General features: G+C 37.1%; 10 protein-coding genes and 2 long non-coding RNA genes across 14 annotated transcripts; 6 read left to right on the plus strand and 6 right to left on the minus strand.

Annotated features, from left to right (window-relative positions):
• The first annotated feature begins 53590 nt into the window (after positions 1-53590).
• Positions 53591-92134, plus strand: LOC139149167 (monocarboxylate transporter 2-like). 2 transcript variants are annotated; one of them, XM_070720741.1, is made up of 8 exons: positions 53591-53859; positions 63105-63401; positions 63748-64082; positions 66329-66554; positions 66842-66985; positions 67256-68016; positions 68469-68756; positions 72971-73394. In XM_070720741.1, the coding sequence occupies exons 1-6, from the start codon at positions 53715-53717 to the stop codon at positions 67477-67479; spliced, it is 1371 nt and encodes a 456-aa protein (XP_070576842.1). In that variant the 5' UTR covers positions 53591-53714; the 3' UTR covers positions 67480-68016; positions 68469-68756; positions 72971-73394. The 2 variants fall into 2 exon arrangements, with proteins under 2 accessions (XP_070576842.1, XP_070576841.1); XM_070720740.1 differs by lacking the exons at positions 53591-53859; positions 63105-63401; positions 63748-64082; positions 66329-66554; positions 66842-66985 and adding exons at positions 83275-83571; positions 83838-84172; positions 86436-86661; positions 87108-87251; positions 87561-92134 and having other exon boundaries at positions 67515-68016; positions 72971-73538.
• Positions 92135-97816: 5682 nt separating this feature from the next.
• Positions 97817-111140, minus strand: LOC139149168 (uncharacterized). 2 transcript variants are annotated; one of them, XM_070720742.1, is made up of 9 exons: positions 110693-111140; positions 109563-109775; positions 107846-108042; positions 105970-106161; positions 104768-104959; positions 104024-104257; positions 102143-102319; positions 101008-101841; positions 97817-100555 (listed from the first exon to the last, which is right to left on the minus strand). In XM_070720742.1, exons 4-9 carry the CDS (start codon positions 106118-106120, stop codon positions 100443-100445), a joined length of 1701 nt encoding a protein of 566 aa, XP_070576843.1. In that variant the 5' UTR covers positions 106121-106161; positions 107846-108042; positions 109563-109775; positions 110693-111140; the 3' UTR covers positions 97817-100442. The 2 variants fall into 2 exon arrangements, with proteins under 2 accessions (XP_070576843.1, XP_070576844.1); XM_070720743.1 differs by having other exon boundaries at positions 107846-108045.
• A 584-nt stretch (positions 111141-111724) lies between these two features.
• Positions 111725-118366, plus strand: LOC139149169 (uncharacterized). The gene is made up of 4 exons (XR_011556081.1): positions 111725-111834; positions 114829-114919; positions 115921-117553; positions 117606-118366. It is a non-coding gene; the product is annotated as an uncharacterized lncRNA (long non-coding RNA).
• Positions 112687-116058, minus strand: LOC139149170 (uncharacterized). Its single transcript, XR_011556082.1, has 2 exons — positions 115919-116058; positions 112687-114738 (listed from the first exon to the last, which is right to left on the minus strand). It is a non-coding gene; the product is annotated as an uncharacterized lncRNA (long non-coding RNA).
• Positions 118367-120303: 1937 nt separating the features above from the next.
• LOC139149171 (beta-1,4-glucuronyltransferase 1-like) lies at positions 120304-124995 on the plus strand. The gene is made up of 3 exons (XM_070720744.1): positions 120304-121367; positions 122346-122489; positions 122812-124995. The coding sequence occupies exons 1-3, from the start codon at positions 120459-120461 to the stop codon at positions 122989-122991; spliced, it is 1233 nt and encodes a 410-aa protein (XP_070576845.1). The 5' UTR covers positions 120304-120458; the 3' UTR covers positions 122992-124995.
• A 2254-nt stretch (positions 124996-127249) lies between these two features.
• On the plus strand, positions 127250-136441 carry LOC139149174 (beta-1,4-glucuronyltransferase 1-like). Its single transcript, XM_070720745.1, has 3 exons — positions 127250-128452; positions 133434-133571; positions 135122-136441. Exons 1-3 carry the CDS (start codon positions 127481-127483, stop codon positions 135311-135313), a joined length of 1302 nt encoding a protein of 433 aa, XP_070576846.1. The 5' UTR covers positions 127250-127480; the 3' UTR covers positions 135314-136441.
• Positions 136442-142930: 6489 nt separating this feature from the next.
• Positions 142931-161250, minus strand: LOC139149176 (RNA polymerase II-associated factor 1 homolog). The gene is made up of 14 exons (XM_070720747.1): positions 160832-161250; positions 158626-158649; positions 157978-158192; positions 157345-157411; positions 157124-157225; positions 156544-156592; positions 155349-155405; positions 150010-150078; positions 148292-148395; positions 148032-148148; positions 147123-147248; positions 146720-146822; positions 146053-146227; positions 142931-144296 (listed from the first exon to the last, which is right to left on the minus strand). The coding sequence occupies exons 1-14, from the start codon at positions 160876-160878 to the stop codon at positions 144040-144042; spliced, it is 1512 nt and encodes a 503-aa protein (XP_070576848.1). The 5' UTR covers positions 160879-161250; the 3' UTR covers positions 142931-144039.
• Positions 161251-161257: 7 nt separating this feature from the next.
• Positions 161258-165091, plus strand: LOC139149177 (mediator of RNA polymerase II transcription subunit 29-like). The gene is made up of 4 exons (XM_070720749.1): positions 161258-161413; positions 162882-162940; positions 163625-163706; positions 164291-165091. The coding sequence occupies exons 1-4, from the start codon at positions 161258-161260 to the stop codon at positions 164510-164512; spliced, it is 519 nt and encodes a 172-aa protein (XP_070576850.1). The 3' UTR covers positions 164513-165091.
• A 1571-nt stretch (positions 165092-166662) lies between these two features.
• LOC139149175 (DNA helicase MCM8-like) lies at positions 166663-180715 on the minus strand. The gene is made up of 24 exons (XM_070720746.1): positions 180600-180715; positions 179963-180153; positions 178168-178275; positions 177629-177711; positions 177055-177204; positions 176458-176576; positions 176028-176083; positions 175672-175772; positions 175294-175335; positions 174674-174842; positions 174308-174376; positions 173549-173732; positions 173075-173168; positions 172874-172942; positions 172279-172429; positions 171844-171908; positions 171363-171493; positions 170853-170975; positions 170284-170389; positions 169459-169575; positions 168577-168746; positions 168205-168289; positions 167257-167346; positions 166663-166972 (listed from the first exon to the last, which is right to left on the minus strand). Exons 2-24 carry the CDS (start codon positions 180150-180152, stop codon positions 166859-166861), a joined length of 2586 nt encoding a protein of 861 aa, XP_070576847.1. The 5' UTR covers position 180153; positions 180600-180715; the 3' UTR covers positions 166663-166858.
• Positions 180716-180722: 7 nt separating this feature from the next.
• On the plus strand, positions 180723-188180 carry LOC139149179 (glia maturation factor gamma-like). The gene is made up of 6 exons (XM_070720751.1): positions 180723-180758; positions 181713-181809; positions 182264-182313; positions 183276-183408; positions 184172-184245; positions 185446-188180. The coding sequence occupies exons 1-6, from the start codon at positions 180756-180758 to the stop codon at positions 185515-185517; spliced, it is 429 nt and encodes a 142-aa protein (XP_070576852.1). The 5' UTR covers positions 180723-180755; the 3' UTR covers positions 185518-188180.
• A 3801-nt stretch (positions 188181-191981) lies between these two features.
• Positions 191982-198624, minus strand: LOC139149178 (protein cornichon homolog 1-like). The gene is made up of 5 exons (XM_070720750.1): positions 198465-198624; positions 194983-195051; positions 194195-194307; positions 193522-193665; positions 191982-192696 (listed from the first exon to the last, which is right to left on the minus strand). The coding sequence occupies exons 1-5, from the start codon at positions 198543-198545 to the stop codon at positions 192663-192665; spliced, it is 441 nt and encodes a 146-aa protein (XP_070576851.1). The 5' UTR covers positions 198546-198624; the 3' UTR covers positions 191982-192662.
• Positions 198625-200605: 1981 nt separating this feature from the next.
• Positions 200606-210953, minus strand: LOC139149180 (zinc finger protein 540-like). Its single transcript, XM_070720752.1, has 3 exons — positions 210666-210953; positions 206482-206604; positions 200606-205257 (listed from the first exon to the last, which is right to left on the minus strand). Exons 1-3 carry the CDS (start codon positions 210790-210792, stop codon positions 203723-203725), a joined length of 1785 nt encoding a protein of 594 aa, XP_070576853.1. The 5' UTR covers positions 210793-210953; the 3' UTR covers positions 200606-203722.
• Positions 210954-216272: the final 5319 nt, after the last annotated feature.

Here is a 216272-nt window from a genome sequence, read left to right on the forward strand (position 1 = left end):
TTGTATGGTAGGTATTGGATATTTTTGTAAAAAAATATAAAGAAAAATAGCCCCCCCCTTAAAAAATTGGCCTCGAGCTCTATTCATGTGTATTTCATATCTGTGCATTCGTAGCACAATGCAGAGGCGTGTAGATCGCATTCGTGTCAAGGGATATCGCTTCAGAATCGCTGCTAATCTGTCCATAGACCTTTTCCGTAGTTTACTACTACACCAATCATTTTTTTTTACCTCGCAAAATAATGAAATAGCTTAGTCTTTGAATAAATGAACATGTACCTACTTTATCTCTGACTATCTATGACTCATCTCCTACTTCCGTTAATTATGTATGTGGTAACATCTAATTTCAACCGTTTTTAAGAGCCGTCGACTGTTTCTGTTCGGTTCTGAACTTTGACAGATCCAACGTATTCAATATACGTCGTTTACGCGAGAGGCAAACGTTGTCACAGAAAATGGTTGAAAAAACATGTTTATATTATCGAGGTAGCTAGCAGAAGTAGACAATGGGTCGTGAACCGACCAGACTAGTCCCGGTTGAAGTAAACTACCAAAAATGTCTATGGGCTGGCTTTTGGCGATGAATTTTTGACCCGCAAGTGCGATTGATACGCCACAGCACTGCTGCAAATTGTATTTCATATCCGTTTATGTATTTAAGAGCAGCGATTAGAATGACTTCCAAATGTCGATATGACTTCAAATGAGTCATATATAGATAAGTCATGATTGATATAGATACTAGCCCTCCCCATTGTTAATTCTGTGCTCAGGCCTTATTTTGTATATTTTTCCCAAACTTTAGGTATTAAATAGCATCAAATAATAATCAAATAATCAAATAGCATTAAATAACATCAGAAACGTCCATGTGACAACGAAAGCGTCCATTATATATATTATGCGGTAGGTGTCATCAAGACTTGAGTTTAACCACTATCTTTCCGGACATTTAGGATGGGGACCACTTTGAAGTCGGGGACCACTTTGAGGTCTTCACAGTTGATCTTCGGTGTGCTCGTCAATGTAAACAAACAACATGGCGGCCGGTATTTCTCCCACGATCAAAATGTGTCTGACGTGAAAATATCGTAAACATTAGTCATGATTATTAGAGTCTGACAAAATACATCAACTAGGCAAATTTTTAGTCCTCGTGTTTTAGTTTTGTCGCCAATATGGGGGTTCGTATTCGTATAGACCCCGCCGACGCCTGAACTTTCGACGCACTGTGTACTTTCATGCGGTAGACATACGGTTTCCACTGCAACAAGGGGGTCAAGTGCGGTGTCCAGGCCTCTAAAAGTCATGTAATGAAATCGATATTTTCACAGACTACGACAATAATAATCCGAACAATGTAAACACAAGAGTGTACCGCCTGTATATTCCGAAGGAATTACGTGAATAATTTGCGGAAACAACGAACTCGAAGCTGGTCGCGTTGCCGTGGGTTCCGTAAGCATTGCAACCAGAGTCGGCACAACGTTTACAGTGTTCGCGCCGTCGAGATTCAGTCGATTTTTGTTCCCGAAAAATAGCGTATCCTCGTCTGAGGTAAATTTCTAGGCCCATGCTATCTTTGAAATAGTGTAAAACTTTGTGGAAGGTACGTGTAAACCGAGAGGCCCTCTGGCATTTGCTCCATACACGAACGAACGTGAACGCCGTGTTCCTCGCTCACGCGACGGACGACTGGAAATGATTGACAACTTGCGCACGGCGTATTGATATTATTCCTAAAGCAGTTCAAAAGTTTAAACGCGGGATCGTCATGGAAAACTCTCTTTTACTGTGCAAAAAATAACGAATTCTTGGCTTGTGCATGTGACAAGTATATTATTCGCTAATATTTTTCTTCGTTCAGCTCGGAAAATACTCGTGACGTAATGACCGTGTCACCACTCGTCTTCGACTCGTGGTGAAACGGTCATTACGCCACTCGTATTTTCCTTTGCTGAACGAAGAAAAACATTAAGGAATAATATCTAAGAATCCAATGAGCGCGAAAGGGCTCATGGGAGGAGCGTGAGTGACGTTATTGGCGATACAGACTTATGCGGTGGAGCCAGCGGAGTACTGTCAAAAGCGTGAATAGTTCAGCGCGTTCGTAAGACGACTATATGGAGAGATCGGACAGCATATTTCTGACATCGAATATTACTTTTACCTTTGAAATCAATTTGAACCAAGATATGTAATAAAGGGAAAGCAACTCCACACATCGTTCATATCTTGGTTGTTTGCGTTTTGTGTGTGATAGTGTCTATACTGTAAGTGTATATTATGTTTGGCTGTTTTATGTAAAGAGTTGATACCCGTAATTTTCCTGTCTTGAATCACAGTCCGTGGAGGGACAGTGCTTGTACGGACCCCGCACTGGAGTGAAGAGACTAAGTGACACTGCGATCCTTTGACATAACGTTTCGGAAGCATAGTTTTCTTCCATCTGTCGCTTAAAATCCATTTTTGGTTTGTGAATCGTATGGAATGATTGACTGACAGTTTTCTTAACATGTTGTTCCACTGAGGTTTGTTTTTTAAGTGGGGAAGCTAGAATGTCAACGGTTTGGTCTGATTGTGTTGTGTATGCTCAATTGGAGTTCCAGCTATTGTTTGTTTTGTGAAGTTTGGCATGTATAAGTGTATCGCTTATATATTTCTATTTCTTTTGTATGCAATTATTTGTTGCTTTTGAAACAGATGTTAAGTGTTTCGTCTCCTTTTAGTTCACTCCACTTTTCTATCACGGCTCAGTTTACATTCTCTCAGTTCTGATTTCGTTGTGAAAACTAGAATTTTGTCCATTGTATTTTTGTTTTGTCCAAGTTGTTCAAGTTACTTCTTGTTTTATGTTCTGTTTCTCCGATGAAGTGTTCTATTTCACTCTTTTTGAATTTGTCGGTCTTGTACTTTTACACTAAATTGTGTGACTTTCTGTGTAAAATCGGCTTCGTTTTGCATGCCTATATCGTAACGTTTCGCCTTTAACAAGACATTAAGTCGCACTAATTGAAGGAAGTCGAGTTTTGCCATATCTGTACGGTTGCAAACTCTCGATGAATCGGATCATATTTATCCGCGCTATATGACAAATCTGTAGTATAGTCTATCTTTCGAAGTTGGGGTCGAACTGAGGAAGTCGAGCTTGGTCAGATCTAAAAGGTAATGAAATCTCCGATATATATCGGACGTATACCCACGATTTGACAAGTCTAGTGTGTCGGACTAAGTAAGTCGGGCTTGGATAAATATGTAAGGTGGTGAAATTTCCGATATATCGAATAGTTATTCGCGATTTGAAAATCTAGTATCGTCTATTCTTTTAAAGAAATGAATTTTGTGCAATACCAGCACAAACTACCGATGATGTCCGATCGGTCCTCCCGACGAAGTCCCGATAGTAAAGTGTATTCGTGCCCACATTTAAAGAAATATATGTATTAAATATAAAATATACATTTCGTACACGAATAAATTTTTAATAATGTAAATCATTAAGAATTCTTGACTACTGTCCATTGATGCTATTTTTCAAACAAAGAGTTGGACAGAGGAAGTCGGGGTCAGATCTGTTAGGTGGTGAAATCTCCGATATACATCGGATATTTACTCGCGATTTGACAAGTTTAGTGTCGTTTAGTATATCATAGTTAAGGTTCCAAGACAAGAAATTGACCTTTTTAATCTAACAATTCTCTGGTGGTTAATAAGCTCAGAACCCCCATAAATTATATATTTTCTGAAAGCCTAGATATAGGGAAACATTTTGGTAACCACAGTGTCACCATTGTTTACATAACTATCACATGACAGGTAATTTGCATAACCTTTCAAAAATCGGTTTTCCCTATGTTTTGTCTCAATACTTCCAAATATCTGACTCAAACTTGCTGGAATGATTTTTTTCAGATTTTTTATATCTTGCATAGTTTTTTTTTAGCACAATTTTAAAGAAATTAGCTAGGGTTAAATTCACCGCTCTGAAAGTTTTTCTGGCATAAAAATTGTTTAAGAAGGTTTAAAAAAATTCTGAGACACACTTTGGAAGATCCTTAAGACAGCTTGAACTCACACAAATTTCAGCCACATATCTCAAAGCATTGAAACAAAACATAGGGAAAACAGATTTTTGAAAGGTTATGCAAATTACCTGTCATGTGATAGTTATGTAAACAATGGTAACACTATGTTAACAAAAATGTTCCCCTATATCTGGCCTTTCCGAAAATATATTATTTACGGGGGTTCTGAGCTCATTAACCACTAGAGAATCATTAGCTTAAAAAGGTCAATATCTTGTCTTGGAACCTTAAAGTTCGAAATCGAAATATTTTTTAGGTAATAAGCCTATCGGCGATAACGCAGACATGGCGTACCGAGACACAATGCTAGTATTCTGGTACCTCCAGTTTCGATATTAGAGTGCCGCAATTACCGATATTTATCGGGTATATATCGTCGCAGACCAGGGCTGTCGAGATAAGAGACACTTCGTGTAGTATCGTCTTATCGATACTAGGGTCCCGAAATCGCCGATATGGGTTATACCGGCGACCTGAGGCTGACTCATGAGCATGTCGAGATAAGAACCACATTGTGTAGAATCGTCTAGTATCGATATTACAGTCCCGAGATTCCTTATAAAACAATCATCCTTGAAATGTGCAGAGCATAACTTTGCATCTTTGACAGTTTTTAACATTTTATTAACTCGCCCGACTTTCTTGAGCCACTGTCTTCGAAAAAGCTGTTCTGTGGGAAAACGGTAAAAACTAACACCGTTTTTGTTCTTCCTTGAGTCATTTTTGCACCCAACTGCACAACAGTAAATCATTTTCCATGCTACTGAGCATTCGATTAAAAGTTGTAACGTGCAGAACTGCACTACTACTGTCATAGACTCCAATGCTATAGTAAGCTGCATGCAACACACGTTCGTGTTACGCCGATGACGTCACGCACGCTCCTCCCATGAGCCCTTTCGCGCCCATTGGATTCCGGATAAATGTCGTCTACTTCAAGTTCTCTTCTCGTCACGCCGTAGTCGTCGGCGCGTGCAAGTATGCAGAAAAATCGAGCTGTATTTTATTCAAGGATTCTTTTAGAAGGGATGAATGGTGGAATTCACTGGAGTTTTATTTCCCTTTTTTTAAGAATTTTTTTCTGAGTACAAACTGTGTTTCTTCATAACCTTTATGTTTTTAGAGTAGCATACCTAAATTCTCAAAAAAAAAGTTTTATTTTCCTAGAATAAAATTAATTTCTCAATTGAAAGCAGATTTTCTCAGAGCAACAAATTTAAATATGTTGAATACATTTTTTAATGGAGTGAAATTGTTTTCTGAAGACAACAAAATCAATTCCTTTAAGATATATTTTCTACATAGGAGTATGATTTAAGTGTGTGGTAAAACTGAACTCTATTGTGTAAAAAAGAACGAAAAAATGAAAGAAATAGTCAAACTTACTTTTCTTGAGGGCGCAATTTAATTGCACGGAGAAATGCTTTTGTGTGAGGGCGCAACTACCTATAAGGCATAGCAAACGCTTGACAGAGTAACATTTCATGAAAATTCAACAGGAGAATAACAGCTTATTTCGCTAAGGAATTTCCAACACGTTCCTATTATCTAACATCGTCCGTTCGACAGATACCCATTGTTTCCGCCTTCGTGGCATGCACACCAAATGCACAAATACTGAAATCTGCGTTGAGGATAAGTACTATAAGTTCACTGAAATGTAAAAATCATGTCAGTTTCATAGAACTTGACATGAAAATTCTTTTATTTCTTTTATGTTATATAATTTGAAAATAAAATAAAAAATAGGGGTCACCGTGCTCGTTTTCATAGAAACGTACCACGAAAGAAGTTTCCCTAGCAATGGAAACATCTACCCAAAGTTTGAAAATGTAATGCTTAGGTCAACATGGAATACTCAGCCTTGTTCATATATGTTGGTGATATGTATTCTGAGGCAGATGCTACATTCCTGATGAACCTAAAATGTTGGCTTAAATCGATTTGTCCTAAAAAATTCCACATTTGATCAACTTTAACGACTTCACCTTGTGCACTGTAGATCAATATTACCAGTATCATTTAAAACATTCAAATGTCATGAAATTTATCATTTGAAGTTTCATTAGTTGTTACTTAGAGCTAGTTTTCCAACATATTTTTTCTGTGTAACAACTGTGGTTTCTGGTTCAAATTTCAGAAATATTAATGAAATAGCGTGTATGTGTAGAGTCGTTGTTGTTGAAAACTTAATTCAATTCCAGATTAGAATTCATTTGTGTACAGGCTGTGTTGACAAGCAGAATACAGGGGATTTTAGCACGCTATATGCAGAAGGACAAGGAACTCTGGTTGATGTACAGAACTAGAATGCACCAATGTCCCATTAAAACCAAGTCTGTTTTGATGTTCAAAAATGAACGGCATCAACAGGAAATGCATATTATCATAACAAAGATGGTAAAAGGATAATGAACAATAAAATAAACAAGACTTAAAAATTGTGCATTCCCTGAATATTTCACATTTATTATTTAATGCTGACGATTATGTAGACATACACTCTGAAGATAAACCTCTGTACATATAATTGGTTTTGTTAGTGACATCCTTTTGTTTTGTTTTATAACTCTCACAGTCAGGTACAACAGTTATCCCATGAATATCTACTTTTTCAAATGCAGTATGTGATACATGGCCCAAATACAAAAATCTTTTAAGGATATAAACAAATTATTAATTATAATATTTCTCAACCAGAAAATTTTCAGCATAAACTTTACTATGGTCACTACAACGTTATCATTATTCACTGGAGTCAGCTTTGGTATCTGGTGTGACTACTACAATTCATTCAATAGACCAATCAGAAAGTATTATGCATGCCCAAAATACATTTGACCTGATTATAATACATTGTGATTCATAAACATTTCAGACGACTTATTAATTGCCGTGTCAAGCATCTCACAGAATGTTGTGCTCCATGTCACTAACACTCGAGTAAAAAATAATCGATTAAACTCTTTATCATTTCATGGGATGATTTTTCACAGAACCATTGCAATCACAACTCTCTTAGGCTCTCCAATCCACCTCTCTGGTATGCTGTGTGAAGATGTGTGAAGATCCTGCCTCTTTCTTTGCCATCCATTGATTTAAACGTTATTAATTACAAGGGTGATCAGTGTTTTGTAATCAATAGAATATTGGTTTTTAATCCCTACGGACGGACACCGTCCGGGGGAACTTTGGTCATGTCCCAAGCGTGCGTGCGTGTTTCCGTCCGTTCAAGCAGATATCTCAGCGATGCCTGGAGCGATTTCATTCAAACTTGGTAAAAGGATTATTACCAATGTCATACATATGCACATTGATTTGTTTACGATCCCATCGAATATAGCCGCGTCACAGCTACTTTGTTTCTTGTATTCGATGTCGGTGAGTCCTTTCACTCAAAATTTCGGTAATGGTGGGAGCGATTCCATTCAAGCTTGGTACATGGATTAGGCCTACTCCATATATTATACGTATGCACATCGATTTTTATTTGATCCGATCCAAAATGGCCGCCTGGCGGCCATATTCCTGTATTTCATACTATTTGACGACTGCGCGTCCGTTCACGTAAATTTCTCAGCGATGCCGGGAGCGATATCATTGAAAGTTTGGTACATATATTAATCTTCATATGTGCACGCCGATTTTTGTAATGATCCGATCAAAAATGGCCATTTTGTTTACTGTATTTGATATCCATCCACAGGGTCTCCAGGATTAATCCACAGGAGCTCAAGGATGGCCAATTAAACCGGTGTGCGGGGTATAAAAGACCCCTAACTCATCGAAAATTCATAATGGCGCTTGAGTGACAACTGGCAACAGCAAGGTAGACCGCTCCGTGAAAATCAGCCGAAGCGATTCTCAAACAAACATTATTGGCATACCATAAACATAGACTGTTTCATAAACATGTAGGCCATACAGGTATCCGCAAAGTTTCACAAAGCCTTTTAAAATTACGACGATTAGGGGAAAAATCGCTTTCGTAACGAAGGAAATGGCCCCCAGGGAACAGTCGTTCCGCAATTCAAACAATTGTAAATCATTTAGTGACGCGCAGAGGTGTAAACTGGTCAAACATTTGCTGTGCATACGAGAATAATTACGACCTAAACAAACAATGTGTACGCTTAGAGTTACATGGATATTGGCGTGCACACAGGATGAAAACTTCGTGGTTGTCATAAACTATTTTACTAACAAGTGTTTATGATGCACAGATATCGCGAAAGTGAGCCATTTTCGGTCGTGACTTAGCAAGAGATGAGTCAGTACCGGTACGATGTATCCTTGCGAAAAGTGCGTACACTGTATTTTACAGAACTGCAGGCAGAGTCCATAGTTTACAATGACATCGAAAACAACTAAATATTAAAGCATGGCGGTAGCCTCCATGATCAATTTGATTACAGTCAGTCAAAGAGAGCCACTTTTTTTAAACAGCCCCCCCCCCCTCCCCCCAATCTACGGCCGAAAGTACCGGTACGCTACAGTCGCTTTTGATATAAATGCTAGCCCTGAAAACGGCCGTATGGTTTGTACATGTACACGTGCTCTCACACATGGCAATGACATGTCGTGTTCGGAGGGTTGGTAAGTTTTGACATACCGGTTGCCCCAGTAACGTTTGGACTTCTGTTATGAGAATGAAACAAAGCTTGTAAAGACATCAAAACAGTATTTGTCAATGTCAGTTCAAGGTGAGCAATAGACTCTCCACAGTCGCTGTGCCTTGTTTTGTGCGCGCCGCGATGGGCCTGCATTCGAAGGCTGTGTAGCTGTGAGCACGCGCTGCCAGACACAGCGACTGTCAGTTCTTGCAAGGGTATGAATATTCATAAGGTAGTGACGTCAAAAGAAACACCTATCTAACTGGGCGGAGAGAATATACTAGTAGCTGGTAGACTTATATACGCAGTATGTTTTTATTTTTCATTTTTAATTTTATTTGGCTATGGTACTTGTCATTTGTTTTTTGATTAACGGATGTGTGGAGTTCTATAAAGTACCCGGATCAGGCAGAAATCCGACCGGTCGCTTGCAAGAACGTCCAGACCCTGGGATTCGCGTCGCGTCTCTGAAGGGCGCGCGCGTGTTCCAACAGGGAAGAACGCGAATCGCAGGGTCTCTGCCAGACTAGGTGAGCAAGTGAACGCCAACGCGTCGTCACCCGATCTTCTTCGAAAGGCTTAGGCCTATTGATACGTGTGTCCGAGATCGGCTCATTGAGTTGGCAATATATCATATGATTTCGACAAAGGTTGGACTTTTTCTTCAATAACGAAGATATCTATGAACCCAGTCCGTGGTTCATTCCATTGCTCCGAAAATAAACATAACTCGTGATTAGGGACCGTCTCAGATTGTCGCAGAAGTTCAAAAAGCGAAATTTATTCGTTTAGGGGGGGAGGGGGTTTGACCTCCATTCAATTAGTGAACTTCACTTTCGCACTTTTATTTTGTGATCACAAGTTTTCGTGTGTTTATTTTAAATTAAAGAAAAACTGCACACTCGTGCCAACAAATTTGTAACTGTTTCCATCTCGTTTGTGCCCCAAACACAATTTACCGATAGGAACGTTGTATCCTATCCTAAAACATTTCATTCAGCAAATTATACAAAGACAAAAAGTATCATTTTTTTAAAATGTGCTATTTATAAGCGTCTGCTCTAACCACTAGATGTCTTTATTCTCACTTGTTATGCACCTTGTCATAGTCGTTTTAATATGATTGAACATGCCTGCCCCCCTTGTCAAAGTTTCTCGCTTATTTACCGCCCCTACCAAGTACAAATTGCGTGTTCACAAAGACAAAGAACAGTACAAGAGATGAAAAAAGGGAAAGTAAAATAAAATGAAACTTTTATGCGGTAAAATGCCCTGTTAGTACTCAAATCTGATCGATTACTTTAATTGTAATGTGGCAAGGGAAATACGTCTTTAGTAGCTATAGCAAAATGCAACATTGTACTCTCAGGCAGGCATGAACATTTCGCACTTTTGAAGTTTCGTTTAGGGGGAGGGGGGAGGGGGTTTTGATCTAAACGAAGAAATTTCGTTTCTTGAACTTCTGCGACAATCTGAGACGGTCCCTTAGTTGTCCGGGGTCACCCTCAAAACATGGAGGTAGCAGAAATCTATGCTACCTCCATGCTCAAAGCAACCGAGCAGCCGACCTCGATTGCTCACAGATATCGTGGTACGCGAGATTCATGGAAATCTCGATCCTTCCGTGATGTAATGAACTTATTTTTTTATTTTTAGCGATCGGCCATGACGTCGCGTCGTTCACCTATTTCCTACCATTTTTCTGACCGCGTTACTCAGTCAATGTTTAGATCGGTAATTCGTGATTTCAACATACAAAATTGCCAGCTTCCGATTATTTTTAATGTTTATGTTTATTACTTTCTTGATAATTATTTCCACAGCGTACGGCGCCATTTCCGTATGTCACACCTGAGAGTTGACAAAAATTTGTTTGAGTTGTGCTAGGCGTGACTATAAGAAAATATATTGTCAAACAGCATGAAAGTCTGTGCCTAATTTAACAATTAAAATGTTCCTCACTTTCGCTCCACTGAGACCTCTTAACCTGGTCGCGATAGTTCGCTCAGATAGGTGGTATTCACTTCTAAATGTACAATAGAAAGCTATCTCACAATTATATCAGTTGGCATAACAGTTCCGCCAACAACAATATTTATTACTCAAGAATAAATCAACAACAACAGCGGGTATTCGCAGATACCCTTTGTATTGTACAATGATTGACAACTCGCTAACAATTATAGCAAAGACTGACAGTAATACATCAAAGAAATTGTTTCCGTGACGTCACAATTTGCTTGAATAACACTGAAAATATGATAGCTATGTGCTAGTACGCCTTAATGTCTTTAAACTGGCTTTACTCATAACACATAGAAATACACCAGTTCTCTGTTCATGTGGTGTGCACTCAAAACAAACCCAGCGGTCTAATAGTGACAACTCTACAGTATTTCCGGTCACTATGGCAAATTAAAGTTATCTCAAAGTTTGAACACACTGTTGTAATTTTACAAGTGTACAGAAATAACAGAAGCCTGTGAAAGCGAGGCTTGGCTCAAAACTGATATTTGAACAATACAACAGTTTGGTAAAATTCAGTAAACTCTAAACGTCAATCTGAACTTAGTTGTAGTCCTATCAAACTAATACAACAGTATTTCAGTGTCAGACAACTTGTACAAACACTCACGCTATTCTAAGCCTTCTTGTAGGGAAATAACAATCGCCCACTTTTCGAACCAATTTCACCCACGATCAAAACTATAATAATTTTTTTATAATGTTTATTTGTTCTCAAAAAGCAAGGGCCACCGCCCATCTTTTCCATAAACTTACAAAATCAAAGGAAATATACACGGACACGTGATAAAGAAAATAACATTACTTCAAGTCTAATTTACAGGTCAGGAACAGCTATTGCTCAGCTTTTAGGGCTTCATTTCTTCTCAACATTGCTTTATGGATGTACACAGCTAATTTGAATAAAATAACAGAGTTCTTTGATGAAAATAGAGAGATGAGTTTTTCAATAGTCGGATTGACATTTACATAGGCAGGCAGAAGAACTTTTCTCGAAGTTCACTATACATCGGACAAAACAATAAGAAATGAATTTCATTCTCCTGTACTGTAACATTTCGTTTTTCACAAAAATAACAACTTCTAAGTCTTTGATCAGTGTGTGCATGTCTTCCTGTTTCAATCGCAAGGTAATGGTTTGAACAGCGGAATTTTGACAGAGAAAATTTAAATTTCAGTACTTGGACATGCTGTAGGTAACACTCTGGTTCAAGTTGCGACTTGAACAAAGAATAAAATCTAAGACGCGGAGATTCACTAACCACAGCATACCACTCTTGCCTATAACAATCTTTTAGTCTTTGAGAAAAGACAGATAAAAAACAAACTGGGATTACCCACTTGCTGTTCGAGCCATACCTCACCAAAACCATATCTCATGAGTAGACCTTTTATTTTTGTAACCCAATTAACTTTACCTGCTTCATCTAAGTTTTTCAACATTTTGTAACAGGATTTCGGATAACGAGAATCGCTCATTTCTACGAGTTTAAGCCAGTAAGCTATGCATTTTTTCATGTATATACAACTTAATGGGAATCTCCCACATTCACCCAAAGTGGCTTCATTATTCACACCACTCCCAAGACCAAGTAAAAATCTACAGAACTTAAAATGTATAGCTTCAATAACAGGAGAGTACTCAAAACCCCATATCTCAGCACCATAGCATATAACAGGAACTACACAGCTGTCAAATAATTTAAATGCATTTTGTAAAGACATACCTCCAGTTTTCTTAATAGCTATTTGAATTTGTGTTAAGGCTTTTCTACCTTTGCTAGCCAGATCGTGTTTTGCTGGAGTCCAACTTAGTCTAGATGAAATTAACAAACCAAGGTAATTATAATGCCTTACACTTTGTACTTCTTTACCCATGTAAAACCACTTTTCATATTTCTTTAAAATGCCGCCGTTTCGAAAAACCAAAATTTTTGTCTTGTTTAAATTTACTTTCATGCACCACTGCTTACAAAAACGCTCTAATTGATTAATTTTGCGTTGTAAAGAAATCGGCAAATCTGCATTATCTACAACATCGTCCGCGTACATAAGTAAACCTAAGCATGGCAAATCTTCACTGACAAATATACCATCCCTTTCATTTTGACTCATATATGTGTACAACTCATTTATAAATAAACTAAACAACAAAGGGCTCAGCATGCAGCCTTGCCTTGTACCAATATTGCATTCAAAATAATCCGTTAGGCCGTTACTACACAAAACACATGATTCTAACTTAGAGTACATAGAACGTAAAACACTCAAAACTTTGCCATGTAAACCATATGAAATAAGTCTATACCATAAATAATCGTGCCTAATACAATCAAAAGCCTTAGAAAAATCAACAAAAATACAATACAAAACTATAAACGTCCCTCCAAGCGGGCGAAGAATCACTCATACAAAATCGTTACACTCGTGTGTGTGAGATTATTAAAGCACAATTTCGATTCCGCCGGAAGTTCGGATTCGTAAGTAAAGTTTACACGGTTCGAAGGACGAGGATAGGATCCTTGTTATCCTACAAGCGTGTATATCTACTAAACCTGATTGTTACTGTTCCTGACGTCCGGTCCTGTAGCGCCGTTGCATTGAAGGTACACAGAAGTTCCATATAGGCCGTTGAGTTCCCATTCGCGCCGAAGCTTCCGGTCTATCCTTTCACTTGTAGCTACGTCACTCGCCCACACGTGGTTGAGGCCCGATGGATCGTTCTGTCAGAAATTGTCTCTCTTACCACAAATGAATGCTCTCTAAATGTTCTTGAGTCTACCCATACTAGACGGTGTGATGTTTGAGCACAGGGAACTTAGTAATCTTCTTGTTCTGTTGTTGTTGTTGTTGTTGTTGTTGTTGTTGTGTTGTTATTGTTGTTGTTGATGGTGGTGATGATGATGATGATGACGATAATAAAAAATATTAAAAAACAATGTCTCATTCCTTGCCTGTAAAGGCTGCTTCGGCCAGCTCTCATTACTAATACATGAGGAGGCTTGTCTCAATGCAAAATTCCACTACAGTTTAAACTTCGCCGTCTCAACTTCATTCAATTTCCATTCTTGTAGAATAATACTTATATGGATACCAATGACAAATCAACCCGTCATTTACTGTAAACTATCACCTGGAATACTCGTTCACAACGACAATGTACACTCGCTCTAGTACGAGCCCGGATGTTGATTACGCTTGTATCCTTGTAACGGGGGAAAGTCAAATACCCGGAGGTGTACGCTCTAACTATCGACAGTATATCTTGACGTAAAATGGCAGATTTCCTGACAAAGAGTTGGAAAGTCTCCGTTTATCTGCATGACTATGAAGGTTTTTCTACTTTTTCGCGTACTTTTGAACGTTACACGTACGCGTACGAGCAGGGAGCATTGAAACATAAACAATCGGCTGGCCGAAGCAGCCTTTACAGTGCCCCCAATTGGTCAATTTAAATGCCCAGTGATGACAGACCCATCACCATCGACCGGGAAGTTCAAATGTGATCGATTTTGACCGGGTACGACTTGGAAATCGCCGTTTTTCCACTCTTTTGCAGGTCGGTAGTTCAAGTGAAGCCCAAATTTGGTCAGTGAGATAAATTTCAGTGCCTATGATAGCACATTTCAATCGATCGCTCGTGAATGGGGGTGTTTTTCTGGGCTTGAAGGTGGCTGATGAGCCTTGATCAGGGGCATCTCGATTCCACCCTTGGTTGTATAATAGGACGGGAGTGACGTTGGGCGACCTACGTCGTTTTTTGATCACGATTACAGTTTTCTTTTACAATTATCTACAACATCGACAAACAACAGCAAGGAATGAGACATTGTTATTTAATATTTTTTATTATCGTCATCATCATCATCACTACCATCAACAACAACAACAACAATAACAACAACAACAACAACAAGAAGATTACTAAGTTCCCTGTGGTTTGAGTCAGTTTCAACGTTCACAACGTCGAAACGGAAAGTTTGAAATTCGACTGTATACAAGTCGCGTCCGGCCCCATGCCGTCTTCAAGCTGCTTCTTCTACGTCACCAGACATGTGACTTAGTATACGTCATAGCCCGCCAATCATTGGCGCTTAGCCGCTCAAACTTTCTAGGCTAGTGTTCTGTTCATCGTCTCCATCCAAAGGTACGAAGATTTATAGAGTCTATATCTCCAGCAATATAACATCGCGTATCCTCCGAACAATCATTTTATTATTGTGTAAGTGTACTGAGTGCACAAAACACATTCACTCAATCATACGTGTAGAAGCCGTCTGACAACATATGAAAGTTACTTTTTCTCTATTAAATTAAAAATGAGTGAAATCACACATGTGATACCCTCCCTCCCCAAAGCATGTCATCCCTTATCCTCCAATTCCACCATCGGTCGATAATCGGCCGACTGGGAGTGTAAGGGGAGACATGCCAACAACCCTCCCTGGAACTGCCCCTACTTGGAAATATGTACCACACAACTCTTTACAGTGGCTTTGACTACAGTAGCTAAACTTCATCTTAATACAGACCTATTACATCGCAGTCTAATAAGGATGTGTTTGCTCTTCCTTGACAATCTGGAAGTCCCACCTACAAGTAACCACCCTAGTATATAAGGTATACCAGATAAGCCCCCACAGGGGTGAGGTGTAAACACATGCAGTAGAACAGTTACATACAACCGTGGCAAAGCAAGTGTATAGATAACTGATTGTAATACAAACAGAAACTACAATAGCAACAAGTACTGGAAAACCTTAGAGTATAGAAGCGGCATCTTTATTTTACTGATAAAGAGCTAATAAACCACGGGGTGCTTGGTTTAGATATGAGAAGTCTCCTTGCCAAACGTAAATATAAGAAATCAACTTGGCATGGACTTCCTGAAGACAGTACCATTTAACGCCACCCTGCTGAGATTTCTTACTGACAGCGACAAAGTATAGATAAACAAGGCACAGTTAGACTACATATTAATTACTATTAGTGTTTGTATTACAATCAGTTACCTATGCACTTGCTTTGCCGCGGTTGTAATACGAATGTTCACAGATATGACCAAGGGTCATCCAAGGACAATCCAGGTGGGCACTGTTGGGGTGACTCTACAACATTACACTGCTAACCCTGCAAGCAAAAGAGACTGAAGCCATATAGGGTAATGAATGACTGGCTCCTCTGCTGCAAACAGTCAGTGCTGACTACTCCTAAAAAGAATACTGTAAGAAATTCTGTTAACATAAAAGAACAAAGCAAAGTATAGACTTTGGCAAACGCGCAGGCTAGCGACTTGTCAGGTTGCCGCCGTCTATATATTTGTGCTGCGCATATTTGTTTGACCAATGTTCAACACGCCTCCACATCCAACCCGTACCAACACATCTCTGGTACTCTGTCACCGACTCGTGCCATGGCCAACTATCTCTCCGCCGCATGTCACACCGTCCCCCAACTTGCTAAGCCATATGAGAGGGATAAATGTCAACTCGAAATCTTGCAATTACGCTAAACGATAGCGTGTACGGGAACAATGCAGCAGGGCGAGAATTCCACCGAACACACCTGGTGGTAGGACCCTTTGAAATACTCCATCACAAACGGGCTCCTCTTTACATAGTAGCTACATGGCACACACACCTGTACATGAATTGGTAAGTGGAAGCGGTCAATGCATAACTTAAAATTGTTTGGTAACATAACTCTATAGTCGTCCATGGCTGACTGTCGGTAATGGTATATATCGCCAGTCTGATAGATATGGACTGTTTCCCAAAATAGGTGGCTTTGGCTGTGAAGTCGGCAGGTGACGAATCTCGTCCCTCTTGCAGACTCCAACATAACTTGGCTTTCTCTCAGAATTTCTCATGGCAGCCAGCTTTCTTGCAAAAAGCTGATGACTGTACACTTCTCTGTTTCTCAGACCAGGTAACTCTATTCTTGTTCTAGTCCCCTGGATCACAGGGTAGCAAGGCATCTGAAGTGGTTCACATCCCACTAATTCATTGTTCGGCATGAACGCTGGTGCTTCTGCATTTAACCCGTGGTCGACAACATGTCTCGTATTACTGTAGCCATAATACTGTGGTTTCTGTCGATTTCTTGTTGGATACCGCCGTTCCGTAGCTGTGTCATCTGCTACTTCCGTTCCAACCTTGATGCTACATATATTGAAGATACTATAAAACAACATTATTGAAAGTCATTCCTAATTTGCATATTTAATGAACTTTCCTAATTAGGCATATTTATCTGTATTAACTAGAACTTGCTAAGTACATTAAAGATACTATGATACGACATTATTGAAAGTAATTTAAGATTTTTACTTCAACCAATTTCTAATTTGCATATTTCATGAGAACATTTCAGTCAATTCCTAATTTACATATTATAATGAACTTTCCCGATTGGGGATATATACTTGGATTTAGAATTAATCTGTGGTGAATATTATTCATTATGTTGATCATAACACTTTCAATGAAGTTGCAAATATGTGACAAAGGTTCAAATTTACCCATAACTGCAATATATAATGTAACACGTGAGCATTTTCAGTTCATATCTGGTTAAAATTAAATTTGATGCATAGGATTATTCATGGGAAAGGCCCTTCTTATCTTTCAATCTCTTTAGTTATGAAAAGAAACAATTACAATTACAACATTCGCCATAGCGATCTGTCTGTTTACAATCCATTTGGCGCAAAATTTTCTCAAACTGGCTTTCACTATTCTGCATCTCATACGAGGCAGAATTTATCCAGAACCTAATCAAACAGAAAAAGGTCTCTGTAGCTAGAACTTTCAATCTAAAATATAGATACAAAGACGATGTTATTTCAATGAGTAACTCTGAATTCAGTAAGTATCTCGCTATGATTTATCCTCCAGAATTGGAGATTAAAGAAACTACAGAAACAGCCTCTTCTGCTTCATATCTGGACATTTTACTTGAATTTGATTCTAAAGGTCACCATTCTACTAGGCTATATGACAAGAGAGATGATTTCAACTTTAGTATAATCAATTTTCCACACCTCATAAGTAATATTCCACTCTCACCAGTTTATGGGGTATACATTTCCCAGCTTATTCGATATGCTAGAGCATGCAGTTCATATGGTGATTTTGTAGAGAGACATGGCCATCTCTCTTAGAAACTGTTAAATCAAGATTACACCAGAGCAAGATTTGTCTCTACATTCAAACGCTTTTTTGCAGGTATCGCAAGCTGGTAGATAAATACAGTATCTCTCTTCGACAAATGATTGCTGATGGCATCGGTGACATTGGCCTTAGTTAGTGACCACTACCTATCTGACTTACAGATTGATATATGGCAGGTGCCACATGTGGGGCAGGATGCGCTTACTATTTTTGAAACACCTGACATCACTTCTTGGTCTTCTGGCTAGAGGTCCATATATCTTTCTTTCATGAATATGACTTTGTTTGTGTACCGTCTATTTACTGTCTGTTCTGTGCTGTTTTGTGTCGATGTTTACAACTATTGTCTTAATTACGAATTCTGACCTATTGGATTGGTATGATTGCGATTATTTTGCCATGTATTATACGGCAGAATTCATCAAACAATATTTTTAAGCGTTTGCTTATGAGGCATTTTTACAGTGAATTTGTACATTAGAATGTGAGATTCGTTTGATAGTGTTTTATTAACTAACCGTCAGCAGAGATTTCGTTCAGGTTTCTCATTTTTGTACGGTTTTCTGTAACTTTTTGTGACGTCTATGTTATTTATTAGGTTATCTAGTCTTAGTTAATTGACCCACAGTGGAAATAAGTCTACGGACTTTTCTGTGTTATGCATGCACACATATTTCCTTGTAGGTGTCAGTGTATTTTATAGGTCTGTTCTTTCTTTATATTGTTGTTATTTGTGCTAAATAGATAAATAAATAAAATAAAATAAAATAGATGAGCCGACCTTTTTATGTAAAATCATACAAATGATAAACATTATTCCTGAACTTTTGACTTGGGAGCTGGCCATCTCTTCTTTTTGGTGGTCTTTGTTGTTTTTCTAAGGTTTGTTTAAATAGCGTTGGTGTTTTGAGAGGATGGTCTACTTTTTTTGTCCCTTTTCCCAGTTTTCCTTTTGTTTTTTGTTTTCCTCACTGTTTATTCAAAAAAGGGTCATTAATTAAGTACATAGGGAGTGTAAATGAGAAAAGATCTACATTAGACGCAATTGTGTCAAACATAAAAATCATTAGTTTAAATGCAAGGGGTCTTGGAGAGTATAGGATTAGAGAAAATATTAAAGTAGCTGGTTGGTAGAAAACCAGATATTATAATGATACGGGAAACACACAGTATAGATAGCAAAGTGATTTTGTGTAGATAGCAAAGTGAATTTGTGGAAGTCATAATGAAAGGACAAATGATTTTTTCACATGTGTCTCAAAATACTAGAGGAGGCTATTGCATTAACAAAGTTATCAGAGATACTAAGAGATGATATCTCATCAAGTGTTTGGAAAATAGACTTGAAAAGGTAATCTCAGATTTGATTCATGAGACACAAACAGCTTTCGTCAAAAATAGGTCCATTGGAGATGTAATTAGACTGATGGAAGAAATTATGGATCATTCAAAAGAGCTAAATTTTCCAGGCATTCTAATTACAACTGATATACAAAAAGCATTTGATTGCTTAGAATGGTCCTATCTTGTAAAAGCCCCCAAAGCTTTTAATTTGGCCCCTTTTTTATTCATTTGGTTGAAGCACTTCACAAAAATACACAGAGTTGTGTGATGAATAGGGAGATCAGCTGGCTTTTTTGACTTGTGCCGTGGTGTTAGACAAGGTCATTGCCTCTCACCATTACTTTTTGTTCTTGCATTAGAGATTTTTCTGATTACGCTTCGCTCTGTACAAAAACATAAAAGTTCTAAAAATTAATGAGACAGAAATAAAGAAGAATTCATTTGCAGATGATCTGACTTGCTTTCTGTTCAAATTATTAGACAATTTTAAAGTTATTTCTGGTTTATCAGTGCATCCAGGTAAATGCGAAGCATTGTGGTTAGGCAACAATTGAAACAGTAAAGACACACCGTTACCTGTCAAATGGCCAAAGGACCCATAAAGTAGTGGGTATTATTTTCATTTCCTATGATCAAAAAACTGCACTTGATCTTAAAATTGCGGAACCAATTGAAAATCTCAGAGAAAGTCTGAAATTTTTGGGAAATAGAAATTTGTCACTTCTAGGAAAAATCCAAATTATAAAGTCTATGGCAATTTCTAGAATTCAATATGTAATGAATGTCTTTGATATCCCTAGGTACAAATTGAAAGAGATCAACAAAATTTTGTACAAGTTTTATAGAAAGGCCCTGACAGAATTTGCAGACAAACTGTCATCGGTGGTATTGATAAAGGACGACTAGCAATGCCAGATCTTAAGGCCATATACAAAGCACAAAGAGTTAATTGTTGAAAAGCTTATTAGATGAAAATATCAAACATCCATGAAAAACTTTGGAAGTTTTAATTTACTTTTGAATTGTAAGTTCAATCTTGAATTATTACATGTTGATTTCTCAGGATTTTTACACAGTATAATGTCTGTGTGGTCTAAATATAACCAAATTGAAGATAAAGATGGTGCGAAACAAATTATTTGGATCAACAAAAATATTCTCTTTGGAAGAAAATCAATTTACTTTAAAGAATTCTATGATTGTGATTTTATTTATGTTGTTCCATTGTTTAAAAGAAATGTTAATTTTTTGCTCACGTGTTTACACACGTGAGCATATGTCGCAGCGATGTCTGTCTGTCTGTCTGTCCGTCTGTCTGTCTGTCTGTTGGTCCGATATCTCAAAAACGGCTTATCAGATCAGAATCAAATCTAGTACATAGATTCAGTTAGCAAATGGCAAGAACTGATTAGTTTTTGGTGGGTGTGGCTTGCATACTTTTTGCTCATTTGCATAATTGATGATTTTAGAAAAAACGGATATTCATTAAAAACGACTCCACACAATTTGATTAGATTTGCTACAAATGTTGATCACACAAGGATATATCAGTTGTGGGAACCTTTAAGGGTGACATGAAAGAGAGTTGCTAATTTGCATATTTAATGAACTTTTCTAATTAGGGATATATGTCTGATTTGACTCGATCAAAATCGACCAAACTTGGTATGTATAATAAAGATACTATGATTTAACATTATTGGAAGTCATTAAGCGTTTTAACTGCAACCAATTCCTAATTTACATATTTAATGAACTTTGCTAATTAGAGATATATATTTAAATTGACTGGACCAAAGTTGATGAAACTTGCTACATGTATTGAAGCTACTATGATACAACATTTTTGAAAGTCATTAAACATTTTTACTTCAGCCAATTCCCAATTTGCATATTTAATAAACTTTCCAAATTAGGGATATATATCTGAATTAACTTGATTGTAGTTGTTGAAACTTGCTATATACATCAAAGATACTGTGATATAATATTACTGAAAATCAAAAACATTTTTACTTCAGCCAATTCCTAATTTGCATATTAAATGAATTTTCATAATTAGGGATATTTATCTGAATTGACTTGATCAAAATTGATGAAACTTGCTATGTACATTAAAGACACTATAATACAATATTATTGAAAGTCATTAAGCATTTTCTCTTCAGTCAAGTCCTAATTTGCATATTAAATGAACTTTCCTAATTAGAGATATATATCTGAATCAACTTGACCAAAGTTGACAAAACTTGCTACATATTGCAGATACAACATTGTTGAAAATCATTAAGCATTTTATAAGCCAATTCCTAATTTACATATTTAACGACCTTTGCTTATTAGGGATATATACTGGATTTCCTTGATCAAAGTTGGCAAAACATGCTATGTACATTGATGATTATACCAGGTTAAAACAATATCAAAAGTCACTTCACATTTTCATGTCAGCTAATTTATAATTTGCATGTCTAATGAGTTTTCACAGTTCGGCATATATGGCTTGAAGGACTTGGCCAACGGTAATTACACTTGCTATATAAACTGGTGATACAATGACAGCAGTAAAAGAACTTTGATATTTTTATTTCAGCTATTTACATATTTGTATACTTCATGACCTAATCGGCGGTGATTATTGTTCATTACGTTGATCATAATATTTTCAATGAAGTTGCAAACATGTGGCAAAGGTTAAAATTTACACATAACTACAATGTATAATGAAACACGTGAGCACTTTCAGTTCATATCTGGTCTGAACTGGGATGAGGTGAAGGACAGGGGTGTTCCATAGGGGTACAAGTCAACTCGCAGGTTTTCCAACCCGCCCATAACCAACTCGCCCGATTCCAACTCGCCTGATACTATTTTTCAATTTTTATGAGTACCTGGTACGTATAAAAACGTTTTATTTCTTAAAACATAGACAGTCTATGTCTACTGTCTATGAAATATGTGCCAACACGGAAAAAATTTACTTGCGAATTTCACGTTTTGCAATTCTATTGAAAGAATAAATTTCGTTCGGTTTCTTTACGTATAGGGAAGTTACTGCAGTTACTGGTCCACGTCTTTAGGAACAGCATGACCGGCTTTCACGAGTTATTGGTCTGGCATGAAAATAGCTGGCCTCGGGCCATCGGGTTAGCGTACATGGAATCTACAACTACATCTCAAAAACGGGCGAATTGGCATCGGGAGAGTTGAATCGGGCGAGTTGGTATCGGGCGAGTTGGTTCTGGGCGGGTTGGAAAAAGTGAGAGTTGACTGTAATTCGTTCCATAGTCTTCCATTCTCAAATGGTTGGTTTGATGAAAGCAATTCCAAGCAAGTGGAAGAACACGGATTCCATCAGGAATTTTACTCTGCCAGATCAATTATATCATTTTAAAGTCGGATCTATCGAAAGTGCAATAAATTCATGTAATACAACAAATATCACAAAATCCATTATAGATTACTATTTTGTTTCTCTGAAATCAAAATTTTTTTCAATCATATTTGTAATACAAGTATTGACTGTTGGTCTCATCTTTATACTCTTCCTTACAAGGTTACAATCGATACCAAACTCGGTAAATTTCAGTTTAAAAGTCTACATAACATTCTACCACAGCCCTCCAAAGTTTTGAGGGTCTATGATTCTACCTACCAATAGTGTTCAGTTTAAAATGACACCATAAAGGTATCCATCAAATAAATGTACTTTTTGTATAAAAGGAAGTTGAAACATTATCACATATTTTCTATGACTGTGAATTTACAATGGAGTTCTGGGATGGTTTTCTTATATTATAGGGTAGTAAAGTTGGTCTTATGTTTTTCCTAGTGCAAGACAAATACTAATTGGAGATAAGAACCTCTCTACACAGGTTACTTTTCTCATTTTGATTGCCAAAACGTCATATTTATCTGGCAAAGCTTGAAAATCAGAAACCAAATAATCTGATTTTCAAAAAGATTACTACAAAAGATACAGACAGTAGAATCTTGTATAGCGGTCAAAAGAACAAATTGACTTTACACAACAACAAATGGGGTGGTATTCTAACAACTCTTATTCCTAGAACCGCAATACAGTGAATTTATTACATGTAGTTGGTAAATCCTACATGCACATATTCTCTGAGATTTCTTGACTGACATTTATTGATATCATTGCATTGCAGTTTTTGTAATAGACTTGTATGTACCCTCCCACTATTGAAATTGTAAACTATTTTGATGACCTCAATAAAAAATTTGTTAAAAAATGTTAAATAGCTACAAAAGCGTCCAAGGCCGAGAGGTAGCAGAAAAGGTGCATATTAATCGGCATAAAAACTTTCAACACAGTGAATAGTACACGTTGCAGACAACATGTCTTTCATAAAGATTTTACAGGGTGTAGCAGACATGATTTGCTCTATACGTGCTCAATATCAGCTGATGGTTTGAAATGTTGTCCATAGTACATAATGTAAAAATTCCAACAGGCTGAGATTGGCCAGCACATCTACTATCCCAGCACAGCGGTCTTTTGTCTGATTGTCCTGATATTTTGTTTGGGTTACGATATGCTGATTAGATGAATTCACTCAAATGAAAAAGAAAAGTAATGTATAAGTAATGTATAAAAAATCGTTCAGATGTAATGCGTGTCGAGTACCTTCTCCAAAAACAATAACATTGTTTGATAACAGTATTCCAGAAGGAATAAAGTGCAGAGGGTGGCGATCTTAATAAAACTTTCTCAATAATTTACTGTGTCAACGGTTACGAAATTTTTTGCCAATTATCAGTTCATAAAACCGTACCAGTGGTACACATCTTCCACTTCTGTTAAACATCATCATGACATTTCTTTTCTTTTTTGTGTTTTCAGGATGGATCGGTTCCGTAGCTTTTGGAATGATCTTTCTTGCCTCACCGATATCTACTGGCTTGTTCAAACGGTACGGACACAGGAAAGTTGCCATTGGCGGAGTCATTTTATGTTCAGTAGGCATGTTGGCGTCATCCTTTGTACCGAATCCCAGTCTTCTATTCTTGACGTACAGTGCAGTCTATGGACTGGGAGCAAACTTTATCGACAACACATCATTGAACTTGATCGGGCAATACTTTCCGAGGAAGAACAGCGCCCGCGCGACATGTTTCGCCACACTTGGCTGGAGTGTTGGTAAGTTCATTATGATGAGCGTGATCACTATTCATGGCCACGCGGATCAGAGAGCAATTCTGACATTTCCAGCTTGAGTTTTTTGGTAAGGGTCTGACAGTTATTATTAACGCCTCAGTCATGGCGTGTGCATATCGCAAGTCACTAGAGACCAGAAAAGAGGCCTACAAATACAATATTCCGTATACAATACAATAATATGGTATTGCATATTGAGGCTTTGCATAGCCATGGAAACTGACCAAAGCTTCAATAATGAATGTAAAAATAGCAAATGACTTCAAAAGACGTCAAATTCACTTTTTAATTCAATTCTGCTTTTTCAGGTTCTTTGGTTTTCAACCCGCTGATCGAGGTTATGTGCGCGCGTGTCGGTTGGCGCGACACCTTCAGGATATTATGTGGTGTTGTTGCTGTGGTCGGCATACCCTGCGTTCTGACCTACTCCCCTGCACCAATCGAAAGACCCTGGAAAAAACTTGAATCTACTGAAGGCCAAAATAAAAGTCTGATGGAAAATTCTCAAGCAGAACAGGAAAAGCCAACTTTCAGAGAATATATCAAGACTTTTCTAGAGGCTGTGCAAGCACCGGGAATGTGGTTGTGGATTTTCGGCAACATCTTAGCAAATCTATCCTTAATATTTCCCTTTGTTAATATGGTAAGTTTATAACATTTGTTTATTTGTCCAATTTTGTGTTGATTTTATTATCCTTCGGTTTTTATGAGAGAAAGGGAGAGAAAGGATAGAATATTGTAATCGCGATAGTGAAGGTTGAATGTGCCTGTGGTCTATGTGAGACTTACCGCTCTTAGGGCTAATTTTGAAGCTCTTGGCGTAAATTAAGCTTTTACCTTTTTCCTTTTTGAAATCGACATTTAATTTCTTACCATACATTTAACACAGGGATGCGGCATTTTGAATCTATAACCTCGGTAAGTTTAGGGTAATTTGTTTCTAAAGTATTAATTTGCACGGTGACCTCTGATTTTTATTTATGATTTGGAAGTTTCATCGAGGAAAGTTTGAGTGAAAGTTAAGGTCTTTCAGTTTCCGGGTGCATTAAACCTTTATAATAAGATCAAATTATTTGATAATCGTTTATCAGCTGTTCAAATCTTCACTATAAGGTCTTAAAATGTATGACGCGGAAAAAATAAAACTGTGCGTTATCCGGGGTTGGAAAGTTACGTTTTGTAAAAATTTGCGTTTAAAATTGATTTTTATCCCAGAGTGCGATCATTTCAATTTAATTATATTTGCAACTGCCTAAACGGGTTATATACTTTAAAATTTAACAGAACTTAATGTCATGTGAACTATTTCGCCATATGACAGAGTCATCAGGTGATTTGGACCAAAAAATGGTTGAATAAATAACTGCTAGACTGGTCAGCTATCGTGTTTGGAGACCGTCACACCATAAAGGAAAAAATGTTGTTTGGGCGAAAGAGATCTTGACCTGAATTTTACAAGTAATTCTCAGATAAATAAAAGATAGCAAAATCAAACAGTGTTTTTGATCCATGTGAATTGTGTTTCCGAAATGGCTGCGAGATTTGCATACTTCTGACTAAAAACCACAATTAAAGATGCCATGCAAGGCAACATGGACGTGCATTGATGCAGGGACTAGGTGTGTCCAACAAGTGGATGGTTTAATCACAGACCCATTAGTGAGAGGGGCCATGTTGAAGTTCCCAATTGCAAGTTGCCTGACTTCCCTCACGTAATTCTACAAAAGAGGTGGAGCTGGAGCGTCGATGCCCTTGACGCGAGTGGGTCGCAATCAAAGTAGCACAACAATGATTAAGCATTCTTGCTTTCCAAATTTGTCAAAAAAATAGATGTGTATAGCTTCACAAATAAGTCCACAAACATACATGAAGCTACAGCCTCGTCATTATACACAAAAAACATCAGAAAAGTTATTTATAGGTCTACGATTAATTTAGGCTTAACTTTGCTTCCGGTTAACAAACATCCAAGTTGGATATACTCTTATGTACATATATATATATATATATATATATATATATATATATATATGTGTGTGTGTGTGTGTGTGTGTGTGTGTGTGTGTGTGTGTGTGTGTGTGTGTGTGTGTGTGTGTGTGTGTGTGTGTGTGTGTTGGCCGAACTATTACAACTGTGAAATGAATGATATGGATGTATATATTTTTGTCGCGTGATCTTTCAAATCTGAACGTCAAGGTCTGAAAATTATGTTGAAGGTTAAATTTCATGATTTTAATTTTACACCGCTTCCAGTTTATGCTATTTCTTGAACTCTTTTAATACAGATAAAGTTCATGACAACCATCGGGATTCCAGAATTTCAAGGAGCGCTAGCCCTGACTGCCATGGGCATCACAGATCTGCTAGGCCGTTCTATTTCGTCGCTCTTAGGTGACCGCATCCCGTTCCACGTTGTCTACCTCTATCCGCTGTCCTCTCTTGTGATGGCGCTAGGCATCTTCAGTTTGCTTATTATAAGTTCCTTCCCTTGGATGGTCGTCTTCGCTTCAGGTGAGCGATTGAACCAATGGTGAACGGTCTTGAACAAATATGATATCATATTTGTATACCAGGATAAATTATTAATTCTGACTTTTTAACTGTAAGATATGTAAATCAGTATTTTAAAACCGTTCGTAAAGGATTGCGACAATAATTCATTCTTGTTGTAATTTAAAATGTTTTGCATACAATTGATGGAAACCCATCAAAAATATTCAGTTGTCCTCGAAAACTTTGAACGCTGTCCATGATAATGTCTACATAACGCATGTTATTAAAGAATTTACTTTTTTTAAGGTTTTGGGTTCTTTATTGGCGTGTTCAATTCGATGTTATTCAAAGCGTGCATGGATCTGTTTGGCAATGAGATATTGGAGGAGGCCTGGACATTGACTTATGTAGCAAGTGGCATTGGCATCATGGTTGGCCCAAGCATTGCAGGTACGAAGTAACCTTTGACAGTTGCGATCATAATGACGTGATTAAACAGCATTTCTTGACTGAAAAATGCTTCTAAATGACTTAGTTCATCTACATGGAGGAAGATTGTTTGGAACATGGCATCGAACGATATGTTAAGTCAGTCGAACATGTCGTTCCAAGGGTATTCTGGGGCGATAAGTTAGAAAATTACCACTTTACCTTTTCCAGTGCTGTTCCACGTTAAATGAACATAATTCGTCAATATTCACTTGTGCATGGCGAATTAGTGACAGCAAACTTTTGTATTACATTGTAGGCGCCACGTACGACCACACCCAATCCTTCACCATCGCTTTCTACATCGGTGGCGGACTGTGCATCCTCGCGGCACTTGTTTTTGTCGCTATCCCTTTCGTTCAGAAGAGGAAAGGCTGGAACCCCAAGGGGACAGAAGGGAACCCCAATGGAAGAGAAGACTCTACCGAGGAAGCGCCGGGTGATTGTGAAACACCCATCCAGTAGAAATGACGTTGTTTTATTCTGTATCCAATCTGGAACACGGGCGCTTGACACCTTGCTGGGATAATAACAGTATTTAATATGTAGAATCAATGCCTATACGACTTGATTATTCAATAAAAGAGTCAGGGTATATGATATCAATGTAGGCCTAGGCCTACCTGTTGACTAGCATAACCGAGTGGCTATGGCTGCCTGGCTCGGGCCTGTAACCTCCATAAATGTAATTATCTCCAAAAATGTAATATCAACCACAATTGTAATAAAATCAACCACAAATGTAATAAAACAGTCAACCATTACTGTAACAACCCGCAACCACAAATGTAATAAACAAATTAACCATAAATGTAATAAACTCAACCATAAATGTAATAAACTTGAACTTGTATATGTGATCATTTGTTTATCAATGCCCTGAGTAAATAATAACTTTAATAAGACTAGTGTAATGTTATTGCATACTTTCCCGAAACTAGGTTTCCTTTCCGAAACACAGAATAGAATACTTTGAGAACACTATCAGAAGACGGCGAGGTACCGATCAAACCGTTAGATAAAGGAAGTGGAACGCAATTCAAGACACTGATAATTACATAATAAGGAAGCGTCAAAATAACTCGTCAACCAGTGATACCACACAAAGTTTATGACAGATGACTCAGAACAAATAACAGAGAAATATACAACCTTATAACAGAAACTTACGACACAAAACATGTTGACGAGAACATATATTACATTTCAATCTAGTAAAAACAATACGAACACTACCTTGAACACAGTAGAACAAATTAGACATCATAACATCTCCAGTGAAGGAACAAACTTCAAGTGGGATAACATAGGAATACAGACAATCTAGTGATCATTCCAAACAATATATCCCCTGAAGATGAATTTGAGGCGACTGATAAAGAAATTACCGCAAATTTCGAAAAAAAACGGCGTTAAAGGATCGTTGTGTTATGCAGTCTCCTCCACTCTGGAGTAGAGACTGCACTGACGTTCAGATTACAGCTGTGTCTCGCCATGGCCAATCAGTTCTGTACACAAAACAGCGAAACATAAAATACACTTCAAATATACAAAACACACTAAAACACAAACAATCAAGATATGAAAAATGTGTGGAGTTGCTTTATCTTATCACATAGATTAATAATTAAGGGCTAATTCCTCAATTGCAACGACAAAATAGATTTATTACATTTATGGTTGACAAGTATTACATTTATGGGTGATTTTTTTATTACATTTATGGTTACCATTTATTACAATTGTGGTTGGTGTTTTTATTACATTTATGGTTGATTTTTGTTACATTTATGGGTGATATTACATTTATGGGTGCACTTTATTACAATTATGGTTGATGTTACATTTATGGAGATTATTACATTTATGGAGGTTACAGCGCCTGGCGAACATACTGCACAATCATTATTTGATGTGTAGAATGTCCATATGATTGATTATTCAATAAACAATAACGGTACGTGATATTACTGTACATGTCGGCTGAGTGGCATGAGTGGCTGTACGTAGCTGCCGGGCTTGGGCCCGATGAACACCCGTAGTCCACTGTTGCAGAGAAGTTTGGTATTTGTTCCAACACGTCGATCGCGTTTCACAAACGTTAAATGTGTTCTGGGAGCCGGTAATGGTTGCTCCTAGCTGTGGGTCCATAAGCTTAGCTGTGGTGTTTTCGAAGGGCTTTCTGCCTTTATGGACTGGTTTCTACTTTTACGTAAAAGTCAAAACCAGCCCCTAAAAGGCAGAAATCCCCTCCGAAAACACCATAGCTATCTACCAACAGCTATGGCTGCTCCAAGAAATGTTTTGGAACGCGATCGACGCGAAACCCTAAAAACGACAGGGTTAGTGTAGTATAGTGTTTAGTCTTCAGTAGTCACAAATCGGTAAGACCAATTGCAGTAAATATGTGGGATTTCACATCAAAAAGCCGCGTCAAGTGCGACCACAGGGTACCCAGACATTTGGTTGTTGTTGTTTGTATTGGTGTTTATGCATTAGTCGTGTTTTTGTTGACCAATAAAATTCAACGAACATAAGTGTTGTGTTGCTGTAAGTTCAAATGTAACTTAGACGTCATAAGAAACGCTAAAGGACGCTATCATTATTTTACCTCCCTGCCAACGTATTATACTTTTACAAGGGGTGCAACCTCAGTCGCCTTCCAGCTAAGGCATCCCAATTTCAGAACCCTAAAATGCATGAAGGCGCGACATAGGCTTTTTCTTTATTATCGGATAATATCGTCTAAAATGTCTAAGTTAGAGAGTTCCAGGAACATGAGACCTAAGTGATCTAACATGGATAATATTATCGACATTATCCGATAAAACAGCGTTTTTAGAATTTTCCACCCATCAGCTTCTAATATTAGACTCTAACTAAGAAGTTAGACGATATTATCAATTTTATCCGATATTATCCGATAAAACAGCATGTCGGGCATTGGCCACTTCCCCACCTGTCTAATATTAGACTCTCTAACTTAGAAGTTAGACGATATTATCGATTTTATCGGATATTATCCGATAAAACTGCATGTCAGGCAACCGCCACTTCCCCACTCGTCTAATATTAGACTCTAACTTAGATGTTAGTGTCTAATATTAGACGAGTGAGGTATGGCTGATGACCGACATGCTGTTTTATCGGATATTATCGGATAAAATCGATAATATCGTCTAACATCTAAGTTAGAGTCTAATATTAGACAGGTGGGGAATTGGCCAATGCCCGACATGCTGTTTTATCGGATAATATAGGATAAAATCGATAATATCGTCTAACTTCTAAGTTAGAGTCTAATATTAGAAGGGTCGGTAAATGGACGATTCCCGACACTCTGTTTTGAGGGTTATTGTAATCGTTAAAGTTGAAGACATAGAAGTGAAAGTAGTCAACTTGTACTGAGATCAGGCTCACACTATTTCTCTCACATCCACATAAACAAATTCACCAAAAAATATAGAAGACCTTGTTTTATGCTAAATAAAGTTACTTTAATATTTACATTAATGCAAAACTGCGTAATTCAATAAATGACCTATATCTGCCTGATCTCTGATTTCGCTTCTGCTCATTCCGTAACTGCTTTTGTCGAAGCTTAAAGGTATACAGTCACCTGTAATCTAAATATGCCCATATATGGTCAAAGGGGCGTTCCTAGGTATTCAAAATGCCCATGTGAGGGCGCTATTTTTAAAGCGGCCACCCGCTTAAAATCCTGATTGGTTAGATTTTCTCTTTCCATGGTAACTGTGGCAAAATCGGAACAGGTGACAGTATACCTTTAACATGTTATTTAGTGGACATCGACAGAGGCTCTCTTGAGGTAGACAACACAAATCGGCAACACTGCGCCCGTATGTCAGTGGTTAAATTAAAATCAAACAATTCATAGCAAATCACGACGAAAACAAAGTCATAAAAATTCTTGTATCGATCGACGGTGTTTGCATTTTACATATATATTTTAATACCCCATATTTCTTTGTGTTTTATTACAGTCCCACTTTTGCGTTTCAGGAATTTAAAATAACACATTTTTTTTGTTTACATGTAAAAGTAGTCCGGGTCCCATATCCACCGCATGTGGAATATGAATTCATTGTACTCATATACCTATATAGTTTGACATCATACTGTGGGCATAACGATAGGGATAACTGGGTCTATGTATGTGATAATAATAATAATAATATTTTATTGCTTGCTTGTAAATATAGGATTTACATCACATTTATGGCAATAAAAGTGTAATATAATACATATGTACAACACTTTACTTGAATTGGTATTTGCACTGCAATGCAATACCAAAAACATTATGCCATTTCTTTATGTTATTGAGTATTTACCAATTTTGACCCGGAACTATTTTTGTTTGTAAACTATTTTTGTTTTTAAACACAAAAATTGTAGTTTGCACGATTTCATTTCACTTTGGTTCGGTGATAGTTATCGTAAAATGGACGACATTACCAATAAAACCTATGACAAAGAAAACTGCGTGTACTAATGGCAGTGTGAGGATGATTTTTATTATCCGGAAGAGCCGTTTGTCTTCAGCGAAGCAAAAACACTGACAAAGGGCGACGATATCGGCACAGGGTAGCCACTACTTCCAGGCCCAAGTACAAGTACATCCAAGTTAGGTGAAGCTGTAAAGTGTAAAGCCAAGATACAGGTGCAGCCAACGAACAATGCACTTTTAAAGGGGGTCCTTACTATGATTTGATATATTGTGTATGGCAAGCAATTTAAACTGACTAATTTTAAGTCAAAAGGGTAATTAATTAGCTGTTCATAATTTGCCCTCCCACTAAAAGGTTTTCGACCTACCCTCCCACACTCAAACTTCATTTTTACCCACTCCCCACTTATTTTTGCCTGTTTCCCCTTCCCTGAAGCTCCCCTGTTCTCTGGCGAAAAAAAACCTTGCCGATTTCCCCTGTCCTGGAAAAAATTCCCCTCAAAATTTTGTCATTCCATTTCTCCTGCAGACACTAAAAGTTATAAGTACTTGCCCTGTGTCCCGACTTGAATCCCCGGAAACACCATGGCTCAACTTCCCCTGACCCTGTTTTAAAAGTATCTTTCCCTCTCCTCGTTTTTCGCCAAGCCCTGTCCCCAGGACAATCAACCGATCTGCCCTGCCCTACAATAAAAACCTAAAATTTGTCCCCTGCCACTTAAAAACATGTCCCCTGCCCGAGCAAAATTAAAATTTCCCCTGCCCTCAAAAATTGCTCCTGGAACAGCTTTTTCGATGAATAGCTCCGTTGGCTGCACCTGAAGATTCGCCAGTGTTTTAACCTCGGGCGCTTGGCACATTGCTTGGATAGTAATCGTATTTAATATGTAGAATGTCTATATACGACTTGATTATTCAATAAAAGAATCACCGTACGTGATATTAGTGTAGGCCTACAGGCCTACATGTTGACTGGCATTAGACCGGGTGGCTATGGCTGCCAGGCTCGGGTCCGGCGAACGCACTGCATAATCATCAATGTGTAAAATGTCTACATTACTAAATAAAGAATAACGGTACTTGATATTACAGCTCACCGAGCGGCTGTAGCTGCAGGGCTTGGGCCCGACTTGGGCCCGTTGTCCACTGCTGCACAGACATGAACTAACTAAGGACTGGACACAAATTACAGGGGGGGGCGGTGTTTTTTGGGGGTGGGTCGCCATTTTTCGCGCAAGCATTTTTGAAGGGTCATAAAATTTTGTGCAAGCCTATGGGGGAGGGTCACCTTTTTTATGCATCAAAGCTGAAATTGCATGTGCACGTATTAAAGAATATGGAATACTGAAAAAAGAAAACATACCTCCTGGCACTTTCATTTTCTGTCATTTCCATTTTCGGCGTGCCCTTCGGGCGCAAGTTTAAGGGTATAATAAGCAATGTATTGATGATCCAAGCAGCCACATTGATTTAAGTTGTCATGGTTTCTACTTATCCAACTCCTCTATTGTACATATAAACTGTCCCCTATAATGACGCTTTCAATAACAATTTGGGAGATCACTTATTTGATATCATTCTCCCATTGACAATACATTGGGTATAGGTCAGTGTCAAATGTTCATGAAGCTGTATGTACATTTTTCATTTTTTGAGGACTATTGACAGAATACAAACTATTCAGAATATTGAAAAACGTCATCATTAACAACTGGAAGCTTCAGGTCGAACAACTTTTGAATAACAATTTAGGATCAGATAACCTATGAGTTATTTGTAGTTTCCTCTTAGCCTACAATGTATAGTGAATCAACATTTCAGTGAAATTCCAAAATCAAATTTCTTGCACAACCATAGACTTGAAACCACTGTAGTCTAGTCATGAACATTAATACTAATAATAAGGTGTACATAAATGCACAGATTTACCTAGTTTTGTATCAGGGAAAAAATATTCATAGTTTCATCATAGGCTGCCATGCATAGTGAATGGACATTTCAGTGAAATTCCAAAAACAAATTTCTTGGACAACCATTGAATTGAAACCACTGTAGTCTAGTCATGAACATTAATACTAATAATTAGGTGTACATAAATGCACAGATTTACCTAGTTTTGTATTGGGAAAAAAATATTCATAGTTTCATCATAGGCTGCCATGCGTAATGAATGGACATTTCAGTGAAATTCCAAAATCAAATTTCTTGCACAACCATAGACTTGAAACCACTGTAGTCTAGTCATGAACATTAATACTAATAATAAGGTGTACATAAATGCACAGATTTACCTAGTTTTGTATTGGGAAAAAAATATTCATAGTTTCATCATAGGCTACCATGCATAGTGAATGGACATTTCAGTGAAATTCCAAAACAAATTTCTTGCACAACCATTGACTTGAAACCACTGTAGTCTAGTCATGAACATTAATACTAATAATTAGGTGTACATAAATGCACAGATTTACCTAGTTTTGTATTGGGAAAAAAATATTCATAGTTTCATCATAGGCTGCCATGCATAGTGAATGGACATTTCAGTGAAATTCCAAAATCAAATTTCTTGCACAACCATTGACTTGAAACCACTGTAGTCTAGTCATGAACATTCATACTAATAATTAGGTGTACATAAATGCACAGATTTACCTAGTTTTGTATTGGGAAAAAAATATTCATAGTTTCATCATAGGCTGCCATGCGTAATGAATGGACATTTCAGTGAAATTCCAAAATCAAATTTCTTGCACGACCATAGACTTGAAACCACTGTAGTCTAGTCATGAACATTAATACTAATAATAAGGTGTACATAAATGCACAGATTTACCTAGTTTTGTATTGGGAAAAAAATATTCATAGTTTCATCATAGGCTACCATGCATAGTGAATGGACATTTCAGTGAAATTCCAAAAACAAATTTCTTGCACAACCATTGACTTGAAACCACTGTAGTCTAGTCATGAACATTAATACTAATAATTAGGTGTACATAAATGCACAGATTTACCTAGTTTTGTATTGGAAAAAAAATATTCATAGTTTCATCATAGGCTGCCATGCGTAATGAATGGACATTTCAGTGAAATTCCAAAATCAAATTTCTTGCACAAACCATAGACTTGAAACCACTGTAGTCTAGTCATGAACATTAATACTAATAATAAGGTGTACATAAATGCACAGATTTACCTAGTTTTGTATTGGGAAAAAATATTCATAGTTTCATCATAGGCTGCCATGCATAGTGAATGGACATTTCAGTGAAATTCCAAAAACAAATTTCTTGCAAAACCATTGACTTGAAACCACTGTAGTCTAGTCATGAACATTAATACTAATAATTAGGTGTACATAAATGCACAGATTTACCTAGTTTTGTATTGGGAAAAAAATATTCATAGTTTCATCATAGGCTGCCATGCTTAATGAATGGACATTCAGTGAAATTCCAAAATCAAATTTCTTGCACGACCATAGACTTGAAACCACTGTAGTCTAGTCATGAACATTAATACTAATAATTAGGTGTACATAAATGCACAGATTTACCTAGTTTTGTATTGGGAAAAAAATATTCATAGTTTCATCATAGGCTACCATGCATAGTGAATGGACATTTCAGTGAAATTCCAAAAACAAATTTCTTGCACAACCATTGACTTGAAACCACTGTAGTCTAGTCATGAACATTAATACTAATAATTAGGTGTACATAAATGCACAGATTTACCTAGTTTTGTATTGGGAAAAAAATATTCATAGTTTCATCATTGGCTGCCATGCATAGTGAATGGACATTTCAGTGAAATTCCAAAATCAAATTTCTTGCACAACCATAGACTTGAAACCACTGTAGTCTAGTCATGAACATTAATACTAATAATAAGGTGTACATAAATGCACAGATTTACCTAGTTTTGTATTGGGAAAAAAATATTCATAGTTTCATCATAGGCTGCCATGCATAGTGAATGGACATTTCAGTGAAATTCCAAAAACAAATTTCTTGCACAACCATTGACTTGAAACCACTGTAGTCTAGTCATGAACATTAATACTAATAATAAGGTGTACATAAATGCACAGATTTACCTAGTTTTGTATTGGGAAAAAATATTCATAGTTTCATCATAGGCTGCCATGCATAGTGAATGGACATTTCAGTGAAATCTAAATATTACATTTTTTGTACATGCATGCACTTTTTATCTGCCACTTCAAGCAAAGTACATTTAACTTTTACATGAATTATCACACACATATGATTTGATATTTTTTGGACAAAGCGTTATATCGGCCGCATTTTGCCTTCCTTTTGGGAGGGGACTTCAAAAGTATAGCAAGTCAGAAGAAGGTCTTGAACGCATTGCGGGTTTGTTGGTGGGGTATTGAGTAACAGGGGAGGGTCACTAATTTTCATGCACGGATAAGGGGGAGGGTCACTAATTTTTGTGCATGAACTTTTGAAGGGTCATTATTTTTGACGCAGCGGTGTTTCGAAAACACCGGCCCACCCCCACCCCCCTGTAATTTATGTCCAGTCCCTAAAGGTCTGAAAGCTTTTCACAGCCCGATTTTATAAATCAGCGAAATTCACGAACTCTGAGCGCTTCCGGTGATAAAAACTGGTAAAACGGTCAGATGGTTGCATAAACAATAGATCGATTAGCCTCTTTTGCCTAAACTCATACCTAACCCTATGCTACTGGCGAGAAATCGTCCTGAAATCGGCTGGGCACACCAACCCAACGCCGGCCATTTTGAATAAGCTGTATGCTATTTATGCGCCTGTGCATACAACCCTTGGCAGATGAGGTATTGTCTGTCATTGGACGCGTACATTCACAGGCGCTCCTTAGCTGGTTAGTCCATAGGGAATTGCAACAAAGTCAGTCCCCAGGGGTAGGGGTGTCTTGTCTAAGGACAGGGTTCTTCTTGCTATGGTTTATTTTATTTTAATATGTTTTACTATGATATATATTGCCAATAAAGAGTTATATTACCAACCTTTCTTTGTAGCTTTGGTGTCTTTGTGTTATGTTAGCGCTGGTTTTGTAGCGATTTCTTTTTTCGTATTTGTCCTTTGACAATCTTTAGCGAAGTTTCGTCACTGTGTTGTGTCTATTATCTTACCAGTTTGATTGTGTAATTCTCCAAGGCAAGCAAGGGTAGTAATTTAGTCTATTATCTGATGAGTTTGAGTGCCTAATTTGCCAAAGTAAACGAGGTAAATTACTAATCTGCGGACGCAGTCACCAGATTATCACCGGATTAACTTTGACAGAGTCAACAACGTACGCACCAGCAAGGTATAACTGAATACCTTGCTGGTGCGTTCGTTGTTGACTTTGTCAAATTTAATCCGGTGATAATCTGGTGAGAGCGTCCACAGATTAGTAATTTACCCTTGATTACTTTGGCTAATTAGGCACCCAAACTCATCAGATAATAGACGCAGCATGTTGATAAAACGTATATGCAAGATTGTCAAGGGCAGTGCTAAGTTAAGACCGAAACACCAAAGGTTGGTAGAATATATCTTTATTAGCGATACAACGAAACACCTACCCACCCCTGGGGACGGACATGTAGACAACCCCCTGTGCAATTACCAGTTAGTCTGCTAAGTAGATCGATTTTCGGTTCGATTTATCGATCCCGTAGTCGATATGCCCGCCACTGCAACCGTGAGTATTTAGGTTGCAGTGGCGGGCATATCGACTACGGGATCGATAAATCGAACCGAAAATCGATCTACTTAGCAGACTAACCAGCTAAGGAGCGCCTGTGCGTACATTGCATGCAGCTTATTCAAATGGCCGTCGCTGGGTTGGTGTGCCCATGGATGTACAAAAATAGTACATCCATTAAACAAAAATTGTGACCCTCCCCAAACCCCCGACCCTCCCCCCTGCTAATTTACGTCCAGTCCCCAACTATTGCTTGTGTAAAGTTGCGACATATGCCCGACCCTCCCCCCTGCTAATTTATGTCCAGTCCCCAACTATTGCTTGTGTAAAGTTGCGACATATGTGTGATCACGAGCAGAATTCGACCTCTCTGACGTTCTGATGATGTTATCGTCGATAAACAATTAAATAATGCATGGTTAATGATCAAAATAGAGGGCGTGACGGTATTGGCAAATAAAAAGTGAAAGCTGATTCGATGTCTCATTACAGTGATGTCAATGTTATATAAGTCCGCAGGGTCGAGCTGAGTCTTATGAAGTCGCCGCTGGCGCGACTATAATCACAGAGAGCTCTTCCTCCTTGTTTATATGTGTCTGTGTTTGTTGTGTGTAAGTGTTTGTGTTTATTTATTTCTTATTTTCAATAAAATAACAGTAAAAAGCTGTTTCGTTTATATTTGTCAATAAATAGCAGTTTATTTATTTATTTAGTTATTTATCTATTCGTTTGTTTGTTTGTATGTATTTCCGATGGTTAGGGTTAGGGTTAGGCTTAGGCTTAGGCTTGTTAAGTTGGGGTTGAGGTTAGTCACTCCCTCTATATTACCAAACAAGGGGAGCAACTGGGATTCCAACATCTGTATTTTCAAGTCAAGAAAAACACACCAAATAAATAAATGCCAGACAATTGAAATATGGGTTTCTAAATGGCATCTCGCTTGTTTCTGGTATGATCATGTTTATGTGCAGAAAATACTGATTTTTGTATTTTCCCTTGAGGGCGCCATTTTATGGGTGCGACTCTGTTTTAAGGGTCAATGCGGTGGACTTCAGTAATGCTTAGAAACATCGTCGTATTTATCGTGGAATGCTAAAACTACGCACGCAAGACTCTGGTAATACTTTTTGAGCAACATATCATTTGTGTGGAGTTCAAAAAAGGCTATGGTTACCGTAATTGGACTGAAACATGTCAATGGCAAAGAAACTCATTTGGCGTCACAAACTGATGGAAACGTTGACCTTAAACTCGACAGGTAAGTTTGGTGACGATAATCTGACGCCTATAGTATATTGGCATAACTTAGCTAGTGTGTGATGGATGTATAGTGTTGTAACGTTTCATAATTTTTGTTGCAATCGTTATTCGTGTTTGTGATGTCTCGACAACAATGCACGGTTATCGATATCGATGTGGACTAGAAATTACCCCGAAATTACGTCATAAACGATTTCTAGCTTATAATCTTGCAAAACCCACGCTGAAACAAGTAAAAATACGCTGTATAATCAATTTAGCAATCGTATGATATATAATAGTAAAGATATATGTTTTATAGTAACTTATGTATTGTCCCGTTACAATCGTGTTCACTCGTTTTATTGTATTATTACGTTTTATGTGCTCATAGAAGACAATATACCAGTTAATAACATGTATAATTACCATAGTTCACGCAAGATTTCAAGTTCATATCTATTTCATTCATGATGCTTTTGTTACAAGGTTTTCAATCATGATGTTTTTACAAAAGGTTGGGTAGTTTGAGAACTTCTGACGCTTCACAAAACAATTGAACACATCAGGGAGCTTTGATAGGACAAGTAATTTTTATTTTATTTTATTTATTTATTTATTTCGAGAACCAGCTCATACACCAAAAAACATACAGAAAAAAGGGGGACTGATAAACTATAAAAAAAACTATAAAAACACTAAATCATGAAGGAAATTAAAACTGACAGACAGAGAAAACTTTAAAAGCAGTCGGAAAACAGAATTTTCCAGAACAGGCTACCACACATAATACATGTATTGATAGCAGCACTATTAAGAGAATTTTCACTATTCATCAGCCTCATATAAAATTTCGAGCGTAAAGTGCGCTGTTTACTTTCGAAAGTCAAAATGTTGCTCTGTACAAAAGTGTTCGAGATACTTAATCTTCTGTTAATACCAAACAAGATTCTAAAACCGTTGTTATAAGTAACGCGAACATTATTGATACACTGATTTGTGAACTTACTCCAAAGATGTGAGCAGTACATAGAAGTACAATATGTTATAAAAAGTCTCGTTTTGACAAAGTACGAACAGTTCCAAAACTTACGGATTAACATGTTAGCTCTGGCATAAAACAACCTCATTTGACGCTTAATATCATCATTATCATCGCCATTGCTGTTGAAAATGACACCAAGATAAGAATGCTTATCTACAAAAGAAAGCTCTTTGTCATACAAGTACACATGCGGAATCTTACAAATATTAAGCATATTAGGCAAAATGGCAAGACACTTAGATTTCAAAGCATTAAAGACAATATCATGGTCATTAGCATATTGAGTACAAATATTCAAGAGGTTGTTGATACCCTTTACACTAGGACAAATCAGTACTATATCATCAGCATATAACAGGTGATTCATGCACTTTCCACCGAGGAAGCAGCCGATATTTTTCTAACAAGTAAATGACTAAGTTTATCAACATAAACTGAAAAAAGACGTGGAGAAAGTATGCCTCCTTGTCTCACACCATTACATGTTTTAAAATGTTTAGATAACACAGAACCCCATCTTACAGCAAATTCTTGATGCCTGTACCAATAAACCAACATACGAACTATAAAATTCGGAATACCTCTATCAATCAATTTGCGAAATAATGTCCAATGGTTCACTTTATCGAAGGCTTTTGTCGCATCAAGAAAACAAAGGAAAACAGGGGTATTATGACGCTTATAAAAATCAATTATTTCTTTTACTAAAAATACACACATATCAGTTGAGTGACTTTCTTTAAAACCAAATTGATGATCACTTGTGTACAGCAGACTATCACACTTATCAAGAATGAATAATTCATACATCTTAGAAATGGCAGTGGCAATAGCAATAGGGCGATAATTCCCAGAATTAGTAACGTCACCATTTTTATTCTTTACAAGTGGAACCAAAGTGGTGTCCATCATGCGAGATGGCAAGTAACCATGAATATGCGCTGCAGTAAGCATCACTGAGAGAAGAACGTGCAGGCGCATGCGCAAACTTTAAATGCTTCGCTGTAATGCCATCTTTACCAGCAGATTTACCACTGGCCAATTTTGCAATGGAATTTCTAATGGCAGTTGGAGTGACAATCATATTCTCATCGAATGAAACACTCAAAATAGAATCTTTCACAAAACACTCATTACCGTTGTTGGTGACAGAGGAAAGCAGACTTGCAAAATGGTCACGCCATAAATTAGCAATGTCATGTTGCCCATTACAGCCATCAATGGTTGATGAAAGAGGAGACTTCTTTTTACTATTAACACGCTTCCAAAACTCCTTGTTATTATTGTTACAGAGGTTGTCCGCTAAGGCGTTAGCTCTCATTTGAGACTCACTCTTTTTACAGATCTTAAAAACATACTTAAACTTAGCACGTGATGTCCTCATGAGATCAAAAATCGGACCTTGTCTGGGACTGCCAGAGTCCCGCCACAACAGGAAAGCATCACGAGCAATGGCATGATATTCTTTAACATTTTGATTCCAACCTGGAATTGATTTAGCCCCATTATTACACTCAATGTTAGAAGGAATGCTTTGAAAACCAGCATCCTTTAAAGCTTCAACAATATCATCATACAGTTTAGAAATTGATTGCAAATGAGAAGAGTTATTACAGTTTGAATTTCTACAAAAGAAAGCTTCTTTACCAATGTTAATTTCTCTAAGGTAATAGACAAGTTTGGACAATATCCCGTTTCAGTAGCTCACTAACTTGGGTAACTTTCATTCATATCAAATGACGTTTCACTAAAATTTAAACTTACTTTGTTTGAATTGCAGTTTTTCAACACACAATGTCAAAGGTCATTTTCAAACCCGCACGAGAAAAGAAAATAACAATGGTTGCCGCTATTCTTCCCAACAAGTTGTCTGACGGGTGTTGACTTCCATGTGGCGTTCTAACACGCATCAGTGAAAGACCACTGTTTCCGTATGGATATCACTGGCCACGTTACATTATTTGCACAAATTTTGACAGTCGGCGCTCCATAGTAATGGAACGATAAAGTATGTGGGGCACTCCTCGTAGGGCAACAACCTTCTAAAAAAGGACAATTAGCCGCCAAATATTATAAACTGATGTGCGGCTACACGAAAATAGAGTTTACAAAAATGTCTTGACATTTTTCATAACATCGAGCGTTGAATAACACTTGATACAGCGAATCGATAAAAAATGTCCGTAAAGTAACTGAATACATATGTAAAGTTAAGTTAACCCTGCATCTTTTCAGCCTGATAGACTGATCAACGAGAGAAGATCCAATTAATTATAGGCCCCCTAGTCGTTTCTGGTCGCGGCTTCTTTCCAAAAATGGGTCGACGATCCTCATTTTTTGTTGCTGTCAGTCATTCTGCTTTCCAAACAAATAGTTAATAGTTAATTGCCATTTATTGTTTTCAACTCTGGTAATTTAAATTGACAAGGGGTACTTTAGAAAAGCACGCCATCTTATGGCTTTCCATGTAATACTTCATTTTCTCTATTATCTTAGTTCGTTGCCGATCGTGCCTTAGGGAGTACAGAAAATATTTGTAAAAGATTGCAATTACCAACCTTGTAGTGTAGTTGAGCTGGTGTACGATGAATAATTGTTTACATGTTTTATATGATTCATTTAATAAAATATGTCTCTATTTCAACTTCCCCACGTCTAATTGAAACTGCAAAAACTGGCGCGGCCGTAGCTGTACGATTGTACTCTTTGCATGGTTACAGTTTGCACGGTTACAGGTATTACTTCACGTCATTTCACACGTGCAAGTGTATAAACATGGCGGTTTTTTTCTGGCTTCCATCGATATTACACTCATTCTTTAAAGTGTCCACAGAGCAGATACTTCCACACCTGAAAGGTCAGCATGATAAAATCCTAAGCGCATACCAGTGAATTGGACAACGCCCTCATCGTGGACCTAAATTTGCCGTCAGAATTAACTACCTTGGTGATATTACAGATTACTTCTCTTTGTGGTTGCCGACTGTTTGTATTCGATCACAATTTAATTTAATTTAATTTAAATAATTTAATTTGAATTTACTTATGTTGATTAACAAGGAAATCTGACTATCGCTTTGTTTATTTCGATTTCATATGGTACGAAAAAAATATATCAAAATTGTTAATTTAGCATATGGATATTATCAATAAAATCATTTCGGCGTGTCATCAGAGTTGAGTGTTTTTGACGAACTGCATTAAGTAAAAATCACTGAATCACTGAATAGGTCAGACTAAAACTGACATAGTCTTCTACAATATGTCTGGAGAGATTAACGAGTACATGGAGAATACTCATACTCCATCCTGGACACGTTATGAACTTTAGACCTGATAAACCTGTGGCTATCCGGGGGAATATATATATATATATATATATATATATATATATATATATATATATATATATATATATATATATATATATATATATATATATATATATATATATATATATATATATATATATATATATATTGTGTGTGTGCGTGTACGTGTGTGTGTATACCACTGAAATGGTTCAGGTCACAAGAGAGGATAATAGGTACTGTTCATACGTACGATGTCTGCATACTGCGGACGGGTATCCTCGGGGCGTTCGTTGTCATATTATTGACGTAAAACAACTGGTAGAAAATGATATTATCACTGATTTGAAACACAGCAGTTCATACACAATAAGTTCTGGTATTTAATTCCAACCAAACAGTAAACTTTATATGATTAATTCGTATTTTCAAGCTAGCAAAAACGAATTATATATATATATATATATATATATAAAGTAATTTCGCTCCATGCTTGCTCTTAAAAATTATTAACATCTCTATATAAAATTTGCTGACTAGACAGAAATTAAACGAGGGATTTTCCAGACAAATTTAATGTCGGCGCATTAATATCAATAGAATGCATATTCAAATTGTACACAGCTGTGACAACTGGAATCCGATTTGAGAATTCACAAAATGTTGAGGTCACACGCCGAGTATGGATTTTTCATCCATACCTATCGAAGATACATTAAACAACATTGGAAAAACATACTTTGAAACCAAATTTTCGTTTGATTCAGATAACTTAATATCTGTTTCAACAATCGTTATCGAATCTCGTCCTAAACTAACATTATTGCGTCTGCAGATTGAGGTGAGACCACATGACTGTTTTCAGTTTCAAATGTCGGTTAATTATAGGAACCAGAATTCGTATGGTGACGCCTGATTTTTATTCTTGATTTGTATTTAATATTGAAAGCAAATGGTAAATCACGTTGTGTATAAGCAAAAAGAATTCAAACGAGAGAAATTGCCGACATTTCTGAACAGATGTGGTATCAATCATGGCACAGAGCTTTGTAACAAATCATTTCGTTTTAATCATGATCGAAAAGTTTGTTACTTTTCCAAATTTCACCATTTCATTGTCATACAATCAATCGGCATCTGTTTTACCATCCCGGAAAAAAATCATTGTAGATCAGCTTATAGGATTCCTTGACATATTCAACCTGGCAACACAAACTATCGTGTCTTCCATCAGTCTTCAGTGACCCTACACCATGATTGTAGATGTCATTTATTAAAGATCACGTTTCTCCTCCGTGTGTTGGCAAACGAGCGTCAATGTCTGACGGCGTTCAATGACAGATGGCAAAATAAACGGGAAACACTAGGAAATTTATTTACAGTGCTATGGGCTATTTATCTGATGTTGTTTGGTGTGTGTTAACAAAATTCGAATATAAATACCGATCCAGTGACCTCGACATCACGTAAACTCTCCAAGCAGAAACCAAATTTTGTTTGTCACAGCTGTATAACATATGTAATACCCATCCCATCGACATTTGTCATGAATATCCTTGTCTATAAACCTCTATCTAGTCAGCAAATTCAAAGCAAAGAAATGCGAATTATTCTTTAGGAGTACAAATGCAGCAAATTTCCTATTGAAAATTGTTTTCCAAGACTGGCATTACTAATTAGTCATAAGAATTACAGGATTAAACGGGAAAGTCTGAATTTGTTGCCGAACCAGATCGACTAAGTAATTACAGTTTCATTGAATGAAATGTTCGCCATGATTTACCCAAATACTCTATCTTCAAGACAAAGGTATAAAACTCCGCTACAAGGCGATGCTTAACTGACGTTATCAAGTACTTAATGTACATCTGATGACGCTCGTTTCGCTAATCAATTTCACATTACAAAATGTATCCATGGTTAACCAGGGAAACGAAGTAATATGCAACATCCAAAGTTGTTGCACAGATTTCCATGATAATAAGACGAATTTCACTACTTGTCGATCTTTGACATAGCCGACCGCTTAATGAGTATTTATTGGCTTTGTTTAACAACCCATTGTGTTGTTCCATCGTAGAGAAGGAACTGAACTGAAAAAAACAGAACACATCTGTAGCATGGACATCAATTACTTCGGTAACAAAAGTATCTATTTATACTTTATGTTTCTCGCTGATCCGGCATTGGAAATAATACCAATGTCTTATGATAACATCTCAATGGCGGAAGTTCATTGAAAAACACACCACTCTCTCACATCATCTTTAAGAGACGATGACATAGTTTTCACTGCCAAATGTACAAGTATTCATAAATAACTTCGATAACGAAGTGCTTGATGTCGATGCTGCGGATTTAAATACGATTTTATGCCAACGGAATGTCCTCTTAAAGATCGATCTGTGTATAGTGTCATTAAAAAAGTTTGTTGTGCCACGCTCTAACCAAGGTCCCTCCCGGCCATGGACTGTGGTCTACCAGACCACAACGTTAACAAACCTTTCCGTGTTAGGCACGGAGCAGGCGGAGCAGTTCTCTTTTATTTGCTTGAAAACTTGGAACCTGTAGTATTCATTTCATAATTGCCGAGTTGTTGTGTTGTAATGTTCATATCTGTATAACAATGATGTTTCAGTCCACTTTTATTGTTGATATTACTCAAATTTACACACATTTTGTATTCAAGCTTTATGTACCATAAAACAGTCCCGGTTTGTGTGTTTTGGAGAGGAGAGTAAAGAATGATGTTTCTAGATGGAGGATATTGTCAGATAGATTTTGTATGCTGGAAAAAGTCAATGAACTCAAGGTACATCAAGAATGATATGATAATCTCCGATAACGAGACAAGTTTAGCTAGGTTGTGACAATCGGTATTTTAAGGCATATGCGGGGGTTTGTGGTCACTTCCCCCATCACCAGTTTCCGCTCTTGACCTCTTTTCAGGCCTTCGTCACTATAGTAACGAGCACAGAGAAGTAGGCTAGGATGAAATATCCTATCTTTATTGGTATTCAGAGGAGTGTAACATAATGAACCGTTAAACAAAGGCAATAAATAGTCATAAATGAGGTTGGCTATGTCACAGATCAACAAGTACAGAGAGCCCCAAAACAGTCGCGATCATATGAGAAAGCGGTCTTTTCCCAGTTCACTTCCTTCACTAAGACAGTATTAGACAATAGGTTTGTATTGCCAGATCAGCAAGTGACATTAAGTTGATAAATAACAGAAGTAATTGATGTCATGATTGCTACAGGTGTGTTTTCAGGTGTTTTATTTTTCTATTATATTACCATGCCCTACCCGTCGCGTTTTGATTGGTCGAGCTGAACCACGTGACTGACCACAAATATAGAAATAACGGGCGACGCGCTGACCATTAACGTTTATTTGTGGGCAAGGGCGAGAGGAAGGCCAAAAATTAACGGGCGAGGCTTTCGAGCCCGTTAATTTTGGCTTTCCTCGAGCCCGCGCCCACAAATAAACGTTAATGGTCAGAGCGGAGTCTGTTATTTCCATTATATTATCATCGAACCGGAGAAAACCGTCAAAATTTGCGAAAATTTCAGCGCGAACGACAACTGGGCCCCAGAGCTGAGCAATACGCGACGCACTGTCACGCGCGCTGTAAAATATTGGCAAATCCGGAGATATTTTCAGAAAAAAAGTATCTCAACTTGGCCCACAAGTTCTCCATTTTATTTTGTGATTGATTAAGATTTACGTTTGAGCATAGGGAATTGCAACAAAGTCAGTCCCCAGGGGTAGGGGTGTCTTGTCTAAGGACAGGGTTCTTCTTGCTATGGTTTATTTTATTTTAATATGTTTTACTATGATATATATTGCCAATAAAGAGTTATATTACCAACCTTTCTTTGTAGCTTTGGTGTCTTTGTGTTATGTTAGCGATGGTTTTGTAGCGATTTCTTTTTTCGTATTTGTCCTTTGACAATCTTTAGCGAAGTTTCGTCACTGTGTTGTGTCTATTATCTTACCAGTTTGATTGTGTAATTCTCCAAGGCAAGCAAGGGTAGTAATTTAGTCTAATATCTGATGAGTTTGAGTGCCTAATTTGCCAAAGTAAACGAGGTAAATTACTGATCTGCGGACGCAGTCACCAGATTATCACCGGATTAACTTTGACAGAGTCAACAACGTACGCACCAGCAAGGTATAACTGAAGTTATACCTTGCGAAGTTATACCTTGCTGGTGCGTTCGTTGTTGACTTTGTCAAATTTAATCCGATGATAATCTGGTGAGAGCGTCCACAGATTAGTAATTTACCCTTGATTACTTTGGCTAATTAGGCACCCAAACTCATCAGATAATAGACGCAGCATGTTGATAAAACGTATATGCAAGATTGTCAAGGGCAGTGCTAAGTTAAGACCGAAACACCAAAGGTTGGTAGAATATATCTTTATTAGCGATACAACGAAACACCTACCCACCCCTGGGGACGGACATGTAGACAACCCCCTGTGGTTTGAGCTGTAAAGATACGATAAAAACCATTACTGTTATTATATTACCATGCCCTGCCCGTCGCATTTTGATTGGTCGAGCTGAACCAAGTGACTGGCTACAAATACACAGTAATGGTTTGTTTACATGCTGGTGAATATGAATAATGAGATTAACAACTCAAAGTATCGTAACTTTACAGCTCAAACGTAAATCATAATCAATCACAAATAAAATGGAGCACTTGTAGGTCAAGTTGAGATACTTTTTTCTGAAAACATCTCCGGATTTGCCAATTTTTTACAGCGCGCGTGACAGTGCGTCGCGTAATGCTCAGTTTCTTGGGCCCAGTTGTCGTTCGCTAACTGAAATTTTCGGAAATTTTGACGGTTTTCTTAGGTTCGCTGATAATATAATGGAAATAACAGACTCCGCTCAGACCATTAACGTTTATTTGTGGGCGCGGGCTCGAGGAAGGTCAAATTAACAGTTAATTTTTGGCTTTCCTCTCGCCCTTGCCCACAAATAAACGGTTATGATCAGCGCGTCGCCCGTTATTTTCTTTACTAAGATGGTATAAGACAGTGGTACTGTTTTCGCTGCCAGATGTATAAGTGATTTCAAATATTCAATAATATTTTTGTAAATGTTGAACACTAGCTCAATGCCGATGGAATGCCCTGCTTAAGGTAGGTCGCGCCTCGAAAGTGAAAGACTTAAACTTTTGTTCAAACTTTCCTTAATGAAACTTTCAACCATTCTCTTACCAAGTCAATAATAAAAACTAGCGAAACATATTACCCAACATTTTGTGAGATTTGAAATTCACAATGGCCGGCATTCCTGTGTAATCTCTAATGTCATTATGAAACATTTTCATTTTCGGCATGGACTGGTGGGAGGGGGAGGGGGCTCTCTCACAATTTTGCGCACTTTACTGTGTTTGATAACTTTTATAATATAGTTGAAATCTTTATTTCTGTACAGTAGAGATGTTTCCGTCCACTTTTGTTGTTGATATTACTCAAATTAATACATGTTAACAAGATTCGAACTATATGATTGGAGCTTCATATCTTTTAAATTTCTCAAAAGTGTTAGGTACCCTATAGCTGAATGTTGCAATATTACAAATTACTCATAAAAGCAAGTGTGTAACTTAAAAAGAAAAGCAGATGAGCTTACATTTGCAGGTTAAAATGACCTTAATTCGCCATCTAATTATCCCAAATTAGTTCCAATTAATTTTGTTTTGTATTTTATCGTTATACACCATACAACAGTCCCTACTTGTAAAAAATAATAAAGTACAATGTTTGTAGATGGAAGATAACGTTACCAGATAGAATTTGCAGGTTGGAAAAAAGCCAATGAAATCTAGATTTATCAAGAATGATCTGTCAACCCCTATAACGAGACAGGTTTAACTAGGTTGTGACGTGATCGGTATTTTTAGACATCATCGGGGGTTTATGGTCACCGCCCCCACCCCACCCCCATCCCCCACTTCCTCTTTTCAGGCCTTGGTGACGAAAGTAAAGACCACAGAGCAGTAGGGGGGGGGACGTCACACGTATAACACAATATTTCGTTAAACAAAAGGCAATAAATACTCATAAAACCGTTGACTCTATCTCAGATTAACAAGTACTGAAACTCGCTAAAGTATGGGACATCTTTACAACAACTTCGGATGTCCCATATTATTTCGTGTCGCTGTTTGACCATGGGTATATTTTGCAATGCGCATTGGGTGTCAAAATCGTGGGTAAGGGGATGTACATGGCATTATGTACTTTCTTGATAATGTCCGTTAAACAGTGTAGGGACAGTCTACAATGAACGGTAGATAATTTATCTTTACCTTGAAGGCAAACTATTTGGGTAAATCATGATATGATTAAACTAATATACGATTCATTTCACGATTGTCTTGTTGCTAAACTTCGAAATAATATTCAGAATTACGGTGAACAGATTCATTTTAGCCTTTGATGTTTTCCGTTATTTTTATTGTATTTGTGAAATACACTTCTTTGCTCTACTCCTAAATCATGTCAGAATGCACAGTGTTCAATCTATCAGCGCAGCCTCTTTGTATCAAATGTGTATTCATTTGTTAATTGAAGTTACAGCTTCTGTGTCCTTAACACAGAACCGAAAGTTTCCCGTCGATCCGATTACTTTAATACAACAAACATACTGACTTTTACGGATTAGAAGCGCAACCAAAATTAATCAGATGTTCTTCGGATAGAAAGGTTACACATCATTCGAAGTATCTGAAAGACTGTAGTTTAATCAGGACATAAAATTCAACCGTCAGAGTTACTTTTTCGCTTGTCCTCAAAAAAGACCTTGCAATCTCTATTAATGAAGCGAGTTCTCCTATCTTTGCCGGACATTTTTCCTGTGTTAATGTTACGACCAAGACAATAGTATGTATGTTTCCGGTGACCTCAGCTGTCCTATTTCACAACCTTCTGACACTGAACACATGTTCCACATGAGAGCACAACGCTAGGAACAGAGGAACCTAGTCAATATTTGCACTTGCTCTTGTCATAATTGGTAGCATCATGTCCCACACCTACATTACCTATTCGAATATGAAGCCATATATAATTTTGTTATTTTATTTGGTCAGTGTTTCACTGCCTTCTGTCTGGAAAACAAAAATATCCCGTTTCAGTAGCTCACTAACTTGGGTAACTTTCATTCATATCAAATGACGTTTCAATAAAATACAAACTGAAAGATATGGCACCCTATTGAAACCTTGCTTTGTTTGAATGGCGGTTTTATTCAATAAACAATGTCAAAGGTCATTTTCAAACCCGTAAAAGACAAAGGTTGCCGCAATTCTTCCCAACAAGTTGTCTGACGGACGGGTGTTTACTTCCATGTTGCGTTCTAATACGCATCGGTGAAAGACCACTGTTTCCGTATGGATATCACTGGCCACGTTACATTATTTGCACAAATTTTGACAGTCGGCCCCCACAGTAATGGGACTTTAAAGAACGTGGGACACTCCTTGTAGCGCAACAACCTTCTAAACAGGACAGTTAGCCGCCACATATTATCATCTGGTGTGCGGCTACACGAAAATAAAGTTTACAAAAAATGTCTTGACATTTTTCATAACATCAAGGGTTGAATGATGCCTTCGTTGATACAGAAAATCGATCAAAATGCAACACAACAGCTGAAAAGTTAACCCCTGGCCCCTTTTTCAGCCTGTATAAGTTAAAGCGCAGTGGTCGTCGCGCTGCGCATCCTCCTGAGGGGGTCCCCCTCTGTTGTAAACAAATCCAAGAACGCCGCACATGTTACGGGTTGATTGTAATGTTTGCGATATTGCCGCTTGTTAAAATGGCGGCTGATCTGTCACAAGCATACCAACTAACCAAATGTAACACGCAATAAAAGGTCAATTAATCTAAGTTAAATATCTGCTGAATATTGAACAATAATTGCACGCTGGATTGAGATCACATTTGCTCATGATTTTCTTGAATCAGTTGAATGGGGCTCGGCTACTGTTATCGCTCGAGCCATAGAGCTAGACGTACGCATGTACGCATGTATACGCCAACAGACTATCAACGACCGGGCTCTAGTTTTCGACATCGCTAGCAAGGACGAGAGCTTTCATTTCAAGAGGCCCGACAGGAGTACAACAAGTTGTACACAGACAACAACTCAAACTACAGAAATCTACAGCTCGCAGAGCAATGCCCGCTGCAGCAAGAAGCATCTCTGCATCTGTTCCGTTCCGTGGTCTGTATGAACGTCCGTGTCAAACCGGGTATAATGAACGTCCGTGTCAAACCGGGTATATGGCGCGCTACACTCGGCTGTGGAGAATCCAACTCAACTACAACAAAGTTTACCCCGTTTTGGGGTGCAAACGAGAATTCTGAGTACAGGTATCAAGTCAAGCGAAGGACCTTTCATAGGTCTTCTTGTTATGTGGGGGTTATCTCTTTTGAAAGAGGATTCAGACCTACCCGGCAATCAGGAGGTACAACAACGAAGTTTGCCCAGCACCTGTAGGCCTACACCATGCAGCTAGCGGTTGGATCACTGCCATGACCGTGCACAGGCCCGGGGCACAGGATCTCTCGATACGTCTATGCACGGTGTAGCCGTGCAATTTTCCTGCCAAATGCCGCGAAAACCCGCTCGTTTTGTCTATTGTTTCCTGACATTTACTATTTCTTACCACGTAATACTAGGAGAAGTAAGACATGGTGATCAACAGTTGGTTGTGGGCCAAGTCGTCGCGGGCCGGCCGGTACGTTGTGGGACCGGATTCTCTATATCCGTGTACGTCACGCGGCGCGCGGTGACCGTCTCCCAACAACATCTCCCGTGTCCTGCTCAGGCTAGCCGATCATGGTCTTGAGTGTAATTTTTGTGTTAGGCATTGTGCTTGTTGCTGGTCTACATATATAGGCAATGTTGATCATTTTAGTTATGTATTTTCACTGTACTGTACATAGCATTGTGTATAACCAGCGTGATCGCGCGCGATCAAAGCTTTTTGTTCACTGTGTCTGCGTACAGTGAACTCAGCGACATAATGTGCTGAGTGTAGTGTCCCAATGTTCGTAGCTCTACACGAGTTTATACCACTGAAGTTCGTTTCCGATCTTAATATTTTACTATTGCATGATGTTGAGTCTTACAAAGGCCTTAACAAAGTGGGGGACTGCTCCCATCTCACTCCTATTGAGTTGAGAAGACTTATGTTTACAAAAATTTATGTTTATCAACAAAAAAACCACGCAAGCGCGGCGCGACGACCACTGCGCTTTAAGTATAAGTCCCCAGTTGTCAATTCTGGACTACGATTCTTTCCAAAAATGGGTCGACGATCCTCATTTTTTGTTGCTGTCAATCATTCTGCTTTCCAAACATGTAGTTAATAGTTGATTATCATGTCTTGTACTGAATTATGGTTATTTGAGTGGGCAAGAGGTAGTTTAGTACAAGCACGCCATCTTGTGACTTTAATATTTAATATTCTCTGTTGTCAATCTCAGCTCCATAAAAACAGGAAAACACGTTGACGCGAAGGCTTTCACGTGATGGGCGCGCTGACCAGAAACAACACTTTTTTGGCCAAACACCTGGAATACTGTTCTCCATTCTTCTTAAATTACATATGCATGATAAGTATTGAAACTTGTGTGAAATTTGACATCGGTGGATTCTTATAAATGTGTGAATTTACCACATTTATTAAACAAGCCTTGAATAAAAAAAAATGTATATATAAACCTTCTTCCATTTATTGATATGTTTTCTTACCAAGAGAACCGTTATTTTAGAGGCACGGTCTGTCTGTCAGCTTATCAAGCCTCATCCCAGGAAGACACTTAAATTCACTGAGGTAAACTGTATTTGTAGTACGTTTTATTTAATACTTATTGTGAGCGTAACTTTTGTTATGCCCACAATTTTTTTACATACATTCAGTTTCACGTTTCCTTTAACGCTCGTTTACTGCGCTGGTATAACTGACATAAATTATCAAATCACGCCAATGCTATTTTGCGTGACTGAAAACAATAAATGCGCTCGTCCGTTTAATTAATACATTTGTGACCCTATATCATATTAACTATCGCTTCAACCGCAGTGATGAAAAAAGCCATGGCCGAACCTGATGTCACCGTTCACGTCGCTACTCATTCGACTTTTGCAAAGGCTGGTGCCATCATCTGCTATTTTTGATGAGCGTTGCGAAAGACCTACTTTTGATATGCTACAGTGTGAATCAGGCATGCATTGTACTCGGAGAGAAGTTCACCAAAGGTCGACTCGACCGAGTGATGCAATGTATAAGGTGACCTGAATGCAGCTACGCCCACACTGCACTGCGATTGGTCAAACTACAATGCATATGAGCCATTGATATTATATTTACCAGCTGATCTCACAGCTGACGGTTCACTGTTCAATTGTCAGCTCAGCTGTCAGTGGATGTGTCTGCGCGGCGCCTGAAATCCAGCGACAAGGAATCGGGACTCTAATATATAGGCAAACGTGTACAGTATTCAAAATGGTACAGATCAAGAACAAGTGGGGCTGGGTAGTTACGGTGTGTACGTTCATCGTCATTATACCTTTGACAGGTATCCCGAGCTCTTTCGGTGTAATATTCGTAAAGCTGCAGGAAGAATATGAAATCACCGATTTGGAAACAGGTCAGTTAATATACAATAGGTATCGCATATTCACTCGATGTTCACGTCATTTCAACGTGATGCAAACGTTTTACACAGGCCCGTACATCAGATGTAACTTTATTCGCTACAGAGATAGCTCTCTTCTCTTTTGTAAATCTTTAAACCTGGTGGCCGTTTTCAAGGAGTACATGCTGATAATCATCCGTGGTGTATGTGAAGGGTGAGGCCTTTACCTCTTTTCTAGCTTTGACAGAGTAAAAGCTAGGTTTTTACTCCGAGATTATTTCATACAATACCGGGACCAGGTTGTAGGTTATTGTCTTTTCCGACTTTATTAACTTTTGCGATTCGAAAACAATTGACATAAATTCATGAATCATCAGATTCATTGTTAAAAAAGATAAATTCGTAATTAGTGCAAATTTCTCCAGTTTTCCTACCCCCTCTGGAGAGTTTGTATTTAATATTTCGCGTATGTTTCATCGTTTCGCTCAAAACGCTCGTCAAATAATTCATGTATAAAGTATGATGGAACGAAGGAAGCCTCACGAGACGTATCTTTTATGGGACTGTTTGACAGCCTATCGGTGGATTGTTCTCACAATGATTGGAGTCGTCACCATGTCTGTAACAATTTTTTTCCAACTGATAACGAAGCCAGAACTGTCAATCAAAAATATGACAGCTAGATTTATGACAGATTGCATCGCTGATATTTACTGCATACTCACCCAAAATTCACCAGCAGGGTTTGCTGAAATTTAGCGCGATGCATCACTACAGTCATTATGATATTTGAACTTTGCAAACGACGGTTTCGATGGTAATTTTTTCTCACAATTCTACCCTTCATCATTCTTTTCACTGTTCTTCCATCGTAAAAAAGCACTTTTACGCTTTTCGGTACGTTACGTCAGATATTGGAATATAATGCTTTGGTTTCTACGACTGTTTTACCCGAGTTCCCATGATTCTTCTTTGCTGAATTTCTTCTATTTTGCTGAAATAAGAATAAATAGAATTCTACATTGAATTATCAATTTTCGCTTTGGAGTTGCCTGTTTCCATTCGCCATGAATTCTAGATAAAATTCACCGAGAGTGACAGCAGCTTATTCGGTTAGGGAATTTCCAACTGTGTGCCAGTTTCTATTATTTGGCATCGTCCGTTCGACAATGCCCATTGTCTCGACCTTCGTGGGCTGCACACCGAATGCACAAATACTAAAATTCGGGTGAACTGGAATAGGGCATTTCTATTGAATATCACGCGGCGACTGCGTGATAAGGTTCGTCGTAGTTATCAAGTTTACATTAAGGTCGAACGCACCTCGGGGACAGACATTCGGACTCTCAAACTTTTACAATTCTCTTCTGATATACCACATGTGTGGGTTCATTTTAAAGTTCTTGGTGAAAGAAAACTTTTCACCGGCTTAGTTTTTTGAAATGCGAAAATTTTTATTTTTCTCCATAGAGTTGATGGCGTCCATTTTGAATTTCTAATATCGGTAAATCTTGGGTAATTTGTTTCTCTAGTACCAAAATTTGCACGGTGACCCCCTATTTTTATTTTTGATTTTGATAGAGAACGATTGAAAGATCCCTTGAGGAAAGTTAGAGCAAAAGTTTAAGTCTTTCACTTTCGAGGTGCATACTACCTTAACACGCCGAGACAACCGTCAAAACACGTGTATGTTGAAAGAGTTAATGGTTGGTTTCTAGAGTCTGAAGGTGTTCTTTTTAGACGATTATTTATCAGGAATGATTCGGTGAAAGATATTTGCTGATCGCCACTTTCTACTTTTCTTTAACAAGCATACAGAAGTACATAATTTTCCGTATTGATTATAATTAACCCGATATGTGATTATAAGCGAAAGACATTCATAAGTAGCTCGTTCAGATGGGTACGCAAAGTGAGACTGTAAAGCGCTAAAAATGTTCATAAGAGTTGGTAAACTTTACACGCTAAGGACTCTGCACTGACTTTCAGCAACTATAAAAGGGCGAAAAGCTATGCGTGATTAACCAAAACTTATAGATTTCACGGTCGCACTGATAAAACCGTTCGTGAACGTCGGCATAGTGATAAACTGCTTGAAAGGAATGCATGCTTTGTTTATCTCGATTCAGTAAAACACTTGAAAGAAGGAGCCCACTGTGCGGGTTATTTCGTCTGCAATAACAAGCGACATCCCATAACGAACTGAAAAACAATGCCTACAGATACCGATATTCAATTACAAGAATAAAATCTTCTGTAGTCAGCTGTTCAGGAAGAGGGCGCGACTCTCGTCAATATAGCTTTCGTTTATGACATCCTTCAATGCAAAACACAGCGTGTCAGCGTAAACTGAGTCATGTAATCATTTGCATACAATCGACTGAAGTGACTTTGTCAAAACAAATTTTTCAATTCAATTTGAAGTGTTTTAAAATATATCGTGCATGACGTTCATCGATATTCATTGACATACCATATGGTGCCACTTTATTTTACCATATATATATATATATATATATATATATATATATATATATATATATATATATATATGTATATGTATATGTAAGTATCTTTATTTCAATGCAAGGCCTCAGCCCATCGCACATTCTTTTCAAAGAAAATACAATAATAGGGAGATCTGTGACAATTACAAAACAGAGAGAAGAAAATACAAATAGGTATGTACTTCAAAAGTATCCAAACTTGACCAAGGAGATGCTAGCTCCTTGGTAAACGTGGTAGCTCTTCACGTTTTTTCAATGCGTTTAGCAAATATAGAGAAAACTGAGAAATTACATGTTCATCTTGTGACGAGAGCAGATTTATAAAAGTTCTCTCACTTGGATGCATTCTAGAATATAGAGGAATGTAAGTTACCCTGATATCCTCATAAAATGGACAAATAAATATAAAATGAAATTCATTTTCTATATGCTGAACATTTCTGACAGTTTTACAGTACATACAGACTCTTTCATGACGTGGAATTTTATAATGGCGCCCTAACTCAACATTTAATTTATGTGTTGAACAGCGAAAATCAGCTAAAACTTTCTTTTTTCTATAACTTAAGTAGTTTAAATATTTTTCGGGTTCAAGTAATGATTTAAAAGTACAGTACACCTCAAGTCTAGGGAGTTACTTAAAGCATAGTGCCATTCTTGTCTATAGCAATCCTGAATTCTTTGTGTAAAATGAAACAGAAAAACTCCTGGGTCACCTATTTGTTGCTCAAGCCATACTAAGCCAAACCATAGCTAAAAAGTAAATTTTTAACAGAAGTTGCCCAGGTAGTTCTACCTGCATCGTCTAATTTTTTTTCAACATTAAATAACATGCTTTTGGATACCTATGCTCTTCCATTACAAGAAGTTTTACCCAATAAGAGATGCATCTTTTAAAATAAAAACAACATAAAGGTAGCCTGCCACATTCACCAAGTAGAGCTTCTGAATTTACACTGCTATTCACTCCCATTAAAAATCTACAAAATTTTAACTGAATTCGTTCAATAATTTCTGAATATTCAAATCCCCATATTTCGCTCCCATAACATATGGTAGGAACAACAACAGCGTCAAATAATTTGAAAGCTTTTTCCACTGACATCCCTCCTAGTTTTCTAATTGCTGTTTTTAATGAAAAAAGCGCTTTAGAGCCCTTCGCAGCCAGGTTTAATTTTGCTGGCGACCATGACAATCTAGATGAAAAAATTAAACCAAGGTAGTTGTAATAACTTACAGTTTCAACTCTTTCGCCACTGAAAAACCATTTTTCATACCTCCTAAGGTAACCTCCATTTCTAAATACAATAACTTTTGATTTTTTGAGATTTACATCCATTTCCCAATCTTTACAAAATTTTTCCAGGTGATTCAGTTTTCGTTGCAGTGCTATCGGTAAGTCAGCTACATCAGCTACGTCATCAGCGTACATTAACAAGCTGATTGATGGAAAATTCTCATTTACATAAATACCAGCTGATTGTGTGTCATACATGTATTGTGACAGCTCATTAATATAACGAAAATAAAAAAGGGCTTAACATGCAACCTTGCCTGGTGCCAACTGTACAATTAAAATACTCAGTTAACCCATCTTTACATCGTACACATGATTCGAGTTGTGAATACATTGATCTTAACATTCCAATATCTTACCGTGCAAACCATATGAAATTAATCTGTGCCATAAATACTCATGATTTACTCTATCGAAAGCTTTAGAAAAATCAATAAAGACTATATATAAACGACCACCTTTTGCAGATAAATATTTTTGAACAAGGGATTGTAAAGAAAAAATGTTATCTACAGTAGAGTAACCTTTACGGAAACCCGCTTGAGCTTCTACAATAATTTGATTCTCATTTGCCCATTTGACAAGCCTTTGATTCAGGATCTTTGTAAAAAATTTACTGCAAACTGAAAGCAACGAAATACCTCTGTAGTTGTTTACATCAAGAAGTGAACCTTTTTTATGTAACGGAAAAATAATACCTTTACACCATTCCTGTGGATATTGTCCAACGTCGAAAATAACATTAAAAAGTTTACACAATAATGGCGACACAATGTCAATGGAATATTTAAAAATTTCAGAAACAAAACCGTCAGGGCCGGGGGCTTTCTTGTTACTTGAGCTCTTGATGACGTCATGGACTTCCTCAACAGATATTGTATCATTGACCAATACAGGTTGATTTTCTGTACATAGTAAACAGTGGTTGTCATGATCACTTAACTCTGATCTCACTCTATTTCTGAAATCACTATCATTAGATGTAATATTTCGCACATTTAACAGATTCTTAAAGTAATCAAACCATTCTGAAGGACAAATTTCAGCTTGTAAACTTCCCCCAGCACTACCGCGTAACTTTTTAATGACAGCCCAAAATTGTTGGGGTCATTACAAAGATTTATCATCTTTTGTTTCTGATCTTCTTGATAACTTGACAACTTTTCTTTACAGAGATATTTAAATTTACTTCTGGCTCTTTTGTAATTCTCAAAATCCTCGGGTTTGTTTGAAAGGCGAAAATTACGTAATAATCTGAATTTCTCTTGTCTCTTTTCACTGCATTCCTCATCCCACCAGGGTTTTGACATTCCACACTTGGAAACTCCAGCTTTAATTTTCATGAATTCACTGGCCCTGGAAATAATGGTGTTGAAAACACGCAAGGCTTCATCAACATTAAACTGATGAATTTGATCATTAAACTCTCTTAGTAAAGTGGCTGTACCGTCGTCTTGTAACTTTCCCAAGAAGAAATCAATCTGATCGCCATTCATACATATTTGTAGTAAGGTGTAACAACTGACTCTTTAACTGGTGTGTTACTGGATACATTAACACCTTCAGGAAAGTGAAATTCACATTGTATGGGAAAATGATCAGAAAAATCAAAAGACCCAACATTAAAATTTTGAATATATTCAAACATACTACTGTTGACAATCATGTAGTCCACAACACTACAACCTTGGTTTGTAACACATGTAAATTCGCCCTCATTATCGCCTTCAAAGCGACCATTCAAAATATGTAAATTATACGTACAGCAACATTCCAATAAACTTCTACCAAAGTTGTTGACCACTTCGTCTTTTGAGTTTCGTACCCTGTCAAAATCATCAATATCTAAATTCAGTGATAGAAAGGGTCTTTGTCATCATGTTGTTGAATAATGAAATCTTCCAGGTTTGCTGTGCGTGCGTTAAAATCTCCTGCTAAAATTAAATCAAAATTGACAAAAACTAGCAAAAAGATCTTCTAAATAACTTTCTAACCGTAAAATTCCATTTTGTTCTCCTACATTGTATATTGAAGAACCTTCAGGGGAAACATACACCATACCAATAATAATATCACGCACAGAATTTAGCGTGTCTTTTCCAAAAAGAAGAAATACTGCATCATCTACATGACGAATTCTCTTAACAAAACGTGACAGATTTGATCTGACAAAAATGGTGACCCCTCCAGAAAATTTTCCAGTTTGCGAGAGTCGTTTTCGAGAAGTTGAAAAGGCTGAGTAACCAGGTAAAAATGAATCAAAATCAGTGTCCGATGAAGCAAATGTTTCGCATATACCAACAATATCGAATTTTGACAGAAAGTCTTTAACTTCTTGATTGTGTTGATATTTTTTAAGACCATTTGAATTCCAGGAAACAACAGAAAGTTTTGAGTTCGTTAACGCTGCTGGATGACCGTTTTTTCGCGATAAAGACGCACTGGGCCGGCCGAGTCCCTATATCTTAGTAAGTTCTTGCCTTGTTTCGTCGAATTTAAACTTCTCGCCTTCAATGAGAATAGTGTCATATATCAAGGTGGCTCTTTTATGTTCGTCTCCTCGCTCTCTGCAAAAACGGTATCAGATTTCTTCTTCTAGCTCGAACCGATGGAGGAAAATCTTCCATGACCTTGTGATTTGAGCCTTTCAGTAAGGATCGACCGGCTTGAAGTACACGACATCGTGCTTTATATGACAGGAATTTAACAATGATTCTGCGGGGATTGCCATGGGTATTTCTATCCGGCAGCCTGTGAGCTCTTTCAATGTGCAACGTATTCTCATTATCCGCATCTTCAACTGCAATTTTTCTTTCAAAATTGACGGACTTTGATTTCGCAGTCATCCCATGTTTCCGTCCCATTTGCATCTTCAGGTATTCCTTGTATGATAACATTATTTCTACCACTGTGACCACGCAGATTATCACAACTGACTTCAAGATTGTCTACCTTCTGCCTTAGTTGTTTATTTTCATCCAAAAGTTTTCGGTAATCATCTTGTAAACTCTGGACGGTGCCATTGATTTTACAATGTCTTTTTTAACGTCTGCCAATTCTGTCTTTAATTCTTTCCTAATCTCTTTCATCTCTTTTTGTATATCCGTAAGTATTGCCATCATTTGATTTCCCTCAACTTCTGACGTGGCACCAACAGGATTTTGTGAAGGACTGCGTGAAGGAGGTACAATATTCCCTGAGCTCGATAAAGTGGCTTGTTGTGTTCTAGTTGTTGGACCAGGGTTTAACTCAATGTCGCCACCCAATACCAGTAGACATGGGACGTGAGGCTGAATAATTGGATTGTTCATGCCATTCCACTCACCTTGGCATCGATTGTAACTGTGACGGTTTCTGCACAAATTACTTGCAGCAGTATCGGTGTGGGTAGATTCTGTACAGAATTTCGATGCCCTGTCAAACATACCTCTTAACTCCATCCAACTATGCAATGTGTCATGGGCAGCCAGCAGTCCATACGTGGCAATGCAAACGTAGCACAAAACTATGTAGCAGCACCCGCACCTGTACATGTATTCATTGACCGTTGACCATTGTGTGTACGGCGTGTATGGATCCCAAGTTGACACAGATCTCCAGGATTTCGGTTGCCAAAACACGCCAATTGCGGCTCGCCAGGTCTCCATTCCCACACCCATAGTTTCAATGTTCTTTATCAAAACAGCCAACAAAGATTCACCGGAAAAATACCGTATTTTAACCACATAATAGAACTTTTTGCGGAGCACGACTTCTCCAAGTGACAGTACCCGACAGTGTCACGTGACCAACCCAATATGTATATGTATATATATGTGTGTGTGTATGTGTGTATATGTCTGTGTGTCTATCTGTGTCTGTCTATGCCTGTCTGTGTGTCTATGTCTGTATCTATAACTGTGTCTATGTCTGTGTGTCTGTGTCTGTCTAAATCTGTGTCTATGTCTGTGTACTAAAGAAATATTTCTAGTGACTCATCGTACTATGCGTGTTTATACGCTTTTGAAAGTTTTACGTCCGTAATCAACGCCGTATGCCATCTGTCTTTTTTGTGATATTTTAAAATTCATTGTCACAGTGATAGATATCACCGTCCTACCGTGGTGCAGTGACCGTGTAAATATGAACCATTTCACTTGTAAGTTGTAACGTGATGATCACTATTTGCCCGGCTCTCCTGACAGGCCTGACCTTGACAGACAAGATACAATTTCATGGCAGGATCTCAAATTTTGTTTTCGAACATTTGTTATACTGCGTCGCATGATATTTTGCATACAATAGAGAGAAGCGACAGGGATGTGATCGAAGTAAACGAACAGTTTTAAGTAGGCATTTATAACACAATACATGTACATGTCAAATTGACGCCCCAGTTTTCAGGACATACTTTTGCCCAGATGCCAACATGCTGAAAATCGTACTAGATGACGCCCCTGCTCTCATGACACACCTTAGGCTTATGTAATGCAAATCGTCTTTTAACCATTTCTTGGTTCCAGTGCTGATGTCTCTACATCGATGTCAGAATTTCGAAGACTTTATGGGTATCCAACAAAACAACTTGTTTCAAACAAATGTTAAATCAAGTCGCTCCTTAAACACGAACGTCCGAGCATTTTAAAGTGCTCAATAGTTACGACAGCTTCAAAAGCCGAGCAGTCGCATAAGGCGTGCTATTACCGGCATAAACAACTTTCAAAACCTGCATAGCAATAGCTGCATAGAAGCATGTCTAGTTTTTACAGTGTGTACCAGACATGGTTTGCTCTGTTCGTGCTCAATATGAGCTGATGTTTTGAAATGATGTCGATAGTACTTAATCTACATGTAAGAACAGGCTGTGATTGGCCATATTACATACAGTCAATGAAGTTTACTTTCTAACGTTTGAAGAAAACCCCAAAATTTCGTTTATAGATCAATACAGTATATGAAAAGCCTAGGTCTGTCGAGCAGGTACATTTGAAAAACTTTGAGCGAAACCACAGCGGAATAAGTTTTTAACTTTTGTGTGTCATCCTAGCACAACGGTATTGTGTATGTTTGTCGTCATGTTGTTGTTTGTGTCGATTAAATGAAATCAGTCAAATGAAAAAGAAAATTAATGTATATTGTAGTTGTTAATATATGAACTCTTCAGTTCTTTATGCTAAACCGTGCAAGTAACTTTTCCAAGAACATTTACATTGTTTGTGATACAAGCATTCTGTAAGCAATATGGAGTGCATGGGGCAGGGTATCTAAATAAAACCTGCCCATGACATGCGCAGTCACCTTCAACTACCCAAGCTGCACGACTGTTTACCGTGTCAACGGTTACAAAGGTTTCTCGATTATCATTTAACAAAGCCGCACCAGTTGTACACATTTCGGGTAGAACCCAATATTAATATTTTCCACCTGTGTTGAACATCATTATGACAATTTCTTTTCTTTTTCCGTGTTTTCAGGGTGGATCGGTTCCGTGGCTTTTGGAATGTTCTTCTTTGCCTCACCGATATCTACTGGCTTGTTCAAACGGTACGGACACAGGAAAGTTGCCATTGGCGGAGTCATTTTATGTTCCATAGGCATGTTGGCGTCATCCTTTGTACCGAATCCAAGTCTTCTATTCTTGACGTACAGCGCAATCTATGGAGTCGGATCAAACTTTATCGACAACACATCATTGAACTTGATCGGGGAATACTTTCCGAGGAAGAACAGCGCCCGCGCGACATGTTTCGCCACACTTGGCTGGAGTGTCGGTAAGTTCATTTATGATGAATATGACCCGGAATCTTAAAATGAGCGTGATCACTATTCATGATCACGGGGATTAGAGAGCAATTCTGACATTTTCAGCTTGCGCTTTTTGAGAAGGGTCCGACAGTCGTTATCATCAATGCGTCAGGTATGACGTGTGCACATTGCAAGTCACAAAAGACCAGAAAAGTGGCTACATATACAATACTCTGTATACAATAATATGGTATTGCTTGGCATTGCATATCGATGGAAACTGATCAAAGCTACAATAGTGAATGAGAAAATAACAACAAAAACTTCAAAAGTCATCTATTTAGCGTTATCATTTCATTTTGCTTTTTTCAGGTTCTTTGGTTTTCAACCCGCTGATCGAAGTTTTGTGCGCGCGTGTCGGTTGGCGCTACACCTTTAGGATACTGTGTGGCGTTGTTGCTGTGGTCGGCATACCCTGCGTTCTGACCTACTCCCCTGCACCAATCGAAAGACCCTGGAAAAAACTTGAATCTGCTGAAGGCCAAAAGAAGAGTCTGATGGAAAATTCTCCAGAAGAACAGGAAAAGCCAACTTTCAGAGAATATATCAAAACTTTTCTAGAGGCTCTGCAAGCACCGGGCATGTGGTTGTGGATTTTCGGCAACATCTTAGCGAATCTATCCTTAATATTTCCCTTTGTTAACATGGTAAGTTTATAACATTGGTTTATTTTTGTGTTGATTTTATTATCCGTCTATTTTTACAAGAAAAACGGGAGAGAAACGATGGAATATTGCAGTCGCTCATTTTGAAGATCATTGAGTAAATTCACCTTTCACCTTCCTCTTTTTCAAAATCGATAATTATTTGATTCTTTAACATACATTTAACATGGAAATGACGGCATTTTTGAATTATATTCATGATTATGAAAGAAATGGTCGGAAGTTTTATCGAGTAAAGTTTGAGCAAAAGTCTAAGTCTTCAATTTTCAGGCACATTCTACCATTAATAATCAGATCCAATTATTTGAGAATTCCTGTCTCTAAGCTGTTGCAATAAGGTCCTTCAATGTACACCGCGGGAAATATTAAAACGAGCGATATTCGAGGTTAGAAAGGACTTTTTGTAAAAATTTTAGTTATGGTTAAAATTGAGTTTACTTCGGAGTGCTATCATTTCAATTTAATTATATTTGCGCGTGCCAAAACGGGTTAAATACTTAAAAAATTAACAGCACCAAAATATAGGTTAATGATTTCTTCACATGACAGAGTCACAAGGTGATTCAGACCAAAAAATGGTTGAATAAATAACTGCTAGACTGTTCAGCTATCGTGTTTGGAGACCGTCACTCCATAAAAGGAAAGGATGTTATTTGACCCAAAGAGATCTCGACCTGGATTTTCCAAACTAATTCTTAAATAAATAAACAAGATAGCAAAATCAAACAGTGGGTTCGCTTTTTATCTACATGAATTATGTTTCCGACGTGGCTGCGAGTTTTGCGTACTTCGGACTGAAAACCACAATTTACGATGCCTTGCAGGGCAATATGTGCGTGTATTGACGCAGGGACGAGGTGTGCAACAAGTGTCAGGTGCAGCCAACGAACAATGTCCGATTAAAGGGGTTTTTACTATGACAAAATATATTGTGCATGGCAAGTAATGTGAACTGACTTGAGGGTAATTAATTGCCTGTTCATAATTTGCCCTCCCACTGAATATTTTTCGACTTACCCTCCCGCACTCAAACTTCATTTTTACCCACTCCCCACTTAGATTTGCCTGTTTCCCCTCCCCAGTGTCAATTTTTGACGCTGCCCTGCCCTGTGGCGAAAAAACTTGCCGATTTCCCCTGCCCTGGAAAAAACTCCCCTCAATATTTGTCATTCCATTTCCCTGCAGACATGAAGCTACCCTATACTGAGATGAAAAACCTGTCGATTTTCCCCTGCCCTGTGAAAAAAATTCCCTGAAAATTAACATTCCCATGCTGACACATACTGCAGTGGCCTTCTACCGGAAACACCATGGCTCAACTTCCCCTGTCCCCGTTTTTAAAGTAGCTTCCCCTCTCTCCTCGTTTTTCTCAAAGCCCTGTCCCCGGGACAATCAACCAATATCTGCCCTGCCCGACAAAAAAAACCCTAAAATTTCCTCCCCTACCACCAAAAATATATCCCCTGCCCAAGCAAAATTAAAATTTCCCCTGCCCTCGAAAACTGCTCCCGGAAAAGCGTTTTCAATGAATAGCTCCGTTAGCTGCACCCGAAGTGTACGGTTAAAGAATAGACCCATAGCGACCGGGTACATGCATGTCTTGACCTCCCCCGTTACCTGACTTCCCTCACATAATTCTATTCAAGAGCTGAAGCGTCTATGTCCTTGATGCGAGTAGGTTGCCATAAAAACTAGCACAGCCATGATCACGCACCTTTGCTTTCCAAATTTGTCAAAATGTTAATAGCTTCACAAATTTGTCCACAAAAACCCATGAAATTCCAGCCACGTAATTGTATAAAAGTTTTTGGTTTATTTTGTTTTCGGCTAACAAACATCAAAGTTACATATACTCAGATTGTTATACAAATATATATATATATATATATATATATATATATATATATATATATATATATATATATATATATATATATATATATCTTTTAGCGCCTCTTATATATATATATATATATATATATATATATATATATATATATATATATAAGTTTAGGTATTACAACTATAAAATGAATGATACAGATGTATACATTTTTTCTAACGTGATCTTTCAGATCTTAATGTGAATGTCTGAAATTATTTTGATGGTTCAAATTCATTTTTCTAATGAAAAGAACATATTCTGCAGTGGAAGTATATTTTAAACTAAAAAAACACGTAATTTTACAGTGTTTCAAGTTTACATTTCTTGAACTCTTTTAATACAGATAAAGTTCATGACAACCATCGGGATTCCAGAATTTCAAGGAGCTCTAACCCTGACTGCCATGGGCGTCACAGATCTGCTAGGCCGTACTATTTCGTCCCTGATCGGTGACCGCATCCCGTTCCACGTTGTCTACCTCTATCCGCTGTCCTCTCTTGTGATGGCGCTAGGCATCTTCAGTTTGCTCATGATAAGTTCCTTCCCTGGGATGGTCATTTTCGCTTCAGGTAAGCGATTGAACCAACTGAACCAATGGTGAACGGTCTCCACCCGTTACAAATATGATACCAGTGACAGTGTTAATGAGTAATTCTGACTTAACTGTTACAAAATCAGTACCCTAACAGCCGTTTCGTAAAGGATTGCGACAATAATTCATTATTGTTGTAATTTGAAATGATTGACATACAGTTGATGGAAGCGTATCAAAATAATCTGTAATTTTCCTCAACAACCTTGTCCAGAATAATTTCTACATAACGCATGTTATTAAAGAATTTACTCTTTTTTGTAGGTTTTGGGTTCTTTATTGGCGTGTTCAATTCGATGTTATTCAAAGCGTGCATGGATCTGTTTGGCAGTGAGATATTGGCGGAGGCCTGGACATTGACTTATGTAGCAAGTGGCATTGGCATAATGGTTGGCCCAAGCATTGCAGGTACGAAGTAACCTTTGACAGTTGAGATCAAAATGACAGGCGCGGGATTAAACAGTATTTCTAGACTGAAAAATGCTTCTACATGACTTAGTTCATCTACGTAGAGGAAGATTTTTGGACAACATGGCATCGAAAGATATGCTAAGTTAGTCGAACATGTTGTTGCAAAAGTATGCCGGCGCGATAAGAGAGAAAATTACCACTTGAGCTTTTCCAGTGCTGCTTGTTCATGGCGAAATTTTTGACAGCTAATTATTTATTACGTTCCAGGCGCCACATACGACCACACCCAATCCTTCACAATCGCTTTCTACATCGGTGGTGGACTGTGCATCCTCGGGGCACTTGTTTTCATCGCTATCCCTCTCGTTCAGAAGAGGAAAGATTGGAACCCCAAGAAGGCCCTCAGTACCCCAACCGATTCTACAGAATTCTCCACTCTGACAGAAGACTCTACCGAGGAATTCTTGGAAGCCCGCATAACCACCATCTAACAGAAGTGACGTTGTTTTATTCTGGATCTAATTTGGGACATGGAAAACGCCTGGCAATATGACAAATGATATTTACCCTTTTATACTATTTGATATTTTAATATTATATACTGAGGAACTACTACAGTTCTCGTACTATAGGCTATATGACTGACTGAATTTCTTGCATATTTTTTAAATTTCCGACACTATACTCAAAGTAGGTTGTGTACGTCTACATATCCCGTCCAGCTACAGCACAGTCCTGGTGAGGCCTCAAAGGTCAAACAAACAATACAGTTTCGACCACCCCTTCTAGGGACGAGCTCGCCGACACCAGAGCTAGCATGGACTTTAACCGACTCTGTTTTAAGGGTCAATGCGGTGAACTTCAGTTCTGCTTAGAAACATCGTCGTATTTATCATGGAATGCTAAAACTACGAACTTAAGACTCTGGTATCCTCGTTGAGCAGCATATCTTTCGTGTGGAGTTCAAAAAAGGCTATGGTTACCGTAATTGGATTGAAATATGTAAATGGCTTAAGTTTTTTCGACAGGTAAGTTAGATGATGATAATATGAAGCCTATTGGCATAATTTATCTAGTGTGATGGATGTAATTTTCTGTGTCAATCGTTACTCGTATTTGTGATGTCTCGACAATAATGCACAGTTGACGATATCGATGTGGAGTAGAATATATCCGATATATCACCCTGAGATTACGTCATAACCATTTCTAGCTAATAATCTTAAAAAAACCACGCCGAAGCAAGTAAAAATAAGCTTTATAATCAATTGAGCAATTAGTATGCTATCTAATAGTAATTTTATAGAAACCTATGCATTGTCTTTGCATAATCACGTTCATTCGTTTTATCGTTGTACGTATTATTGCGTTTTATGTGCTTCTGAAATTTAGAAGACGATATACCCGTTATTATCATTGATTAATTTCCTAGTTCACACAAGACTTCAAGTCTATTTCATTCATGATGTTTTCGTTACAGGCGTTTTTATTTTCCTAGTTCACATAAGACTTTATGTTCCAAGGGTTTCTGTTTCAAGTTTGTCAACTTCAGACGCTTCGCAAAACTATTGACCACATCAGCAAACTTTGATGGGACAAGTAATATGCAAGTTTTGATGCAAGTAAAAGGCATGAAATGAGATTGAGAAGATAATGAAATGTTTGGACTATCAGAGATGAACTCTTCACGGAGCTAATGATGATATAGTCATCAAACTGCAAGTGGAAGGCCATGTGATGTGATATCTACTTTGAAAATGGAACCGTGGTAGGTGTGTTTATTGATAACTTGTGGGTGTTTGTTTGGCTCTATATATGAATCTGCATCGGGGAGGGGGATGGTGGGGCGCATACCTGCACGTCAATCATGATCAGTCTGGTTTTGAGCAGTACAAATCGTCAGATGAGAATACGATTCAAGTAAAGAGTCAAAAATCTATCCTCGCCCTTTATGGTTACACGTTGTAAGTTCTCTGTGAGATTGGTGCAACCACCTCTAGCTGTAAAAAGTGTAATAGACGTCTTCAAGACTGAACTGAATAGGAATTTGTTTAATTTGCATCATTTTAGCGCTGGTCAACAGCTTAAATGTTTTGACCTAATATGATACTTGCGTGTCATTACCTTGACATAACAGAATTATGAAATTATAAATAGCCAATCATCGACAAGATGTGACAAACATGAATTTCAGCCGATTTGCCCGTACTTAATAATCGTACACTGACATAAGTTGGGTGTAACCCATTTGCTCAATGCTGACAAAATGGTACCTTACAGGGTTCTGAAGAATTGCCATGAGTAGTTGAGACTGGGTCTGTTAAGAGGTCTATAGTTTAGTCAGATAAGATGAGTAGTGCACGATATGTCATGTACAGTCAAATAGAAACCTTGAATATGAATATTGGAATGTGATGTACAACCTGGCCATTTCGCAGGTGTGAGTACTGCATTCGCGCTGCAAAATGCAGGAGGAGGTGTTTGTCTTGATTTGTTAATCAAACTTTCTTTTTATATGTTAATCAAAGTCTCAACTGTTCAGGCAATAGAGAGCCCTCAACGGCCTCGATCATTGTCACAGGTGTTCTTGCTGTCATTTCACTTCCTTGACCATGGAGGTGTGATACAATAGCATTGTCTTTGTGTATTAAGGTAGATAAGGGACATTAATGCATAATGTGCCTTGGAGTAAGACATGCGGACTCTCCAACTTTTACAATACGGTTTTGGCCTGTCATTTGTGGGGCTAACCTTAAAGCTTGTGGAGTAACTGATGTTTTCACCAACCAATTTTGTAAAAATCGAAAATTCAAGTTTTCCAAAAAGAGTAAGGACGGGGAAGGTGGCCGTTTTGAAATTTAAGTCTTGGTAAATATTTAGTATTTTGTTTCTGCAATACCAAATTTTGCACAGTGACGTCAGAGTTTTATTCTTTTGATTTTCGGAGGGGAATGATTGAAAGCCTTCTTGAGAAAACTTGATGTGATTTGAGCAAAAAAGTTTAAGTTTTTCCAGTTCGAGGAGCGTATAGGCCGACTGCCCTAAGCCTTCGCAATTATTCTTAAATATCACAGTAATTACAGTGATATAAATTTATAAAACTTTGCTGCAGACGAATGCAGTCACATGCAAATTGACGATTTTCAAATTTTGTGTCTAACTAACGATTTTCGATGTTCAACTCCTAACTAACTATTTTCGATGTTCAAAACATTAGTGGTTCGATCAGCTCTTACATATATTTGCATAAAGAAAGATATATAGACCAAAGACTGAATCCGTGAAAACGGTCCATAATCTTTGCTATAAAAATACAAGTTTTAGTTTTCAGTAACTGAACCAGCTTGCCAGGTGAGGCCCTTTTCTTTCCGAGTCCATCAGACTATCATCAGAGGCTTTTTTATCAGTTGCTGCTCTCCACTTCTCTAACACTTAACAACTATGAAAGAGTCAAGCTGATAAAGTGGTTGTGGCATTTTGCATTGGAGGAATATATAGTTTGCACGTACACCCGGAAAAGATATTTTTATGTGTAAGTTGGCGGGAAGAAGCGATGTATGTCAGTCGATATTTAGAAGGACTTCAGTATTTACGAACTAGAAATGGTGTTCACAACGCTTTTATTAAAAAAGCGGATTAAATATGGGACGAGAATACTTTGATTCGAAATCTGACATTTGCCGTTTAAAAGCGGTTGTTGACAATGCAGTTGTCCCTATCATCAAGACATGGAATATCATCGCCGCTTCAAAATTATCAACAAGGTGCATACAAGTGCCTGAACAAATAAAAACGAGTCTTATATATCAATAAATCAACCAAGTTCTGATAATTTTTTACACTAGCACGTCGAATTCTCGTTCAATTTTAGACATGATCCCGCGACTGACAGAGAGCCGTAATCGATTTACATGAGACGTACATTTGTTTATCCGTTGACGGCGCTGACGCACTCGTGAATAAGCCAAGATGACGGCACCAAGGTTGTTACGTCACTGCAGATATCTTATCTGAAGTAGTGCATAGTCTAATACCATAAGTCGTGATGAATGAGTAAATTTTGGGATAGTACTCTCTTCTCTATATCGTATACCCATGAAGTTAGTTTTAAAAAGCACAATACAGTTAACACGAAGATAAAGGAAGCGCACAGTCTGATACGGGTAGTCGTGAAAAACGAATAATTTACTAAAGGGCCCTCAGTTTGTTTGTTTATCTTTACCTTTACGCATGCGCGACGAAAATCACTCAAAATACACAACATAACATTTTTTTGTCATGAACACGCAATTTTTCTTCAATAATTCAAGATTTTTAACGATGAACGATAAGAATAATAACTTGGGTATGCTGTTTGACTTGTCGTTAAGTTTTCATTTCCTAGCATCAACAGGATTTTTTTTGCGATGTCGTTAATCCATATCCGTGACGTTCCTTCAAATTACTTACGCATAGGCACCGATTCTCTGACGATCATTTCACGACGTCAAGATCAAGTGTAGATTATTCAGTCATCAGACGTGAGTTACGTCAGCTTTCAACATAGACACTGAACATGAATTGTACAATCCGGAATGTAATTTGAAGACAATAACGTTCCGTGGGGCGTTACCCTAGGCAAATATTTCCCATTATTCTACTTCATGTATTTCAATGTGTTCGTTATACGCTGCCCTGACATTGGACTCCATGTCAAAAACATGATCACCTAATTGTTTACTCGCAAACCTACAAAATGACTAACGGCATCCGGGTCTAAGAAAATAGAATGATATGAAAATACGGGAGATATGCAAATATTTTTCAACGCTCATATCAGCATAAAGCCAAGGTTTTTACGAAAATAAATAGATGTTCCGCTCAGTTTTGGATATAGAACGTCAAATAATTTTACCAATGGTAATGGTGGATTGTCTTCGCCTTCTTGCATATACATACACCAAACGTCCATCAAAGAGAAAGCATTTACTTTAACTTTCTGTTTTAATTATCTTCCCGAAACATTTCCACCTGTTGAAGGGTGCTCACAGTGTTATCGCAAGATGAGGCCCGCGGTGGTTCTGGTTCAAACCATCACCGTCGTGTGAATGTCATCCAAAACACCGAGACTCTATGGTCATACTCAGTGCTACACGAGAACGCTTGCAAGGAACAACTTTTCTGGTTGAGTCTTACATTTCAATACTTAGTAAAAAAACACGTATCCTATAGTGACATGAATTGAAGTCTTATCAGAAATCAAATGGTCGTCACGGACGACAAACGTCGTTTATGCAGATGACGCGGACATTCTAACTCGCTCAGTCGGACAAAGAGCGCGCGCGCGTGCCTCTGTCACTATGGCAACATGGACAGCGTTTGGTGATTTACATAAATTTGAATAATCCCGCACAATCATGATTGATGATGATGGATTCTGTCGGTTGCATGACGAAAAAAGAACGTCACCTCTGGTCAGACATCGCAAACTTGCATGAAAAGTGGCTAATTTGAACAGTCATCGTAGAAGAATCACACAAATAATTAGCACGATATTTGAAAAAACCCAAGCCTAAGAGTAGTTTTGAATTTTAACTATTTGCTGAGGATACCACTGCATTTTCATAACCACTGAGTGGATGCTTGTGTATCTTGCTTGCCATAGTAACCATATTCAACACGTCTCATCGATTGGATAATTTCCCTACCGGTAATTTCTAAACATTTTCATTCACACAATTCATCATTAGTTAACACTATTCATTGTGGCTTAGTGAAATGTGCGCACACAACTCCCGTGGTGAAAACTGCATCATGGAGTTATTATTGACTTTGAGTCCTTTGCAAGGCACTCCTTATACAGCTATTATTAGGGTAGAGGTTGTTATGCCATGTTTAGACTTGAATGTTTCGCATTATTTTGCATCATAAATGTACTGACTTGACACGTTTATGGATATAATCCTTTTTCAATGAATCGATCGGGTGTTTGCTTAATTTCAGATTTATTCATGTGATTTTCACTCTAACGAAGTGACTGCCCATTCCAACTAAAGTACAGTACCGTGGCTGTGACTCGGGGGATTCCACGTGGGATCAGGACAATAAGCTATTTTTGAAGTGGATTGCGACATACCTGGACAAGCCGTTACAGTTCTATGGCAATCACTGTGAGACTTGAATGCATGCAGCATTTGCCAAGGTCAAAGTGATGCAACCAACCCAACTCGAATGGAACAACGCCTACATCGTGGACTGCGATTGGCCGAACCGCACGCCATGTGACTCGTTAATATTAATTACTCAGCTGATGCCCAGCTGTATCGTTCATTGTCATAGTCAGCTCGACTGTCAGCTGGTCCGCTCGGCTATTTAAACTGGTCAAGGGCCCCCTACTATTCGGTGCAAACGTTCACACCACCGAAAATGGCACTGGTCAAGAACAAGTGGGGCTGGGTAGTTACCGTGTGTACGTTCATCGTCATTATACCTTTGACAGGTATCCCGAGCTCCTTCGGTGTAATATTCGTAAAGCTGCAGGAAGAATATGAAATCAGCGATTTGGAAACAGGTCAGTTAATACGCAATTAGTAATTCAATTACATATTCACATTGTATGTTAATGTAATTTCCATATAGCGAAAACAACTTAAAAAAGCACATTTTTTTGTCGGATATCTTTTTAAATTAACATGGTGAAAAAGAAGTTACTCTTTTTGTTTTCAAACTAGTTCAAATACTCGAGACGAGAGGCGTTTTTATGGGAGATCAATTGCAACTCTGGGAAGTATAAGTATCATTGAGCTGCTACAATTGACCCTGTACAACTGTGACAAAGGAAATCACACTTTTGCTTGGATAGCAGTTTAAATTATACCGAGGTCACATTCAAGGCTTTGTAAATTTCCTCTTGGTACACTTGATGAATTTGTTTGTCCGTTCTGAGCGTGTCAAATAGGACCGACATTTGAAAAGGCGTCGTCGGTTCTTTGTTGTAATAACACCCGAGAAAACAAGTTTGTGATTTATTCTCCTTTGTCCTTTGAATTTATATACTACAAGTTAATTTTCACTCTTCTCATTTCGTTGACTGCTCCAAACGTGTTCACTAATATATTCTACCTTCAATATTGTAACTTTCTGGTGCCTTCTGTTTCATACGAGCGAAGTTTAATCTCGTCTGGATCCCGTTACGAGATTCACGTTAAGATATCAGTGTTTATTGTTCACTAATTCAAATACGTAACATGAACACTCGCCTCTGTTTGCTGGTTCAAATTTATTAAGTGACCCCAACGACTGTAGCTCTTGAGAACTTTGGAAACTTTTAGAGGGGTGTCGAAAGAATGTTCACTTTCACCCTTGACCCTTTTACGAAAGTTGATCATTTTTCCATCGTCGATCGAAACCATTTCAATACCCCACGAAATTGAACGGTATTGAGTATAATGTTTTGCAGGACATAAACCACCCGTGCAATGTGTAAATCCACGGTCATTTGCCAATCTGAATAAAGCAAAGACCAATCGCTTTAAATTAAATTAAATTCTTGTCATTTTCTTGCTTTTGATAACGTTCGAAGCTCACTGGAAAAAATCAGCTCGCTTTCTTGATATATGGCAGGACTGTATCCGCGGGTAGATTTACATGTAAATACCGCAATTCTTTGTTTAAACGATTTAAAGTTAAACGGGCTTATGATTCCCGTTGGCCTTATCCGCTATCACGAGTTCCTTCTTAGAACAATTAAATGTTTGTGAATTCAAGGTGCAACCTACGTAATTTTGTTTCAACTTGAGTACAGTCAGGAGGGTCTCATAATTTCTGCGAGTCGCACTTTCCCATAGCCCGTGTAACTTGATTTGCTTGCATCACCCCTTGCAAGACGCTGTAAGTGGAATCAATAACAATTGTAACCGCTTTGCATTGTGCTTGTCCTTTAAGGTATTCCAGGCTGCACGCCTCGACCGCGTGAAGAAATCGAGTGGTAACGTCTCGATTGTGCACTTTTACTTGGCATTACGTCACACCTTCTTACATGTAAAATACGAGCCATGAGAGGCTGTATTTAGGTATATGCTGCTACAGACGAAGCGCAGGCGAGATAAAAGCGCTCGTTCTCTCTACAATAATTATATTATTTGGATTATTAAGGTAAACTTCAGACCTAACTAGGAATAGCACCGACAATACATCGCTATATTTGTAGTGATACTCTATCTACTGTCCCGTTGAGGTATTTGTGTACGCCTGAATATCGCCCTTGTTATTTGGCTTCAGATTCGCTTGGAAACAATAACAACGTTATGTCACGTGCATGATAAAACTTGCCCTTGATTCTTAACCTTGTAATTGCCTGCTTTGTCATCATTTCTACCTGACGAAATACGCTATTCTTGCAATTACGCGTTATTGTTGCAAGGTTCGGCCTTGTCTTCGGCTATTTTGAGATTGCATTATAAAGTATACATCATTACACAACGATCATGGCATTGTTTGCAGTACGTGTGCCAGTCCACCCATGTATGATCTTTGACCTGAAAAAATCACTAATACGCGCTCTGTCGTTCACATACACATATGCCCATGGACGTAAACGTCCCTGATTTGACTAATTTAAGAGGACTTTCGGTCAATCTCCGACACATGGAAAAGCAATGTGGACGGTCCCTTCGATGAAATCCATGGCAACTGCAAAATGCCACGTAGCTTCAAACCTGCTTGGTACAGGAGAAAGTCTGGTTTTGGGAGATTAGGCTTTCCATTGCCCAGTTCTGTTGCTATTCAATGCGAAAATACTTTGATGTTTGTCATGACATTACGTAATAGCTCCAGGACGTCATCAGTTGCTTTCAATCACGTCAGTTTTGGTCCGACTTTTTCTGAGCAATCTCCATGGTTTCAAGGTCTAAAACACGCTACCGTCATATATGCAAAATTGAAATACGCTCAAGTCAACGACTTCAGCAGGGCTATACTAAGAATGCTGGTGCGCACTACAAGAGTGAAATACGGTTCGCACTCCTCAAGCTCAATATTGAGTCACGTGACACCAATAACCACGTTACATTATCGTTAGACTGCGGACGTTTGATTCATAACTTTTCGATGGTTCGAACGTTCAGTATCGCTAACCAGCGTTATGAGAAGAATACCTTCTCGAAGGAGCATCTGTAGGCAAGCAGAGACGTGAAAAATAGAGTTTAATACTATGAAGTAAATATTCCCTCGAACATCGGCAAATACTCAAATTTATCATTCTGGATTAGTTATGTTGCGTTATTGTCTTAAAAACGACTTGTCTGAGCGAAGAAATACAGAAGTTGCATCCTTGTGTACCGCGGCCCTCGCTGTGTATCGAACCACAAGCGACCGTGGTCGAACGCACACGGGAGCTGTTGCGTAGCAACAAGACCTGAAGGAAGGGCGCCAGTGTGCTAATAATATATAGCATTAACGCTTGTAAAATGTCTTTAATGGACATTTTTAAAGAAATAAAGCTGCATCACAATATTTGCAGCAACTTTTGTCGAAAAAACAGAAACGACAACGTTACAATTCTTCCGCGGTTACTCCGCGCTGACATACCCACTGTCTGGACAATCACAAGCGAACTCATCCCTGGATGCGTCACTGGTTATACCACACCCCGGGCATGGAAGGCGGCCTCTCTAGATTCCCCCCCCCCATCCAACAGTTGCTGCATTGCGTACATGTGTGTGTGTGTGTGTGTGTGTGTGTGTGTGTGTGTGTTTGTATTTGTTTAAAGCATCAAATATTTTCAGTGTCAAATTGTTGGAAATTCAGTTCAAAAAAACAATAGTACGGCGCTCGTTTACGATGTAATATTGCTGGCGAGAAAAGCGTTGTAAATCCAACGGCAATTTGCACGAGCGCTGCCGTAACCACAGTCGTTTGGTGGGCTATTCAGCTCTGGGACTATTCGCCCCATAGACGAGTGTACAGAAGCGAGAAAAAACCCTCGCTTTTCTCGCTTATATGTACACTAGTCTATGGGGCGAATAGTCCCAGAGCTGAATAGCTCACGAGTGACTGTGCATAGAATAAAGGGAAGTTCCCTTTATTTTATGCATACTACGTAACTGTGGTCGCCGCGGTGGAATCGGTAAAGCAGCTTTCTATTATAGGCCATATTGCTCGTTTATATGCCTTCAAGTTCCAAAGTTTGGAAATGGAACAGGATTGTTGCCAGCAGGAACGTGTTTCCATGGATAGTACTTCACTACCGTGTAGTGACCTGCAATGCATGGACCAGCAAGCAGTTCCATGGAATAAGTCAACCAGGAAATGAGGAGGAATTCAACCATCACACTTTGCAGTCAATCATCGAGGCTTTGGCTTTGGGTTGGATTCCGGTGAAAGGTCATTGCAAAGTTCAAGCACGGTCCCTCGACAAACAGAGGTTTTATATGGCGTCCAGCCAGGGACGTCATACATCATTGTGTGTGAAAGACACTGACGGTACATTCATTGTGACTTAGGGCAGTGTTTTCGCGTGTGAGGTGTACTTTGAGTCGTGGTATAAAGGGATCGGTGTTCCAGTTGGGATTCCCTCAGATAAATCTTACTTCCATGATCATTCTGGATTTTGACTAAGGTTACGCCTCGAGTTATCTTAGAGGTCACATGTTCGGTACAACTATCAACTAACCACGCACGAAAAACTAGTCAGAAAATTGTGGGTAAACCCTTAAATCCAACCCACTTCTTGATTAGGGTGTGACACTCTTCAGGCATTGAAGTGAATATTTGAAAAGATGAACTGTACATTGTTCAGGTAGGCCCACACGTGTGTCGTCATGTGGTTTTGTCAGACAATGGAGGAACTTGTTTATTAAAAGACCTGGTTTTATTTAATTTTTTTGTTGACTTGTTTTTTATTAGCAAACAAGGCGACGACCTTTCCAGTCAATGTAGCTTTCATTTATTGCATATTTGACTTGCAAACAATGCATATTTGTCGAGCTTGGTATAAAGCCCATGTCATGCCATATTTTGCATACAATCGACGGAAGTGAGTCCGTCAACACACACCCTCTCGCTGTGTACACAAGTTCATATAGATTTCCTGCGGTTTATGATGCCGTTAAACAGTCTGTGATAAGATGCGCTGCCCTGTAGCGGGACTTAATACATACAATTCGTGCGTTGAAGTAAATAACCAGCAAAAACATTTTGAGGATATATTTGTAAGGTTGTCATCCAAACCGCAGTCCCTCTATCCACTCTTGTGATGGATGATATACCTAGACTGTATATCGGCTGTCCTTGTGGACGTTGCGAAGCCTTGGATTTAAATATTGGTTGTTGACTTAATAACTGTAATGGTGTTTTCGTTTTGATGGGCGCTTTGTACTTTGCTCTTTGTTTATCACACTAACATGTTATCAGTCTGTGATCTGAATACGCCGTTAACTGTCAATGGTTTCGCGTTGATTGCATGTAGGTAACTATGACTGTCTGTTCAAACAGAACCACGATGGCTTACGTAACCACACAAGCAGCATGACATCACTAATCAGTAGTGACGGCGTAAAAAGTGGGAAAACAGCGCCTGCTTCAATTATTTGATAGTATTTGCTATTTGTTCTGCTTATCCGTATCTAAAGAGGTCGAAAATACCGTAACGCAGTGCGTCAGAGAAATTTTCGATACCTGTAGAGGAAAACATGTGACAAAAGGGGCATGTTCGACCCACTTTCTTTACGGAATTGAGAAATTAATCGCCAATTTCTGATGAACCCTAAATAACGGATTGACATTCATCGAAATCGAAGACTTGCGAGGTGTCAATCAGATTGACATGCGCGCAAATCAAAAACACGCCTTTTTATGCGTGAAGTATCGTACATTACCGGTTAGATGCAAAATACATTAGTTTTATCGGGTCACTCGAAACCGTCCCAGACCCCGGGTCCTAGACGTCTTTCTATGCCCAGTAATTGTCTCGATACATCGACCATTTAATACAGATATGACCTGTCAGTTATAAATTTATTCTTAATTCAATTGCGCTCTGCAAAAAGTAGGTCAACTGAATAACGAGTGTCGTGAAAATAGCGAATTTTTTTCAATTGGTACCATGATGAGAGCCAACCTGTGTGTAGTCTGAGTATCATTGACTGTCATTGCTGGTGCACGGTTGTAAGCATGACCATTTACCCATGGAATTCTACTATCGTATAAAAAAGATTATGTATAGGACTTCTTTAAGGATGAATGGTACTCGCAAAATGTCATTTCTATATTTTAAAGAGCAGCAAATTTGCAATGCACAAAATATCCATTTACATCCCGAGGTTTGACTTGTTTTTGGATGAGGAAATACTTTCCAGGTGTACCTGAATGAATAAACTGATCAGTCGATCTTTCGCCAAGCAAAATGTCGCATGTCAGCTACGGGATTTGCTGTTGAGGAAAAGGGGCACATATAGTGGCAGTGTTTCAGTTCAATTGATTATTTTACAGCCACTTCACAGCAGATACGGCGCCTCACTCAAAATGCAGTCGTATCAGCTGTATATCAGAACGTTAATTTATCAATACCCCGCGAGACGTCCAGGTGGAATGTAGGGCGACAGGCTGCGGCCTGTGACGACATCAGGTAGAACAAGTTTTGTTTACGTTAATCACGTCGTTGGACTTCAACAAAAATCGCAAATTGTACTTTATTTTATACGAAGTCGCTGGTTGCAACATATGCAGTTCATCTCCTTATAATAGGTGAACCACTCCACTGACGATATTTGGTTGTACATTACGTTGAACCGCAGGAAAAGGGCACATGCATAGATGATGGGTTGTGAGGATGTAGTTTGACTCGTTCATACACCGCGAAGAGAATGTGACGGTTAAGGCCTGTAGGTGACACCTCTCACAACTGTATTTCAGGTAGCTATCCGGGGAGTAACCATTGTTCGCAAGTATTTAGGTGTGACCACGGGCGTACCACGTGTGACATTCACGCTTCTAAATGGGAAGGTGCTTGCATTTCAAAAAAATTAGAAAGTGCGCGTAGGGATTTTATGCCAATGTTGTCGAATAAGAGTCTGAAAAGGGACTATAGGCCTAATAACGTGAAATTTTACAATGTAGGTCAACTTCAATAAAGTGCAAGCATGGTAGTCAGACAATTTTCTCGTACTTGAGCCGGCACTTTGTGCAGCCCCAGAAATGACGCCATCACCTCGTGATCCTCACGTCACGCGGGGGCGACACTCCCATTTCCACATTCAAGAGTACTCTCACGCATTTCATGAGTGGATTTATTGCCACGTTATTCAACCAAACACTCGATTGTGTCGAGGCATCGTTCACTGAAAAGTATATTCAAAGTTTCTCAAACTCCCATACTTTCCGTGTCCTCACAACAGGTGTTTGTTCGTCCGGGCAGCTTGGCGCTGGTTGTGGAACTCGGACAATAGGACATTATCCTTTTGCCTCCGCAGATCGTACGGCTTTCCTTGGTCGGCATGATGCAATCTCTGGGGAAGATGAATAGGGGTAGCCTTTGTGTTTGCTTTATCACATGACCTCCAGGCAGTTTAACAATTTTACCATCGAGGTATAAATGAGACTTTGAATTTGTATACAGCACTGAAAAATGTGTATACAGCTAAGCCAAACTCAAACTCCGAAACTCTGAAGTTACCATGGCAAAATGATCGAACTTTTAAAGAGGAAGGGAAGGAGAGTCGCGGTAGCATAGCAACGGACTGTCATTCGTTTGTATGTGTCAGTGATCTGACATGGACAATTGTATTTATTATCTGTCTATCCATAGTGAACAAGATACTAGGTAACTTTGATGAGTGTTGCTCACAAAAATAACAAGACTGTAGTAGCCTATTTCACAGAATTTGCAGTCTCTCAGGGCGATAAATTTCGCTTATGGCATCACAGAACGACATCAACAGGATCCCGTGTGTCACTTTAGGGAGGTCAAATCAAGTCTAGGCCTATATGACCTCATAGATTTTATTGTAACTACCGGTGAAGGACATGACTTAAAAGGGCGGTGCACCATGGACCATATGATCGCCTTTCACTCAACCTTTGTTGTCTAAATAGGGCCAAGGCTGCTGAATTCAATGTCATGGTATTTTATCAAACAAACCATTGTATACTGCAAATAGGGACGGACCATTAGATCTTGGGAGGGGGTGGTCAAAAACAGAAAAAAAAATTTTCAGAGCAGAAAGTTAGGGGAAAAAAAATCTTCAAACTAGTTTGCAAAATAAAAAAAAATAAATAAGAAGACAAAGGCGTAAAAAAAAAAATCTGCAAAAGTCTTTAAAATTTTGAATTTTTTTTAGATTTTACCGACAGAAAGCAACTTTCTGTATTTTTTAGTACATCCTCCCGGCACATTTTTAATTTTAATTTATACATTTAGAGTGACTGTATCCCTTATACTGGAAGTTGTGATTATCTTATCTTTTCAGGACTTTTGTATTCTGATCACTTGAAAATTATGAAATTATAGAACCTGTTTTCTACTTGTTTCCTGCGTACAAACCAAGCAGGTACACTAGGTAAAACATTGAAACTATGGTATGGTTGTCAAGACAGAAAGTTGTATTTGCCTTTTAAGATCAAGGTAAACAGATGCAGGCCACATCAGTTTCATTTTTTTCACAGCATTTTATTGCAATGATGAATGCAAGAATGGGTGAACAAGTAGAAACACGTCAATAATGATAAAACAACATATCAAGTCATTATGTATTATTTTGCTTTTAAAAAGGCATTTCAATTCTTTTTTCTCAAAAAACAGCCTCAAAAAACAACAGCAACACATGTTTTAACATTCAACAATACACTACGTAGAATGCCATCTATCCAACAAATCCCAACACAAAAACACACAAAAGGGGTTGAACTTTGAAAGTTTCTCGATAGCAAATACTGAATAAATCTGCATGAATAATCGTTTTTGTGTAGCAAATTTCAAAGAAATTGGACAAGCCCTTTCAGAGAATACAGATTTTTTGACCATGAATGGCATAAATTGCCCTAAAAAGACAAATATTGAAATTTCAACACATCTATACACATCCAATCAATTTGGACATGCTGCTACAGAGAAATAGATGTTTTGATCAAAAAAGGGCAACAATTGCTCTAAAAACACAAATATGCAAATTTAACTATATTATTTAGCTTATTTTAGCTTCTCAGCTTGTCAAAATCAATTGTAAATCATGAGATATGCATGATGTTCGGTGGGGTGAATGTAGCCATTTCACCACGCAGTAGAAAGGGAAGCCAGGAAACCAAAATAGTCAATTTTCAAAACTATAGGAAGCTACTGAGGAGCAAGAAGACCATGTTTCAGAGGAAGATGTGTAATCCGAAAAAAATGCTCCCAAAGTGCCACCAAATAACACCATTTTTATCTCTATTTTTCAAAAGCTCCAACAGCAGGAGGGGGACACCCCCCTCCTGACCTCCCCCCTCAAAAATACTCCCCAAGTGCCACTAAATAACGCCATTTTAATCTCTATTTTTCAAAAGCTCCAACGGCAGGAGGGGGACACCCCCTCCTGACCTCCCCCCGCGAAAATACTCCCAAAGTGCCACCAAATAACACCATTGTAATCTCTATTTTTCAAAAGCTCCAACAGCAGCAGGGGACACCCCTCTCCTGACCCCCCCCCCCCCCCGTGACCGCTTGCGTGGCCGCTTGTGGTGCTTGGCACCACATCTTTGCCCTCTTTATCTTCAGACAGCGACGAACTAAAAAAAAATTATAAATCTGAAAATTTACTCTGAAAAAAAATTTGCACAGCTAATCTCAATTGGAAAAAAAAATTTCAGAAATTTACAATAGTAAAAAAAAAAATTTTCACAATTTCATTGTGACCACCCCCCTCCCAGGTCTAATGGTCCATCCCTAAGATGTCCATCCACGGTTTAGATTAACATTAAAAAAACCTGAACTTCAGCGAGTTAAATGTAATTTTATCAATTAGTTTTATGCCTTTTTTCAATTTTTCATTCAGATATGTCTTTACAATCGAATAACCTCGCTAGAACTAATGTGTGCGACAAAATACACATCCATGAATTGTAACGTTAAATTCTGATACAACATGTATACGTAACTTAATAGCGTTAATAAGTTTTCGTACCATCTTATTGGCCTTTGTGCAGTAAGTTCACAGGGTCAACTAAAAGCTGAGCGCACCCATGAAATTCCTTCGATTATGCTTTGAACGACATACCCATCACTTTCCATAATATCTTGCGCAGCTAATGCATTGGATTTTTGTTTCTGTCATCAGGATGGATCGGTTCCTTGGCGTTTGGAATGTTCTTCTTTGCCTCACCGATATCGACTGGCTTGTTCAAACGGTACGGACACAGAAAAGTTGCCGTTGTAGGAGTCATTTTGTGTTCCGTGGGAATGTTAGTTTCGTCTTTCGTGCCGAAGCCCAGTCTTTTATTCTTGACCTATAGCGTATTCTATGGAATCGGATCGAACTTTATCGACAACACATCATTGAACTTGATCGGGCAGTACTTTCCGAGGAAGAACAGCGCCCGCGCGACATGTTTCGCCACACTTGGCTGGAGTGTCGGTAAGTTTGAAGATAGCAAATCTTTCTATTACACATGGTCTGAAATAATGCATGTAATTTTTATTGTGATAAATAATGTTAAATGCATAGTTACAATTCACTCTCAATGTGCGGATAGCAACATGCGCTTTTTGCGCCAGGTCATATCGTTCCGTGTTCTTGCATATCCATAAGGCGGTTGAACTTTTGTAAAAACCTTAAAACATAGATATCGTAAACAAAATCAATTAACACTCTGACACATTTTGTCGCATCACCTTTTTCAGGTTCCTTGACTTTCAATCCCCTGATCGAGGTTTTGTGTGAGCTCCTTGGATGGCGGAATACATTCAGGATACTGGCAGGATTTCTGTTTGTCGTTGGTATACTCTGTGTTGCCACATATTCCCCTGCCCCCATTGAGAGACCTTGGAAGTACCTCGAGGCCACAAAGGAACAGAAGAAAGCTTTAATGAAAGAATCACAAAAAGTGCAGGAAAAACACACTTTTCAGGAGTATGCGCGATCTTTTCGAAAGGCTCTACAAGCACCAGGAATGTGGCTTTGGATCTTTGGCAACATCTTCGTTAATTTATCCTTGATATTTCCATTTGTTAATATGGTAAGTATCTCTTGAAAAACAGTTCTGAACGTGCACAAGGACTCAGTGAGCAGCAAACCGAATTTCATCAAATCAAAGACCATATGCCAGTTAGTGCTATTCGTACGAGCCTCGCCAACCACATATTTTTCAATTCTTCATATCTGGTAAATACTGCTGCACACTATAGTTCAGTTGAACGTCATCAGTATTTTTTCTGAAAAAAAATCGTGTTCAGAGACAGAAGGACAGACAGACATATTGATACAAGCAGTCAGACACACTGACAGCAGTATGATATTATCTCCCTTTATAAACCTCGCGAGCTGAAAACTGGTGGATTCGGCGAACAGGTGTCAACATTACCGTCCGTAGGGTTCTAGATATAATGTTATCACCGCTTCGAGACAAGAGGTTCTGACCTATTTCAGACCAATTCTTAAAATCAAGTAAGATAACCAAAGTGGGTTCTCAACGATATATTTTGCTCTGTCACCTTTAGGGAACACAGAACAAAACGCGATTTCAGACATGTTATCAAAGCTCCAGTCACCGTTGCTAACCTTTAATCATCATAGAGTAACTGTCTCAACTCTTTACACGTCCAACCCTCGTGCAGACAGGCTGTCCCTGGTACATGATGCAGAGTAAACATGCTATCCGAAGCATGAGTTTGAAATTGCACATCATTCAATTCATTTGAAACCCTGAGTAAGCCTGTAAATGGGTTACCCGCTTTTGCTGTAGAGCAGAGATTAAACATACCAAATCAGAATGTAATTCTGATTGGTAAAATTGTTATTTATGAAGCGGCAAAGGGGTTAATGAGGAGTAATTTTATTTGTCCCCACGGACACCGTCCGGGGGGACTTATAGGTTTGGTCATGTCCGTGCGTGTGTGCGTGCGTGCGTGCGTCCGTCCGTGCGTGCGTCCGTCCGTTCACGCAGATATCTCAGAGATGCCTGGAGCAATTTCATTCAAACTTGGTACAAGGATTACTTCATATGTCATACAGATGCACGTCAATTTGTTTTTTGATACGATCCAATATGGCTGCCAGGCGGCCATTTTATTATGATTTTTTCATGTACAGAGCCATAACTCAGACATGTTTCAACTGATTTTATTCAAAGCTGGTACAAGGACATTGACCAATGTCATAGATATGCACATCAATTTGTTTTGTGATACGATCCAATATGGGCGCCAGGCGGCCATTTTGTTACGATTTTTTCATGTACAGAGCCATAATTCAGGCATATCTCAACTGATTTTATTCAAACTTTGTACAAGGACATTGACCTATGTCATACATATTCACGTCGATTTATTTTGTGATACGATTCAATATGGCCGCCAGGCGGCCATTTTATTACGATTTTTTCATGTACAGAGCCATTACTCAGGCATGTTTCAACTGATTTTATTCAAAGTTGGTACAAGGACATTGACCAATGTCATAGATATGCACGTCAATTTTTCATGTGATACGATCCAATATGGCTGCCGTGCGGCCATTTTGTTACGGTTTTTTCATGTACAGAGCCATAATTCAGGCATATCTCAACCGATTTTATTCAAACTTTGTACAAGGACATTGACCTATGTCATACATATGCACATCGATTTGTTTTGTGATACGATCCAATATGGCCGACATGTGGCCATTTTATTACGATTTTTCCATGTCCTGAACTACAACTCAGACATGTATCAAGCAAATTTATTCAAAAGTATTTTTATCACAGACCTAAAGAAGAGGACTCTATCCTCTTCTGAGGACATGTAATCAAAGTACCCATTAACAAGTGGGGACTGTGTCATCAACGATGACTTATTTGTCATAGGATAGCTCTTTCGTACCTGGCGTACGCGCCGTGGATGCCTACAAACTTTGATCTTGTTTGTGATGTGCTTACTATTGTAACTTACATGTCTTATATCTGATTCTTCAAAACACCACCATTATCCCAAAGATGATTACTGCATTAAACGGGAAGTTACAGGACCGTGGGCGGAAAGAATTTTTTTCTGTACTCTGTCTTAGATGATCAGAATTAATCATATCTGAAGAATATTAACTTAAGATTGAAAAGTTTAACACGAAAGAGGAAACTCCTTGCAATAACTGAGAAACATGAGAAACAAGCGCCGACGACGCATACAGTGACATGCATATCAGCCATGACTGAGAAACGCGCGCGAAATATTGACGAGATATTCCTTCCTAGTACTGTCCATTTCACAGTTATCTAACAGAACCTTTGAACCCTTTAATTACAGATAAAGTTCATGACAACGATCGGCATTCCAGAAATTCGGGGAGCGTTAGCCCTCACTGCCATGGGTATCACCGATCTGCTAGGACGCTCAACTGCAGCCCTGGTTGGTGATCGTCTACCATTCCATGTCATCTACCTCTATCCTCTGTCCTCTCTCGTGATGGCGCTGGGCATCTTCAGCTTACTTTTTATAACGTCCTTCTCGGGAATGATCGTTTTCGGATCAGGTGAGTGTTTCCGACCAATCGGGACGAGAGGTCACCCATTCATCCAATTTTCCTGTACATAGGTCGAAGTATCTCATGAAAATATGACGACCTATCAAAGTAAGGATTAACCTGTACCCCCCTTCCATGTAAGTTCCTGTAAACAGGTACACAACCACAATGATAACAACTTAGTTTGGGGGCAGACTATGGAGGTGAAAGGGTTAAATGTTCATCTCTAATTCAGTGACAAATGCATATCTGTGCATGTTTTTAGAGCAAATATGTATCTGAACTGGAAAACGGGACGACCACTGAATAAAGGAAGATCACAATAAGTCTATTTCCCCCACTCTGAATATTTATGAGATTGGTCGAACTTTGTCAAGAATATCACAGGTTAAATCATTGTCAAGAAAACTGTTTCTGTGGAGTCAATTTAACAAAAATATATGTCTGTCTTGCAGGATTTGGTTTCTTTATGGGTATAGTGAATGCGATGTTATTCAAAGCTAGCATGGACCTATTCGGAATGGAAATATTGGCCGAGGCGTGGACTTTATCCTTGGTGGCCGCTGGTATTGGTATCATGGTTGGCCCCACCATTGCAGGTATGAAGTACACCCTTTTCACTTATTAATGGAGACAAACTGAAGCATGATTATGAGAGTGGAATAACTGGTATATAAATCAGAATCTCTTGCTTTTGGAGTGCCCCAGCTTTTCTTTCAGCGTTGGCAGAAAGGATGGTTTTGCCCCCATTTTAGAGAAGTGAACAATATCATCAACCGTTTCAGTGTCAACGAAAAGATCGTTCGCAAAAATTAAAATTGTTTGTACATTTATATATCAACAATATTTACTTTTAGCGCCCTCGCGCCCCCTCCCTTACAATAAATGTTTCCCTTTCTCTATTGCAGGTGCAACATACGATCAAACCCAGTCATTTACTATCGCCTTCTACATTGGTGGGAGTCTGTGCCTCTTGGCGGCGCTTCTTTTCCTTCTTATCCCACTTATTCAAAAGAGGAAAAACTGGAACCCGAAGGCCATGAGCGTTCGTACCAATTCCACCGAAGTCTCAGTGCTCACCGACGACTCCGCCGAAGTTCTCTTGGTAGAGGCTTTCATAACAACCATTTAGCGGGTGTCATGTTATGTTCTGACAATTTGTGGACATAAAACACGTGGATTAACACCTGACAATACGACATGTGACCGTTATTTTGATGTGAATAGCGACGACTAAGTCGGGGTAGGGAGAACTAACACAATCTAAAGGTATTCCAACATATAAATTCGTGACTTTTCTAAAAAGTTCCATATGTTGTACTTAGGTTATTGTGTTGACGACTTCATTTCCCGCCCCAACTGAAACGGCCTTGTTGCCAGCCGATGGAGGCCAGATAAGCAATCCAGGGAGTAGAAGTCACTTCTGGCCAGAAACAAGGCTGCCGTAACCACAGATTCTGTACACGTACACAAAAACATCTGCAAAACTGCCTCCTGCTTTATAAGCTACATTAAATGTGATCATCGAACCTGACATGGATGAAAATCGAGGGACAGTATTAAACCGTTGTGGAGAGTATCCTTGCACTCAGAAACAGCTGCATAAGTGTGTCTTCCTTTCTCCTGATAGGACATGGAATAAGTTTTCGACAGAGATCTAGTTTGTTCTGTTTGTCATATGTCTACTTTGCTTCTTCATGTCATGCAATCTTATCTTTACTTACAATCTTTCACGGTGCAAAACTGACCTATGACCCACACAGTCAAATTTACAGACATCTATGCTCATAGGATTCATTGTATTTACATTTGGATATACGCACAGAGTTTAGGTGAAAGTTATGTGCTTGAACAGACATTTACTAATAAGCTATTTAATTTTCTTGGTTCTGACTGTTAAAAAACGTGTATTATTTCAATAACAGCCATCTCACTTTAATATGTTTAACCGGACTACTATAATAATACGTAAAGACCACATGAGCTTGTCGAAGACCAAAAGCCGAGAAGCGAGTTCACTGTAAAATTTAACTTGGGGAACGGATGCAAGGTTGTACCACAGTCCCTCCTCCCACCGTGTGTGGAGGGACTGTGGTTGTACCCATGTCCTTTTTGTACATGTTTACTTACGAACGGGTCGTATTTTGCAGTGTGTGGAAAAAACGACCGAAAAGGTTGGACATTATCTATCTTGTCTGACCCTGGTTTGATTGAAGCATACGTTGACTCGCTGAACAGCTTTTGGCTTCATTTTCCGCCGAACTCAAGTTCCTGGCCGTGTTTTCCACGTTATGCTAACTTTTAGATCAGAGTTATTCGTTATTGTGGTAGAGTCGTACAAGACTCGTTTCACAGGAGTACTTGTATACACCGTCTATGTACAGATACACATGCCTTATTGAGGATGTAAAACCTTCCTAAAACTTTTCACACGTCAATCTATAAGGCTTAACTACAGAATCAAAATCGTAGGTCCATTCTACAGGTCAGTAAAGAATGGTCGAAAGTCTGTAATTTTGTATGATGACTCTTTTGTATGGGGGTAGATGATATTTTCTGCAATATCACGGGGAGATTTGTCCTTTCAATGTTTACATTGCATTATAAACAACACGGCAATTCTTAAAATTGTAAAATAGTTCATAAAGCCTATGATTCAGGTATCCGGGAGTACTTTAACTTGGCATTACCTTCGTCAAAAGTAGTCTTCACGCCCACCACTCTGGATGTCACATGGTCACCATTTTAAATTCAGTAACACCAGGCAATATGAAGTGGTGAATCAAATGATTATTGTTGAAGGTGCTCGGTCATCGAAAAGTTGCTGATGTCGTAAAAGAGGTGTATAAGCCATGTTCAGTTTCTGTCATGGCACAGCACGGCACATTTAGGCGGCGCACTTTTTGCGTGGTACCTCAGTGAAAATCAATAATTGGTTACTATAAGTAGATGTGATTGACAGCCGTAACATTGTTCAAACAGTAACTGTTGTTTCTTTGTTCCACAGCTTTGCCGATATTTCAGTTACAATTGTTTTACGAAAATTTGTCATGTTTTTGAAAAGCCCTTTGATTAATGTGCTTGATATCGATTCTTTTGTTATCGAAGTTCCCGTTAATATTATACCTTGTATTACTGTTGATACGCTCTTAAAAGTCGACGTGTGTCACCACGGAGCTAGCAATAAATCAAAACACATACGAAGACCTTCAAAGGCAGCGGTTAACGACTACAAAATCAAGAAAAACTTAATCGCGTCAGTCTGGAGTGCTTTTAGTTTGTTTTGAGGCTTTTGAATTCTGTATTAACAGTAAGAAGTCGCGAAGATGCAATCGCCTCTTGGTGACCGATATCGTCTGCCAGTCGGTTAGCTCCATGGTGTCACATAAATTAAAAGACTCTTTAAATCCTTAAATTCTTTCATTTTATATCATGTACAACCCAATTTACTTTGTTTACAAGAAAGACAGGTTAAGATCTCGCCAAAATCTTGTGTTCAACATGAAAACAATACTGCCCTTACATCGACTCAACCAGGAGAAGATGTGTTGATTGGTATTTGTTATCACGATGCGTCCGACGGACGGTACTGTTCACATGTGTCATGCCATGTGTGGAAGATAACCACCATCAGGTGATAGATTGATAGATGCCAATTGCTTTGATAAATTATATTTACATTTGGTGTTTGATATGTATTATCAATTTGATAATGTCATGAAGATTGTTTACATCGAAGGTTGTAACTTTTATGATTCTTTCACAAGCTTGTTTGTGTAAGCATTTCAGGTATTGTTCGAATTAGCTTGCCTTCGTCCATAGACCTACCTGTATTTTGTTTCCACTTTTATGGCATAGCACACATATTTATGGCACAGCACACAGTATATCTCAGGCCTTTAACCCATACATTAAAAACACTAAATTCATGTCACGCAAGGTCAAGCCTTGGTAAACTGTGGCTCTATACGCAGCCAAGAATGTGTCTTCATACCATGTATTTTGTGCTTGATTTGTTATCTTGACTCGATAATTAAGTAGTGTTGTAGAGAATAGGCTACAAAAGGCGAGATATTTAACAGATTAGCAGAATAGCCATTCCACAAAATTGACAATGGATTAACTTGTTCTCTGCAGATTGTATGTGTACAGTTTTACGTGCATTTCATCTGTTTGACCAGTGCCCTATACGCATGTGCAGTAGTCGGGTGTTCTCGCGAGTCCAAAATTGAAGGTGCGGAATCGCGGTCACACATACTGTCTAGCACGATAATTGTGTGTTTTTGTGTCGTATTGAGGGCATGGTAAGAAGCACATCAGCCTGTCTTATTGAACAATCATGAGAGATATCATATGAGACGCTGTGTATGGTTTATGGTAGTGATATATCATTGACAGAAAAGCCAAAAACAAATTCAGAACATACTTGACATGTCTTTCAATCAGGGATTTTGAGCACATTCGTCTTTTCCTTGATGAATAAGTCCCTCATTCGAAATCATCTTCTGGACTTTGAGATACTGTAAACCACTCAGGGATTTAGAGCAACCGTTTGTGTTATCCGCATCTGAAATAATCTCTCCATATATCACTTTTTGAAATTCGATTAAATAGGAATTTTAATAATGTAAAAGTGGAATGTAAACTGTGACATTACTGTTGGAAGTATTGTTATGTGTAACACGCTTGGCCTGTATGAACTAAATACAAAGGAATATATATAAATAGCATATATTGTAATCTTTTCAAGGCTAATTTTCAAAGTGCATGATATCATACACATTTATTTGGAGATTTGTTATCTGCATAGCTTTGATTTGGCAAAATGTCTCGTGATCATATCGCTGTCATGTGATATCTGCCATACAGGGCAGTCAACTTTGCATATTTGCATTAAACACGATAAGAAATATTTTTGAATGATTGGATAGCGATTACAGGCGAAAAAGTCTCATTTACTTGTTTTATTTTCTCGTTAATCATACAAAGTCTTCTATATTAAGATGAAAATGGTGATTTTAACTATTGGTGTGCCGTAAAAGATGTCCAGAAAAGAAAATTTGTAGACTTTTTCACCAGTTATTCAAAAATACTTCTGATCGTTTTATTTAAGAATGTTCAGGGTTACAAGGCAGCTAATCAAAGAAAAGATAGCACACTGACTTTACAATATCGTAATACTTTTACAGGTACCATGGTGAAATTATCATTCTCAGGAATTCTTGCCGATTTTTAATTTAATAAAAATATTTTACTCCATCATACTCGCACGGGCCACTTTAAAAGTTTGAACGGAATGCCGTTTCTGTATGCTTGTCAGACTGATTAGCCCAGGCTTTCTTCGTTGAGCTTGTGGAATTCCAATGTAAAACAAACCAAAGATCTCCTACTTGTATAGCGGTTTGGTTGTGTACTGTCACACGATTTGACTGTGTGTATGTATATGTGGTACAAGTTGTAATAAAAATGAGATAAAATCTAATACGCTGTGTCTCGAGTTTCCATATTCATGACAGTGAGTGTTGTGTGAAGTGCATGTATAAACTGCGATCGGTTCACCGTCTTCAGCTGGTTCTTGCTCTTGCAACTGTTAGTCGAGCCACAGCAGAAAGATGACTACTGATACAGACAGTATTCACCCCGATATTTACCGTGACTTTGATCACGTTAATTGCCGACGCTGTGCGTCCGTTGCTCTAATGAATAAGTTTTACCAGGAGCTGTGAAGTTTACCGTTGGATTTTGTTTGCCATGGCAACAGGAGGCGAGGATGTCCGTGTTTTCAGAGATAAATAAAAAGGAAGATGTGGCCTTCGTTGATTGTTTGTTGTTTCGATATTATTGTCGTTGCGATTAAGTGTCAGAGAACATATTAAAGCTTGTTTGTAATTCCCTAAAGACACGTTTGTTGTCGGTCTTGTTGTTGTTGGTTACCATAATAATGGCAAATTATCAGGCTCACACCTCCAAGTAATCTTCAACTAGTTAATAAAGTGCCCTTTAGATACACGACTCCTGTCAAATCCCTACCGTAAAGATAATTATTGCCCTAGGGTTGACCAGCTCACCACAGCCGTTACGGAGTGATTGTACTGGACGGGTGATGCAGAAAAAATAAATCGTTCTTTGTTCCAAACAGATGACAGAGTACCTGATTCATCATGACCCACTGAACTTTTCACAAACATGAGATGTCAGAAAAGGTCATTTGTCGCGTCGACTGATTGATTACATCGCATAGCATGACAGTGAAATGTTACTATCTACAAAATTTGTGTAACGATCACCTGCTTTATATTGTACGCTGAATCACCTATATACGCCACATTTTATTATTATTGATTATTATTTGAATTTGTAGGATTGTTGCAGAGAAGAAATTTGCTAGTGTCTAATAGAGTATGTAAAACATGAATATTAATATGTAGCAGATGTGTTTATTCGATCACTAAAACAGTGTTTATTAACCATCAAAGTTTTTTAGCTGACGCTGCATCCCTCTGACACAGTGAACTGTAACAACGATGGCAGATGCCAGACGTTGAGGGCGGCGGCAGACTCTGAAGCAACATAAAGGTGGCTTTGCATCTTCCCAGCTGCCTGAGGGACCTCTATTGATGTCTTTCGGTTGAAGAAAAAGAGATCCTCACCATTTTTACGCAGTTTCTGTGGGGTAATGAAACCGGTATGACAAAGAATTCCGGTAATTAATTCCGTAAAGCACACTCTCTATTTTAGACTACAATTAGATTTTCTGTATTTTCAATTTTTGTTAGGATTCAGCATTATAACATTTTTCATTTGACTTTGAAATACTGATATTTTACAATCTGGGTGTTTCAGCCGGAGACACACGTTTAAAATACCCTGGTACATTGAAGGGTCTTTTTTAAAAGTTTCACCTGTGATGAAACAGGAATTAAAACTAAATTTGCGTTCTCCTTAGTGCATTTGTCCCACTGTAACTGTCTCCTGAGATAGCCCGCATTTCGTTTTACTTGTTGAGATGCCATAAACTTTAATGACGTTTCGGCAGCTGTATATTACTGTGAGTCCGATGAAGGCCATAAGTACTGAGTAAGTTATATAGACCTAACCCCTATTTCCACTCAGAGTAATATAGCTCACACGCGAAGTGCTGTGAGCACATCCATATGGCAGTCAAAATCATCAAAAATCCTTTTTGATAACATATGATAATTAAATGCGTCATCAAAGATATTGCGAATGGAGCCAGGACAGCCATTCTTGAATGGGGTGGTCAGGATGTTAAATGCAATTTATTTTTAGCGTTCCAAATTTGACATTTTTTCTGATGCATACCCCCGAAAGTGTTTCCCAGTTTCGGCGGACCTTCGTATGAACTTTTCAGTATTTCATTAAACATCACTGCTGCAATTTTTCAGCAACTTTTGCTTCGCATTTTTGTCTGTGTTAACCACTCCTCACACAATTCCCTAGGCATGATACGTTTTGAAAGATAATGTTTTGAGGTCACGAAATAACGCTGATTGCGATGCGCGCACACGCTGCCTACACGCTTTATTCATGCGCGCGCAACGCCAGTTTTGGAGTAATGGTTCGCTGTTGGCGTGATATTATATTATTTTGTTTGCATTCATTTACATAATGCCATTAGTATCCTATTTTAAAGCAAATGGTAAATTTTGATTTCTAAAAGGAAAATTGGCCGAGTTACCCATAGTTACATCCATAAAAACGTGATACGCACCATCGGATGGGATTGCCCACAGCTGTCTGACAGGCTGTTGGTGTAAAGAGATTATTCAGTGGCACGACGGTTCACGGTATATTAATTGGTAACGTACCTAGAGAAAGATTACTTATCATGCCGATGACAGGTGGGCCAGCTTAACTGACTCACAGGGAACGAAAGATTCCTAGACCGACCAGTTGTTAGCTACTATTTTCAGTGTGGTTAATATTTGAAAAAGACTTCAAAAGAATAATTATTTGACATGAAACCGTTAATACAGTTTTCAATTCACTCATATATTTGGTTATGTCCGTAGTTTCATTAAATCTGATACAGTCACCATTGGAATGTAGCTTCAATTCCAAATATTATTAGATATGCAAATAACATATTACCTGATATGAAAATGTTTAATATCTTTCACTATTTTATTATTCTATGGTCAATATACACAGTAAGTCCCTAACGAACTTATGGGTCCAGGCACTGAAAGATCACTAATATATAAATTAAAAGCTAGCTGACATGACTTTTAAACCATGGTATCATTGATACAGATAGCAGTTTACGACAAACTTTGTTTATTTCATCCAAATATTTAATTCTACACAGTAAAACTTGTCTCAATATGCAAATAAGCAATATCACTGATGTGAAACTACTAAATGACCTTGAAATCTGCCATGCTTCTATGATCAATATCAATAGCAAGATTCATTAGATCTACATTCAGTAATTTTTTAGAATACCTGATTTCTGAACATGTCATTGCACAGATCGGCATTAATTGTGCAACCCTCACCCATCAAATACTAACTTCTCATTATCATTCCAAACAAAGTTTGTGCCAAATTTGATTCTGATCTGATGACAGCTGTTGGTAAGATTTCGTGCCAACAATCAGACAGATTGACAGCAGCAAGACAATAGCTGACCTGTTCGACCTCACGAGCTATCCATCACTAACTGCAAATAAATATTTTTCGAATTGTCGTAGATGGTTTCAAGATTCTGATAGTATTTCACCTTTACATAGAGAAAAAAATGTAACTTTTGAGGAATCTGTCACAAATATGAACATTTAGAGGCAGAGCACCAAGAGAAAAAAAAACCGTCAAGGACACTATGTGCTCACATTCGGTTTGAATTGGTCCATTCGAGAAATATTTAAACCAGGAAAAACAAGAATGACAAAAGCAAATAAGGTCTCCAACTTAGGTACTGGAGGTCATCTTTAGGAACATGCATATCAACTTCTATAGCAATGGGAGAAGCAGATCCTAAATACATAAGCAAATGTCAACAACAAAAACAGAGAAGGGCTTGATAAAAAGAAAAGGTAGGAGTGGGCAAAAAATGCACAAGGGATCTGGTAAAAAAGTAATGCTACATCATTGATCTTCTAAACCCTACCCCCTCCTGCATATCAAATGTTCCACCCCTTGGTATTACATAAGACCAAATCACAGGAAGTACATTTACAACCTGGGAGAATTTTAATTAATGCCATGAGTGTTATCATTCTAATGTAAACAACACTTAAGTTAGTTACAGATAGTGAAATGCCTTCCACTGTGGGTGGTGATTACAACATCTGGAATTATCCTGGATCCAAATTTCTCATCAGTTTTTGTATGTCTTACATAGAAAAGTTGCAAAAATTGGTCCAAAATGAAAAAATCACCTCAGCTTTGTTTTCTGGATCAAATTTTCCTACAAATTGGTATCAAATATGACAAAATTATGTTCACAGCCTTCAAAATTGTCTCACAACATATCCTGGGTTAGTATAGGTCATTTAAGGTCACAAACTGAGAAAAGTACCGAAGATATACAAATTTTGGGGTTTCCCAACAACTTTGAGCATAAAATTTATCTAATAACATCTTTCGGGACTTTATACCAAATTACAAAGCTATCAAACAAGGGACTTTATACCAAATTACAAAGCTATCAAACAAGTAATGTTGAGACAAAGTTTTCTTGACCAAAAATGAAATATTGTCTTACAAATACAATTTTATATTCAGGACAATTTCCACATATCTAACTATTGTCATCTCTGTACCTCTGTGTACGAAATATGAAAGCTGTCTGTCCAGGGGTTTTAAAAAGGAAACACTGTCTAAGATTTTTTGACCAAAAATGACAAAATTGCACAAAAATAGTAATTTTCCCAATTTTGTCATAATTTCAACAAATTAGAAGAGTAACACCCTTGCAAAGAGACAACCCAAATTTGAGAGCGATTGGGCCGGCGGTTTCAGAGAAGAAGAATTTTTACTGAAAATGAGAAAAATCACAAAAAAATCAGCAAAAATACAAAATTAAGGATATCTTCACAATATTCGTAAACCTGTATGAGGTTCACCTTAGGTATGTGTACACGAATTTTCAAAGCAATCAAAAAAGCGGTTCTTGAGTTATTAATTCTTAACCATTTTCACATTTTGTAAGCTCATTTGCATAATTTTGGCAATGCAGACTTCATTTGAACAAAATCCCATCTATAGCCCAGGATGCATCCACACACCAAATACCAAGCTGAAACGTGCAGGGCTTTGCGTTTTTTTGATGTTGACGGACATACTGTACGTACATACATACATACATACACACATACATACAGACGCCATCGACTTCAGCCTATACGATAAACTCACATTGGTAAAACCAAATGTGAGCTAAAAAAATGCACATGTGCTATCTTATGTACAATTCCTTCATGGGTGACTTGGATAAAAGTAACAATAACACAGAAACAATCATTTTTAAGCGCACATAGCTGAATTCATCTAGCTCACAGCATAGCTTCATTTACCAGGGTATTTTAAACAGGTCACACATTGTTGTTGATCTATTGCTAGTCAGATCAAAATTGGTCTATTCCTTGCCCACTGCCATTAAAACTTTTAGATCACACTATATGCTTGTCCACTTTCTACATCTGGCAACATTCTTGACGACAGACCAAATACCATTTTCTGAAACCTCTGCAAATTATTATTCCAGTTGAGTAATGTAATCAGGTCTAAGGCTGTTCTTTGGTGAAAACATTTTCATTTTTGGGTAATGAACGGTTAAATTTGTAGCCGCAGAGTCAAACCTTAATGGAAGGGGGGGGGGGGGAATGAGTCCAACAATTTTTCAGAGGGGGCAGCAGAAAGACCACAAATACCGGTAGATGGACAAGAGTCAAGAACAAGGAGACTAAGATGGAACACACAAACATGTGGTGTGTGGTCTCATCAATGCAACTTACTATTTCATTTTCCTACATGAATATGTCATCTTCTATTTGATGGAAGCTTTTAACAGACTCACAGATCCTACCTCGGAATATCAATTTTAAGCTTTGGTTTTGAAAGTCCTGATCTGCTCTTCCACAGCAGAAGACAAAATGCTTTGTTCATGCTGATCTCAGACAGACAACACATGGCAGCAGGGTTCATGATAGTTTTAAATGATATTTATTTATGGATCTCTGAGTACAAAGGATAAGTATGGTAAAGAGGTAAAATAATGTATGAGTAGATGTCATGCATGCATCGCTGACAAAAACATCAACCTCTGTTAGTCAAACTCATGATATTTCTGATAAAAGTTCTATTGATTGCCTGATCAATCAGCAAAACTAAATAACACTAGGCTCATGCTACGCTCCAGTATGATTCAACACTATCCTAGGGGGTAGTGTTTATTTACTAATCATGAAAGGAGTCCTTAGTCAAGCATGTATTACCACCATAAGCCAGATATATCTCAGTGTTCTGCATGTGCGTGCTGGCCAATCTGAGTGACACGGACTACACAAAGTCCAGTATTGCAACTTTGATATGAACTGTACAGAACTCTAGTCTCTGATGAGCACTGAGGTTGTAGACAAAGGTGTGCAATCAAGCATAAGATACAAAATCTAATTCCAAGGCCTCATTTGAATAAGACTGTTGCTAGACCATGATAGACAGAAAAAATTCTGTTACAGGAAGGAATTTAATTAAACTGATAAAACATCTCTTCATTAAATAAATACAAAACACAGAATACATTTTAAAAATCATTTACAAAAATTCTTCAAGCTTAGTCACAGGGGAAATTATACAATAGACTGAAGCAACGCAATTTCAATCATGTTACACATTTTGCTTATTTGAAATTCTCTCATGTAACGTTTCTATCCTTCTTTACAGTGGAGGGTTGTGCAAATTGTACAGTTCTTGAAAGTTCAGAAGATAGGTGACCCAAAACCCTCTCTTTGCTTTTCAAGTCCCATACTGACACACACCTGTGACCTGGCCAATTTATGAAAACTTTGCCCATTTGTTTAGACAAAAAAAATCTAAAAATAAACCACTCACAAAAAACGCTCAGTTGGCAGATAATGAGTGATTAGATTGACAGCCCATTGTCCGCATCGAGCACATATATCTGTCTCGGTGTTGAAGTTGAAATTTATGAGTTCATATGATTGCAATATAAGGACAACAGGAGGTGTCTCTCTCCTAACAGCTATCACCAGCATTGCTCATATAATGAGCTTTATTAAAACATCTACCATGGAGAGCAAGGGGGTCTTTTCTGTACTGCAAATAGAGCATTGCAATGGTGATATTTCTGACCTTTAACATTATAAATGTTACCAAGGTAACATCCTCTCCCAATATGCTTTCCTTGGGAAAGAAATAACAAGAACATCTGCTGCTGAATATAAAGTTCAAAGTTCATGATAATTCAGTACCCTTTCTTCAAAGTTATTTTGAATATCAAAGCCACCCCCTTGTCCAGCAAACTGTACTTTTTTACCTGTTTACCCTACATTCCCTGCATTAAACAGGTTTACACACAACTAATAACAATGAGTTTGGGCCACATCATTGTGGTGCAGGGGTTAAAGTCTTATCATGTACATAAGAAGTTTCACCTTCTTTCAAACTGATCAGTGAATTCGATCTGATTGCAAGATGTGAAATCATCAGCATAGCTTAGGCACAACATATGCTGAAATCTGAACATAATGTGTCGTCACCCGGGGTACCACATTTAACTATGTTAATGTACTCAAATAAGTCAACTGCATATTTACGCATTCTCTTCTTTAATCGTTATTTGAAACATGTAAATATTTCTTTCCGTTTTATCTGCAGTAAATAAACAATGTTCCCTGGGCTCCTAGGGTCCAAAAAAACAACAAAGAATCATGGATATACGTACAGGACACTGAAAGACAGATTATGATAACGACCAATCAAACAAAAGGCCCTTGGCAATCAGCACAGTTAGAGATATGTAACTGCACAAAATTTGGCACTAAAGATAACTAGCAAGGTCCTTCTGATAGATTCATATCTTTGAGAAAACAGAATGTTTAGCTAAATAATTCTACAAGGTTCAAATGGCTGGGTAGGAATAACATAAATGTCTGAAATGAGGTAAATTAAGAGTGTTATGGTATTTTCAGTCAAAACACAGGTGTCTGCTAGTGAAGGCCACTCTAAAGATTGCTTTCTTCTTTACCCTGATAAAACTTCTTATATTCATATTTTCCAACATAAAACTTGTTCATTCCACTGTAAACAAACATTGTTTCTTATTTGAACATTTGATCTACCAACTTGGACATGCTCATCTCAGTTTATTTCATGTCAAGTATTGTATCTCTTTCATGCTTTCTCTCTCTCACATTTCTACTTTTATCATGCTTTTCTCCTCCTCAACATACACATACTGATACATTATCCTGCAAGAGATGGTATTCAAGAGTATTTTTGTGACACAATAGCTCATCATGAACCATGATGGATCCCTTTAGATCAAGATTCATAATTGAGAATTCAGGTTAGTAGTTGGTGGCTTAAGACTGCAAGAAGACACCTGTAATTAGTGTTTTTTGTTTACGACATTTTGCCAGACCTAAGATCTAAGATTCTGACAAAATAAAGGCAGAGCTCCTACTTGCCTTGTACTAAGCATACAACACTGTGATCAGTGAAAGTATTAAATGACTGTCCAATAAAATGAGACTTAGTAGAATATATAGATAGAAGTACAAGAGATGATCAAAATCTGGATGATTTTAAGTATCTTCAGAACTTGGATTCTCTTCATGGTGTTCATGATTGTCATTTGTTCCCATTGTCGAGGTTTCAGTACCCTGAGTTTCTTCTCTGTTTGCCTCCTGACTGTCATCTGAGAGAAATGAAGAGATATGACAAGTTTAAAAAGTCCTGTCTCGCTCACAGACTTTCAATACTCTGAATGATGTATTTTTACTTGAATTAGGACAGAAAGGCAACTTGCATGTCATATGAGATCTTTCACAGATGTCAAGTTTCTTTGGGAGAAATTGGTTGAGATTGGCATGCATTCTTTGTGTTGATTTTTGTAGTTATGGCTGGAATAATTATACTTTTTGTGATACTTGAATTCCACTTGTAGATGTCATGAAAGTTAGGTACATGATTTTAGGTCCAGCGGTAGTGTTCCTGCTATCCCCTACAACAGCCTTGTTGATATACTTCAACAGATAGCTATTGGGAATTGACCAGTGACTTTCTGGTGACTTTTTCAGGATTTTGCTACCCTTTGGTACACAAAAGACTATGACTGTGTTTTTTGTGATTGTGATTTTGTCAACTTACCCTGTTGCACATTTTCCTGAGTCTGTTCCTCCTCTAGTGGTCCCCCTAGGTCAGTTAGTAACTCCACATCATCATAATCATCTTCAACTGCATCACAAGTCTGCGCTGTGACATCAGTGTTCGGAGCTGCAGAAGTGACCTGAGATATTTCATTTTCTAGAAGCAACAACCCAGCAGTGTCTGATGTTCTGTCATCTTCAACAGGTTCACAAGTGCGTTCGGTTTCACCACTAGAGGGCGCACCATCAGTAGGAGCACTGTCAGCCTGTGTTTGGACACCTGCCTCTGCAGATCGGCCTGCAGAGTTGCTAGGTTGTTCGGGATTGGTTCTCCTCTCATCCAACATGCTTAGAGGTGGCGGTGGGGGTAGACGCAGACCTCTCGGTATTCGTGGAAGGCGGCGAAACCTGGATGAATGTGTTCTGGGAGGAAGTGGAATTGGATTCGGGACGGAAGCAGCTGGTGTAGTGTTCCCATTATTGTTGTCAGCTGATTCATTGGTCTCTGTAAATGACGGAGGGCGGGATCGAGGTACTGATGCTGTGGCCTCCTCGTACGAAGGCAATACCACTTCTAAACCATTTGCATATGCGATGAGTGCCACTCTGTCAATGTCATCTGGACTAACTGAGTAATTGGCTCGTCGGTGAGAATGTCGCATGGGTAAGGACCGGCTGAACCGTCTATTGCGATAATGGCACTGTCTTATGCTGAGGAGTATTACTATGATCAGCACACCAAGTACAGTCCCTGTTGTTGCTATGACAATGGTCAAGGTAGTGTTTGTGAGGAAAATGCCATCAACGTCAGGTGGATTCGTTGCTAGAGAGCTCACTGTAAAAGACAATGATTTTCACTTTTAATTCCAGATTGTTTTCCTCTGGTCTGCAAGGTGTTCCTGCAATATTGAAGTTATCATTGGTAACAATGGTTTGGGCCAAAATATGATGGTGAAAGGGTTAATAATTCCTACATATTTATGGCTTATACTTGCAGGCTTATTTGTGTTTACTATCACATATAACAACATACTGAAAACATCAAACCATCAAACAACAAGTAATCAATTCAGTGGCTTTTCTATGTATGATAGGTCCCTTTAAAACGTGATCGTCTCTACGATGGTCACACTCACCTGGGTAGCAGATAGGCTGTGAACCAGACCAGCTTCCATCACTGAGGCAAGTTCGTTCAGATGAACCTGTTCTGGCAAAACCTGCATCACAGTAGAAACTCAGTTTGTCACCAGACTGGAAACTGCTTTGACAGCATCTCTCACCATTCTCTGGTTTGCCAGGGTCGCTGCAGAAACCTGGTGAAGAAAACATGAAAATTTGTTAAATTGCACAAATTTCATCTACATCTATATTCTAACTTGTTCTGCCCTGCTGTGGCCACACAATCACATGAAAAAATCTCAGATCCCACATTTCCATTCACAATGAAATCAAAATTGAATTTGGCAAATTATCATTAGACACAAAGCAATTCTTAGAAGCAAGTGGAATGTAAAATGAAATCTTCAGTAACAGGAAATACATGGAGGAAGATGTAAAACAGACAGTCATATATGCTATTTATTTAGCTCATTATAACACAAAGGAGAACTGAAAGACACCACAGCTTTGTAGATTGATTACGACGCATGAAAAACAACATGATAAACAGACTGTCCGGCGTGTTTCATTCGACTGTCTTGTCTCAAAACAACTTGTACATAAACTTTATACCACATTTTTTTGAATCTTATGAAATAATTGATCCTTAATTATCACAGCAGTCTCATTCATCAACTTGAAATCTGCATTTCTGGCAGTGTGCCCTTGAAATTAAACTGATGCGCCATAGATTTGATAGTTTTTCTTGACGCTGGAAAATTTCACATCCTAACATTACATGTACTTTAAAGGGCTGATGCGAGGAAATTTCCAAAATTTTTGAATTGAGCAATGCAGAGTTGGTGAGTTTGATGGTAAAGAGACTCCATTGTGCTATGTTAAACGTATCACTCAAAAAGCAAAAATTTATCGTTCAACTTATATTTCTATAGCTCTAAATTTTCAGGGGTAATTGGTTCTATAAATATAAACACTGAGCAAATAGTCATTATTCAGGGGTAATTGGTTCTATAACTACATATACACTGAGTAAATACCGTAGTCTTCATTCAGGCAACTTACAAATGGTCATAAAGGACACGGAGCTTCTGAAGGATCAGCTTTAAAAGCAAGTTATCAACACATTTCATTATAAAAATACTGTAAATGGCAAGTTAAGGATACACTTTTCAAGCTGCTATGACAGTTGTACATGTACAAAAAATACCGCAATTATACGGTGTCGCTCAAATTTGATCAGAATTGGTTTATACCAGTATGGGTTACCAATGATCAACAATAAATGTTGTTTCTATCTGTTCAGTGGAGGAAAATTCTACGTTGATGTTATGACAATGATTTCTGCACAGTACAACCAGAAAAACAACAAGAAATATTTAAACCAGAAAAACAAGAATGACAAAAGTAATTAAGGTCTAACTTTAGGTACTGGAGGTCAACTTTAGCAACATGCAAAGCAGAAACAAGCCCCTCTTAGTTTAGTATAAACGGTCTTCCCCATCTACTGTCTATGGTTGCAGCTGGTCTGTTAATATGTAACAGTTCATAAACAATGACAGGAAATGAGTCAAGATCAGTGGAGTTTGCCTGTTTCTCACTGCCATGCCTCCTGCACATTTGCAGGATTTCACTTTTTCTTACCTCATTTGCACATTTTTGACACTGATGTGTTCATTTGAACAAATTCACATCTCAACCCCTGCATCTACCTGTACACCAAATACTGAGATGGTAGCTTTGGCGGTATGGGAACCTTTGTGTGTGACGGACATACATCCGCACATACCCACAAATATACAGACATACAGACATGCAAATCAGATGCAAATGACTGATTCAGCTTATACGATAACCTCACATTGGTACACCAAATGTGAGCTAAAAACTGTTGTACATACCAACTTCCTGACCATTTGGAATACAAATGGGAGGACTACCAGACCATATACCAGTTGGTAAACACTCCCGCTCGCATTCATTTGTACGGGTTCTGCGGCAGTCGCCTTCCAGTTGATAGCCTGCCTCACAGGTGTACTTCACTTTGCTTCCAACAGAAAACGACTGTTTACTGGTGATAATGTAGCCATGTGGTGAGCTTTTAGGCATGGGGCATGTTTCCACAGACTGCATTTCTACACAAATAAAAGAGAGCATACAGAAGGAAAAGATTGTCAGAGGCAAAATGCTAGGCATACAGTGACTATATAACGGTGAAAAATATTACGGATTGAAAGAAACGCAAGAAAAAATTCCAACATAATCTTGAGGATTATACATAAGCAACTTACCACACCATGATTCAAATAACTATTAAACTTTAAAAAGAGTTTTAAATCTGTTTGATAAAATTACAAATTAACTAGTTTTTCTTGCCTGCTTTTACATCAGTGATACTGATAGTTCTGTTCTACATCATGGGTGTATCTAGGGAACACAGTTCAAAAGCTCTGGTGGTATTATATTGAACAATTTACCGTTTTCATGTTGTGGAGATTATCTTAATGTACACACGTTCAAAGTTCATGTTCTCTTCTCATGTTCTTATGCTGGGGAAGACTGGTGTATAACTACAAAAACAACTGACAACCAAAATCGCCTGATAAATTTTCCATTAGTGAAGGAAATATTGATGGAATACTCACTGCATGTTGGAGGTATTCCATTCCACAGTCCGTTAGAACAATACAGCTTGTTATTACCGAATAGTGTGTGTTGTGCATCACAATAGTAGGTAACTTCTGTACCGCTTATGTATTGGTCGTGTCCATCTACTTCACCCCGAATCACATAGTATCCATTACTAATGGATGCTGGCTTTCCATGACAGTCTTTTTCTGGGTCAGACAAAGGGTAAAAAACATCAAAATGTGGATAAAGATAAAGCATTTGAAGAACACATTCATTAACCCTTTTCCTGCTAGACAATATTTAGACTATTACTTTCCCATCAGCCGAGTCAGTAAAAAGCGGTATTGAGCCAAAACATGACGTATTTTCACCCGCTTGGCTTGGCATGTTATAGCATCATTAGTCCAAAAAAATCAAGTTTACAGTATTTATGTTTTAAATAGCCTTCAAATGTACAGTATTATGTTAAAGTACACCGTATGGAATATGTTGTGTTTCATTAATTTTAACCATCTTGACCTGGTGGTGAAATGTGGACTTGGCAGGAAAAGGGTTAACAAGTGCAATATCATTGCGTAGGAGTATATTCAAATGATCTTAATAAACACAAGTTTTTTCCAGAATTTTGCAGAATTACTAGTACCTGTAGGCCTACTTAGTATGTGAGATTATTTTAACAATCTCTGATTAAGAGTTACTTTTTCCAGGATTGTAAATCAATTTTTTGTACCTCGTTTCTCTAAATAATGGTATTTGGCACGGACAGGATAACAGTGTTTGATTAGATGAATTTTATTTTACATTAAAAAGCACCTGCTGACACTAGATAGTCAGATGACAGCTTTGAAGCCTGTTATGTCACTGACAGGCTTTCACTCACTGAAACCAGTGTGTGGTTTATGAGACTTGCAATATTTGTGGCCTGTAATATTTAAAGGATGGCAAATGAAGATATCAAACCAAAAAGTGTATTTTGAGTGGATATGGCACTCTATCAAAGCCAGGCCATGAAAGTTGCTCCCTTCCGGGTGATGCTCTCTTTGTTGTTTCAAAAAGTATTAAACACAGTCCTGGCAGGCAAATATGATGCTGAACTGCTGTCACTATAAAATCAAGATGAATTATGAGATTGGTAAACATTGTTTGTTGACTTGCTGAGCATAACTGTGTTTCCGTAGGACCCTGAGTATGGTTTTTATGATCTAAACCAACTTACCACATCTGGGGACAGTTCCCTTCCACAAACCACTTTCCCCACAACCCAACTGGGAGTCTCCAGTTAACCTAAAACCTGGATTACATTTGTACGTAACAGTTGCACCCTGTTTGTACATATAATTATCGCTAAAAGGGTCCTCTGACATCATGTGGGTACTGTGGTCAACATCAGTTGGCTTGGCACAACCAGCTAGGGGAGAGAAGAAAAAAGTCAGAGTTGCTGCAGAGTCATTAAATTTTACATGCAAAGGATTGGATCATAGATTTTTGATGGTGGAAATGTAAACTAACCTAAACATATGCTGCAATTACTGACAACGTACTTAACCCTTTCACCCCCAGTTCCCTGTATACAGGTCCAACTTTACCATAGAAAACAATGGATTTGGGACAAACCATGGTGGTGAAGGGTTAAACATTCAAATTGAGAAACCGCAGCCATGCTACTCAAGTATGTGTATTTGCCGGCTAACTCTTTACTGTCATCCTAATTTATGATTCAATGGGCAATAATTTTTAATGTTTGCATTCAAAATGTCATGTACAGTCTATCCTTTAAATTCTGCAACAAGTATTGAATAAAACTACAACCTGTGGGTATGTCCAATGAGGGTATGTACTGCTAATATATTTTTGCTGTTACATAAAAATTAATGTATGGTTACACATATGCTACACACAGTGTTGGGACATACATTTGTATCTACAAATATTGTGTTCTGAGTACTTAGAATGTCAACAGGTTTTTGGTGTTATGTCTGCATTGTAAATCTGCTGAAAACTGTCACCAGTTCACCAGCATACCAGCAGTAGCGAACAAATTCTACACATGGACCATTCCCATAAATGTGTTTTACATGAATACATTGGTCACAGCAGAAGGACAATATGACTTTTTATACCTCTTGGATTGAAAGGTTGAAAGAGTGATGGCCCTCCTAGGGCTCTGCAGGTTACCCTTCTTGGAAGTCACAAGGGGTAAATATGAAAATTTCCTTTTAGAGAGTGAGGCAAAACTTTTTGGAGGTTGATCTCCCTACATAACATTCATGCATAAACACTTTTGTATACGTTTAAGTCAGAACGCACCTCAGGAACAGATATACAGACTCTCCAGCTTTCAATATATTCTTTTAACCTCCTACTGAGGAGGTTCATTTTGAAGCTTATGGAGTAAATAGAGTTTTTACTGGCTTATTTTGTGAAAATCAGGAATTTTATTTTCCCCAATAGAGATAAAACAGGGATGGCAGCCATTTTGAATTTCAAATATCAGTAAATATTGGGTGCTTTGTTTCTCTCCTACCAAAACACTTGGAAGAATGGATGCTGACAGACAAATATGGTGGTTTTGAGGTCGAGCAATCAGAAACAGGAAACTATGTCATTTCTTTGCATCTATTTTTGGTTGATCGTGATTTCCTTCCCCTCTACTCCCCTCTAGATGAGTCAAACATCTCAATAGGTGTTACGCACAGACGTTATTCAGACTGGAACATGTGACAGCCACTAAGTAGCAAGATATTTATGACACTATTGTTAAGTAAACAAACAGTACTGAACTGAGCTGAGACCAATATGTTTCAACTTTTACAGAGCAATAAGCAATGTTTAAATTTTATAGGAGCAATAAACGTTTTTGTCAAATGCTATGATAAGCATATCAATGAAGAAAGTACTGAAGAAGGACATTTCAGGTATCATGGACTGTTGATATAAAATGACCAGCTCTCTCTTTACCCTATCAACATAACCTTCATTTTTATTGTAAAAGTGTCCTTAACTAATCCTTGAACTATGTGACATGATTGGAGGGAAGAAAAATATTTTTGATACAATTTTTGTCGTATACCTAAAAATATAAAACATCTTACCAATACACCGTGGCCATTGATACGCCCATTTGCCATTCTTCTGACAGGTGTTTTGATTGGCTGATTTGTTCTCCAAATAATAATGTTCAAAACAAGCTACGTGTGCCTTGCCCCAGGTTTGAAACCATTCTCTTCGTCGTCAATGAAGTCACCCCATGCATATCCCTCAAATATCTCTGGAACTGGACAACCCTGAGCTGCTTGTTTACAAGACACAAAAAAACCAAACTGATTACTTTCTGAGAAATACTTGTGATAAACAATGGACTGAGATGAATTTTGACAAGGTACGATGGAAAGACTACTTGAATAACTGTCATGGCAGTGATTTTCAAATAACCACATCAAATTATTCACATCAGCCTTAACGTACTGGTACAAACAATGTTAGAATTATATAAACCACAACCTCATCATCATTTACGTACATACTTGTAAGAATTGAAGGCAAACTGTATTAAAAGCAATGATACAAAGCAGCAACTACACATGATATTCTGCTCACACAAAGTCCTAATGATGTGAATTTTAATACAATATGTATTTATCAATATCCCATTTTGTAAATTTCCTGCAAATCAAAAGAAAACAGCAGCTTTCATCTTTCTATCCATTTACATAATCTTGTCACAGGCCTTGTCATGTAAGACGAAAAACACACCATCATGATGTTTTCTTTTCAAAATGTGATCCCCTGCAGAATTTGTTAAAATTCATATCACATTTGTGTCAATACAAAAGCTGTCAAACTGTGGCGTGGGTGTAAGAAGGATATAAAAGATACCTTTCAAATTATTTATACAGAAATTATGGGAAAAAGCAAAGATAAAGGAGTTACTACATGACCTCAACATCATCGCTTCATGAGGCATTGTCACTGGTTTGGTTTTCCTCATGTGACATGAGGTATGCTACTACTAAGGGTGGAGTTCTCAACAACATTGACAACAAAACACCCTCAGGATATTGATTTATCAGACGACAAAGTAACTGCCATATATAGAATGTCAATAATGTGGTTTGAAATGGCATACTTTATAGCATTACTGATCAGATGTGATACGATTACTGCCGACTCTGGGTTTGACAACACTACAGCGAAATCCATGGATATTTCTTGCTGCCATTTGTAAAGCATAGATAGCTATATAAGGTGAAAAACAGATCCTGCCCTGCAAACGCTAATGTAACCGGGTTGACATAATAAAAAAACACATTACACTTCTTAAAACTGTAATGCAGTCAATTATGCAAAGTACAGTAGTTCTGATCTTGAGATTAAAATGCATAAAGATGCAGAAACTTGGGCTTTACGATTTATTTGACTTTCTTTCAAGGGGAATAGTCAGATAGTTGTTATTCTCTGTGTGGTTGGCTATTAATTCTGGTCAATGAAGGTCATATCTCTGAAAGTTTATCCACTGTGCATCGCTATCAACCTATCAATGTGTATCCTGTCCAGTTTAGTTGCTGCTTGTCCTTGGTAGGCAGTAATCAAGTGGACACATTTTCCTTACAGTAGCAATTTTTTGTAAACTTCACAACAGTGGATAAGGTCACTGTCATATCAATTACAGCAATTTGATAGAATTATCTATGAAACACTAGCACGCCCCTGCATGTTCATGAACATGAAGGCACGAAGACAGATAACTTACAGGCATGCTAACATCAAGGTAAAGACAATGTAATATCAAAATATTTTAAGTCATCTTACCAACACATGAAGGGAAGGCTCCTGCAAGCCATGCTCCACCTTCCACACACTGTAACACTGCTGAACCTCTCAGCTTGTAGTTTGGTTCACAGGAATAATGAACCTTGGAACCGACATAAAAAGTGCCAGCACCCTTGGGAGGAGTACGAATTGCATGTTCTGGTATTCTTGGGTCATCACAATGATCAGGCAATCCTACGACCATGGTTGTGACTGGATAGGGAAAACAGGAAAGCCATTCAAAATAGAACTATGGTGTGTAAGATGAAATGTGAGAGAATTTACAAAACTATGTTCTGTGTGTCAAATTGTTGGTAGTTTGGAAAAACTACTTGTCGTTCATATTATACCCTTACTGTCCCTATACATATACCTCTGTTGACCTATTCATCCAAATTCCTGTAAACATATTTGGGTTGAACCATGAAGTTGAAAGGGTTAAACTTTTGATTGTATGGAAAGGGATACACATGGTCCAATATCCAGCACACCAGTTTCCCATCCTGACTACACCCATACTAGTTGTACTGTACCCTCCTCATAAAATATATAAGAATGTAAAACTAGCACACAGCACACTGAACTGTGAAATATGACTATGAGTTCCTGGGTAGTCTAGGCTCTCTTTGGGATATTAAAATCAAATATGCACAAGGTGGAAATCAACTTACAGGTTGAATTTCATTAAAATAAAAGTTAGGAATGTTTATGGATAAATCTTTCCAAATTTCAGACATGCAGATTAGGTCATAACTTATTACAATAAAGATGCTTATAGGAACATAAATGCACATAAACTCTAAGAAACATACAGCATGAAAATGGATATTTCTTTTGCGTCATTTGTTAAGTCTGTTTATTTCTGTATGTCAAATTGGGAAATTTTGAAATTTTGGATATCCAAGAGCTATTTGGCTCGACTGAAATGTGTACCCCGGGTGTGTACCAATATGAGCACGACACAATCAATCGTCAAAGCTTAACATGATCTCAATCTCAGTCCTAAAAGGGACTGTGGCTCAATGCCATCAAAAATCTGATCACAGTCCCATACATACACTACAGGGACTGTGAAGTGTGATCTCATTCCGTTTTTAAATGATGAATGATGTGACCATGGTGTGACTTACATTCGTAGCTTTGTCCATGGCAAAACACGCTCACACACAGTACCGCTATAATACGGAAATATGACACGTTTATGAACTTTTCAGACATTTGCCTGGTCTTCCAAGGATCGAGTCTTCGGCTAATTAATTTCCGTAACTTGAGAGTTGATTGACACCGGTCTGTAAGCAAGTCATGGAAGGGCTCGATAAAGGCTCGAATGACGTAATTGGACAGCCTCCGAACAAAAATGTCAACACTGGAAAAGGGATCCTGATCTTCGAAGAGGTACACAGCATCGATTTTTTCTTTGGTAAGTTGGCTTCCCGCTGGCTTGATCTTTCAACTCGAGGTTCTGCCCTTGGTGAATCTTTTGGTGGTGAAAGATGCACTGTAACTTGAGAAAACAGTGCTGCGGTCTCTGATTCACAAGCTAGCTATGCGTTCTTCTCGGGTGTGTGACGTCACACTAAGGAACTGGTAAACTAATATTTTTGCACCTACTGTTTCAGGTATTACTAGCTGTTGAAATAAAATTGTTCCGTGTCGCAATTTATCATTATTTTAAAAAATTAATAAAATATGGGATTCGATATTCAAAGAAAAGGAGCTAAAAAGAGACAGTTAGAACTGATTTTTCCGCTTTTGAAATATTGACTTAGTTAAGGTCATGAATACTGCGCAAACGCAGAAGCCATAGATCAAAACTTGTCAAGGGTCAAAGGTTGACGGCGCAGGAGACGAAATCAGCCACCATCACGACGATGCTGAAGTTGGACTCAGTTTCGGATTCGGTTTCGGATTCGGTTTCGGATTCGGTTTCGGATTGGAGTGACTGAGAATAGTTTTATATTTTCAGCTAATTTTTATTATTGTTTCGAAGGATATGATAACTCCTGATACACAAAAAAGTTTTTTTAACTGGATCGCCTGACTATAGATGTAGCATGTATTTCATGACATAAATTTTTCGCACATGATTATAATTTATACGGTTTAAAAGACAATTTTCCCGACCACAGCGAATTACCTCAAGAGGGCGGTATATAAATCGCGAGAGGGCGCAAATGTCACTGCTGGCATATTTACAACAACACAAGTGTCGTAACAGTTGCAGCTGGCTAGCTGTGATAAGATGCAAAGAACCTTTGCTGCAGCAGTGCAGGTATGTTACACTTGATTTCCTGAAATTGAAATTAAAAGAAAACGTCACGGTAAAACAGCTTTTAAACAGATAAATCATTGTACATACTGCTACGTTCTTGCCCAAGATTGTCAGAGCTCTCTCTTTCCAAATTCCATTGAAATTGATACCCTTCAATTCAGTAAAAATTTCACGCTTAAAAACTCAACCTGAGGCTGTAACTACCCCATCAATCAAATTTTGAAAGAAATAATGTAGTTCAGTTTAACTACCGGGGATGCAAACTCATGAATTTAAATAAATATTTTCTTAAATGTTAATTTCCTGCTTATTGAGGGAAAATAACATTAAATCTCCTGAACAGATGACCAGGCATATGAAAAGGTGTCTGGAATGAATTTATTGGCCAAGTGAGTTTCTAATATAACCATGCCCTGCAGTGTACTATAATGAATTTTGCTCGTACAAGCATACATAAAATTCAACCAGCAAGCATCTTTAATAACAAAACTGTTCACCAGATTATTCATGATTTAAATTGACGACAGAAAGTTCACATTATAATACAAGCCGGGCAAAAATTCAGGGGGGGGGGGGGGGGGAGTGACCATTGGAAAATTTGAAATATGAGCAGCTGAAGTTGACTTTTAAGTGTTGAACAGCTTTCAACAGGAAGTCAGACAGTATGGATGTTATGGCAACCACAATGATGTCACCAAATGTCAAACTTTTAACATGATGGGGGCAGCAATCCCACTTTTTGATAGTTTCTTAAGATTTCAATGGCAAACAGTCCACTCACACACATACACACACATTAGGTCAACATTGACTCCTGTCTGTAAATACAAGATCTAAACATACTAGTGCAAATTTATTTTCATTAATTTTATTTGATATTCAGAAAAATGTGCCACAAATATAACAATTTAACAGCAACATAATTAAGTGGAATTTTAGGAGCTGTGACGTCACGTTTTACAAAATATAGTTTTAATATAGTTTTCACCTCATACTACACGTTTCTACAAAATATAGTTTTTACATTGCACCAAGAATAATACACTTTTGTCAACAGTATGTATAGCAGCAATTTTTCACTTGTGGTATAAATAAAAGGTTCATTTTCATCAATATTCTCACTTATGGTATAAATTAAAGGCTCATTTTCATCAATAGAGATCATCAGAATAGTATCAAACAGAATGAATAAGACTGAAAAAATACATAGCTTATAAGAACTTTGACATTGCAATCTTGCAATCTCAGCAAAGATTAAAGGTGCATCCCATGAAAATCACAACATGCATGGCAGTAAAGTTGTAATCAAAGAGGCTTAGTAATTGAAAAAATTGTTTATATGAATGTATCCGTTGGCATCTGACATCCTTATAGAATATGACATCATTTGAATTTTGCATTATCATTGTGATATCCTGTAATTAATAATTTCAGTTTAAATTAATTTAATTGCAACCAATGAAAGTAGACCTTCTCAAAACATAAAAAATTCTACCACTTTAGGAACTCAAAACACCCCAAAAGTATACATTTTGGAAAAGCCCAAATATGAGGAAACAATTATATCCCTTCCACAGTTATTGGTTGATTTAGTGAGTCCAGACCCTTCTTCTTCTGTCCCCATGATACAAATTTATTTAGTTTTACCAACATGTAATTTGGGAACACTATTATCAAACCAAGACTTTTTTGAAATTTTTTTATTGACTTATAGAAAAAGAAACATTTCAGAAAAATGCTACATAAAACAAAAAAGGAGGACATTGCTTTGATTTTACATCTCCAAAGTTTCTATTTGTTAAAAAAAAGACTTAATTTTGACACTTTTAATTACGTGTATGTCTTATCAAAAAATCTTTGTTTATGTTTTTCCAATGTTATTTTTTTCTTGTACCCATATTGCAAATTGTCAAATCTTTGGTATTCTGTGCATTCTCCTGCAATCATATATGTACTTCTTTCCAACAATTATTAAAAAGTTGACAGTGAATGAGTCATCCTTTGTGTAATTCCCAAGATAATATTCTCTGGAATCCTAGTGATTTAAAAATTACAATTTTTTCAGCAAAAGTGATTCAACATCACCTCAAAATTGAAGAACATATTTACATTCATAGAAAATATGGACTATATCTTCTCAAATCAATACTTTAAGTCATCTATAAGCAATCCACTGAGGCTTAAACCTTTCACCAAAATGGTTTTACTCAAACCAGTTGTAATAAACTGGGAGTAGAGACCTGTTTAAAGGGTATTGGGAGTGAACTTTACACTCTGTCAAGATACATACATGTATATTTACATGGGAGCAAGCAATTCCAAAGTTTCTATGAGAATTTGTATCCTCTCTCTCAAACCACAATTGTTTCTTGATTTCACTTACTACATGAACATTCAGTTGTATTCTTTGTATTGGCCACTTTAATTCATGAGAGCATTTAATACTTTATGTTCATTGAACATGTGTGAGCCTGTAAAAGGCCTCCTTAGTGGCAGAGTGCCTACTATGAAATATTAATGAAGTCACCTTTGCTTTGAGTAATAAGTATAGATGCCATGCCATGATTTCAAAACAATCGCTGGTACATAACTAGACTACTCCTCAGTTGGATTTTGCACTAACTTGTAAGTCAATATTACAGTAGTATACATAGACATACTTAAAATTAGTATTGTGTCCCCTTAAAAAAATTTACTTTGCAGTAACATGCTGATGCGAAAATTTATGTTTTATACGTAGCTGCTTCTAATGACAATTTATACAGATAATTCTTGCATGCCTGACAGGTTTACATTGCAACCAGAATTTAGCCAATCATTCTTCATGGTGGTGAAATATATGATGCCCACTGTACCAGGAGTCAATAGAAGGATCTCAGAATCTTGTGATCTTATCCAGTATGCCTGCAAACAAGAACATTTGGTGCATTAATGTAGATACATCATGTTTAACTTTCACTGATTTTTCTTTCATTCACTATTTGTCTCTTTCAGGGATTTCTTAGACAATTGAATCCAAGATTTGCAGAGCAAGCAACAGATTTGCGTAGGATATCAATTTTCATGCTTGGCAGGAGTCTTGAAGGTATTGTGGTTATGTTGATACATAAAATGCTTGTGTCATATTTTACATTAAACATGATATTTAAGGTGTGTACATGCACTGAAATGCTTGAAATCAAAGATATCATGGTTTTAGAATACCTAAAGAATATAGAAAATTTTCATTCTTATTTTGCATGTAGGCACCTTAAACATCATGTGAAATGTAAAATATGACACAATCATTTCTAAGTGTTTACTTTTTGAAAACTGCACTAGGATTGTTAATCTGAAACTTAATTCGGGTTCCAAGACAAGAAACAGTCAATTTCAAACAAATAATATACCTTTTCCTTGGTACTTTCAGAGGTGTTTTTGCATAGGCATAATGATATGTCAACCTTGAAGTTGACCTAGTTCTGCAAAGACCTGCTGTGGGCATGGCTTTTCTCTCGAAGCATAGCAAAATTCATATTTTCACTGGATATAGCCCTGTCATTCAAACAGGGAAAAGAGTTTAGTTGTATCATGATTAAGTAAAATATTTGGAATGATATTTTAGCAAAATTTAACTGAAAGCTGGCAAATCCAAGTGGTCATTGACCTGATTGTGTACTATTTTGTGTACTATGCATTGCATGACTTTACTGATATCAAGATATACAAGCACAATATTCCAAATCCATTCCATATTTTTCAAACCTACTGAGTCTTTTGAAAGATTGGCGTGGCAGTTGAAACCCAACAAATAAATAAATGGTAAACGCTACTGCCCAGAACTTGCTAGCTTGTAGACCAAGTAGTGACAGTCAGGCCTTTGAGGGTGCAATTGCTTTTGAGGAGACAGGTCTTAAAATTACCGATTGAAAAACCGGTATGGTTTGTGCCAACTTTTGATAATATTGCATACCAGTAAGTGACTGTGTACCTGTAATTCAATGATATACAGTAGAATAGGGTAAATACTTTAAAAAGTTGTGATCACCAACTTTGTCAGGGATGTGCTAACGTTGATAATCAAAGTTTTTTTTATTCTACTTACAGATGTAAAATGTCACTTTGTTAATATTACACCAGTGGAGACAGGATTGAGTGTATCTCATCACCCTTTTGTCAGTATTGAAGCAAAGTTTTTGCCAGGACTTTGGTAAAAGAATTGTAGAGTTTCCATACAGATGTAACCCATTCCTACAGTTGCTGTCCACTAATCAGAAATCTCTTCTGCAAACAGAATGAGGATTTAAGTTACACAGTTGTTGGAAAAAAAGATTACAAAAGCCACATAAAAGAAAGAAAGAAAGAAAGAGAACTGTAAAATTATGATGTTGTGCATGTAACCTCCTAGTCTCAGGCACAGGATCCAATATTCAAGAAGGAATTAGAGGTGACATGCAAAAACAAACTGCAAATGTATGGAAATGTACCATACTTCAGGAATTATTTGAACTTATGAAAACAAAACAACTAAGCCCTTAATATATCTACAAATTTGTAAATTAAGTAAGGCTCATGATTATTGAAAATGCTCGCAGAAAAATATACTTAAACAGCAAAAAAGTGTTTTGTGAATTTTTCATTTGCTTCAAATGAAATGTTTAAGTGAGAAGTTGAAGACACATCAGTTATGAAATATTTTGAAATGAAAACAAAAGTGCCATAAGATCTGTATAGAACCTTTCACATCCTAGCATCTGTACCAGCAGTCTCACACAGCTACTGTACATAGCCATGCAGTGATCCAGCTTTCATATGCATTGGAGAAATGTGCACTCAGTGATAACCATACATAGGTCGCAAGATATTAAACAATTTGATTTTGCACACTCTACCTCTGAATTCTTTCATAGATGTAGAAGGATTGTATTATTAATATCCTAATATTTGTAAAGATGGAAAGTAAAGTAATACAATGCATTCTTTTACATCAGGAATGTGTATTACACATGATAAAAGAAATATTCAAACGTACCGTGTTCTTCAATTAGTATTTAATACTATACAGTATCTATTTTCTGTAATGTGCATTAACAAGAACAGCGAACTGTACTTTGCAGCTCAAGATGGTGTTTTTTACCTTTGGTATGCGAAATCAAATAACATTGCCATGGCACATAGACATTTTATCAGTCTGTTCAAGTGTACAAAGTTCAAAGAAGCAACTTTCTAAAGAAAATTAGACAACAGAAAACCCAATTATTTTCCCACTAACAAAACATGTATAGTTAATATTATTTGATGTGCACCAGATTAATAAAATCAACATAGGAAAATCTGTGTAACATTTTATGTAGTTTGCAAACATGATCTTGACTTGTAAGTTTACAAATAAAACTATATTTTCTACCTTAAAGTTGTTGTTCTGCATATGTCATTCAAAAGTGTATTACTCTGTGTATGTACACCAGTACATGCACTCTTTCAGTTGCCATTTCAAAATATTTTATTCTTTGCACATTGGAAGTAACAAGTAACAAACCCCCAGAGGTAGACAAAAAAGTACTGGTATGGTACACACAACAAAGTCAAATCCATACAGTAGAGATATATGGATGTCTGGTATGTAACTGAGACCATACTATGGAAAGAGGTTCCCAAGCTCTTTGTCAAATGTTTTTGTAGGAATAGTAGCATGTGTGACTTTTGTTTAGTGTTCAATGTGTGTATGTTGTTTATGTGGGCACAAGATGTGCATGGTGTGGGAAAGAGTAAAACTTTCATTTTTATTTTAGGACAGTGTGGTCTCATTTACATTCTGCTTGTGTTGTTCCATAGTGCGATGACAGACCACAGTGTCCAGAGGGCTTTGAACAGAATAACAAGGAAAACACTGAGGTGGCAATTGACATATGCTATACATCTATACTGTCATTGTAGTTTTTGAAACAGTGCTTGCTGCAGTACTCTGACTTGTTAATTTGTATATCCAAAGAGGGGTGATACGGTACTAAATCTACATAGTATTCAGATAATAAAACATACTTATTTGTTCTGCTGTAGGTGGCTGCTCCTTGATAGATTCTAGACTCTAATTCTAGGTAATTCGGCTTACGATTTTCTTTAACCAAAGTTGCTTATTATGACAGGGGTGGTAGCTAAATGTTTTCTCTTTATAAATTAAGATCTAAAACAAATTGTTCTCTTTTTCCCCTCTTTTGATAGCCTACAGATGGCTGAACAAACAGAGAGGACCACATATCAAAAGGAACATCAGCTGTAAATTTTGGCTACTTTATCAGTCTGTTTTGCTTTGTGTAGCAACCACACTACTTTCTTGTTCTACTCCCCACAGAATGCTAGATTACCCAATATTCTGCCAGACAGCATACTCTGTATATATGCAAGATCCATTGTTTTATAGAAAAAGAATGCTGCTCTTAATAATATTTTACTGCTTGCTTGTAGATATAAGATTTACATCACATTTGTGGCAATAAAAGTGTAATACAAATAAGTTCAAAGTTTTCTCCAATAAAGTAATACAGTATGATAATACCGGTAGTAGTGTCTCTCCCTTTTTCAATTGCTAGATCATGATTGCTTTAATGTATGCAAAGTTTGGTGGGTAATTTTCTTGTTTCACCTTGTAACTGTGTTAGAGGCTGGTCAGTTTCTTTGGTCTGGGGGGGGGGGGGGGGGGGGGGGGGGGGGCTGGTGGATTATTTTTTGCCGACGTCAAAAAGTGGCTGAACCCCCACCCCCTATTCCAAATTTGGAAAACAGGGTGACCCCCCCCCTAGTCCAAATTTTGAAAACAGGGTGACACCCCCACCCCCCACCCCCACCCGCACACAACAGCTGTAAAACAAAAGGTGGCTGTAAATTATATATATATATATATATATATATATATATATATATATATATATATATATTATATATATATATATATATATATATATATATATATATATATATATATATATATTTTTTTTTTTTTTTTTACATACATTTATATTTTAACAGTCATTCTGTAATTTAATGAAATTGTTGACATGTCAGTTGTAAGATAGGATTTTCAAAGCGTCAATCTTAAAGTTTGAATACAGTACATTTTGAATGAGCTGTGATTGTATTTCACACTTTCTATGCTTAACCAGATGTCCTGAACTGTTGTACAGAAACGGATGTCAATTATTAATATCAAAGAGGAAAAAGCAGTAAATCAGAAACTTTAATGGGTGTTAAGACTTGCCAGCCATCCAATTAAATCTCCTGAGGAGCCATAGAGAGGTATTTTAGCCAAATCTGATGTGTGCAGTGTCTGAGATGACCTTTTCTTGTAACATTGAAACCATAAAAGTACAGTAATAATGACAAAAATTGCCTTTTTTTTAATTGTTATTTTGGTCATAAAAAAGCATGTCTTCAGAAAACCTGAGACACAAAGAAAAACAGTTGCATCAATGAGAACAAAATATATCTTGTCATTTTTCTATCTCTAAAATAAGTCACTGTATCAAATGTATATTGTGAAATATTTGTGCATGTTGCTTTCTCATACTGAATTCTCATAGTGAGAACAGAAAAGTATCAGGAATTTGTCATGCTTTCCATATGAAATGCAGATTTCATAATGGTACACTTTCACTTAGCAAACATCAAGATATCTCTGGCATATATCTCTGATTTATTTAAATATGGCGCCGAAGGGCGTGGAGAAAAATATGAAACATCCTGATATCTCTGATATATATGTCTTGTATATTAAAGTCATGCTTCTGATATATGTATGCCTGACATGTTAAAGTTGGGTGTGCTGAAAAATATGTCTGATTACGCGCCCGAAGGGCGTGCCGAAAAATGCAACTATGATTGAATTTGTGGCTGACACTATGCATTTTAGGCAATGATTAGCCTGTGTCGAAATTCAAAAACACACTGAACCCCACCCCCCCCCCCCATTGGGCATTTCAAAAAACATGGTGACCCCCCCCCCCCCCCCCATGAATCCACACCCTCCGGCCGAAGTAACTGACCAGTCCCTTAAGTAGAGTTCTAATCGTGGACAAACTGTACCATAAACCCTAAAATCAAAAGTACCTGGAAATTTTACGGCAAATTATGTTAAATTATATTCCAAAAAGACCGTTTCTCCAACTGAAGAACTCTAAAGTTTTACAAATTTATCAAACTTACGCCCTCTTGCGATTTGTTTGCCGCCCTCTTGAGGTAGCACAAATTCGGTTGAAAAAAACTAATTTTTAGGCATTTTAATTGTGAATATATGCACCCAATTTATGCTGTGAAATATATGTTACAGATGCCGATAGGTCATCCAGTAAAAACGTGTTCTTGAGGACAAGTATTTATCTTGGCATACGAAAACACGACAAAATCGACTGAAAATGTACAACTTCTCTCAGTCACTCCAATCCGAAACCGAATCCGAAACCGAATCCGAAACCGAATCCGAAACTGAGTCTAACTTCAGCATCGTACCATCACAATATATTGACACGAGAGATGGTATTGAAACATTCTCGTTCGGATGGGAAAAGTTTCGGTGATAATTGCAAATCCAGTTGTGTTTTGATTCCAAATTTTATGGCCACAAACTTTTTTGCAGCTCGATTGCAAGGAAAATGGCCATATGGATATTACCGAGACGTAAGTTTATACTGAATTTGAAGAGTGTTATCGTCATCGTGGCAATATTCATTGTCGTGCGACAAATGTCGAGCGTCGTTTTCTTATCTCGCGGGGAAAGGGGAAATTTAAAACTGTCGGCATCACATGTGACAAGTGCCATCAAACGCCATGTAAAGACTGCATCCATTGCACAGCATTCAGACCGGAAGTACACTGTGCACACGTACATGGTCGCAAGTGAAGCGATGATGTGGAGCAAAGTGAAGGGGGAAGACGTTACCATAGCTACGCATTGCACCTCAGCCCAGGTGCACCATTTGGCGTCACTGGCCGAGAGGTGGCACGCACCCATCTCAGTTGCTGTACTCACTTCAGACGTTGCACCACTTCTCAACACCATCACAAATCTTCGGAGATGTTTCCCCCCTGTCAAGCAACATGTGTCATTCCATATTGTACATACAATTGAGGAAGACGATAGCCATGAATACTCACAAACTGATGAAGACACTGGTCTAAAAGTGCCATGCAATTTAGTAGTTGACCAGTCGCTAGACGCTGGCGATCAAAGTGAAGTGAAAAATGATTTTTACCCAACAAATCTGCTGCAAAACATTGCATGGAAGGAAACCCTTACTGATTACATTTTCCCAGTGGACATTGACATCCTTCCTAGTGGTGAACTTGAACAGAATTTCAAGGCTTTTGTTCAGGAACAAAAAGTGAAAGATGGAATAAACCCGGTGCAGCAGCAGAGAGTTTTCATCACCCCTGGTTTTGACATGCGCAGTGACATTGCAACAATGCCCAAGTATAAAGCTGAGCTATTGCAATTTTGGGAGAAAGACTCTATCTTCCCTCACAAGTCCTTTGTAAATTACACCAAGTGGAAAAATGTTCAGGTACTAAAAAACTCAGGCCTTGAATTTTAGATTGAGAAAGAGCAGCCATGGTGCATCTGAATATCTCCATACAGTGCATCATGTGTTTGTCTGTGTATTGCTTTGAGAACACAAGTCACCTGCACATGGAAGTATGTACATGACACTGATAGGTATGGTGCACTGGTCTTCACCATGGCACCTCCACAACCAGTGCTTGCATTCATCATGTGAGAGTAATTTCATGCTGAAATAATTAATTCATGCAGTCTTGTATATGTGAGAATCAAGGGTGAGGTAATAGTCTAAATACAGGCCACTGGTACCATGTAAATGTAGCACTGATTTATGATGGCAATTCATTGAATGAATGCTGCTGAAAGGTGTGCAACAAACGTGTATACTACAAACTGGGTAATGTTGTGTGTCTTTAGAAGACTGTTTAATCTTTCTGACTTTTGGTCAAAATAGCCATCTACTATATATGTGTCCTGTCCCACTTTTGGTCAAAATAGCCATCTACTATATGTGTGTCCTGTCCCACTTTTGGTCAAAATAGCCATCTACTATATGTGTGTCCTGTCCCACTTTTGGTCAAAATAGCCATCTACTATATGTGTGTCCTGTCCCACTTTTGGTCAAAATAGCCATCTACTATATGTGTGCCCTGTCCCACTTTTGGTCAAAATAGCCATCTACTATATGTGTGCCCTGTCCCACTTTTGGTCAAAATAGCCATCTACTATATGTGTGCCCTGTCCCACTTTTGGTCAAAATAGCCATCTACTATATGTGTGTCCTGTCCCACTTTTGGTCAAAATAGCCATCTACTATATGTGTGCCCTGTCCCACTTTTGGTCAAAATAGCCATCTACTAATGTGTGCAAATATAGATGGTGAAGACATAACATGCTAATATTATGATATGAACTTTTCATTGGGTTCAAAGTTCATACCTTTATGTTTCCTTTTCCTTCTCCATTAATGCTGTTTCACCAGGCTAATCCTGATAGAAGTCTGTACCTGGATATTTCATATGAGACGGAAGGACAAAGCCCTTGGGGAGTATATTTTATTGGAAGTAGGGATATGCCAATGTATGATGATTCTTTCACTGAAGTGGGTCTTAGCAGGACAAGCCAGGTAATTCAAACAGTATAGAGAAATTGTGCATGAACCAAAATCTACATTTGACATTGTTTCATTGGTGGACTCCATTCAGAGAACATTTGGTTCAACATCTTGGCTTTTTAAAGCAAGCTTTACTCTAAGTAGGTGACACTCATTAAAAAAATACTGGTGGATTTCTTTACACACTGTGAGCAGAAGACATTTGCAGGTCATACTGTACTTGATACATCAGTAGAACTGGTATATTGTAGCAATATGATATGTTGAAACCGTACGAAAACTGAAAGTCATTGAATCTTGTTTCCACTGACTTTTTATATGCTCTTTATGACAGATATGTGAGCTCCACTTGGCTGGTTATAAGTTTGCAGTACTGGACAGTGCATTTGTTTTACGTAAACGCTTCAAGAAAACACAGGACTCTGTCAGTATCGGCGAAGACAATGCAAAACTGCGGACATTTGAAGAAGAGCTGAAGAAGTTGTATCCAAAGACTGACAGACATTGTGTGTGATGCAGGGAATACGTATCCCTAGAGCAAAGCTAGGGCTATGTTGTTATTTGTAACATAAAACTTTTTCATTCTCATGGTAACAAAGCAAGAAAACTTATTGACTATTCACGATGCAATTTTGTTGAAAACAATATCATAAACTGTACTCTCATAGGGCTTCCAGGGTTAGTAATTTCAGTTTGAAGAAAAACATCAGTTCATATCTGCATTGTCTTTTCGTTTGTTTTATGAAAAGGACACTGAGACAATGGTTACTTTCAGTGTCTTGTTACGAAGCTTTGTACCCCTTACAGTGTAATCATGGACTGGTGTGAACAAACACCTGAACTGGCAAGATTTTCTTTTTTCCATGGTTAAACCATTAAGTTCAGAGAAGATTTTTAGTGGATTAAAATAAAGAGTAGAGAATGTGTTTTGTCAACTTTTGTTCATGGCTCATTTTATCCGAGGAAGTTTCAAGGATGGTTTGAAGAGGTATAGAGAGTGAACTTTTTTAACTTGAATTCATTAAAACCTTTATTAATTTGTCATCCAGATATATTAAGATGATGTCAGCAATGTCAGTATTTTGTGAGAAAAATGCATATGTCAGTACTTTTTGAGAAATGTGTGGAGTGCGTACTTTGATAGTAATTTTAGACAGTGACAGTTCGTTCATACAATCAAGCAAGACAGCTCAAAAACACTCAGTCATTTGTATTCACATGGGTTTTAACAGATTTCTTATTGATTTCCATTTGATTTGCAAATAATACAATGGGTGTACTTGTTCCTCTGGTATTGTCACCTGAGAAAAACATTTACCGCACAGACTAAAGCTCAGAATATTTGTTGTAAATAAGAATATAAGGGAAATACAGGAAGTATGTGCCAAGACAAATCACCCTGCATTTGTATAAGTGTTAATCAAAACTTTATCACTTCATAAACAGAATTCTTAGTTCTAGCATAGTTACGGTCTATGGTTAGAGTGATCTTCCCAACTATAAAAATATAGTGTCATTTTTACCTTTCAGAAAAGCACCAGATCATATTATGATGGATTAGAGAGAGTCTTGTGTCAAATCAGTCTCATAGTCCGGACATTAATAACCTGGATTGAGAATTCCAATCCCTTTTATACTTATGTTGTGTGTAAGAAAAACTTCAGGCTGAGAAGTATACATGGCAAAATCTGTTTTCTTTTCTTTGATATTTTTATGGCATCTAAATGCTTCACTTTTATTAGCATTGTCATTTTGTAGGTAGAAATGCAATATAAAATTACCCAGAAATGTATGTATGTTCAGTGTTTGTTACTATGTTGATATCTGTCTACAGGGAATACCATTACCACATGCTGTCACTGCATTGTCTCACTGCATCGTCTATGCAAGTTTCAATAACTTTAGTTGTCAGACAGCGCCATCTAGAGGCTATATTTGAGGTGAAAATCTCTGGGAACAGATTTTTAATTTTATTTACATTACAAAGTATATGTGACATGTAAATATCAAATTTTTTTCACAGGAAATTATGCAAATTATATCAATGAAGGAATCTGAACCAATAATACTTTAAGTTTAATTATCAATACAGTGTCTATATAAATCTTGTCAATACATGTGCACCATACCTCTTTCACCTTGTCTTCCAGCCAACAGGGTGTACAAGTGATGGTTGTACACTTTCACCAAAGGAAAGCAGACGTCACTACATAGAATGTAATGTCATAGTTTATTGAAATCTATAAATAGGAAATGTGTATGTGTTGAAATCAGGCAGAGACTCAGAAACGCAAGGGATACAACTGTTTTATTAGTGCTAGCATTCCAGGATTTCAGGCAACATGTAGAGGAATAGGGATCAGTCTAAAGCTGTGTTCACTGGATCTTGCTTTATCCAGTCATAATGTAGAGGCTCAGGATATGATATAATTTTAAAATACACACTCTGTATTGACTAGTAACTAAGATGACTTTTCTTTTCTCATTCAAAAATAAACTCTGAACTTGGTATCTAGACAAATTAGTTGTCTTTTATGTTCACACTAAATCTCTCTGGTATCACTTAAACATTCTCACCAACCAAGGCAGATAAACAAATTTTTTTTGATCCGGGGTTTCTGAATACTGGAGTGAAAGAAATGTTTTCCCCCTACTTTAGACAGTAAGAAATTATCTTTATTTAAGAATTGCAACTTTATGGTTTCTCAATCACCAACTTTTTTTCTTACACAGTTTGTAGACCTATCAGGTCCATCAATACCCATGAAGTTGCAAGCAAAGTGGTTGAGGTCAAAGGTCAAAACCTTGGCCCAATTCAGCGGTCCCCCACTGGTATGTGACCCTGTGGCCTCTGATGTCATGACGACTGCAAGAGCACTTTTGCTAGGTTTATTCTCCTTTGTATAATGGTTGCCTCATTTACAATCTTGCATTTTTTGAGGGAGGGTTTTCAACAAAAAAATACTAATAATGGCCCTGCTATTGCTATGATACATTTCCACAAAATTTTTGTTTCTATCGACCCCATGAGATATATTTGCCTGTGGCGTGGGCAGTAGCAGAAAGATAATTAGACCCTATTACTTTGCTTTCAGCAATATGGGCGAAGACTCAAAATCTCCAAAGACAAAAATACTTTCATTTGGGATTAGGCTAAAAGATAATCTACTTTTATTTGTTAAGTAGATTTCTTGCTTCTTTACTGCCAAAGGCACCTCTTCATCATTGCCATACCATGGAGAGAGAAATACCCATCATCTACCCTAAGCCAAAATGCTACATAAAATGTCATTAAATATTTCATGTTCCAAAGATGAAGTGCAGAAAACTTATCTTAATGAAACTCCTTTTCAGATACTGGTTCAACAGCTTTCAAATTTTACATATAACTTCCTATGGATGCCTTCATTCGAATCTGTTACAATAAGCAGAAAATTTGGATATGCAAGTTTTTTAGAATATTTCCTCATTTTTCATAGAAAATATACATCTCTGAAACTGTTCATCGATGACATTGAACAGAGGTTTGTAACCTTTCTAGGAATGACCTCATGCCCTATTTTGTTCAAATGATGGTTTAAAGTTTGCTGATACAGACTTTTAGGACTGTTCCTCATTTTGGGTTATAGGTTTGTTAAGCCAACAGGTTCCTAATAGACCACGACTGTACAGTATATTCCAATTTAATCCTGTAAATGACTGTACTCCAAATGAAGATAATTTTTGGCCAATCTTGTCTACTTTGTCAACGTGGTGTCTTCACCCTTCGTTGTTTGTTAGGCCTGGCCTGTCATGATGATAACATTTGGCAAATAATCCATATTTTGTAATCAGATTTTGGGGTCCATTCCAAATTCTGCACAGTGAAAAGAAACAGTTGAGCTATATTGGCCATCAGGTCACTTGTTTTCCCGAGTAGCAGAGCATACAATGTTTTTCTAGAATTTTACTCCTTTTTTATATCATGAATTTTTTATGCAAGTGAAGCAGAGTGGCATTTTTTACGTATTTATAAGCTCTGCAGATTTTCCACTTGACCATGGCCTTCCAAGATCTTAGAGTGGGGGTTAAGCCATTAGATTACAACTCACTCTTCTGCACAGGCTAATTAGACATTATTTGTGTTGATTTTTCCAGTTAATATATGATCAAAAATTAATTATGAATATTGATAAATTATTAATATGAATGTTACAGAACAATAAAATCTTGCTTTTTGACAAATAATGTCGTCTATTTTGTGTAAATACCTTCCGGAAATCCCATTGTTGTTATAATTATGATTATTAATAAATTATGATTGTGTTTAAAAAATATTTTACACATTGTAATCTGCTGATGTAAACAACCCTCTGGAAACCCTTATAGTTCACAATCTATGCAAAAATATACAAGGGACACCATTACCCATGTTCAGTCTGCGGCAAAAGTTACTACACTCGTTATATACATGATGTCCAATTAGCCTGTGTCTTCTGGCCCACAATTGAGCATTCTCTCATCACAGTGCTATTTCTCCCTGTCAGAAATTGAGTGTGGCTCCCCCTAGCGACTAGTTTAGTCAGTGGACCGGTAGACTGCACTGCAATGTATGCAAATTGTATATGAATTACACAAACCTAGATCTCACAATGCCGATGACATTATCGATAATTTACACCAGACCAAGTGATCGTTTCTGTATAATCATTCTGTATAATTATAATTATTTGTTGAGGCTTCGCGATATGAATGCCTTCTGCTACGAAAGCAGGTGCGCATGCGTAGTCGTTGCGGAAGTCCGTACTGCGAGACAAGATTTGAACACAGTAGTGCAGTGTATCGTGCAGCGCAGAGTAGGTGAGTGTTGTGTTCCGTACAACCATACGCATGATTGGGTCGGCAGCTGGACACACTAGCCAAAATGTAGTCGCGACTGTCACACGATGTGACGAGGAGAACATGAATATCAACCAAGTATTGCCCTTAACTCTTGCATCGTCGCATGATCAACGCTAGAAATCATGGCTTCGTGCACCTGGAGGCAGAGATGCTCTGCTGGCAAGCTGATAGTGATACTGGTAGCGGTCATCGTTGTTCTCCAGGTCGTTCACCTGGTGCTGCTCTCCCGTGTGGACGCGCGTGGAAACAGGGACGATGCCAAGAAAGTCAAGCCTCCGCACTCAGTCAAGAAGCCGCTGCACACGAAAACAAAATTTTCGGAAGTTGGCCTCGATTCAAGTGGGAACTACCAAGTATACAGGTTTTTAGTTGCGAGTGAGAAAATAACAAAAGGGGTTATCATCAAGGATGATGTTACCATAGTAACACAGTGCTCTCTCAACAGGCTGCATCATGTGCTGTCGCTAGTTGAGCGATGGAATGGGCCCATTTCAGTGGCAATATTCTCTGCCAAGCCAAACATTACTTCAATTTTTATAGTCATCACACATCTCAGACAATGCTTTCCCAAAATCCGTAGTGCTGTTTCATTCCATCTCGTCTCTCCACTCAGAGAGATGAAAGAGACCCAGGAGCTTGTTGGATTTAGTTTCAGCAATGAGGAAACTGACACTAATATACCCTGTGATCAGGTGTTGCCTTGGATGAGAGGTTTTGGACAGATGGAAGAAAATTATGCAGTTCAAGATGTGCCTTATCCCAATAACCTCCTCCGGAATGTTGCATGGCATGGAAGTGCCACGGAATACATTTTGGTCATGGATATTGACATGCTTCCGAGTGGTGAATTACGGCACCAGTTTAAGGAGTTTATACTGACCAAGAAACAATCAATGCAGTGGGAGATTGAGGAGTCTCCTAATCTAGTGTATGTCCTGCCTGTTTTTGAAATCAATGAGAGAATCCCTGTTTTTCCCAGTACCAGGAATGAACTCATAGATCTTTGGGAAAGGGAGCAAGTGCGCCAATTTTATCAGGAGATGTGTGAAAAGTGCCAGACACATACCGACTACATCAAATGGAGAAACTTGCATGTAAGTATGGTGAAATTGTCCGGTATGCGGAAGGTACAAATATTTCCAAGGAAGTGTTGTAATCCTCGATCTCCCAAGGGGATAACAGTTCTTGATCACAATAAATGAATTTGGGTTAAAGTATGCCAATTTTCAATAAACATACTCTCTAGTCTCCCTCATGCTGCATATGCAGTGTTTTGTGAAGGCTGGTACCTGGTAAATTTTACCAGGGCTCTCCCTTTGTTCAATTTGAAAACGTTAGATTGTTATGGGTCAGTGGTAAATGTTTTCATCAAATGTACTTTATCTGCACTAAGTTTATTGTGTACGTAAGTGCACTCTATGATAGTACCTTTTGTGCACTGAATAAATAAATAAATAAATAGATAAATGAATAAATGAATAAATAAATAAATAGATAAATAAATAAATAAGTAAATAAATAATAAATAAATAAATGAATAAATGAATAAATAAATAAATACAATTACAGGAGGACAACAGAAATGGTACAGGTTCCCACACCTTTTCTAAATTTTCATAAACCTTAGCAAAAAGCTTATTTAATTTGACTTAAAACATCATCCTTTCAACATTTATCAATGGTCTGAAAGTAGATGTGTATTTCTTAAATATGAAAATTTACACATACTTTTTTGGTTTGTTTGGAACTTGAATTTGTAATATTTTTGGGAAAGTCATAAGCAGGAAAATACCGCAAATTCCATAAATACTCAATAAAATGGTAAATAATTTTTGTTTCTCCCCCAAAAGATTAAATTTATGGCCTTTTTGAGACAGAGAAATCTGAGATTCATCACATAAAGATTAAAAGAACCATCATGTTGGTTGCACTAACCAACACCTATACTGGTAAAACAACATATCTATATTTGAAAGGTCACGCCCAGTCAAGTTTGGTCGTACATTGGGCTTGAAGATGATAGTTTACAGATTGCTGAAAGAACCCTAAACTGTCATAGATTCCCATTTAATACTGCTAGAAAAAATCATCATCTGTGTGTTCAGTTTTGTAGCTACATTTGATGTGTAAGATGTAATTTGGGTGTTCAGAAGATAAGGTGGAAATTGATGTGATCCCAGGCATCATATCCCATATCATTGATATTCAAACTAAATACAAGTCATTTGTGAAAAATAGATTTCAATACTCAGTTAATGATATAATTAGTCCAAAATGAATTCCAAGAGTATGTATGTGTAGAGTGACCACACGCATGTTACATTGAAAGTCTCATCAGCCTGGTGACATATAAACTTATTTTCTAAATGCCAAAGTATTGTCAATGTACAGGAAAAGTAATAATTTCAGTAAATATAATGGAAGAAACATTGATCTGACTGAGAGTTAAGGTCATTCATATTGATGAAGATTTACTCATTAAATTTATAAGAAATGATTTGAAATGTTTATTTGTATTCAAACCTTGGATAATCTGTTGCAATGTATGTCCAGTGTACCAGTTGCAGGCAGGATTATGACTGAGTAAAAGTAGTATTTCTGGCTGTAGTCCTTTCATCCAGACTCAAGGCTTCACTCTGTTTGTTATGGCCATCAGTGCATGTCGTCTAAGCCTGTCAGATTATCTAGGTCAAGTGTGACAATGGCTTCTCACATCAAATACATTTAGTGATTATCATTCGGAAAGGAATCACCTTGTTAGTGCTAAGTAACAAATAAATTATTTTGACAAAGGATATAGCAATGAACATGTTTGAGTGTTTTTTTCAAGGTAGAAATATCTTTGCATTCTGACACCTAACGTGCTGCCAAATACAACCACAAAATGCTTTCACAGTAAAATCCCTGGAAGTCATTATTGACATGCTTGCTTGATCTCAGGTGGTACATTTGCAGCACAACATTTCAAACGCATTAATTTCATCGCGCTATCATGAATAGTGTATGGTCCAGTAGGTTTGTTCATTTCCATCCATCAATATTGTACATTGCTTACACTGGAAAACCGTACGCCGTGTAATCAACATGACAGTTGACACAAAACACTCACAAAGTTTGTAAATTCTGGTAATTTTCTGAAAAAAAACATGAAGTTCTCAGTGCAGACATTTTAAAATGTAAAGTCTATTTTTGATATCACTTGTTTTCAATATATTTCCATGGGGATTACACTTTTAAATGTGATAGTGTGTATGGCTTACATTGCCCAGTAATTTCTTACTGGCACTTTGCATAATTCAATGATGTAAGGTTATCTAAACATTCCACCATGTTCAATATAAAGATGCATTTGCCATACATCTTTAAAAATAATACATAGAAATGAACATATGGTAAAAGGTAACACTGAAAAAACAGTCAACATAAACAAAGAAAATATCAACATTGCCAAGAATTGTGAAATGATAATTAGGTTAGCATTAGTCAGAAACCACTGAAAATTATCACTTTACCACTGATTGCATGAAAAATATCAAATGATAGCCTCATTATCTTTTTAGCAATTTAATGTTATGCGCTGATCACATTTTCAAGTCTTTCAACAAGGCGTATTGAAATGCACAGTGTTCATCTTGTGTACTAAAATGATGTTAGACTGTGTGTAAATGGCAGCCATTGTTGTTGTATGTTTGCAGAATATTCATTTCAGCAGCTGTAAATGTGATTTAGCAACATGTTGGTACCCACTGGACATATATGCTTACTGTCTGTGTAGACTGTCTGGCTATTGGATGTAGTACAGTTACATCATTGCACAACATAATAAAAAGAGATATCAGTCGAGTAGGTGTTTTCGTGTAATAAAATGCTTGTGGATGTACTTCAATAAAAGAAATGGACAGATAAGATAATGGCAGAGACTGTGTAGAATGACCTATACGGGAAGTGAGAATTTGTATTTATTCCTCATTATAAAGATGAAACGCATATTGTAATTTATGGGGTTTCTGTAACATTCTCCCATGAAATTACCAAAATTTTGACTCTTTTAATTTTAAGAGGAATATTGGAATTTTTTTTAGTGTATCTGCATCGATATAACAGTAAATGAATCGCTGCTTTGTGTATCATCAGATATCCACCATACATGTCTAAACTCTTCAATTTGTATTCTTTTCTGTCTGTAACTCAGCAAGACCATCCGGGTGCCATTGTAGGAAATCTCTTTGTATCCACTCTTCAACTGATTTGAGCAGTCTAGACATTGTCAGAGCAAGTAAATAGCTTAACGCCCCACATATCACCAGATATTGTCACATAGAATTCGCAGCAGAACATTTGTCACACTTTCTAGAATGTTGAAAGCTCAAGCACTGCGGTGGAAAATCCAGAGTTCAAAGACCTTCCAAGCTTACTAGCTCAATGATTTTCCTCACCTTGAAAAAAGTGACAACTAAATCACGGTCCCTCCACAGGAGGGACAGTGACTAAATGAATGAACAAACAAACAGCAAAACAAAGAAGCTGAGGTTGTAATCATTCTCACTCTAAAAAATAGTGAGTAATGAATATTCTGTGACAATGTGGACTTTGAAAAAACTTGGCCAATGCTCATATCACAGTTGCAGTGTAGTAGTGGAATGGCAATAACCACTGGTACATGACTTGCTCAAACAAATCAATGTTAATTGCTTTTTGCTTCAACAAAAGGCTATTAATATTGTACTGTCCATTGTGATTGTTCCGCTAACTGAGTTTGTGCGGAACTTTTTGTTTGTGAAAGAAATGACCCACATTCAATGTGATGAGATAACGGCACATCAGTGAAAATATAACCATGTTTGTAATGAGAAGTGAATGCCAGTTTGTCTAAATTGATGTATCCTAGCAACAAGGTCAGGTCAAAAAACCCTGAGTACATCATTGCAACAGTTGCTCGTGGAGTGCTGAGACTCTCATTTTGAAATGCAAACTTTTCCAGTTGAGATTTAAATGTTGACCCCATTTCCAGTAGAAATTAATCATTTGAGTTTAAAATATCACTGTTGAAGTTTAGTTCACTGTTTTATTGCATACAAGTTCCAACGTGACTTTCATCAAAGCCATTGTTCAAAAACCTGATTTGTACATTGTCAGTTAGAGAGGGAGGTATGTCAGTGAGTGAACAGGTGCTCTTGATAATGATTTCATATCATTGTCAAATCTCATTGACTTTTAGCTGTGCATTATTGGATTCTTTGAATGGGGGTTTTATGGGTGCAATGAAAAGAAATGGGTCAAAAGGCTGTGAAACTGAACACAGGTACTGAAGTCATCTAGTTGGGGTCAAACTTTCAAGTTAGACTATGTGCTTTGTGAGAATCAGCTGTTTTTGTAATCTGTAGGAAATGTCAGTGTTATAAAGGTTACTACAAAATGTTGCCATGGAAACACGTTTATTCTTTTTGTTTACTTGTGTTGGATTTTTTTCAATACATTTTAGCTGTCAAAACTTGACATTAAGATAGAAATCTGTGCAACATCAGTTGAACTCTTACATTCCATGAATTGTTTACAGAGGTGCACCATTATCCCAATGGCAAGTGGAATGCATAGCCTGTAATAATGCATTTTCCTAATGTTGAAGTCCAAGTATTAAATTTCTCTGTATTTCTTAACCATACAGACAGCTAGATCTCCTCAGCATCTGTAATTTTCTGTTGAACCAAATCAAAGTTTGTACTGGGTTTGGTTCATCCTTCAAGCTATTTTGATCTAAGATGGAGGTAACTGCGTACATAGTTATGAAACGTACAAACACTCAAAACATGTAGTTGAAGTTAATTAATTTTGATAACCACATTTGGCTGATAATTATGTATCAACTCAAACTGTTTTTGAATATGTGTGCTTTATTTATTTCACACCCATTTGTTGCATTATGTTAATCCACTACAGGTACAAGGTATCTCAAAAGATGGTTATAATGATGTGTTCTTTGAACGACTCCAGATGTGATCAGAGTTCTCTTGCCATTCATCATACTCTTTTCTAGGCGATCGGCTCTCTGACAATATCTTCTCATTTTCCTGGCAGTCGGTATCATCGGGCAAGTTGAATATTGCTTATGAAGTGGAATGGATGTCGCCATGGGAGCCATTGTACATTGCAAACAGAAATATACCCAAGTATGATGAGAGGTTTAAACAGTATGGTTTCAACCGTATCAGTCAGGTATGGAGTATTTCCCCATCACTATTACATCACTTTTCCCAAACTTGTCAGTATCATGGTATAGAAATTAGAATTTAACGTTTCAAATGAGCGGCATGCCATTTCTAACAAAATCTAGTGATATTCTAATTCTTAGATTCCTAGGAGGTTGAAGTTCTCATTACCCAACTGCATTTTAATTTTTGAATAACTTGTTGGTTGCACCATCATCTACAAGCTCCATGTGATTTAAGAAGTAATCTGTACAATAAATTAATAATGCAATGTTTATTCATAAAATATCTACATTACACAAACTATGTTTGTTTTGAACTTTGCTTTCTCATACCGGTATTTCTGGAGATGTCATGGTTACAAAAGAGACATTCAACAAAATCCAACATGGTAAATAAAACAGAATTACATGTAAAACATTTGAAAGTATGTAGGCTTTCACTGATATGTACATGTATATATAGAATTAGGTGCACTATACATTATGATGCACCAAAAACCAATATATTTTGGAACCTGTGAAATTGTACACAAAGTTAATACAGCTGCTTGTATATTTCTTTATTAAGTAATGAGGAAAAACCAAACATGCATATGTTACACGGTAAAAAAATTAAATAAATCAAAGGCTTCTTGACTAAAAGATTTTGAAACTCAACGCTTTTTAAACAGGTAGCTTGAGGTCTTTATTCTATTAGACCTCATGAAAGGCACATGAAATTTTAATAGCATATAGCTATAATCTCGATAACTGGCATGTTCTCCAGGGCAAGGCTGGCACATGGAACACCTGGTCTTTCCACTGTGAGAAAGCAATGACATGAAATGTCACATTCATTCCTGGATTTGTCCATCTTGTTATTTTAATTGCATGTTGGAGAACTTTCCAGCAATAATCAATCTTAATTCAATTTATTTTCAATGGAAGATGACCAGAAGTTTTGACCTCACAGTTACCTCAGGGATGACCTTTCACCTTTATGCATTCAAAACATATGTGCCTGAAAGAATACAGACATTTGAGTTGTTTGAGTTTCAACGCTGCAAGTTTCATGAATCATCGCTTTTAGATTCCTATTGACGGCATAGATAGACATGGATTACATTGTTCAAAAAACCCTTTGTATAAGCTGTACAACCTTTAAAAATCCAGACAGGTTGCACAGCTGTGCAATTACTATAGCAGGACAGTTCACCACTGGGAAACAGCACGACCATTGCAATACTTCTGAATACAGTTACTTCAGAAATTACCTCTGTGGCTGTTTGTTGCTTCACACTTCTGCCGTCTGTATTGATTCAAATTTTTAATGAACATGTTAATGAACATTGAAATCCATTATCTCTGTAACTTCTTTTATTGATATCCAGTAGTGATCTTTTGTGTTCTCAATCTCAGTGTAAATCAAGCTGACAAGCACTATCTGGCTTTGTTCTCCCTTATTACCATCTCAGTTTAGCCTCCTTTACCAACTTTCAAGGCCACTACATGCTTGTCTGTGTGTCTCTCTCTTTATGTCGTCTGTCACTCACTTATTCTCCATTCACTTTCATAGGTTTGCGAGGTGCACATATCAGGCTACAATTTTGCAATAATGGACAATGCCTTCATCCTTCACAAGGGATTTAAGACTCCGAGCGACTTCCACTCGCAGAAGGATGAGGAAAATGTACAAAACAAACTCCTGTACACACAATTCAAAGAAGAGTTGACGATTAAATATCCTGAGGCAGTACGACAATGCTGATGTCATTTGCAATATGTAAATATCTCCAATTACTCTGTCAGTGCACAACTCTTTTAAAAAGATGTTTTCTTTAAACTTGCCAGTTTCCAGTCATTTTAACAGATATTTTTTAACATATTTATGAAACTATTTACTCACATTGAAGGAGATTAGTGTGAAAGTCTTCTGACATTTTACGCAGAACAGTAGACAATCATATGGTACATTAATAAGTAGAGCAAAGTGGAATTGAACCATGCAGGTCTCGTCGACTGATTAAGCCTACAGCTATTTCAGCTTATGAAGTACACAGTGATGGGCAGTGTGAACATATGAAGTTTCAAGCCAACTTTGAACTACTTGAGTGAAATGGGATGCAAAAAGTTAAATATATAGAATTAATGAAACTTGTCATTGTTGGTAATTGAAGCATTGCAGCAAGTCTGATGCATCGATTGATTTCAATAGGGCTGATTTCACTTGTATGTTTTAGCTGACAGTGTGTAGTACTAGATGATGAATGAATGAGTCACAATACAATGTAAATGATTTTGTGAGAAAAATTAAAAAATTAAAATTTTATACATTGTCTTTGAGAGAGTTGTGAACAATGCAAAAGGGTGGAGAAAGAGGGTGTCATATCAAATTAGATTTGGAACAACATCTCATGATGTCATGTTGGTTAGTCTTTTTGAATGTAATCCTAATTATATATCTTACTTTTGATCCATGTCCTGTCGATTCAACAATTTAGAGATTTAACAGAGAATATGTGTGGATTGGCTGCAAACTGAAAATAGTTCAAGCAAGATTGTATGGCTTTGTAAAGTTTTCTTGAAGAGTGGCATTATTTTAACAATCTGTTTCCTGTAAATTACATTTACCTTTGCAGCATATAGATCTCATTTCTTGTAATTAGATAATAATGAAAGCATTATATTTCCTACGCACTCTCCAAATGACAATGGCCTTCCCTAGGGAAAGCAAAAATATCACTTCAGATGCTGTCTTTATCAATAAATGGAAATATGAAAGCATCTCGGCTTGAAGGGTTCTTTCACATCCATGAAATGTGACATGTATGATGTATATTGCTTTCTCCATTATAAATTCCAGCTTTCTAATTAAATTCTACCCTCATCAATCTCACCATATTGATTGTTTCATTTAATATGGAGCTGCTTGTAAAAATAGCAGATCTCCGCGGATTTTGATCTCACGCAGAGCTTTGCCATTAAAACTGTATTGCCAGGAAACATACACTGCCAGCTTTCGCTCTGACATATTGTCGTATTCATCACATGCTAAGCTACTAATTTTAATTTTAAATGTTATGCAAATGAAATCATTTGCATATCATTACAATTCATAATGTTTTTAAAGCAAACTGTAAATGAATCGTGAATGAAAATATCCTTCCTCAGCAACATGAATATAAGTTTTAGGTCGGTTTAATATTTTTCAAAATATGTAGAAGTCTACCGGTATATCTGCAAGTCGGAACTTCAATCAGGATGCCATGAAATGGTCACTGTTATATCCTATGTGTTTATGTTTACAATCGAGTACATTCGTTTTTCTGTCAAAATCTTGATAAAAACATTTCTTTATACACACAGGAAAAATGAAATTAGTGTAAGAGATGTAATTTTAATATGAAAAAAGATAATGTAACAACCCGGAATGGGGCACCAGTTGATCACTGTTATCTAGATTACACAGTGATCAGTCTGCCAGTGTTTGCATATTCTATACCAATAATGTCATCTCACCATGGCAACCAGAATGGAAGGTCGTAGGTGTATACAGCATTCACTTGCACAATGCCAAAGGGATAGAATGACAGTATTAGTAAAATTATTAACATCTTGTACAAATGGTACAGGTCAATGCTACTGAGAAAGTAGCTGCATGTTTGTTGAACATATTTTCAGTGATGAAATGCTGGATTGGCAAAGTTTAATTTTCAAAAAACCCAAGACCAGGAGAATGTAACAGCCTTTCAATATTATTTGTTAACAAAACAATTTTTTCAAGTCAGTAGTTGTTGTGTCGGACCCAGTGTTTGTATATTTTTATAATCCATTTCCCATCCATGATAGGAAATGTCTAGGTAGCTAGCTAGTTAGCTAGCTAGCTAGCTAGAATTGTATGGAAAAGAAAAGTCAAGAAGTGCAAAATGTATCCAATTTTTGTCTTTCTGAAACCACCTGTTATGTCTACAATGCATTTTCCATTTAAGATATCTTGGCTTTCGTAGACTTCTTTCAATATAAGGCAGTGTTTTGTCCTTTTTTGCACATGGTCATCAGAAATGTTTTGTTTCTACCTCAAACTTTGGCACAGAACCAATGCAAACTATCTGATGATGGTGAAGCTCTTTTTTTCCCAACTTGATCCTTCTTAAAACCATCTGACACGAACACTCAGTCTTTGCTAAGAAACAGGACCCATCTTTTGATTTCACAACACAACAGGAATCTACACCTGTGATGCCTTTCTGTCAATAACAAATTTTAACTAATGAGTTGACCAATGTCTCTTTTTGAGTGCCCTTTTCATTTGCTTAACTGTTTTTCATTTTTGGTCGCAAGTCTTAGAGCTAGTTCTAATTATTCTTTATAATTGTTATTGGTATTCCAGTCGCATCAATATCTCTTAGAGTCATGACAGAAAAAATGTAACAAGGAGACCATCACAGAAGTTTTGTTTCATCTGTAATTGATGGTCGTCATAAGAAAGAGACACCCTTTACAAAATATGCTTGATTATAGTTTTCTTTCTGTTAGATATTTCAACTGTAATTTTGAATTCATCTGTTGTGTTCATGTAGTCACTGTTCAGATCATATCTCATTATCGAACTGCACGCTTTGAACAGGTGTTTTTTCTGATAAGCAGTGATCCCAACATATTTAAATCCACATCAAATCTAGTAACTTGATCTATTGAGAGTACAGTAAACATTGCAAATAAATGAAGATATTGCTTCTACCGTATGACTGTTACAATTCTGATTATCACCAGGAATACATTTCCACTCTGGTCAATATGCTGGTTACTGTAGATACCATGTTCAGTAGAATAGTAGATGTCAGATTTCAGTAGATCTTGAAGATAGATAATTATTTCCATCAAACTTAATTTTCTTTGACACAATATAGCTGCTTCCATGCTTAAAATGATGTGGTACTTCACTTGTCTTATTACACAACCCGTTTGTGTTACTCCTTATTCCAAGCATGTAAATATCATTTAATATTTCCTATTTAAGTGGGTAGTTGTAATGTAAACCTAATGTTCTTTATTTTTTTTCACTAATTATATTAAACTTCATCTTCGATTTTTTTTGGGATTAAGGCATGTCAGACATATTGCAGCTCTACCCACAGCTAAAATTTGCATGATGTTTTATCACAAGCTAGATAGAATTGTATGAAAATGGACGTCAATGAGTGCAAAAAGTATCAAATTTCAGTCTTTCTGAAAACCACCTACTATGTCTACAATGCTATTTCCAATTTAGATATCATGGCTTTCATTTTACTTCTTTCAATATCAAGTAGTCCTTTGCCTTTCGTGCACATGGTCATAAGAAATGTTTTGTTTCTACCTCAAACTTTGGCACAGAACCAATGCAAACTATCTGACGATAGTGAAGCTCTTTTCCCCATATTTGATCCTTCTAAAACCCATCTGACATCAATCTTTTGGGTTTGAAATTGTGACTCACCCCACTATATGAATTTTATTTATTTTGTAGTAAATGAAATGAAAAGTGACCCATGCGGGACTCTGTCTTTCTGAAAACCACCTATTATGTCTACAATGCTATTTCCAATTTATCAATCTTTGCTGAGAAACATCAGGAACCACATGAACCAATCATTTAATTTCACAACACAACATGGTAACTTTGTAAAGTGCCCTTTTCATTCGCTTGACTGATTTTCATTTTCAGTTGCCATTTTAAGTTTTTCAGAGCTAGTTCTAGTTATTCTTTATTATTGTTATTGGTATTCCAGTCCCATCAAAATCCCTAGTGGCTACGACAGAAAGAAAAAGAGCAGCATAATTTGGAGACCATTTTTAGGTTACAGAAATTTTGTTTAATCTGTAATAGTTGGTCATCATCGAGACATCTCTTTACAAAAAATGCTTGATTAAGTAGTTTTCTGTTAGATATTTCTCTTGTAATTTTGAGTTTGTCCGTTGCACTCTGGGGGCTTACGACTGAACGCCTCTAAGTCGGAATCCCGCCTGGTGCGCGACGACCCGATGGCGCCGCTCTCGGGGAGGTCTCATAATGAACTGCACACTTTGAACAGGTGGTAATAATGATTGGCTTTGATCCAAACATATTGGAAAATCCACATCAAATCTAGTAACTTAATCCACTGAGAGTACAGTAAATATGGCAAATAAATTAAGATATTGCATTTAATGTATGACGGTACCTATTGTGTTTATGGCCAGGAATACATTTCTGTTATTTCCATTGTGGTCAATATGCTGGTTACCATTGATGCCATGTTTAAATGAAATATTAGATGTCATATTTGAGCACTTAGATCTTAATGATAGATAATTTTTTCCAACTAATTGAATTTTCTTTGATACAATAGCTGCTTCCATGCCTAAAATGATGTGCTACATCAGAAGTCTATTGACCTGTTTGTGTTACTTTTTAGGTCCACTGTCAGCTAACTGGAACTTATATGATAGGTGGATATGTGGAGGTGTCTGTCAACTTGTAACATTCCAAGCTTCTTCAAAACAGCTGGTCTGACTCCTTTAATATTTGGAGTACAGGTCCCCAGGATTGACCTTAGTCAGATTTGTTCAAATTGTGATGAAATATGCAAATTTGTATTTTTAAGACAATTTTTGCCATTTTTGGTCAAAAATTTGTTCCTCAAAAACTACTCATCTGATAGCTTTAATATTTGGTATGCAGGCTCTTAGCAATTATCTTAATGTTATATGTTGAAATCATGATTAATCTACAATTTGTATTTTGGGGGCAATTTTTGCCATTTCTGGTCAAAAAAATGTGTTCAAAACTGCTCATCTGATAGCTCTGATATTTGGTAGACATGTTCTCAGGGATGATCTTAATGTGACATGTTCAAATTATGATGAAATCTTCAATTGTGTATTTTTGCAGCTATTTTTGCCTTTTTTGGTCAGGCTATCCTGAAATGAGCTATCAAAGATTTCCACCTTCATCAACATGTCTCACAAATAGTTATTCTCTACAAAACCAAGGGAGCTCTATTGGCCGTTTGGTTGCTTGTTATTCAAAGTACGCAAATATAATTTAATATTTCTTATTTAACTTGGCAGTTGTAATGCAAACTTAATGTTCTTTACTTTGCACTAATTATACTTATTACGTCACCTTTACTTCCTTTGGATTAAACATGCCAGGCATTGAAGCTCTACCCACGGCTAAAATTTGCATGACGTCTTATCATAATATCAATTCACAGGTTACCCACAGTGTGTGCTTGTAATGATGCATTGTGTAGTCTGTGAAACGTATATTACTTACTTGCATATCCTCTGCAAGGGATTGAAAATTTTATGTCTTATTTACTAGTGTAAAGACTGATACTTAGTTTAAGGAGAGGGGTTAAGCACCTCTTTTTCATAAACTGGTTACACACAATAAAGTCTGTTAAATCAATATTCCTTGGTTCTGTGGCCAGAAATGTTTTACTTTAAGCACATGCTATTTAACTCAGAAATATCACCTGCTGGGCTTGCTGTACATTGACTAAGATTTTTTTTCATGCTGCGAAATTTTTTTGATGAAAAACATTGTCAAAGATCGTTACACAGAAGGTATTGCAGTAACCATTCTAAATTGGGCAAAATGTCAAATAAGTAACAGAATGCTGATGCTGGGTTCAACATTTTAAACTACTTCAAATGTGCATGAGATCTCTTTTAACTCAAGAGCTACATACTGTTATATTTAAGTGAATTTCTTGACAGATTATTTGCTTTGACAATTTGTGTGTGTTGCCTCTTTACTCTCTTTGTTCACCAAAGCTATTCCCTGCGTTATTTATTGCTGCTTACTCAAGGCTATTTAAGGGGCCTGTATCTGTGTATATAAATGTACTTGCTAAAACAAGAAACCAACATCTCGTGCAAAATGTTTTTGTCAGATATTAAATAAATCTAAATGTAATATGCTAAATCTGTTTTGCGTTAGTTGAACCAATTTCAGGCATATTCATTTGGAATTTTTCCCATAATTTCCCCAAAGAATATTGAAATGACTGCATAGGTAGCACTTTATGAACTCAGATTACAGCAGGTGGTGTCGTCTCTGACTCATCTTTGTAGTATTTTCCTTGTGGCATATTTGCATGCACCAATTTCCGCCCTCTCTTTTTAATTCAGTCTTTCCTCACAAATCATATTAGGTTTTCACCCATGAGGAAAAGTAAATTGAGACAAAAAGGAATATCTGAAATGAAACTAGCATGTTATGAATGATTTATTAGTTCTTGCATCTTTTGAATCTGCAAGTCTTGGTTTTGTGACTCTGTGTTTGTAGATTCATTTCTAAATTGTGTCCTATCGGGTCAACATCCTATTTCTCGTATTTGTCTATATCTGTTGCCTAACCAATTTTCAAAAATGCCATAATACATTTCATATTGCAGTTTCACACCATGTTTGTACAACTCAAACGAAAAATGTACTTAAAAAGAGCTAAACTGAGATTATCTTTAGAGATTAATATATCATGGACTTGTGTAAAATTCAATTTAAATTGTAGCAAAGGGACACTCAATATCCGTATTACATGTGATATATTTTACTGATTGTGATTATTAAACAGTCCTACACAAAATCCCAATTTTATTTAATTCTTTTCAAATAAAATTACTAGGTATAGTCATTTCATGGTGTAAATATGTGGCCTGTGTTCTAAGTTTCAAGGCAGGTTGGCAGGGTGATATCTTTAATTTGATGTTGGTACAAGTACTTCTGAGCAGGTCTTTTCCTGCTCTGCAGGTGATTCAGGCAGTCTGCAGACATGCTGCCTTTTCCCAGATTTTATCAGGATTTCAGATGACGAGATCATTTTTAGGACCAATTGTATCTGTAGTGTTATTGAAAATTCATGAATGACATTCATAAAGCCATTTCAGAAATTGGAGTTAGTTTTCCTGTTTTCATCTCTGTCATATGTGGTTTGATGCAGTATGTGATTAGTAATATACAGTGATGTCATTACGGAACCTTGACAAAGTTCGAAATATGGGACAGATTTATCTCCTGTTTACAATAGATCTTTTTCCACATAACTGCCTGGGGTGACAGGTTCATATTAGCAAACCCAATAAAGTTGCCTTTCATGCCAAAACACTGATAACAATATTTGAGTATGTATGTATATCCAGTGATGCCTGCATCTGAATGTTCTAGCTCTCTACAACGCTCTCCATAAATAACTGCTGATTTCATTCATATATTTAATGTTACATGTCTCGCTGTAATCTACACAATGTACAGTTTCCAGGAAAATTCTTGCCATATTACATTTGACTTTTTTCACTGAAATTTTATTGAATGTTTCTAGAATAACATAAGTAAGAAAAATACCATGACATCCATATGTTTGTGAAATATTTTATTCATTATTTTCATGTTACTTACCACATCAAGAAAAGTTATGGTCGATTTGGAAACTACGCTTAAAAAATAAACTTGTGTCTTTCGCTTCCACTCTCTAAAATGTGTCTTAGTAAACTTTAACTTGAGGACATTCTTCCCGCTATGAAACAACTGATGACCCTTGTAATAATATCAGCATGATTCAAAGCATGACATAGGTTTATACTCAAGATGAACTATAATTAGTTCCACTGTGTCATTGAAGACAGTACCACACAGACGAGTTCTCCTTGATGCCGGCAAATTTTTCACATACTTATTGAACTGAGTTCAATAATTAGGTTAGTACATACTGATAAGTTCAAAGGTTATATCTTACCACAAGAATAAAGGAGCAGTTCAATTTTTGTAGAGACTGAGCTGGTTGGAAAAAAGTATCAAAAATGACATTCTGAAGGTCCATGTGGCAGTTATCTTTACACATCGGATCTTGATCAACCAGTTGGACTTGGTTTCACATCTGAACTGAATTACGACCGGAATACTAACAAAATCTTTATCACAGGTCTTGCAAAGCCAAATAGATAATGAATCAAGTGTACACTTCACTATTTGTAGTATTCCCTTTCAGCTACGTCTGTGGATACATTCAGCTACAGGCAGTATTATCATGGTTGAATGAAAAGATTTCTGAATATACAACAGTTTAAAAATATGTACAGTCTGAATGGTCACTCTTCTCAAGCACTATGGTAGACATCCTTCTACCTGTGAAAATTGTTCAAAGACCTGTCACATGTCCCACAATCAAGATATCTGTAGCCAAGTTGAAATTATTGACATGTGGTTGTCTGTGGCCTTTGCATCATGAAATATCAATCATCATCATTTGGAATTCTCAGGACAATTAAAAGGACATGGTATTCACAAGATATTATGTGGTGTATCCATGTGACATTCATAGGATATTATGCGCTGTTCATGTTACATTCACAGGATATCATGTGGGGTTCATGTGGCATACATAGGTTACCATGTGGTGTTCATGTAATATTCACAGGATACCATGCAGTCTTCATGTGACATTCGAAGATATCATGTGATATCCATTCAATCACTGTCTTCAGAGTCACTCTTAGCTTCTCCTTCATCTTCTTCACTCTCACTGGCACTTCCAAAGATCTCCTCTTCATTTCGCCTTTCTTCTTCTTCACTTTCACTCTCACTGCTGCTACTACTGCTGCCTGATTCCTCACCCTTCTCACTCCCACTTTCTTCTTCATTCTCACTGGCGGCTTCTTCGTTGACCTCCTGTCCACTTTCGTTTTGTTCCTCTCCTTCACTGGCCTCTTTCTCACTACCACTCTCTGTTTATTCACAGGGATAAAGGAAATATTTATTTCAATGAAGTGATCACTGGTTACGGTGTTTAAGAGTTGTCCTTCCCATTCAACATGTAAAGATATTGGGACACTGAACATTCTCTTAAATGTGCAGCATCTCGGAAGCTTTTACTTTTAGCAAATAGGTTGGCTGAAAATCATTGTTCTTATTGAATTATTGTCAAACAGCCAATGAATTAAAGAATATCCCTAGTTTAAGACTCTTTATGTTTCTGTAAATAATGACAATCTACCAATCAGATATAACCTTCTGAGCAGCTACACATTGCCAGAGAACTCTCTACTTAGAATGTTGCAACACTTCCCACAGACTGTGTTAACCTTAGAAGATCCCATTTCCCTTAAAAGAAAGTCCCTATCACACAGAAAACAGGGTATGACAGGATTATCATAACAAGGTAAAGGGTAGAACTCTATCTAACGTTACCCCTCTGTATTGCTACTTGCCAACCTTTCCAAACAATGGCATGATCACGACACAAGTTAAAGCAAATGCAATGGAAATAGTCAGACTCCATACTTTCATGGATATTTGCAGTTGATGTTAAATCTCAAATTTGCAACAGACTGCTCTTTGAAAGCTGGAAAGCTGGAAATGAAGCCTTCTTGTTCAGAGATTGATGAGACTGTAGCTCTGCAGAAAGGAAGCAAGTTACCCTCTGAACTTTGATTACATCAAGCCTCAGGCTGCAGGCTGGGTAATTCAGACAAGCCCTAGGCTGGGTACAGTAATTCAGATTTCATTTGGAGCTGATCAATACTAGTCAAAATCACTGATTGTAATGAAAATTACTGTCTACAAAAGACAAGAACTGACATAAATACTGACTGCTATGCAGAACTTTGATATAACCTGACAGGGACTTCTCTATTAAGATTCATATTCTTTTATCATAATGACCTCTCCTGAATGCCAAGAGCTTTGTTGAACAAAATTTTCACCAGCATCTAAACTTCAATCATAAAATGGAGGAATGTCTAAAATGTTTCATTCAAATTTGGGGTTCTGAGGTATTTGTTTCATATATATTGTATGAACATTTTCAATACACTCATGGATCGTTAATTGATGCGATTAAGGCGATACCGAATGTCAAGTATATTGCATTTACTAGAGAAGCTGAAAATATCATGTTCAAGTTTCTACTTTTCTGTTTTAATTTTTCCCCCTTTAACCTGAACATCAAGTGCATACAAATACTTCATTTCAATGCATCAGATTTTCTATCCAGTGGATCACTTACACAACCATTGCTATGGTTTCATTGATGTGAACTTTGACCCACCATCTGTGTAGCTGTCAGCAGTTTTTCTTGGATGAGAAAAATACTCGAATCTTAATGAATTTATGCTACAGTGCATAATTTCATGTTAGAAATTGATTATTTAACCCTAGACACCAAAGATTTCTTTCTTTATAAATATTATTTCAAAACACTTCAGTTTTCTCCGGACGAAGAATAGCATAAGTTAGAAGAGGGCTAAAAACTTTTAAAGTTCACCTTGAAGATTTCAAGTTACAAATTTCTATTAAAAAGCTTGCATTTTGGGGAAAAAAGGAAAAGGCAGGGAGGTAGGTGAAACACTGTTATATGTGAAAGGATTATTCAAACCAAAACCTTTCTTTCCAACTGCATGATGGGATAGTCTAAGCATTTTACTTGCTGTGTCAAAGTTGGAAATATGGGTAACAAACTCATAACAGTAGTTCAAATCTTACCTTCTGCTTCACTTGCAATTTCTTTACTTTCTTCATCTTCGTCAACCTCTCTTTCTTCTTCCTCCTCAACTTCTACCTCACCCTCACCCTCTGCTTCCATCTCCTCTTCCTCCTCTTCAATTTCTGCATCTTCTTCCTCTTGCATTGCAGGCTCCAACTGCATTAGTCTGCCCTCCTGTGACAACAAAGTATTTCATTGGTTCAGTGCCAAGGCCAGAAGACAAAGCTACATAGAATATCCTGTGGGCATCCATTATGCATCAAAATCTGCACTGACAGAATTATGTAAAATGTCAAAGCGAATTTCTCTGACAAGAGCCATAAAGATTGCAGGGAACAAGTCCGGAAGATTATGATTTTGTTGAGGAACACACCTATACTGAGCTGGTTGTGTTCAATGTATAGATTAAGTCAACATCATGTTTACAAATTATAGAATTATCTTAGATCTACAAGTGATATATCTTAGTTACAGAGGGCGCCATTTATAGGCAAATATACTGATTACAGAAGCATGATGTGCTAAATTTGTAATCTTATTGAGGACTGGACTTTTTTTGTCATTGTCGTTGTTCTTTAGTGGTTAAATTTGTTTAGTTTGTAAAAATTTCAGTGAACTTGCTCTACTTTAAAATGACGAATGGAAAAGCAGCCAAAGTAATCTAACCTGCTGTGCTCTTTCTTGCTCCATCAAGTCACGATGTTTGACGACCAGCTGTGAATTTCCAGCCACCATCCCACCCTTGGCTCTTCTTTTACTTAGTCGAACTCTGTATCAAAAGAAATAAAACAGGAATGAAAGACTTTAATCACAGATCAACTTGGGATGGGAAAACATTGTGTGCACTACATGGACATGCATTAAAATACTTGAATACATATGGAACTGGACAGTAAACTTTTTTCCGGTTAAATGAGTTTCATTCTTTGATACATGACAAATTTTAACTTTTCAAAAGGAATACAGATGTACTTACTGGCATTCAACCTGATAGAAATATTTTGATATATTTGATTTTATTTAGTACAAAAATATTACATGATCAGAATACGGTTCATTTATTGCATACCTTGTTTCCAGCTCATTGTAGTAAAATCCTTCAGGTCTGAGAACAAAGAAGTAGTTTTCTTCATATCCTTTGGTTGCTTTGTTTTTCACATTCCAGTTGTATTCCCTCACCATCTTGTATTCATATCTGTGATGAAACACATAAAACTGATAAGCTGCTATGGACCATAGTCTAACATTGCTAGATTATAGATCACAATAATCGGTATTTATGAAACTTTTCTGCATCTTGCAATTTCTCAGCAATTGCATCCTACATATGAACTCTAAAAACTTCAATGTTATATGCCAAATTACCAATATTTTTTGCAAGGTCTTGTATGCACACATTCTACAACAGATAGGGAGATTTTTAATTTCAAACTGATGTAACTGATTTGGATTGCAAATATACCAACACTGCTAGAGAATTACAGACACCAAAGTTCTACCTTTGTTAACTATTGTAAACACAAGACAACTGAATAACTATCATAAAATTCCAAAACCTCTTATCCTCCACAAAACAGTAATCATTTTAAGGTAAAGTCAGAGTAACCATATGAGTGCCTGTGACACATGCTATAAGGCCAAGTCTGCAGGATTCAGTATCTTCAGATATGGCTGTGTTGCAAAACAAGTCAGTGAAAATCTTCAATATGTTTCGGGAGTTCAATCTCATCATTTAAATACCTGTTGTGATACAGTCAATTTGGGCTGAAAATCTTTATACAGGAAAAACTGGTTTTTAACCTACTTGACATGATGGTGACATATAAACTTGGCAGGATAAGAGTTAAATAACTTTTTGAAAAAATCAAGTTAGGTAAACTGTGTTATGGGAAAAAATATATTATTCACTGGTTTAACAAATCAACTTGAGCTGATAACAACAGATAGACCAGGCAGGAATAGAGGGTCATAAACTTACTCTTCCTCTGGTACATAGTCAGTGTCCTCTTCAAAGTCACGTTTCCTCTTTTTCTTCGTCTCCTCAGTTGGCAGGAAGTAACCTACAAATTGCTCTCCGCTTTCATCTACCATACCTCTGCCCAATGCAAGAAAAAGAGCAAGTTTAGGTGATAATGAATACATCTGCAGGGTATTCATGCAAGAGATGATGTCAAACGGTGAAATGCAACCTTAAGTAGGTCTCTTCTATCGGGACTATCAACATATCATTGATTCTACCTGATCATGGCTTGTGACATCTCTTCAACTTGATGAACAACTGGTTTGTCCTTGACGGCTGGGTCACTGTCAAAGATGACTTGAGCACATGGATGTATCCAAAGCTGCAAAATAACAACACAAGACAAAATTGTTTATATCATTGGGATTAAGATAGCTGCCAAATTTCAACAAAATGCTAAACTTATCGGGTTTGTTTTGATTTCCATATGATTTCATAAAAAATGACCACCAGGAAACTTGAATCAAAACAAGTCATCGTTGATGACACAGTCCCCACTTGTTAATGGGTATTTTGATTACAGGTCCTCAGAGAGGATAGAGTCCTCTTCATTAGGTCTGTGATAAAAATACTTTTGAATAAATTCACTTGATACATGTCTGAGTTATGGTTCTGGACATGAAAAAATTGTAGCAAAATGGTCGCACAGTGGCCATAAAGGATCGCATCACAAAACAAATTGATGTGCATAGCTATGACATTGGTCGATGTCCTTGTACCAACTTTGAATAAAATTGGTCGAAACATGCAAATATGCCTGAGAAATGGCTCTGTACATGAAAAAATCGTAATAAAATGGCCGCCTGGCGGCCATATTGGATCATATCACAAAACAGATTGACGTGCATATGTATGACATAGGTCAATGTCCTTGTACCAACTTTGAATAAAATCGGTTGAAACGTGCCTGAGTAATGGCTCTGTACATGAAAAAAATCCTAATAAAATGGCCGCACAGCGGCCATTTTGGATCGTATCACAAAACAAATTGCCGTGCACAGCTATGACATTTGTCAATAAGCTTGTACCAACTTTGAATAAAATCGGTTGAAACGTGCCTGAGTAATGGCTCTGTACATGAAAAAATCGTAATAAAATGGCCGCCTGGCAGCCATTTTGGATCGTATCACAAAACAAATTGACGTGCATATCTATGTCATTGGTCAATGTCCTTGTACCAACTCTGAATAAAATCGGTCGAAACATGCCTGAGTAATGGCTCTGTACGTGAAAAAATCGTAATAAAATGGCCGCCTGGCAGCCATATTGGATCGTATCACAAAACAAATTGACGTGCATATCTATGACATTGGTCAATGTCCTTGTACCAACTTTGAATAAAATCGGTTGGAACATGCCTGAGTTATGGCTCTGTACATGAAAAAATCGTAATAAAATGGCCGCCTGGCGGCCATATTGGATCGTATCACAAAACAAATTGACGTGCATCTGTATGACATATGAAGTAATCCTTGTATCAAGTTTGAATGAAATCGCTCCAGGCATCTCAGAGATATCTGCGTGAACGGACGGACAGACGGACGCACAGACGCACGCACGCACGGACACACGCACGCACACACGCACGGACATGACCAAACCTATAAGTCCCCCCGGACGGTGTCCGTGGGGACTAATCACTCATGAGTTCCTTTAACAGCAGATACAAGAACCTTACCGCCCTCTTTTATTTTCAAGGACATTTCCTGAAAATACCTTTCATCACTGGAAATGCCATATCAATGAAAGCAGACGGGAATCGAATAGGGGTTTAAACAGTTCTGTGACTGGAGGGACTGTGATTCATCCAAGGTTTACAGATGCCCAGTATCTGTAAACTTCTAGCAAACTGACTTGTCACGAGAAAAAACACAGGCAAAAAAAAAAACACAGACCAAAAGGCATGTACAAATGAATAACAAATGATTCAACTTACATCAAAGTCTGGGCAGACTGGGTAAGTTTCAACCGGAGTGACATGAGGTTTACTGTAGTGCTGAAGAATCTGAAATAAAATGAAACCTGTCAGTTTACAAGGCTTGTGATATTAGCATGATACAAAGGACATTATCCATTCATTCATTTAAATATACTTGCAGTCTTGTTTTAGTCGGCTGAAAATATGGTTCGACTCCAAAAAAATTGCTACAAAAGGTTTCTCAACGGTTTTCTATAGAGTCAAATGTGCTGAATAACATACTAAAAGTCTACCAAAATTTGACCACCGGAAACGTGTCATTTTCAAGATGGCGTCCAAAATGGCCGCCATATACTTAAAATGGCCATAACTACTTAAATATTAAAGCTAGACTAGTGATGTCTGTGTCTATCACCATGTTTTGGTGGTTTAGGAATCCAGGTACCATATCTAGATTATAGTAAAGTGATCATAAGTCCCATAATATGCATATTTATACATGTATTAAAAATAATCATTGTCATATTCTTCATCCGGAACGTGTTGCTTATGTGGATTTTCCCAATTCCCGAGGTTAGGTAGTAAAGGGAAAGCAACTCCATACATCGTTCATATAAAATGGATTGTTTGCGTTTTGTGTATGAAATTGTGTATAATATGAGTGCATCTCATGTTTGGCTGTTTTATGTAAAATGTTGCTTAGCCATGGTTAAACGTACCCGTAATCTACGTGTCTTGATGTTACTCCGCACTGGAGCGAGAGAAACTAGTGTGACACTGCGATCCTTTGGTGCTACGTTTCGAAAACAGAGTTTTCTTCATCAGTCGCTTAAATTCATTCTTGACAAGTGAGACGTGTTGAATGGTTGATTGTTTTTATTTGGTAGTATGTTGTTCCGCATACATTTGTTGTTCAAGTAGGGAAGCTAGAGTGTCTACTGTTTGGTCTTGTTGTGTTTGTGTAGGTTCGTGTGAACCTTAGTTCGAGCTATTGTAGTTTTTGTGAAGTCTGGCGCTTATACGTGTATCGCCTATATTTCTGTTCCTTCTATATGCGATTATTGGTTGATTTTGGAAGTGTTTTTAGTGTTTCGTCTTTTTCAAGTACACTCCAGTTTTCTGTCAGGGCTTGCTTGATTCTTGTCGTTTCGATGTACGGGCTATATGTTGTTATGAAGACTACTGTATTGTTTGTGGCGTTCTTTCTTTCTTTTTGTTGTCCAAGCTGTCTTTTTTGCTTTTATGATCTGTTTCTCTGATAATGATTTCTATTTTATTTTTATATCGTTGGTCTTGTAATTTTTCACTAAATTGTGTGACTTTCTGTGTAAATCGGCTTCCTTGTTGCATGTTCTGATGTATCGTAATGTTTCACCCTTGATCAGACCTTTAAATGCTGCTGTCGGATGGCATGAGTTTCTTTGTAAAACTGGAATGTATCTATTGGTTTGTGTGTGTCTTGGTGTCGAGAATGTTCTTTTTGTTGTATCGACGACCTTTGTAGATAGTCAGGTCTAAATATGTGATTTCTTGAAAGGAGCTTTCAAACAAAAATTTGAAAGTAGGATGCATTTTGTTGATGTTTGATATAAATTCATTGAGTTCGTGTTGTGTTCCGATGAAAATCAGAAAAACATCGTCCCTGAACCTCAGCAAGGTCGGTATTTGTTGTTTGTGTTTCTGTATTATTCTCATTTCTGTCTCGTGAAATGTAATATCTGCTATTTCCGGAGACGAGAGAGACCCCATAGAGCATCCCATATTTGCCGGTAGAATTCATCGTTGAATTCAAATGTTGTTTTTAAGATTATTTCTAGCAGAGCTATCATGTATTTCGTTGGTGGCTGCTTGATTATGTAATTGTTTGATGATCCTTCCTGATTTAATGCTCTGCCGACTGATTCAACTGCCTCATTATTTGGTGTATTTGTGTACATTGAAATAACATCTATTGTTACTAATGTCGCATTGGCCGGTACTTTGATTGTCCTAATTTTCCGTATAAAGTCTGTTGTATCTTTGATGTACATGTATTTGGCTGTTTCTTGACGATTTGTTTGAGAAAGTGGTCAATGAATTCTGGTATGTGAAATATTGGACTGGCGCTTCCACTTATAATTGGCCGCCCTACGAGCTTAGTTCCTGGTGTCGGCATTTTATGTATTTCGGTAGAAGGTACCAAAGTGGTTTTCTTATTTTTCTATTGACTGGATTCAAATATTCATATGGGATAGTCAATATGTTTTCCATTGTACATTTCTGTTGTGAGATTGTGTATGTCTTCTATTGTAGTGTTTGTGTCATCTATTGCCAATTTTGTGTACATCGTTGATCACTAAGTTGATATTGGCATTCTCTTATGTAATCATCAGTGTTTAAAACTGCCGGCCCCCCGTCCTTTATCAAACGGTTTGAGGTGTTATCTTCTTGCTTTTCGATAGCGTTTTCAACGCTATTTTTCTGTATGTGTCATGTTTGCGTTTTGAATAGGTGTGTAAACAATAGCCAATTTTGTCGCTTCCAAATAATTTTATAGCTTTGAGTTCTCAGTTGTATGTGGGATCCATTTGTAGTTCATTTTGAATGGGTGTTGTGCAGTTATCAAAGATCATCAAACAATTACATAATCAAGCAGCAAGCAACGAAATACATGATAGCTCTGCTAACAATACTTAAAAAAACAAAACATTTGAATTCAACGATGAATTCTACCGGCAAATATGGGATGATCTATGCAGATATCATTTTACGAGACAGAAATGAGAATAAAGAGAAACACAAACAACAAATACCGACCTGGCTGAGGTTCAGGGACGATGTTTTTCTGACTTTCATCGGAACACAACACGAATTCAATGAATTCATATCAAACATCAACAACATGCATCCTACTTTCAAATTTTCGTTTGAAAGCTCCTCTCAAGAAATCACATATTTAGACCTGACTATCTACAAAGGTCGTCGATACAACAAAAAGAACATTCTCGACAACAAGGCACACATAAAACCAATAGATACATTCCAGTTCTTACAAAGAAAATCATGTCATACGGCAGCAACATTTAAAGGTCTTATCAAAGGTGAAACATTACGACACATCAGAACATGCAACAAGGAAGCCGATTTTACACAGAAAGTCACACAATTTAGTGAAAAATTACAAGACCGACAATATAAAAAACCGCAATCATACGGTGTCGCTCATATTTGAACAGAATTGGAACATACCAGTATGGGTACCAAAGATCAACAATAAGTGTTGTTTCTATCTGTTCAATGCAGGAAAATTCTACGTTGATGTTATGACAATGATTTCTGCACAGTACAACCAGAAAAACAACAAGAAATATTTAAACCAGAAAAACAAGAATGACAAAAGTAAATAAGGTCTGAAATTTTAGGTACTGGAGGTCAACTTTAGCAACATGCATAGCAGAAACAGAAAGTCCCTCTTAGTTTGATCAGGTCTGTTAGTATGTAACAGTTCATAAACAATGACAGGAAATGACTTAAGGTCAGTGGAGTAGCCTGTTTCAGTCACTGGCATGCCACCACTGCTGCACATTTGCAGGATAATCCTTTTTCTTACCTCATTTGCACATTTTTGACACTGACATGTTCATTTGAACAACGTCGCATCTCAACCCCTGCATCTACCTGTATCTACCTGGCATGCCACCACTCCTGCACATTTGCAGGATTTCCCTTTTTCTCACCGCATTTGCAAGTTTTTGACACTGACGTGTTCATTTGAACAGCATCACATCTAAACCTCTGCATCTACTTGTACACCAAATACTGAGATGGTAGCTTTGGCGGTATGGAAGCTTTTGCGTGTGACGGACATACATTCGCACATACATTATGTGACCCACATACCTACATACATACATACAGACATACAGACGCCACCGAATCACCATATAAGCTCTTTTTGGTATATATATACATACCAAATACAAGCTAAAAATGAAATAGAACGCATTATCAGAGAAACAGATCATAAAAGCAGAAAAAGACAGCTTGAACAACAAAAAGAAAGAAAGAACGCCACCAACAATACAGTAGTCTTCATAACAACATATAGCCCGTACATCGAAACGACAAAAATCAAGCAAGCCCTGACAGAAAAACTGGAGTGAACTTGAAAAAGACGAAACACTTAAAAAAACTGTTCCAAAATCAACCAATAATCGCATATAGAAGGAACAGAAATATAGGCGATACACGTATAAGCGCCAGACTTCACAAAAGCGACAACAGCTCGAACTAAGGTTCACACGAACCTACACAAACACAACAAGACCAAACAGTAGACACTCTAGCTTCCCTACTTGAACAACAAACGTATGTGGAACAACATACTACCAAATAAAAACAATCAACCATTCAACACGTCTCACCAGTCAAGAATGAATTTTAAGCGACTGATGAAGAAAACTCTGTTTTCGAAACGTAGCGCCAAAGGATCGCAGTGTCACACTAGTCTCTCCGCTTCTGTGCGGAGTAACATCAAGACACGTAGATTACGGGTACGTTTAACCATGGCTAAGCAACATTTTACATAAAACAGCCAAACATGAAATGCACTCATATTATACACATTTTCATACACAAAACGCAAACAATCCAAATATGAACGATATGTGGCGTTGCTTTCCCTTTACTACCTAACCTCAGAAATTGTGAAAATCTACATAAGCAACAATTAAGTTCTGGATGAAGAATATGACAGTGATTATTTTTAATACATGTATAAATATGCATATTATGGGACTTATGATCACTTTCCTATAATCTAGATATGGTACCTGGATTCCTAAACCACCAAAACATGGTGGTAGACACAGACATCACTAGTCTAGCTTTAATATTTAAGTAGTTATGGCCATTTTAAGTATATGGCGGCCATTTTGGACGCCATCTTGAAAATGACACGTTTCCGGTGGTCAGATTTTGGTAGACTTTTAGTATGTTATTAAGCACATTTGACTCTATAGAAAACCGTTGAGAAACCTTTTGTAGCAATTTTTTTAGGGTAAGGTCCTTTTTTTTCATAAATGCAGCCGACTATTTGTTAAAATTAATGACTGAAAAGACTGAAGTTTACAAACGGGCAAAAAATACTGCCACAGATGGGTAGTCTGTACTTTTACATAAATGGAAGAATGGCAGAAACTGATTATTCCTGGAAAACCACAATAATATGCGAAATGAAAATTCTTGTACATTGTTGTTGAGAAGATGAATTTGCCACCTGCAAGATTCAATTCTGTTGATAAGACTGAAGAAGTTACAGGAAACAAGGGAAAGAGAAATTTATATTTTCCACGACCATGGAAACAAATCTCACTTACTGGTTGTTTGGCCATTTCAAAGGTTTTCTCAATAGCAGCAATCTGACTGTCACGGTCCTGTTGTGAAAATACAGGAAAAAGAAGATAAATTACAATTTGAACTTTCAGTGACATTGCAAGTAATTTCCTATCACAATGGAAATTGATGGAATCTCTGCAGAAACCTGAACTGGTGATATAGCGCCCTCATTTGTATCTCAGACAACAAGTTCGTAGCCTTGCAGCCATTAGCTTCAAATCAAAGGACCAATCACTCAACTGAAAGATAATGGTTTGACAGTGCAAAACAACAGTACCAATAAAGAAAGCCATCTTGAGCTTCATTGTCACCTCATGATCAAGGTTGAGAGTATGCATTAAAAAAATCCCACAAATATACAGACATGCAAATCAGATGCAAATGAACTGATTCAGCTTATACGAACATTGGTACACCAAATGTGAGTAAAAAAATCAAACATCTTAACCACTACTGTACTAATGTTAATTCTTTCATCCCAATTTTCCTTGTTTGAGTCCTTTTATCCTTAATGAAAGCATCAGGGTTGTATGCAACTCTGGATGTGAAGGGATGTACCTGTAATTGCCCTATCGACAAGCATTCAATTATGCTTTACAGTGCTGACAGGCGCATGTTGCTCAAGCCAAGTTAAATTTGTTTGAAGTCCAGCTGAATTCACTTCCCAAGATTTGTGCTAAGTGTGTGTACCATGGGTCTTTAGTTTGTGTAGAAATGAACGAATGGACATCTCATGAAATGTAAATTTTCTAGTCTCAAGCCGTTGCATATAAAATGTACTATACTCTATTACAATTTGTATTTCAATCTCCATTTTTGAAGGCAATGTTTTGTAAAATAAACAAAAAGCAAAGGTACACTACAATTGTTTCAGAAGTAGAAACTGGCAGTTTTTGTTCTGCATGAGCATTTCCTCTTGAATGCACCAAGATTTATCAACATCCCATTGTACTACACAGTGTCTTGTAGATAAGCATTAAAACATTCAGCTTTTTTAACATTAATAATGCAATATTCTTCTCTTTCTTGTTCAGTAAGTATAGTTATGCTGATAAATAACAGAAAAGCATAATTTTCTCTAGTCTCCGAGATTCTAAAATACAAAACCTCAATGCAGGATAAATAAATATGCATTGTGATGACAAAAATTTGCATAATCTTTTTACAAAACCTCACCTTGTAAAGATCTTCATCTGCAAACTGTTTTCGTAAACTTGCACCAACCCTGAAAGAAAAGGAAATCATCCTTAGGGCACGTCCAGAAAACTAAGCAAGTGAACAATTTTTCTTATACCTGCACATCTAAAAATATCATTGCTCTATAGCACAGCATACTGACTCTCTTTCAGTATACTTTGAAACTTGTATGATCGGTTTCGATATCTGTGAAGGTTGCATTGTCAAGTAGTAATATTTATGTTTGCTTGATTCTTGCGCATAACTCAAAAATACCAACCTACAAGGTAAATTATATTTCTATCCTACTTCGCAGTAGATTGGTCAATGACGCTATTGACAAATGGATCATTCCATTGTTTCAATAGGTACTTGGATGGTGACAGCTGAAAGTCCTTAAAATTAAGACTTATCAGAAGATCAAATGCACAAACAAATCAAATTTTCATTCATGTATGTAATTTCAAGAGGGATTTCATGAACAAGGTAGTTTGAGTGGAGTTTTCAGGAAAAATTATATTTTGTGGCAGTGAAAGCATGTTCCTATGCTTGAACCTGTATGGTATGTAGGTTCACTTACTTTGTTTCAGCTTTCTCACTGCTGTGTGTAAATCTGTTGTATTCTGTTGATATGTATTCAGTCTTCCTTAGCCAGGACACAGACTTTGCATGTCGCCTCGACCTGGATGGAAAGACAACAGCAATCTCTGAATGAAGCAGAAAAGTGACTCAATACACAAAGGTTAGCTTTACAGAACAGACAGAGATGCAGTAACAGTGGTATAGGTGAAGTTTACATACCTCTTTGAATCGCCTGGTGTTGAAATTTCTTCTTCTAAGAGTTTTTCATCTGCTGGATCAAGAACAGCTGTACAACAGGCAAATGGACAAGAAAAGTAAGTGAGCTTTTGGAAATTATGATTGTGAAGGACTATAACAGAAATTGTCATTATATTTCGAATACCTTTTCAAATGTGAACATTGACTATTAGTCACAACGTATACACAACATATCTTGCACAGAGAGAACTACATACACACTGTTACTTTTCGGGTGAGTATTTAGAGCTCTATCCCTTCAAAAAAGAAACAATTATTTGCGTTCAGCTTTAAAACTGTTGGCTTGCCTGTACTCTTTGGAAGCAAGTTAGATTTTTTGTAACACTCCTCAAGCCAGAATGTGTCATCACCTGGAAAATCTGCATAACACATCAGTAGTCTTCCTTTCATGCCTGTCTATCCAAAGATGTAAGCCTCTCAATTTTAGTACATTTTGAGTTACAGGTGTTGAGTACATTACTTATGAATAAATCACTTATGTTCAGACTTAAAAACATGTATGATAAAGAAGGTAGGGCTTTCCTTGTTGGAGCTCTCAGCATGTGAGGGCGCTCTTACACCCAAAACAACTGCATGCTTTACAGCTTCACTTACCATTTGGATCTATCTTGTATGTGTCTGGATTGATGAGGTCAATTGTCACTCCAAGATCGTGTTCTGTGAGTAATTCATGTTTGTAGGCCCTTTCCAATGAGGTAGCATTGTACTGGACAAACCGGTTGGGTTCAAAGGGGTATGTGATGAATTTGGGATCAAACGGAATATCAGGAAGATTATTGCAGTATTTCACTCGACAGACCAAATCTGACCTAAAGTAATACGAAAGAAAGAGATTAATTAAAAAGAACTGCATACATTCAGTGCCAAGCCTACATACAGTATACAAATAATCAATTCATCGAGATCTTAATGTTGTCATAAAGTAGTTGACAAAAATCGTGTATGTATTTCTCTCATGGTCTTCATCAGAAAAACTGTATTGTTCAGCTGAGAGAACGTACACTGTCAGTTTGGAATTATTATTGTATTTTCAGATTACAACAACGGAGATAACACAAAAATTGCACCATAGATGTATACAGGATGGACTGTGCTGTGTTTACTAATAGTAAGTAGGAAAAGGTCATTTAGGTACAGGGGCTGTTAACAGAACTACTGCACAAAATGTACTGAATATCATCACAGATATCTGCCCTTTTCATCATATGCCTCTCACTATTATGTTATTTATGAAACACTTACCTTCCTGGACCAGTGCTACGTGACCTGAAAGCAAACAGAATCACCATGTAATATATTTATCACAACTGTCTAATATTACATGAATTCAACTTCAGCTTGAATTTTATAGAATTCTGTGGTCAAATAAGATAACTCACTTTGCACCAACACTTACTATGACAGAACAGATTAGTTGGTAATAGAAAAATAACAGTTAAAATTTATCTATAAATGATTTATATATATGATGATTTGAATTTAAAACACAAATATTATCAATTCTTGTTTTCAAGACTGTATTCTTCTTTGTTTTGGTGTTTATAAATCAATAGCTTTCTGTCATTACTAAGTAAAGAGTTGGCCATAGTTGTTAGTTACTGTGAGGTCTGGTGTGTAATCTATTGTTCCTGACTATTGAAGGAAGCATCTTGCAAGTCTTGGTAAACATGGTAATAAAAGTCTGGCCTTGCCTCTATTTTGAAAATGCTGTTTTTGTTTTAGACAATATAAACTTGCATGTACACTAAGAAATTGTTCTTCCAGTTTTATCAAGGCCATTTCTACTCTAAAATAAATCCCCAAAATATACTGGGACACTACACTATGTGTACAACTACATGATTGTTTTGTGTCATCTCTAAGATGAAACACTTCCTTTAAGCCCTCTCTAGCTGAAATCATTTAAAAGTGGGGCTTCCTTATAGGAAACTCATTAAATCCTACATTAGTTATAGTGTTGATGATAATCAATCACATAGTAGTGGTTTATTCATGGGGAGGTCTTGTGTAATACCTCCATGGAATATCCAATCTAAAAAAAGAAACATGGGGCCCTAATAGCCTATAAGCTATTGAAGTCTTCCCGTTCACGATGTTGCACTGTACTGCCTGTAGAGTGTAAGCCTTTCCGTAGTTCTGTAGCCCAAAACTTTACCTGGTGATATTAGATGTGGGTACCCCTGCATACCATGCTGTGTGTTCCCAGTATTATATGGCCTCCCACCACAGCCCTGACTATTTTTGATTCACTGTCAAGGGTATAGTGGCCGGTCATATCTTGCTAATGGCCAGCCACTGGGCCCTTGACTGTGAATCACTGGTGAACTAATGGTTTGGGACCTCACGAGAGCAAATTTTTTTGCAGTCTGTGAGCCACTGATTATTCAGGTATGCATAGAGCGGAAAATAAATCGGCTGAAAATAGTTAGAAAAGGTAGTTTTTCCAAATTGGAAATTTTCCTATGAGAGTCAGCAGGGTTGTGGTGGGACCGTGGGTGGGAGGACGTATAACGCCAGGAACACACAGCAGGGTACGCAGTAGCTCTCCATGGCAGGGCTGTGTGTTACCGGCGTTGTACGGCCTCCAACCACAGCCCTGCAGACTGATATAGAAAAAACCACTGGTGGCTCCTCAGAAATACGGCGGGCAGTTTCTCCGCCGAAAACAGCCGATTTCGAATTCAAAACTTGCATTGATCTTCGTTTTCGAGGCACACCCACCTCGCCTAGGTACACAATGTGCCCAGCCGCACTTGTAAACTTACGCAAAGCCTACTTTTCTCTCTCTATGCGAGGGAAGCGTTCGTATCTGCCGCCATTGTTAATCTCATTCAACCCATAAACACTCAGGCGAAAATCAGCCTTGCTAACAAAAGAACATATCTATATCTATATCTATATCAGTCTGCAGGGCTGTGGTGGGAGGCCGTATAACGCCGGTAACACACAGCCCTGCCATGCAGAGCTAGGTACACAGGGCTAGAGTGGTGGGGTGCCAGGGAAAGTAGTGGGTTACAGAACTGCAGCAATTTGAGTAGAGGTAGAAGGTACAAGCCATGCAATGCCAGCTTGGATTGCCAGACATTTCCATTTCGCACCAAAACCACCTCGATCCAAAACCCTCTTTGCCCCGAAAGTCATTTCTTCTCAAAACCAATTCCCCTGCAATTAAACTTCATCCAAAACTGTCACCTACAAAGTTGAAAATATTCAACCAATGCTCATGTCTATCTCACGACCAAGGTTTTTAAAGTGAACACATTTAGAAAAACTAACGTCGCGCTGTATTCCGCGCAAGACACCAACTTCCTTCATGTTCTGCTCGCCGTATGAACATGCACATGATGTACGGAGACAGAATGTACATGTAATTGCGACAATACATACACAGTGCGTGCGCATCACGTTTGTCGAAAATAAACCTCCATAACAAATACAACCCACTTACTTTCTCTCGCGATCGCTCCTGTCTCCACTCTGTATCGTTGGCGGCATTTTTGTGGTGAAAAAATGTCACCCAAAAAAAGTAGGAGAACGCTGTGGTTGAAATGCGCCAAATGCAGCCGATTTCAATCACTACCCAAGATCACACAAGCATGCAAACTTCGAGGGCTTTGAGGAAGATGGCGTTTCCGTCTCCTTGTGACCTCGATTTGACCTTAAGACCTCTTAAGCTACCCTACAGAGTTATATGGTGATTTTAAAATTCGCCACGATGGCATCCGTTTTACAAATTTTACAAAGCCATTGCGGTCCATAAGAGTAATTATACATTTCAACTTTCCCTGTGGTTAGCATGTTAAGGATTAAACGATTTGACACAACACCAATTAGGACTACCTAGGTGTATGAAAACAAGCCTATCAGTTCCAAAATGGCGACAAGTCAGCAGTCAAGCCAAAATGACCCGCTGCAGCAGTCACAGCAATCACAGCAGCAGTCCCAGCAGCAACAGCAACAACAACAGCCAATCGATGACCCAACTTCAAAAGTCAAAATGCTAGTTCCCCATCTTCGCGAATCGTTGGTCGTAAGTTGAACACATTAAACAGGTCATTTTTTTTATTTCTATGGTGTTGGTTGGAGTAGTACGCCATCATACATGTTCTGAGTAGTTAGGGGTGGACCATTTGATATCCTGGGGGAGGGGCATGCAAAATGTGGAGGGGGAAAAAGATCCGAGTTTAAGCCTTTACATGTGATAATGAAGCAACATACAGCAGGCTAAAATAAGATAAAAAAGCAAACTTGAAAACAAGGCATCAACAGTTTTACCCTTTTGGTCATTACTTTTCACATTTGGTGTGCCCTTGACCATCCCCTTACAGCTAATTTCATTGTATTTTTTTCCAGAACACCCTCAGACCATGTCACAAAGAATATCATAACTCACATTTTTCACGATGTTTTAGATGTATATCAGTTTTCAGTTTACTTTTGTTAAAGATTGTAACCACAAGTGTGAACATTCCAATGCTGCCACTTCAGGAATGTAGGGCACTATACTGAAAAGAATACTCTTTTGAAAATGATTACTTCAAATGTGATGCTTTGGTTGCAGAAAAAAAAATCCAGGAAGGGGTCTTGAAGCAGCAAAGGATTTTCACTTTATTTCAGAAGGATTTTCAATCAGTCCCTCCAGTACATAGTAACAACTCCATAATTTACAGGTAGTAGTTGACTCGGTGCAGCTTTACATTTCTTTCCCAACTCTGTTTTGGTAGTTACACCACATAAAAAAAGCATTCAAACAAAACAAATTTGGACTATTACTGGCGAGGCAAAAAGATTCTTCTTCTAAAAAAGAAAAGAAAAGTTGAAAAAAGTTGCCACATATGGACAAGTTAGAAAATAATTCCAAGTGAGCAGGGAGAAAAAAATGCTCCCCAGTCCATCTTCCAAGTCCCCAAAGGTATTAAATAGTCTTCTCCTTGGTGTTCATGAGTCATGTGCAATGAACATGATGAATACACTGAGATCATGAGGGTTAAGATGAACCCACCATCCATTTGCTTTAAACAGGAACTTTCCCTATAAAAGGCGGATTATCGTAAATCTGTGCAAATGTAAAAGGCCCACGCTACTGATCGGATCTGCCGTGTTTGGTCACAGAATCCTATGATTTGGCCATGTTTCAGGCGTTCACTGTCATCTAATCTTGCATATTATGTCTGTGAATATATATATACTAAACTAGAGTCGAAAATAAACTGAAAAAAACGTTCCGTTTTTTGTCAGAGAAGGCATATGTTTCAAAATATGTTTCCTATAAAACTATTTGACCCCTCTTTGTATTTGTCATGAAAGTGCCCATCATGATAATTCAAATTTATCACACGGTCAAGGGGGCACTATGAATATTCAAAAACTCCCGCCCAGTGTATGTAAATGGCTGGTCATCAGTAATCCCTCTATTGTGCGCTCACGGTCCTGTAAGTTCCCGTTTAATTGTAACAGAGTTTTCAATGACTACAGAAGTAATGTGTTTCTCCTTTCAGAATCTCATGAAGATCACAAGTCATAACTTTGTTAATTATGCCGGAATAGATAATGCATCGTGAGTTCCATCAATTATGTTTTCTTTGTCAAAATGTGGTCTTTTACTATATCATCTGTATAGCTTCACTCAGTGCCGATTCATTTACAGCTTGTAGACTAACATAGTTTCTGTTTTCTGCTCTTTTCTTCCCCTCAAGCAAACATGCGTATATAGAAAACTCATAACAATGAAAAAATGTGTAGAGAGTCGATCCAATGCGTAATAATATTACGCATTGGATTGAGTCTCTACGCATTTTTTCATTGTTATGAGTTTTCTATACGCAAATGATAATAGTAAAATGTTTGCAGGCTGTCTCTCTTCTCGTGGTATTTTGACAAAATCCATACATTCAAATGCAGTTCAAATTCAGTGGAAAGATATGAAAACCCATAGAATGATTTTGAAATTTGATATAGATATTCATTTTGCTCTGGTTTTATGTGGAGACATAGAAAGAATACAAAATATCTTACATTTTCAAAGTTCTTCAAATCCAAAAAGTGAAATATTTGACACTATTGTGCCTAGAGATCCACACAAATTTACTTAGGTGATCTTTCATCAATTGTCAAAAACTTGAACATATACGGTATTGTATACCTGTATGAATTCTATAAACATCAGCTGGAGGAGAAATGAAGGTACACTTGCACTTCATCAACACCGTTTGATAATTCACTTTTTATATGGTCTGCTCAGAAAAAGTGAAAACCCAAGTCAAAGGTTGGATAAAAGTTTGGAAGAATTTTACTCAATTTGTGACCAGATTGAACTTAACTTGGTAAGTCTCCTGTTTATAGTCAAGTAATGTTATGTCAAATTCTCTCACTCTCTCAAACACACACACTCCTCCTGCAACGTGTGCACAGACGTAGTCCAAGGAGTCAATGAATATCAAATGTTCAAACTTGCATTTATTTTCTGCTGAATTCTGATCTATGGAGTTTCATCTTTTTGTTCTGAACTCTATATCTGACATTCAATATGACTTGTAAGTGTTATTTAAAGCCTAAATAAGGAAAACAAGTATTTAGGAACAGTAAACTCAGTCACACAGATACATAACACTAGAATGTAGCTTATTTCTTCATTAAATACTGTAAACAGAAATTTTCATATTAAGAACTGTTTCACAACGATCCATTAAAAATTTTATTTTTGTTATATAAATGTTCATCAAATTGAATCTGTCAATACACTGTCAATTCATTTTCATATTCAACTGGCCCATACACATTACAAAAAATGTTCCCATAAATTCCCAGGTTTCAGTGTTTATGACAACAAACATTTCTCAAATCGTATATATCAGCACTTTTGATTTGTTTGCAAGACATTTCCAACGCTTTTTCTTTCGCATTACAGAGGCTAGCCAGAGAGTACATGGTCCAATCAGGAGAGAGTGCCCACCATACACCTGTTGCCATCTGGGCACCAAAGACAGAGGCTGGCCAGATGGACACTCTGCAGAATTATGGCATGTACATCAACACTGTCAAAACTCAAATCACATATGCAAAGGACATTCATGATTTGCTTCAAGAATGGTGTAAGAGACTTGGTTCTAGTACTGTCATAGAAAAATGAAGAAAAAAACTATCTTACTATACAGACTTTTTTGTGACTATTTTTGGAGCTGTTATTCAGGTCCTAAAACCAGTCAGTGAAGACAACCAGTCAAATTATATTGACTGAAAAAGACAAACACACACCTACAACATTCCTAAAATTTTGCTACCATTTCAACAGTGATAAGATTACTTCATACAACACAAGAAGAATGTCATTTTCAGCATTCAGGTCATCTTTATAAAGTAGGAAGTCAGTAAGTGTCATCTGTATGTGAGTTTGCCAGATGTAAATTATCTGGTACAGTTGCACAAAAAATTGCAGAGCATAAAGAACAATTTTAAGCACAAAACAGACACCCAGTCTTTTGTACATCACTGCCATTGTGTAGCTGGATATTTCTGCCCCATGATAGCTGTCATCACATCAACAAGTATGGATGCATGAGGAAATTGCCAAGCATCTGGAATAAGGATGATGAAGTGTGGAGTTCAACGTTGATCATGTTTTTCCTGGAAAAGAGAAACTTTATCATTTTCATCAATAAAATATCAAACGTCTGTTTGCAAGTTTGCTTAAAGACGTTTATCCCTATAACCATTGGTAGAGTTTTTCTGTTTTTTCTGTACAATGCGGCAAGGGGGCTTTATTAACACGCATGGTATTTACATGTTGGAATGTAAAATAGACTGTTGCACACAACTAAAATTTTAAAGGAGATAAAGTTATGTCACCGAATATCATATTCCTGTCCATTGTTCAAACTTAAAGCTGTTAAGTAAACTAGAATGCTGAATCAGTTACCAGTCTATATAAGTGAGACCTTTAACCCTTTGAGCGCCAACATCAATTTTTGTTGCCTTTGTTAAATATACAGCAGTCAATTTTTTTCAGATTTTTGCCAAAATTTTGTTAAAAACTGTAGCAGATGAAATATGTCCATTTGGTCCAAAATTATCAAACCTAATTACAGAAAAAATCATAAAAAATGGTAAAATGTTGCACTAAAATTTTTTGTGAAAAAATTATGGCACTCAAAAAGGTTAAGTTGTTGATAGAATATTCATGTTTGAGGACAAGTCTAGTAGTAGCCTTATGCACCCGGTATGTGAAATTTTGAAGTGCCTATGCTTTAGTCAATAGAAAGGTTTACTATGGGACATCCAGTTTTCCTTCTCTTTTCTCTCTTTGTTAACTTTTGGCCCTCAGTAATTTCATCAGAGTAAACTATTTTAGCTCTGCTTTTACACACACAAGGTAATGTTGAACTACTTTCTGCCTGCCTGTCTGTTTGTTTGTAGAAGATTTATAAAATATGGCTGATCACATTGTTGTTTACAAAATATGAAACTGAATGCAAAGAACCAATGAGTTATTGGTCGGCATGGCTTCCATGATGAGTATTGGGATGTACATTAATTTGTGTAATGCTGGATTTCAGACATCGATCAGTTTTGATAATAGTTACCCTTAAATTCATTGAAAATGCTATCCACAAAAAAATTCTAGCACCATCATGAGATATACACATATCTTTAGATATCAGTCATAAGCACAGAGAGATTTGTAGTTTAGCTTTTCTAGTTTATCAAATTGAAATAGGACAATCTTCAACTAATATGAATACATTACTTCATTGTTTTGTTTTGTTTATGATCGCAATCATATATGAATGCATTTCATTTCTTATATTATTGGTGTTATATAAGTTACATTTTATCATTAAGTACCGGTGGTCCTTTAGTCAATTTTTAATAACACATTTTTCAAATTTTACAAATCTTTTTCTGCAAGTATCATCAGGAAATGGTTAATGAGTAAATGTGAAGGTTCTGAAGGAGCAAGAAAAGATATCTTTGATTAGAAGATGTAGTAGAGCTGTGACTTTCACAGAGTGGATTTCTTGACCAGACTATCAGTATGCCTCTAGATGCCAGACAATTTAACCGACTTTTAAATAATGCAAAACTGAAAAACTTATGTCCAAAGAAAGCAACTTTGTTTCTTTGATATACTCATGACACATAAGCATCACAGTTACGACAACAATTTGAACACTTTCTTCATGTGACAGTAAAATTGCAAATCATATGTGGAGGTAACCCACTGTAATTGAAATGCTCTATTATTATGCAAAAAAATGAACAGATTGGCGAAAGACAAGTGACTTAGAGAAAAACCAGGATGATATTTATTTACATGAGAATAAACAAAAATATGTTACAAAGTTAGCATTATATAGAGAAAAATTTGTGTTTCTTGGGTCAAAAATGCAAAATCACCTGAAATGTTGTAACAACTCATGTCAATGACATTGGCAGTGAAATATGCTTTATTTGCGTTCATCTGCTTTCACTTCTAAATTTAGTAATCTGATGTTTGAAGCTGATACATTCTGGGTCCTTTCTTCAGCAAGTAACCTTGGTTGTTGAGAGACGAAATAAAACCTTCAAAGTCACCAACAGCTATGCCGGCCTCCTGGAATGAATGAAGACATGATATACTGAGCAGGAGTGAAGTACACATGTGATTCAAATGAGTGATAATGAGTTTTAAAATAAACAAGTAATTATACTGCAAAATGGTACAAGCAGCAAAAGTAGGAAAAAAGAACTATTTTATGTTCAAAGACACTGCAAGTGAAGACTTATAATACCAAGGTTGAACAGACAGTGTCCTCAGAAAAAACTATCAGCACACAGGCATCAACACATGCTAATACCTGTTTCTCATTGCAATATTGGGTGTCAGTGTACGGTTACCTTTGCTATCTGTCTCATTTGCTGGACGGTGAACAGTGAGTTATAGGTTTGTTCTGACATTCTATTGAGAACAGCAATGAACTTCTTTGCCTGTTGACAAAACAAGACATTGTAAAGTGTTTCAATGACATAACCAGATATTTATTCCGGCTATGCATAGTTCTTGCTGCCAGGTCAAAGTTTATACGCCTTGTCACATGGGCACCAAATGAAGAACGTTTAAGTGTCGCAACTAGAGAGATGAAGACACACTAATGAACAGTAGTAGCAAGTAGCTGATCAACAATCATCATAAGATAATTGCATTAATATATTTCTGGTTCTGCAAAATATGACATGATATAATATATGTTTGTAATTTTGTAATTAAACAATTACACACAATTTTTATTTTCCTTGATATCATTACATTTTAGGAATAAAGAACTCTTATGTACTTGCATATCATGTTATGTAAATATTTGCTTATCCTTACTCTAGATTAATTAGCTTCTTTTACCATATAATTGTATATGTGGTTCACAAAACCACATGTAGAAAGAGATGAACAAACAATTTATCCTTTCAGTGCTGTAATTTTCCCACCAAAATTTCAGTGCAACATTTTATCTATTTTATGAAATTTTTTGCAATTTGTTGATAACTTTGGATCAAATGGACATCACATTTCATTTGCTACAGTTTTATATCAAAATTTTGGCAAAAAAGCAAAATTTGACAGGGGAATATTTCATAAATGTGCCAGAAATTGACTGTGGCACTCAAAGGGTTAAACTAAATGGAACGCAGCACCTTGTGAAAGCAAACAATTATCAAGAATAACTTGTTTTTTCCTAATAAACCTCAATTTGATAAATTTTAGCATTTGTTACAGGCAGTGTGATAATAATATTTTGGTATACATGCAAGGTGATCAACAAATGGCTGAAGCCATTGTTAATACTTTACCTGAGATCTAGAACTCATTCCTGATCCATGCTGTGAACGCTGGAAATCTAACAGACCAAATTCATCACTGTATGTGTCTACCATGCTGAAATGTTAAACAAACAGACATGAATGTAATGTTATTTACCTAATGAAACCAATCACAGCCAACTTTCATTTCAAATGTCATTTTAATTATAATAAACATTGTGAAATGATCATTACTTATTCAATTAGGGGAAAACTAAATGCTAGAATGTTTAATTTTCACTCTATTGTCAAATCTGGATATTATATGTATTCTCCATGGCAATATCTCATAGGAAAACAGGGTATGGTTTTCAACCACTATATCTGAATCACCAACGATGTACTGGTATCAGATGTGTTTACCTGTATTTCATGATTTCAATGACATCTTCAGCATCTTTGGCCGTGGCTTTCTCTCTCAATTCCAGTCTGGCTCTTGCCTCAGTCAGCCTGATTAATGATTCAAGCTGTCTGGTAGTAATTGGGGTGGTGTCTGGACCCTGTCTTTGTTTGCGCAACTCAAGGTAGAACTTCTGTTGTATTAAAGGAAAGAGAAAAGAGAAACAATTTTCTTGTGCAAGACAGAGTAGAGAATGGTATATTTACCAAGCATTAAAAAAGCAACTGTGGCAAGGAAGGTGGACAAAAGTAAGGGTGTGTTCACAGGAGCAGTGTTAACATATCAGCAGCTGAAACGTACTTCATCAAATATCAAAATATCCAGGAGGCAACACCTTTGAAGTCTTTACCTTGATATCAGAGCAGACATTAAAAGGTCCAGCATATTTTTATCTTCAATTGTCCGCAGCTGACACTATATGGCATTCAACCATATCTTGCCTGAGTAACGTAAATTTCCAGTTATTTCATGGTAATGTGAAATCCTACACCTTGCACACCTTTGTCTGAATGTTTCCTTCTTTATTGGACCATTTGGAGATCGACATCTCTCTGAGCATATTTTCAACTAAGAAGATGACTATTATAGTATCGGTTTAACGCTTTTACCACCATCGTTTGGTCAAAATCCATTGTTTTCAATGGTGATTGTGGACCTATTTGCATGGAATCAGGTCAAACAGGTTAAAACTGTTCCATGGAGCATAGACAAGCAGAGGTATTTTCAATGCTGACATAGTTTGGATGTCACTTCTTACATCATAGCATACTATGCTGGTAATGAAATCATCGTGGATAACAGTTCAAATCTTCAACTCTATGTAGGGTTATACCGGCATAACTTACCTGGAGAACACCAGCAGCCTCGGGGGTCAGTTTAGGATGGACGTATTTCCTGGCATAGCCAACATATTTGCGGAGCAACTGATGAGGTATTGGATCATGAGACTCAGCCTTGCCAACCTGAAATAGATAATTATTTCAGGTACTATCCTGGTTATGATGACATTTATTTGAAGTGATCCAGGTATCCAGTGTCTACAGCATAGAGCAGTATCTAAAGACTATATGATGAAAACATTTGCACTTGTTATTTATTCCCTATTCTGTATTTTGAGGTAAATTTTATTTAAAAAAAATGTACAAAACTCACTATTTTTACTTCTTTATTATGAAATAGAACTGTTCAAAGCATCTTTGAGCAAAAGATAATCAAAAGTTTAAAACATTCACTCTTGAGACACAAATTACCTCAGTTCCTCTCCTTACCATTTTTCTAACCTTTTCTGTCGCATTTAACCATGCTTGCTTCCTCTTTGCATTATATTGACTATTGAATATTACTCAAGGTTCCGCTAGAAGTGATATACACATTGTGTGTACCCATCCCTATGTACCCATTTTACACTATATGATCCCCTCATTCCTAAATATAAGCACACTGAAACAAGGTATGAATGAAACTTGAAGGCATATATTTTAATCACTAATTTGATCCAACTGAGCAAATTTACTTTAAAAAATTTGAAATTGGCCATTGGCAAATTGCATTAAGATTCAAATAATATATTACTGCAAAAAGTTCCTCATAAAACATGGAGAAAAGTCCGTAGAGTAACTTTATAGAAATCTTATGGATTTAACCAGAAGCTACATAGCGATGGACTATACCTTAAGTCTCTCTGATAGAGGTTTTTCTTCATCCCAAAGTCTTTTGGCTTCATCACTGTCATCTGAACTACCAGATGGCCTTTGAACTCTGCCACCCATGGCAGACCTATCACATCATGGAAGGAACAGAATGAAATGCCTTTGATGTGAGTGATACATTTCGAGTGAATTCATTTTCAGTCAATCACAATTAAACCTGCATAGAAGTGAGCAAAAAGCTGTTTGCTTTTATATATCAGCTCCTGCTTTGAGCTCGAGCAAACGGTGCTGAAAAATCATCACATCAGTCGACTCAAAGTTTTGAAAGAAACGAAATACAAATAAATTTGTGTTTGCAACGTCAGTTATGCACTTGAAAATGTCCTCAAAATTTGAATTGCTTTCTTTCCATATCTTTAAAAGCATGCAGAATTTCACAAAAGTTGTTCTTCTTAGAGTTTTCAAATTAATGTTGAATAATCACCAAAGTCTTCATATCAGATTCAGAATTAGGTCAACTTGAAAGTTGAAAAATTACAAGAAAGTGTTAAATGTGGAAGGCTGTGTCACAGAAAAGTTATTGATCATACCTTCTACCACCTCCACCATGCATGGACATCACATGTTCTGATAGCATGGAATCCATTTCTTCATCTGGCTTGTCCAATAGTATGAAGACAAGATCAAAACGAGATAGCAAGGCACTGCCCATCCTGAAAGACAAACAGTTTTGTACATTTAATCACAGTAGAACAAACAGAGATTTGACTTACAGTTTGACTAAAATGCTTCATGCATAATAGTGTACAAAACATGAGGTTTGTTCAAGATTTCTTTTCATCAGCATTAACACCAATTTTGGGATTTGTCAAAAACTTACTCATATCTTTCAAGATTTCATAAAAGTTTTGAACTTCTTCCTTTTTAACTTATGTGAAAGTAATCACTCTGTCTTATCTTGTACTAAAAACTGTTTGCAAATGTATGTACACATAGTAATCACATCAGTGACATGATACCTGGTATGACCAGCTGTATGCTGATGTAAAATTATTGATACTATACTGACATCTCCTTCCAATTGTGTGTGATGAACTTACTTGAGATTTTCGGCCACAGTCTTAGCTTTGTTGTAGTGACCACCAACAGGATTGGCAGCTGCTAGGATGGAAGTTCTGGCTGGCAAACTGCACACTATGCCAGCTTTTGCTATACTTATACTTTGCTGCTCCTGTGAAAGGGATTTGCACCAAAAGGCAAGTCAAACATTTATCAACTTATACCGAGTTCAGAGCTGATGTTTTTATGTGATGACAAATTTCATATATTACAAGACTATGCACAGTTTTTTCTTATCAATTATTTATTATTCCCGAATAATTTTGTATGCATGTATGTTTTGTATACATGTACTATTATCCATGTAAATTGGTTTGAAGTCATTATGCAAACAACATGACCTCATGATATTTCAAATCTTGCCACCTTTTTTATCTTCAAAAGTATTTCAGCTCCTTAAATCTGGTGAAAGTCAATCGCAAAATATACTTTCTTTGGTTGACAGTTTTGCATAATACCTACCATGGCTTCCAATAAGGCTTGGTGTTGATTTCCCATTTTATCAAACTCATCAATGCAGCAACAACCTAATGACGACAAAATGATAATGAAAAAGTGACAAGTGCAGATACTACTCATAGACCAGAAAAGTCAAAGCATTCACTCTTGGAATTTTGCACAAAAGTTGCATGGAAGATTTACTGCAGACATATAACATTATCACATTCAGGAATAGGTAAAGGCTCATAAATGTTTACAGAAAGACAGATGATGGATTCCGACTGTTCTAAGTAGCTCAAATGCTTTCTATGTGCACATATAAAATAGGTTACAGAAGAGGTAAAGTTGCTTTATTTATCACAACAGCACACAAAACAATATTTCATGTTTGTTTAACTAGCTTCTACATGTACCTGCATGACATCATCGTGTATTTCAGTTGTAATTGTGACTCACCTTGATCACCAAGAACCAATGCACCAGCTTCCAATGCAAAGTCACCAGATGATCCATCCTTGGTCAGTGTAACTGTCAACCCTGATGTCGTGGTTGTATTGCCACAGACATATACACCTCTTGGTGCAATATTGGATACTGCCTGTAACATCTGATAAAGTTGTTGAGAAAACCATTTTTGAGCAAAGTTTCAATGCTTGATAGATTGAAAACAGTGCTTTTATTACTTTAATTTGCCATTTGAAAATTATATATCATATATTCATCTTTCAAGGAGAATCAATCAGAACATTGTAAATATATTTTCTGGAATATTGAATATCAAATGGTCAGATTGAAGTTTGTGGAGTGTAATCCTAACATAAAACTATATTCCATCTACAAGTCATAAGACTAAAAACCTTCACAGATGAAATGAAACACTGAACCCTACGTCAACTTCATTATATTCTCTGATCTTAAACGTTTGAGTTTTGTATGACCAGAAAGAAGGCAAAGTTTTAGAGTCCAAGCCAGAATGTTGAATTAATTGTAACTGTGATATTACTGAAAAGTAAACAAACTGTATATTAAAAAAATACTACAGATTCCTCACCTGACTTTTTCCCAGACCAGGGTCTCCAACAATAAGTATGTGAGGATCTCCTCTCACTGGTATTCGGTTCTGCATGGTGAAGAGAGTAACAGTTACACAGACTATCTGATCAGTAAAGAGGTATTATTTGCTGTTTATTGAGGAAAGTTTCTCTCATTTCTAAATTTGTGAAGGATGATAGAATGAAAGAACACACTTTACCTTGTCATTGACAAATTTATGAGTGCCACCAAACAGTCCGAGTACAAGGCCAGCTTTGACCATCTCATGACCATAGATCGCCGGACATACTGACCTAAAGGATTTGATGAAGATTGATAAAATGCTTTAATTCACCAATGTTGACCATTGATAAAATCATCAGTTTTCAGAATGTTCAAATACCATAAATTCAGTTCTGTGTATCCCAACTGGATGATTTGAATGATAACTCATAAATATGCAGATGTAAAACAATAACTGAGAATAAAACAAATGCAACTAAAGTGCAGCTATAGGTTTTCATGATGGTGGAAGTGTTTGCAAGGTAAGATGACAACATTTTACAATGATCTTGACAATATTTCCTTTCACGACTGTATCAATAAAATGCATCAAACCAATTTTGGTCAGCCAGGCTTGCAGGATAAATTATTGTCACTTTGCAAACACAGGTACTGTAAGTCTGACACCTACCCTACAATAAGTTTGAGCAAGTTCTTCTCTGCCTGAATAGCTTGTATAGCATAGAGCTCCTTGATAGTGAAATCAATGGCAAGGCCGGTACTCGATTCTCCCTTCTTATTGCCTTTGCTATTGTTCACTGCGTTGGCATTGATGTACAGTAGGAACATACACTTGTCTTTGTTCCGATTTCGGCCTGGGATGGATAAAATATTACGAAAATTAACCCTTTCACCTCCATGGTTTGGGCCAAACCCATTCATTGTTGGCGCTGCATTGTTGTAAATTGTGAATGTGGACCTGTTTACAGGGAATTAGTTTCATAGGTTTCATACAATGATCAAAATCAGAAAATAAACCCAAAGAGCACTAAAGTGGACAAATTACATCATTATGACCACTCTTTCAAGCAAATAGGGCAGACCTGATTCTCCTTACAGTGCATTCCTCATAGAGCAGAAACCAAACAAAATTATCATACTCAAACTGTACATGTTATTATAAAAGTATTACCGGTAAATCAAAATGATGAATTACAATTTATATCCTTATCAATGAAAGAGAAGAATGATTGACAGCTGTGTGGGGCAAATTTTTGTAAATGGCAAGTAAATGTGACATACACGTGTGTTTCTGGTTGGATATAAATCAAAAGACATACCATGTATGATTAAAGAAAGCACATTTGTACGTGGTCATCAAAATTGAATTCAATAGAACTTGATCTGGCATTGTAATATTTGTTGTCTGCTTTGTGTTGTATACACTCACCATCATCACTGCTAGTCACCTTGACAACACCACTTATTGTGACCATGTCTCCAGGTATGCAACTATCAACTGTAAAAACAGATACAAAAAATAACAGACATTTGCAGATATCTGGAGATCAGTTTTCAACAATTAGCAGAGCATTATGTGAACATCTTGAAAAAGGTTCAAAGTACAATAAGACAGAGAAGAGTATCAAATTTTAACTGTCCGTATCAAGCCTTTCACTTTAGCATAACAGCAAACAAACAAATCTGCATAACAAAAGGTTTCTGGAACAACAAAAGTGTCAATATAGGGCAATAATTTACATCACAGCAAGACACACATTCAATCGGCATACCTATCGTAAACTCTAATACTGACCTAAATCTTGAGTGAGTTCACATTCCACTGTTCTTGGTATTCGCCCAGCCTCTCTCTGGTCATCATTGATGATTTCCTGTACTTTGATGGTCTGCCAGTCTATGGTCTCTGTCAGTGGAGAACTTTTCAGTGGTATGAATGATCTACCCCGACACTCCCCTCCTGGACACTGTTGAATAAAGACGATGAGTATTTAAAAGGTCTAAAGTATGGTTCACACAATGTTATGCTTGGTCTATGTCCATAAATGTGAGGTAAATTCAAATATCTGTACAGTCTTGTAAACATAGAATATTTCTCTTATTAATATACATGTGGTGTTATCAATATCACTGATACACCATAAATATCTTTTGAAAATGTGAATGTGTCTTTGTCGATAACAATTTATCATTATGACCAAAAGATTTATGTACAAAACTTCTGAAACTAAATATAGGTATCACAAGCACCAAATACGCCATTGATCATTGTTGTTGGAAATTATGTGTCATCTTACAAAGTGAATGACAACACTTGCACTAACAAAATTTATACATGATGACATGAACATGGTGGAGCTGTGTGACAAAGATTACATATTGATTTGCTGGTATAATAATTATTCAACTTTAACTTACTTTTGTTGGAAGAACGTACTTTCCCTCTGGTAAGGTAAGTGACTATATGAAAGGGTTAAAGAAACATTAAAGCCACTTTAATAGTTGTATTTATATGTGACATATTGTTTGGAGTTCCAGATCCTCTGATATTTTCATTGTCGCATTTACACCACATCAATAAACAATTCTAGAAACTTTACCTGTAAATTGATGCTTCTTATTTATTCTGTACGGAGAATTATTTAACCAGATGGAGACTCATACTGTATTTTCTTAATACTTGTTGATTATATCTACTTCTAGTAAGATAACAGTATTTGTCAGAAAACTTTGAATATCAGCAACTCACATATGTATGCAATCTATGAGTGACACACATCCGATGGGCAATCTTACCTGAATCTCACCACATGTATTGCACTGGAAGGCTATCTTTGTACACATAGGTTTGATGTTACTCACTCTAACCACTGTACCTTTTATGGTTACAAACTTTCCTGGGGTATAAAATTGTGTTAAAAACGGTTAAGTCTTGTTTCTAAACTTGTTACCGGTGAAATTGAGGTAACTGCAACAATAGAAATAAATCACTACACTGACATTGGATTGGAATTGCTTTGAGGTATGAACTCATTGGGAAAGCAACCTTCTATGGAGGTGCCTTGATGTACTGATGAGCCCTTTTGTAACTTCACAATCATATTATAAGAAGTAACCTTTGCTGCATGTCTTCATAGAAATGACTGACTTACCATAATAGTTAGCTTTGAGATTCTTCAATGGTGTTACTGGCTCATAGTTCAGTAATCTGATCATACAAAAAAACTGAATTGATGATGATGCACATTTACATACAAAATAGAAAATAGAGCCAAAATTATTTTACTTTTTATTTCAGTGACTGCAAAAAAGTGTACCTTTCAGAGAGAGAGAGAATTACTATAAACAGTTGACAATATATACCGGTAATGATCAGAAAGGGACACCAACTTTGCTTCTAGACATCATTGTGATTCTATTGTATTTAACGCATCAACATCATTAGCTAATTAGTGCAATTTCTAGCAACTGAAAAATAGTGTCACATCATTACATTGGACATGGCAAATACCACAAAAATATAAACAAACCCAATCTATAATGATAAGCATTAATCTTGAGAAAATAATAAGTGGTTTGTACCTTGCATGGATATAGGGTACACTGACCAACAGAGGAGGAACTTCTACCTTCTGACCATCTTGACTTTGACTTTGCTGTTGTAATTCTAATGCTTGACGTTCCAAGTCATGGGTCAGAACCTTGACCAAAGTGAATGAACATAATTGTGAGTACAGGAGAATTTCTGTAAGATCACTGTTTTTATGTCAACTGGGTACCAAGTGTAAAAGCGTATTGCACATTATGATTGTATGTTGCTATAAAACCATGGTGCAAGCATCTGTACTCTGTTTTATGTAAATGAATGCAAGCTTTTGATTGCAATAATACAGGTATTTCCATTTCAAACTTCCAAATTTGCAAGTGCAAATTTAGGCAATGTCCATTTTTCACAAACATGTTAGGAGTGTTGTACTTCATGTAAGAACGGATACAAAAGCAACCTTTGCAATATTCAACAAATGGACAAGGTTGTCATTATATTTCAAGATAGTACACTCTTGTACTGGTAGATATCTTCAGCAAAATCAAATCAACCTTTACAGATCTCCTGCAAAGAGACTTATGCAGTGAAGCAGTCACAAACATATGAGTAGATACAGCAATAACCGCACACACCTGATGAGCAGCAAGTCCTAAACACTGTAGAATTTTGGTAGGCATTTCCTTGATATCTGTTGACAGTGTTGGAATAGCTTCACGTATTTCATCATTTTGTATCAAATCCTTGTAATCAACATGGATGCTTCCTTTTCTTTCTATTTCATCCTGCAGAAAAGGAATAAAATTAGAACAATTGTGATATTTGGAGACAGACTGTGTTAATAAATAGATGTTATCAGTATTACAAATGCGGTAATATGTTCGACAGAAAATGAAATTGGACCATTTTTTATAATAAGTAATTATGTATGTTACATGTTGATCTAGTGGTCTCACTACATTTACTTGCCTGATGGAGTCAATCTTTTACAATGCACAAAGACATTTTTTGACTAGATTAAATACACAATACATTCATTTGCGATCACATTGCAAATATTATATTTCCAAGTTTCCATAAGGTTCAGAAAACACATACAACTTTTTCTTTCATGTTCTCCAAACTTTTGAGAAATGGTCTGATTGAAAATACTGATTTGGATCCCTACATTTGTGTCTCAGAGAAATAAATGAAAACTGTTTTCCTTACCTTGTTTAGAGTCTGCAGTTGGCCTGTAAAATACTTCTCAAAAGCATGAATTTTAGTAACAGAAGGTGAGCCATCTGAATAACCTAGGTTGTGAAAAAAATATTTGCACATCATTGTATATTCTCTGAATTGTCACCAGTAGTGTCATAAAAAGGCCAAACAAACAAGTATGCATTGAGTGAAAATGTCTTGTTGGCATTATAAATCAGTAGTTTTTCTGGGAATAATGGAAACTTTGTTACTAGATTTGTGTTAAAGTTCTTTATTGTTACTGGTGACAGTATAACAGAAAGTCAAAATAATTAGGGTAACTACAATCTCACAATCGCCAATTTGTTTGAAAAGTAATCCAAGGCTAAAACAAGCACTATCTTTACAAAATCTAAGTTACTGTTTAAGGAGATAAAGCTTTTGTCTGAAGACACTGAGTTATGCCAAAATTTGGTGATGTGTAACCAGTTCATCAAAAATACAGGTGGTGTTTTTGAACAGGCTACCAGAGCAGATAAATTCATGTAAAAAGTAAAAATTATGCAAACCTTCATCAGTCATGTACATTCTCCATCCTTTATATGGTGAAGGATTGTAGTTATCAAGAGTTGCCTGTACCTGCCTAGGCACCAAAACCCCTGACTGTGAGCCTCTTCCTGAAAAAAACAGGACATATTCTTGCTATTTGTTCAATCAACAATTTGTTAAAATGCAGATATTGTATTAAATCCAGTGCATCTATTAGAGTATACAGTATAGGTACAGTATATATACCAGAAAGAGATAGTGGTTACCAATTGAAACTATGTTTACATGATTTTAAGGGGCAACCACAATGGTTCGATGTATAGAACTATAAATTACACCCTTGATGGCTCATTGTGGCTTATTACTTAGAGTGGCTCAGTGGTGAGTTTGAAATGGCCTCACCCGAATAAACGGAGATATAATTGATTTTAAAATGATTAAAAATACAAGCAGAACTGCTTTACTGGATTGCAAGTGTATTGGATATTTTGACTGATGATACTCAAAACTCTGACAGTAACTAGATATCCTAGATGGTTCCCAGACACTTCGCACCAAAACCACTTCGCACCATACCATCTCGTCCCATACCATTTCGCACCAAAACCACTTCGCACCAAAACAACCTCGTACCAAAACCTCTTCGCCCCAAAATCACGTCGCCCAAAACCATTGCGCCCAAAAAACATTGCCACTTCACTCCTAAATTTATCGCTAACCGTTAAAAGCTGAAAATAACCAACCACTGCCTGTGAAGTTTAATCACCTTTCTATCATTTAGGACTGAAATCTTGAAATTGTACACATTTCGAGAAAATGACATCGCATCGTGCAATACCACGCACGGCACCTGAAATGTACCATTCAGTAGTTTGCGTGTTTTCTTTTTTCTAATGGGGGGGGTTGGGGGGGGGGGGTTGGGTTATACCGTATGGTTTCATGGAGGAATAAATGGTTCGTGGAAGCCAAGTTGTAGGTAAAAACAACGTTATGATACATCGTGGCATCGATGTTTTAGGACGAGTTGACGGAACTATACTTTAGTGAAGTGGTTTCAGTACGAGGTGGTACTTGGGGCGAAGTGGCGTTGGACGAGGTAACACTTGGGACGAGGTGGTTTTGGTGCGAAATGGTTTTGGGACGAAGTTGTGTGGGGCGAAGTGGTTTTGGTGCGAAGTGTCTGGGCCCTCCTAGATTAGTTGCATTATTTAAAGGCGGAGCCTCCCTTTAAAAGGGCGCCAACCTATGGCGGCGTTCATTGTGTAAGTGGACACCAAACAGGTAACATGAGGGCACACGCTCCAGAAAATGCCACTTTTTAGTTTTTTCCGACCGCAAAAACGCTGACAGACTGCCGAGCGGTCAGCACAAAGCTGCTGCCGATCAAACCTGTGGTTATATTCAAATTCTAACTTGACAGGACAACGTTTTTTAAGGAAATTCGAGTGTGGTGCTGAGGAATAAATGACCGTTGGCAATTTGAACCGACCGTCAATCAAACGGTTATATAAGCTCTGTTTGCAGGATTAGCAAAAGGTGACAAAAGATTGAGACCAGTTTGTGTAATTAAATGTTATAGAAATCAAACATCGTCCTGGCAATGTGTTTGACTGGGAGGAGAACTCCACTAATGCGAGAACCTGGGATTGAAAAGTGCGGCTTTAAGGTAATTCTACGCTGATATAAGTAGAATCCTTCTTTGATATTCTGCACTGATATTAAAAGATTGCAGACATACTGACAAAAACATAAACACCTTTTCTGTGAAAAGTCTACCAATACTATACTATATACAAAGCTTTTTTATGCCCTCACCTAGTCCTGATGTATTCATATCCCTGCCACCTCCACGGTTTCTGTAGCTACTGAAATAATTTCCTCTACCATTACCACGTCCTCTCCACCACCCACCACCACGTCCTCTGTAGTTGCCTCCCCGTCCACCACCTCCTCTCCCTCCTCTCCAACCTCCTCTTGCTCTGCCGCTGTTTGACCCTGAACTCATTCTGTTGGGGGAAAACAAATGTCAGTTGTCATTGCCCAAGTTAATCATATATTGGTTTCAAACGGGACAAAAGCATAGAGGGACTGTGGTTGAGATGTCTGTTCACGAAATTTATCTTCTCAACACTGTTCCACTGCTCACAACACAAGCGAATGGCGAATGGCAAAACAGTCCTAAACTCCTGTAGTGGCGGCGCCCAGTACCAGGCGTAACACCTTTTACTGCTTTTAGGCAGCCTTTTAGGTGGTGTGATGATGATGGCCCCATGTGTATAATGATTCAGAAACGTATAGGACACAGAAAAAAGTTAGAGACGTGCGGAGCCAAACTACAACAAGTTACAATTGCAAAGAATTACGTCAAAAAATCCAAAAATAATTGTTTGCTAAGACAAAGATTAAGGAAAAACACAGAGAGAAAAGAAAACATGTTGAAGCAAACTCCTACTTGACTTATCCTCGACAACCATCTGTATTTTTGACATGGGATTAAACAGCGAGGTGGACAGTTCGTCGTTCGTCTGCAGTTCAAGTGTCGCGCTCTTTCCTACTTCCGGGTTACAGTTCAGGGTCAAAGGTTAAGAAGTCGGAAGCAGCAGGGAAAATGGTGGGTGTTTCTCTCTCTCTCTCTCTCTCTCTCTCTCTCTCTGTTGACATACGCAAATGTGACAAATCTTGGAAATCAGACCACATTTGATCAAACAGAGTCATGAGAATTGCAGAAATCGAACATCTGCTCGTCTATAGTATAATTTAGATATTTCTACTATTTACATGTGTTTCTTCTGTTTGGGTTGCAAGCTTAGAATAGAAGGGAAGAACTTCGGTTCAATAAGCTTTGGTACTTGATTTGGAATCCTGATTGTGACTTACCATGCACAGCAGTCTTTTGCCAATTGCCTAATCTTGGGAATGCCATGGCTTTGCTCACAGAAATTAACTTTATGGCGACTTCACTAACACCCATTAACAAATAGTGCATGTTGTATTTGAATCTGTGAATTTGAATCAAGATGGACAGTGAGTTCCCGTAGTGAAATGAGTCAACCCTATTGTGTTCTGTTGAGAATGTTGTATGCCTTTGTGATGTTCTGTGCGAAAAACAAATACATCGCTGTATATTTTCAGTTCATGAACTGAGTACTTTTACCGCTTCAATCACCACTTCGTCCCACAATCACTCATAATCAAACAATATTACTAGAATCTACAAATCTCGAAGTTTTTTGAGAAACGTTTGAGGAGAGGGTCAAACAAATACTCATTTTACCAGGCTACCTTAAGAAAATATGTATCCAAGCAGCAGCAGGGTGAACAATGATGCAGTTACACTACACAGAAGCAACAAAAATGCTTTTACAACTATCCCCTCATGTGGTTCAAAAAAGTCATTGTCTTGCCATATATTTGCCTCGATATAATTTTTTTGTCCTTATTTATCCTGTTTTGGGGGCAAATTAGACCACTTCTCCCAATCTTCACACTGTCACAAGGTGAATGAATAACCCTCGCAAGGGTTTGATATCGTACATTTCCCTTTTCTATTGTACCCGTTCTTCAGTCTCAACAAGTGCAAATTTGTGAAGTGGATGAAGATTTGAAGGCCAGGTTGAAGAAGTTTCGTTTTCGCAAAGAAAAGAATAATGCAGCAATTCTCAGTGAGTATGACAGCATATATCAACTAAAGACAGATACTAGGTCATACACAAATAGCATTGGTCATGACTGACTTCTCTGTGCTCCAATATTGACAAACAATTTCTGGAATCACCAGCATTGTTTTCTCCAACCCTTAAGGCCTATTCTTGAAATAACCACAGTTGCTGGTCAAACATTTTGAAAATCTGATGGAATGATTCCAGCAAGCTTCCAGTGAAGTTAGTTGTTTGATTGTTTACTGATATTGCCAAAAATATGTGACATATATTTGCTATTCTAATTCTAACTACACTTTTGTTATTGTTTGATGGCGCATATTAATCAAATGAGCCATAGCCGCCTTCTGCCATTGAGTGTTTTAGGAAATCCTCAATTAACCACATTGTGCAGTGTAGTTGTGGTTGTCTTGTAAACCAAAAATTATACCAAACATTTCTTTTGTTGTATACACAGTGAAAATTGACAGAGACTCATTAATGGTGAAATTCGAAGAAGAATTTGAGGTAAGAAGCCAGAATCCCTTTGTCATTTGTGTTTCTCACACTGCCCTCCATCCATCTTCCTCACTTCCACAGTCATTATGTCACTGTGTATATATCTTGTACTGTGAAAATTTTGCCATAACTCATGTTGACCTGTCCAATATCTAACAGTCAGATTACCTCTGTCATAAAGGTAGCATGGGCTTCTAAAATTGAGAGACATACACTTTTGCTTGAACTATTCTCAAGGAAACTTTGAACCATTCTCTTTCAAAATCAAGATTAAAAATCATGGGTCACCTTACAAATTTTTGTACTATGGAGACAAACCTTAAATTCATTGACATTTGAATTCAAAATCCCTGTGTTAACTCTGTTGGGAAAAATTAATAATTTTTTAGTTTCATGAAAAGAAGACAGAGACAATGAAAACTTTTATATACTCCATGCCCTTCAAACCGAACCCACATCAGAAAAGTATCATAAAATTTTAGAGTTTGAATATCTGTCCCAAAGATACATTTTCCCTCATGTAATGGCTGAATAATGTTCATAATTGTCACTATCTTACATAGCTCTCAATCTCTTGGTCAGTTTTAAAACTGCCTGATAATCATTGGCACAACAGTGAACGGTTTTAGAATATTTGCAACTTAGATGTTTTCTCAGGATATCTGTATCCTTGTTCATTACACTACCTATATATTATTACAGAAACCACAAAAAGGTACCAGGCAGCCATATGACAAAATGATCACGAGGACAGCGACTGATATAGTAACATTGCCAATGTAACATTGCCAATGTATGTATGCAAAATGTCAAGGTTTTTGAATAAGGGCCACATTTAATCAACTTCCAAATGAAACCTGTTCTAGCGAAGGCAAAGGGTAGTTACATGTAATCTGATCAGCAGACCAAATACCATGAGAAATTCAAGATCACCACCTTGGTTGCTCACAGTACAGTTTTGTTCCCTCCAGGATTGTAGCTTAGAAGAGCTGCAGGAGGAGCTACCAGCAGCTCAGCCCAGATATCTACTCTACAGTTATTGTCTAACCCATGATGATGGCAGAATTTCATATCCATTGGTATTCATATTCATCACTCCGCTAGGTATGCATACAATTTCATATTGGAGTTTTAATCTGAACATGTGCCACATTTTCAACCATGTGCTTTAACCCTTTTCCTGCCAGACAGTAATAACTGCATCACTTCCCCATTAGCCAAGTCAGTAAAAAGCGGTATTGAGCCAAAACATAACGTATTTTCACCCACTTGGCTTGGTATGTTAGAGCATCTTTTGTCCGAAAAAAATCAACTTTACAGTATTATGTTTTCAACAGCCTTCAAATGTACGGTATTATGTTAAAATACATACGTGGAATACGTTGTGTTTCATTAATTTTAACCATCTTGACCTGGTGGTGAATATGGACTTGGCAGGAAAAGGTTATATATAGTTCATATGAGAGTCATATTTCCGCCTGGTATGTTTTAACCCTTTTTCAACAATGGGTTTGGGTGAAACCATGGTGGTAAAAACATTTGTGCATTTCTATGCTCTGATAAGTATTTTATTTGTAAATTGCCAAGAAAGGATAAGGTTGTTGTATACACTCCATAATGATGGTAATTCAATTAAATTACCTCAAATGACTTCTCAAAAGATGTCTTAAGATTCTTGTAGTCAAAACATTTTTGGAAATCGTTTTAATTTTATTGCAGCTATGTGTAAATGCTATACTAAGTCAAAGACAGTAGATCCTATTGTTAGATCTAATTGCTTGTGATCTTCATGAAACTTTGGACACATATGTGGTAAACATTAAAAAGGAGTTGGCATTTCAATTGTTCACTTCACGTCTGATTTCAGGTTGCAAACCAGATCTTCAAATGATGTATGCAGGAAGTAAGCTGCATGTTGTCCAGGAAACTGGCCTAACCAAGGTGAGAATGTGTTTGTGTACAGTACATGTTTTTTAACACTTTGACATTGAGTGGTGACAGTTATTAACGGGTAGATAAGTGTGTTGCATAATTTTAGACATGGTCCCTCCGTTAAGGAGGGACTCGGTTTTGGCCAAGAGTAATGCCATGAAGTGATTTGCTGGTGCAGTTTACACTTGCTTTCAAGTTCTAGAATTTGCAGTAGCAGCTTTAACATTTTGAGTGCCAAAGTTCATTTTTTTTACCTTTATAAAATATACCACAGTCTATTTTGTTCAGATTTTTGTCAAAATTTTGATGAAAAAAGTGTAGCCAATGAAATGTGATGTCCATTTGGTCAAAAATTATCAAAAAAACTACAGCAAATTTCATGAAAATTAGTAAAGTGTTGCACTAAAATTTTGGCAGGAAAATTTAAAGCACTCAAAGGGTAACCAAGGGCATAGATGGCAGCTTTGAGATCCATATATTCAACTTGATGGATATATCGATCATCATACAACTGCTGTTCATATTAGTTTCTGCAGAGATGTGACTGAAATCTGAATGAAAATGTGTTTTAAAGATTCTTGAACTTTCATAGACAAATGCACAATTTTCAGAAAATGCTTGCAAAACAAGATCAGTCTCAAATATCAACACCAAAGATCAAGTACTTAAAGCTCCATAAGCTGTATCTTTTGGCTATTTTTTCAGAACTTTTGTTTTGTGATTTCCCTACACTTTCTGCATTGAATCCCTACGCTGTGATTTAATGCCAAGTATTTAGCATATCCACACAACCTATATGAGTATAATCTCCATTGTTATTGTTGAAAATTGTATTCAAGTCCGGACTAGAATTCATTTGTAAACAATAAACGATGATCAATACACACATACAAGCTGTGTTGACAAAAAGCATACTTGAAATTTAAGCATGACAAACGGATTAGAGTCAGACACGGTAGTTGATATACAGAAGCAGAATACTGAAAAAATTGCCACAAGTTACAGCTTATGTCCTTTGAATTCAGCTTATATTCTACAAAGTGATGACTTACAGGAACATTAGCTGAAATGTTTCATAATCGGTGTGTTTTACATACAGTTGCATTTTATAGTCATTGTCTGATCAGCAATATTGAAATTACATCATTCGTTCTCTTTGCAGGTTTGTTTTGCAATCATTTATATTTTAGAATTCTTTTATCATTTCAGGTGTTTGAAATTCGCCAGGCAGAGGAAATGACAGAAGAGTGGCTGAAACAAAAGCTTAGTTTCTTTCGTTAAGTCAAATGATACACTTTTCTTGTCTTTATTTACGCATAGCCTTGCACTGATGATACAAAAGCTGATGCGCAGATTGTAACTTGAATTTCCCCATTCTTTACTTACCAAACACTAACAGAGTCAAGGAAAAACCCTCTGATAGCAGAATACAACCATACAAAAGGTACGCAGAAAACTGAAATATTTGCAGTATTTGTTTCATAGCACCGAACATTATGTAGACAAGTTTTTTAACCAAACTATACTGGAGGTAGTTGGAGCAAAAATGCAGGAGTATTTTAAAGAGTGACAAAGTTAGGCAAGTCGGGAAATGTCAATTTAATGGAAAGGTATGGGGTATGTGAATATGTGCAGATATGTTAGTATCACTGTTTTGCAGCAGCTAATGTATATGTTATTATCATTTATCAAAAGGAATATGAACTAGTCAATATTTATCGGATACCTGTCCTGCATTCTCTTAATTCACTCACTTTGATAAAATTGTATAATGTCAATTTTGTGTACCATCCACTGTATTTGTTTACTGCCAACTCAACATCAAGACGAAAGTAGCAAGTCTTTGTGGACACCCAGTTACTTAATTTTAAAATCAATTTCCATAGCCTGACATTCAGGTATGTTCATTTTGGTTTCCAGTTAATATACCATGTGATTTGAGAACAACTACTGAGCATGTGTTAGGCAGTGGGTGTGTCTTCCAAGTTGCAACAGTGGACTGCTAGTTTTTCATTTTTTTCAAAGTGTTGCAAAAGTTGTGTCAACAGAATGACATTCATTTACATCTTATACTTCAGTGCTGGATGCTTAAAGGCCTCCTGGTGAACGAAAATGAAAGAAAATATATTGCCCGAGCTGAATCCAGACCATTTGTTTTGTTTTCTCCATATACATACATGGTCCATCTCATTTGTCATGTCTGAGATAAGGCACCACCTTGATATATAAATGTACTCTGTGATGTCACAAAATACCATGCAAATTACATGGCTGTACAGCAAACTCCAGTGTAATCCATCCAAGAGGTAGTGCACAAATGTAGCAAATTTTGACATTTGTCCTATTTTTGTATGCTGATCCAAATACAAGCCTACTGGTACATGAATTAGGCTGTATAGGCTTCAGTATAGAATGTTCATCCACACTTACTTTTTGAAAAGGCAGTCTGCAGAAGGCATTGTTACAAGTTTGGATACTTTTCACAATTACCACACAGAAATATGTACCATATGACTTACATCTCATGAACTTGTTAATTGATTATACATGTCCTTTGTATGTGAGAGACCAACATAGCATGTGATGACAGTACCATGACCTCCAACAGCCTAACTGAATTCAACGCCAAGTTTATACAAAATTTCTTTAATGCGGTTCAGTTTATAGCAATTCTCTTGGCAAATTAATGCTAGGGAAAGTAGAAGCTATAAATTGCATCCTGCAAGGTGATAACACAGCCTCTTTGGCAAGGAAAAAAAATGACAGCCTTTGGCAAGGAAAAAAAGATGACAGCATGTGAAATTGTGTGTTACTTGCATGAGATGGCTTCAGATTTGTCTTCATAGCTAACATGGAGAACATCAAGTAATGGCAATGAAACAATGATGAACAGTATGCAGAATCTATTGGCAGTTTAAGACTATAACTAAACTAACTTCCTTTAGGTCTACTAGTGCCTGTACTTGTAGAGATTTGTCCTTTAGTGTCACACTTGTCAGCAGTTAATTTCAACCGAGTATTGAGGGACATTTGGTCAGACGGTGTCTGAAACTGGTGGGGGTTTTGACTGAGTATTTGGGTTGTTTCAGTGACTTATGGTGAAATCATGGTACTTTCGCATCCCAACTTGACATTCATGAAATCAGCGTGACATTTATTGTATACCAACATGCCATGGATATACAAGATGGCTTATAATGTTTTATACGCATAAGAAAGTGGTCATGTGCCAATAAATTTCTTTACTGTAGTGCTGTTTCTTGTCTTTGAACTTGAATAAGATTTTACAGCAAAGTGCAATACCATGTTATTGTTTATTGTAATCATTTATGTTGATCTCTTATCGTTATTACAAGACTCTGTGTTTTACTTATGAAGTCTACCAACTACTCATAATTGATTTACTCACAGGAATGTATGATAATGTAGTGACTCATAAAACTTAAAGGTATACTGTCACCTGTTCCAATCTTGCCACCGTTACCATGGAAAGAAAAAATCTAACCAATCACAGATTTAAGCAGGTGGCCGCTGTTTAAAAATAGCGCCCTCACATGGGCATTTTGAATACCAAGGAACGCCCCTTTTACCATATATGGGCATATTTAGATTACAGGCGACTGTATACCTTTAAAACTGTCTAAATGTGATTTCTCATCTGACATAGCTCAATTGACATGATGCCAATGACCTTGGTAAAGCAGCAAGGTTGGTTTCACGGAATCTCTAAATACCAAAGACTTCAAGGTCAACATAGTCATGTGAGTTGCAAAAAATGAAATCTTTGCTGTATTTTTTAACAATTTTTATAAACAAGCGTAATCTTGAATGAGGAAATGGAAACTCAGATTTTCTTTTTTGTTTTGCTTTGTGAAAGTCGCTACTAGTGTTTTTCATTGCATTGTACAATTCAACTCAAGAAATAAAATACCCTTTCAGAGATACCACAGATCCAGCAACTTGTTTTGACTGTTTTCATCACAGAAGAATATTTACACTCACTGAATGTTTTTTGCTGGTTGAGATCTCGATCTTTATTCTTTGTTATTCTGCTTCAGAAGCCGGTTTTATGAAATCAGGCTCTTCAGAACATACAGATTATGAACACTTCCAACAAACAAACATAACGTATGGCTTCTTCTGTCCAGACAAGATGTGTCATATTCGAAATAACCTGGTTTACAAACAAACTTGTTATGGAAGAAACCTGTGTGAAAATATTATGTCCCACAAGGACTCTGCTTGTACGAACAATGTTCTTAGATGCTTAATCAAAGTGAATAACTGAAGTATTGTTCTGGTATTTTAATCTTATCGGTATGATATGGCAAAGTTTTAAGAACTGTCACATTTGAAACAATGACATATCACCATCTTCACCATTGACTTTTTTCCTCAAGTTTATTTCTTATAAAAAACATCTATAAAACAACAAACTTACTAAGGATACAAGCAGTGGTACATCTTCAAGTGTACATTTCAAAGCTGGCCATTTTTGATTTTCTACAGAACATTTCAAAATGAAACTTGAGGGCAGTAGACAATTTTGCTATCAAAAAAGCAATCTTCCCTACAAAGACAGAATCTCATCATAACCTGCTGATTCAAAGCAAACTCTGCTATCTGTCCAAGAGCAAGCATTTTTGTGAATTGTGGGCTGTGGGTATGTTTTGTACATTCTTTTTTAATGGACAAGAAATAGTTCAGCAGTGTTCAGCTTTTTGCATGCACATTCAGTTTTGAGATTAGCGACGTTCCTATTTATAGTTTGTAGGGGAATTCATTCCAGTCAAAGTGACTTTTACGTGTTCGTCCCTATTTAAATACATCCACAATCATCATTAACAACAATGGGTTAAGGCCAAACCATGGTAGTGAGAGGGTGCACTGTGTAAACACGTGGGACCCAATTTCTGTCATGGCCTTAAACAGCATGCACTGCAATCACATGCTGAAACTGTATACACACATCCTACTTGTGTGCTTGGTAACACTTGGTTCTGACACACAAATGATACATTACTTCAAAACCTGCCTATCAGTCTAATGACTTTAATAAGTCTTCATCTTACATCAAAATGATGACAAATTCATTTAATAATGATGCATTAGAAAACATACTCTTGCAACTGACCCATGTCATACACAAACACATTAATTTATTAACGTTTTAGAAAATGTTCAATGTGTAACACTTCTCACACATCATTGATCTACAGATGAATTACACTACTCCACACAGAAAATGCTTATATTGTGCCTGAATTATTGACTGAATCCATTGTAGCATAACAATGTCTCTCACTCTGGTGATATTGATAAAATCTACCACAAAATAGTAGTACTACACGATGACATGAATTTTCCAGTCTCATTAAAAATGGGAAAAAACAAGCTCTACGTTGTCCTATTATTTTCATAGGTACAAAATAAAATACCTGGTGATCAGTATGTAACCCTGATAAGTGCATAAAACTCTACTGGCAAGAAGAAAAACACAAGCAAAATTACACACAACCTTCCAGAACTTGGTTTATGTAGCACAGTTTACCATAACAGTAAGGCTTGTGTCCTGTGGTCGATCAATGCTTAACTGGCCAGATTGCAAGCATATTTATTGATTCAAAAAAAATCCTGACACTTTCCAGTGTTGAGAAATTCAACGTACTCTAAAATCAAATTTTAATGTAATTTCTCCTACAGGATTGGCTTTTGTTTTATCAATTGGATGATTTGTAAGCATTCTACTGACCTTCATTTACATTTGGTTTTTTTAATATCGAACACAGATCTCTTGAATACACGTTTCATTGGACAGGGTCAGAAAAATGTTGATGCTAAAATTGATACCCATACAGATTTCCCTTAATTTTATCTTGACTCCAAGTATGGTATAACAAAGGTGACAATGTAGGGCAGTGTGGTGCACTTTAATACCAAGTTACATGCAATGAGGATCTTGTTACAGAAAACAGATTGATATTTCTTTTGTGTAGAATATTGTTATGGCAACAATTCATTCTTTGTAAAGCCATGAATGAATATAAAGGTACAATCTCTGCTTTTCATATGACCCTGACTAAGAACAATGCATGGACTTGAAAATTTTACTAAAAATCCCTTTTCGTTAACTTAAAACTTGTTCAGTTCTTATTTCAGCACCAGCATGGTAATAAAAACTTTGAAAGACTCCGCTGCAGGACGTTATGCTTAAATTCGGCTTCTAACACCTTACATTTCATTTGGTGATAGCTTGTGTCTGTAAAATAAATATCAGTAAGACCCATCCTTTGACAAGACATAGTGCAAACTGCATTATACTTCAACTTTGGCCATAATTCCAGTTTAAAATATCCAGTATGAAATTCGGTCTTGGTTCCCTGGAACAACTAAACTGCACATTGTATAAATTTGCTGACTTGAAAATCAGACAATTATTGTATTCATATTTGTCACAGATCATGTTTTACATAAAGAAAGTATCGTGAAATGGATGATTTGACTTTTAAATTCAAAAGATTTTAAGTGTCAAAGAATTGATACCAGAGTTACACATCTCTGTTTTACTTTTTTGCATGAAATTTGCCTCACTGATTTCTTATGCTATTCAAAGTTTTATTTCTATAGGTATTATTAATAAAATCATTGCCTCTTTTTTTAAATACATATATTTGCAAAAAACACAAACTACGTTTGAATTACAAGATGCACAATGATTATCCAATGTCTACACAAAGTACTACGTACGGACATGATACAATCAAGTGTACCATGATTCTAAAACTTATCAAAAAGTACTCTTGAACTTTAAGTTCGCAAAATCGGGAAAGTGAATAACTACGCTTGCTAACGAAAAATCTTTTGCTATTTTCTCAAATAGGATTCAATGGTCTGGTAAGTCTTTGCTGCTTGTTGGAAAGTTGCAATTAGAAAAGTACAAAAATTGATTGCTTTTGTTATGATTTCTCTGTATACATAGTAGACAAATTTATTAATATTCTTGAAGCCAGTAAAACTGTAATTAACAACAGCTTAAGGGGTAGGAATACTGCCCTTCCAACCAGTTCTGCTTATATTTTAAGAGATTTTAATATTTCCGTTGATGAACTTTCAAAGTTATATTTACTTCCATTTAAGTGTACAATTGACACTAGAGCCAGAAGCTTTCAATTTAAGTTATTACATCGTATTCTCTACACAAATAACGATCTCTTTAAAATGAAAGCTCTGAATGTCACTGATCCATTTTGTAGTTTTTGTCGTAGGGAAGTTGAAACAAGAAATCATCTGTTTTATTCTTGCATTTACGCAAGAGAACTGTGGGATACTTTTCACAAATCGTATAAAGAATTTGTAAGTAGTTCAGAGTTTCCAACTCTACAACATGTAATTCTTGGTTCCGTGGATTTTCCGAGCATCTTAAACCATCTTTTGATAATTGGGAAACAATATCTGTACAAGTGCAAAATGCAGAAGTGTTTACCGATATTTCCAGGATTTAGAGCAATGATAAAACAAACACGGAATGTTGAGGAATATATTGCAAAGCATAATGGCAAAATAGAAATCCATAACAGAAAATGGTCATTACTGAAAGACGTGTAATTTTTTTTTTTCTCCAAAGCGCTTATTTTTTCTGTATGCCACTATTGTGTGTCTTTCTTGTTTTTGTCTCTTGTCTTGTGTCTTTGTATTGTGTCAGCATAATGGAAAAGCTTAATAAAAAACTAAAAAAAAAAAAAAAATACAAAAATTTGATTGCTTTGACGATATGATGACAAGTATGATCCAAGGAAACAGAAACCCTTTTAGACCCATCTCCTCAGAAACCCTTTTTGACCCATTTCCTCAGAACCCCTTTTCAACCCCCTTCCTAATACATTCTTCTGCACAAAACTTGAAAGTAATGGGGTTTGTGCCCATGCCATGATGGTCAGCTGATGATGACAGTACCTACTCTCTGATATTACATGAACAATGTCAAAATATATTTCTACTTCTGCCCAACAGTGTGCCATGTGTAATTCTGATTGTCGGTGCCAACTCTTTAACACAGCAGAGGTACAATAAATAGAGACATAGTTATTTCTTGGGTTTGTCTACTTGGACAGAAGGGTTCAAATCAGCCTCATTGAATCTTTCTGTAGCTCACAAGGGACTATGTGACAAAATATGTGGCACTTTGCGTAAAGCACAACCACGATCAAACACAGGCCATTGTTAACATTTGAAAATTTGATGCAATTTTACACGGGCCGGCAAGCAGCAAAGACCTACTGATACAGGAACAAGGTATTATTGAATTCATTTACTGATTTTGTTCAAATCTCACATTTTGAAAGAGGATGCACTCAAATAATTTATTCCATCAAGGTACACGTGTTCATCATGCATCTGATGTCATCTTCTCTGCTTGACCTCTCTCCTTATGAAGAACTTGACACCAGTACATAAATCATACTGCAAAAGGAAAATGAAACTGACAATAGTTAACACCGGCATGTATTGTTAAATTTGTGTTCTGTCCCAAGTTGAATTTTGGTCGTGAATCTTCAGAAGTGATAGGGTTTATGAGAAGGGGGTTATAGTGTGAAGTCATAGTGATTAGCATAAATAATCAAATTCAGATCACCAGAAATTAATGTAACATCATATTGGCTTTTTCTATGCTATGATATTCAAGGATGTACAGAGTTCTGAACTTGACAGTGGCAGTTCCAGATTAGTGACTGTAGTGGATCCAATGAAGAAGAAGGGCTTAGTCCCTTCTAAAAATCTGGGATACATAAGGTCAGAGTGGAACATTGATATACACAGTATGATATACACATAGTTTGAAAATGAATGATTGATTATGTTCTTGACATTGCGAATATATTGGAAATTAAAAATGACATGGACAGATTGTTTATATTTCTGACGCAAATGATACATTAATACATCATTGTTCTGTGAATAATAGATCAATGGTGAAGGATCTTGCTACTGCTAGCCAAGATCTCATCATATTGATCTGAGTTTGAAAGTAAAGTCTGGGTGTAGAAGGTTTGAAAGGAAAACTGTTAATTTTCATATCAATGTTTTGATAAATTGAAATATTGGGATAAATATACTGGTATCACACCTGGCACTAGAACAAGCTACTTTTTTGCTTTGAAACACTATTCAACACTTGCAGTTTCACAACAGAGACAACGTCAAGAACTGAACACACATAATACCAATGAAGTTGCACAGTTTAAGTCATTTGTATCATGACGCACCGTAGTACCGTATCTGTCTTACCTGTAGAGGTAGTAGAAGAAAGAGATGAGATAGAAACCAAGCTTGACCCAACCTTCTCTCATACATCTGGACAAGATGTCAGCATTCATGATGGTTGTTGGGTCGTACAGTCCTGGCCCAGTCATGACTGGCCGGTTTGAATACCTACAGAGAAAGTGGTATGTTTCAACCTTGACATTAGTACAGGATATGTGATATTTTGCATATCGTAGGTAATGTGTACATATCGATTGTATTAAAGGTGATAATTTTGGAGTAACTTGCATATTACATTTTAACTCTTGCTGGATAAAATTCACAATTCAAACAGAATATTACTACAGCTACTTTCACCCTTTAAGTCACCACCATGGTTTGGCCAAAACATGTTGTTACCAATGATGATTTTGGGCCAGTTTACAGGGCATTGGGGTGAACAGGCTAGATAAAGTAACACAGACACGATAACCTATTGACACTAGAAAGACATATACTGCGCTGTAATCTGCAGCAACCTCATTAACTTCAAGGACAAAATTTTAATTTGTAAATCAATGAGACCTATACTTCTTTGAAATTTTAAATCAACCTTCTAAATTTTTTTATTACTGGAGGGATCAATACAATACACCACAAATTATTGCATGCAGGTTTCTTTATTGAAATCAAGCATATTTTGTATATAAAACAGTACCTGTAAATATTATATCCTATAAGGGGCATGTTGAAGGCGACAGTTCCAAACTGGCCGGCAAATAGGAACAAGATTGTGTAGAATATCTGGATGATGTATTCTGGTAACACAAGCTGAAAGACAACAGTCACAGCATAAATTTGAAATGGTCACTGACAGAATAAACATCAAAATAATCTCAAAATTTGATAGAAAGATCCTTACCACATTAAAAATGGGTGTAATTTCCTATTCTGTTGCATTTTGTGGTTGAAAGGTTTCAGATATACAATTTTTGGGGTTTGAAATTGTGACTCACCTCACTATACAAATTTTATTTATTTTGTAGTAAATGAAGTGAAAAGTGACCCATGTGGGACTCAAACCCACATCCCTCGAATACATCTAAGTGACAGAACCAACCACAGTAATCCCAACTGATCCATTAGCTCAGTAGGTAGAGCATCAGAAATGTATTCAGGGGAGGGGGGGGGGGGGGTGTTCGAGTCCCGCATGGGTCACTTTTCATTTCATTTACTACAGAAATATACAAGTTTGGTTATACTGACACGGTGACTGATTATACATGATATGATCTGGTAAATGAAATCCTATTGGTTAAAACTTGCCATGTGATTCATTTGCATACAGTGTTGTCAGGTCAACATAGGTGGTAACCTTGGGATAGGGGACTATTGATGAATGAAGAAGAAGATGACATAAAAAAGCCATGACGTTGCAACAGCAGGACAAAGCATTCTGGGAGTTACAAAGAATTAAAAAGACATGGTGAACAAATATCCACTGACCGGATTCAAACTGTTACACTGGTCGATAGGATTCTTGTAGTCTGTCTTCAGCTCATCGAATGCAATTATCTGTAAAAAAAGTGTAAAAATACAGTGATGGCCTTCTTTCAAAGTGACCAGACCTACATTTCATGTATTTATTCCCATCACACAGTGTGTAGACTCAAAGGTTTATCATTCTAGAGAGAAGAAGATTAATCCATACATTTTAAAAAGCTTAATTCCAAGGCCTTTGTAATGCAAGGGTTAGTGCGTGTCACAGGCTGTTCACATTAAAAAATGCTACAAAGGGACTAATATCATTCACGTATCAGTTAATATGACTTGTTGTTCTGAAGACTGGTACAAATTTAGGTTTCCAATAGTCTGATTCTTACAACAGGAGACTTTGAAGAGCAAGCTTGCCACCATTTTAGTTATTTGGGTTACTTTAATTTTGTGTGAATTAATACATGTCTGGTCCTGTCATTTGTTGTATTCAAATTCCTGTGAGCTGTTGTTTGCTCCCCAAGGGAGTTGAGTGGTATCATATTAAGTCCAGTGACCTGAGGGGTAATAATAATTGTAAAGTGCCTTGAGCACATGTACTTGTGGATATGTGCGCTATATAAGAACCCATTATTATTATCATTATTATAATTATTTTGTCAAGTGCCTACCACTCTGTTATCAACACAATATATTCAAAGTTAAAAAGCATGGCATATTTTACAATTTTACCCCTTTTTGGCCAAGTTCCTCTATTGCTATCAGGTCAAGCTGGTGAGAAACACTATAACAAAATAGTTTACTGATAACATATTTCCATAGAATTGACCATTTGAAGGTTTTTAAAAACATATATGTACATGAGTTTCACTGACATATCTCGGTAAGACATGCATACACATGATATGAACTTCAACAGTGTTAGTCATGGCTGTGTTTTTAATACAGCAATGTGAGTGTCATCGTCTGGGAATCTTGACTTTCATCTTGATTTTGAATGACTTGACATGAAATGGGTGAAACCATGCCTTGCATCAATACAATATGCAATATGTAATGTTCCAGATAAATTTACATTCAATATTTTTGTGCTGTCATTTGAAATAACATAATCACATTGGTGCATACATGTAAAAACAGTCCTTTGTTTGTGATACCCGAGTTCAAGGATTCTGCTACTGCGTTAATACATTCATATCTTTGTTGAGAAGATGCTGTTTACTCATCCATGTGGCCTCATTTAATAAATTGAGTTTTAATAATTAATGAGAGCAATAGAAGTAAAAGCAGGTTACAGCATTAAGACAAATTGTGTGACATCTCTCTACTTTTTCTGCTCTTCAAAACTTGGGTTGGGAGGGAGATATGAAGATGACATATGGTAAATTTCTGGTGTGGCATTGCCATGGAATCATAGCAGTCTACTTTTACAGACATTGTAACATTTATGAATTGCTGGGTGACATAGCATGCACTTTCCACTGTCCAGTTTCACAAGAATGACTAAAAAACCAACTGTCCTCTGTGCCGAACGTTAAACTTCTTAATAGTGTTCTAACCATTGCAAAATTGTAGTTGTGAATGCATATCATAATGATGGCGGGCTATTATTTGACGAAGGGTCAAGCCAAGGGTCATGGTGACACCCACCACAGTAACACTGCATAGTCAAAGTCATCAAATTGTAACCTGCTTGTGAGGCATTCACTTTGTCCTATGGTACACCCCCATAAAAAACCCAATTAAATTGAATAATGACAAACAGACAAAAAGGAAAACAGCTATCCACGTAATTAATTTCAGCAATATCTTTTAATGGTACCCCTAACATACTGACTCATTCTTGATGACTTTTTAGCAAATAGCTATTCACATAACTTCGCTTTTACAATGTTTTCAAATGAATTTTCCTACACATCCATATTTTAATCTAATGGCTTTCCATTATTGGTGTGAGAATGGTGCTGTATTCATGAAGATGTCTAAAACAGTAAACTCTGTCATTATGAATCAAATGAACACTTCACCTGACGTCTTTCACATCATAAGAACATTTGATTTTTCAAATTGCGGTTGGTTGTCATGGGAATCCTTCAAGACATCTCAAACTGTCTTATGTAATCTTAAGTGTTGGTGTTGACTTCTACGATGCTATCAACAATTGCATCTATGAGAGCCCTGAGAAAAGTTCATCAGCATAGAATGTTTGATATTAAAGCTCAGTACAAATATTTTGATAAGCCCTCTCTTCTTTAGTACGGTAAATTTTGTCACATACAGACAGCCCTAGATTTACAAAATTTATGAATAAAAGTTTGAAGGTTTACCAAACAAAGAGTTTTGATGTAATTGCCTCTTTTCTAATTATTGGATAAAATGTAAAATATTTATAACACCAACAGCTGATTTTTTGACCCTGCAATTATGTATGTATAGTGCGGAATGGATAAAAAGGTTGTGAACTTTTTAGACAGGCTCTTAATTCCACGGCAAAGTAAACTTTCAGTTCTGAAGATGATCATTATCACTGGCACTGTCCAATTTAAAGCTAGAGAGTTTTGACACATTTTAACGTCAATGAGTACATGGCACTTGTACAGTGTTTGGCCACAGTTCCTCCATCAATGGACTGTGGTTTGGCACAATGCCTTGCTTCCTATGGACAAAACAGTACCAATCACAGGGTTACACATCTTCTGGTAATGAAACATCAAACTGCAAAGGTTAATGCCAGAAACCTTTCTTATCGATTTTTTGTAATCCATGCAAAAATTGCAAAGTCAAATATTGCTGTGGACTCGTAGCCCCACCACTTACTCCGATGGCTGTATGTTCAACCCCTGACAACATAAAGCAAAAAAAGTGGCAGAGCTGTAGGTCTGCAGTAAGGTAAACTATTGGCATTTGGTAATAAAGTACTGTAACACTGTTTTTAATTTTACAAATTGAAATAGAGAATGTCACTTCATATTTCCTTCTCTATGCAAATATTTCACTATGGATAAAATAATCATAGCTACATAATAAATAAATAAACAAATACGCAGACAGATTAATGAAAAAATAGGATGATTTCGGTTCGAATACAGGATTCGCTGTAAGTTCTGACAAAGTATTGTGTTTCCATTCACACACTCCTCCCTCGACAAAAACAAATAACAAGTGTCTGAAGCCAGTGCAAGGTTGGGAAATCCAGTACACTGTACAGCCTACAGGGTTGTGAACATGCATGTACATCGCCAAAAAATCAGAACCCTGCATCAGACAATGTACCCTGACCACAAACTCATATCAATTGACTTCGACAACTGAAAACGGCCACCTGTTAAACCATCTTACCACAGGTAAACGCCTGTTCACACCTTGACACAAGTACATGTATTACGAACATGCCATGTTGCATGCCATTGGTAGATGGACATTGCAGTGTTATGCTGAATACTACTTCCTGTATTCTGACTCTTGAAGTAAATGAATGATTTTTATATACTCACGTGGTAGATTGCAAAAAATATCAGCACCGCTGACAGTATCATCGCCAAAAGATAGCATAGCGCTACGAAAGTGAACGCCATTTTCAAATTTGCTAAGATATATATAGTAAAGTGTGTTTGTTTCAAAGATGTCTCCTCTGAGAATGCAGCGCCCTCGGTCAACAGCTGAAGATAAATAAAGCTACTATCGTTTTCTGCTGAGATGGATTGCAGTCGGATCAAGTGTACAAATTTACCCACAGGGGTACACGGCATTATCAGTCATGGCAAGAGCGTAAAAAAATTAATACATTTATGATTATAAACACTGTTGATAAAAATTGAATATTTCTCTCATAATTGTATACTTACAATTACAAAAGAAAGTACCCTACTGCACTCCAATCCTGTATGATATCAGTTTTCATACGAAATTCGCATAGTTGTAGTACAGACCCTCTTATTAAATAAATTTATTCTTGATAAAAAAATAATATTTCTGTCATCATTGTATACTTACAAAGTACCCGAAAGCACTCAAATCTTAAATTATTATCAGCATTTAAGCCAAATTCACGCAGTTGTAGCACAGACCCTCAGAAATATGATCAATATAGTTACACTGCAGCAGCAGTTACACGGCAGACTGTTTAAACAGTAACTGTTCAGAGAGTCTGTCGAGGCAGTTCTATGACTGCACATCATGATCAGTTACTGAGCAGTGCTGTTGCTGTAACCATCATTTGAGGGTCTGCACTACAACTGCGTAAGTTTGACGTAAATACTGATCTCAATTTGGGATTCGAGTGCTTTAGGGTACTTTTGTAAGTATACAATAATGACAGAAATATCATTTTTGTCAAGAACATTCATAATCATAAATTTATTAACAACAGGGTCTATACAACAACTGCGCGAAAATGGCATGAAAACTGGTCATCATTCAGGATTGGAGTGCAGTTGGGTACAGTAATGACAGAAATATTTAATTTTTTCAACATTGTTCATAATCATAAATTTATTAATTTTTTTACACTCTTGCCATGACTGATAATGTCTTGTGCCCCTGTGATTTATCACAATACCGGTAATAGGAAATCACTTTGTCTAACCAAATGACTTTGCTTGAACATGTAAAATTCACAGACTTACCTGTATCGAGGAGGGTGACACCCCTTCCTAACCTATACGGAGTACTTGGATTAATTGTATCATATAATTGTAATTCCTGGGCAGTCTTTTATAAGTCAGTTTGTGTCACATGCTTTTAGCCTACTATCTACCGGTAGAATATAACTATTATCACTGAACATTGGATCTTGTTTTACAGATTGAGTCCACAATGACTTCTCTTTAGTTCTCCATTGATGATCTTGCTGCATTACAGTTTGCTTCTATTCTTTCCTTATTCCAGCATTCTGAAGCAGGTGATGTTTGCCTATACATGTCCATTTGGTGCTGCCGGACATTTCTTTACCAATTCACTTTTGTCATGTCATGTAAAACATTAAGTGACCAAGTGGCAGATATAGCTTCGCTGTGTTATGTAGAGAATAACTATTTGCTACACGCATGTTGATGAAGAGGGTGGAAATCTTTGATAGCTTATTTCAGGATGGCCTGACAAAAATGTCAAAAATAGCTGCAAAAATACACAATTGAAGATTCATCATAATTTGAACATATCACATTAAGACCATACCTGAGAACATGTAAACTAAAGCTATGAGTATTTTTGAGAAACTGATTTTTTGACCAAAACCGGCAACCGGCACAAATGAAAAAATGATTTCTCTGAGAGAGGGAGTAAAAAAGTGGCAAGAATTTTAGTTGACAGATAATTTCTTCATACAAGAAGTAATATGTATCATATTTAATAAACATATGTATATATGTGTGTGTGTGGTGTGTATATGTATATATATACTCCAATTATCTGAACTTCAACTAACATCTGAATTTGCCAATCATCCGAACTGCTGTCATGTCTCCAAAACTTTTCTTTTGATCACAGATATCCGTTGTTACCTGCTCTACACAATGGCGGTAGTTCTGTGATCTCCGTGGTTCTGTGAAAGCAGCTGCCTTTTACCGCCTTTCTCATAAGTTTTTTTTATACACATACATAGCTACACAATGAATAAATTGTTACAATTCAATGCCTGTGTGTTGTTTTATTTCAAAACAATACAAACTGTGAACTGATACGGTGTCAATCACATGTGTAGTGTAAAATGGGAACTTGATGAGAACAAAGTGTGTGAAAAATATTTTCAATGTATAGTACATTAAACTTTAATTGATATTTTATATCCTGTGGCACTCTCCATTTTTTGTTGGTGTAAGTGTGTGTGTGTGTGTGTGTGTGTGTGTGTGTGTATGATGATTGTGTGCATTGTTTTGAACATGTAAAAGCCCTACTTTCGAACATCCGAACTGCCTGCATATCTGAACAAATTGATGTCCCCCTCCGAATTCGGATAATTTTAGTTTTACTGTATATGTGTGTGCGTGCATGTGTGTGTGTGTTTGTGTGTGTGTCCATGGAAAATTATGGTGCTTGATACCAAAAGTAGGGCATTATAAATAATAACACAAATATAATACTTCAAGTACAAAGTATGGGATGAATTGAAGAATCGGGAAAACTTGATGGGAGCACACTACCACACCCAGTTGTTTTGTTTTATTTTATTTTTTATTTTATTAAACCTTGTTTAACGAGGGTAGCTTGGTAAGCTTCAGTAAAGATGCTTATCTTCCCCTGGGCCCTCAAATGAACATACAAACTGATACAAAGCAGAACAACATGAAACATGACTAACAAAGCTAGAACAATACAATGCACAGAAAAAAGTGGCCAGGAGTCACCACCTGCACACAGGAGGAAAAAAAATGCACAATAACACTAGATAACAAAAACAAATTTAACAAGAAAACTAAAACTTACAAACACAAAAAATTATACCCAATAAGCTTTCAGGTAGGCAGTTTTAAAACTGCTTAATGAGTTACTAGATCTTATATTTAAATCGACATTATTCCACTGAATGGCACTATTTACAGTAAACCCTTTTCGATAAAAATCCTTATTTGTTGCAGGAACCACTAACAATTTTTGCATCTTGGATCTTGTAACTCTTTTATGATCAATTTCGGTAAAAAGACTTGTCATATATTGCGGTGCAAGATTATTTAAACATTTAAAAACCATACAAACATTCTTATAAACTATTCTATCTGGTAATGACATTATATGCATTGTTTTAAAAAAATGCTCGGTCGAAGCATTATTATCGTATACTGAGTAATTTAATTGAACTAGAATACTAGAGCAAGGTGTACATTATCATTGAAAATGCAGAAAATGTGCTTTGTAATCATTGTCTCAAACACAAATACAGGCAATAAGGACATTTGTCAACTACAAGTACAATACAGAAGCTGTGACTTACAGAAAAATTTAAATCATGAGTTTATGGAGATGAGGAAGCCGAAGCAGATGAAATTTGAAGATTAATTTACTCATCTTGAAACTTGACACCCAAAATTAAAATCTGGCTTGTGGAGATGCAGGTGAATTTCAGGAGCATGCACTTATTATGAAGGGATGCGCTGGTGGAATGGGGTGGGAATTTTTTTGAAAACATGCCCTTGGGGAAAGTGACAAAGTTAGCCTTGGAGTATTGGGTACATGATATAATATTCTAGACCTGACCATTTTGATGAGAGATAATTAATTATGCCTTATAGATGATTGTTATTAACATGTATTTGTAAAATGATAACCAGACATTGCATAGTACATGTATGGTGTAGCCAGACGTTTGGGAATGGCAAACGAGTCCCTCCTTCTCACAGTCATACTGACGTGAAATACTTCTCAGGTCTCCTAAAAGTATGCTGTAGTGAACAAACTCAGAAAGTGTCACAGTGAATTCGTCAGCACCTTTGATCTGAATGTTAACAAACAATACATGTTTATAAAGCTACACAGATGCCTCACAAAGATTTCTTTAAGGGGGCGCTGCACCCAACACAGCGTATTTTGCTAACAAATTACCTTTCTTGCCATTTTAGAATAAGGATAGATAATGCAAATAATGTTGTTTTTTTCTACATATACTCTTCTTTTAAGTGAAATATTACATTTCAGAAAATACCATCAAGTTTTTGACTTAAGTTAATGTTTATTATTAATACCAAAATTGAAGTTTTTTACCCAAATATACACCCACTTCCTCCATCGAGTATACTACCGTACTGCTACCATACTAAATTTTAGAGTCTCTGCTATTTGGAAATATATAGTATGAGGGGGTTTCCTTATCATCTTTGATGAGAAATATTGTTTTAAGAAAAAGCTGTGTTAGCAACATGCAACTCCACCTTAACTTCGTAATAACTCTACTTAGGCAATTAACTAATTTAATAAAGGGTGGTAACTGTTTAGGGAGTGGTCGACACAGACAGAAATGAAGTTTAAATGCAAATCACATATATAAACTTTGAGTGATTCCCAGAACTTTTTTGCCGCAAAATTATAGAGTGGATATTAAAGTACAACTAAACCAAAAAGATCACATGTCATCGTCGTGCCCTACTGGGCTGGGATTATGGATTGTTACATCTTCCAAAGTGAAGCTGCATTCAATTAAACATCCGGATACAGTCGCTTCCTCTTGTGGGCTTCAGTCTGCTCTGTGGTACAAGTTATGGCCGCTGCTTCAAGACTAAATAGATACCGAGAAATCGCACCTACTATCTAGGTTGCCAGTTTGTCCGATGATTTCTTGGTATGATATTAGTACATTGTAGGCTAACATAATACTGAACAAATAACCAAATAATAATTAATGACCAAATTACCAAATATGGAGGTCAAGGTAGAAATCCTGTGCAAAATGTTCACCAAAGGAGAGCACACTATACTCATTCTCGTGAGCCACACCACGATTTCCACTCCGCTGACCTATGTAAAAATTAACGGGTAGCGCTAAGCTGTTGCCGTAAAGAGGCGCGTTGTTTACGACGATGACTGTACTTCATACATACATACATGTAATTAGCTGTTACACTATATTGAATTGTCGTAATTCACATGTGTACCGAGAGGAAACAGGGCAAGAGAAAAAGGAAGAGGGACTTGTACACAAAACTATATTATTTTTATTATCTTTCAATTGGCAATTCTGGAACCCCTGTGGTCTGACACCAGAGTGGCTAAAATGGTGTCCTAAGAGGCCCTTTAGTGTGAACGTTTTAGCACATTCTTTGCATTAATACGGTCTGATGCAAGAGTGGCCTAATTTGTGTGTCCTAAGATGGCGCTCTACAGTGAATGTTTTACCACACTCTTTGCATTCATATGGTCTGACACTTGAATGGATTACCGTTTTCTTTACATGCCACCTAAGCCCACTCTTTCGTCTGAATGTTTTCCCACACTCTTTGCATTCATATGGTTTGACACCAGAATGGATCGTTATGTGCTCAATAAGATTGCACTTTCTTGTGAACGTTTTACCACACTCTTTGCATTCATATGGTCTGACACCAGAATGGATCGTTATGTGCTCAATAAGATTGCACTTTCTTGTGAACGTTTTACCACACTCTTGGCATCCATATGGTCTGACAACAGAGTGGCTCAATTGATGTTCCCTAAGATGGCCTTTCATTTTGAAGGTTTTACCACACACTTCACATTTATATGGTCTGAGGCTTGAGTGGACAAACCTATGCATCCAAAGACTTTGCTTGTGTGTGAATGTCTTACCACACTCTTTACATTCATGTGGTCTAACACCTAAATGGACCAGCAGGTGAATCTTAAGACTGCCATTTTCTTTGAATGTTTTACCACATTCTGTGCATTCATATGGTCTGACCCCAGAATGGATCAATATGTGCTTCATAAGATCGCTTTTGTGTCGGAATGTCTTACCGCATTCTTTACATTCATGTGGTCTGACACCAGAATGGATCAATATGTGCTTCATAAGATTGCTTTTGTGTCCGAATGTCTTACCGCATTCTTTACATTCATGTGGTCTGACACCTGAATGGGTTAATCTGTGAATCCTAAGACCTCCATTTCCTTTGAATGTTTTACCACACACTTCACATTCATATGGTCTGTGGCTTGAATGGACCAGTCTGTGCTCCATAAGAATGCTCTTTCGTGTGAATGCCTTACCACACTCTTTGCATTCATATGGTCTGGAGCCTGAATGGATCAATATGTGTTTTCTAAAAGGGTTTTCATATTTGAATGTCTTACCACATACTTCACATACATATTGTCTGAGGCTGGAATGAATCAACATATGCTTCGTAAGAATGCCCTTTTGTGAGAATGTTTTACCACACTCTTTGCATTCATATGGTCTGGAACCTGAATGGATCAATCTGTGCTTCCTAAGACCATCCTCTTGAGTGAATGTTTTACCACAATCCATGCATTCATGTGCTTTGTTATTTCTTTCAACGTCTCTAGAAGCTGTACCACTTTTCGAATAGAAATCAGCCTCTTCTATTTGCAATAGGCAATCCTTCACAAGCCTTGTTTTCCCACCATCTCTTTCACACTCCTGGCTTTTATAACTGCATACCTGAACCAGTGTATTCTGTGACTTTTTATTATTTGTATGACTCTCAGACAAACTGAAGAAATCTTTGTCTTCTGTAAATTGGTTATCAACGTGATCATACTGTGTAGTAACGTCGTCTCTATGTTTTTCTGTGTTAAGGCTGCCACAGTCCAAGGTGATATGACCATTTTGGACAAGACTCTGTAAGATCATTGATGCTCCTGTTTGTAGAGAGAAGGTTATAGAAAAATGGATTAAAGCGGCGTTCCATACAAAATTAGAACTACAATGTAGGACAGCCACATTCTGCAAAATATCAATTTGAATAATTATTTTGAAAGCGACCGACAAAACTTCAAAATTTTAAGATCAATGACTTTATCACATGGAATAATAGTAAGTCAAAGGGATGCTTTTATTACATTCATTAGAGGAATAGATATCTGAGGTTGTGAGTTCAAATCTGATTGATCATTTACTGAATTAAATGCAAAAGACCAGAAAGGGACTGCTTATTGGCCTTATGTAAATGTGAAAAAATTAAATGATGAAGAAGCAATTGTTATTGTACAGGGAGTCATACTAATTTCATGTAATTTCGGCAATTGTGTTGCAGAGGCAATTGATATTTCAAATGACAAATTAACATGATTTTAAAATATACTTTTGTTGCTCCTTGCAAACTTCTTGCATGACAGGAATTCTGGGATGCATTCAAGTAGTTTTGAGAATGTAGTTTAAGCTTTTATGCATTCTTATAACAGATTTTAAATAAATGAGAGACAATGCTTTCTCCTGGTTTCTCTCACTATCTCCTCTTGCTTGAAAATTTGGGAGGGAGGGAACCAATTATAAACTATGCACATTACGTACAGTTACGCAAATTGGAGTTTCAGCCACACACGAGACAGACAGACATTTTAGTGACTCAAGATATATTTTTGGCTTCCGGCCGACAGCATCCAATACCTATTAGGCTAAATCAGGAACTCTCAAAAAAAGGGTTTCTGTAGTCGATCCAAATTGATGCAATGTTTTATGCATACTCCACACAGTTATGAAGGTCAGGACAGTCGCATTCATTCATGACAGCATACATCACACAAACTCATTTGGAGTAATGTGCTGCCATTGAAGCTTCAGGTGGTCTACAGGATAATTGCGTCCACCGGCAGAGCTACCAACCCAGGGCAGATCAGTAATTTCTCAATGTGATTTAAACTCACAATCTATGGTACTTTTTCACCTAGCGAAGAAATCTGGCTGTCCCCTCCTAAGGCTAACAAGATTATCTGTTTTGGAGTGTTGATATTTGACACTTTTCACATTTTGGACCTTTCACATTTTGGATGCCAGATCAGCTGAAAGATGTACACTCACTACTGCTGTATCATTATATACACACAGTACACAACATAAATTAAAACCCACACATAGAACCTTACCTGCCATGGATGATGTGTTGTCCTGATTTTTCTGACACAAGGTGCTTGAAAGACTCTCAAACAATTTTCCTAACTCACTGAGTTGGTCAAATTGTCTTGCAGCTTTACAAATTGCTGAACATTCTGAGAAATATAGGAAACTTGAATTACATAGCCAAACAGAAATGATGTATCACTGCACTTGACTGCATCTTAAGCCTCACTTACAACTGAGGTAAAGTGCTGGAGATATATCTTATCATCGGAGATTACTTTGTGAAGTGCAGCATATCCCCATGAGTAGACAAGTTCACAGAATAGTTTTCAAACTCTGAAAATATGCCCTACAGCACATCTTTCTTCTCAATTCTCATTTTGAATGAATTGGAAAATTATCCTTGAGTGAAAGAGGAGATAGTGACTTTTCTAAAATATACAAAAGATTTGTGTATTCTCATTCATACATCCAGTAAGTTGATCAGAGGTTCCAATTATTTCCTTACTCAGGCAGCATTCACAAATAAACCAGGAGGGGGTGGGGTGGGGGGTGAAGGACTTCAGGAAGAATTCGAAAATTTGGGGGGGGGGGGTAGAGGGGGAACTTGAAAGGTTTTCTCTGCCTATAAGGTGGGGGCCTGAAATTTTTTTGTTTCCCTAACTTTTTACATCTTCTGATTCCGAGGTTTTCTTTGGTATAAATTCAATGAAACATAGGGCCAAAGTCCTTGAAGCTACTATAGACATGGATACAAAATTAAGTATTTCCTGACTGTATGAAATTATCTCACTAAGGTCATCCTCGGGACCTGTAAACCAAATATTAAAGCTGTCTGACCAGCGGTTTTGAAAAAATAAGCGACTCAACAGTTGACAGAGCTCTGCTGTGTTATGTAGAGAATAACCTTCTGTGACACATGTATTGATGAAGAAGGTGGATATCTTTGATAGCTCATTTCAGGATGGCGTGACCAAAAGTGGGAAAAAAAAAAATCCGTAAAAATACAGATTTGCATATTTCATCACAATTTTAACAAATCTAAGTTGGGTTATCCCTAGGGACCTGTATACCAAATAACAAAGCTGTCTGACCAGTGGTTATGAAGAAGATTTTTTACCAAAAACGCCTTTTTGGTGCCAATTTGCATATTTTCAACAATATCAAAAATTAATAAAAAGAGTTTCTCAAAATCACATATTTTATCCACAAAACAAATATCAAATCAGTAAGTACTGCAGTTCTCAAGATATTTGAGTGGACGGACGCCTCACAAACGGACATACATACATACATACATACATACATACATACATACATAAATACATACATACATACATACATACGTACATACATGCTGACAGTGCACGCCGGACAGATACCCATCCCAATAGCTTCTATTCATTCATTCATTCATTCTTTATTTTTCATGTAATGGTTACATGAAATTTTGTGTACATTGGCAGAAGACAAAAAGAAAAAAATAATATAATGCATAAAGACTAAATGTACTTATAATAATACCTATACATACATGTACACAGACACGCATCAGCTTACAACTGATTCAATAGACTGATTGACCTTGGTACAAAGCTATGCTTAAATCTATTTGTACGAGAACGTGGAACCCTAAGGCGACGACCACTTGGAAGGTATTCGTATTCTGTATGGAGTGGATGATTCGGATCTTTCAATATTTTCTTTGCCATCTTAATAACTTTATCTTTGTATACCTCTGAGTTCTGCGCAAGTTCATCCCGGTTGTCATCAAGCAGCTTTTAACATATTTTTGTAGGTCGATTGAGGTCTTCTTTGAGATGATTTGATAGCAGATCGTAGAAAGCGGTGCTAGCATAGTTAATAATAGATGATATTGTTGAGTTGAAAAAAAAAGCAATTACACTTGAACTTACATTTAACTTTCTAATCGATCTTACATAATACATTCTATAGACTATATTAGTCTATAGTAGCTAATCGAGTTAATTACATTCTAATTAAAGTAAAGAAGACTTGCTTAAATCAAGATTTTCGTCATAAAAAAACAGCATATTTGTCAGGTTATAAAGAATCTTAAGCTGGTTATCTTTTCATCAGTATTTTCATCCTATTAACCAAGCACATTTTGACTTTCAAATTAACATGATTGTAAGTAAGTTCTGTTGAAGAAGTTGAGACTGTACGTACTCAGAGAAAGCACACTGAAGAGACAAATGTTTGAAACTTAAGAAGTTCAAGGTCATCAAAAGCATCATGTAACACTTTCATTGCACTGTTTACACAGATTGCATAATTGCTATAAATAGCACATGAAGAATCTTACAGCCCAGCTTTACCATAAAAACCCTATCACTTTGACCACTCTTTTAATTGACAACTCTATTTTTTCCTCAAAAAGTACTTTTATTTTATCCTTACCAAGTCAACCATAAATGGAAATTAGAACTTTCTCTCTCTCTATTTATTTGACCACCCTATCATGACAAACTAATTTGAGCAATTTCTTTTAGATAACATACAGGACACAATAAATGGCAGTTCAGAATGTCAAAGTTGGGATTCAGGAAAGTTGCCTTTACATGTTTTAAACCTCCAAGATGGTAAGCATTTCACTATATACTGTAAAAAAAAGTTGAACTTTCTCATAATTCTACACTAAAATTATTTTGGCTTTGATGATTTCCTAATTAATTCAATTATTTAAAATCATATCAATTATTTTTTCTGGGTGAATTGATAGGGTTTATACAGTACAAGAATAACATACAATGTAAGTCAAATTTTGATCAAAAATGACAAAAAAAATTCCTTAAAAATACAGATTTGCATATTTCATCACAATTTGAACAAATCTAAGTTGGGTTGTCCCTAGGGACCTGTATACCAAATAACAAAGCTGTCTTACCAGCGGTTATGAAGAAAAAGATTTTTTACCAAAAACGCCTTTTTTGGCATTAATTTGCCTATTTTCAACAATATCAAAAAATGAAAAAAAATTTCTCAAAATCATATTTTTCATCTTCACAACAAATATCAAATCAGTAAGTACTGCAGTTCTCAAGATATTTGAGTGGACGGACGCCTCACAAACGGACATACATACATACATACATACATACATACATACATACATACATACATACATACATACATACAGACTGACGCCGGACGCCGGACGGATACCCATCCCAATAGCTTCTATAGACTATAGTCTATAGTAGCTAAAAATGAATAACATTTTGATCATATTATTGTCATCCAATTGTTCTAATGGTAGATTAGTGATAATAAAACAAATATAGAATCATTTTGTCGCATTTCATGACTTTTATCTCAAAAGTCTAACATTGTATGAATTTTCTTAAAAAAACAAGCAAGTAGGCTTAGTAACTGGCAGAAGCTAGCTATGCAATAGCTACCAATTCTCGACCGCGGGTCATCCGGGTACTTGCGGTTTTTTACGTCATTTTTGCGTCACAGCGCCATGAAAACAAAGAATTGAAGTTTGGATTTTCAACCACCAACACAATATTCAAAGTTTCAATATACATAAATGACATAACTTTTAGTTCTGCTTTTTTCCACACAATTTCTGTATCATTCGCTCTTCTGTATCGTCTGATCTCTCACTCACCTCCCTCATATGCGTTTCACCTACTGATGTCACTCCCCGGTCGAGAATAGCTAGCAATGTATCAAATAAAGTTTCTTGCTGCCTCCCTACAGCATGATGAAACACACAATATGTGCTCTTCAGCAGATGCCATCGACACCTGGCCGTTGGATTAACTCATATTGGCTTTGACAGATAAATCCAAAAAGTGAACTTATGCGTTTAAAAATGAATCAATTTAAGAATATGGCTCTCCAAACTGCTAGTAACAGGTAGTGTCAAACATCTGCGAGCAGAACTACCCAATACATGTTTATTTTTTTTTCTTTGCGTGCATAATAAATATGCGGCTATATGGGGGGATTTCAAAAATCGGAGTGTCTATTGACACCCGGGTGTCAATAGACTCGGCCTTCAAAAATATAGATCATAATCCGTATGGGATTGGGAGACTTGAAAATTCTTTGAGCGTATAGAGACAGTAGAAGCGAGAAACCATATGTTATTGTTAATCAAGCATGAACACATCCTGTAATCCTCTATAGACCCATGGGGTCTGCTTTATGGGATTGACATACATGATGCAGTAAATACCTTTAGGACTGAAGAGAATGCCACATAGATATCCGCCACTGGAGGCAGTGCTGTTCCCAGTTGTTCTGTGGTGATCTCGATCCCGCAATATAGTGCTGTTATTGTTAATTATTCTCATCGATTTCATCTTGATACTACGATTCTTGTTGAACGGACCCTTCAAAGAACGTGGAAATATTCTGGAAATGTAATCACAGGAGAAAATTACAGAAGAAATGGCTATTTTCAGCGTCGGTAGACTGCTCACTCTCAGCTGCTACCACAAGGACATGACCTTTTCAAACGTTTCACCTTTGACAACATTGGGGGCGCTTTTCGCTGCCAGGTTTTTTGAGCGACTTTTTTTGCGCGGAGGAATTCGGGGGATTCGAAAATTTTGGGGCTAGTAGAGGGGAAACTTGAAAATTTTGCTCTGTCTGTAGGGGGGACTTGAAAATTTTTAGGCTCCCTTATATGTTTTACATTTTCCAATTCCAAGTTTTTGTTGGTAGTTCAATGAAAATGAATACCATTTTTATGTCATCCAATTGTTGTATAATGGTAGTAATCATTTTACAAAATCTAGAACCATTTTGTCACATTGCATGACTTTTTTCTCGAAAAGATCTAAACATGTGTGATTTGTCATAAAAAACCAAACAAGTCCGGTAACACCAGGGCAGATTAGCTGCAACTGTTGATGATTTTTACAATATTTCTATGTAATATATCAACAAAAAGTTTCTCCCTACTGCATAATCAAACACACAATATTAGTTTGTCAACAAAGCCTGTATTTATATATAAATATGTATAAGGTGATAATTTAATCAGTGACAGTCAGTTGTCAGTGATACAAATGCATGGTACACAGGCTGTGATAGCAAGCTGAATACTGGACAGTTCAACATGCTGTAGGGGGTACAAGAACAAAAACAAGAACGCAGTTGTATAAACTGAACAAAAATATTGTCAAAATTATCAAAGTTAATACAGCTACTGCCTACAGGTAGTGTCACTATCAGATACTGCCCTGCTACTGCAGTGTCACTGTCACTGCATACCTGAGCAGTGATAGAGATAGCTCTGACTCTGATGTACATTGTAGTTGAAGAAAAGTTTGTGTCAAATGACACACATGACAGTGACACATACTTGTACACAAGATTAGGCCAGAGACCAATTAACACATGGAAGACCAGGAGACTTTCTGGCATATGACAATAGTATTAAAGAAAAAAGATGAGGTTACCATGTTCAATCTTCTAAATTTTCATGTTCAGCAAGTTCATACAATAATACAAAAGTAAAACTTTGAACAGTAAAGACTAAATGAAAAAATATGTGACTATAATGGAATTATTTATTTTGTAACCAAATTTTAACCTTTCAATATTGTCAATTTTAAGTAGCATCTAATTCATATGTGTCTTGTACTTTTGAAACAAATTTTTGGTAGGTCACCATGTGCTAATTTTTACAATATGGCAATTAGCGAGAATTCACAATTTGCATATGCTCTCATGATCGTCATTATGTGTGCTCTTCGACAGGAGCAATTGACCTGGCCAGATTTGGATTAACGCAAGTTGGCTTAGACTGATAAATCAAAAAATGAATCAATTTAAGAACTTAATGCCTCAGGTATGTTGAACATCTGCAAGCGGAATGGTGCAATACGTGTATATTTTGCTGCGCGCACATCCTTTTCAAATATGCATTCTTGTGATAGTTGGGGGGGGGACTTCAAAAATTTTTATCATATAGAGGGGGTCATTTGAAAATTTTTTAAGGTATTGAGGGGAGGATCTGAAAAAATAAAGAGATTTCAATCGCTCTTCCTCCAGCCCCCCTATTGTTATTTGTGAACGCAACCTTATGGCGCAGCTACAGCCATACGCTCTGCAGACACAATGTAGAATTTTCCTTCCTCAGATTTGAGCTATAACGCTCTGCAGATTGGACCTTCAGATATGAGCTATGCTATATACACACTCAGTTCCAAAGGGCTTGGAAGATCATGGATATAGCTCCATGGGAAGATTAACCGGGGACATTTTTTCGGGAAATTAAATTTATTTCTTTTCATCTGTGTATAAATTCCGGCATCTTTTTTTCACTTCAGAGGAATCTTTTTTTCTTGAGTGCATGCACACAGTGACATGCCAATGTTTGCCATTGTTTTTATTAAAAATACGCTTTTCTTCATGTGACATGACACAACAGGAGAGAAATGTTAAGCAACACAAAGTTTACATGGAACTTTAGGCAAACAGCATATGCTTCAGAATGTCGGAAAGAGAAATAGAAGCATCGTTTTTTATACAACAGCAAAATTACTGATGGAAACAAGTAAGATGTCATCGAGGTCCCAAGAAAGACAACCATTTCATAGTGTTTGCTCTAGGTTAAGTAGGCTAAAAGCATGTGGCACAAACCAACTTTAGGACTTGAAAGACTGCAAATGCATAGACTAGCATGTTGAATACAGAAATGAGGCAATTAATCCAATTAATTGGAGTGGTATTAGGAGGGGGTTCCCCTCCTGACACGAAAATGTTAAATTTTACATATTAAAAAAAGGGTTATTTGGTGGCCATATTGAGCATTTTTAACAAAGTTTTTGTGAAGACTCAAAATATATGAAACCTTGTCAACAGAGACAAGTGAGTATCTCAATAGGAAAATTTACATTTACATAAAAGAGATATAATAGCTGTACCTTTTAGCCAATTTTTCGGAATGTTTTATTCTAGCTATTAACTGCAGTTGCTGGTCTACTCCCCACAGCATGCTAAGAATAACAAATATTCTGTTAGGCAAATATTCTGATATGTGTAAGACCAGTTAATCATTGTAGGTGATAATCAATTCTAGACTTGACTTGATAAGTTAAAAACTGGACTTTTCATTAAGCTTTAGGAACCGTTCAGTTTTTACGGCTGGGGGGGGGGTTCATCAAAATTTTGGAATCGGCGAAGGGGGGGGGGGTCATCGCTTTTTCACTGGTAGGAAAGGGGGGTCACCACATTTTCAAAAACATTATACCTAAAATAAAGTTCACTTTATGCCATGGCCATGATCGACCCTCTTTACCGGCGGGCCGCCGCTACAATAAATATACTTTATGTATTATCCATGACCCTCTTAATGGGCAGACGCCTTTGGCTGCCCACTCCAATTAGGTTTACTTCATGCAATAGCCATGGTCAACCCTCTTTACCGGCTGGCCGCCTTTGGCGGCCCACTACAACAAATTGACTTTATTGTCATACCCCATGACCATCTTACTGGCCGGACCCCTTCAGCGGCCCTGTCCAGTACAGTTTACTTTATGCAATGGCCATGATCGACCCTCTTTACCAGCGGGCCACCTTTGGTGGCCCACTATAATAAAGTTGACTTTACGTAAGGGACTGGTCAGTTTCTTCGGCCTGGGGGGGAGGGGCGGGGCGGTGGATTATTTTTTGACGACGTCAAAAAGTGGCTAACCCCCCTATTCCAAATTTTGAAAACAGGGTGACCCCCCCTATTCCAAATTTTGAAAACAGGGTGACCCCCCCCCCCCCCCGGGGCGTGACAAAGGCAAAACAAAAGGTGGACATAAATTATATATATATATATATATATATATATATATATATATATATATATAACATACATATATATATATATATTTATATATCTATATACATATATATGTATTATATTTTACATTTTACATATATTTATATTTTAAATAGTCATTCTATGTTTTAATGAAATTGTTGACATGTCAGTTGTAAGATAGGAATTTCAAAGTGTCAATCTTAAAGTTTGAATACAGTACATTTTGAATGAGCTGTATTTTGAATGAGCTGTGAATGTATTTCACACTTTCTATGCTTAACCAGATGTCCTGAACTATTGTACAGAAATGGATGTCAATCATTAATATCAAAGAGGAAAAAGCAGTGAATCAACAACTTTGTTGGGTGTTGAGACTTGCCAACCATCCAATTAAATCTTCTGAGGAGCCATAGAGAGCTTTTTTAGCCAAATCTGATGTGTACAGTGTCTGAGAGGACCTTTTCTTGTAACATTCAAACCATAAAAGCACAGCTAATAATGACAAAAACTGCCTTTTTTAGCTGTTATTTTGTTCATAAAAAAGCATCTTTCTACAGAAAACCTGTGACACAAAGGAAAATAATTGCATCAATGAGAAGGAAAGATATCTTGTCATTTTTCTATCTCTAAAATAAGTCACTGTATCAAATATATGTTGTGAAATATTTGTGCATGTTGCTTTCTCATACTGAATTCTCATAGAAAGAACAGAAAAGTATCAGGAATTTGTAATCCTTTTCATATGAAATGCAGATTTCATAATGGTACACTTTCACTTAGCAAACATCACGATATCTCTGATTTATTAAAGTATGGCGCCCAAAGGGCGCGCCGAAAAATATGAAACATCCTGATATCTCTGATATATATGCCTTGTATATTAAAGTCATGCACCTGAAGAGCACGCTGAAAAATATTGAACATACAGATATCTCTGATGTATGTATGCTTGATATGTTAAAGTTAGTCGTGCTGAAAAATATGACTTATTATTAAAGTTATGCGCCCAAAGGGCGCGCCGAAAAATACAACTGAATGATGAAATTTGTGGCTGACTCTAGCATTTTAGGCAATGATGAGCCTGTGTCATAATTCAAAAACACACTGACCCCCCTATTGGGCATTTCAAAAACATGGTGACCCCCCTATCACCAAAGTCAAAAACAGGGTGACCCCCCCGTGAATCCCCCCCACCCCCCCGGCTGAAGAAACTGAGCAGTCCCTAATGGCCAATGACCCTCTTAACCGGAGGGCTACCTTTGGCGAACCACTCCAATAAAGGTTACTTTATACAATGTCCAATGGACATTGTATAAAGTAACCTTGGACATAAGTTGTCTATGGAAATGAAGTTAAAAATTGCCTTACAGTCGTCCTAATTAGAGCGTCAGTTATAAACTTCAATAAAACTATTAAAATCATACATACATACATACATACATACATACATACATACATACTTACATACATAAATGCATACAGACACCACCGATTTGCCATTTAAGCTCTCTTTGGTATATATACATACAACTTATGTGAGCTAAAAATGAACATTAAACATTGAACAAGACAAAATCTATGTATTAATTTAATATTAAATTAGCAAAAATAAATTTTCAAAACTCCTGCATGAAACCTTAAGAAGTTTAATCAGAGCCTTAAACAGCATCATAATGCATCTGTAAATATAGCGATTTTCATGACGCAAATAATACAATAATGGTTGGACAAGCAAGAAATACAACTACATGTCATCCATTTGAATTCATCTTAATTTGAATTAATTTGAATTACTTTACAATTATGCACACCATATTATTATTTACAATGACATGTAAAAGTACTGTATACTCTTAATTAAGGAAGCATGGCAAAGAGTAAAAAAACTTTAAAAGACAAATTTGCTGAACTGATTTAGTAAGGGAAATCTTTAGTTTTCAGGATAAATTTCTCTTTGTTATGGTATGTGTGAAATACAGTACTAGTTTGTTTATTGATTTGAATGAAAAAGAGAAGTTC

The sequence above is a fragment of the Ptychodera flava genome, chromosome 14 (assembly GCF_041260155.1).
Source record: "Ptychodera flava strain L36383 chromosome 14, AS_Pfla_20210202, whole genome shotgun sequence".
Taxonomy (NCBI): domain Eukaryota; kingdom Metazoa; phylum Hemichordata; class Enteropneusta; family Ptychoderidae; genus Ptychodera; species Ptychodera flava.

Bases quoted from the DNA above. Each gene is read 5' to 3' on its own strand.
- LOC139149167 (XM_070720741.1), top strand. From the start codon at position 53,715: ATGGTACAGATCAAGAACAAGTGGGGCTGGGTAGTTACGGTGTGTACG. The intron at 63,402-63,747 runs GTAAGTTCATTT...TGCTTTTTTCAG, and splicing joins CACACTTGGCTGGAGTGTCG to GTTCTTTGGTTTTCAACCCG. The intron at 64,083-66,328 runs GTAAGTTTATAA...CTTTTAATACAG, and splicing joins TATTTCCCTTTGTTAACATG to ATAAAGTTCATGACAACCAT.
- LOC139149168 (XM_070720742.1), bottom strand. From the start codon at position 106,120: ATGATGTCAGAGGACCCTTTTAGCGATAATTATATGTACAAACAGGGT. The intron at 104,258-104,767 runs GTGAGTATTCCA...TTATTTGTGTAG, and splicing joins TGGAATACCTCCAACATGCA to AAATGCAGTCTGTGGAAACA. The intron at 102,320-104,023 runs GTATGTACAACA...TTTCTTCACCAG, and splicing joins TCCAAATGGTCAGGAAGTTG to GTTTCTGCAGCGACCCTGGC.
- LOC139149171 (XM_070720744.1), top strand. From the start codon at position 120,459: ATGGCCATATGGATATTACCGAGACGTAAGTTTATACTGAATTTGAAG. The intron at 121,368-122,345 runs GTACTAAAAAAC...CTGTTTCACCAG, and splicing joins CCAAGTGGAAAAATGTTCAG to GCTAATCCTGATAGAAGTCT. The intron at 122,490-122,811 runs GTAATTCAAACA...TCTTTATGACAG, and splicing joins GTCTTAGCAGGACAAGCCAG to ATATGTGAGCTCCACTTGGC.
- LOC139149174 (XM_070720745.1), top strand. From the start codon at position 127,481: ATGGCTTCGTGCACCTGGAGGCAGAGATGCTCTGCTGGCAAGCTGATA. The intron at 128,453-133,433 runs GTAAGTATGGTG...TTTTCCTGGCAG, and splicing joins TCAAATGGAGAAACTTGCAT to TCGGTATCATCGGGCAAGTT. The intron at 133,572-135,121 runs GTATGGAGTATT...TCACTTTCATAG, and splicing joins GTTTCAACCGTATCAGTCAG to GTTTGCGAGGTGCACATATC.
- LOC139149176 (XM_070720747.1), bottom strand. From the start codon at position 160,878: ATGCCGCCAACGATACAGAGTGGAGACAGGAGCGATCGCGAGAGAAA. The intron at 148,396-150,009 runs GTAAGTTGAATC...GTTATTTTGCAG, and splicing joins CAGTCTGCCCAGACTTTGAT to CTTTGGATACATCCATGTGC. The intron at 146,228-146,719 runs GTTAGATTACTT...TTGTTGTCACAG, and splicing joins AGCAAGAAAGAGCACAGCAG to GAGGGCAGACTAATGCAGTT.
- LOC139149177 (XM_070720749.1), top strand. From the start codon at position 161,258: ATGGCGACAAGTCAGCAGTCAAGCCAAAATGACCCGCTGCAGCAGTCA. The intron at 161,414-162,881 runs GTAAGTTGAACA...TTCTCCTTTCAG, and splicing joins ATCTTCGCGAATCGTTGGTC to AATCTCATGAAGATCACAAG. The intron at 163,707-164,290 runs GTAAGTCTCCTG...TTCGCATTACAG, and splicing joins ACCAGATTGAACTTAACTTG to AGGCTAGCCAGAGAGTACAT.
- LOC139149175 (XM_070720746.1), bottom strand. From the start codon at position 180,152: ATGAGTTCAGGGTCAAACAGCGGCAGAGCAAGAGGAGGTTGGAGAGGA. The intron at 178,276-179,962 runs GTGAGGGCATAA...TGTTTTTTTCAG, and splicing joins TATGAATACATCAGGACTAG to GAAGAGGCTCACAGTCAGGG. The intron at 168,290-168,576 runs GTAAACACATCT...TTAACATTTCAG, and splicing joins ATTGAAATCATGAAATACAG to CATGGTAGACACATACAGTG.
- LOC139149179 (XM_070720751.1), top strand. The intron at 181,810-182,263 runs GTGAGTATGACA...TTGTATACACAG, and splicing joins GAATAATGCAGCAATTCTCA to TGAAAATTGACAGAGACTCA. The intron at 182,314-183,275 runs GTAAGAAGCCAG...TGTTCCCTCCAG, and splicing joins AATTCGAAGAAGAATTTGAG to GATTGTAGCTTAGAAGAGCT.
- LOC139149178 (XM_070720750.1), bottom strand. From the start codon at position 198,545: ATGGCGTTCACTTTCGTAGCGCTATGCTATCTTTTGGCGATGATACTG. The intron at 194,308-194,982 runs GTCAGTGGATAT...GTTGTCTTTCAG, and splicing joins AGTGTAACAGTTTGAATCCG to CTTGTGTTACCAGAATACAT. The intron at 192,697-193,521 runs GTAAGACAGATA...TTCCTTTTGCAG, and splicing joins TTCTTCTACTACCTCTACAG to TATGATTTATGTACTGGTGT.
- LOC139149180 (XM_070720752.1), bottom strand. From the start codon at position 210,792: ATGAAATCGATGAGAATAATTAACAATAACAGCACTATATTGCGGGAT. The intron at 206,605-210,665 runs GTATTTACTGCA...TATATTTCTCAG, and splicing joins CATTCTCTTCAGTCCTAAAG to AATGTTCAGCAATTTGTAAA. The intron at 205,258-206,481 runs GTAAGGTTCTAT...CTCTACAAACAG, and splicing joins CAACACATCATCCATGGCAG to GAGCATCAATGATCTTACAG.